At 44.0% G+C, this 288358-nt stretch overlaps 2 protein-coding genes and 5 long non-coding RNA genes across 28 annotated transcripts in view; 4 read left to right on the top strand and 3 right to left on the bottom strand.

The window, feature by feature from the left end:
* Positions 1–21982, bottom strand: part of LOC308072138 — a 34607-nt gene extending 12625 nt beyond the window's left edge. For 8 of the 18 annotated variants that reach the window (XR_013931510.1, XR_013931511.1, XR_013931512.1 and 5 more), the window contains exons 1-5: positions 18828–21982; positions 17811–17939; positions 16472–17610; positions 4062–12032; positions 1–3044 (exon numbers count right to left, since the gene is read on the bottom strand). The exon at positions 1–3044 is cut by the window's left edge. This is a non-coding gene — a long non-coding RNA (uncharacterized lncRNA). The other 10 variants (XR_013931518.1, XR_013931519.1, XR_013931520.1 and 7 more) reach the window with 10 other exon arrangements.
* Positions 21983–22134: 152 nt separating this feature from the next.
* Positions 22135–26964, top strand: SIX3 (SIX homeobox 3). 2 transcript variants are annotated; one of them, XM_080408605.1, is made up of 3 exons: positions 22135–23198; positions 25453–25612; positions 26031–26964. In XM_080408605.1, exons 1-3 carry the CDS (start codon positions 22432–22434, stop codon positions 26130–26132), a joined length of 1029 nt encoding a protein of 342 aa, XP_080264731.1. In that variant the 5' UTR covers positions 22135–22431; the 3' UTR covers positions 26133–26964. The 2 variants fall into 2 exon arrangements, with proteins under 2 accessions (XP_080264731.1, XP_080264730.1); XM_080408604.1 differs by having other exon boundaries at positions 22140–23198; positions 25453–26964.
* A 35639-nt stretch (positions 26965–62603) lies between these two features.
* Positions 62604–86979, top strand: LOC308072044. Its single transcript, XR_013931475.1, has 2 exons — positions 62604–78285; positions 79534–86979. It is a non-coding gene; the product is annotated as an uncharacterized lncRNA (long non-coding RNA).
* Positions 86743–92210, bottom strand: SIX2 (SIX homeobox 2). Its single transcript, XM_080408340.1, has 2 exons — positions 90478–92210; positions 86743–87973 (listed from the first exon to the last, which is right to left on the bottom strand). The coding sequence occupies exons 1-2, from the start codon at positions 91035–91037 to the stop codon at positions 87670–87672; spliced, it is 864 nt and encodes a 287-aa protein (XP_080264466.1). The 5' UTR covers positions 91038–92210; the 3' UTR covers positions 86743–87669.
* Positions 90936–117630, top strand: LOC308072043. The gene is made up of 3 exons (XR_013931474.1): positions 90936–91038; positions 113703–113746; positions 113894–117630. It is a non-coding gene; the product is annotated as an uncharacterized lncRNA (long non-coding RNA).
* On the top strand, positions 92228–113695 carry LOC308072039. Of its 2 annotated transcripts, XR_013931469.1 has the most exons (4): positions 92228–93786; positions 93899–94005; positions 94222–100289; positions 101806–113695. It is a non-coding gene; the product is annotated as an uncharacterized lncRNA (long non-coding RNA). The 2 variants fall into 2 exon arrangements; XR_013931470.1 differs by having other exon boundaries at positions 94222–113695.
* Positions 117631–147005: 29375 nt separating the features above from the next.
* Positions 147006–267479, bottom strand: LOC308072035. 3 transcript variants are annotated; one of them, XR_013931462.1, is made up of 4 exons: positions 210204–267479; positions 174789–205301; positions 161350–161398; positions 147006–160656 (listed from the first exon to the last, which is right to left on the bottom strand). It is a non-coding gene; the product is annotated as an uncharacterized lncRNA (long non-coding RNA). The 3 variants fall into 3 exon arrangements; XR_013931463.1 differs by having other exon boundaries at positions 147006–161398; positions 210204–210346; positions 211060–267479; XR_013931461.1 differs by having other exon boundaries at positions 147006–161398.
* Positions 267480–288358: the final 20879 nt, after the last annotated feature.

Here is a 288358-nt window from a genome sequence, read left to right as displayed (position 1 = left end):
CCCTGTCTTTTCACAAAGCCAAACCGTCCCCTGCGGCATTTGGGCACTCAGAAGACAGTTGTATTTGAAAGGCCATAAACAGTCAAACTAAATAAAGAGATGTGAAAAGCTGAAGTCCTTGCAATGCCGTGCTACAAAACAGGTGCCAGACTGGCAAGTTCTGCTTGAAGGCTCGATGCTGATTTGCTTCCTCAGACCCAGAGAGCTCTTGGCAAGTGAGCTCTTGGCAAGAGTCTCTAAAGAAAAGCAAAGTGCAGGCTGTGCTGGCCTCACGCCTGTGGAGCAGACAGCTACCTTTCTGAAGGCTAGTGCAGCACAGGGGCATTACAAGCTAAACTCTCGGGTCCATGTTCTGACCTCCGTCAGTGGCTGAATTTATGCTCCTCTGAGTGGGGAGAAAGCATCCTGAAAGCAGTAGAGGACCCCAAGGCTCTTTAGAGCTCCTCAAATACCCAAGTGTAGTGGTAGCAGAACATCCTCATCTGGCTTTCACTATGACAGGTAGTAAGCCCAGTAAACATAACTCAGGGTAGACTTCTGAGGGCTGCAAAGTAAACTGGAGAAAAGCCTTTGTCCTCCCAAAACCCGCCTGGACACAACTCTGTGCAGCCTGCTCTAGGAGAAACTGCTTTAGCAGGTGGTTGGACTAGATGATCTCCAGAGGTGCTTTCCAACCCCAATCATTCTGTGCTTCTGGGATTCTGTGACAGTGTTATGGGAAAGCCTGCAAAGCTGTAGGTCCAAGCACAGAGCCTCTGCTCACTTCCAGGGGAGCACCAACTGCAGATAAAATAGCAGTGCAAAAGGGCTAAAGGCATGGTAAGAATTCATCTCAAAAGCATTATAAGTTTACTTTGCTCACACCTACAGGACAAAGTATGGTAATGTTACTGCTGTTGTAGCAGTAGTATGGTCTACAGATAAGAACTCCAGTATTTTCAGAAAAGCAGCAGTATTTTCTTTTAGACCAACTGTTTTAACTAGGGGGGGAAAAGCTTGCAAACATAAGTCCTCTTTAGTATACAAAAAAACCTTCCTCCTGCTACTGGTATCAGCTCTTCCAGTAGAACAGCTTTCTTTTCTCTGTAACTTTGCCTTGGAAACAAAGATCTGAACTCTTCTCCAATGTAAAATACGGGGTGAGCTATGCCTACACAGTAAAAAAGCATTGAAAATGTTTACTGGGAAAACTGATGGACTCACAGCACACTTTTTCCTAAGACTGACGTAATTTTAAGGTTAGTCAGAAAAGAGGTTTCTTCCCAGTGGGTCTGTTTTGTAGGCATAGTGATTTAAAGTCCCATTCTTGCAGAAAGCCATCACAGAGCTTAACTAAGAACACTTAAATCCTAAGGGTGAACTGTGGGCCCTGTGGAATTGGTATGGTTATAAGAGTGCACAGGTCTTGTATTAAGGCATGTTTGTAACAAGGTAGAAGTTCACATATAGAATGGGAGAAGAAGAAAGCAGATTCTATCCTAAAGCACTTGCACCCTGGCTCTGGATAAGTTAAATAAGTGTTTTATGCTACATAGCACTTCAAAATTTATGACCTCTTGTCCTTGCTAATAAAGAAAATACCACTTCGCCACAAGTGGAAGAAAAATTACATAAAAATAATTTCAGCTACTTCCTACTTCATAAGAACTAAAGTAATGCTGTTGTCCCTCAGCATCAAAAAATTTACACTTTGTCAGATAAAGTGCACCATTCACCATTGCCAGCAAAACACATGTTCTTGTTGGTCCTAGCACTTCATTCTTTTTGCGCTTTCTGGCTCTTAAATGAGGGAAAATATGAGGATGATGCTTTAGGATCACAGAAAAGGGAAGTATGCTACTTTTTAAAGTTTTCTACTTCCAAGGAACTAGAGTATTCATTGCAAAGGCCGGGACAACTAAGGAAAAGTGACTCCAAAATACCATCTGCAGTCAGATTTGGGATGAATGTTCTCAAAAACTGTTTTCTTTTACACCTACATTTTGTGGGCTTGAGCATTATGCCCAAAAAGATGACTGGGGACTATGAAAAAAGGAACAGAAACCTAAAAGCAGGTTAATCTCCTAGAACCCTGAATCCAGGGCAGCTACATTGTATTTCTGAGGCTGCCTTAATGTCTCAGTCAGTCATTCTTGCCCTGTTCTCGTACCTGATCTAAAGAGGGTAGTAACATTATTTCCTCTCACCCAACCATTTTTAATTAATGTTCATTTTAATCACAGGTGCCATCAGAGACTCTTTCTTAATGTGTATTATTCCTTTGGCCAGCATGGAGGGTTTCTCTTGGCAACCCTAGATGTAGGAGCAGTATAAATACAGTCAGTGCTACAGTGATAAGCAAAGTCTTTAAAATAACATAGATCTCAGCATACATGCATATTCATACGTAAACAGTAAGGTACATTCAGCATTAGCCTAAACAGAGGAAATCAAGTAACACAGCACAAGCACAGAAAGCAAGTATAAAATTATTTGATCAAACTGTTTCTACTTCATTTATTTTTGTCCTGCTCTGACTGGTGTAACTTATAATTAGTCTCTGCCTGCAGTGGTGTGGTTCCAAAGAATGGTGGATTAAGGAGAAACTCTAGAATATCTCCGTAACTTGACAAGTTCTAACCTGAAAAGCTACACTTAGTCCATTAAGGATTTTTCACAGTGACATTTTAGTGCAGCTAGGGAAATATGCCACTTTGGCATTTATCATTTTCAGGGCACAGACAGTGAAAAGGAGTTTGCTATGAAGAACAAAATAAAATAGATTACACATATAGAAGTGAGGTGAAGAATACCGATAAATATACACCACTGAATGTCAGCGAATGTCACTTGAGAAGCCATTTGCAGCTACCAGAACAGCCTTGCAAACCAGCAAAAGTAGCAAAACCAGGCAAAACAAGTTGGGTGTACTCACTTCCACATGAATAAGCAATAAACCTCTCTGAAGTTACACCAGAAAGTTGTTTAACTTGATAGATGAATCTTTTCCAAATTGCTCTGTCGCATACTGTATATGGCTACAAAGGACTATGGATGATTTAAAGCTAAAAAGAGAAGCCATTGCTGAGAATGCAACAATTTAAGCATTTTTGTTCAAACATTTGTATTCTGCTTTGTATTAAAGGGACAGTTGGAACAAAGGAGTGATTCATCACACTGCTTTTTCTTCCATAGGGCTGCTCTTTTTTTTTTTTTTTTTGTCACAACTATTGCATTATTACTGTTTCTCCTTTAAACGTATCTGCTGCTCTAGCAACAGGGCCTAGAGGTAAATCAGCTTAGGTTTGGTAGGCAGAAATGTTGCAAATGAAAGCTTTTCTGTTGAAAAATTTCTAATGGTAGCTATCTAGCATGCCATCTGAGTATAAGTGAAAGACCTGCAAGATGTCTCCTATCTTTCCAGCAGCATCCGATTTGTAGATCTATGGATCAACTCCATTTGGGTTTATAGACACACTGACCTGGAAAAAGCCCTCCTTGTGAAAGTTACAATACTTGAGAGACAACATCAAGATTCCTTCAGGCTTATTTTAATCTGGGCTTTCTGTTTGCAACCTCTTGAACCACTACTCTTCATTGATAATAAACAGAAGTGAAGATCTTTGACTCAGAAAATATCTCCAAGGAAAAGTAGGAGTTCTTAAAATTTCAGAAACCCTGACTGCTTTTACTTAAAATTTCAGAAACCCTGACTGCTTTTATATTTAATTTTCCATGAGATTCTTCCTCCCAAATTCTAATTTATCTTAGCAAAATCAGAGGCAGCCTGCATCATTTTGATTTCATGAGACTGTTATCCCCAGACACCACACTCATGCAAATTTCAGATCAGTTTTGTTTTCATTAGTGAAAAGCAGCAACACAGATCACATAAATGGGGTCATACAGGAACCGCTTTATTCAAAATATTTCGTACACGCTAAGATATGCTGACTGTAGAACTGTTTCAGTCAAACTTCTCGCCATATGTTCATGTAAAAGCTACAAACCACCAGCCCTGTAACAGCATCCTAAAGCCTGGAAGTTTAAATCTTTGAAGAGAACAAATTTCATGTACTTACAAATCCTGTAGATGAGGTAAGGGCAAACCTTCCCTTCTTGGGCAGGTGTTTATGCAGTGAATTTTCTTTGTACAAGTCTTCACTCTATTCTTGCAAAAGCAAAATCAAAAGTGATCCTTATTAGTCAAGCTGAACACTTTATTAAATTAAATGTAAAACCTGTTTTAGAAATGGACAATGAAAATCAGAGAACAAAGATTAAACAGATGGGTTGAACTTTCCTGAACCGCTCCCTGCCGCCCTCCCCCCCCCTCCGATTCTTTGAAAACTGAAGTAATCTTTGAGGCAAAACAGGCGTTTGACAGCATCCGTCACCCAGAAGCTCTGTAGCAGTAGTGCTTCTTTGGTCATGTTTTGAATTTCTCTGTCAATTTGAATAGACACAACAGAGTCTCAAGCAGCGATGCTCACAAGCTGAGAAGGCAAGGACCATGTCACGTGCAACAAAGGGGAAAGGATCATTTTGTTACCTCATCACAAATATCAGTGTTTCCGAAAGATTCTCCCTTCACATAAATGTATGCAGTTCAGTGAAAAACACAAGAAAGCTTATTTACCTTTTACATGTGAAATTTAATACTCTGCGTAATAATATGCTTAACATTTTTAGAAGCTCTGAGATGTATCACATATGCCTTCAAGAGAGACAAAAATACAGATTCTTAAAGGTTATTTGAAAAGCATAAATGCTTGGCCAAGAGGTTTTAGAAGAATTCCCAAACAAACAGGCAGCACATGCATAAATATGCTGATTTTGTGACAAGCACTGAAAAGAAACTTCTGGTTAGCAGCCTGCCTAACCTTATGAATGGTTTAGTCCTTCCTTCCTCCATCCTAAGCGTGAAAGCTGCTATCCACACCCCAGACTTGATCTGAACTACAGAATGCGATGGCGAAATGCCTACTGACGTCGGATCAGGCCCAGCAGCCTCCAGGCTTGAGCCTGTAGGCCTTCACCAACCTACACTTCCCCACAACCAAAAGTCCCTCAAATGCAGCTGTTAAGGTATGTGCAAAATATCTGAAGCTCTTAATCGGACAGATCTTGTCCTTTGGAACAAGTAGAAATTTTGCCTGAATAAAGCAGTACAGGGTTTGGCGTGGCACAGCCAGTAATAATGAAGAATCACAGTTTCTGTTATCAGGGGGTTTTGATACATTTGTCTTTCTAAGTAAAAAGAACATACAGTTCTAAGTCATTTTTTTGTCCTTTTTTATTTTAATGGCTAAACATTGTAATGCTAGCTAAATAGAAATTCTTGTCTGTTAATAGGTTCCTTTAGTTTGTAATAAATAGGAATGCTAATGACTAAAATTTGGTATTTGGTATGCATTAGCTTTTGTACGTCTTTTCTTTACAGGCTTCATTGACATTCAATATGGCAAGCTTCCTTTGAAACATATTTATAAAATAACTACAGTATAATTAAACCAACAAAGCCATCTCTTAAGTAAGCTTAATAGCTCCGTTTTTCACTCTGTAAATTTTTTAGTTTAAGGAGGAAAAATAGTTATGCTTCAATTCTACTGTATATTTCATTTTGCATCTGGTATTTTCTTTCCATTTGCAATCTGTGCATATCTAATTCTTGAAAACTGTGATTATTAATAAGTGTGCATGAAAAACATGCTTTGTAGAATCTTCCACAAGAATACTTTTGTTAATGAGAACTGAAACATATCTTGGCAAAGACAATATAGGTAATACATGTATGTGTGTGTATATATACATATTTCAATAGCTAATGGTGGTGTAGTTAATACACAAAAATGGATTAATAGATATTGTAGGTAATACTCGAAGTGGATGCTGTTTAATAAATGTAACTAAAAATATTTTAATGATATAAAAGCAATAGGTAAATAAAAGCAATTACATTTAATTTTGCTTTCAGCTTCTGAGCTTTTTCTGTAAGCTTTAATAGAGGGGAGAGCTTGTGCAGAAAGCTAATGGTAGAGTCAGCATTAGCATTATTCATTAGGGTTTCTAAGTAGTACTTATTCCGAGGTATTTTCCGGAAGGCTGAAATGTTCTTGGTAAGGGTACTTGGATCCTGATAACCCTAATTCGTAATAATATCCCCCTCATTCAGAAAATTAAAGTTTACAGAGTCCTCAGCAGTCTGAAAATCTTTATACTATTTAGAAACATGATCGTGTTTACTAAGGACAAGCTAAAAAGTGATAGCTGGCATGATGGTAAGCAAAGTGGAACCTCGGCACTGTCTCTTAAACTCTGTCCTTTTACAGGCACAATAATATTGAGCCCCCATTTACGGTATGGTGAAGAAAAACAGTTGACATCATTGTTATAATCTTTATTTAAAACTGTTACCAAGGTTACAAATTACCATCACTGTGTGCAACAGGTCCCTCTGAAGCAGTATCATTACAGATTAACTGTAATGTGTAGGATTATAATAAAAGGCATAAGGGATTACGCACGAGCAAAAGTGCTAGAAACAACACAAATACATCTACACTATCCAGCGCATCGCGTCGCAAAACCTCCGCTCTCCGTGCGGCTTTTTGTTTCGTTCGGGCATTCAGAGAGATGTTAACCGTGCCCTGAAGTGGCTTTACCAGTGCCAGGGCGCGGAGGGGCAGGGTTTGTCTCGGCCTGGAAAACCGCCGCTGCTGGAAACGTCCCCAGGCCACCGCCGCCCTTGGCGGTGCACCGGCGCAAGGGAAGCACGCCTCCATTGTGCGGGGCGGGACGGCGGCGACGGGAAACGGCGGCGGCACGGCCCCCTCCCGGGGCCCGCAGCCCCAGAGCAGCCCGACCGGGCGGCGGGGACCAGCCCGGGGCCGCGGCCTCCCCCGCCCGCGGGGGGTCTCGCCGAGCGGCGGGGGCGGCGGGCGGCCGGGCACCTCCCGCTGGCCGAGCCGGCGGCCGCCCCGGCCGGCACCTCCGTCCCCCGCTAAGTCACTCTACCCCGCCCTCAACTTAATGACACAAATCCGGGCTCTTAAAGTCTTTGCGACTGATCGTACGCGCTCATTTATAAATAATGATCTCCATATAGATGCATAACAACAACATACCAGAAGTGTTTGGGGAGAAATCCGATTAAAGTCTATAGCTTTCTTCCCCGCTCTCTCCCGGAGCAAAAGTCTTGCCACAGGTCAGCCGCCGCGGCCGGCCCAGGCTGCGGGGTTAAAGGGAAGAAAGGGCTCCAGGCGAGCCGCTCCCCCGGCCGGCGGAGCGGGGGCTGCCGCCGAACGGCTGGTGCTGCCGGGGCGCGGCCCGCCGCCCCCTCCGCCCGCCCGGCCTGGGCCGCTCGGCCGCGCCGCCAGCGGGGACGGCGGGCGTTTCGGGGGCAAGGAGCCGCTGCCCCGGCCGGAGCGTGAACTCCGCGGCCGGGGCCGATGTCCCCCCGGCGCCGGCGCCCCCGGGCAGGGGCGTGGGGCCGCCCCGCTCCGCCCGGCCCGGCCGGCGGTGACGCAGGACCGCGCTGTCCTTTCCTCTTTCGGGCGATTTACGGGAACTAGAAAAACAAACATCGGGCTGTTTCATGGAACCGGTGGAGAAAGCTCCGAGGGGAAAGAGAGCGGGGCACATCCTTTTAGAGGAAGGACAAGGGTTCTCTGAGGAGGGAAAACAAAAGATGACAGTGGTGGCTGTAACCCCACCATGAACCAGGGACCTCCTGGCCACGCTCGGAGAGCTAACCTCCCCGGACTTCCCATTACCTCTCCATGACACTTCACTAATGCTCACACAATGGCCAACTGAGCAGTTCAAGTAAAGATATTTTAACCTGAACCAAACATTGTCTCCAGACAATAGGATGCAAAGCAACATCTGGTACCACACATAAACAATGCTGTGCAACAGCATATGCTCGACGTCTGGAAGTTTGTGTCAACACTAAGTAGCGGAGGAGGCTGTTGCTGCTCGGCATGAAACCTTCATAAATGGCCGCTCGCCGCGCCTCCGAGGTGAGCATCGAGCCTCCTTCCTCCCGGGGCATCCTCTCCAGCTGGAGGTTGCCCGGCCAGACACCTTCGAACCCCATCCGAGCCTCCGCCCTCCCGCCCTCGGAGCGAACCACCGGTGAGAGGTGCCACGGGGACAGCCCGCGGCCCGGCCTAGGGACAGCACCGGGTCACCCCTGCCCCGCCGCGGCTCCTGGGGACACGGCGCGGCCGCCGCCGCCGGTGGAAGCAGCCGGCGCTGAATGGCCAACTTCAGGGAAGCGCTCCTTGCAGGGGGAGGCTCTAGGCTAATGAAACAACGGGAGGTGACTATTGCAAACAGCTGTTCCTCATACATATTTCATTATACAATCAGATAATGCGTCTTACCACCTTCTCAATTATTCACAGATAAACATTTTCAAGACGTTTTGACATCTGTCTTAGGGCCTGCTATTAATTTAGTAATCACTGTGGTTAAAAATGTATAGGGACTGCACCTCACAAAAACTCCGATTTTATTTACGAGGACACCTTCCATAACAGCTCGCCCTCAGCAGCACGTCGGGTCACAGAGAGCCCCGAGCTGCGGGGCGCAGGCGATCCTCGCCCTGCAGCCCTCGCACTGGCCGCCCCGGGGGGGCTGCGCCGGGGCCGTGCAGCGCCGGGCACCTCCCGGCACCCTCCGGAGCTCCCAGGGAGAAGCGCCGGGCGCAGGACCAGCGGCACTTTCCCTCCCCGGTGAGCCAGGAAGCCACCCAGGAAAGTCACGTCCGTCCCCTCGGTTGGCACCAGCACTCCCACTCCTCTCCACGGGCAACGGGCGCTCACTGTTGCCTCGGGCCGCCCCGCAGGGGGACAGCCGCCTGCCCGGGTCGCCCTGGCTGGGGCTGCGGGGCGCCTGCTCCCCCCAGCACCCGCCAGCCCCCCGCCCAGTGTCGCCGCCAGCCGCCCGGGGCCAGCGGTGGCAGCTCCTGCGGCTCCGCTGCCCGCCGGAGCAAAGCCCGCGGGTCCCCGGCCGGGCGGCGGGACGCGCCTGTCCCTCCTGAGCGTCAGGGAACTTCTGACAGAAAGTTTGTTTCGCTGCCGCTTGGGCTGGTTGTAAAACTGCAAGGCTGTAGGGAGTCGCGGCGTCTTAAACCTGCCTCTTTTGTGTCTCTTCCCTGGCGATAATCCCTTCTCTTAAAAGAAGGAGCACACCACCCCCCGAAACACACATGCACATGCACAACTACCAGATGGCACACATGAGCATTAAAGAGCGAGTTAAACGAGCAAAGGGGGGAATCAAATCTCGACAACTTTCAGATACTTTAGTGATTAAACCAAACCATTCAGCACCTCTCCCCTCCCTCCCCTTCCCCAGGCTACCTCTTTTAACCACCAAATTCACAGGCAAGCAAGAATCGCCCCCCTTCACGACCCCTCATGCCCAGGTAAGTGGGTGGAAACGCGTGCGGGTTTTCCCGTTCTGCTACAAAAGACCTTGGTTACTACCAGCTTCCAGAACTGCGTGCAGGGGCACGGGGCTTCTGCTTTGCAGAGGGCGCAGGACCCACGCGTGAGCCAGCAGAACGAGGGAGAAGTGCTTCCAGCCTGGCCCCGCTCCTCTCCCTGTCCCGCTGGGGCTTGGCCGCCCCCACGGGCCTCACCCCCCCTGCTCGGAGACGGCCGCTGCCCGCGGAGGTCGCCGGCGGGGGTGTCCTGCAGCCACCACAGTGCGGGCCAGCGCATCCCGGCGGGTACCGGGCTGCGGCTGTAGTTGCTCTAAAACCTCAACCGGAGTCCCGGCTGTGAATTTCATCTTTAGCGCACCGCCAAGAGAAGGGCCGGCTCCCAGGGGGAACGGTTGGGGGATGTAAAAGCCCTTCTGCTTTGCAGGTGGAGGAAGGCAGAGGAGGATTTGGGGTCATACGGAAGAGGGGATACTCTGTGAGCTGGAACCAAGAATACTTACTGCTCCCTCAAAATATTACAGGCAGCTGAAGACCCTGACTGCCGATGAATGCTCTGTAAACAGCAAGAGGGTTAGTGGTGAACTCCGAGTCCCTTGTTCGGATCTACACGGAACCCACAGTTTTTAACGTCAGAAATAGGGGAAATCGGGCTGTGAAAGTGCGGAGGGGACCCTTCCACCTCAGCAGCGTTCGTCGTGTTTTAAAGGGCAGCGTCAGAAGCCCTAGAATAAACCCGGCGCTGGAAGCTTTCCACCAGCCGCTCTTGAATTGGTCCTCCGCTCCCTCAGAGCTGGTCTGTGCCTACCTGGCCCTTGACTTCAGCTCTCTGAAGTCCTTGGATAGTTTCAGCACTGTACTTGCAACTGTGTCCCCGCAGAGCCGCCCTGCTCACCGTCCCCACCCCAGCCTCAAGACGTCCTTCGCCCTATTGATTTGCGCTATAGCCAAACAGGGCGAAAAGACGAGAATTGTATTCGACAGATGCTGCTCACTCGTGAATAACAGGTTCAGCGCATACGGTATCTCTCGCCATTATCCTGTAAGTTAATATTGAGTAGCAATAGCTGTCTAAATATCAAAATCTATTTATAGGGGATGCAGAGCCATGACCTCTCCACCTGACCTTCAGGAACCGCAGGCTGGAAAACAGGGCAAAATGGGTGGGGTGGGGGGGTGGTGTGTGAGCCCAAGATTACAATGGAGCTTTGTGCGTGGCGGAGCTGGGCTGGGCTGCCTTTGTTCCGAAATCCTGAGGGGGACTTGAACCTTTAGGACGCCCCCGGCCCTGCGGCCCCGGGGAGGAGCGGCTCTGTCCGACTTCTCCGTGTCCCCGCCGCGATCGCGGTGTTGCTTCGTCCACTTCTGCCCATCTGCAAAAGCTGGGATTTTATTCGCATTAAAAAAACAAACAAACAAACCACAAACTAACAGAAAAAAACGAATAATGGGAAAAGATGAAGCAGCGCGGTTGACTAAGCAGCAAGTCCCAGCGCGAGTTGGGGGCGCGGAGAGCTCAGCATAGTGCAGACCCACAGCTTAAGGAATCACTTTCCATGGGGGTAGATGGGAGATGGGGGGTGTTCTCTTATTTTGCTGCTCACAGCCTTCCCAGCGCAAATGAGGGGTACGCGGAGGAAGGGGAGCTTGGGGAGCCTTCCCACCCCGCCCCGGCACGCAGCAGGATGGGGGAGACCCGGGGGGTCTCAGGCACTGCCTGGGGCCCCCCGCAAGGTGGGTGTCCGGGCCCTGGGCCGGGACCCCATGGCACTCCGCGCTCCCGGGGGTCGCCCCCGCCCACCCCGTTCCCCACCGGGCGGGGAGGGGGAGGATGCTCCATAGCGTCCCAGAGCAAGGATCAGTATTACAAAGCTCATCCCCTCGGGGCGAGTGGAAACGGGGGGGCGGGGGGAGAATGCCGAAGTACTTTTTCTTTTTACAGAGCCGTGGAGAGCTCGTCCAGTCTGAATTAACAACGGCGTAAACCTAAAGCAACTACGAAACCGCCCTCCCCCCGCCCCAGCCCCAGCTCCCGGCATTAATATGGCGCCTGCGAGCGAGAGAAGCACTTTTCTCGATGTTTGGCAGTTGAAACGTGCTCCCTGAAGGTCACCCCAGGCGACGCGCCCGCTGGATGCCGCACAGGGCGAGGGCGCGGGCCGGGCCGGCGGCAGCCCCCGCAGCCCCCGCCGGGGACAACAGCGGCCCGCAGCACGGGGCCGGCTCCCACAGCCAGATGTGCCCCGGCTTGGCTTTTTTCAACACCTTTATCCTTCTGTGTGCTTAAGGGAGACGTACCCAGTTTCCCTTTCTATCGGGGGGGGGGGGGGGGGGGAACACACCAAAACACACACCCCCAAAATCCCCAAACAAACCGGGTCTCCGAGGGAGTAATTCCTTGTGCCTGGAAATTAAAAGGCTCCAATCTCCTGTGTGACCCTGTTAAGACACGGGAGTGCTGTTCGCAGCTACTTTGGAGCAGCAGTCTCAGTTAGTTTGGAGGTCGGAGCTACTGTTCTTCGGAAGCAGGAGTGTCGTTCAGGAGGCAAACCCTGTCCCCGGAGCGGCGTGCGGGCTCCCTGCCCGCCGGCTGATGCACCTACCAAAGGAAGAGAGAGGCAGGGCTGCTAACGGCGCTGTTGAAATGTTCTCTGCTTTCTCCTACCGAGGGCTAAGCAAGGAACAAGCTTCTCTAGCTGCCTGAACAAAATGAGAAAGGTGATTTACTTTTTTTTCTTCCTTAAAATCTATCCTTGGCATTTGCGTCCCACTTGAGGAAAGTGTCTGAAAATACATCCCCCAAACTCGACCCACCATACTTGGCAATAATCCCCTTTTAAATCTTGGATCTTGCTACTACATTAGGTTCCGTGATATTGCATTCCAAAGAAAATAGACTGGGTATTAGAAGAGGAATCTCCTCTTCCTAATGAATATTTACCCTGAGGTCATTACATCCGTAATGGTCCTCGCTTAACTTACCTTCCTCCCCTGTTTCTCTGCTAGAGACTGTGATTTCAATCACAATGCCCTCGATTTTAAAGTGCCGTGTACCATTTAATGGCGGGGTGCAGGCAAGGTTAGAATATTATTGACTTCATGCAATATATAAGATGGATACATTTAAGACTTTTAACTTTTTGTTGCAATGACACGCTGTATTTTTATGAGATACCTATTATGCAGACAGAACCATTGTGCTGTAGCTGCCTCACAGTTGCTGGATCGTTTCTATCAGATGAAAGATTTTGAATAGTTTTCTTTCAACAATGCATCCTTTTGGTCTTGATACAAAGAATGTAGGCACGGTATACACTTAAACAGCTCTGTCACAGAGCAAGATTAAATAGAGTATATATCGAATGCTGTCTGCAGTATAATACGCACAGGGAACAGAATGGAGCTCCATCCGCCGCTGAAGGAGCCCATTAAGGTCTGATGTCCTGGGAGCATCTTCCAGATTTCCCTTATCTGTGATATTCGCTAAGCTGTTAAAAATCTTTACAGACGGGCTGTAAAATCGGCTGTTGCTCACGGAAAGACCGAGTTTGATAAACGGAGCCTTGCAACAAAACCTGCTGCTGGCGCTGCGGTGAAGGGGCAAACTGCGCTCTACCTAGTCCCCCACGGCGGCGGCTGCCTGGCTGCTGCAGCGCCGGGGCAGCCCGGCCCGAGCCAGGAGGCTTCTCCCCACGCCCCCGCACAGGCTCAAGGGGGGGCCCCGTCCAACGCGGCCCCCGGTGCTCCCCGGCACCCTCAGCCCCGCCGGCGGCCCCGGGCCGGACAGCGGGCGGTGGCGGCGGGCGGACGGTGCCCGCGGCCGGCCGGTGCCGGTGCCGGGAGCGGGGGCGGGGGTGAAGCCGGGGGGATGCTCCGCGCCCGCAGCTCCCCCTCCGGTGCTCACTCGAGCGACTTGACCAAAGTGCACGTGCTGAGCCCAACTTTCCTCTCCCCCTTTCCCCAGCTTTGTGCTCTCCGCTGATTGAGTCCCCATATTAAGCTCGAGATCCTTTCTAAGCAACTGCTAAGAAGTCAAGAGCATCCTTGCTTGCTTTCTCTCCATGGCCTTTCATGCCCTCAATTTGTTATTCTACTGACACTTTTCTTAAAGTTAGCGCCTAGCATTGAAACATTAGCAACAAAAGCCCTGGAAAATCTCTCCCTCCTCGCCGCTAAATCCTCTAATGGGTCAGTGCATGTCGAATTTTTATTTGATTTCCAATAATCTCTAGCACTTCAATATTAAACCTATCTCAGCCCAGCGCCTCACCTATGGGATATTTTTCAGCTTCGCTTTGGAAAGTGGAGACGCTCAGATTTCCTTCCACGTGCACCCACTAATTTATAAATGAGTGTATACAGCTGTCTTCGTATGTATCTATGTCTCTATATCTGCGGTAACGCTTTCATTTTGTGTCAAAATAACATATCCTGTCACTCCACGCCAAAAGTATATTTCTCGAATGAAATAGCACCGCAAGCTGCATCTTCTTTATCAAACCTTCATTTCTGTTTTACCCAATTGTTAAATATCTTTTCATTTCTTTTCCCATTTTAAAATGTGTATTACAGTAATTGTTACTTGGAGGTCTTTTGTGTATCTATAGCTCCTTTGATTCATATCTTTTCCTTTCTTTTAATCTTGTTATGCGAAATTATATACATATTTCTCAGGAAATCCAAGGAGCATAACTTTATTAAATAAAAACCCTCCTAATCCTGGAGTTTAGCATCAAATATCAATTTTTTTTTTAGCACACGTTCCTAACCCATGTTTTTTGAATGAAGATCCCTAAGTCCACTTTACTACGCGGATTTTGTGAAATGATTCTTCAGCTCTCTGATTTAAATAAGTTTTAGTGTGAACCAAGAATGAACATTATCCTCTAACCTGAGGTCAAGTGAAGGGTGATTTACATGACAAAGAATAATGCCCATTTTGTCCAATACGAAACAACTTCACCTTCGGCATCATTAAGAAGAATTTAGCACTTTCAGGGCTTTGGGGGTTGGGGGTTTTTTTGGTAAATAGTTGGCTATGTATAGCGCAATTTCCCTTTTATAAATCACAATACAAAGGCCAACTTCTTGTGCTCTTGAATTTCGGCATTATTTTTATAGCCTTAAGTAGAGCGAATTTGCACCTGCTGGTATTTAAACTTTAACATATTAGCTAGGGAGGACTTATCAGCCCGGCGCACTGCCTGGAAACAAATTAACAATCTTCATTAAAGTAAAGGAAGGGGATGACGGGGGGTGGGGGAAGAAGTGACCATCTTAAGACGTTCTCCCGGATCTCCCCGATCTATGCAGGTTCCGAGTGGATTGTTTGGGGTCCTTATAGCAGCAAAATTACCGCTTTACTCCCCCTCCCCCCAACACACACACTCGCTTCCAAATTTCTGCTGCTCTCCGGGCACTTTAACCCTCTCGATGCCTCCTTCCCCTCCGCCTGAGCGGTGCCCTGCAGGGGGAGGTTACGGGGAGGCAGGGGCACCTCGCTGCACTCCGGGGGCTCAGCCCCGGCGGCCCCCCACGCCCCCCGCACCTCCCTTCGAAAGCGCTGCCCCCCAAATCAGGTTGTGCTCTTGGCGGTCTCCTCGCTCTCTTTTGTGGCCGTTTTCGGCTGAGCTCTCTCCCTCCCCTCCTGTCTCTCTCTCCCACACACACACACTCCACAAGACCCCGTGAGGAAGTGATCTTAATCTAAATATCAAACTTACCGTCCGGAGGATCCTGCCTTTGAAAAGTTCTGCTCTGCTGGGTCTCAGAGTTAGAGAAACAACCGTCATCCCTCCTTAAGAGCTCAGGGCCGGGGAGAGGGGCTGCGGGCGGAGGGCCACGGGCGGGGAGCTCAGCTCCCCGGCTCTGCCCGCTCTGCGCCCCCCGGGCCGCGGGGCACCCAGACCCCCTTCCCCGCAGGCGGCTCCGGCGCGCTCGGGACGGGGCGAACCGGGCACCGGCCCCAGGATTTCTCCCGCCGACACGGGCGAGCGCACCTAGACGTGCCTCGGCGGGGGGGTCCCGCGGCGGGAGGGGGCCCCCGGGCAGAGCCCCGGGTCTGCCCGGCCGCCCGCTTCTTTGGGGCGGGGGGGGAGGGGGGGAGAGAGTTGGGGAGGGGGGGTGGGGGGTGTCGTGTGCTTGTTCACAGCTACACGGGGAAAGTGGGAGCATTTCGTGTTTACAACCGGCTCCGGCTCGTAATGGTGAGATGTAGTTCAAGCAGTGCTCCTGTGTGTCGCGGGCTCTTAACCGGAGCTTTGCTCAGTCATTGAGAGCAATAGAAAGTATACGGAAATCAATATATAGACAGTGTGGAAGGCAGATAATGGATTCGAGTCAGTGAGTGTTATAATCTGCATTATGGGCTTCCTATTGTTTAGACTGAGCACAAATTTCCAAAGGGTGAGGTGTTGGGTTGGGGTTTTCCCCCCCCTCTCTCTCTGCCTTCTTCTTCTCCTTTTTGGAGGGCTTTGTGTGCATAGGGGGAGGGGGAGTGTTAAATCCTCCTGCCACAATTATCAGAGTACCCCCCCTCTTCCCGCCCGCCCCATCTGATTTTAAAGGTAGTGCTTTCACGGCGAAGCTAATGACTTTCATTTAATTGAACATGCCCTGATGTAGCGGATTGTTCTCGCAGCCCTGCCGCCTTTGTTACTTTTGGGGGGAAATAAAGCTAATCAAACCTTTTGTCACGGCCAAATTCTCCCTCAGGGTCTCCCAAACATTTGTTTGAATAATTCACCTCAAGAATTGAAAATACTAATTGATTTTAAAATGCTAGCCCGGAGGGACGGGGAGGTGGGGGGTTGGAGGGGATGTGGGGGGCTGGAAATTGGAGGCGAAGAGCAAACCTCTACCTGCCAGCGGCAAAGCCTCCGCAGCCGCTGTTCTCGCCGGGAGCCTCCTGGGCCGGGCTGTGCCCCCCCCCCCCCCCCCCCCCCCAGGACTGCGGAGCCCCCGCCGCTGCCGGCCGCACGCTCCGTCCCCTCCCTCGGCCTCTTCCCCCCCGCCCGCCGCCGAACTGCGCCTGGTCACCTCGGTCTCTGATGCTCCGCTAAAGTGCCGGCGGTGGCAGGGGTGGGCTCCGCCGGGCGGGGAGGGGATCCCGGTCCGGGCGCCTCGGCCCCATTCAGGGAAGAATTTTGATGCGATTCATTAGAAGTAACGAGTTGACATAAGGTAAATCTACATCGAGGGGGCCTTTCTTTGAGTGCATGGGGAAGCTTCATTAACCATCGCTAACAAGGCGTGCAAATGCTCTGATTGGGCAGCTTTCTTGTAACGCCAGGGCCTTAGCAGGATGCCCACCTAATGAGGGTCACTACAAGAGACTGATAAAATATTCAAATTTTCCGTCGCACCAGGAACTTTGTACTAAAGGAGAAAGTTGAGGCAACTGTGTGCTTGTTTACCTTGGGAAGGCACACTCGGGGGAGAAGGCATCTAGCTCTGACATCTCCATCTCCCGGAGAAGCCCCGAGCTGGATGGTAGCTGCTTTTTGGACATTTGTTTGTTAAATTCGTCGACAGATTTCCTCCCGCCTTCCCTCGTTTTCCCCCGGTCTAATTATGTTTCTCCGGGCTTTAATTCGCTGATAAATAAGTAACTTGTATGCAGGATACCACGCTTTTTTCTTTTTCTCTCTTTTTTTTTTTTTTTCTTGAAGAAGAATTATTAAAATCAGCCTGATGGCTTTAATGATACGTCAATCATTTCAAAGTTGCTGCTTGTTGCTAATATGTCAGCCTCTGTACACATCACCGCTACTTCCCTCGCTGCCGCGTTTAAAGGCTGTCCCCTCCTCCCCCCGCAATTTGTTTCTTCAAGTTTTCATTGCTAGGTTACGATTTCTAATTAGAGCTAAGTATTTCACTTAATATTTAATTTAGACGCCCAGCACATATATCATACCTAGATCAGTCAATCAAGTGTCCCTTGTTGATAATGCTACATCATTAGGAGTTGTGTTTAATTCAGGAGCAAGCGACTGCACGGCTGCTGCTACTGCTGCTACAGAGCAGGTAACTTTCGGCTGACGGGAGCTGCCAGCAGATCCAGAGGGATGCGGGGAAGCAGCCCAGCCCGGCGGCTGCTCCTCCATAGCGTCCTCGGGAAAGTTTGCTGCTTCCCAAGCCGGCATCTCGCCACGGAGGCAAGCTGCACTCTTTTTCTCCTTCCTTTAACAACAACAAAAAAAAAATCAAAAAACCACTCATGTTTTCGTCCTCCAACCTCTGTGTTTATGCAAAATAAAGTGGGGAGGGGGGGGTGCCCAAAAGTTTGACTTAGAAGCTGGACCACTGTTTTGGACCAGTAATAAAATACTCCCCTCGTCTCCTTAATCCAATCCAAACCGTTAAAAAAAAAAATCACTTGCCCACTTGTTCCTTAGCACGACCGGTACAGCACACATGGCATCGACAGGGCTGCATTACAGGAGCCGCATGGGCCACATCTCATACACCCATCAAATACGCGTCCATGTATCTCGGGAAATCGTGACTAAAAGAAGAAGGAGAGGAAGAAAGAGAGAGGGAAAGAGGGAAGGGAGGAGGAGGATAGCTGTGTTTGTAAAGACAGCATCAGTGCAAAATTGTCAGCCCTTGCCACTGAAGACTGACAAAGTTTCAATTAAATCGTAATAATAATAATAATAAGCCTAAGAAGACCAACACGATGGGTTCTCCTTTACCTGCCCCGGGCTCTCCCTCTCTCCCCCCATCGCCTTCCCCCTCGCCGCGGCCGCGGTGCTGCATTTTCCGCTCGTCGGTACCTCGACCGCAACCCCCCAGCCCCATCTGAACCCCTGTCTCCCCCGATAAAAAAATAATCAGCCCTTGCAAGCGTCGACTGAGTCACTCCCGAGTCAGGATTAAGGGGCACTAACTAGGCAGCAGAAAATCTCAGCCTCCTGGGAGCGACCATCAAAACAAGCAGTGAAATAAAAGAGCTTTCCTCTCTGCTTCCCTTCCTCTGCCCGGAAAAGTCCTCCAGGTTGGCAGCCCGACACACACACACGCACACACACGCACACAACTTCGCAGGGCTCCCTCCAGAAGAGAGCACCGGCTTGTCCTGGTTTATTTAGGGGGAGGTTTGGGGGGGGCGGGGGGGGGGGGGGGAGCTGCTCCCCTGCCCTGCAGAGCCACATGTCATTCTAGCAGCTGAAACAATGAATCATGTGGGATCAAGCAAGATTGACTGGAAACGGACGGCAGGCTCCCCAGCCCGGGGAAGACGGCTGTCGGTAGCGAGGGGGGGGGACCCCGCCTGCCACCGCCCCGGACCCCCGGGCCCCAGCGCGGGGGTGAGGAAGGGCGGGGGGGACCGCGGCAGCGCACCCCCGGGGGGCTCCCCCGCGGGACCTCCGCCTGCCCGTAACAAACTTACAGGATCCGGAAAGGATTTTCCCAGCCGAGAGGGCAGCCTCCGTCCGGCCCCGGCCGCCGCCGCGCTCCCGCTGCCGCCGGCCGCACCCGGCCCCGCGTCCCGCTGCGCGCGCCGCTCCGCGCTGCCCCGCGCTCCCCTCCGCGCCCGCTCCGCGCCGCTGCGCGCTGCCGCCGCTGCGTCCGCCCCGCTGCGGCTCGGCGCCCGGCGGGTCCGGGCTCGGCATTAGCCGATCCCATTGACAGTTTGCAGCCAGCAGCTGCAGTCATTAAAAGCCATTTACACCCTGGCCTCCTCACACAAAGCTGGAGCGCCAACAATTATCTGCTTGCACATTTCAGGACATGAGAGTGTGTCCCTAACAGGCTTAGGGGAGCGCTGAATCCCCGGCCGGGCTGGGCGAGCACCGTCTCCGCTCCCCGAGGTCTGGCTAACGACCACCGCGCCTCCGTGACCCGCGCTGGCGAGCCGCGGGAGCAGAGGCGACCGTTTTGGGATGCTGGCTCCGTCCCTGCCGGGGCTGCCGGCTGGCAGAGCCCTGCGCTGGGCGTCCGCGGGCGCAGGGAGGAGCGCGGGCTGCAGGGAGCCCTTGGCATCAGCTGAGAGGCACATCAGGGTTGTGGGTTTGCTGGGCTTTGAACACACAGGCACGCACCCAGAGCAGACGTGCATTGAAATGCCCTACAGAAGGGTATTTTGGAAGACATTTACACCAGAAATGCAGTTGTATGTTTCTTATGTCTAGGGAAAAGAGAGAAAGGGGGGGAGAGAGGGGAGAGAGAGAGAAAGAAAGAAAGAAAGACTATATATTGAAGCTCTGAAAGGTTCACCAGGAATTCTAACAGAGGGACGCAACCTACAGGCAAACGACCAGTGTATGATAGTCTGGGAGATTAAAAAAAAAAAAAAAAAAAAAAAAAGAAAGCCGGTTTTGTTATTATTCTGGAAATACATTTTAAGGTAGTTTAATTTGCAGCTTGAAGAAAAATGGAATCAAATATTAAGAAACTCCCGCAGGAATTCCCCCCACCCTCCCCTCTGTAATCCTTTACATAAAAGGAAAGGATTACAAAGAAAAAGATTTTGTGTGTATGTGTATTAAAATCTTTGGCTAAACATATTGTTGTCCAATTAATACCTCCAAGTCGATTTGTAGAGGGGCTGAGAAGTCTCCTTCCCTCCTTAGCTGTGCAACTGGAAATATGAGCCAGGGAGGGAGGGAGGGGAAAAAAGAACTTTTCCCCAAGTCTGTTAACAGAAGTGTTTAAGCAGATCACTAAAAATTAAGAGGGCGAGTTATTTCCATTAAGACTATGAAGCCATGTAGCACACCGATGACAGTTTAGTGGAAATCAGATGAATGTGTAATACAGCGAGCTTCTTCCAGTCCAGCAGCTCTTCCAACTGGACCTATTCATCTGCCACTTGGAATTATTTCACGAGGAGTGCGCTGTGAAAGGATCACAACCAGTTTGGAGCCCTGCTAAAGAACTTCTACCACCCATAGCAGTATTATTACTATCCTTCGGATAGGGCAAGTCACGCTATGTTTTCACATTTTAATTGTAATATCTCTCTCCCCCCCCTCTCTTTCCCTCCATTGATGTCTGAAAGTAGTTTGGGCTCCAAGCCTCACCCCTCGATCTCCATCGGAATGCAGAAAAGATCTTTAAAAAAGTTTTGAATTCCTCAATGATTTTTCTTCTAGAAAGGCGGCTTAGGATAATTATTTCAGCTTTATTGAGGGCAGATTAGTTGAAGTCTGGATGCTGCGTTTCAATACTCGTTGTACATGCCTTTACAATGTCGGTATTGTTTGCTACTGTGTGTGAACCTATTCAAAATATACACTTTTTAACACCAAGCAAAGTCCTGTCTAAATATACACAGTAAGTCTGGAAAGATGTCCATGACCCGTACAAATCTCTGTAAATCACACTTCCATAGCTACAGAAACTAAACAAAAGAGTTACCAGCTCAAGATGCTGATTAAATCTTCTTAAAAGCAACATACCTAATAATAAATATAGTTGCATGGTAGCAAGGTCTGGCGACCCAGTTAGGTCTGACTGAGGGATGGACTCAAACCACCACAGAGATTTTCCTTGCTCCCAATTAAAAAAAAAAAAAAATAAAAAAAATAAATATCTGGGTTCAAACACACTTTTGCTCGCCTCCCTTTCCTCCTCCCCGCACAGAAGCCCTGCATGTTCGGGGCAGAAATTGCGGGGAAAAGGAGAGGTGCGGTGTAAAACCTCAGCGGGTTTGGGGGTGAGGACCAGCCTTGCAAGGTCGCCGGGCTCCGGAGAAAGGAAGGGGCGAGAGGAGGTGAGGAGAGTGGAAGGAGGAAAGCCAGAAGGAAAGAAAAACAGAGTGGAGAGAGGGAAGAGAAAGGAGAGGGAAAGGGAAGGCGAGAAGGAGCGGGAGGGTGGGGGAAGCCAGGCGTGGGACGGGGGAGGCAGCGAGCGGGGCGCCGCCGGAGCTGGGCGCGGAGCGGGGCGCGGAGCCGGGCGCGGAGCGGAACTGCCGGAGCGGCTCCGGGCTGGGCGCCCTGCGCGGCGCTCGGCCGAGCCTCCGCGGAACTCCGCGGGCGGCGGATCCCTCCTTCCGCGGAGAGAGGCTGGGAGCAGGAGAGGGGAGGAGAGGAGAGAGACTCTTCAGGGAACCAGGGCTGAACCCAGCCTGTACTGTATGTGCCTGCTTCTGGGAGGGTCACCGGCGTGAGGATGGGTCTAATGATCTCATCTTTCTTTTCTTCCCCGGCACTATTAGTGCTCAGATAGGCAGAATGAAGTGAAACTACGTGCAAATCATGTGTAAATTGTCTCAGTTAGGAGCCCTTTATCCGAACGTGTATCCCAGCCTGGCCCATTTACTTTTCCCCCATATCTCCTTTAGCTTTAACGAGGCTCGTTAAGATCACAATAATATTCCACCCTCTAATTGCTCATCCCATTCAACAAATATGTGCACACTGCTTTTCGCATTATTTGATCCCTTATTTAGGAGGGGTGTGGAGAGAGAGGGGGGAGAGACAGGGAGAAGGGGAAGTGCTGAGATTAGGAGTTGCAAAGATTAAGAAGAAAAAAAAAAAAAAGAAACCACAAACCAGGCTTTTCCACCAACCGCCCCGCTTCCCTCCCCCCCCGCGCATTTGGGTGAAGTGGTAAAAACCTTCCTTACGTACTCCGTAATGATTGGCAGGGCTGACAGTGATTGGCAGGGGCTGCCATGGCAACGCCACAACGACACTCAGGAGACCAATAGAAAAGCGAAACAAAATGTTTCAGCGCTGCACTCACTGTGGATTTAGGGGAGATATTATGAGGCTGTTGTCATTAGGGCGATTGCTGTTGAATCACTGAATCCTGACTCGGCGGCGGCGCGGGGCCGGGTGTGTGTGAGTGCGTGTGCGTGTGTGTGTGTGCGTGAGCGCGTGTGCGTGTGCCCGCGTGTGCATGTGAGTGTGTGTGCCCCCGTGCCTCTATGTGGCTGTGTGTGCGTGTGCGGGTGTGGATGCGTGCGCGGTGCGTGTGCCCTTTCCTCCCTTCTTCCTCCCTTTCTTTCTTTTCTCCTTGATTTATCTTCCCCTCTCCCCGGTCATCCCATGGTGTTCAGGTCCCCGCTAGAGCTTTATCCCACCCATTTCTTCTTGCCAAACTTCGCCGCCGACCCGCACCACCGCTCCCTCCTTCTCGCCAGCGGCGGCGGCGGCGGCGGCAGCGGCAGCGGCTCGGGCTGCAGCCCCGGTGCCGGCGGCGGTGGAGGCGGCAGCTCCCGGGCACCCCACGAAGAGTTGTCAATGTTTCAGCTGCCCACACTCAACTTCTCCCCGGAGCAAGTGGCCAGCGTCTGCGAGACGCTGGAGGAGACTGGAGACATAGAGAGGCTGGGGAGGTTCCTCTGGTCGCTGCCGGTGGCGCCGGGGGCATGCGAGGCCATCAACAAGCACGAGTCCATCCTCCGCGCCCGGGCAGTGGTGGCCTTCCACACGGGCAACTTCCGAGACCTCTACCACATCCTGGAGAACCACAAATTCACCAAGGAGTCCCACGGCAAGTTGCAGGCCATGTGGCTCGAAGCGCACTACCAGGAGGCCGAGAAGCTAAGGGGTCGCCCGCTGGGGCCGGTTGATAAATACAGGGTGAGGAAGAAGTTTCCGCTGCCCAGGACCATTTGGGATGGCGAGCAGAAGACGCACTGCTTCAAGGAGAGGACTCGCAGCCTCCTGAGGGAGTGGTACCTGCAGGACCCTTACCCCAACCCCAGCAAGAAAAGGGAACTGGCTCAGGCCACGGGGCTCACCCCCACGCAAGTAGGCAACTGGTTCAAAAACCGAAGGCAAAGAGACAGAGCGGCGGCGGCTAAGAACAGGTCAGTGGGGCTGCGGGCCCCCGCTCCGGGGCGGGGGGCGAGGTGGGCGGCGGGGCCCCGCGGGCGGCCGCGCTCCGCACCGCGGCTCGGCGGCCGCCCGGCCGGCAGCGCGCCTCTGCCTCTGCTTTCCTCCTCCTCCTCCTCTTCGTCCTCCTCCTCTCCATCACCGCCACCGCGAGCAATCCGTGCCCCCGCCGGGCGGGTAGGTCTGCTCCCGGCAGCCGCAGGGACGCGGCGGGGGCCGGCACGGCTCAAAGTTGCCCGGCGCGCCCCAAGCCCTGCCCGAGCTCCCCACGGGCTCCCGGGGTGCGGGCCGGGCTGGGGCTCCCCGCGGGCGTGGGCAGCTCCGGTCGCGTGTGTGTATGCGCGTGTGTGCGGGCGCGGCGGCGGCGGGGGCAGAGCCCGGCTCTCCCTGCGCCCTGCCCGCGGCGGCGGCGGCGGCCGTGAAACCCCACGGCCCCGGGTCGGTGGGCTCTGGCTTTGCTTTCTGCTCGTGGGGATCTGCGCCTGGCCGGGCGCTGGCGCCGCTGCCCCGCCGAAGGGCCGAGGCGGGCTGTGCGATCCGGGGTTGCTGCGGAGCGGGCGGCTCCGCTCCAGTTGTTCGTGCTCTCTGCATGCGCGGCGGGACCGGCGCAGGCACACGCGGACCCCGGAGCTGTTTGGCTCGGGGAGAAAGAGGGAAAAAAAGCCTTTAAGGGATCGGGAAACCTCTTTTTCCCCCCCATCCCCATTTCTGTTTACACCACATGGCGACCTGGCCCTCCGGTCGTGTGTTTCCTGTGCATTTACGCTTGCATTTATTTGCGTGCTTCTCGGTGTCTTTTTTTTTTAATATATATTTCTGCTTTGCCATGATAAAAGCGAGGCACCCTTCTTTCTTTCTTTCTTTTTTTCTTCGTCACCCTCCGTAAAAGTTATTTTGCAAATGAAAATGGACGCTTAATCTAGCTTGACGCATTGTTTTTATTTTAATTTAAGTCCGGCTACCGCTGTAAGGGTGTAAACAAAACTTCTTGCTCTTGTAAATGCTGTCTCGTAAATTCCTCCTAATTATAGCACTGGTGCTATTGATTCTAGATTCTGTAGGAGAAATGCAACCTAAAAGTGCCTCGCCATTTAATTTCCATTAAATGGAGAACAGATCAGCTTAGAACTGTAAATAAACAGAAGTTGCCTACGGATGCTTTTGTTGACTCAGCGCTCTTGACAGCAGATGAATGCACCAGGAATCGTAAATGGGTAAAAAATCAAAGACGCTGAAATTAGAGAACTTAAAATAATGAGAAATGTGGAATAAACCGGCTGCATTTTTCTGTCCTTTGCAGGCAGTTAAATAAAAATATCCCGGTGAGAAGCAGTTAAGCGAAGAGTGTATTTTGATTCACACTGGCAATGCTAGGCGCTAGAGGTTGTGGCCGGCTGCTCAGTCCAGGGGCATTTAGGTCTTTTCCTTGAATCAGGCTTCCTCTGGGTTTCGGGCAGAATAAGCGGGCGCAGAGGATGATTCGCAACACGCGAGGGAACCTAAAAATTATTTATTGCCTTAAAAAAAAAAAAATAGTGTTCAACGGCAATGTACCGTTGAGTGTTGACGGTGAAAGGACCGGCACTTTAAAGCTGATTTTGGCTTTCAGATGGAAAAGGGACTTAAATTTCGAGCGGAGAGAAGCGCTGTGTTCCGCAATCGCCCTCTTCCATTTTATCCCCGCGCTGCGCCCACGGGACGGGACTTCGCCCCGGTCCCGCCGCAGGGCCGGAGCGTTTCCCTGTGCCCTGGAAACAGCGGGGCAGCCACTCGCCAGAGCACAAAACGCGGATCCTGCGGGATTCTTTCCCGCTTCAGAGCGGGCGTGTGGCAGCTTTCTGCGGTGGCCAAGCGTTTCGGGAGCCCGCACGGCCACGCTTTTCTCCTAGGCCCGCGGTACTGCGGGGTGAGCGGCCCGTCTGGGGGAAGGGCGGGCGCTGCCCGCCTTTGCCAAACCACGGGGCAGGGAACGGCTTCTGCCCCCGGCCCCCGGCCACCTGAGACCCCTGCAGCTGCCTTGGCTCTGCGTGCCACCCCGGGGCGGCCTGCCCCGGCGGCGCGGGGGAGGCCCGGCCAGGGCGCACGGCTCGGCCCTGCGGGGCTGCGGGGGCTCCGCGGGACGGCGGCCGGGCCGGGGCCGCGGGGCGGTGCGCGGGCGGCCGCCGTGCCCCGGCGCGGCCGGTGTCTCAGAGGGGCTGTGCTGTTGTTTTGTCTCCCGGCGCGATGCAGGCTCCAGCACCAGGCGATAGGACAGAGCGGCATGCGGTCGCTGGCAGAGCCCGGCTGCCCGACACACAGCTCGGCCGAGTCTCCGTCCACGGCGGCCAGCCCGACCACCAGCGTCTCCAGTTTGACAGAAAGAGCCGAGACGGGCACCTCCATCCTCTCGGTAACCTCCAGCGACTCGGAATGTGATGTATGATATCGGAAAACAAACAAACAAACAAAAAAAAATCCAAATCCAAACAGCCAAGCACCCTCTCCCCGACTCGAGCAAAACAAACCGAGGCAACCTAGAATCAGGACACACACACGCGTGCACGCACACACACAGCCGGGAGGAAAGAAAAGGCCAAACCCGACCCAAACATAATAGCAAACAAACAGACAGGGATCAGAGAATCCACCACCACCACCGTCAGCCAACACCACCACCAAGAGATGGAGCTAAAACTTCAACAGTCACAAACGCTGGTGCTGCAGCGGGAGGGGTGGGGGGGTGGGGCGGGAAATAATAATTATTATATATATAAAAAGAAAAAAAAAAAAAAAAAACAAAGCAAAAGTGACAATTGTATTCTTTTTAGGACAAGCACGATTTCTCCTTTGCGCTTTTCCATGGACGCATTTCACCCACTTGCATGATGATGATAATTAAATTTATATCTGGGAAAAAATATTCTCTATAGTAAAGGAAAACAAACAGAAACCAGACAAACAAATACAAACTCCGATCGAATTTGTACAAAAACAAAAAATGAAAAAAATTAAAAAGGAACTCCTTGAAGAGGGAAATAACAAATGTTTATCGCCTTTTTGTTGGTCCTATTTCTCTCTTTCTCTCTCCCTCTCCCTTTCTCTCTGTTTATTTGGTTGTTGGTTGTTTTTTTTTTAAGTCCAAGTGATGGTCCAGCCAAGATGCAATTTTCTGTTTTTTTGTTCAGCAGACAATCATTCTATTCGTAAGCACCTTTTTTTCTACACTTCTGTCACTGCCTGTGTGGGTACTGGTTATAAATGTGGAAAAAGAATAGTTATGACTGTAACAGATTTTTATTTTTATTTCAAAATTTTATATGAATTATGTATATCTTAATGATGCGGTCATTTTCCCAGTTTGTAATATATGTGTAGAAATGCTTGTATATGATATTTGCTCTACTCTTTCTTTCTTCCTCCCCCTTCTCTATCTATCTCCCTCCCACCTTTTCTCTCTCTCTCTCTCCTTTTTATTTTCCTTGACTCGGTGTTCCTTGCACAAACTTAGCTGTCAAGATCTGACGTGCTAGGTTTTCAAAAGGGACCTCAGCGATAGAAAAAAAAAAGGAAAAAGAAAAAAAAAAGCTTAGGGTGCAACTGTAGTATCTTATGCAAAAGCTATTTTGAGTATTTCATAGCAGCTTTGGGGGGTCTCTTCTTAAACTCCACGTAGGACGCTTAAACTATTGTTTCCTTAAACTGCGTGTTTATCTATATGTACAAACTTTCTAAATCAAATACAGTATTCCATTTTCTTATCTATCCAGCGATGTTGGTGTTTTTGTCCGCCACGGAAAAACACGCCCTCCCCGTGGACGCTTCGCCCCACGCCCTGCCCCGTCGCGGCTCCGGCCTGCCCCGGCTCGGCGGAACGCCACGGAGAGGATCTGGGGGGACAGGGGAGGCCACGGGCGGCAGCGGGGACACCGGGCTGCAATAGCAGCGGCGACGCGGGGCACGGCCGTGTCCCTCCGGGTCCCCTGCGCCGCCCCGGGCTCCAGTCCTTCCTCGGCCGCCTCCCCCCCGCCCCCCCTCTGCCCTCTGTCCTTTTTTTGTGCACTCCGAGCTGAAAGGCTCCCCCGGCCGCCTGTCTGCAGGTCCGGGTGTCTCCAGAGAACGGTTAAGACATTTCAGGATTTGTTTTGTAGCTTTAAATGAAAACAAAAACATAAACTCCTCGCCCTAAGCGGGCTGCAGCTCCTCCCCTCGAATCCGGAGTATATTGTAATGTGCTGAAAGAAGCCTTTATTTGCATGACTAACAGTATTTCAGCATTTTTCTTTTTTTTTCTTTTCTTTTTTTTTTCTTTTCCTTTTTTTTTTTTTTTTTATTAAAGTTTTACTTTGCCCCGAGCAGATTATTCAGCCGTGAATTAACGAGAGGTAAATTCTAGACTTGTTTTTACTTGAAAATAGAATTTTGAAATTTACCAGGGATTTAGGGGAAAACGTGCCTGGAATTTCTTGACCATTTCCAAACTAATTTGGACTTCCGATCTACCTTTGTGTTGCCCGAGTCCTCTCTCCCTCTTCCGACCTCCCCTTTTCTTGGGAAGTCCGAGCTAGGTTTACGAAAAGGCTTAGGAAGCGCCTGGGCATCCCCAAGAGGCTACCAAGGGATCTGGGAGAACCTCCCAGGGCGTGCGATCTTAGAGCAAGCCACTGATGGGTGACTTTAATGAATAAGCTGATGTACAATTACGTTCATACAACTTTGGTGCCCCTGAGGAAAAGCCGCGCGTGTGCTCTTAGAGAGCGCATAGGGGACGTTTGTGTCCCCCTCCGGGAGACCCCCTTGGCCGGGGCAGGAAAGAGTTTCCGCGTTGGGCTGCTGAGCGCCTTCGAACTGCGGATGCCCGCGTAGGGGTCGCAGGAGGGCATTTCTCCTCCGTTTCCCCGCGGGAGGTGCCGCGGGGAAGGACACGGATGGCCCGAGGCAGCGCCCGCCCCGTCGGGGTTCGCCTCCCCCGCCCCGCGGCTTCTCCCAACGCGCGGCTCCGCGGCGGGGCCTCCCCACCGGCAGCCCCGCCGCCAGCACGAGTAGGGTGTTAAAAGAAAATAACGCCCGGCTGTATGAAACCGGAATGGACGAGAATTGCCCGGGGTGGAGGGGGGAGGCACACACACAATAGGGCTCCCGTGTTCCGCGTGGGTCGGAGAAGGGGGTCGTGTGATGGACCTAGTTCTTCCCCTCACGCAGGCAGCTTTTAGAGGGGAGAAATATTTCCCAGGAGGGGACAAAAAGCTCCCCAGTGGCCGGCACCCGCGCACAGGTCTCACGCTTGAGCTCGGGCTGCCCTTCCCTCACACGCGCACACACACACACACCGGCCCCGAGGCAGCAGAGGCCTTTACAGGGAAACAGCCCGGCCCTTCCAGCCACCGCGGGTTTGGGTAGAGGGGAGACCTTCCATGTCGGTACATTGTTTCTAAGCCCAGTATTTTTGCTCCTGGTTGGTAGGGGTGTCGTTCTCATCCTGCTTTATTTTTAACGGAGTTCAATACCTGAAAGGACTTAAAGGCGTGAAAGTTTGGGATTTTATTTTCTTTCTTTTCCTTCATTTTCCTGTCTCGAAGCTGCAGCTAGAAGGCATCAAGCCTGCAGCAATGATTTATCCCAGCTGAGCCTTACACTGATAGGTTTGGATTTTTCTTCCCTCATATTCCGCTTTCAGAAGATCGCCCCATCGTGCTGTGGCGGCTGGGGGAGGCCAGAGATCACCTTTAGCCTCCCCCCAACCCTACCTGCCCTCAGGCCCCAGCCTCCCAGGCAGGGCCCTTGCTCCTTATGCCGTTTGTCACAAGCCCCCATACCCAAAAAGTTACCCCTTTGGCTGGAGAGCCAGCTCACGTCGGGGAGCGAGCTGCCCCGGGGTGCTGGCCTTCCCCCGGCGCCGCCGGCCTTTGTGCGGGGGATCGGGACGGACACACACACACACACGACACACGCACATCCAGGGGGACCGCCTGCGCGGTTTCGGGGTGCCAAGGGTGCAGCTAATGATATGCCGTTTCAAAGCCGGGCTCCGTACTGGATAAATGATGTTGTTTTAGGATTTGCATTAAAAACCTGAATGGCTGATTGAGGTGTAAATCTATGAAAAGCTCCGTTTAAGCCCTCTCACCCACTAAGTCCATCTGCCCCGGGAAGATAGGGCCTATCGAGCCCCGCCAAACTGGGGGGCTGCCTCCTCCCTGCCCCTGGCCGAGCGTTATCGACAGCCTCTCTCCAGCATTAGTTTATTATCCGCGCCTAGCTCGGCCGTTGATTAAGATGAAATTACTCGGAAGCTGAAGTGCGTTTGATCAATACTGAAGCGAAAGCCGGCGGACGGGAGGCAGATGGCCGGAGCCCGGTAGCACACGGCGCTGCCTCCCCGGGAGCCGGCCCCGCTGCCCCGGCCTGCGCCGGCCCGCGCAGCCTCCCGCCCCCGGCGCCCCGCCCGTCGGAAGTCGGGCCGAGACCAGCCGGTTCCGGCAGCGCTTTGAGGCCGGTGGTCTCCCGCTCCCCCGCGCCGCCCACCGCCCCGCCGGGGGGTGACACCGCTGCCTCCCTCCCAGAGGAGCTGCGGTTTGCGGCTCCACCGGCGGGCGCGCACCCCGACGCGGGGGTCCGGAGACCCTCGAAGTCACCTGCCCGCCGCCCGCCCTCCCCGCTGCCGCTGCCCGGGGGCCGGCGGGGCCCTTTGGCGTGGCTGGGTGTCCTTTGTCTGTCTGCTGGGCCGCGGCTGCTGCCGGCCTGCCGCGGCCAGGCGTGGGCTTCGATCATCCCCAGCTCCCCCTGCCCGATCAATTACAGCCGCCTTTTCGAGGGACCTGAATCCGCTTGCCCGTTGCCCTTAATTTTTAGCATACCCGGATGAGGTTACTGCCCCGGCCCGAAGTGAAAAGAAATGTGGACGTTGGTGCCCTGGTATTGCTCTGATTTCTTCGGTTAGCTGAGCACAACTTTCTATTCGTGTTTATTCATGCAGTTTCTTATTGAGCTCCACATCGCGCTGGCCTGGATTCCGCGTGTGGGGGGACGACAGGCGAGCGCTGCCCTTCTCCAGCGCGCGCACACACGCACACGGGTGTGCGGGCTGACACGCGCACGCACGCACACACGCACCCTCTAGTCCAAAAGACGGTGGGCACCCATGGCACCTGTAACCCCATCACCACCCAGCAGAGAGCCCCGACACCAAAGTTTGTGAAAGGTGTATAAAAAAAGGGGGAAATGAACTGAGCCACCCGGCTGCAAACTGAGATGGAGAAAGCGGGGGGGTGGGGGGTGGGGTGGGGGTGGCGACGGGGCGACGAGGTGAAAAGAGTTGGGAAGTGAAAGCACCCAGGATGTTACCGATGATGGTGCTAAATATTCTCTTCTGGCACGGTAACGACAAAAGGCAGGGGCTGTCGGGATAGAGCAATGATTAAATGATACTGAAGGGATTTGTGTTGCTGTGTCTGGGGGAGGGACGGCTGAGAGGTTTTGTTTTCAGCGCTGTTCTTTTTTTTTTTTATTTTGGAAGCAAGGTGTTTTCAGACCAGGAGGCTTCAAAGTGGCTCAGCACCTCGCGATCTGCAAGAGAAGAAAGATGCAAAAGAGTAACGAAAAAATAAAGGGTAGCTGTAAATGTCTGGTTAGAATCGCCTGGCTGTAAGCGAGATGAAGTGGTAGAATGGGCTTTCCCTGCGGCAGGCAGGTCCTTTGCCGAACAGGTAGAAAAAGAAAGAAGAAAACTACACTGGAAGTCAAGATTTACAATATCTAAAGCCAGGCTGCGACTGACTTTAATTCCAGTCCTGGCTATTAGAGGGAGATTTAGCCCTACTGCAAATATTTGCGCTTCTCTCCCCCCCCCCCCCCCCCCCCCCCCGAAACATCATGAGGGGAAGTTCATTTAATAATAAGGTCAATTAAAGAGTATTTTTCAATGAGTGGAGGAAAAATTGCTTTCCTACTGGAATAACCTCTCCAGCAATATCTGGGAACAACAAAGTAGTGCGGCCGTTTACCAGAACACGCTGATTTCTACGCGGGCCTGGAGGAGTGCGTGTGTTTGCGTGGCTGTGTGTACATGTGTACACAGGTGAGCACACACGTCCACGCAGCGTGGCTGTGTGCACCCGCTGGTGGGATGGAGTGAATGTATATAACGTCCACGCGCGCTCGCATATATATGTGGACGCACATATACGTCGACATACGCATGTTTTCAGATTAAAGCAGCTCTTGTAATATCTTGTAGAACACTGAATATTCCCTTTTAATATCTAAATAGGTCAGTAATACAGTTCAATAACATTGGAGGTGTCTGTATATTCTCTCCCTTCAGTCTGTGATAAAACATTCTTTAAGACTATTGGGATTTTACACTGTAATTCTATTAAATAGTAATTGAAGGGTCGCGAGAGGCTATGATACAGGATCAGCAGTGTGTAAGCCATCCGTTTGAACTTTAATTTGGAATCATAGGCAGATGGGATCACGGCCTCTTTGTGGTGCTTGCAGATTTAAAACTAGCCGGCACATGGAGGGGGAAAAAAACCCAACCCTGCAATGCAGATTCATTCATTAAACATGAAAGGTTAGCGCTAGAGAGGATAAACGTTTAGACGTTTAGGTAAATACAGAAATAAACTTCCCTCCCCTCCCTCCCCTCCTACCATAACCCCCAACTATCTTAGTTACTGTTTTTCTATTGTTATTACAACTAACTGTCCTTTATATCCCCAGTGGGGATAAGGGTACCTGAATGACTGACTTATACCTGCATCACAGTCTATCTGTGAAACTTTTATTCCGCTGGCAGCCAGGGGGGAAGGCAGCTTTATTTATTTAATTATTTACCCTTTCACTGCCTCTTCCTTGCGCCTTCTTGGACCATTTAAAAAAACCTCCCTTGGCAGGATGGCCGGAGCCAAGCCCCGCTGTATCGTTGGGGACACGGCGGGGAAGGGGCGAGCTGTTTTCAGTTTAAGGGGGGAGGACGGGGGGACACGGGACACGACAATGTGTGGTACGAATCGATCTGCCTGAGCCGAGAGGCGAGCGACACCAGCCACGTTCTGCGGGAGGAGCCGTGGGTGCTTGCCGCTGCGCGTCGCGGGGAGCCGCTGAGCGCGGCCGAGGCGGCGGGCGCGCGCGGGAACGGGAGCGGGTGTGGGCCGGTGGGTGCGTGTCCGTGGCTGTGAGCTGGTGAACTCTGAGGCCCGAGGACGTTGTAGTTCCACCTTATCTGAAAACAAAAGACTTTCCGACTGCGAGGATCAAATCCGCCCGCCCCCCCACCCCCCTGCTTCCTTGCCTGTATCGTATTAAAAAGGAGCTTTCATTGTTTATTTCTAAATATTTGTGAAGCAGACAGTGTATGGGTTAACCTAATTAACACATCCATACTGTATATTCGTGGACCAAACGGTACGGCGACTTTCTAATGCGATGGTTGAATGTGATAGTCATTTCTGTGTTACAGGAGATTACAGCAACACTGGAGCATTTCCAGATTGTAGATGGTTTTAGATGTTGAATTTCCAGATGAGTATTTACCATCATAACTAATTTAAGACCATTATTAAATAGAAATTCTCAGCAGGGCTCTTTAATGATGGAACACGTTACTAATTACAGAGTTTACGCTCTGTTTTGGCTAAGCAGTCTAGAGGGATGGGATTGTGCTCTGCATGCAAAGCCAATATTACTAACGAGGAGGCATCATACCCCTAACATTTCAATCATATTATTAAAGAAAGCCACTTCTCGCCTTATCTGCACAAGGAGATAGCAAGAGCATTTTGTTTACCGGGCTCCCGAGCTCTGGAGATAGCTGGAATAGAGCACGGGATCCCTCCCCTGCCTCCCCCTGCTCCCAGAGCTCTGGCCTCGGCAGCCGGCCGGCAGCAGAGCAGTGCGAGCGGGCCGCCCCCACCGCCCGCCGCCCGCCGCGGCCCCGGGGCTCGGTCCCTGCCGCCTCCGCCCCGCCGCCCCCGGCGGCCGCAGCGAGCAGCCTCTGCCCGGCACTGCGCGCCGGGGGGAGCGCGACAGCGGGGGCTGAAGTGGGGAGAGCAGCTGGGGAGCCTTCCCCGCTCCCCCCGAAAGTCACGGGCACAGATGCACGCACACCGGGCAGCTACACGGCACTGGTGTGCGCGGGTCCACACGCCCGTGGAAGTAAAGGGCGCGCAGAGATTCTGGTGCCCCTCGGCTCCCCCACCCCTCCGTCCCCTGGGAGACCACGTCCCGGGAAGCGGCCTGCGCGTTTCCCCCGGAGGACCCCGACGATCGCGTCGAAGCCCGAGGAGGCAGATCCGCACCACGAGGTTTGTAACAAACTGGGCAAAGGTGAGACGGGCTGCGGGAAGGGGGGCCGCCGCCCCCGCGCCCCCCGCCCCGGTAGGAGCGGGGGAAGGGGGACCTCAGGGCGGCCCCGGCCCGGCGGCTGGCTGAGCCCCTGCTCCCCCGGGTCACCCCGCACGTGCAGGGCTGGCACTCGCCTGCCCTCGCCGTTTCTCTGGGAATACAATAGCCCTGGAGACGGAAGGAGGCAAAGGAGATCCATGGCTTATTTACTCATCTCGAGATGTGGGCCACCTAAAATTACATTTAGTTTTCCTGACAATGGCAATTTTCCTCTTACACACCCACTTCCCGGCCCACCTCCTCCCTCTCTCCAGGTTACGGAGCACGCTGTTGCGTTCAGACCTGGTGTCACTACTGCGTTTTCGTTGCCCTTGAAAGGGCGACAGACGGTTCTCAGCCTATTTTCATTCTCGCTATCCATTGATGTATTTGATCTGGGCGATTAATAAGTACTGAAGACAGGTTGGCAATAACCTGCTATTATGTTCAGTGGCGGTTTTGCTCGAGTAAAGACTTTTTGGATTGGCTCGCTCTGCCTGTCTTAAAAAGGCTCAGGATCTCTTCTCTCTACAGATAGCCAAACGCATGCACATGTGTGGAGGGACAGAAAAACACATTTCCTCTTTATACATACGTATGTATTGTCAAGAGCAGTGGCATATTTTCCATTATACCCCCCCCCCGCGCCCCCTCCCCCCCCTCCAACCTGGCCTTATGGAACACGAAAATCGAGGAGGCAACAAGAATACAGGCCAATGGTCAAAGGCTCGAAAGGTTTCCCCCTCTCCTTCTCTTTTAAAGAACCCTTTCATGCCATCTAAACAACAATCCCAACCCTAAAAAATCTTCGGATGGATTTGAGGGAAATTAGATTGTCTCCCCCCACTGTGTGCTTGTGAGCGAGTCAGGCTGTGTTAACTGTTCTAAATGGATTCTCTTGGTTTGTCTACTTATGTGTTTTACTGCAGCGTGTCGTGTTCGGTAACGCGGGATGTGGCACTCGGTGTAAATCCGGCCGCTTTTCTGGGGCCTCGCCGCTTCCCGGTGCCCAGGAACTTCCCCCGGGGCGGCCGGGCCGCCCCCTCGGGCCCAGGACGGGCACCCACTCCCAGCCGCGCCGGGGCGCCCCGCACAGCGTGGCTTCTCCGGGACTGCGACTGCCCCATCCCGCAGGCTCAGCGGGGCGGAGGGCGAGTCCCGCAGGTCGACGTGCCTCCCCTCGGGCCCGCCGGCCGAGACTCTCTCCCGCAACTGCCCCGCTCCCGCCGCCGCAGAGCCGGCCCCCGCGGGGGGACGGGTGCCCTGCGCGCCCGGGGCTGCCGAGCCGCCTCCCCTCGGCCGGGCAGCGCGGGGGCTGCGGGGGGCCGGGGGCGCCGGGCCGGGCTCGGTGCGGGGAAGCCGCCCCGCTCTGCCCGCCCCCCGCCAGGCGGGCCCTGCCGAGCCGTGCCGAGCCGAGCCGAGTCGAGCAGAGCCGAGCCGTGCCGTGCCGTGCCGTGCCGTGCCGCTGGCCGTGGGTGCGGGCGAGCAGAGCAGTGCCCCCTCCACGGCGGGTCCTTCCCGCCCCCCGGCGTCCCGGGCGCCGTGTCCCCGCCGCGCCGCGCTCCCGCCGGCGACGGCGGCGCCTCAGCCCGTTTGGAAACTGACTCATTCTGTAAATAATCTTTGACGTCCCCACAAAGCCGCCCTTCGAGAGGAGTTTATTAGCACGGAGCCATTAAAACAGATGTCATGTTAGCTTCCCTGTGACATTTGGGTGACACATCTCTCCCGATGAATCGCTAATTGTCTTCCCGCCCGCAGTAAACATCCCGCTCCATTGTCTGCGCTCAAGAGAGTTTCTGCCGCAAAATACGGTCCCGGGCGGCGGCGGGACCTCGCCGTGCGCCGCCCCGGCCCCCTCGGCCGCACGGCGAGGTCTCGCCCGCCCCTGGCCTCCCTCCTGCCGCTGCTGCCCCGGCCCCCTCCCCGCACCTGGCGTGCGGCAGGCCCGGCCCGACAGCCCGCTGCTCCGGCCGCTGCCCCCGGCGCTGCGCCCCGGGCTGGGGGCGCACCGCTCCCGCCGCGGGCCCGGGCCCTGCTCCGCAGCACCCCCGGGCCCGGCCCGGCCCGTTCCGCCGGGTCCCGGGGCGCCGTGCGGGAGCGCGACCCGCCCGCCGCCTCCCTCCTCCGGGCGCGACACAGTTCCCCAGCTCCTCCGAAATGTTTATTTTGCCGGGAACAAAAGGGGTGTGTGGCGGGGTGCGGGGAGGCTGCCCATCTCCAGCAGAGCCCAGCACGGCGGTGACACGTCGTTCCCGGAGGTAAGCAGGGGTGCGCAGCGCCGAGCCTGCTCCTCCGTACCCCCGGTGGCGGCACCCGGGGGACGCTGCCTGAGCGCTTGGAGAGGGTGAGACAGGGCAGCCCTAAAGCAGAGCTTTGCAGCTGAGTGGCTGACTGAGTCCGTCTTACCTATGCACGTAGGGTTTCATATTCATAGCCGTTGTCTGTACGTTGATACATAATCTCTTGCCCTTGTTAATTCTCAATAGATGCAGAGATAACTAATCCTCCCGGCTAGATAGACACGGGCAGATTACGTGAGTGCAATCTATCTACCTATCTGCCTGTATATCCGCACGCACATATAGACACGCACCGGCAGACGTAAAGCGATTTAACAGGGTTTTCTTCCACAGGAGTACATGGAGGTGGGCAGATGCGGAGCCCGACGCCTTGCCTACCAGATGCAGAAATATTTGGTGAGAATAAACATATACATACCGCTCACATATTCGAGGCTACCTGGTGTTACAGTTTTTTATGTACTGCACCCACTTTCTCTCCCTCTCCTCCACAGCGTGCTCGAGTTTTGCACAAACACATACGAGCTTTTCTTTGAGAGGAAAATTAGGGAAAGAGGGAGAAGGAGGCGAAAGACTGGGTAAATCCGGAGTCTTCACAAAAAAACCCAAGCCCCACACCAAAACAGCACTTGAAATTATTTAGCTGCTGGATAAAGACACCTATTTGGCATCAACTGAGACATTATTTTGATTACCCAAAAGCGTACCCGTCCTTAACGCCAGTCAGCATTTGTAAGGGAGAGTTACCTGGGCTCTGCTTTGTTCTGATTTTTAGCAAGAGATGTTTTATGGATGGCAACAGCAAAACAAAGCGGTCTTGGGACGCCTGCTACATCTCGCCCCGAGTGTGCCCAGCCCCTGCCGGCCCCCAGCCCGGGAGTGCTCAGCCCCCTCTCCCCAGTGAAGCCGGGGGCGATGATGCCCGGGGATGGGGGATGGGGGGGGGGGGGGGGGGGGGCAGCGCCCAGCACCTCCGGCTGCTCCAGCAGAGTTTGTGGATGGGGCTGGGTACCTGCAGGCCCCCGCGGGGGGGTCGCCCCGCAGGCGCTCGGGGAGGGGCTGGGCCCCCCGCCAGCCCCCGGCCCCCGGCCGGCCCGCCGGCCCCCGGGAGCGGCCCCCGCGGGCAGCGCAGCCCGCCAGCCGCAGCGCTGCGCCAACGGGAACCCTGCCCCCGGCGCGGGGGGGGTTCACATGCCACCTCACTACTCCTCGGTGAATATTAAACATCATTGTCTTACAAATGAGGAGAAACCGCTACCGTCAGAATAATAATAAACTACTTCTTGAAACCCCGAGTCTTTCATAGCGGGGTCGTCAGAGGCGACGAAGCTCTTAGCTCTAAAATCGGATTCCTCCCACCTGCGACTTCCCCGTGTCCTGATGTCCTGAAACTGTCCGTCCTGTTCGTAATCTTTGTTCTACTGCTAGCGATACAATACACACTGATCCCCGTAAGAGTGATCCCGGATCAGTTACTCCTGCGGGGACTCTTCCCCCCAAAAGGCTGTCTTCACCCCGCTCCTGCCCTTCCGACGAGCAAGTTGTCTCCTTGCCCGGGAACTGTAATTTTCGGGGAGGCGGACGGGACTTTGCCACTGAGCCTGTGTCAGAAGAGGAAGGTAGCTCCTTCCCAAGATTTTTCCCTCCGAGCTAATGACTGTCCTATATCAGTGAAGTCGCTAAGACTTGTTTTTGTCTGCGGGTCCAGAGCAAATGTGGAAGAATCCTTGAATTTTTACACCTCTCCGCTGCGGCTGTGAATGAGTCAGTCGCTCACTCGAGAATTACCGTGTATCGGAGGGGAAGCAGCTCCCTGCAGAGAAATCGGGATCATGTATTAGGGAACAGCTTCCCGAGCTGTATTGTTCAGACTGATGCTTATTTCTCGTATTACAAAATCAAGGTACTCCTCGGTCTCATGCAACATCCTCTTGCTGCATCTCGAGAAGGGCGAGAAAAGTCAGAAGAAGTGACGCTGACAGGTCGGAAAATGCAGGCAGGAAACAAGCCGCATCCCCTCTCCAAAATAAAAACCCTCTCACCAAAATAAAGCAACCGAATAAACCACAAATCTATACGTAATCAATACTGATCTGGAACCAATCTGTTCCTCCCCGGCTGCATGCGGATCCCAGTGCTGCAAGTGCTTGTGATTACAGAGAGTAGGAGGGTCATTTTCTAACAAGGGTGCTCACTGTATCTGAGCTCCAAATTATCCCGAGAGGACAGATGGCCCTTCTGATCTTATAATGAGAGCAGGGAGTGATTATCAGTCTGAACCAAAAAATGATGCTCTGCTGACATATTTTCACAGTTCTGAAATCTGTGCTTGCACTTCTGCCTCGCTTCATATCCCTCTTCCTTTAATTTAGGCATCGTTCGGGATTTCGGAGGGCTGTGTGAAATCCGTTCATTTATCTCTGTGCGTCTCTGCCTTTCTCCCCATGTATCTATCTAGGACGTGTACAGACACAAAACAAAGGAAAGCAAAAGGTCACTTCACAGGAACTCTTAAGCCAAATCACGCTTGGCAAAATATTTATATATAAATATATTTGCCAATAATTAAGAAGCCCAGCTGCCTCCCGGATGCCTAGATTTTATGTTTGCTTGTTGGCAGTTTTCTGGAGCTGTTGCATTCCATCTTTGCAATTACTGCGATACGTGGTGAGTCAGCCCAGACCCGAGCTCCCTTTGAAAAAAGTTCATGTATGTACATATTTGGGTTTTGTATTCACGCTGTGACCTCTTTTTCTCTCCCCCCCTCCCCCCCCGCCCCCCCCCCCCCCCCCCCCCAAAGGGATCTGTAGCAGAGAGCAGAATCCCATGTGGGAGAGAAATACTATCACGATAGCCGGGTAAATGTAAAGGTAAATCCTTTCGTTTGCAAATTACTGCGACTTTTCAGCCTAAAAGCAGTGTCAGTTCACCTCTGTCTTGCGCAGAAAGTGTGACAGAGAAGGAGGCCCAGGGAAGTTTCCAAAATATCTCTGGTGACTGGCAGCAGTCAGAGCTCCATCCATCCCTCTGTTCCAGTCCCTCAGAGGTGAACTTGCAATTGCAGAGAAATTTGGTCAGTACAAACAAATTAAATCGGGGAACTGTTCAGTGGTTACACAGTCATTTCATTCTCTTATTTGCACTGCAATATTGCATTACCCTCTAATTGTCACATATACTTTTCACTCTCCAAATATGAAAGACAAATACTGAATCCATTTGAAGTTGCACCGCTTGCCGGGCACCGGCTGGCCCAGCTCAGCCTTTTCAGCGAGTTCTTGCTGCCATCTACTGGTCCCGCAGCTCTGAGCCAGCCCCTCAGCCCCCAAACTTTCTTCCATTTTCGCAGCCGAGAAGGTCTACGGCAAACAGCGGGAAAAGCAGCTGATAGGAAAAGTCGTGATAATGTCGCCAGGGGCACTGGGAGGTCGCCACGCCATCCCCTTTAAGCATAGGGAATAACTCCTCTTTTCTTCACTGGAGCTATACTCACTCCTTGGAGCCAAGCACGTGCATGTATCTTTGCAGACCCCAGCTTTAGATGTAAAGTGATTTTGTACGAGGAAGGCACTTATGTCATATTTTGGTGCTAAGAGATTCCAATTATATATTCTTTGAAGAAAAACCACTTGTTCTGCTGGAAAAAAATGCTTTAGATATCCTATATCATCATATTTAAATACAGCTGTTGCCCAAGTGTTCCCTAGCCCCTTTTCCCTCTTCAACACCCATCTGAATTTCACCCCCGAGCAGTGGCAGGAGGTGTGCCACACTACATAACAGCAGCATGGCTTCATCTGCATTTTGTCAACACTTCCTCTAGAAAGTACTTTGTTTTCATAGCAGAAGCATTTTCCCTGAGGTATCATCTCATGCTATTGTCTGTTTATTTCCAAATGACTGCTGATTTGAAATAATGACACCATCTAGTAATTTTATCCCATGAAACACACACCACACACATAAACAACTTCTTGAAGGAATGTGTGGTTATGAGACATGGATAGAGTAATGCTGTTTCTACCTCTAGATTGCGTGGGCCAGATCCACTGAGGGCTTAACTATCACTTAACTCCGCTAAATCTCCCAGGTCCCTACGATTCCCCTGGTGAAGCCTCCACAACACCCACACTGCAGGTGCACAGTGTATAGCGGCTCTCCGTGTTCTGAGGGCACTAAGAAGCAGATACCTCAGGTCAAGCATCCCTTCCCAGAGCCCACCTGCAGGGCTGCACTCAGGGGCACTGATTTGTCCTCTTAAAAATACTGCCACCTTCGTGGCCTCATGGGATGTGAGAAACTTGGGTATTGATTCTTACTCCAAACCAGGCAGGATGTAATCACAGTTAACCACAGAAACCCTTTCTTCTTCCATGTGACAGAAGTCCAAATGAAGGAAAGGGTTTTTGACTAAGAGCGTTGATTGGATGGGCCACATCCCTCTAGAGCAGTGACTTAGGTAAAGTCCTAATTCCTTTAACGCCTTAGGTTTTATCTTTTGGAGACAGGTTTCTGAGGTAGCCTTTCTGAGTTACCTTACCTTCTCTATTCATAATTCTGCCCCTGGCTCCAAGTCACAGCCTCTGGCACACCTGCCATTTGGTACCAGGGATCTCCGCATAACTGGTTTAAGAACCTGAAGTTTCAAACTCCACTAGGCAAGAGAACACCAACAATGCAGGTGATGCAATGCTGAGAGTTTAAGTTGCCCGTGTCTTACTCTGAAAAGCCAAAGTTAGGCAGCATGGTCTCCAGGCAAGGAAACAGAGACTCGGAGAGGAAACACCACGCTTCCCATCATACAGCTGATCAAGGAATAAAGCCCCAACCTGCGGATTCCCATATGGCCTTGATTTCTTCACTGTCTGACAGAGCTTACAGGCCTTTTTAAGGATATGCTATGAATTATAATGTGTATTTTGAAACTGTGGATTTTTAAAGTAAGACTAAAGACATTTACAATGCGTCATGAAACACAGACGCCCTGGCGGTCCCCTCCCACCCTCCCTTACACACTGCCGATTTTGACAAATGGCTTCAACGAGATCTGAGCAGAGGGGTGGGCTGCTGAGAAGTATCTGAGGTATTGACAAGCAGATCAAGGCCTTCACAAACTGGCAGAGGGGCATATCCATCTCTCCAAGATCTCAGAGTGTCACTCCACCTTTTAAGTGCTGCTTGTTTCTGATTAAGCAATATGGTGCTAGTTGTACCTGTAGGAAGCAGGCGTGACAGCTTTTTGGCTCCTAAGTGACCAGCTAGCCATCCTGGGAAAGTTGTGTGATGCCTGCTTTTCTTTTTTCCTGCTGTTAGTCTGAGTCTGAATGTCCACAGAGATTCTGTTTTAGCATATATGATCAACAACATCATATTAAACAGAACATTATATTTAAAAGTGTTTAGCAGGACTGCTGAACAACAGTGGAACATATTTGTTGTACATTCTGCTTTGCCAATGTGACATCTGCATGACAGCTGCGGTCCATGATCACTTGTTTTTTAATCTGATAGCCACTTTCACTTACACTTGCAAAGTGCACTAACGCACTGCAATATAGCGCTGTAATGCAGCATATACTAGCTGCGTGCATTTAACCTGTGTGCTGCTCTAAAATACCTGTGCTTCCCAGGTTGAACAGATGGCTGTAGAGGATGCTACATGATATTGCTGGTTAAATGCCTCTCTGCACATGAGAAAGTTATTTTTGGGCAGTATAACATATGATCATATAGGTCCTCTGTGACTGAGATGCAAGCATACAGAGAACACATGAGGCATGCTCTCAGCTTGAGCTGTGGTGGATGAGAAAGCTTTGTGTCATTTTGCACATTCTGAATGATTCAGAAATCATGGCAATGGGCTTTGTGGTGAGTCTGTTGGCTAGCTTTCATTAAATAAGAGAATATTTTTATTCAAGGGAACTGTTCAGAATCTTGTATAAGTGAAGACATCACAAGGGATTCTGAAAAGCCCAGTGGAAAAAATTATGTTATTGTTGTTTTAAATAATGTTCAGCATATGACACTGTGAAACATAATGTGTAGCCTGAACATCTTGCTGCATCACTAATTCATTGTAATACAATTCTTTTTTCCGAGATGGTTTGCAGTACTTATTGTACTAAAGTGTAAGTGGTACTTTGAAGTCAGTTGATGCCTACTGTTCAACACAGCTAGAAGATTTCAGAATGCAGAGATTTTATTCTGTGGAAGTGTTAACCTTCCAAACTTTTCTTTCAGGGCATCAAAAAGGTAAACTCTTGAAACTTAAGATACTCAGGAATATCTACATGAGCTACCAAAATCTTCCATTTCAGTAAGGCTGGAATGCTTCATACTAGTATGGATTTCTTTTGAGTTAATTTCTGTTTTTCTACTCTATTAACCTAAACTATAAAACCAAAGGGAAACACTTCAACAACTTAGAAATGAAATGTTCCAGTATTCTTTGCAAAGAATATTCATAGAATTTTGAGCAACTGGTATTGAAATCGACAAATTAGAACATTTTTAACCAGCTGTAATTACCAGATAATAAAGTGGCTAGGATAGGAGACTGACTGCTCAGCAAAATAATCATTTACACTGAAACTGATCACTCTTATTATTATGATTTATGCGCTAAAATAGTGAGTATAAATTATGAAACAAGGGAACTTGCGTTTAATTTCAGTAGTATTCAGAGCAGAACTATTGAGATACAGAGACCTTAAGAGTGCCTTAAGCATTACTCTATCTAAGCTGAGATTCCTACAGTCAGACAAAGCATAATGGGACAAATAGGATTTATTTTTCCTATTTTGTTCTGTGAAGGGGAAAACAGTATCCTATTTATAGTGTAGCAATTCTCTTTGATCTTTAAAACTACCATGAGGTTAGATGAAGAGGAGAAGCTGTGACATACACCTTCACACACAAATTGCAAACCCTAGTCCTCCTGGTACCGAACATCCATTTGGGAATGACCCAGGCTTCCCACGTGGATCTGGCCTCCTCAGTGTTCACCTGTAAGTCTTGTTCCAGAGGTGATGTGGTTGAACAGTACATCCTAAAGAATCACCCGTTTCAGAGTCAAGTTCCTAAATCCCTTGCAGAGCTGCCTACCCCAATGCATGGTGCTTGAAAACTTTTTTTTCCCTCCAAATCACATTCAGAGCACTTTAAACACTTTTAAGTACATTCACCTGAACTGTATCTGGTGAACTGCCCTTCTCTTTGATGTTTCCATGCTTGTGCCTATGGGAAGCATAAAATGAAGCCTTGCTTTCATAGGGGACCAAAGCATCTCTGTGCTAAATTTGATGCTGCAGACTGGATGGATGAATTCTGAATGAATGCCAGTTTTACCCCTGTGATATGCACTTTCAGAAAATGCTCCATGGCCCATCTTCCCATCAAATATATTAAAGTGACATATTTTCTGGCCTCCACTGGCTTCTGGTTGGACTAATTTGGTCTTTACAGTCATAAGTGGTGTAGGAAATATTGTGCATTTTAGAATGGAAACTTTGACATGATACAAATTAGACCTCGTTGAGCAATCTGGATAATCACGTGGTTTATGGCTTTCAAATATTCTTGCTGCAGTGTAAAGGTCCATAAATATTTAGAACAGGAAGTCCATGGTCCATTTATGCCTATTTTATGTAGCATTGTTTTCCTTTACTGAAATTTGCTATTTCATGTGTGACAGCAGCATTGTAGTTTTCAAATAGGAATATTTTTTTTTCCTATGGAGCTTGTTGTAACACAGAAGCAATGAGGTGATCAGAAGATGAACTCTATTTTAACACCCACAAACTGGAAGATATCAACAAAGATTAGCTGGAGAAAAATAAAGAAATAATCTATGACAGTGTTGGGAATGATTTCCAGAATTTTAAATACTTGTTAAAGGCTTTGCTGTATTTCACTTCAATAAACATCATGCTCCAGTTACTACTTGAAACCATAGGGGCATTATCCTGTGCAGCACTTATCAATATTTTAACATGTGAAAGTCAAATGATGTTGAAACATTGAACTATATTTCCATCTGTGCAAGCTAAAATGGTACAAATGCATCCTGTGTAATGGAATACCACATCCCCAGTTACTTTCTTACAACTGATACCTGATTCCTCTATATTTTCTGTAGTTTCCATTGCTCTGATGGTACCCAAAGGAAGACTGCCTTTTAAAATTAAATTTTATAGCGTTTGAGGAGTTTTAATCCAACCTGCTTCAAATCCAGAGAAAAAGAATGCTTAGAACATGCTATTAAAATTGGTAACTCATTTTCAGTTGCCCTTGCCCTGGTAGCAAATCTCTCTGTGCATGCACATTTTGCACAGAAATGGGCATTGGTACCAAAACAAAGACCCTGAGAGTGGCTACAGCAGAAATGTACTGCTTCTGTAAGAGATCCTGGGAGCTCGTGCCCGGCAGAAAAATGACCGACATTGTCCATGTACTGCTTAGTGGGCAATAAGGTAAGAGGATTGTGTGTTCCATCACATGACATGAAGCAGCGGAAGAAGAGAAGAAGGTTGCTGCCAAAGACTGAACATTTCAGTGGGGTTTCTTTGAAACCTCTGGCAAGACAGTCCCAGTCACAGACCCGCAATGTGACCTCTATGTGCCACGGTCCCAGAGCTTTTGATTGTAAATGTTAAATGTTTTCAGCCAAGATTGGAGCAGAGCTATGATAGGCACTCCTGGGTGTCTGCAATGAAGTCAGACACAGAGGTAAATAATGCCAAGTGAGGTGTGTGACACTGATGTCAAATGTTCCATGTTTGAGGCCCAGGTGACCCTGGCTTCTGTTTGTTGTGTGCCCTACAACCGATGTTGCCTGCAGATTTACACGTGGATGCCTGTTATCACCTATATTAAGTACATAAGCACTGAAAGTACTTGTTAGACATTATAATATATCACAATGGTCGTGCAGTGTTTTAGACTGTCTTTTGTACCTTTCCTCCCAAAGACATGATAAAAAAAATCTTCACATTCTCATATAACTATCCCTCATGCCTAGCTTGCTATATAATCTCTATTCCTAATTTCATGGTTTTTGCAAAGTTTTTGATCTGGACATCCAGCATCGTTAGAAGTGTGAGTCCTCTCATACAGGTGGGTTTTTGTAGTGCACTTTGTGTGTTAGGTGTGCTGTGTTCATGTCCTTGACATGAACCTCCACAGACTGACAAATGTCATGCTCTTTAACGTACTATAGGTAAAGTAATTCTGCTCTGAGACAGCAGATAAGAGTCAAGGTAAATAAATGTAGATGCATATGGAGAAAAAGCAGTCCATATAAGGTGGTGGCCTAAATATACAGCATATATTTGCTATGAATATTGTGTGTTGTTCTGAGCCTCTCATCTCTAAAAGAATACAGCAAAGCTGGAAAAGGTTCAGAGAAGGGTGACAAGACTGGCCAAGCATATGGAATAATATTGTATGAGAAATAAAGGTGGAAGATTCCAAGCAAACAGAAGAAAGTATTCCCTTAGAGCACGTCTGGAAACTGTAGGAATGCTCTGGTGCAGGGTGCTGTGAATGACGAAAGCTGTTCTTGATTCAGGGAGAGGCAGGGAAAGGTGACAGAAGAGAAGGCCATCCATCAAGGCCCACTAAATACAAATTTTGTTGGATCTGGAAGTCCCTGAGCAGCAAGCTGTTGGAATGTGGTTATGTGAGTTTGCTCTCTTAGAGAAAGGTTGCTGGGCTGGATGGATCATTGCTTGCATTCACTGTGGCCACTCTTCACATTTATGTTGGAAGACTCCGTATTTCTAAATAAAATGACAGCTGTTCGGTGGCTAGTCTTCCACTCCAGTTTCCTGGCCAAAAGTGGAAAACCATATTTGAGCCCCTTCCCTTTGAACCTGGCAGTTGGACCAGGCTGTTCCGTTTGTGCCTGGAGTCATGATATTCAATCTACAGCGCAGCACAGACTGCTCTAAAAGATTTGGGTTTGTGCCAACAAGGAAAAACACACATTTTGAAATTTTTAGTGCTGCTGCAAAGGGAATGATGCCTTGAAGTGCAGGGTGCATGTTGCTTCCTGATGCCTTCTCTAACAATCTTTCCTGCAAATGTGTTTTTTCCCCAAGTTCAGATGGAGGAAAGATCCAAAGCCTTACTTTCTTCATTTCCCCCTCTGCTTACAGAAAGTCCTTTTGAAGAGGTAGGTGGCTGCTTTGGTCAGCCATTCTGGAGGTATTAGGATGGGCTTTGAGACCCAGAATAAAGCAGAAGGTTATGGGGTTTCTATGCATTTGGATGTCACTTAGTTTGGCAAGATCATCCTGCACCTGGAAAGGTAGGCAATAAAACTGCAACCTGTTTTCTACCTAACATATGGTATCTAACCCCACTGGAGGCTTGTGTCTGGCGAGCAAACCCACTGCAAATTTGATTTAGGCACATGTTCAATAGTAGTCATATGGTTTCCACACGCTCTGCTTTGGAGACAGGCCAGCGTGCATAAACAAGGGGATATATAATACCAGTAGTATGGAATTCTCTTCCTCTTTTCAGCTCTCACTAAAAATTAGTTGTCTTTGTTCAGGAACACAAACCATTCTTTCTGGCAAAAAAAAAAAAACAAACCCAAAACTCTGGCCTTCCATTCATCTTACCTGCATGTATAAAACAAGTTATGAGGTCTAAAGGATCACAAAAAGGACAGGAAAATACATTCATGCGCTGTCATCTTTATTCATGTCTTGTTCACTTCATTATTCACTTCATTATTTATTTCAATAAATGTTATCTGAAGTTCAGAGGTATGTAGGGATCCTAAAGCAATGGCAGCAGTAAGGAGCTGGCATCTTTGAAAATAAGCCATGTTGGACATCTACATTTGAGTTTTTTCTGCCTCAGTTTACCTACCTAAAAAGAGGAAAGGTGTATCTGCCAGCTGACTTGGGTGGTGCATCGTGGGATTAAATTGGTGATTGGAAAAATGTTTTGAAGTTCCTGTCTGAGATACAGTGTGTATCTGTGAGGTGTTACAGAGTTTAAACGATGAGTGATAACATAAAAGTTCAGCTTATTCATTGCACTGTGTAAAAGCAGCGCATTAACCTTTTGGATCGAATCACAGTTTCAGTTTGGGATGGATTAGGGATCTCTCTAAATGCATTAATACATGCAAACATAACCAGACTGATGAATTCATTTACTCAAGAGACAAGCTGCTGTGGTGTCATTGTCAGCAGGAGCCAGAAAACCAGGAGACTGTGTCAGGACATGGGTCAAGGCAGCAGTAACAGCTACTGTTAAACCATTCAAGAGCTCAGCAGTTCTTCCTTCTCCTCTGCTGAAGGTAAGTGGTTACCCAAGAAAGGACCTGGAGCACTCAGGCAATTGTCATATGTCATGCTATGTCATGTGTGCCTTACTGCCAAGAGTAGTATATACTTTTCTTCTGTCCTTGTGTTTGGAAGTTTCATCCATTTAATTACTGTACTTGAATCTGAGGGTCTCCACTGGATTGACAAGAGAGTTGTTCTAAGCTGGCCAAGATTTGGCCATGAACGTTTCGAAGAATAATTGTGAGCTATTTGGACACAAGACGGTCCCTGTGAATTCATGCACTGAAAATCTCAACTATATTTGGGATCTGTGATACGGGACACACTAAGAAATAACTCACCAGCAGTGAAGAAGCCACAGAGGAGCCCAGCTGTGCACAGTCATGTGGCTACAGAGTGTTCAGGTGGAACAACTGCCCTGGGGTCTGTGGGTTGCAGAAACAGGGCAATATCCATGTAAGCACTCACTGACTGAACACAATCCATTCACTGGCACTGGAGCCCATCTCAGTCACACCATGTTACTGAGGTTGGATAGAAAAGTAAACATTCAAGAAATTTTGTTCAAATAATGGGTTGGCACGGAGGCTGGCACGAGGCCTCAAGGTACTGAGGATTTGTTTGAGTTCTGGTGAGATTTCAGATGTTGCTTTGTTGCTACCTAAGCTGAGTATTTGTTACTCCACCTCCTTAAGGTAATATCCTTGTGGCACATCGCTGAGGTGGAAGGAAGCACAAGGGCCACAAAGCAAAATTTTAAATTTGGAATTATGAAGTAAGGTTGTTAAATCACACTTGGGAGGTGATGTTAAGCTTGATTTACAGGGCAGGCTGGTCACCTGTTGGTACTGGCATCATCTGACGTCATGTGCCCACACTTTCTATCACCAGTTGGCCTCTAGAACAAAAGAAAAAATGGGAAGAAATCTTAAAGAGACTGAAATATATATAATTTCATGTTTTAAGATGGAAGGAGGGAAGAGATGAAGGACAGCTTCTTGCACTCAGGAGAGCCTCCCTGTCTGAGAGCACCCAAGCTTGGGACTATTCCCAGTGTGGCAGTGAGGCTACCACTGACAAACTGGGGAGCTCTGAACGTGTCATTGCAGGGTGCCAAGGCAGACAGGCGCTTCTAGACCAGCTGCTGTGTCCTGTTATGTTAACAGACCTGTAAAAGGAACAAAGTGTACAGGTGCTGTGTAAAGCCCAGGGGTCAGGAGGATACCAGGGAAGAATGATCTGGCTTCTGATGGAAACGAGCTCCAGGAACTGATGGTGCCTTCTCTGGCTCACATAATAAGGGGACTCTCCCCAAAAGCCAAATGCATGCCTCTTTTAATAGATATTATATTGAACTCTGTCCACTTTATCTAGCCTGCAGGTTCTGAGAGGTGGAGGTGAAACTTTCCACAGCACTGAGGATTTTCCCTCCTTGACATATTCCTCTCTCAGGTTACTTGCTGCCTAGAAGGTGGTAGTACGGGTGCTGTTCATGAATGAGCATTGCTAAATACACTGTACGAAAGCGTGCATCTGGAACAAAGCATTTCAGCATCTCTCTCCCCTGGAGAGTCAAGCAGAAGTCAGAGTTGTGCATGTGTGTGTGAAAAACAAAGGTGCATCGCAGCAGCATGAGAGGAGAAAGGGATCTTCCACAGTTATACTTGCCAACAAGAATGACAATGACATTTGGCACTTCTCTGACACCTTTCAGCTGAGTGTATTAGAGAACTGTGCAAGGACAGAGTCTCTCAGAAAGGGTTATACTGAGGGACTAAGAAATTAGCTGGGCAGAGGAAAGTAATGCAGACAACCCTTCTTAAGTATTCTTGGGGCGTGGTGTGGAAGGTCTATGGGGTTTCTCCCAATGCATTTAATTAAGAACTTTCCAAATATAAAGCATCTCCACCATTTTTTCTTCACTGAGCAGAGAAGATGAACCCAAAATTTATGCATACACACTCACAGGGGGTAAAACTGAGAAGATACGAGTGTTGCTATGTACAAATCACCATGCTTTTTGGTTTTGAGAACATCCTTCCATATACCAAGATCTCTCACTTCAGATATAAATATGGGTACAGATTTTCTGCTGGGAGAGAGCAGGTAGCAGCAGAGGACCAGGGAAACTCCAGCCCCCCTTTACTGACATATCCCATTACAGTACACCTCTCCTGGCCACACAGCACAGAGGAAGCCATGTACAGAGGCGCCTGGCTGTACAACTTCAGTGTTACAACAAGATTTTGTGGTGATTTTTCCTTTCCTGTGCCTGAAAATTTGGAACACAAGCTGCAAATGATAGCCCTGGTACCATGTGGTGCACCATTGTGCAGGTAGGGCTGATGCACGGTGCTGCCTTTCAGTGGCACGAAGGGACTGCCACCAGCTGACATCCACCCCACCCACACAGCCCTGCACTGAGAGGTGGTATTTGTAGACAAAATTTCCATTTCACTGTCATCTTGTGCCAATGTGGCTTCAATACGGTGACTATACTGAAAGGCACTGCTAACTTTTAGATCTGCATTTATAGAAACTTGATTTATTCCTGAGAAAATGAACAGCATTATTTCACATATGAAAATGTTTCACGTGAACAAAAGTAAAGCGCTCTTGTTATCTTAAAGACCGAGGTCACTTGTCCCCATCCTTCCCCCTGCAGAGACTACTCTGCCTGCGGAGAGGCTTGCAGCTGGCTGTGGCGGGGCGTGAGGAGGCTGCTCAGCACCCAGGGCAGGCAGTGTGTCCTTAAGGCACAGCTTGCCCAGGTAGCCTCTTCACCAGCTGGCTCAGTTACTTCACATCATACCTGTGCTGAGCCCTCTGCATTTCAGGCTTTGCTTGTCCCTGATGGGCACTGGGGAGTGATTTTGGGCCTTGATGCAGCACTAGCACCCAAGTGGGTTTCCCAGGGCTATTTAGGGAGCCAGATGATAGACTGTAGCTAGAAACCAGCAGTCCTGACCTAGTCATCAGGACCACCTCTTTTGCTCACAATAGCTGCTGCCAATTCCTCCTTCAGTACTATCCACGTGGTGTTAAAAATAGGTTTAAATTGCCTTTCCAGAACTTTTATAGCCTTCCCAGACAACTCACCCTGTCTGCTACCTTTGTACCTAGGTGATGAGAAACTATTTCTGTTTACACATCTCCTAGTCTTTCTGCTCATTAGCTGCCATTATTCATTCTTCTTTTGCTGCTTCCTTCAGGATGTTCTTTTGTGGGCAACACTATTGTTATGCTTATATTCTTAATTTCATGCTCCATGTGCTGATATATTCTCTTAGACTGTCCTGGTCACAATGTTGCTAGTCACTTCTAAAACTCAGCTTCAGGTGTTACTACTTTCTGATAAATCAAGTCCCAAGCACATCCATAAGAATAGCCTAACTGTATGTCTGAACTGTGGGATTATTTTCCTCATTGCCCAACAAATCACTTTTTAAGTACCTCGCTAATGCTGCGTTTCTCACTTTACTCTTTGCCACCAGCACTGCATGTGAGTGAGTTGCGAGGTGAGATCTATACCAGTCCAAAGGGGCTGCCCAAAGGCAGTATCAGAAGCCTGAGTCCTCAGAGCTTCCACAGGACCACAATTTAATCTAGGTGAATTAAAGGTGCTAGTGCAATGAGGCTCTCAGCCCTGGCACGAAATTTATCCACCATGATTAGGGAAACCCTATCATTTGGGCTATTTTGGCACATTAGGCACTTTCTAAAGCTAAATGAATCTCTTATCCCCATATAGCTCCACTCTGTGAATCCTCTCCGACCAGCTGCTTGTACTTACTGCCATGCAGTCTGTCCTATTTATGCTTCAGTGTGCTCTGTTCTGCGTAGGAGATTATTTCTCTTTCACATTAAAGAGGTTTTTGCTCTTGAGGTCTCATTAATGTATTGGTTCCTGACACACACACGCAAAACCTCAAAAAGAATGCAAACCCTGTTCCTCCTATGACAAAGCCCAAAATTACTATGAAAGCAGCTTTATTTTTATTGGAAAATGTAGAGGGGTGTAATATAACAGATTAGGTGGTGTCATGTGAGACTAATGGCCTAATTAATTGCTCACCATTCCAGGGATTGTATCAGCAGACATTTCTGCTGTTATTTTCATTAATATTTATTAAGGAATTTGCTGGTGGCATCCACAGAAACATCTTGAACAATGAACATTTACTTTTTAACTGAAATCTCACACAGAATTTAAAGGTAGGTCCCAAAGGAAGACACCTAGACTTGAGCAGAAGTGAGTTTCAGAGGAGTATAAATTCAACCCTGAAAATCAGGCTATTTTCTTATGGACCACAGTACAAAATAAGGCCCTTAAAGTGCATGAACTCTGGAGGAAAGAGCTGCCCCACTCTGCCTTTTGCCACCCAAGGAGCTGTGGTCATGCCCAAGGGTTCTTCAGCATGGGAGGGTTTTATGGCATATTCTCTCTGTCTGGTTCTTGTTAACATCATTGTTTCTCCTCCTGTCTCTCCCCATGGAGAGCATTGTTCATCCAGGGTGAAAGAACAGTTATTTGGGAATGTACAGGGTTCTTAATGAAGGGGGCCTTGCTATAGGGTGAACAGGCTGTTACTGGGGTACTGTCCTGATATTGGCTGGGACAGAGTTAATTTTCTTCCTAGTCGCTGTTACAGCACTGTGTTTTGGATTTAGGATGAGAATAATGTTGATAACACACTGAAGTTTTTAGTTGTTGCTAAGTAGTGTTTACATTAAGTCAAGGACTTTTCAGTTCCTCAAGCCCTGCTAGTGAGAGGGCTGGAGGGGCAGGGGAAACTGGGAGGGGACACAGCCAGGACAGCTGACCCGAACTGGGCAAAGGGATATTCCATACCACAGAGCATCATGCTCAGTATATAAACTGGGGGGAGCTGCCTGGGGACCGCCGATCGCTGCTTGGGGACTGACCGGTCATTGGTCAGTGGGTGATGGGCGATTGTATTGTGCATCACTTGTTTGGTTTTTTTTTCCTTGAGTTTTATTTCTCTTTCCCTTTTTTTATCTCCCTTTCCATTAAAATTATTATTATTATTATTACTGTATTATATTTTAATTTAATTATTAAATTGTTCTTATCTCAACCCACAGGTTTTACCTTTTTTTTCCCTGATTCTCCTCCCCATCCCACTGGGGGAAGGGAGGAGTGAGCAAGCAGCTGTGTGGTACTTAGCTGCTGGCTGGGGTTAAACTACGACAGGCATCCGTAAGGGTCATACCCAGTTCCTATTACATTTTAAGGATAAATATGTACTAAATTCCATGTAGCTTCCTTTAGTAACACAGCCAAAACCAACGGGGTCTGAGTATATCCCACCAGAAATAATTCCTATTCCTACACCTTACAAGGACAGAGGATGCAAAGGAATGGAGAGGGGTAGTTTCTTTGGTTTTTTGGAGCTTAAAGATGCAGATCCAATTTCTCAGGTGAAAATAAAGGCAACTAGGTGCATGAGCATTTTTGGAAATCTTTCTGCAGCCCCAATTCTCAAGACCACCCAGGTATCTAATTCTATCTAAATGTCAAGGGGAGCTGAGCATCAGTATAGATACAAACCTTAGGGGGATTTTCAAAAGCACCCAAGGTACCAGTTTCCTGCCAATACCGCACATAGCCTGCCTGCCTGCTGCAGAACAGAATACAGTGTTTGACACATACTGCCACGAAACACGGGGGTCAACTCATTTGACACAGGCTGAATATGTTTATTAAACCTCTGTTCTCCGGCTGTTTCTTCAACTGGTTATCAATGTGCCAATTCAGTGCTCACAAATTCTCCCTCTGAAGTTGCCAAGCCTGTTTGTGTCTGTGTGTGAAGGGGCTCATGGAAATGGGAGGGACCTCTTGCAAGTTTTTCCAGGCATTACCATTCCAACTGGAAAAATCTGGTAGCAATGTCAGTCACAAGATTATCCAGGACCTGTTTTTTGTTTTTTGTTTTTTTTTTTTTTTTTAAATACTGGGTCCCTAAAGAGCTATAGTCAGCAGTGAACTCAAACTTATTTCTGACATGAATATTAGTGCAGAGGGATGAAAACTAGTTCAACATCAGCCTTAAATAAAGGAACATGACTAAACAGGAATACATTCTTCTTAGCAACCAGTTGTCTGTCCTACAGAAAGCAGAACATGCTAATATATGTAACTGTAAAGACAGACTCCAAAATATTTAAGTTTGTGAGCAGAGGTGTTGACAGTTAAATTGAACTTCTGGCAGGCATTTCCAGCTTGTGCGGGAGCAAACAGCAACTCTTCAGCTTTCAAAACATTTACCAAAGATAATAATTACAAAGCCACATAGTTTCAGAATGACTTTCATTTGTCAGGACGGTTAACAGCAGCAAGGAGCAAAGCCAAGAGAAAAGCCAAATGCTAGCAGGAGAACACTGACACATCGCTTGATGCGAAGTTGAGCCTTGTGGTGTGACAGGAGAGCCCCGGACCCGCCAGCCAGTCCTGGCAGGTCCTGCTGAATCTGTTACGGTTCTCTGACCTGGGGAGGCACCAGGCTGCGCTGGGGATGTACCAAGGAGTGTGGTACAGCCCTGGGGCAGGATTTCCAGGCTGGCAGTGTCTCTTTCTTCCTTCATGCCTTTCCAAGTCTGAGTGGGTATGGGTGGGACTGCATCAATGCCCCAGCCAACAGTCTCAGAACACGTGCTTCACAGTGCCGGGGAAAAGCGGAGAGAGGAAGGAGGCATCTGGGAGCAAACAACGGGGGTAACCACCCCTGTGGAAAGGGAAGTGTCTGGGATATGATGCTCTTCTGCTTGATGGGATCAGGATGTGGATCACTCAGTAGGTTTGTTTTACCACTTGCCCTGGCACCCAGCACCAATGTTCCTCTCCTGCCGCCTTCCCTCCTGCTCCCTCTTGCCATTCCTTTGGCCTTTTTTCTTCTATTCTGTTGGCAACCAGCTATCCACAACCAGCAGACCTCTTAACTGGGCTTTTATCTAGTTCTCACTATAGCCACTGGAGCTTGCTGAATTTAATGCAGGATCAACAAGCCACCTCGCTCTGCAGGCATACTTGTCAAAGCTGAACTTACAGTACCAGCCCCGGGCTATGCAAATTCAGGATGCTGCTTAGTTCATCAGTGTTTTGCAAAGAGCTATCTCTCATCACCTCTATTAATTCCTGTGTAAAATAAACATTGTAGTTAAATGGGGCAGGAGGTGGGTGGACTGATTCGGGTTAAGTAATACCTATCGACCTCAACTGGTTTCAGATGTTTCAGATACAATTTAGATTGCTTGTTGAGTTTCATTTCTGCGTTTTGCTTTCTAACTCAGCTAACCCAGAGTAGTGTTGGTGCTCTTCTGCTTTCTGTCTTGCAACAGATCTAGATGTAGCAAAACACACTGCAGAAGTGTCTAGGAGACAGAAACAGGAGAGAGAGAAATTTTGTGAGTGAATCTGTTCATATTCATTTTCTGTCCTGATTATGCAGATTAAGGATGTTTCAATAAGCCTGTATTATTTGCAGTGCAGAAAGAAGACAGCCAGGATGCAGACCCCCCTGAGCTCTGTCTATCCACATACAAACACAGGCTACCCACAAAATGTTACTCTTGGGAGCAACTCACAGCTATAGCAGCTGCCACCAACTGCAGTAGCTGCTCAGCTAGGGAGACTATCACGAGACTGAACATTATAATAGCAAAGGATATCATACACTTGTTGCCTAACATGCAGCTCAGAAAAGAGAACGTAAAAATCTAGTCTTGCAGCCAAGTCACTGACTCTCTCCAGTGCATCTTAGCAGACACAGTGTGAGGACAAAAGTCCCAACAGATACTCCAGTCTGATGCTCCCCATGTGGATGAGCTGCAAGCAGAGATCTCTGGGCATTGGCGAAGTGTAGCAGATTGCACAACATACCACAGCCTGGCCATGATTTGGCAATATCAGCAGAAGGGCGTTGAGGTGTTACCACAGTACTTCCCTTTACACACTTCAGTAAGTTAAAAGGAACATTAAACAATCCACTCTCCATACTGTTAATCCTTTCTAATACTTCTGGAAGTGAATATGGATAGACGATACCAGTGTCATGCTGGAGTGAGGCAGAAACTCTTCTGGTAACTGCCTGTCCTTACCAAAAAAAAAAGTTCTGCTTGCAGAGAGGACCTGGCTTCAGAACAAGTACAAAGAAAGTTGGAAACTTGGTTCGTGGAACAGATGTTAAGAAACATAAGGCAATTACAGGTCCTTTAACTCAGCCTTTTTGTGTTGAAAGCATTGTGGCATCTACAGAATTATTTATTATGGACTTCTGTGGGTGCAATGCAGTACACGCTGCTGCTGCTGCATCTCCTGTGAAATGCCGTCGTAAGTGCATGTAGGCAGAGAGACCAACGCATCAGATATGGTCAGATCAACAATCCTAGGGTAGTTCCTAAATCTGAGACATTTTCTAAGATCTTGCGATTCAGGAGTCCTGTGTTTCTACAGGATTTCATAGATCTCATTTTATCCACAGAAGGCCAGAGTTATGAGCAGTCAAACCTGTAATGTCTTTAGGAAAGAAGAAGAAAAAGAGGAAATCCCATTTCTCTTCCAATCGTGATTCCTGGACATGTACCAAGGCCCTTGATGTCAAAGGTGATGCTGATAGTGTTGAAAATTTTCTGCAAAAGCAACCGTTCAATTGTGATGGGGACTTGAGGAGATCATCTGTCCTATAAGACAGATCTGTCCTTTCAGACTCATTATATTGTTTGTGGCAGAAGAGTAGGTAACAGTCATGAGCATCCTTGGCCCATATTGGCAAAATGAGAATTTTTGTGCAGCCTGTCATTGGCCAGATGAGTCTGGACCAAAGCCCAAAGAGACTGGCTGAAAACCTGGAGCACTTTTAGGAGTTTACCGTGTTTAAGCATTACTTTAGTTTCACTTTGTGCAGACCTTTTGCAAATGGAGGGAAGCATATCTGCACAAAAATATGGGGATGCAGGCTCTGCACACCTAAAAGTCTATGCTTGGCACAGCATGGAAAAGATACATTTTTAGATACTGTACTCAGTCAGTCACATCTTCCATGTATTCATATCGTTTCTATCTGTTCCCACAGTGACCGCTCACCCTCCTTAACTAACCTCACCCAGCTCTTGTCTTTGGGGCTAATCCCACCGTCTTCACTCACCCAGACAGCAATAACCCAGCACTGCGTGACCAGCCATCTCCCAGCCTCACTCATAGGGACCCTGTGGCTTTCTCTCTAGCACTAGGAAATAACAGGGTTTAGGGCAGGCAAGTGACCATCCAGGCAGCTTCCACGCAGACAGTGTCCAGGGAGCCACATCCCCCTCTGTACACGTGCTGGGAGGACCAACTTCAGAAGTGCTCCACAGGGCACATTCAAGCTGGATCTGAGCTTCCTTTCACGGGTTTGTTGTCTGCGTGACTGATGTGCCTAGTATCAAGGCAGCTTTGGAGCCGCCCTTAGCACACAGTGGGGATCCACCCTCTGGGCTTGGTGATCCTTCTCTTCTAATTATTTCTAGAGAATTACACAGATGAAGTATACAGACATGATTAGACTTACCATGGATTTAAGGGGCACTTGTGTGGTGCATGGTGCAGAGTAAACTTTAGCTGTGGGAAACCACATTCTGCTCAAGATATGTGCAGCAGGAACGGATCCTTTCCTTGTAGGGATCTAAAAATACCCTCTGTCGCTATAATCTATGTGTGTAAACCCTCTGCATATGGCATTGGAGGACTGTATATATGGAAGGCTCAGGACTAGGGTTGCCAAGGTCATATGGATGACCTATGAGTTCTATTTGTTGTTCCACATCACTGTAACAAGGCATTAAAAGTGTTTTGCCCCTTCCTCTCTTTCCTTTGCTCCCTTAATTCTTACATCATCCTGCTGTCTCCATACATGAAGGCTGGAATAGTTTTTCTTTTCAACTTCATATCATGATGACATCAGGACTGGGACTCCACAGGCTCGCACTGAAATAATTGATGCCATTTGCATTTCACATTCTAACAGCTTCATAACAAGATCTCTGTAGACTTGCACTGAAATTGTTTTCCCACTGAAGTCTTACAACACAGCAGCAATATAATGACATCTTAATGGGATCCCTATAGACTTGCCATGAAATTGTCAAGAGAAAATAGTGGTGATGTTAACTGAATTGGGAGCCAACATTGTTAAAATCAAATGTGAAAAATAATTGCTCTGTGAGAAGAATTGCACAAATTTAGGTGCTGATCCTGCAAAGATATACACATGTGAGTAGTTTTGCTCATAGAAGGAATCCCCTTGAAACCTACTTCTCCAGGGAACAAAGCTGGGACCTAGAAGAAACCAATTCATTTTATCTTCTGCCTTCACATACAAAATGGCTAACCCAAAGGCAACAGTCAAAGACTGTGCTGTAACTGCGACATTTCCTATGCACGTCTGCGCAGATGCTAGGGAGAAATTACCTGGAAAGCTTGGCACTTGACATCATGCATCCTCTAACTGTACATAAATACAGTAACAGTTGCTTAGCTGGTAAAGCCCTTGGGTAAACCCATATTCATAATGAAATTGCTAGGAATTGTGTCACTGACTGTAGCAGAACTAGGTTGCCATTCCCAGTATCACCTTCCTGCAGATCCCAAAAGCTCAAACACACACCTGCTTTGGAGACTAAACTTACAGAGAGGAAGACTGTTCTTTTTAATCCTTGTGTTTTCTGAGACATAAGAATGTGTTTGAGTGAAAGTTTTCTCTTTTGTTTCTGGTATGATGAGAGAGAGAAAATAGCTTTAAAAATGAACCTTGCAATTCTCACATCATCATGTGAGTGTCAGACTTTGGAGTTCAGTTATTTCAAATTTCAAGAGACTGCTGGAGTGGGCGATGTCACCTGACTGTGGAAAACAGGGTGAATGTTCTGACCTTACTCCCTTGCCTATAGCGCTGTATGTAAGAATTACACTAACATCTACTGACAGTTTTTTAGTTGGTCACACAACAGTCAGAGCAGAGCCAAAAATAATCCCACCTGATCAGAAGAACCAAAACCTGTTACATCCAACATCCTGAGTTCTGTCCAGAAGTAAAGTGGTTTTTATTGGGGCTGTTTCTGAGAACACTTCCTCATAAGCAGAGCTGCATGTCAGGAGGAGGTAAGAAGATCGATACAGAAAACAAACCATTAGCAATGATAAATTATTCCCTTTCTCTCAAGAGAAGCCTGGAGTCATTGATCTGTCATGGAAACCATGCAGACTTGCCCCTCAGATGAACAAAAGGCTGAACAACAGAGTCCTGATAGGTGGCCTGATAACTCAGGAGATTAGTGCAGGGCTGCTGGGGGAGCTCCGGGCCAGGGGTTCAACCTGCCTTCATGGAAATCAGGTCAGAACCTTCACCATCAACTTCAGCAGAAGCAGGAGACATTTTTAGGTCAGGCAAAACCAAAACTAGGAACTGAGTTAGTAGGGAAAGAATATAGAGAGAACAAAACAGAAAAAACATTATGTCTGGGTTTGAATTCACACTTCATCTGCATCTCAAATATTGCATGCATTTCTGGCATTTATTCATATTAAAAAAAAAGGATGTCATTTATCCAAAAAAATGTAAGAGAGATGGTAGAAGGCCGACGTGAAGTAGGAAACGGCTTCCATTTAAGGAGAAATTGAAGACTCTTAGTTTGCATTAAGGACTGTAAAAGGATGGAAGGCATAAAGCAGGTGAAAAGTGTATATTTAGCCATTATTTCTAACATCACAGGGACATGGAGTCATCCAATGAAAATAATTGCCAAATATAAAACCAAGTGAAGGAAGCCCTTTTTTTTCACACAACATATAACTAAACTGTGGAGCTCATTGATGCGGGATAAGATACATGGCAGAACCCCAAAGGAAGTCTGAAAAAGATCGTATGCCCTCATGGAGGACAGGTCCAGTGGCAGGTTTTAAAAATTACAATCTGGATGCAACACTGAGCTCACAAATCTCCTTATCCAGGGGTGGGTAGATGTGCAAGGGAGAAGAGCAACCTGTACCTGCTTTAACTCCTACGCTATCAAGGCTTCATTGGACTTCACTGTTGTGGGACTTAAATAGATGCACTTGGCTGTGGTGGGGCTGAGTGCAGCTGATCTCAGGTCTTACGGAGTGTTGTGTGAAATAACTCAGCAGTGTCTCAGCTCTGGACAAGTTGTTTCCTTGTCAAACCACTGCTCCAACCAGCACCTCTGCGCCTGTCAGTTCTACCTGAATAGTGAGGACTTCAGAAAGCAGAAAGCCTGACTGATATCAGGCTCCCACATATGGACTCTACAGATGTTCTGAGAGCACCCTGATGTGGCAGAGAGATGCTCCCTACGACGTTTGCTCTGTGACCAAAGCAAGAGTTTCAAGCAGAAGGTTTATCAGTCCATTACTCTTTCCCAGTCACTATGTTCCTCACAGACTAGACATTCAAGTGCACGGTGCCAGCACTTACCTAATGGATTCTGAACTGTCATTTTAATTTTTAGAAATCGTATCATATTATTTAGAAAAAACTATTTGGCTTTTGGCTTTGCTTTACAGCTAGGAACAAAACCAGACAGTGAAGCCAGCCGTGGCTCCCCTCAGACCGCTCCTGAAATGCCTGAAAAGATGAGCACATCCGACCAGCTCAGCTGTGCTGGAAGTCCTGGCCAAAGAGATCTATTTGTTATAGGGTGTGATTGTCAAGTTACTTATTTCAGTGGCTCTGCTGCTGCAGTGCAGAAATCCTGGGTGGTCCTCGAGGCCATCATGAGTGCTCTGCACCTGGGGCTGCAGAAAATATTAAGAAGTAAAGCGTACACATGGCTGGCTTGATGGACTGTGACCAGTTGGTCCAAAGTTGTGGGAACCACCGAGCAAGCTGTAATCCTTAAGGGGCCAGAGTCTATTCTCATGTATTCAGAGAGAGACCCATAATTATTTCAGCTGAAACCAGATCAGGCACCAGAGCTGGACAAGGGACAAAACATTAAGTTGTTTCATTTCATTCTGACCTCTTTTTATGGCAATAACTGCTAAAAGGAAAACAAATGTTCGCAGGGATCTGCTTTGTTCTGCCTTTACATGTGGAGCACACAAGGGGCCTTTTCATGCAGAAAAATGCATAAATCACTGCCCTAGTTTTACTTATGGGAATGCAGCATTTTCATATTAGAGAAATACAGCCAGTAACGAGATGCACAGACATCCGACAAAGAAGAGTAGGGATTTCAGGGGGAAAAAAAAAAAAGAGAGAGAGAGAGACAATTTAGATATTAGCCAAAATGAAGCAGGAACCTCATGAGGAAATGTGATTACAGGAATTATGCAAAGAAAGCATTTCATGTAAATATACAGGGCCAGATTCTCAGCAGCTATAAGCAGACATAGCTTTACTCATTCACTTCAGAGAGAATACTACAAGAAGTCAGTTCTGTGAGCATCTTGGGATCCTTTAATTACCGGCAGCTTCTTTGCCTCCCTCCTTTTTTTGTGCTAGTTTTACTGTCATGGAAATATACTCAATAGAAAAGTAATTTTTTGATTGTTTTTTACAGGGTCAGTTTCAGTTGGATCAGTGAACAATTAGACATGCTGGGTGATGCAAAAACACTAATGCTGATGCAGGGAGGTAGGTGAAACACCTGGAAGGGTGGAACCCATAGCTAAGCTGATAATATAAGAACCTTCCCATGTTTACTAGCTGGAGATACAGTGCTATGGATATAGCCCTTAGAGCAAGAAAAGAGCCATGGTAAAAGATCAAACCAAATGATCTTAAGGTACAATTAAAGTAGCATGATAATGTCACATCATTTCTGTATCATCCCAATTAAGAAAACCAGACATTTGCTTCTGAGCAGGCATCAGCTGTGTCAGACATTGTAGGCCTGCAGTGAACGACAGCAGGACAAATCTTCATGTATATGATATTTATTTCAAATACTTTGAAAGTTTTGTTATAGTTGAACAAAACATAAAATTTATTTCAATAGAATTAAGCTGTGCTTATTTTAAAGTGGGATTAGATATTTTTTCAGAATCAGTTAGTAAAATACCAGTACTTTAGAAAGAACAATGTAATAAATTTTCAATAAAAAATTGTTTTAAAAATATTATAAAATGTGATTAGATAGTGAGAAAGTATATATAATGTGAAGCTGTAGAAAAAATGGCTTTAAAACCAGCTCATGTTTCACCGAACAGTTGCTAGAAGCGCTAGAGTTGCTAGAGATGGCTCCAGCTCCACTAATCAATGACGCTAAAAAGCGTTCATTTCTGACAGATTCCACCCACTATGGCTGTTTCATAGCACTTTCTTGTCTACAGTCTGTAACCTTTGAGTATTTCTTGTAAATCTTTAAGGAAGGAATTATAGTATTGGTTCACATTCGTAGCTCATCTGAATGGTTCAGCCCAGAGCTATGATAAGATTGCTTAAAAACTACCGTGTAACAGAGCTGCAATGCTGACAGCTTAACAGAGGTTTTATAAATAAGCATGTCACAAAATAATCTTATGTCTTTTTTTCACAGTATGTTGTTTTCCCACACTAAGGCTCATGCAGCACATAAGGTATAAAAATAAGAGAGAATCATTCTCAAAAAAGGGTGGCAGATTTTGTCATATGTGGTAAACTGCTTATAAGAGTCAAATTCTGATATGGAAATTTTCATCACAGAAACTGATCGGGAAAACTCTCTAGGGGCATTTGTGCACGCCCTTGCTCCAAAGGGCTAAGCATCTCGGTGCTGCCCATTCTACACCTTCTTACTAGTTGATGGCAAGTCTGAGTTGCAATATGTTATGTGCTCATATACTACACAGTTAAGACTCATGAGATAATTACATCAGACAGTCATGGTTTGCCCTTGCCAAAGACCTGAAGTGGTGCTTTGATGACTTCCCTTAGGCAGGCTGTAACCCTTATTTCCTCAAGTGAGAGAACCTACTCACTGTGTCTATTCTGTAAACATTTTGACTGGTCCTTCAGTGCACTAGCTCTCCCAGATGCAGAAAAACATCCCAAATGAAAAAATGTGTGTAAATAGTGTGTACAGATATCCTCTGGGGAAGGGTACAAAGGGAGCTCTCCAGATTCCCCCAGAAGGCTCTGATACAAATGTGGCAAGGGAGCAGAGCAGTGCAGACTCACCTCCCGGTAGTTTATTTTGTTGTGTTGTGCAAAAAAGCCAGTGTATGAAAACATAGATGACATCCTTGCCCATGCCACTGGACCTCTGAGCTGCATAGCTATGGGGGCTATGTATGCTTTGCATGTCAGCTATGCAGTCCCACAAATATCTTGCAGACCATATTGCTCCCAAGACCTAACTTTGTATCCGTATAGTTGCTCTATGGACACAGGTGCCTTTAAATTCTTTCTGCCCAGTGTCTACCACACTTAACATCTCCAAAAGGCCTTGGAGGTGACCAGACCAATCTCCCTTGGGTGCACAGGGCCAAGCCATGCTGCAAATTAGGCCATGCTTAACTATTCCTTAGAAGAGAATGTCTATTACTTTCAAGAGAAAGGAGTGAAGTTTCACATGGGCTGCTCATAAATCCTACCTGCTACTGAGAATAATCTGTGTAGATGGGCTGCTTATCTGATCAGAATCCTGTCTGAACAGGGTGGCTGTTGTGTAAGGAAAGTGAGGAAGATGGCCATGGTCTGGCCTCAATTATGTTGGAAGAGGGTCATATGTGACTGCAAAGAATTGACTAGAAAATCCTGTAGCCTAAGTGAGCCCTAAAATAAAGCAAACATATTGCATTGCACATGCACAGAGGAGGAGAGGAAATCACTGCTATATAAAGGATGATTTGCATTCAGATTTGATCACTATTCCAGCTAGGATGTGGCATCCCACCTCATAATGGCAGTCCTGAAGATTTAAAATAAGTTTACCATCAAATAATAAACCAAAGCTTTAATGCAAACCTGTATTTGATACAAATTACTCATGCTGTGGTAGTTTAAACATGCATCCTCCTTTATATGGGCTTGATCAAAACTGGCAGGCAAAAATACAAAGAGCATCATCAACTAAACTCTATGGGTGGAGAGGAATGTATGGAACATAAACAAGAAGTAGCAGTATGTCAGAAATTCTTGCCATCCATTGTTTAGCGATGGTTGATGTGTCGTTCAGATGGACACTTTGTCCATGAAGTGATCCTATAATCAGATTCACACAGGAAATGCATCATTTTCAGGCATCACGTGTCTGCTCTCCCTCAGGATAAAGCACACTGGGAAAGTATGGTTTAAATAATGATGGATGTCACTTGCTGAAACTAAATCTTGCTCTTTGCAGCCTTCTCCATTCCTAGGAAAGGAAAATCAATGCATGTGCCACAGGCAGGTACCTCAGTGAGACAAATGCTGCAATTTTAATGCAATCTACAGGAATGTTTACTCACCATAACTATAGCCCAGTTTGGTTAGAAGCTGCAGCTCAGTTTTTTTCTTGCAGTTGGGATGCAGATCCTGTACCTGGTGGGATGGAGAGGAGTTGTCATCTGGACAATTGGACACATTCACAGTTGTAGTAGAGGTAAATCACTGTTGTCCAACAGATGCTGGGGGGCTCTGACTCTCTAGGGACACTCGCTCAGGCATCTTGTGCAGTAAAAAGTAGCACCCATGCATTTTCCTGACTAGGGGAGTGAGTGCTGTAGACTTTAGTACATGGAAGGTGGCTGTGCACAGATATGCATATTTGTATGTTTATATTTGTCTATATGCATACACATATGTTTTCCTATTAGGAAAACAACCAACTGCTTTAATAAATTGCTTTCAATCTGAGATCATAATCACTCTTGCATGCATATGTGCACACACACAAAGGATGGAGACAACCAGATCTCTAAATAGAAACGTACACATTCTGGCCATTTTTGGCTTTGCTTTTCTCTCCAAGCCTCCCAGGCAAATGGCAGGAAGGCTCTGACTCCTTCCAAGTGAGCCTCCTGAGGCTTGTTTGCCTGAGTTCAGGCCTCTCACAGGGAGCATGCTGAGCTGAGCTACCTAAAAATCTGCCCTGCATCCTTTTTGGCGTCCGCGCTGGGTATGTGAGCAAGATTATGTTACCTTCTTGAGGTAGGCTTAAGAGTTATGTCATGTATTTAAGGGATATCAATAGTGCATGTGAAGTGTGCGCACTCCTGGAAGCAAAAAGATTGCATTGTGACATGAAAAGTGATAGGAAGCACCAGCCTCAGGTTTCCTTAGCCCCAGTGAGCAGTTTAACAAGGCTTCATGATGCATGTCACCTCTCCTGCCATGCCCGTAGGACATGCTGCATGTCTTTATTCCTTGTGCATACTATACTGCCTCATCTGTAATTATAAATATATGTTTAGTGTCACTTCAAAGCCTGCCCTTGACAGGGGTGTTCCCTTTTCAGGGATTTTGAATCTCTGACATTCCTTCTTCAGAAACTCCAGAGCAGGGTGTGATAGCCTCCTGCTGACAGTTACCTTTGTTCAAAGGGACTGCCAGAGAAAACCCATTGCAATGCAGAGGGAAAATTGACTTTCCTGTCACCCATTGGACATGCATTGGCTTCTATAGCAAGAGGCTATTTTCTATGCCTGGCTGTTTTTTTTTTACCTGGAAGGTATTTAATGGTGGGTAAAGAAAATGGATTTGCAAGACATGAAGAGGTTAGCAGTAGTGTAGACTTTCCATCAGATAAGTCTGAAGAACAAAAAAAGCTCCTCCTGGCCGTGCTTGTTCATTGCATATATTTTATACAGTCCAGCCGTGGAAGCTGGAACTTGGTTAACCCAGTTACTCCTTTTGTGGCATTTTCCCGCAAACTGGCCATTATTTTTAGAAGTATCCATCTGTCAGTTTATTACATTTTTATATTAGAGTACCACCTAGAGGTCCCAAATGGGATCAGGCCTCTGCATAGTAGGTATAGCATGCAGTTGTCTTCTTGGGAGATAAAGTGTGCAACATGAGTAGGTAAGAGAAAAGGATTGTTAACCCTATTTTATACATTTAATAACTGTCTCCAATTTATAAATTTTGCATACAGTAAGATGCATACAGTCAGACAAGGAATACAGACCTGCCAGGTCTGTCATTTTTGGGTAGGACTATACTGCTTTTAAAGGTAGCCCATCGCCCTACATAGATTCCACCAGGAATCTACTGGATTTCTCTGTCTGGCAGCCATCAGGAACTCCCAGACAAAAAGGCTGTTGCGCAGATCAGCACATCTCAGACACATCCAGTTACTTCCTTTGCACTGGCCAAGAGGTATAGAAATAAGAGACAGAGCCAGGACATGAACAAAATCTGCTGAGTGTTAATCACAAGGCTCTCCTGCCACCTTACTGTTCATTGGTCATAGTCACCTGAAAATGAGAAAAACTTTGTCTGGCAAACTTTCATCTTCTTTGTGAGGGGCTCATATTTCTGAAAGACTTTTCATCATGTAGGATTTATGAAGATGTTTCTGAGAGGGTGAATTTCCAGACCTTTAACCCTTGACCTAAAGAAAGTGTTTTCATAGACCTCCTATGAAAATCCCGCAGTGTAATGTCACTGAAGATGGCAGTACTACAAACTGAATTCATGGCAAATTTGGGCCATGATTTAGAATTACTATAGGGAGCTAGAATCCATACACAATTTGAAGTATCTTTACTCAAACAGGTTGAGTATTATCCTCCAAGAAGGCATCAAGGCAGTAGCTGATTCTAATGGAGGTAAACTAATCCAATAGGTTTGTACAAGTGACCAGATCCAAATCACCCAATTTAGGTACAGCAGTGTTGCACCACTATCAAAACTAGCCGGCTTCACTACCCCATACCAGAGTAACTTCAATAAGTAGTTCTCATGCCTAGCCCTGGCACAGCCACCAATCCCCCACAAGGTTGCAACAGTTCATCTACTGTTTGTGCTGTCCTCTTCAGGCCAGCCCACACTGCTTCTCACCTCTGCTGCATCTGGATTCTCTCTTCTTTGGCTTCTCATCCAGCCCCTTCTTCTCCTGGGAACCTCTCCTACAGCCAGGGTACTCTCCTCCTCTGCTTCTTCCAGGTCTCTCTTCATACAGTCCCTCTCTTCCATACCCCTTAGAGCTATTTAACTACTTTGCAGGAACCAGCCACAGCTGCACATTATCTGTCAGCCAAACCACCGCCCCTGAAGCCAGCCCACAGCTGTATATTATCAATGTTAATTAACCTGCCTTCATTCCCCTACACTTCCTCTACAGAGCAGCTTGAAACTACAAACCACTTTAGCTCCAAGAAGATGACCAGTACATCTAAATGAGTCAGGTAGACAAATGCGCAGTTAATAGAGGGAGGTAGGAGTCTCTGAATGGCAATCCAGAAAGCTGGTGTTTTGTGTGGGAACTGTCAAAAGCCAAATTACAAAATGTGCTAGGTGCATGGGGGCAGAATATCTGAAAACTCTTCCTGCCTCAGGACATCAGATGTTTTCGTTCACCTTGGAATTAGAATGCTTTGTTGAGATTATAGGTGAAGAGGGATATCAGCACCAAAAAAAAAAGGGCAGAGAAAATGTTAGATCTTAGTGTTAGGGCCTGTGCACAGAAATCCAAACATCCCCAGGACATTACCAAGTTGAAGAGCTGTGACTACATCCCAGAACCTACCTCCAGTCCATCAGGTGTTCATACCAATGCCACATTCCTGCGGAAGGCCGGCTGGCTGCATGGCTGGGAATGCAAAGTCACAAAGCCAGGAAGGATGGAAAGAGCAAGGGCAATCCTGCACTAAAGACAGAATGCTCCACTGTGAGGGCAGAGCCCTCGCCTGCCCTTCACTCCTGCCTGTCCCTTCCTTTCTTGCCCTTTTTCTGCTCGGTTAGCCTATACAGAGCCTGACAGTGTGCTTGGATGCACAGCACAGAGGTGCCCTGGGGGTCTAGCGGTGCTGAAAAGCAGGCAACCTGGGCATTCTTCTGGAACTTAAATACATCCCTGAGCTAGGTTGTCAGGGTCTAGTTCAAATAATCTAGACTTACATTTTTAAAATTAGTCAGAGTAACCTAAGTATTTATATTGCAGCAGGGTTTAGCTGTCCTGTGCCTTAGGTTTTCTGAACTCTCTCGGCTCCATGTCACTGTCTATAGGGTTGTCACCTGATACCTTCATCTTGGATTTAGATTGCCATTGAGTTACAAAGCTCATCTCATTTCCTGGTCAAGTGCTTCACTAATTAATGTGTGATGTAATGCAGGCATCAGCTCTAAAGACTCATCATCCCAATTTTAATGAAGGTATAAAACTGTCAGCCACATGATGGAAGGAAAAACATCGAGTACTGAAAGGGAGACAGCAAATATTTACTTCAGCCTGTACCTCTGTGTTTCAGGCTTTGACATTGTGCAGGACAAAACGTGTCTTGGAGACATTAATTCTGCAGGAAAATATGATCTTTCTTTTGCTCTTATGACAAGAGAGGTCCGAGACTTTGCAGTCCAGCATCCTGTGTTTGCATCAGTTGGGACTGCAACGTTTCTGAGGCTTCATGTTATGACACTTGTCTTACCTGCTCCTGTCTGAATCTAGAAAGGACTGTTGATGCTCAGCTCTTCTGCTACCAGATGCTTACACACCTAGCCCTCCTGAACTGTGTCTTGGTCAATGGACTTTGTTGTCTGGGGTTTTTTTTGTTTTGTTTTTTGTAAATGTGGAGGGGATTTTGTGACCTGGGATCTACTAAATTGGTTACATTTAATCTCATTTCTGTATGTCTGCTAATAAGGTGTTCAATTTTTAGATACTTTTGATCAGCCCTTATCCATCTGTTAAGGATGCTAAGTCAAACTTTGAGCAAGAAGAGGAAATCTCTCCCTTCCATTATTGCACATCAGGTATTTGGGACCATCTTCTAACACTGACTATATTGTCATATATTTAAGAAATGTTGCATGCCTACATGAGCACTCTTCCCTCTGGACTAGGGTGAGCTCAGAGTGCATGGGGTGAGGAGGGCAGGGAGTGCCAACATGAGAGATGGGAAAGGACAACAGAACCTCCATGCTGGACTCAACTCTGATCTCATAAGATCGATGCAAAACTTCAGTGAGTTTTGTTGTTAGAAAGTCGTTTTTCTAAAAAGAGTGCAGGGGAACTCACTGCTACAGTGAAATCTCATAGGACCCTGACAATTTAAGCTTTAAAAAAGAGCTACGAACCAAGAAAATTAGATGTTACAATTGACTTTTTGTTGGAAATGAGGCTGATCCTGAAGAAAGCAATCCCTTAAAGTTTCCAATGGCCCAGCACCACAGATCCTGTATTTTGAGGTATTTATCTTTAATAAAAGAAGCATGGTGCTAGATACTCCTCACCTTTGTGGGTCTGGATCTAAGGTCCTAAGACCGCTGGATATCTGGGCTACTGGGCACTCAGCTCTATTCAAATTGCCTGCAAGAGCAAACTCCAGTGGCTGGCTTCATGCCATGGTACCTGTCCCAGTGGAGGCTAAATACTGTGTTGTATGACTGACCTACATATCACTACAGAAGAGAAATGTTCCCTGCTACAGTTTCTGCCAAGTGCTATAGAGCTCTGATTGGACAGATAAATGATGGCAAATGCACTCCTAATAAAGCCAATGCCATTAAGTTAGAAAATGGGTCTGCTGTCATGTACGAGTGGTGGCAGAAGCATTTCTAGCTTAACAAGGTCTGACAAGACCTCCACAACATGCTCGAATGAAATCAATGTCAACACCTAATCAGTTAAGCAGGTAATGGATTATTTAAAAAAAATTTAAGCCATAGTTGCGTTAGCTCATTTGAAAGAAGGCACATGTGACTCCTACAGATCATGTAAAATATTTTAACAGTTGTCACATTTACCAGGTTGAAGGAGAAGCTGCTTTAACCTGAAGAGCTGAGATGTGTACGGTAGCATGGAGGCAGAATGTAGGGCACGTCGTGAATCTATGGACAAAAGAATTCGCAAGCTTTATCAGTCACTGCCTGGGTTTGCATAACAGGTCGGCTCAATGAAATATACATGAACAGCATCTGTTTCTGCTTCTAAGACCACACTGTACAATGTGAACCATCACCCACTGGATAAGGCTGGGTGATAGGATGAGAATCCCACACTTTAATAAGCAGCAGAGAGTATTTGCTGTCGTTGCCAGGAAGCCAGTGAAAGAGGCTGGAAGGAGCGTGGACAAATGGCCTGAACCAAAGTTTTCTTAGACTCTTCTGAGTAAACTAGAGAAGCTAGAGCCATAGCTAGCAGTCTCAGATAGGGACTGGGTAGCGCTCTAGCTCTTATATGCATACATGGTTACTAAAATGGGGTAGAATAAATCCCTCGCCTTGGGGTCTAGTCACCGCCTGGCCCATGGGGATGAGGTAGGTGTTTGCAGAGTGCTGACGCCGGGGGTTCATACACCTCTCTCTGCAGCACCTGCAGTGGGTCAGTGGCCAGGGCAGTGGGCTGGGTGGAGGAGTCTGGTGCAGCACGCCCATTGCCGTGTTCCTAAGGGTAAAAGCGCTTTAGGAGACAGCTCAGGGAGTCACCACCCAGCCCTACCAGAGTTGCTGACCCTTCTCACCTGAGAGAATCGGCTGCATCCTGCACTGAACTGTGTTGGGTTCCTGACCACCCCTTCCCTCCCTGCCCCAAGGCTGCACAATGGTTTCTGTCCCCCTGCATCCCCCCCCCCTGCTCTTGCCAGGACAGGCTCCCCTCTCTGCTGGACCCCCACACCCACGGGGCCAGCTTTGCCTTCACACTGGCTTGGATGCCGAGTGGCTCCACTGAAGCCGATTCAGCCCACAGGCGAAAACAGAGCGGGGCCCTTTCATCTGTTTATTTTTGCTTCTCACCGCAGCTGCCACAGCCCACAGGAGACATGACACGCCGCACGCGTGGCACCCAGCGAGCCCACGGGAGACATGACACGCCACACGTGTGGCACCCAGCCAGCCCATGGGAGGCATGACACGCCACACACGTGGCGCCCAGCTGGTGGCCTCGTGAGGCCAGCAGCCTTGTGACACCTGTAGCTGCCCCTGCCCCGGGGAGGCCAGGTGCTTTGGAGGGAATGCCCTCACTGCCCTCACTGCCTTCCAGTGGCAGGCGTCGGGAAGTATCGCTCTGTGGTAAAAGATGGTCTTATTAACAGACCCGTCGAATGGGAAGTGCAAAGTTCTTCTTCTTTAAAATACCGCTAACAATTAAAGCCCAGCCATCCGTCTCTAAAAGTCAGAAACTCCTATTAGCAGATCAGTGCCTCTAACGGCGCTTGGGCACGCATCAGGAATACCGCCCGTTCTCCCGCGGCCGCTGACAGCGCCACACGCCCGCCGCTGCCACCCCCGCGGCCAGGCCGCCCGGCTGCCGCCCGCGGCCCGCGGGAGCGCACCCGCCGCCGCCGCCGCCGCCGCGCCAGCAGGTGGCGCCACGGCCTCAGCCTGGGCCGGCGGCCGCGCCCCCGCCCGCAGGTGCCGCCGCTCGCTGCCCGCGCTGCCGGGGCGCCCCGGGGGCTGCGGCGGCACCGACGGGGGGGGCTGCCGGGCAGCGCGGGGCGGGGGAGGTGCGGCGGTGTGGGTGGCAGCGTGACGTCCGGGGGAGCGGGGAGGGAGGGAGCTGGCTTGGCGGGAGCGGGTGGGTGGTGGACGAATACTTGCACCGTGCGCTTTGCGTGCATCTTCGCGGCCACCCAGTGCCGTGTGCCGCGTGCGGCGAGGGCAGGTGCCGGAGGAGCCGCAGAGGAAGCGGAGCGCCCTGGCGTGGGGGCCCTGCGGCCCGGGCAGCGTGGCGGGACGCCGGGCAGCTGCCCTCGAACCAAAGCGGCGCCTGGCAGCCGCGGGGGGGGCAGCCGCGGGCGGGGGGGCAGCAGCAGGCAGGGTGCCCAGCCCGGCAGTGTGTCACCGGGGGCGGGCAGGGACCCTGCTGCGAGCGAGCGGGCTGGGAGCAGCGCTGCAGCAGCGGGTTTCGAGGCTAGAATGGATTTGCGGGCCAATGGCCCCTGTTGGGGCGCTCGGAGAGGTGGAGGACGGGGCCCGACCCGAGTGTGAGGTGGCAGGGTCCCCTCAGCGTGGTGCGGGGCTGCCACACAGGGCCGAATAGGAGGGGCACCTCAGGGGGCATCAGCTGGCCTGGCCTCTGCCCATGGCAGCTGGGAGGGATCTTATCATGGAAGCTGAAGAAATGAAATTGTGTTTGGGTAGATGATGCATTTGGTGCCCCTGCCAGTGGCAGGAGGGTCGGAATGATCACTAGGGTCCCTTCCAACCCAAACCACTCCATCATTCTGTAATTCTGTGATGGAGAGTGAAGAAGGGATTAATTGGTGCTAGAGAAGAGATGAGTTCTTGGTACAAGTGAAGTCCATTTTGTTGTAGTATGTTGGTCAGAGTCCATGTCATCTCTGTAACACACCAGTTAAACCCAATAGAAGATTTGGTTTATTTTGCTTTTGCTGCCTAGATTTCATAAACCTGGAGCTCCATCCATCCAGATCCTCTGCAAGCACCCTGCCTACCATCAGCACTTCTCCCTTCTTTCTAACCTGTGATTTCTGGTTACTCCAGATGGAGCAGGTCTTCGAAGCAAGGAGAAGGGTACCTCCCCTCAGACCTCACACATTATGCTCAGAGCTGTCCAAACTGCCATGCCAATCATTTTGTGCTGACCACCTCATGCTTCTCAGGTGGTGCTGCCTGTACTTCTAAAGCTGGTGTTTGCAGTCAAGAGAGGATCAGGCGAGTCCTGCTCTGCCCACAGTCTTCGCCCTCTTTATGTCATGTGGCTAAATGGGGAACACTTCACTTATGTTACCAATCCAGAACCTTCAGGAGCTCCACTCTTTCTCAAGAAGGTTGCCCACTTCACTCCTGTAAAATGATTACTGGAGAGCTTCTCCTAGCCTACTCTAAACTGGGTGTTAAAGAGCTGCTTCATTTTGTAACCAGCACATTAAGAGGTAAACCACCAATGTTGTGAGGAACAGGGTGAGATCCTCACCACAACAGAAGAAAAATATTTAATGCAGATCTCAAATATTTTTTCCCTTCTTTCCACAGGAAGTTGACCTTTCCTGATTAGATGATTTTGTATTTTCAGATAGAAAATTGTTAGTGTGAATTCCTCTTAGTTTTGGCCACAACTGGAGTTTTCCAGCTCTAGGTTGCTTTGCTGACTGTATGCAACCTGCCATGGATGTGTACCGAACCTTACCTTTGGCTAGAAGCTCCAAGGGTCTTCTCCCTGATAGAACATCATTCATGTGAGGAGAAAATGCTGAAATCCTCTAGGGAAAACAGCCACCAGGAGCGGTCCTGTGGCACACTATTTCATTCAGTCAACAGGCTGCTCCTTGCTTGGGTTCAAATTGCTCCAAAGGAGGAGGAAAAAAAAAAAAAAAGGTAGCTGGGAGTGCACCAGATTAATTATCCCATGTGAGAACATTCCCTGACTGCCATCATCCTTCCTGGCCACTCCTCACACCTGGGGCTAGAAGTCAGTCTTATTTTATACCACATGTACAATAAACTCAGGGAAGCATTGGACCTATTTACATGTGCAAACTGATTGCGACAGGGCTGTCAAGAAAGAATCTTGACATGGAAAATTAATCATTCATTTTCCTATGTAATCACAAAACTGGATGATGAAAGAGGTACAGTAACTATACATGTATTTTATTAGATTGTTTCATAGTGAAATCTTACCTGGAAATTAATTTGAAATTCCTGAGAGCATGCATGAAGTTGGAAAGGTGCCTGAACAGCTCCAAATAACCCATCAATTTTAATGGTAGTGTATCAAATCAAGAAAGGAGTATTTAGTGAGAGCAGTATTGTATTTGGCATCATCTTTGACATCTTCATTAACGACCAGTGGGAATACAATACATATTACAGGCACTTTAAAATGACACTGGGTTAGGGAATGTTGCTGAACTGAGAATGAATCCAGAGAGATTAGAATGTGGGTAGAAATGAACAGTATGAGATTTGTTTGAGAAACATACAAAGATATCTATGAAAAATAATTAATAGATAGTAAAAATCGACAAGCTAGTGAATGCCAGGGTGCATATGCCCCTTCATTACGTTGCTGTACCCGTCCAAGGTGTGGTAAATGATCTGCATATTTGTGTATGTCAGAGTTGAGTTACAGTAGCTCTCATTTGATCCCACTCCGCTGCCATGTAATGTTAAATTCATGACAGTATTATTTGAACAGTAGGGGCAAACTGGAGGAACTTCAAGGAAGATCAACAAGAAGCAACCTGAGGTTTAACAGAAACGAGATAGGTATGTATATATAAAATACTGCATAAAATATAAGATTTATTTAAGGGGATTTATCCTTTGGCAGAGACAAATCAAGATGTGTGTCTTTTCCCTTGTAAAGACAGAAAACTGTAAAATATTATCCCATCCACATAAAACAGATACCTAGACCATTTTCAAGGCAGTGCCAACACTACTTACAATCCAATCTCTGGACACTATTTTTCCTATAGCTCTTTATACCTTACCCTTATGGGTGCTACCCGTCTAATTTTGGAGGTGGACTGTTCCACCCCTGATGACACTGAAAAGGTATGGCGTAAGCTTATGACAGGGGACTTTTAATCTGTAAATTCCATACTATAAAATGAAAATGGCAAAACAGTATTTCCCTTGAGCCCATATTTATTTACAGGGGGGGAATAAGTCTACCAGTAGATAAAAGGAAATGAGCACTTTTGAGAGATCATGTACATCACCTGTGATATTTTGGTATCACAGAACCAGTAATTGACTTACTGATAGCATTTTGCCAGCAAATCTCTGCCATGACCACCATTTCCTTGGCAACATGGCTGGCAGTTCTGGGAGAACAGGCTCTCATGGAAAGCTTCCCACACACTACATTATGTCCTATCAGACCACAAAACCAACACTATTACTGTACTGTGAGAGAATGCTGATGGCAGTGAAAGGTAAAATACAGGTTTGTGGCTTTGCAGTGTGAGAAAACAGATCTGTTTAATCAATGGCAGCGTTCTTTAAGGGTCACAGGCAACACCAGCCTTGATGGAGGAGGCTACACTTCACAGCTAACAGAGGCTAGACTCAGTTCAGGACACTATAAAATGTGTTGGTGACACTTCCACATGTCTTTCTCAGATGGTCAGGAAATTTATAAAGCCCTTTTTCTTGAGAGTTTTGATCTACAAATTAATCTTAAAAGGAGTTTGAGTTAATATTGGGTTATCAATAGTTTGGACTTCCAGGCTTGTTAGCCAGTTCCCTGTCCCAGATTGCTCAGCTGTAAAACACTTCGGTTGGTTTTGCTTATAAGTGCTTGTAGACGTACCAGTATCCTGAAGCATACAGGTCACACTGGGTGCTCCTCACGCTAGTGTTCACTCTGTAATGGATAGTCAAATTAGCACACATCTGTTGTGATGAGTTGGTTATGGGATCCCAGTAATACATTGTCCCTCTTTTATTTTTTTTTTTTTAAAAAAAGCATTCTCATTTAGATCTTCAGATTTGCTTAAAAACCCCACTGCATTGGCAAGTCCACCATTTCAGCACAATCACAGATAAACAGCAGCATTGCCTTCCGCTGTCTATTTCAATTGAACAAAAATTATTTGTTTGTAAATGATAGAAGCAAATTGATTCAATAAATATCAAATGTCAGTGATCTGCTTGTATGCAAAGCAGCAATTTTATTTTTGGCTTAGTGTAACCAGAAACTAGATACAGTTGCCATAAATTTAAAAGGCAAAATTAATTGCTATTATGCCATAAATAAATGCTGGGTTATTTAACAACTCTGTCTAGCTTCTGTCCTCACTGCTCCTGCACCAGCCTCCCTCAGCCAGTACTGCTGCACCAGCTAGAGATGACAGCACTGATGGTTTACACCTGAGCAGAAAGCATTGGGACCAGCAACCACAGGTTTCCAAGTCCATATTTAGGAAATACACATAAATATTGCACAAGCTTTTCCAGCCTACCCAGGAGTTGCCACAGCATTCTCAAAACTAGCTGGCTGCAACAAGGCTTTTACCATCACGTACCAGGGTAACTGCAATAAGTAGTTAGCACACCTTGCCCCAGCACAGCCACCAATTCTCCACAAGGTTTCAAAGGTTCATCTACTGTCCATGCTGTTTCTTCATCCTCTTCAGGCCAGTCCACCCTGCTTCTTGCCTCTGCTGCATCCTTCTCCTTGTCTCTCCTACATCCAGGGCACTCTCTCTCCTCCCTCTGCTTCTTCCCAGTCTCTCTTCATTAACTCCTCCTCATCCATACCCCTTACAGCTATTTAACTACTTTGCAGGAACCAGCCACAGCTGCACCTTATCCACATCAGCCAACCCACCACCCCTGAAGCAAGCCCACAAGGAGTCACCATTATTTACTCCTTGGAGAACAGGGGGTTGCAAGAAATGACAGAACATTAATTACACAAATGTCTCGGCGCACAGGAACACAGGCAGGTTTCACAGATGAAATGTCAGTGAGCGCTGGTGGCAGCGGGTCCATGCACTGGCATAGGATGGATAAAACCCAGCCAACCCATTTGCACCTCAGTGCTGCCCCATCTCAGCTTCACACTGGGGGCTGCCCGCTGCGGTGCTGCTGCTCTGCCCATGCCTTGGGTCTGCCCCGCTGATGGCTGGGTCACTAACTGTGCTGCAGCACTGCCTCGCTGACACCATTTCATTCTGCATGACATAACAGAACAGGCCTTGGCGATTCCTTTATAATGCCACAGATAGACATAAACAGATGCTCCAAACAGATGTAATCAAACACAGATGTGATCTGAAGATTCCCAGGCGGGCTCTGGGGTCCAGCCAAACTACACGTAGTGCAGACTGACAGCAAGCTGGAACTGTACTAAGGGGCTCACCTTTCCACCCTGCTGGTGCTGGCTGAGCAGTGAGCTAGGTATGGCAGATAGACGTGTACCAGCTGCCGGGGCCCACCCGGGGGCAGCCAGGCTGCAGGATGGGCCCCCCCATGCAGTGCTTGTCCCTGCCCCATGCTGGCTGCAGGGCTGCAGGCACTGTTGTCCTTGGAGGATCTTTCTTGGTCACAGACAGCTGTGTTCTTCACCAGAATCTACCCAAACAGCCTGCTCTTCCACAGAGACCATGTTCACCGAGATGGTGGCCCTTTCCTTCTGGTGGGTGGTGAGCGACAAGGGGTGGGTGAGTTTTCCGTAACTAGCAGAGTGGGCAGTAAAGCCAGTCCTGCTAATATAATACCACTCATCTCGGGGCACGTTCATTGAAGGTGAGGCTGAGGAGATTGTGGAGCAAAGAAAGTAGGGGAGTTAGTGCCAGAAATGAAGGGTGAGGACAGTGGGTCTTTCTTTCCATGTCATCTCTGTGTCTGGTGCTGCCGTTGGGTTTCCATTGATTCCCTGGGTCTCCTTTTCCAGAATCTCCTGGTTCTCTGTCCCACAAAAGGAGACATATTTGCTGGAGGATTATGGGAAAGACAGGTCAGAAAGTGAACAGCAACGAAAAGAAGAATGGTTTTACGGGAAGAGCAGTGCCATCCAGAGCAAGTCCCAAACTGGAGGTGTGTGCTTGGTGGGGGCAGGGAGAGCTGGACTCATTTCAAGGAAATTTTGACTAAAGAATTTCCTCGTGTAAGGTTCTAGAATATGGGGGTGGAAAGAAAATCTTCAATATGTAGTTATCTAAGCAAATGCAATGTGCATTTCTATGAGAGAGAAGTAATCACTTCTTAAATTGACTCATGCTATGGGCTTGATCCAAAGTCCATGGAAAAACTCTGACTGACTTCACGGATCCTTGGGGTGTAGGTGGGAACTTTGCCACTGTCTTCAAAAAGAACAGGGCCAGACTTTTGCTCTTGGCTGAAAAAAAAATCCAAGGAAAGACACAAATCCTTTTCAAATGTGTTAGAATTTATTATTTGAATTTCTGTAGCTATAATGTTGTTAATAACATTAAACACCCACGAATCTATGTTTTAAAGCTTATTGTACCTAAATAGAAAATGTACACATATCTGCTTACATGTTTGTTGTAAAAAAGTCACCTAATAGAAAAAAATAATCACATAAAGATTGTGTATAGATTGAAAGCAACATGTTAAAGAGCACCTTTGAGTACTTTAGAGTTAAGATGAACTGTTTTCTGGTTGGTGCAGATGAACATTTTGCTTTTCAGAATAGCTATTTTATTTAGCTTTTCTTACAGAAGTGATCTGGGTGACAGCAGCTATGATTTCAACAGACAGGGCAGGTAGGGTTTTTTTCAAAAGCTTATATGAAGCATATTTCAAAATCAATATGAAAAATATTAATAGGGAACATTAAATACCCATTTGTTGAAAATACCCATATTGACTGCAGAAAAAAAGAAGATAATTTTAACAACATTTCTATGTAAAAACATTGTAAGACACTGAAATTGTTGAAAAGTTTTGGAGCGGTCTTTTGAGATGGAGGAGTCTTTTTAATTTTGACATATTTAAATTTCTATTAATATACTATATATACAGTCGTATTTTTAGAAAGAGCATGAAATTGTGTTCACAGTGATGTGAACAAAGAAAAAAATCCATTGAGATTCACAACAGTTTATGAGACATTTCGACGTCCCGTTTCTTTAATTTTATTTAGATGTCCCATCTCTATAAATAGGTAACACCAAACTAAACCGATTTTGACCCGAGCTGCCCTTGTCACCAGCGCTGTCCTTGGGAAGTACTGACTTTCACCCACCCCAGATTCATCTAGGGATGATTTGAGCGTGTGGTTTGCGTTCAGGAATGCCCTGTAAATATAAACAACTATTACGATGGGAGCACATCTAACGACAAAAACGCGCCAACGCTGCGCTGACGCCGCTCGCCCTCGCATTACATTCCTCATACAGGCGATGCTGCCCAGCCCGGCGGCCGTCCTGCCGCGCTGCCCCCTCATCCTTGCTCCCAGCAACTCCCCCCACCCCCCGCAGAGGAGAACCCCACCCCCCACCCCCCTGAGCCCGCTGCAGAGACGCCCTGCGATGGTGCCTCACCGTCGGGTAACACGAAACGCCGGGAAACGTGAGAGCAAACCCACCTCTCCCCCTGAAACTCCTGCTCCTCCGAGCTGAGAAGGGGATGATATTTTTTTTGGGGGGTGGGGGTGTGAACCCCCAGCCCACGCCGCTGCGGGACGGAGAAGGGCAGCTCCGCCGGGGCGGCGAGGGGAGGCGGGGGGCAGCGTGTGCCGCCGGCCCGGCCCCGCCAGCGCCGCCGCGTTCCCCACCCGGGCCCCACGTCTCTGTGGGGGTTAGCGGCCGGGGCCCCGCATGGCAGCCGCCCCCGAGGCCCGAGCGGAGCACAGAGCGGTTGGGGGGGGGGGGGCGGTACACGGGGAGCCCAGGCCTCGGGGCCGCTGGCAGGAAAGCACCTGCCCTGCCGAGGAAGCGCTTTTAGTTAAGCGCGGCAATGACCTCCCCTTGGGCCAGGGGCGAGGTGAGTCAAGTGCTTTTGCACTCCCGACCGGGATCCTTCCTTCAGTGACGGCTTCGCCCGAGCTGCTAGACGCCGGTTAAAGTTACGGCAATAGACGGGTTAAAAAAAGCCCCCCCAGAGCCCCGGCCGCCGAAGGAACCCCAGCGCCAGCGACCCCCGCGGGCTCCACCGGCAGTGGGCTGTGGAGCGCGGGGCGGGGGGCTGCCCCGGGTCCCCCCGGGTCCTCAATCGCCCCGGTGCCGCTTCTGTCTCCGACATGTCCCGAAAGGACGCACAGGGGCAAAGGGTTTGCTCTCCTGTTTTCACAGTTCGGGGGAAACCGCCGCTTTTCCCGGCGTAACAGTTCCTTCCCCCGCCTCTGCTCCTTCCCCTGCTGGAAACAGAAATGTCCCGGCGAGGCCCCTGGGCCGGCCCAAGGCCGACGGGTGGCTTTCGGCAAGGGCAAGGCCGCCCACCGTGACTCTGGGCTGCCGGTGCCCCCTCGGGGGGAGCCCCCCGGTGCCCCCGCCGGAGACGCGCCTCTGGCCCGGGCACGTCGGCGCTCGCCCGGCCGCGGAGCGCCGGAGGGAGGGGGAGCTCGTCTCTGCTGCCTGCACCGCAGAGGAGCCATTTCAGAAGGTGCCCGGGGCATGAGGAAAAGGGGGGGCAGCCTGCCCCAAGGGGGGGGGGGGGGCAGGGCAGGCTGCCGGGCGACACGCGGGGCTTTGTCGGCTCGACTGGCCCCTCTGAGGCAGCATCTTCCGAGAACTGCAAAGAAAATACTGTCTTGCAGTCCCTGTAATCCACGGTTTTCATTTACTATTATTCAATCAGGATTTATCTCTGTTTTTTTAGGAGGCTACTTTTCCAGGACTGTTACTCGATACTGATCCATTAAATCATTCCAGCTGAGAGATTAAATGTATGATTTGCAACCAGCTGGATTTCTTAAATGGTGTCTTCGCCTCCCTTCAGAGTATGAGCAGACCCGACGAGAAAACACTTTGCTTTGGCATGGAAACTCGCACATTTGCCCGAAGATTACCACACGGAGTTCATTCAATGCCAACAGTATTCTCTTCCTTTCTCTTCACCGGATTAGATTTCCCCCAGCCATAAAATGCCTCCAAAAGCGAGATACCATCGTAACGGCAGCGCATGCCAGCCGAGCGGGTAGGCAGGAGGCTTAAGCCTTCTCTCGCACTACCACCTGTCTCAGGGCTGCCCCGGCTCCAGCGAGCCCGTGCAAGCAATTTGGGGGGCTCGGAGGGCGGTGGGGGTGAAAGGCTGGCTGGGGGGCCTGCACCCTCCGGATGCTGCTCCCTGTCGCGCCCCTCGACGATCTGCCCCAGAGGGCGATGCAGAGGGACGGGCCTCTGCGGCCCCTTCCCAGGCGTCAGGTCTGCGGGCAGCGGTTTCGGGCAGCCCCTCGCCCGTGTGCCCCCTTTCTCCCCGGGACGCCTCTAGAGGGCCAGGCTCTCCTTGGGGCACCCACCGCCGCGCCGCCCGTGCGGGGCCCCCGGCGAGGGTCGGGCCGGCGGCAGCGGTGGGGCCGGGCAGTGCAGCAACCCGGTCCTTCCCTCCGCAGGCTCGGGGAGTTTGTTTCAATGTAATGGTGACGGCAGCAGTGCCCGGGTGAGTATCGTCAGGGCGGCTTCATTTGCCATCGCCGGACACTACTCGAGGTAATAGACACGCGATTTAGAGTAATTATGGGAGAGCGACTGGCCGCCCTCCACCTCCGGAGATCCCCCGCGGGGACGGCATCTCGGAGACCGGCAGAAATAATCATCAGATCTCAAAGTAATAGCGTGTAGGTGGGAAATGCCGTCGCTTTCGCTGTGCTGGCCTCGCCCGAAAAAAATATGCCCCTTCTAAGCTTGAAAGGGATCTGGGGCTTTTCTCCGACAGAAACCACGCCGCAGAGCCACGGCACCGTGGGGCATCTGCCGCACCTACGGAGAAGAAAGCACTGGCATCCGCCGGGCGCACTCGGGGTGACCGAGCCCGGCTCCGCACAGCGCCGCCGCAGCACAGCCCGGCGCCAGCACCGCCTCTTGCCTCCCACCGCCTCGCTTTCTACCAAAATCGCCAGTAGGGTGGCATCACACACCTCCGGCCCTTCTAATCTGGGAGGGCAGCGAGGTGAGCTGCGCAGGGACGCGCCTGCCCCCACGCCACACTCTCCACGGCCACCCGTGGGCGTCCCCGCCGCCCGGCTCCACGCCTCGCGCGGCGCTGTCAGCACCTCCCTGCCCCACGTCTGGTGTTGTTTGATTCCGGGAGGTTTCCAAACCGTCCTGACTTCCCAGTTGTTGGTATTTCTGTTGGGTGTGCGCTCGACACGCTCGTAAGAGCGATGTGCCAAGCTGTTTCTTAAGTTTTAAACGTCCCCTCCTTTCCCCAGCGCCAGCTGCGGCCTCGCTCGCTGCGCGGTGCGTGGCGCTGCGGCACCTCGCCCCGAGCAGCTGCTGGGCTCATGTGTAACAGAATACCTCAGGGTATGGAGGGAAACCCACTCGTCCGGGGCCCCGCAGTGGCCTGGGAGCTCCTCTCCCCGCTCCAGCAGCCCCTGTGCCCTCCGCGGAGGCCGTGCCCCTGCGCCGCTCCTGCGCCTTTGGCAGCGGGCAGCGGAGCGGGCTGGAAGGGGCGAGCCGCAGGGAGCAGCTCCCCCGCCGGCCGGGCGTGCCCCGTCGGTGGGAAACAGCCGGCTCCCTACGACGGGGTGGCTCCGGCTGCCGCAGCACAACAACCCCCGGCAGCGAGGGCCGGGGGCCGCTTGGTTTCACGGCGCCGGGGTAAATAGCCGAGGGGTCCTGGCTCGGTTGTGCTCGGTGGTCGGGTGGGGCCACCCTCGGGGGTGCCACTAACTCAGGCTTTGCTAATACTTTCCCCTGACACGCAGCTCCTAAGTGACAACAGGGATACGACATTCAGTCCCTTTGGATTAAACGCATCCCCCTGAACCAGAGGTGTCCAGAGTCACTTGCCCCCGGCCCCCGGCAGCACCCTGAGGTGTGCAGGGGGCGATGTCCCACCGACGGGTGACCGGTCATGCACCCTCGCCATCTCCTTGCGCGAGAGCGCGTGTCCTCGCCGGTGCGGGTGCCGTCCGCTGCCGGAGCGGCCCCGTCCCCCGGGGCACCTGCCGCCGGCGTTTCCCACGCACCGGGCGAAAGTCGGGTCCCGCAGAGGGGACAGCAGGTACGGGCGGTGGGCGCGGACCTGTCCCTTCCCCGCCGAGGCCGGGGGTTCCCAGCGGCAGCGGTGGAAAGTGGGGAGCGGGATCAGATGCGCGCTTGGAGCCTGCCGGCAGCGGGGTCACTGTGTCCGGCTCCGTGGGCAGGGTGGGCGGTGTGTGTGTGGGTGTGTGTGGACGACGATGATGCTCCTACTGCTGAAGTGCGCTTGGATCAAGTCTCTACTATCTCCCCCGACCCCCAGCACAACTGCATCTAAACCCGCGTTTTGCAACGGCCAGACTGGGGGTGTCTCTGCCCAGACCCGAACTCCTGCAAGACTAGAAATCGCTCTTCCAATATGCAGTGGGCTTTGCCCAATTTTACCGCAACCTGTAGGCTCTATAACTCTTCACACACTCCCTTTTCTTTTTAATTCTTCCTCACTGTTGCCAACCACTCTTGCCTGTGTTGACACCCAGACGAGCTCCTGACAGTCACTTTTCAGACTCAGATGTCCGTCTCACACACGGTAGTTTTAACTACTGCCTCGGCTTTCACGTTGCAGCCTACTTTTGGAGAGCAGGGCAGCGCAAATGAATATTCCTGATGAAGGTAGCTTTCATCGGGTTCTTTACAAAATCTATTCCTCCTTCCTCCCTCCCACCCCCTAGATACACACGCACCATACCGAGGTTTGCATTTTTCATGGCGGGACAGGCAAGTCTATAAAAGGCACGTTTGTTTTTCCTGGCTGTTTCAAATATGTATTTCCTGGAGGACTTCACATCTCATGGGGTCATCAGAAGCATATGTGTGATTTTCATCTTTCCAAGTGATTTCTACACACCCCCCACCCTCACCCCCGCCTCTCCTTAGCAGCACTGTTTGCTGATGTGACATTTTACCTGTCTGTTCACCTTAGCTCCCACTAACCCTCTCCGCTTCCCTCTGAGTCTCAGGCTCTTGGTGAAGTCTCAATTTGTTTCCGTGTGTCTGTTTTTTAAAGGAGTAGGTTTGTTGTGGTTTTTTTTTTCCACCCTTGTCTTCTCTTTTTCCTGTAGGACACGGGTTGGGCTGGAGGCAGGAGCAGCTTGTTGCTCTGCCGCCCAGCAAGCCCGGCCGCCCGCTCGGCAGCCGCCGTCTCCCGGTGCCCCGGGGCGCGGAGCGGGACCAGCTCTGCGGCGCACCGGCACTGCGGGGAAAGGATAATTTGATATTTAGAGCTGGAGATAGAGCGTTCTCGCCCAAACCCGGCAAAGAAACCGTAACCAACAGGCAAACCAACCCCCCCTCCCGTTTATTTAAGCGGGAAGGAGATAGACCTTTTCCCCGAGCAAGGAGCCGCCTCCCCGGCGCAGGGAGGGGAAGCTTTGAGCCCCGCTCCCTGCAGCAAAATGGCAAGAAGCTGATCGCGCGGCCCAGCTCCCAAGTTTAAGTATGTATTTTTCCAAACCCCTGAGCTACTCTCCTTCGACAAAACCCTCACCTTTTCCTTGTGTGCTGAAGCACTGAAAGTTCCCTTTAGTATATTTTTCTTGGCTGTCTGAGCCGCAGCGTTTTGATTCACTAAGCAGAGGAAGTTAAAGAGCTCTGCAGTAAGGGCCAGTGGCCAGTGTTTTCATCGCCATCCCCCTACATTATTTGTCATGCTCAAGCGAGGGTTTGTTCAAGGCAAGAGACTGCTCATACCGGGCTGCATTTGTTTCTCCTAAAGAAGAAAATAGGTTTTGTTTCCGGGTCTGGTAACAGGAGCCTGAGTGCCTTACACAAACATCGCTGGGCAGGCAGAGGCACTTCCAAGGCTTTTCATTCTGGGGCTGGAGCAGCCCCCCTCAAACACACATCGAGGCTTCGGTTAGGCCCAAACGGCTGAGCCAGGGGTGGGCAGGAGAGCGAACGTAGCCCCCAAGAAACGCACCAAGCAGGCGACTTCTCTCATGTAGGTCATGTTAAATGTCTGCAAAATGACTTAAACTATCTAAAGGAAAACGGAGCCACAAAGCCTTGTAGATGAGATGCGACTGTGTTTCCCAGAAGGTCCTGTTTATCCCCGAGCTCCTGCAAAGGCTTGCAGAGGGAAGGCATTTAACCAGCAAGCGCTGCCATACGCTGCCCTACTCATAGGAAAGGCTCTTACCCCAATAAACGTCCTCCCTGTCTCCAGTAAAGCATGCGACTGTGACACATCTTCAGTAGCCTGTCGGGATGTTCTCCCCTTCCATCCATGGCTATTTCCCCGGCAGGGTGGCAAGCTGCACCCTGGCAGGATAACCAAAATTGTTTTCTGTCCCAAATGTGCAATTTCTCTCATAACCCTTTTCAGCACAGCACCAGAACAGTAATGTTCATGTAATAAAGCACAGGGCTTCCCCGCAGAAGAAATCTGCTTTAGTACCCGTGAATATCCAGTGCCCTGCTATCTTCAGAATTACTTCAGTTCTGGCGTAAATGCTGCATTCATTATGTGATTTGGTAAGGTTTTAGTCTGAGGGCAAATAGCACTTTCATATACACATATATATGCACGCGTATGTGTATGTAGGTATGTGTGTGCGCGTATAGCAGAGAGACAGGGAGTGCGGTTTTCCCCTCGGTGTCCGAGCCACCGGGCTGAGCTGTGGGGTCTGCCTGCCGCACCCCGGCCCCAGTCCGGGCACAGCCAGGGCGGGCTTCACGGCTAAAGCCTGCCGGATCCGGGCTGGTTTTTTATTTACGCCCCGAAACCTGCGCGGGTACCCTGTAAACAACCAACCCTGGGATGAGATATGCGCCATGTAACGTAACGCTAGTGAATCATAACTAATCTGTTTAAAACCAAAGATTAGTCACGTCAGTTTCGGCATATTCCTCTATCGGGAACTTTTTTTTGTGCGTGGAAAATCGGGGGGATTTGGATTAATTTACCAAACATCATTACTAAGGCAAGTACAGTCCGATAAGATGAGTCTTAACATGCACAGGTTTTCAGGTTGTATTACACATGTCCCATCATCTGGGCTTGAAGTGCGCCCTTAATGCTAGCTTGACCTGCAGATTTATTTTTTTTCTTACAGCATGATTTCTGTTTCTAGCTGTCTTTGACTTCAGCGACTCGCCCTCTCTCCGTATATAAGTGATCATCGCTGCAAAGTACAGGAGTTTTCATCGCCCCTCGCTTTCAAAGGGCCTTTCTCACTCCGCCAGCCCTTCATTTACTTTCCCCGATCGAATTCTGTCTCCTCTGTGCAATATGACCTTTTATTAACCGCGTAAACCCCATCCTGTTTTCATACTGCCTCTTTAAATGTTCCCCATCTTGGCTTTACTTTTTATCTTTTTTTTTTTTTTTCTCCACGGGCAAAGCCTTAAGGCTTTATTTCGGTTTCGAGGCCATGTTTTATTAACCCAGTCGTTCTGTTTTCCTTCCCGAAGTTACTTCTTAAAAATACAAAATAATTAACTAGCCAATTAATGCATTCTTTGCAATATTGCACCGCTGCATGTGTTATTTTACGGGGAGCGGGGATCTTCCGTACCCCTTAGGAAGCAGCAGTTCCTCTATTGTGGAATGTTTATTTTCAAAGGATTAAAATTCATAGCTAAAATTATTAGATGCCCCTCACCGGAAATAACAGGACCTGCTGTTCAGACCCTGGTGCACGCAGGACCACACGGGTACGCTCCCACAGCAGAGGCAGCAGCCGCACCATAGCCGCTGCTGCACCATCACCCCAAAGAGCACAGAGAGGAGAAACGTTAACCGCAATATACCACATCGTCTCCTCTGTAACGCCGTACCCCGCTGCACCCCAGCATAACGAGAACACCGGATTTATAACCACGAGCAACAGAGCGCTTTTTTCCGAGACCGCTCCTCCTCGTTACCGACATCCATACCTTCCCTTCTATAGCCTTTAACGGGGCCTCAGAGAAATGTGCTTTTAGCGGACACCCACAAACGCACAGAGGTGCTAATCCAGCCCCAGATTATATCAAATTAGGACATTGCCCGCACAAAACTCCCGCTGATTGAAATTTCAGCCAGCGTCTGAAACCTGGACACGATCTTTGCTGATCTACACATATTTCTATCCCGCTTGAAGCCATATCGTTTTCTCGGTTTATTTTTCACAATAAATTCATTTTGGGGAGGGGGGGAGCGGGGAAGCATAAAACCTGTTGCAAGCTCAGAGGAACATTTTAACGGATGATGTATCACATTCGGCTTCTAGCAAAGAGTTGGTAGCGAGGGTGCAAGCTGTAATGAAATCACCCTGAGCTCTTATCTTCTAATGAAGCAAACTTGCAAACACCTTGCCTGTCTCTTTTGCCACCCGGTGCTTAGAGAAAAGGGGGGGGTGGGGGGGAAGGAAAGAAAGGAAAAGGAGAGGAATAGACAGATCCCATTCCCGGCATCACTGCCACAGCCGCTGACAAGGCGCTTGCAGCCCAGCCGTGCCGGACCCCGGAGCAGGGTCTGGCCACGCTCACCTTGGCCGCCCACCCTCGGGGCGAGGGGGCGACTTTCTGCCGGGGCCAGCGGACACCGGGGCGGGAAAGCCCGCAGCCTGCCCGGCCGTGCCCTCGGGGGAGCAGGTGCGCGACCTCCCCGTTCCCCTTAGGGCCAGCACCGCGCGTCCTTCCCCCTCCCCTTGCCTCCCCGCTTCCCCGGCGCACGCCGCCTCCCCGGGCCGGGCCGGAACGGAACGGCCCCGACGTGCCCGGGCGTTGCTCGGCGGGACCCCCCAAAAGGGACAGGGTGCGGGGGGCAGCCCCGGGGGTCCCGATACCGCCCGGGTGTCCGCCGCCTTCCCCGGCCGAGCACCGTCAGCCCACCGGGCCGCCCGCTCCGCTCTGAGCGCCGAGAACACCCCGCAGGCGAGTGAAGCAACCGCACGCCGAGTTAGATTTCTAAATTTTATTATAAAATAAAAGCAGAAATATTTTCCAAAGAATGTATTCACATAATATAAACAATAAACAAAAACTAAGGTGAGTGACTTGCGGTTGATACTGTCGTTTAGGTCTAAATTTGAGCAGCAATTCCTTTTTTTTTTTTTTTTTTTTTTTTTTTTTTAAAGCCCGCTCCTGCCCTCGTTGCACACCGAGGGGAGAATCTACCCCTGTTTCCCTCTGGGGCCTGAGCCGGGCCATCACTTCCTTTCCCACCCAGCAAATGGCGAAAGCACCAACATGGACAAGGCCGAAGAAGCCGTCTCTCTGCATAGCATCAGCTACAAGAAGGTTACAGAGTCTGCCTAGAGCGCGTGTTGCTGCTATAACTTGACTACAACTTTTGTATTCTTAGTTGAAATTGTACATCGTACACCTGCCACGGATACATAACTACAATAGAATAACGGGAGCGATGTGTAACTTTCAAAAAGGCATGGCAACAGCCTTGCGCTCCCCTTTCCTCCCACCCCCCGAAAAAAAAAAGATTACAGTGTGCCTCTTCCCACACAGACCGGCCCGATCGAATGACACCACCGAGAGATTCGTGAAGTTCAGGCTGAAAAGAGCTGCTACACCGAACCACCTTACAGCCTGCCGTGTGAAAACCACAGCTCCTGCCCAACAGCCCTCACATGCCTGAGACCACCTTTAAGCAACCCTTAAGGCTTTTCACAACATCACTGCCCACAGCCGAGTCCGACATCTTCCAAACCTGCAGCCAGCCTGCTTGCCAAAGGGCACAACACATCCACTAAGGAGTCTGTCATCACTTTCAGAGTCTCTGGTAAGATTAAGCGGGGAAAGAAAAAAAAAAAAAAAAGGAAAAAATAGAGTAAAGGAGGGCTGGTGCGAAGGAGGGAGCGTGTACATGGTTTTAAGAGCCCAGATCGACCAGGTTAGACGACATGGGGTTAAGGATGGAGTCCTGCAAGCTGTGGTGGTGCATGGGGTCGGCGCTGGGCACGGGGATGGCGCTGGGGCCCTGGGGGTGGCCCAGGCCGTGCAGGGGCTGCAGCCCGGGGTTGGAGCTGAGCAGCAGCGCGGGGCTGGAGGAGGTGTGATCCGGGGTCCCTGACGGCGTCTTCTCGTCCTCTGAGCTCCCCAAAACTGTCTTATTCCCGTTCATTGACGCCGAGAGCGGGTTGTGGCTGTTGGAGTTGGAATTCTCGTTGTTTTCCCTATAGGAAACACAAAAGAGGGAGGGAAATCACCGTGTGGCCGCCGCTCCGGGGCGCGCAGCGCGGGAGCGGGGGCGGCGGGCGGCGGGGGAGCCGGCTCCCGGGGCGGCGGGCGGGGGGGGGGGAGTGCAGGAACAGTGGGTTTACAAAGTCTGCAAACCTCCAAGGCCTCTTCATCTGGCACAAAGGTCTAAGGTCTGCCGAGCTTGTAAACAGTCTCCCACTAGCCCAGAGGAAAGTGTCAATTTGCCAAAACGTCATTTTCTGCGTCCAAAGCGTTTGCACAGCGTGGGGAGGGAGGGGGAAGGAAAGGAAGGGAGGGAGGAAGACATAAAAAAAAACCCAACCAACAAACAACTTTTAAACTTTAAAACTGCTCCCGGAGCTGAAGAGAAGTCCGGCCGCGATTTCTCCTGGGAAGGCCGCAGCCCGGCAGGACCGCGCTGTGCCGCAGTCAGCCTCCCAGCCTCGCGTCAGGCGGGACGGGCTTTGCTTAAGGCACCGGATGGGTTTTTTTTCCCCTCGCCTGAGCTTAAAGCTCAGAACATAGCCCAATATGGACTGTAAGGCAAGCAAGCAGAGTTAACTGGCGTATTTCCCCGGCCTTGTCGGGAAATGCGCCTCACGCCCGCTGCTATCACCCCGTCCCTCCGCGGGAGGCGGAGGGCGCAGCCCGGGTGGGCTCTGGCTCGGCCCCGCGGGGGGGGAGCCCGCACCGCCGGTGCGCCTACCGGCAGCGGCGGCCGGCTCGGGAAGGCAGGGCATCATTTCAAAATTCATCACCAGGTAAACACCGGGAAATCGCTGGAGGCTGGCCAAGCCCTTGCAAATATATAGATAGATAGCCACATTTTTTTTTTTTTTTAATTAAAGGGGCAAGATGGGGTGGGGACGGCCGCCCAGTCAAGGCTAACTCGACTTTTAGACATAGCTCCCGCAGAAATACTTTAGACAGCCCTGCCTGAAATACTGAAGGCATTGCAAGTCTATTTAAAAGCTGCTGTGGAAGCTTTGAAACACACTATCTGGCAGAGGGGCCCTATCCTGCAGGATTTGACCGAGAGAAGTAAAGCCATTGCGCTGACGGTTTTTCCTCAATAAGGGCTGCAGGATGTGGCTGGAGACACTTGGTGCCAAAAAATTAAAATTAGACAAGAAAGCTCTGTTTGAACAAGTTTGCTTGAGTGAATGACAATCCCATGAACGGTCTGTTTTCCAATGCCTGGAGTGTAATATTAGGTTGAGTGTATTTTTCAATGTCAAAAATCTTATTTGTCTCTGGAGACCTTTAAAATTTGATTCTCCGGGAGGGGAAAAAAAAAAGAAAAAGAATGGAATAAGTGTAACCTTCATTTCCTTTGGATATTTGAAGGTGAGTCCCTGCTATCAGCAATAAAAAGGATCTCTAACATCTCGTAAAACCAATACTTGCGAGGATTTGAAGGAAAATTAAAGCGCTAGCACCATTTTGGGAAATGTATGGAGCAAATCTGTGCGGAGCCCCAACCTGCCGGGCTGCACAGCTGCGGCGCTGGCCATTTCCAAAACATATTAGGAAGAAATGAAAACTAGAAGTCTCCTCAGAGGCACTGATCTACGGGAGATTTCTAATCCCTTAACCGCGCAGGTCATACTATCAGATCCGTATGAACTGGGAAACTCAGCGAGCTAGCGAGGAGGCACTGCGCAGTTAGAGGACGCTTTTTGCTTCTTCGAACCGTCTTCCTAAGGCACAGGGACTGCTGACGGAAAAGTCATCCCGAATACCTGAGGATGCAGGCACTAACCTCTGCCCTGCAGTTAATGGTCCCTGCACTCCACTTAACGAGACAAACATTGTTACAGAATCACGTTCCGTCTAAGAATATACACCCATTAACGTGCGTTGGTGAGCACCTTGCTGGGTAGTGAACACGAACTGCGATGTGATGAGCGAGGTAAGAGGCAGCCCCGGTCGCTCCCTGTCCAGGTCTCCCGCCTCCCGCCAGGAGCCGACGGGACAGGCAGTTTGGCTAACGGCGCTCGGACCCGCTCGTCGCCGGCCGCCCCTCGCCGCGCCGGGTAACCCTCAAGGGTACGCTCCGGGCGGTGCGCCCTCGGGCCCCGCCGCCGGGCCGCGGACCCTCACCGGCCGGGCGCCCCGCCGGGCTACGGCGGGCAAGGAGGCGGCCGCGCTGCCCAGCCGGGACTGGCCGCCGGCCGTGGGAAGCGCGCTCGGCAGAAGGGGCTGCCCCGGGGCCGCCGCGCCGGCTGCGCGGGCAGCGGGGTCTCTGCGAGGAAGGGGCCCCAGCGTCCCTCTGGCGGACGGACGGACGGATGGACGGATGGACGGGCCGCCGCGCCCGCTCTGCCTCCCGGGGCGCGCCCGCCCCGACAGCGCGGCCCCTGCGGACGCGCCGTCCCGCGGGCCTCCCCGCCGCCGGGGCTGGGGCGGAGCGGGGCCAGAGGCGCGGCCGGGGCGCCAGGGGAGCCGGGGGCGCCGGGGGAAGCCGGGGGAGCCGTACCTTTCCTTGGCCTCGGCGGCGCGGTCCCGCTGCCGGCGGTTCTTGAACCAGTTGCTGACCTGGGTGGTGGTAAGGCCAGTGGCCTCGGCCAGCTCCCGCTTCTCACGGGGGGACGGGTAGGGGTTGTGAGCGTACCACTCGCGAAGGACGCTGCGGCTCTTCTCCTTGAAGCAGTAGCTGGTCTCCTCGCCGTCCCAGATGGAGCGGGGCAGCGGGAACTTGCGGCGCACCCGGTACTTGCCCACCGCCCCTAGGGGTCGCCCCCGCAGCTTCTCCGCCTCGATGTAGTGCGCCTTCAGCCAGAGCTGCTGCAGCTTGGGGTGGTTGTGCGCCGAGAACTGGTGGCTCTCCAGGATCTTGTAGAGCTCGCGGAAGTTGCCCCGGTGGAAGGCCACCACCGCCTTGGCCTTCAGGACGCTCTCGTTCTTGTGGAGGTGCTCGCAGGCAGGGAGGGACCAGAGGAACCGCCCCAGCCGCTCGATGTTGCCGCCTTGCTGGAGCACCTCGCAGACGCAGGCCACTTGCTCTTGGGTGAAGCCAAAAGTCGGGAGCATCGACATGGTGAGCCCTGCCCCGCCGCGCACCCTACGGCCGCATAGAGGGGAGCGGCGCGGGGCGGCGGGCAGCGCCCGGCATGCGGGGCCGGCCCCGGGGCGGCGGCGCCCGGCGGGGCCCGGGCGGGCGTCACGGCCGGGCGCGGGGGGCCGCGGCCATCGGCGGGCCCGGCCCCGGGGCGGCCGCGGGAGCCGGGGAAAAAAGGCGAAGAGCGAAGAAAAAAGTCTCGGGAGCCCGAGCGCGGGCGGCTTTTCCCCCCGGCCGCCTCCTTTTTGTAAGTCCAAGTTGCGAGAGTAACTTCGTGCCTCTTTTGTCTCCTATCTGCAGCGCTCGCAGCGGCCGCGGCTCTCCCACCCCCACCCCCCTCGGCCGCCGGTTTGGGATCTCCCTGCTTCCCCCCCACCCCCCGCCGCCGCAAGATCCCACATAATATAGTGGTAAAGCCCTGCTCCCTCGCTCCTCTCCCTCTCGGAGTTTTTCCCCCCTTTCTTTCTCTCTCTCTCCTTTTTTTTTTTTTTTTTAAATAATATTATTCTAAGCTGGCATGAAAGGTGATTATCCGCGCTGTGATTGGTCCGGTTATCTGACCCGGGGACTGCCAGGAGAAGACAATAGTTTTAGTCAAATTATTTGCCATGGTGACGCTGTCAATCAGGGGTAACCCGATCTGTTTTGAGGTGGCTCCCCGGCTGGGTTGACAGATTGCTCAGATCCACTCGGAGGCGGCCCTGCGAGCTGAGATATTAGCTAGCGAGGGAGAAATTTCCGCCGTGATTGACGCTGCAGGCGCCCATGGGGGAGAGGGGGAGCGCGGAGCCTGGGCCCCTGCCTTCCTCCGCAGGGCGCTGCGGGCCGGAGCCGCCGCCCCGTCCGGGTCCTGCCGCTCCATCCCGGCCCCGCCGCCCCGTCCCGTCCCGGCCCCGCCGTCGCGTCCCGGCCCCGCCGCCCCGTCCCGGCCCCGCAGCCACATTCCGGCCCCGCCGCTCCGGACCGCGGGCTCTGCCGTCCCCGGCTGCGGTGGGGAGAAAAACCCGTCTCCGGCCCTTGCAGAAAGTTTCCTTCTAAGCGCGTTAGTTTAACCCCCCTCCCCAGCGCCCAGTAACAGCCGCCGGAGAGTTTTATAGGGAAGGGGCCTCTCATGTACAATAGAGACCCTGTTCGTGACCTGGGATCCCATTACAGGCTGATCGTACCTGCCCGGGAGCTAGGAGGAGGCATCGTGATGATACAGGACCGGGGAAGGATTGCCTCTTCATTAGCTGCCGGCCGTGCCCCCACCGCGCTCCGGTGCGCTAGGCGCTGGCATTTATGATCACTGGAACCTGCGTATTTATTTCTACTTGATTTCCAGGAGCGTCTCGGGGTGTCTCATCCAGGAGAGGAACACGTGTAAAAGTCAGAGACACTTCTCGTGGTTAAGCGGACCCTTAGCACCCACGCACGCCCATTACACACCGCCTTTTAAGTTTACTGACTGTGCGGGGCAGGGACCGGTATTCCTTCCCGTCCCTTTCCCTCTACACAAAGCGAAAGTCGAGGGGGGTTGTGCAAGCTGGAAATTCGGGGTAGGACAAGCGGGCGCGGTAAGCGAGTGGCAGGCGGCGCAGTGGCTCCGCGGGGGCGGCGCAGGGGCTGCGCGGCGGACGGGGCCGCCGGGGCTGGCCCAGGTGAAGGCGCCCGGGAGGAGCCTCCCAGCCCCCAGCTTGGAGCAGTTTCCATGGCCTTTAATGTTCCCCTTTTGCGGAGAAATAGTAATTAATCCCAAAAGCTCTTTCTACTCCATTTGCAGCTCCGACAGGAGAGCTCTCTGCAATTGTGGGCTCCTGCCACGGTACCTTTTTAGCCGCCCCGGCGCGTCAGGGATTTAGTGAAGCCACAGGGGACCAGGCTGCGGCTCCCCGCCGCGCAGCCCGGCCCTCTGCGGCCCGTGGACGGAGCCTCCGTGCCGGCCCGGGTGGCCGTAGCGGCCGGACCCAGGGGCAAGCGAGGCCGGGGCGGCGGCGGCTCCAGGAGAGGAGCCGCGCCAGGGCTGCGGGCAGACGAAATGAGGCGGGGGAGGGAGGCAGGAGGGGAAGGAGGAGGCTGGGGGCAGCGGATCAGCCGGCGTCCAGCTCCCAACATGTCCGCACGCCTGCACGGATCCGCCGTCTATGCCTGAATTTTCCGAGCGCGCTCCGCTGTGGAGGCGCCGTGTCCTCTTACCTGTGCGGACTTTCCGCGAGTGCTGCCGCACAGCAGCAGTGGCAAGCGGGCGGCCCCCGCCCTGGATCCCCCGGGGACGCAAAATAGAGGCTTCCTTAGCAGGGCAAGAGAGACACAGCCCAAATTCGTTTAAAACAAATTCGGGAATGTTGGTGACGGGTGCGTGAAGTCCCCTGTCATGATTCTCCCACCCTCCCTCCCTCCCTACTTTGACAAAATGAGCCCTCGGCCGCGAAGTGTCTCGATGCCGGCCGACTTCTGCAGGATTCAAACTGTGCGTGTTCGTAAACGAAAGCATCCCGATACCAGCGCTTCCCAGCCATCTTAGGCGCCTGGATAGTTCTCAGCCGCAGATGTAGCGAACGGTCCCGGGACGGGAGAACGGATCCACTGCAAATGGTACTCTGAGCAGAAACGGTGAGAGAAGCAGAAATCCTCTCTCCCACCCCCAACCTCTGCGCACACACCGTGTGCTTTTCGCGAAGGAGAATATAGCTCCGTTCCGCTCCCTCTCGCGATGGGACCATGGCAAAAGAGAAAAGCGGTAGCGAGGTCTGAGCTGCGCCCCCGCCCCCGCCGCGTCCCCGCTGCCACGCTCGGTCTCCCCTCGTTTATTAGGGATATACCTGACTCCGCTTCCTCTCCATCCATCTCACAACCACAGCTGTTGAATCTGAACGGGAGCAGCTGTTCGCCCTAGCCGGAAAGGAGATGTCAAAACCTGTTGCCTGGACTTAAACCTGAGAAAGTATCTTCTTAGCACCCCCAAATGTGAGTACAGAATCTACAGGCCAGCCCCTCCGTAGGCGCTTTCACTTTAGGCTGCCGTAGCCAGGCTGCAGCTCTACAACTGGTTCGCTCCCCGGAGCGCTGGGCAGAGGTAGGGCTAGCCGCTTCCCGAGCACCCTATATCAGCTTGCGTCCCAGAGCAATTGCAAATTAGTGACATCTGGATCCAAATTCTGTATAACTGCTTTTAACTTTCAGGAGAGAAAAAAATCTTCCTGTACATGCTAGAAGAGAGATCAGATACTGGCTACAAAGCCACGGCAAGGGGCGAGTCAAATTATACTGACCTGCGAGGGAATCGGGCGATCGGGCGAGGAGTTTTGGGTTTTTTTTTTTCCTTTTGTCTTTGATATTTGCAAAATTGCTCGTTCGCCGCAATTATATTTCAGAGCAGGAGGGGCGAGTCGCCCGCTGGCGTTTGCCCCCACTCCTCCGGGAACATTTTGCCTGGCCGCTGCCGGCTGTCCCCGTTCAGCCGCGGCGAGGGGTTTTATCTGGGCTGACTGAAACTTGTGCCCGGGGCGGCAGCGGTGCCGGCGGTTCATCCCGGCCCCGGCCCCGGCCCCGGCCCCGGCCCCGGCCGTGCCTTTGCCGCGGGCCCACCGGGGAAGAGCCTCACCCCTCCGCGCTGTCATCGCCGCGCACGAAGCCGCGTACGAGACCTTCAGCGTCAACACAATCGTTGCGAAATACGAGTGAAATAAAAAGTCGTTTTTATCATAATGCTCCTCTTAATAACGAGGCACAGACTGTCTGGAGGAGGCGGGGGTGGGGGAAGGCGGTGGTGTCGCTTCCTAGGAGCATTGCACGTATCTAATTTGTGTCCACGAGTGAGTGCCAAGATAGCGCTGCAGTCATCTGCAAATGTCCTTCGGGGCTGCACCGTCCCCATTAAAGACAGGAGCCGATTCACCCGTGCTCCTGCCCTGCACCTTCCCGCAAGCCCACATAGCCGCTGCCTCTGCAGACCCCCTGAGCCCTTCTACAGAGGCGCAAGCGCCGATCGCTGGGCTCGGAGAGACCCTCCGCTGGCATGGCGGGGGGCAGAGGGGTCGCTGCCCGCCTCCCTTCGCTCCCTTCGCATGGGAAGGGCAGCGAGAGGGGGTGTCTCCGAGGGGCGCGCTTATTGCCGGCAGTAGCGAGCAAATGATAAACCCCGCAATCTTCACGTGCCAGAAAGAAACACATCTTCCCCGCAGATGTCCGCCACCGGGCTGCAGTGAGAGCGAGCAAACGACAAACAACTCCAAGTTTTCCTTTCTTGCTTTCTTTCTTTCTTTCCCTTTTGATTCTTTTGCTTTCCTTTCGGCGGGCGTGCAGCGTGCTTTCCACTTGAAATCGGTGGGCTTTAACGCGGCCGAAAGCCTGCCGCAATTAACCTGCTACTCCCGCTAGCTTGCTTTAATGAATCCTAGCGACCTTTGCCAGGATCCCGGGCCTGCCTGCCCCCCACCCTCGAAGCCGGGGGGGCGTAGGGTGCTGCTCAGCGAGTTCCCCGGGGCACCCCGGGCTCACACGTTTCTCCCTGGCGGCACCCGACCCCTTCGGGCGGCTGAAGCTTGCCCGGGATTCACGGCGGGAGTTTGCAACCCAGGACCGAGGACTGTTGCCCCCACCCTCCCGTTATTTATTCATGTTTTTATTTGTTTTTGAGTTTTGTTTAAAACCCGGGTCTATCCCACCATCGCAGATGGCACTAAGATCCTGCCCCAGCTGAAAAAGAAAACACGACGGAGGGTGACTGCGCGTAACTAAACGAAGGCAAACAACAATAGCTTGTTGTTCCGTGATTTGGGGCGAAAGGAATAATTCAAAGCTTTTGCTGCGCGCAATGCGCTGTTCCTCAAGGGGACCGGCCAAGGATTTCAGATATGTAGCGGATAACTCGATTATGCTAACAAACTCCGCTTGAAAGAAAACGTTGTTGGGCTGCGGGGCGGGGGAGCAGGGTGCTGTGGGCCGGGGGCAGGGGGTGGCGGCGGCGGGAGAGGAGCCCCCGCTCCCCCCAAGCAGCGGCTCCGCTCCCCGTGCACGCAGCTTCGCCGGTCCCCGCCACCCCCAGCCACTTCCCGGCCGCCCGGACCCGAGATGCTCCAATAACATTTTCGAAGGAGATGTGTCCATTAGGAGATTCGGGCCTGATGCGACGTAACGGAGCTGGCCCCGGTGAATCCTTCCGCCCCCCCGCCTTCCTGCCGCCCCCCGGTGAAACGGGACCCCGGGGGCGGCACTGTGTCCCCAGCTCCAGGCGCTGCGACCTCCCGCACTCCCCACGAAACCCGATAGCCCCCCCGCCGGCCCATGCGCCCGGGCCTGATTACTTTTATATTATCCCTTCTCAATCTCGGGCGCGGGGCTGAGAATTTCCACTCGCTTCTACTATCAGCACCCTCCCGGCCGTCACCCCCAGCATCGATATTTATTTGGGGTGCCCCCCCCTCGGCCCACAGCCAGGCCCTGATCCCGCGGACGGCACCGCCGGCCGGAGGTGGCCCCCGGGGGGCGAGGGGGCCCCGGGCCGGTGCCCACCCAGCTCCCGCGCCGCTCCCGGCTGCGGGGACGGCCTCAGATGCTCCGCGGCACAAGAGGACTCTCTCAGCAGCCAGCGTACAGCTTACAGACAAGACAACAACAACAACAAAAGGCACATATGGTTAAAATAAGGAGAGCGCTTTCTGCCTTAGGGGATTGGCAACAAGCAGCCAAAAATGCAGGGCATTGAATCTAAACTTCTGGTGGGCTTCTGCGGGATTGACAACTTAAATCACACTACAAGCATCAATTTGACAATATTTGTAAACTTCTTATTTCCAGGGATCTTCTTGATCAGAGATAGACCAGGTTGGTATGAGCTCGAGCCACGAAGGTCTTCCCCCCCCGCCCCCCCCCCCCCCCTTTCCCCTTTTCCGAGTTGATGAATAGCGATCAGGTTTCTTTTAATGGCTGCCCCCTATTCTCACAGCCTCCCACAACTAACCCAAGAGCCTGTTTCCTCGACCTCAGTTAATTCCGCTGATTATTCCAAGATGATGAGGAAAGCACGAGGGTTGTTCACTGCTCCTACCGACTCAAGGCATTTGTGTCACCATCTCCATCCCCGGCTCACGGGAGTCGCGCCGGGGAGTGTTCTTAGGAACAGGCTGCCCCCTCCTCCCTCCTGCTCCCCCTCCCCCGCAGGCAGCTGGCCGCTTCGGGCTCTCGGCCGTGGTCTTGCCGCTCCGTGGGTACGCGATACCCGCCCGGGGGGGCACACCACAGCCCCCTTGTGTCCCGGGGTGTCGCAGGGCGGGGGCACCGGCGGCGCTTCGGCGGCCGCCCAGGGCCGCAGGTGGCCCCCGGGGCGCTCCCGCGGGGCCGTGGGGCCGGTTGCGCAGCGGGGCAGGGTCCCGCCGCCCCCGCAGCGCCCGAGGGGGTTTGGGCCCGGCTCCCCGGGCCGCGGGCTGGGCTGGGGCTGGGGCCGGCCCCGCGGGGCCGGAGGCGGGGATCCGCTCCCAGAAATCTCACTAGAGGGCTCTAATACTCAGCTGCGATCGCTGCTGAGAGAGAACAAGGCTTCGTCCTTAACATCCTTCAGTCTTCCAGGCAGATTCAGCCTGGTGGAGCCTGCCCCGGTGCTGTCAAAGGTGGGTCGCGTAGGTCACCCACATGACAAGCCATCCCACCGTGCCCTACCTGCAAGCGAGCGGCCCCGATGCCCCGTTCCCGGTGCATAATGGCAGAAGAGGGTTTTGGGGGGTCCCACCCTCTTCTGTATCCATCCCATGGCAAGAGAAAGAAGAGCAGTCCCTAAAACAACTAAAGCCCCTGTGTTACGGTGGGCCCGCGACACAGGTATCCCTGTCAAAACCCAGGGAACGAGCACTATTTACGGGCATGTAGATTCTTTTTTTTTTTTTTTTTTTCTTCCCCCTTTGCTATAGAAAGGCTTGCGTAAGTTCTTCCATGGTCTATGGAGTGTAGTATGCCCATAAACACATCCATAGTTTAAATTCTGCAAGACTGAGGCAAGCTGAAATGTAATGCAGTGTTAGCTAGTAATACACACAGAGATATTGGTGTCAAACAACACCGGCTGATTTAACTGGAATACATTCTGGTTTGGGATTTTTATTTCCCTTTTTAAACAATTGCTATAATTTGCTGTTGGGAATAAATAAAAACAAGACAGTATCAATTAAAACTGAAACAATTATTAGTTGTAAGGGAAACTTCGTAACATTTCAGAATGCATTCAGTTTAACTCCCAATAATTTTTGTAATAACTAAGTTGTTTTATTTGCAGAAATGTGGAAGTGCAATTTAGTTTTGCTTGTTGTGTCTTGTCTCAGAAGCTTTGTGTACAGGTCAAAACTACAGGAAAAGCTTTGTGGAAAGCTAGACAGTTTAGATCATTTAACATCAGTTTAAAGCTGATTGACTTTCCAGTGGAAAATTTGCTACCTCTGAACTTGTGACAATGTTCTGTATTTTCCTCTGTGGATTGTTTCAGCCTCCTTTTTCCTGGGTTAATTCTGTCTCTGTCCTTTGATGTCTTCTCCCCTTTATTTCATGGGTTCTTGAATCAGGTCAAATACACTGTGGACTTTTTGCTTTGCAGAAAAAACTCCCATGTAATTTAAACAGACCTGGTATCCTATTTCATTCCAGCTTTTTTTTTTTTTTTTGTTTTGTTTTGTCATCAGTTTTATCCTCCTTATAAACAAGGACTGTATGACTCGAGTAAAACTGACTTTGTTGCTTATTTAAGATGAAGAAAAGGACAGTCCAGTGAGCACTGAATTGGTTTCAGTCAGTTAAGCCACTTCAGCAGGCAAGACTAAGGCTGCACACCTTACTGGTTAAGAAGCAATCTGCTGCTGAGGTACCATACTCACATCCTATTCCCTCCAACAGCCTAGGCCTGTGTGTGTTGGTAAGGTGCATGAGGCACATATCTCCACTGGAAATAGATGCTAATAGCAGCAAACAATGCTGCTGCATAGCACAAGGAGGGGGCATGAGCCCAAGCACCCTGTGTGGCTGCCAGCATGCTCCCAGGCACAGCTTTGGCTGTGGGCTCTCTAAGACAGTGCCTGGGGGTGCCATACACACTAGGGATCACTCCCAAGGTGCAGCCTGCACTAGCTGGCACCTGGTTTGGCTTGCTCCATCCTGCACTATTCCAGTCCTCCAACACTGTCCCAGAAGTTTTTGCAGTCCCAGGAACCCTTCCACTCTCTCAGTCCACACCCTCCTTTGGCTTTATGCAACGAAAATATAATTTGAACAATTTACAGTGCATCCCTTATATTATCTCTGATACTCAGAACTAAAACCCCACAGGAAATAATTTTTTGAACCACAGAGGCACCACTGGGGACCTAAAGACCTCGTGACAAGTGCCACTTTGCCTCAGGGCTGGGGAAGGGTTCCCAGCCCTGTTTTACTTATCACTAGGGACATAGTTCAAACATGTTTGCACGACGGGCCTTAACATCCCATCATCTTAAGACTCAGTACTTTATTCTTCTAACAGAGTTTGATCAATTGCTTAAGTAATTTTTAGTTGTTTTATTCTCTCCATAAGCTGCAGAGGAAGCCCAGACACTAAACACAGGGCTGAAGATTTCACTTAGTAACAGTGAGCTGCAAGGCATGGGATTCTTGTCTAACTATCTGTCAATTTTTCTGTATCTGCTACCTGCTATCTGCTACAGCCAGAAAAAAATCAGGAAATTACTTGTTAAAGTCTGTGTACATGTGCACACACACACACACACACACTTGTGTGTGCATATGTATTTATGTGTATTACATATTTATGTATATTATATATGTCTAGCTGTTTTAATTAACATTGGTTCAGTTTTACTTCATGGAAAAACAGATTGCAATTTTTAAAAATCTAAACCCTTTCTTAAACGGCAGGATAACCCCATCGGAGTAATAAAACCTGATAAACATTTCCTTAATTATGAGGTCTTCTTCACTTCAGTCATATAAGAGAGGTGGTGGGAGAATGGAATAGGGCATGAGATAAACTGGACAAAGCTCAGGAAGAATTTTACAGAACAAAAGGATTTTTTTTCTTTTTTTTTTGGAGCAACGTTCTGAAACAAATGCAGTTGTGGGTGAGGGTGTTATGTTCATGTTTATTTTCAAGTGGAAGGCGGTTGGCAGCAGCATTTGGCATGCGTTGAAGGAGTCTGGGAACTGGGCCTTACAGTCATCATAAAGAAGTGAGCTTCAGCTTCCAAGAAGAGAAGAAAGTAGAGTGGTATAATTGGGTGAGTTACATGAGTTATGATGTGGAAGCTGTAGTGTAATGAGCATGTTGAATGCATGTAAGGGAAGGAAAAGTACTCAGTGCCAAACTGGATGCCAGACTTGTGGCTGTCAGAGGTGAGTGCGTGGTATGAATTCAGGAAGGAGAGGGCTGTGCCTGAAGATGGTTCGCTTGATCCATGCCTGAAGGTGGTTCTCTTGATCCATGCCTGAAAATGGTTCTCTTGATCCATCAGACTGTTCTTTGAGGCATTTGAATACAGAGCACAGAGATGGGGCCAGTAGTTTAAAGGATCAAGGTAAAAAGAATGAACAAAACCTGCGAAACGGAAGAACCAAACACGGTCCCAGCAACATCCAAGAGGAGGCTGCAGATATCGCAGATTATCCTGGGGTTGCTGGAGGCTAGCCCAGGTTGACTGCAGTAACCTCTGATCTTCGTAAGATGAAGTCTTTAGCTAGGTGAGAGACTCCTGGAGGGATGTGAGAGGATGAATTTCATAGACAAGACACCTCTTTTCTCCTCAGCTACAGAATGTATGAGGATGCTACGTCATGGAGGAAGGGTTCAGCTAGGGAGACTTCAAGGAGACAAAGAGTGCCTGTAGTCACCTCAGAATCCTCTGTGGCCTGAGGCCACAGACAGACAGGGAATAAGGAGTCAGGAGCTCTTTTTATTTTCACACACTCATGTTCAAAGGCAATAGCTGTATTTTTTTCCTCCAACTGAAGAAGGTTCAGAAAATTCCTCTTGGATTAACGAGCTGTGGCCAACTCCATGGTAGAAGTGTGCACTAAAGCACATTGACTACATTCAGATAATTAAAGGGCTCGTCATTTGCCTGACGTTAGTGATTCATTGGGCTGACTGTTTTGACCTCACATGACAAAAATCTTTACGTTGATGGGTGATGCACCTCTGAAGATTTTTGACAACATCTATGGACACCCTTCCCAACCTTTCAAAGATACTTTGTATTTACCATCATTAAATATGCAATCTATTTAGCTTTATAACATGTGTCTAGAGAGTAGGAAAGACTTTTGCCGGTCCCTTACCCTTGCTGTGTAGTAGGGGAAATACCCTAGGCACACAGAAGTTGATGGAGAGAATCCCAGCAGGTCTGTGAGTCCTGGACTGGGGCTCTGAAGAAGCTTGAAAGAGTAGGGTGAAAAGAGGATTTGGCAGGAAATAAGAAACAGAAAAGGCTTATGAAAGTAAAAGTTTGAAATCTTTCAATGGTGTTGATGAACTTCCCTTAGGCACCTTCCAGTTAGATGTCTGGCACACAGAGTGGCAGACCATGCCAGGATGGCACAGATCTTGGCACTATTATGGGACTAGTACTTTCACAAGGAGGAACTGTTCCTGAACAATGCAAAAACCTTTTGTCTTTAATATTAGGCAGGCATTTTAGGAAGACAAGTCACGTTAAGATTAATTATGGCTCTTTTAGATTGATTCTATTCCTTGGGGACAAGAAGATGAATATTTATCTCTCTGGTTATGTCTCCTAGAATACTCTATAAAAGCAGCAAAGAAGAGCAAGATTGTGTTCCTGGTGTATATTTCCTTTGGCTAGTCTTTCAAGACTCCAAAGGTGTTGAGATATGGTCGATATTATGTAACCTTCAACACTAAAGCAGATGTACATCATTCTTTTGAGAAGTCTTATTTGATCTCTGGAGACCCATAATGTGATCCTCGCTCAATCATTTTGAGCATAAAGGGAACTTTTCCAAGGCATTATAAAAGCAACAAAGCTTAAATGATCATTATATGTAAAGTTTGATGAAGCAGGCACTTTTCCTGCCACATGTTAAATAAACAACTAGTTACTGCGTACTATGTGGTGATGCAGGCTGATAATCTGCTGCTGAATAATATGATGTCATGTCAAGACTTGAACTATTTCCTTATATAGTCCTCAAGAAACAGGATATTTTTTTGCCCACATCTGAAAATTCATAGGCAAATATGCAACCAATCAAAACTTGCACAGATGCTAACACCCAGATGTGTATGTTTCTGTGTGGAAGTAATCTATAGCTAGCAGAACTCTTGGAGAGAGAAATCCTGTAAAAGTACAGATTAAGCACACATAAGTTAAATATGTCTAACTAGAGTGCCAAGAAGTTATAGTTTTATGAAATCTGTATTAGGTACAGAACTCTCAATATTTCCTTCTAAAATCTTTTCATTAGTGTACAAAAGGGAGGAGAATGTAGATTTCTATAACAATCAGCAGAACCTTCCTATTTCATGTACAACAAACCCAAAGAACCACATGACCTTACTTCCAAGGGCCAACCCTTGCCCTCCAAACTCTCATTAGAAGTCAGCACTTGAGTAATCCTATCTTTTAATGATGAACCCTACAATAAACCCATGCAATTTATCAAGAATAATGAATAGTTTGATTGTTGGGTGGAACTTTTTGTGTAAGACTGTCCGATTTGCAATGGTAGAAATTGTGCAGTACTGGATTTGACCACTTTGACAACTTAGATTCATAACAGAAATGGGAAAGAGTGCTAATGTAGATCTGAGTTTTCTTTTTTAAATGAGAAAATACCTTATATATGAGGAGAGTCGTGTCTTGTTGAGCTTGATACACCCTGTGTCCTTAGTAAATCAGGAGGGGCTGTTTTAAAATCAGGGTGCTACAGGAGGTCAAAATCAGACAAAAACTCAGAGCTGAAACCCAGGGTAAATACTTGCAAGAATTCAAAACTTCATTCCTTACAAAACTTCCATTTAAGTTGATAACTTCTTAGCCAGTGAAGAACAGGAAAGATTTCTTTCTGTGTGCCTGTGCCTGTGTGTGTTGTGCATGTACGTATTTACATATATGTATGCATGCACACATCCACACATCTGTTTATAAATATGGCCTGAACTTTCTTCACATTTTCTCATTAAATCAGTGGGAATTTTGCTGAAACAAAGAGTTCTGAATATTGCTGCATCAGATCTATTTCTTTGGCAAATGATGAAATGTGCAGTAGAGTTGACAAGCACACCCTGCTATGGAGGAACTACTGAGCATTTGAAGCCAGCAAACGGAATACGCTCCTTAGGGATGTGTAAGTTAAATTCTTTCATTGACACCTGGTTTTTGAAAAAATTGGTAGAAAGGAGAGTAAGTAGTGTTCAGATTTTCTGTAATACCTTTACTGATGACTCAGGTGATTTTATACAATTGGTGTAAAACCAACTTGAGTGAAGCAGGCCGGTGAAGAAAAAGGAAAGTCAGCAGGAAATAATACATGTTGCAATACCCGTTTTCACAAAAGTGGATATATAACATAGGAGGTTTTTGCACTTCTCTCAGTGCTCCCCACTGACATGCAGTACATTAATCTAGTGTCTACTTAGTGGAGATAATAATTCAGTATATTCTTGTCAGTTTAAACCTATGGCAGCACATACAGGAGGGAGGAGTGATTGCTTCTCAAATGCAAATTACTAAGCATTCATGTTCCCCTACAAGAGAAAGGCGAGTTCCTTTTTTTCCTGCAGAAATAATATGCCCCAACAAATGGGAGAACCATCACCACACCCCATGAGAGCCAGCGGGAGCTGGTTTTCTCTATTCCTTTCTGTCTGTGTTTGAGTTCCTTGCAGAAATGGGCCAAATTTAGATATGAAGTTCATACTAAGAATAGTCACCCTGTTGGACATGTCAAAATATAGATTGGTCTGAATTGAGACACTAGGGTCACAACCAAGCAAAGCTGCAGGAGGTGAAATCCAGTTCTAAACTCTGGAGTTCAAGGGCAGGCTAATTCCAACAACGTGGCTGTTCAGGATGCTGTTGGTGCTCTCCTTATCTGTCTCTAGTTTAGAGACGCAACAAGATTACTTGAATTGGTGTCTTATTTGAGAAAGGCTGAACAACCTTGCCCATGAAATCGCCCTTTCCTTGCCTTACTCCAGCACTGTGTATTTTTCATGGATGGATGGTCATTGACTGATCACATTACTTTCTTTGTATCTTCTGACAGCTGTTCAACCTCAGAAAGAAAAGGGAGCAAGGGAAAGCTGCCAAGTCCATTTGCTTTATGTGAGTCCCCACTTCAGTCACACAAGAAAAGGCCTTGCCTCTGTAACCTGGGCAGTTGGTGCCTGGATTTTCTCTTCATATGTATGCTCTAAAACTGAACCATGGGCCTGAGAGGAGAGAAGCTTAATATGCCATGTGCTTCCCATTTGTTGAAGGTATCAATACCGAAGCTCTGTTGGCATGCTAAAATGTGAACATTTTTACAGTGTAGCAGGTTATGGAAGCTGCTCTTGATAAATTCCAGTAACAGCATTTTACACTCCACGTGCTCCTTTCTGTGAATGACAGATTGCCCTATTAGCTCTTTAAAGAAGCTCCTGACAAGGGTGATTCAGCACACGAAGAAAATGGAACATGTGTCTAATTCAGTGTTCCTGCATTTTTTAGCACATTTACACGGGACTGCGATCTTGTTCTGTCTGATATACCAGAGCAAGAAAAAACTCTGTTCAGCGTAGGTTAGACACTCCTTAATAGCATCAGAGCCTCTGCTGATGTAAACCGAAAAACAAACGTATGGATATGTTTACCTCTCCCCTGCTCGCAGCTGATCCTAAAGGTATATGAAGTTCACCAGAATTTTTTCCTCTTGGCTGGGCAGTAGGAAAAAGGACCATGGCAGACAGACTAGAGGTCGATGGTGTGGCTTGTTGGATAGTAGGGATTAGAGATTAAACAACATGCCTTAATAACTACTAGAAGTCTGTGTTGAAAATAGAATAACGGGGTAATATCAACACATATTCTGTATTCTGGAGGTGCTTTTTGTAGGAAGACAGTTCAAACTCTTGCCCAGCAGGACTCTTCCAGACATAGAGATAACTGCTGGTTTTATCCATCCGGTGGAACCAATGGGAAGAAGGTTCAAAGATTTAAATTGTTTGTGATTGACTACATACCTAAAACTTGTATCATTAAACATTAAGTGCTCTTTAAAAAAAGCACATAGATCCAGTTGTAAATACTAGAAACACTGTGTCTGATTTAGAAACATTAAGAATGACCCAAACATTTCTCAAATGCACAATTTTAAATTTGCTCAGATCTCTGTTTTGTGGTTTATTCTTCAGCATTCAAGGTGGATGTATGAGATCCCATTTCAAGTTTTAACTTCATGGCTTCACTTAAGAAACAGGAGAAAAGGAAAGTTATATGAATTAGACATTACATATGATTTGGCAAAGCACTTTCAGGAATTCCATAAGGAAGAGTAAAAAAAAAGCACAAATCCCCCCACAGTTGCAGAAAGTTAGCAGCAACAACAAATAGTGCAGTTACAGTCTAAAAGTACACACTTTTCAGTCAGTCTTGGCTGGTGAAATGTAGAAGCTTAATGTGGATTACACTTTTTAAATCTTTCAACATCAAAAAATAGAAGAGACGTAGTGTGTTTTTATTTCAGAGTACTTTGCATGCAATCTCAAGATAAATGGGAGAGACCGATTGTGTTTGTACCTGTGCCAGACGTTGTCGTTAGATATTGCTGTTTTGTTTCATCAGCCAGATGAATTTACCCAGGGACATCGATCAGATACCTACATTTAAAAGAACACACTGTCAAATTAGTGGATAGAAAGAGCACATTATGAGAAAGAAATTATCTGGTGAAAGATTTAAAGACTGACTCACTTGTGTTTTGTTTCATTAAATGTGGGTTAGTCCCCTTTCATTTTCCATTTAGCGCAAACATTCATGGCCTCCATTACAATATCAGATTTTAACAAACTAACTGACTTGGGATACACATGAACCTCCTTGGAAAAAGTGCAGCTCCCCTTCTTACAGATTCTAGATTGCCTTAAAATGTGGGGCCTGGGCTGGGCAACCCCACTGGCCTTTGTGGAGAGACTCCTGTAGGTCTTATGGTTGCACTGCAGGAGCCTTCCCAGGTGGCTGGGCTGGTGTCTGCTTCTCCAAAGGGGAGGGCTGGTGACAGGGAGAGGGTGCATCCACACCATCACAGGACACAAGATATATTCTAAAGGGGAAAATACAAAAAGCCCTAGGAAAATTGCCCAGATATTGCCTTTCCCCTCCTCCCTTTTAGATAGTCTTGGAAGATAATCCTGATTCTTGCACTTAGGGTCAAGGGAGCAGCTTGTGGTCGTAATGGAGGGGCGAGGATCAGGCTGGAGAGTGAGCACACATGAGATAGGGGAGGTCCAGATGAGCAGAAAAAAAGAAGAAAATGAATTATAAAAAGCTTCAGAAGTCACAACTGACAGTATTTCATCTTTATTTTGGTGACAGTGGGTAATGTTGTTATTCCGGTTGGCTAAAAGCCCTTGCTCTTCAAAAGAGTTTGTCGAAGATTGATTTTATAAAAAACGTAAACAAAACACACTCTAAACACCCTGTGTTTTGTGTCTAATTCTTTTTCCTAGTCATAATTTCTTGTTGTCTTATTTATTACACACTAAGCGTTTCTAGACAGAAAACACTTCTGTCTTGAAAGAAAACACTTTCTACTTGATACCTATATGATATCCATCTGTTTCTCTCTGTGTATGTATTTATATATATGTACAGAACCCAGGGAACTCTGGAGCCCACTTCCATCCTGCACAGCAAGACCCAGACATTGCAGGTCCAGGCAAGAACTGCACCTCTGGTCATTTTCATCTCAGTGGCTAAAGGTGAAAGGTGCTTGCCTGATGTTGTGAGGAAGCCCCAAGGTGGGATGCCTTGGGAGAACCATCTGGCTGTAACTGAGGTCTTTCCCTACATGTGCTTCCTTACTTGCTGCTTTCTAAGTAGCAAAACATTACTGCTTTGGTGCAATATCATGGTCAAAGAGCACAACAGGTCATTAAGCGCTGCAGCTGCATGCTAAGGCCATGCTTACTTCCAAGCTCTACAACATAGTCTCTTGAAGCTAAGCAAGCAGGCATGGAAAGGGTTCATGGCAGGCTTTCACCCAGTAGAAACCCAGTTTCTAGTCTTATACTTAGCCTTATTAGCCCTTGTGGTCATTTGTATATTGGAGCACTAGTGTGTGCTCCTTACTGTGAGGGCTCCTGGCAAACGGGCCACTCATCGTGCTGATGTAGGAGCACCCAAATCTTGGTAGTACCCAGACAGTTGCCATTTCAAGGCCAGACTTCATGGGTCAAACTCACACTTCATAGAGAAAGCACTCTGTATAAACTGTCAGCTTTGAAACCAAACATTTCCCCACCTAGCCTACGCCATAAATCAAGCTGTGGTGCTACTTTCCAGTCAGCTCCGTTACACAAGTGGTCTGATTGAGTTTTGTGACAGAGACGTATTTGGGCTAAAATGGTATTTTTACGTGGAGTGGGGGATAAACATGACTATTTTATTCACAAAGTGAAAGGCTACAAGACAGTAAGAGGCAGGCACAGGGAGTACAGGTGCAGTACCAAATCCTGACCTGGCTGTCTCCATACATGGGCTTTGTGCCTGGATTCCCTCATGTTCAGATCTGCAGCAGAACCATGACATTTCAGAACCTCCCATGAAAGCTTGCACTCCTCATATCCAAAAAGGCATTTCCATGAATGCATGCAAAATTTTGCCCTAGGTCTTCTAAATGTGAAAAGACCCAGCCCCCAGAACTACTGTACCATCCTTGGTCCCCATAAATGTTAATTCATCATTAAAATTATTAAACAGTAAATGGCTGTGATGTATTATTACAAACTTGAAGTATTTCCTTTGATTGTTTAAAAATCTGTTTTAACTTGAGTCATCTATTTTTTTTCCTTTTACAGTTTTGAATGCTGCATCTTACCATATGTGAAACGTTTCTTAAAGGTGTCAAAGTGGCTTGTCATGGGTTTGGAATGAGAACTAAATTAAATGTCCATACTGTAGCATACTTATATAAATAATGAGATATTCCAGTATAAACCATTCATTTGGCAGTCACTTCTACATCAGCAAGTACTAAGTGCTATAGAATTCCTGCCTAACTTTGACACATGCAGAGAAAATCAGGAAGGAAAATGTGTGTGTTTAGAATTTTATAGAGAAAGACAGCCCCTTGTAGTCTGTTGGCATGAAAGTATTTCTAGCTTTCTTGGAAATAGTGCAAGAAGTTTAACAAAATACTCTGGATTCACAGCAGAATGCTGGAGCATTCAGCTGCCTCCCACTGAACTCCAAAACTTGTTTCCATAATTTAGAAACAGAGAGGGTGGAAATGGATAACAAAGTCATTAATGAGTGCCAAGAATGATTTATTATGGGTGATATAGTTTCGCTGCTTTTAAGAAAAAATATGTTAAATAAAAATTCTACATAAAATAAAAAATCATTCCTATTGAACATTGTGCAGAATTTGCTTTATTAGTGTATTATATCACCACATTGCCAGGTCTGGCATTTCTCATCCAAATAATGTTTCAAAGTGCTAGCAAGTCTTGTGGGCTGTAGTGCAAACCATGTTAGGAATACTGCTTGTGCAGAAACATAACAGTAGCAAAGCTCCTTTTGCTGAAGTTCTGGAAACAGCACCAGAGGACTCTTTTATCTTACATCAGCTTCACAAAATTGTCTTGTACCAGGCTAACAATAATAAAATTCTAATAGATATTTAATTCTAAACTGTCTTTCCAACTGCCTAGCTGCTTTAAGCTGGTTTTTAGGTTACAAGTCTTTCTCACTCAAAGATCCACACATACGTGCTCTGAGAGCATGAGTGGTAAATAAACTTTGTCTTCTAGGTGAATTTTATGCTCAGACCAAGAGGCATTCAGTATCTGTTAAAATTGCATCCTGATTTGTTGGCAGCTGGCCTAGGGACTGATCCTGCACCTACTGAAGAGCGTACCCCAGACCCCTGGGCTGACAAAGGTGTGCAGTCTAGCCCAAAGCAACCACAGACCTTTCTCACCAGTAAAGACACCCTTCAGGTTTAAGTCTGGAACATGCTCGTTGGGATATGAGAGGGAGCTTTTGCTGGCACCAGGCATAGAGTAGCTGTCTGTCTTTATATTTGCACATGATTCATCTCCAAAACCTTTAACCAATGCCTTGAATGATCTCTGAAGTCTCTCTGGATTAAGAAATAACTAAATAACCCATTCCAATATTTGTCTATGCCTCAGTGACTCAAAAGACTAAAGTAATTTGGCAAATGATGGAATCAAAGTTCATAAATGTAGCTAATAGCTTGTAGCTTTTCAGAGATTGCTTCATGTAAATGCAGAAGTGTTTTTAAGTAATTTACAGATGGATTGCAGTTAGCTTCAAAACAGTGGTTAGTGACATGAAATCACAAGCTTTCATCAAATAATTTGATTTAGTGTCAATCTTCATTTAATCATGCAAAATAAGAGCATTTTATATTTTTATTGCAACCAATAGCTGAAGTTTACAGGCAGGAAGCACAAGCCTTCTACTGCACTCTTCACTACTGTCTTCAGCCTCTCGCAAAGAGAAAAAAATCTGTCTGTGGTGGAATTTGGGGAGCAGCAGAGCCCCAGCAGGGGTAGTGGTTGGCCTGTGGCACCCACCCATGGTGTGGGTTGCACCTATAGCATGTAGGAGTGCAGGATGGCACAAGGCACCCCAGATGACTCAGGATTCCAATAAAGAGGAATTTCACTAGCTGTTAGGTTGGACTCGGGGTATATTGGGACAGGAAATATTACCTTCCTACATTCTCTTTGGTGTCTTTAATGCACCCTTGCAGTTACACACCGGGATTCTTTTTCCCTCCATCTGCTAGTGGTAACTTACTGGCAGTGCATTACTTGGCCATAGGTTGCATGAATTTTGTTAATTAAACATCTATTTCTGTAAGATTATAGAGCTGTATGAAGCAACAGTGTTGCTATGATCTTTTTGCTTGAAATCCTTTCTGACAGGCAATCTCACTAAGTATTCCCTGTTCTGAACTCTGTTCCTATGGCTTAAGTATATGTATCAATAACTCAAGGGTACAAATGTGTTATGGGGTTGCAATTATCCTCAAAACAAATATTGCAAAGAAAAGAAAAGAAAAGAAAAGAAAAGAAAAGAAAAGAAAAGAAAAGAAAAGAAAAGAAAAGAAAAGAAAAGAAAGAAAAAAGACACAAGCTAAGCCATACAAAAACATGATTAAGGCCTTTTAATTTATCTTGTCCAATAGTGCCTCCATTGTGTAATGATACGTACCTCCATTGTGTAACAAGTGCCTAGCAGAGTCTGAAGCCTTATTTTTTAAAAACTGCTTAGCTTTTTTTTAAAAAAATTTTCTTTATTTCCCTTCCCTTAATAGTGTCATGACTCAGGGTGGAATTAAAACACAACCAGAGCCATATTGCACAATCAGGTTTTAGGCAGATTTGTCACAGAGCATTGTACCTCCCACAGCCTCATGGAAAAACCCTCTGAGCTCCTGCTGTCCACTTTGCACTAAACTGCATGAACACACCAAGTGGGGCAGCTGTGCAAAGGGATTTCAGCAGGTATGGAAGCAGCTCCACTGTCGCTGCCTCTGAACATTGTCCAGGAGGTTCCTGTTTCAGAGACTGTTGGGGTAAGAGATGAATGGGGAAAACTGATTATGTATTGGCTACTGATTCCAGCACTGCAGAGAGGTAAAAGTCAAGTGAAACTCATTATTTTATTATGGTATCATAGTCTTTTTAATATATTACACTCTGAAGACTTTTGCAAGTCCCAGAGCAATATTTTGGTATGTTAATTTGAAAAAAATGCATTGTAAGAGGGTTCATGGAGATCTAATATTTTCTAGTGTTAGCATTTCTATTTTTATGCTGCCCTGCTTTTCCCCAGCATTTTATTCCTCCATTAATTTTAATTAGGCTCTCACTGGATTTCAAGTACAATTAAAGTACAGAAATGGGAAAGGTTTCTTGCCAAGACTGACTAAGATGTCACAGAGACACATAGTCCCACATCCACTCTTCATGTCTAAAGGTTTGTATTTTCAATCCAACACACACAAACACAGTCAGAGACTCAAACACTCACGGAATCTGTGGTGTGCTGACAAGTTCGTATATTAATAAGATAACTATTTATCAAACAGCAACACAGACACCCAGATTTCCGTTTGGCTCTTAATACATTGCATTGTGCCATTTAAAAATTATTGGTGGTGTCAGACTCTCAGTGCCAGCAGAACTGACACAAAGGGACACTAAATCAGCTTTATTGGCCCCTGGCATCAGCTGGTGGAGGGAGCAGTGCCCTCCAAGCTGATGAACAGAGCATTGCAAGCCAAAGTGGCTTCCTGGGGCCCTAGGCGTCCCGGTTAGCTGGAGAAGATCTGAGGTGGCTTTTCTAGTGTTGTGATCAGACTGGCTTCCAGCTGCTCATGGCATTTGGGAAGAGTAAAGGTGATAATGTATTACCTGTGCTCCATGGATCTGGCTTCAGACTAAGCACAGTCTTGCCGGTCAGCATGGATGAGCCCTTCATGAATCTGGTGTTCTCACCATAGCTAGACAAGCCATTGGCCACCTCCAAACAGAAAATGCGTGAGTTGTTTGTAAGAAAGATGCTGTTTCTATCAGAGATGTGGAATATGAGCAGATTCTTAAAATTATGTATTTGCTCTAATTTGTAACAATACTTTCTTCTGCATAAAGTGTTGCAAGGAGGTATTGTTTGCTGCAGCCCAATTCAAGGCCATGATTGTCATTTCAAAGGGACAAGGCGCACTGCTTCTGCCTGAAGCTATGGGGAGCTGGCACCATGCTAATTTCACAAGGCTGAACAGGACAGTCTCTGGGATGTCTGGGGTAGCACTTTAAACTGGTTTTCAGTGCAGCTGTGAAGTATATGTGTGTGGGAGGGGGTTACAGGGAGGGGATTCCTCCTGGCTGTGTACCTGCCCCTTACTGTCCTTTTGTGGGACAGCACCTTTCCCATCACCTCAGCTACCCAACAGTGCTTTCTGCGATGGAAATCCCACTCAGAGCACTTCCTTCCTCTTTGCTGGCGAGGGATGAGCACTGGGGCATTTCCCTCCCCACCTCCCTTTCTGTAATACCTGGCCAAGGAAGAGAGAGAGGAGGTGAAAACCCACCCCAGAGCCATGTCCACTCCCTCCTCTTTCCCCACCACCTGGATGAGGGAGAATGGGAACCAGTCGCAGCCCTGCTCCTCAGCACGTCCCTCCCTGGCCAAACCTGGGGCAGAGGCTCAGGGTAAGGAGAAATGTGGCTGGGGCTGCAGAGCAGACTTGGACAGTGGGACAAAACTTCTTGCTGTACTGGCTGCTGTATGGGAATGATAGCTCCTTTGGGTGGCTTTTGTTTTTAATACTGTAGAAGTACTACATGCCCTTGTCTCGAGTGCTGAGAACTTTCCAAGTTCTCTCAGGATCATCCCCTATCTCTTAGGTAGACCTTAGAGAAGAAGTTTACCATATAGAAATGCAAACTTACACAATTCCTCACTAGTCAAAAGTCCTAGAACAGGATCCAGATAATGTGGGATCATGAGAAAGAGAGATTGAACCATGGTTGCAGTCAGGGTGTGCTCCAAGATGACTTCTACTTACACAAATATTTACTTCCAAGAGACGCAGAGATATACATTCTGCGAGACATCGTATTACTTTCTAGTATTAGTAATCACCTGATCAGTGTTTGGTTGATCTGATATCTGCCTGAAGTATAGGTTACAATGAGTTATCACACTTTTCTGGCCACACTGTATGGAAGGAAAAAGCTGTAAGACAAATGATCTATAGTCCTCAATCGCATGAACTTGGAATGACAGATAAGAAGGAGTTCCATTATTTCCATCTGCAGAAGGCAGCCATCTTATATCTTTATGATCTTTACTGCAGATAAAGGTGAAGTAAACCTCTTGCCTTGCAGAAAGCCCTCTGTCCCCTTGGTTCTGAGCATAAGCTCCCCTGGCAGTGTAACAGGCGTAACAGTGAAAAAGCAGACTTTTACTGATGCCTCCCAAAGAGAATATGCATTTAATCATATGCTTCATTTTAAGCTTGTGCTTGAACTTCGATCACTTTTTAATTTTGGTTGTTAATAAAAATGCTTTGTGGGATCAAGCCAGTAATTCATAAGCATATTTATAGCTATTATTTCCTGATTCACTCAATTTCCAACCAATTCTTATTGGCAGAGAGAGGCACAGGGTTTTCTGTCATTGCTAGGTTTCCACAACAACAAAGGTCTCCCTTCAGTCTCCTTCCAACAAGATTGGATTGATTAACTACGCTACTGTTTATTTTGCTGTTCCTGCCAAGTATATGGCAATGCAGAAATAGGAAAAATTAGCCTAATGTGAATATGTGGACAACAGAGAATGCCAGAACAAATATCATCCCTGAACATGCAACAATTCCCATTTCATTTCATTTCATCTCATCTCATTTCATTTCATTTCACTTCATTTCAGGACACTAGCATTTAAGATGCACCTCCCAGACAAACAAAGAAGATGTAAGTTTCAAATTCAAGTTGGACATTTAATAACAAAATATGTTGAGAACATAGTAGTTCAGAAAGTAGTTTTGCTTGAAAAGTAAATTACATCTTTTTTTTTTCTTTCTTTCTTTTTTTTTTTTTTTCTTTTCTTTCTTTCCTCAGCGGGGCCAGTTTTGCCCAACAGGAACCCTGATGGGAAATGGAAAGGTGCATGTTCAGAATGGTAAGTAAGGGAAGCTGGAGACACAGTATATTTTTGGGGCTTCAGGATCTTATCTTAGAATATATTGAGTGAAGAATGTAACAGAGTTTAGGAAGACAGGCAACTGCAAGACAAGGCAAAGAAATGTTTCTTTCTGCTCCATCTTTTCAACCTGATGTTGCATCTGGAGAAACACTGCAGACTGACAATGAGGGAGGGGAAAGAAGATGGTTTTCTATGTTGGAAATCCAGCTCTCTTCTCACTTTTCCCTTTCTCCATTCCAGCACTGTAATTTTACATACCCATCAGTAATGCTCCTCATATGTGCCTAGACACTTTGGCCATGAACCTATTGTCATATATGGATGTGCTTCAATTTCAGTGGAGCTTTTCTATGGATACACACAAGGAATTGAGGCAAACAGTGACAGAGAAGAGAAATTTCTGCAGCCATTTCCTTTCAGACTGAACAATGATCATTCAAATAACAGTTAAATCTGTTTTTCTGTTGATTATAATATCAGCAGCATCCTCAGAAAGTGGGACTGAGATCAGAGCTGAGATTCAGGATGTGTACTGTGTAAGGAAGATTACCTATTTGCTATATAGTGCAACTTCACGCCAAAACCCCTCATATCTGAACACAGTTATTGCTAACAGAATTGTAGGTAAGAGTTCAAATGAAATCCTAAGAGCAACCACTGGACTTTGAATGGTTTGGAGCAGAGCTTGGAGCAGTATTTCAGTTCATATATAGCCACAGTGGATCAAATCAAAAGCCTGTTTCACATTTTCTTTGAATTATGAGAGTCAAAATCCAGATCATAACTTTGCTGTTCAGTGGATATATATTCATTGGCATTAGTGTTTCTGAATGGATTAACTCATCCATTGTGGAATACAGATCCTGCAGTTTGCTTCAAGATAAGCATGAGCAGTATCAGAGCAAACATTCTGGAAATTTTCCAAGAGAAAAGTCTCGCTCATGGAAACTAAGTGTTCTGTAGGAAAGCTGTGAATTTGGTGAGTCTATTGAAAGAAATCCAGCAGGCATCTGACCAAAACTTGACTGTTTTTCAATCAATTAACCCACCTTCCTTTTCCCTCCCAGGGTCTACCAGCCTCCATGGGCTCACACAGCTCCACAGAAGGACCGGGAAAAGGCAAAGGCAATTTTGGGTTTCTGGGGAGCACGTTTTGGACTACAGCTCCAGAAACTTTTACAGTGACAATACTTGGCTGTCCCTTAGGTGAAGTACTGTAGAATTTTTGGGTACATTGTACGCAACAAAAACGAAAGCTTCTTCTCAAAATGTCTCTGTTCTTTCAGAATAGGAAATGCATTTGTGACAGATAATTTTGGGTCATCATGCCAATGCACCACAGCTCTGCCTCAGCGGTTACTCAGTGACACAGAAGCTCAGTTTCCAGGTTGCTGATGTTCGTGACTGTACCACCAGGACCAGACTCACTGCAGACGGTGAGCTTGGCATGTGCTCCAGCTTCCCATGACACACTGGTGGGGATGGGGCTGTTCAGGTCCTTGATCTGGGACCAGCTCCTCTCCTGATTTATCCTAAGACCAAAGAGGCTTTGAGGACAGTGTCGTGGGGTTTGTTGTGTACCGGAGAGGCTGCTCAGCCAAGGTTACTGACTGTGTCACAGACCTCCAAACAGTCATTAGGTGGAAATAAACATGGGTAGTTACTAAGACATACTAGATATGGCCTCATGACCTAGAAATGAAGGGCTTTCTATATAAACCATTTACTCAAACAAAATTACGCCACAAGAAGGAATAGGCTGACTCTTCACAATCTCTATTTATTAAAAACATTGCTAACTTGTTCCCCGATAACTTGATTTATGAAGTTCGTGACAAATTGCTTGCTTAATTGAAATATGTCAGGTTTCTAAATGCTGAAATTAATTACCCCTCCTTTCCTAGTGAAGACTGACCTTTACTTGTACAATATTAATCCACACATTTTATGAATTATGCGAAATATCAATTTTTTATGTAGAGACACATGCATGTGTTATTGTAGTGGAGTACAGTTACATAATTATTTTTAATTTAGGATATCAGTTTAATTAAATACTTGCAGAAACCAAGCTTTTTCAGGAAATTTGCAATTACAATCAATTTGAAGGTACAGCTACATTAATATGGTGACAAGCCCAATAATAAAAACTAACTAAGTAATTATGGGCAGGTGCTGAACAGATGTGTAAATAGAAGGTCTCTGCATGGAACATTGTTATATATCATTTTGAAAAGCAAAAGAAACCTGTTATCCATAGCCACTCATATATGCAGTTATAATCAGTCACAAAAAAGTTAGTTCTTTGAATTTAGATAAATCATTTAAAAATGTGTATGGCACTTATGCTTTCATTTTCTGTTTCTGGAAAGAAAGTCTAGTTGATTGAAGACTGCTGCTCTACTGTACTCAAAGAGTCTGCCGCACTATTGAAATATATTCTTCTTTCAACACATTTATGATGAGTGGGTTTTGAGTTTGGAATGGTTTAACAGTCAAAACAATTCACATTCCATATTACAAGTTGAGATTTATTTAAAGAAGGGGGGAGGCTAAGACCAGTTTAGAGTTGTTTGCTCAAGTTATCAGATTGCCAAAAGCCCAATTTAACCTCCAAATAGTTGGAAAACAATGAAATTGCATTACTACTGTGAATTGCTTTTAGAAAGATTTACAGTGGTTGGCTTTTTTGTTGGGTGTTTTTTTTTTCTTTCCTCCCCCCCCCCCCCCCCCAAACCAAGATATTAAAATATACTTTTTAAAGTCTTCTATTTTTGTGTGAGATCCCTTCTTCTGTAGTGTGCTAGAAATGATCCGATATGTGATGTACGCAATTAAACTGAAATAGTTTTTGTAACAATCATATAGAAATCCCAAGGAGAAACTAGCATCTAAGGAAAGCCGCATGTGCGTGAGCCCCCTGGATGGAACAGGATCCCCTAAGCTACGTCTACAGAAGATCACAATGTCTAAAGTAGCCATGTCTAAACAAGGGGCATGTCTAAACCAGTCTCTTTCAGGAACTTAGATACTTTATTCCAGACTGCAGAGATATGCCTTCCTCCTCTCAAGATTCACAGCTCTAAAACGGATGCCCGTGACCCAGCAGTGGTCCTTCTCAAGCAGTGCTGGAAGAGAAGTGAAGTGCTTTTTCTCATTCTCAGGAACGAACCACTCCAGCTGTTGGCACTATGGAAAGCTGTGAGAGGCGCCTGGAGTTGTGCACCAATTCTTTTCCCTATTCCAGCATGTGCAGGGCCAGCGACTTATCCAGAAAGGGAACAACAATTGCCATGTCTGGAAAGAGATTAACAACAAAGCAGTACCAGTGCTGCTGCAATAAAGACTGTCTGGGCAGATTCCACTCATCTACTTCATTTGTAAAAAGCAAAACTTTTAAAGCACAACTTTGTATTCCAAATGCACTACGAAGTATTTCAGGTGGGGAAGGAGAAGTGGGGAACACAGTCCTGCACCCTGCGGAACTTTACAGCTGGATAGTCCCTGTGGATGGCACAAGCGGCAGTACTTCTGTCCCGTGTGCTGGTATGGTGCTCTTCTGTACCACCACAAGGCGACAGACAGCCTGCAGCAGCGTTAGAGCAGGAAGGTGACACCATTAGGTACCACAACCTTTCCCTTTCCCTCAACTCCAAGCATTGTTTGTAGAAAATGAAAAACAAAGCAGTAATTGCTTCCTAGGAAGAATGAACAAATCCAAAGCAGCAGAGAGGACAAAACCATCTTGTTTTTACAGTGGAAATCCTCAGGAAGCTTACTGCCACCACGTGCCACCTTTGCTGCAGGAGCATGGCTGAAAGGGTGGGCAGGCTCTTTATGTTCAACATGCCTCAGCTACTGGACAGGAGGTTTATTTTAATGGAAGACTTTGTGTTTCCAATTGGAAAAACTGAAACACATAGATCTTGTCTTTGTCAGGGAAGCATCTAATGATTAGCCAGAATGTAAATAGCTGTTGTGAGAAAGTGATGAGTGCAGGATTTGGCCCTGTATGAAGTCTAGATTTTCTTTCTTTATTACTTTGAGCACAGTAAGGCAGCATATAAAACAAACCTCAGGCATTCTGTATGGAGAGATTCTGTTTGTCCTTTCAAAAAAAGGTGGCCTGGATTCCCTGCATCCCCACAGCCAGCCGTGCATGCCTCCTCCCAGCTCTGCTTGCATTCCTTTTCCAGCTGCTCCCGTAATCTCCCAGTTTGTCCATGTTCAGTGTCTGAAGAGGCAAAAAGGGAGATTTCAGAATTTAGGGGAGATTCACACCACAGATACAGAGGAACAGAAGCCAGCTCTCCCCCAAGGGCAGTGCAGATAGTCCTTGTGACCCACATGAGTTAGCAGCAGCACCAGCAGCCAGATTGCTGCTTCAGCACCGTGCTGAGCTGGCCTGGCAATATCCCTCCCCAACTGCACCAGCAACTGTGCATGACTTCACAGCATGCTAGGTTAGTATTCGGGCAGGAATTTTTGCAACACAGCCCTCGCCACACAGATAGGCATACCTCTGTGTTGTTTAAGTAGGTGTTTAAGTTGCTTTGGCCCCTCCAAAAATCTTTGAGTGATCAGAGTACTTGTAGCCTCAGTCCCCTCAGCAGAGAACCCAGTGCCTTCAGCTGTGTTTTAGTTGTGTGGGAATTGTTTGAGCTCACTACTGTTGCCACAGCTGCTAAAGGAAAACATTTAGTTAGAGATGAGGGTAAGCACACATTATAGATGTAAGCATATGGCTGTCGAGCTGCTGCCCAACAGCTTCCATAGTTATGTGGCACCTTATGTTATCCAAAGCACTTGGAATTTTTCAGATAACAAAAGCTAACGAAGACAGCTATTATAGCTTTATGCTGCACTTGCTTCCTGATAGAGTTGCCAATCCAGTGCTTTGAATTCTGTGCCAACAGCTTTGACACAAGTGAAGGAGCAAGCTGTGCTTTTAACAGATGCAAATGCTTTGGTTGCAGCGATTGCTGCTTTTTCAAAATCATTATCACATATGTGGGATTTCAGATACATACTTTTTCTGAAGCGACAACATTCAGGCAATCGGAGCAACTTTTTTATAGCACTGGCAAGCTTTTAAGGGGCAAAAGCAACTGGCATTATCTAGCAACTATTTTACTGTCCTGCAAATGCTTGTATGGAACAGACACACAACACATGGTTGGCACTGTTGGGAATGTCCTGCGTTGCAGCCACAGTGTTACACCAGCAGCAAGCTATGTTACTGAATTTCAGGGAATGGGTAGTCCTTTCACTGACTGTGGAATGAAAGCAAACTCAACAGCATTATACATTAAATTACAGATTAGATATTCTAAATTTGAGAACAGTTCATCATCTAGTCTTAGCCTTTCTTATTCTTTTTCCATGCCTGAGTCTAGGGTACAGCTTCTGAAATAGTGTGAAATTTCTTGCTTTGCTTGAACAAGGTTGTCACAATATCTCAAGAATTTGATACCATCTATTTGGTTCTTCTAATGGTAATTTTAGCAGCAGGAGGTGCATGGAAAATTCATTATGTCTGTGAAGGTGATGAATATAACCTAGAGATACTGTAATGTGTAAGACACTCTTCCACCAGAAGATCACATCAGCTTTTCTGTTGACATTAAACATATACAGCATCAATTCTAAACTTTTTTTCAACTTTGTTAAAAATGAAAAAAAAAATTTGCAAAATGAGACCTTATAAAAACCTTCGAGTTGTTTTATTTTCAGTTAACTATTCCTTGACCTTCCTTCTTCTAACCAGTTTTGTCATCTTTTCTGTAGTAAAAAAAATGGAATGAAGTCAGCACAGATTCTCCAGAACATACTTTTTGGCAGGAAAAGAAAAAGGAGGTTCAGGAAAATTTTACTCCACTGACGAAGAAAAGCCATGTCACAGAGCACAAAGACTGAATCTTCAGGTAGAGACACTTCAGTCTCTGTTTGCCCAACTCACCGAGGAGTTGTGTTCTCACCAGCTCCTGCTCCCCTTCTCTTTCTCTCCTCTTCTTCTTCCCTCCTTTTCCTCTTTCCATGAATGGATTTCTTCACATTCAAGCTGTCACTTCCGAATGTGTGGCTTGCAGATTAATGCATAAAAAATTAAAAATATTCCCCATAATAAATTCTCTCTAATCAGGCTCAAGTTGCAAGCAAAGTACAGAAATAATTCCCTCTCCTTTTTGGTTAAAAGAATTTACAAAAGTTAGTCTGCACGTGCAAGGTGCAAAGTAACTGACAGAGCTCGCGGGTTTGTACCAAGAAAAAAGGCATCTTTCCTGGGCATGATTTCTCTTTGAGCCTTGTGCTTTTATGCTGTCCATTTAATAGAAGCAGATAACTACCTTTACAAGATTCTCTCATTCACACAAATCACCAGGTAATTTAATGGCTTTCCTGTCCTCGTCTTCTGTCATTTTTCTACTGCAAAGACCAGCGATGAATCTGCTGTCATAATCTATAGCAGTATCGCATGGGCAGCTGCTATAATGCACTCTGACACTGTGGACCAGAGCTTCATCCCTCCCTAGCTGTACCTTATGTCGCTCCCGTGTCAGGTGAGACATCGCAGAGGAGGTGGCAGCATGCTGAGTGTAGGTGGCAGACAGGAGGTTGGCTCAGGAGCCGCCATGCTCATCCTCTGCCAGCAGAGATGTTATCGATAGGTGTGCCCTAGCCAGGAAAGCCTCATGTTTAGGCTCACACAGAGCCCAAAGCAAACTTGTAATCAGGGTACTCACATCTAACTTAAAGGGAATCTGTCTTGCCACGTCTCAGCTGATGAAAAAAACCCCTCTTTATCTTACAGTCCCTATTTTCAGTGGATGTGGTCTCTTTCCTCTGACAAATGCAAGGAGATGCAGGAAGAGTTTGATTACTGTCTTACACTGTGTTTCCGCATATACATCCGTCCTGATTTCAGAGACACTCCTTGTTTGTTCATGTGCATATATGATACCACCTACTCACACAGGCTACTTTAGACATTAATATAAGGTAAGATTCAGAGTGTCTAAGATACCTGGATACCTAAGGCATTCAGAATATCTCTCCTAGGATATCTCTTATTAAGACTCTCCCTGCCAGGGCTCCAGAAGGTCTTGCTCCCAAACTTTCTCCTAGGGTATTTAGCTATAAGTCAAGACAACCCATTAAACCAACTTGTGAACCTCTAAAATGTTCAGTATGTATTGCAACATAGAGATATCTGGCTGACAAAAAAAATTAGGTGGGGCTTTCAAGGTCCAGAGGATATATGAAGTCCATTATTAGATTATTTTTATCGTTAGACCAACATCTGGCTCTCAGCTTCTCTCATGATAGTGCTGTGGTTGGGGTGCTACCTCAACTTGCATTTTCATAAGCTACGCTGTTCAGTGATTTATATCAGTCTGCTTTTAATCACATTGTGCCAAAATTAACCAACTGCAATTACCAGCCAGGGCAGGCCAACTTCTGGAAAGGACAGAAATGAGATTAGCTATCAGGGTAGGATGCAGCTGCGTGGCTATGAAGTGGAAGAGTGATCTGTGCACTACCTCAGCTTCTCCTCCATCATGTAAGTGAAAGAGCATGGCACTAATGGGGAGAAAGGGAAAATGAAGTATCTGTGACTTCATCCTTTTCCCCCTCCTCCCCTCAATCTTCATTTGGTATATTTTTCAGCTGCAAAGAAATGAAAACATCTTTATTTTAGTTTTGCTTCTCAAGCACTCTATTTACAAGATCAATTAAAAAATGTAACTTCAAATCTCAGACAAAGTACTTCCCCTCTCTTCCTCCCATAATTTCAGTTTGTCAGCAAAAATACACCCGCAAACCCATCATGTTCGCATATGTGCGTACAGCATCCAAACTGCACTGTGCTTTGCACTGTGGTGAGAGCTTTTGCATAGCTGGAGGGAGCAGAGGAATGGGATCTGAAAGGTGGGAAGCCTCCTGAGCATATAATTTCCCTTTGTGTGCTTCAGATCCAACACCAAGTGAAGTCAGAGTGCAAGTTTCTAGCAGTTTCAGTAGGCTTTGGAACAGGGCTTTAATGATGGAGCTAGCAGAAGATACTTAGTTACAACATCAGCTTCATAATAGTTGCCAATATTTTTTTAACTAGGAAATATTAGCAAATGCGATAACACAGTGAAATGTGGTGACAATGGGAATACTGTTCAAATCTTGTTCATTCAAGTTATGACACAAAGTAGAAAATACTATTAAAACCATGTGGTGATCTTTAAAGTATCTGGCTTTGTTTAAAGCTACCCTTGTTTTGCAAGATCAAAGGTAAAACAAAGTCTTTACAAATCATTTTGTTAATCAGACAATGGTGATACCAAGATCACTGTAAGCATAAAGGAAAGAGGGAGCCTGGCTTTCGTTCTGCTGCTGCAGAAGTAGAGAGAAAGGGGATTGGGATGGGGAAAAGGGCAGAAGAAGAACCTTCCTCCCCACTTCAGCCCTCTTTCTGCATAAACCAGTCATAGGAGTGGACTCTTTGAGGTCTTCCCTGGAGGGAAAGAATGAGGTTATCACACAGTTAGTTGGCTTCAGAGCTAAAAAGAAAACTGCCACACAAGCCCAGTCTTGAAATACAACCAATGTAACCAGTAATCACGAACAGCTTTTCCCCTGCAGTGGAAGATGCAAGAAACCCACAGCACGTTCTCAGTAATAGTTTTGATGCATGCCTTGCTATCAAGCTGTTCAAAGAGAAACTTAGGTCCCAAAGCCATTACACTATACTCTATACCCTACAGAGCTAGATCCTATAATTCCATTGATGTATCTTCCTTTTTCTTATGGTCAAAGGTTTAGCAGATAAAGCCTGATTTATTGTTTAAACCTCTATAATTACCTCATGGAATTTAAACCCTTAGATCTAGCAAACACCTCCTCTTGTAACATCACACATACTCTTTTCTCCTTCTCTTTTTCTCTCTGCTCCGATCTTTGCTTCTTGTATCTCCACCCTTTGATATTCAAACCACTGTCAATTAACATGTGCCAACTGGTCCCCATCCCTAACCCTGCTTTGCTCTTCCACCCCCGTGAGCAGGCAGGCAGGGAAGCATTGCCCCCTCACCGCTCTTCCCCACTCATGCCTTTTCCCCTCAGCGTGCAGAAGAGGAGTGAAGGGCAACCAGCCTGGGGTTCTGCTTGTATGTGTCTGTGGAGGAATGGGAATAATCTGGTCGGATTGGAATAAAAAGTCCCAAACAAACCCGTTGTAGCCTGACAGAGCATCTGCTAAATGGCAGATCAGACACCAAAAGCCACCAGCAGAAAAGGTGTGTCTACAATCTTCCCTGAGGCATTAATGGCTCTTCAGGATACAACAACAGCAAGATTGCTGAAGTTGATGTTAATAATATGCCTGCTGTCTCGGAAGCATCCTTCATGCTCGTTATCTAAGGCAGCTTTAGATGCTATTTTACTAAGACCAACAAATGAAACTTTGAAGGAGCTTCCTCTTTTAGGTGGGAGGATAGACTCAGTGCAGTGACATTTGGCAGATAAATGTGTAAGCTGAAGCTCTGCCCAAGCAGAACTGAAAACTAATCTCCAGAACAAAGAGCAAATTTCATTTAGGCCTAAACCAGCTATGAGCAATCTGCAGATAGTATGACCTAATACTTGCCAAAAATGTGATTACTAATTTTGTAGGCATGGTGTTGGACTTGGTTTAGGAAAGCATTCTATAAGCTAAGACATCACACCCATACACGGGAAAAAAGCTCATCGTGAAGCTCTCAGCACGGGAAAGCACTATTGCTAACAGGCATAGGGGGTGGATTTTCAAGGACGCTCAGCACTGGATTAGCTCTGGGTCCTTGGTGCAGTTCCTGCTGACTTACTTCTGCTGGAGTAGCAATAGACTAATGACAATCAGTTCTTAAAAAACGTCACATGCACTCAGAGCCATTCTGGGTACAGTGAAAACTGCCAGTGGGTCAAATCCTGCAACACAGAAGCCAAGCCAAGATGTTCCGGAAAGCACGGTAATTCCAAGAAAGAATGGGCTGTCATATACAAATTAAGAGGTGGATTTTTAAGTCTGAAGCAGTTGAAGTGTCCTTATAACTAGGCAGTTTATGCGGAGCTCGGCTCGGGAGATACCCATCCTCAGGGCTCAGCCATATGGCTGAGTTGTTTCAGACTAACAAGTCACTGATCGTAATGTATGAGTCTCTGTTTCAAGCCACAGCAAATAAGAGGTGCTTTTGCTTAATTTAATTGGTAAAGGTGGCACACAGAGAAACAATTACTGAAGCTTTTCTGATGTGTTTTGTCTTAATCTAGCCCATAGTGAAAGATGGCACACACATAGTGACTGAAGCTTTTCTGACCCACAAAGCTTTTAAGCGGTGTATATTTGGCATATACTTGACAAACACCTCATATGATGCTACCAAAACCCCCTTTGAAATCGATCTTAATTCCAAGTGCATGGGCTGGAGTCCTTACCCTACATGAAAAGAACATTTTGCCACATGGAATCAGGACTTTGCTGAGCAGTATTGCATTTTGCCACAATTTTGTACATGTATCTGCAGGGGAAAGCACATCACAACTGAGCCATTTTTTTTTTTTCCAATAAGACTATCTGTCATAGGTAAGTAACTCAGATTGGGAAGCCCTTATTTCCTGACACTTTGCTAATATTTTTCAGTTGAGTGTTTAAAATATTTATACAAAGTCCTTATCTTTATTATAGACTCAGCTAGCCATTGGGAAGCCTCCTTTTACATAGGAAAGCTCTGCTAATTATGACACACTGGAAATCTACCACAGAGTTTATCTGCGAGTCTTGAGAATTGGTACAAATTGGTACAGAGCAGCTGGACGTAAATCAACTACAAGTCCTCTGAGTTCTGGCACAGCTCTTCAGTTAGAATAATTTTCTCAGCTAAGAATTGTTCCCAGATAAAAAATCCAGGTTTTGGAACAAGCACAGCAAAAATATTACTAGCAGAGAGATAACATCCAAATCAATGATGAGTGCCCAGCATACATGACCACCTTATAGTTAAAATATGAAAGAAGGGATTTTATTAGTTTTACAGTTGTGACTAATATTTTCAAGTAATGCCAAATGTGTTACAGATGTTGATAGGAACAACTGCTGACTACAGCGGGCTCCAACACAGAACTGAACCAAACACTTTGGAGAAATCCAGATCAGAACTTTGCAGCCAGCCTCCCTGTAAACCTAATCACAAACAGCAAAACACTGTAAATAATACTGAGCCAATCCAAAATCCTACATCCAATTCGAGGTTTTGGGGAATTTGCTAACTTTGCTGACAGCTTCTTGTGAAGGGCTGGAGCAATGTTCTGCATCTTAACGCAACACAACTCAGTGAAAGTCCTGCATACAGAGAAAGGAATCTTGTTAAAATGCTGGCAGGGTATTGATGTGATGTAATAGATGTTACGTGCTGCATTAAACTATTTTGCACATCAAACGATGACTCTGTGGAAGTCAAGACACGTGGCATTCCAGTGTCTGATGAAGATGATGTCTTAAATGCAAGGAAGCAAAGGCTGAGCACTAGTTTAAAATTCACCACGTCTTTTTGAGCTAAACTGAGAGACCCACTGGTGCTGCTTCAAGAGAGGGCATTTGCTGACTCCAAATAGTGAATGTGACCATGTGATGGAAGGCAGACTGTATGTATATAAACAAGATATAAGCAAGAGATATTTTCAAGTGTTCTGAGCAGCCTCACTCCGACTGTCTGGTCCAGGATGTATCTCACCAGTTCCACCTGGGACAAGCCTTCAGAGATGAGCACAGCTTATTGCAAGGAAATTATTTTAAATACAAAGTGCAAACTTTCCATCTTTCCTTCTTCAAAATTGAAAGAGTTCATTGTAGCATTATGTCACATACATACATTTTTAAGAAATCTGTTGAGGTAATATATTTCCGATTGTCGAAGTAACTCATGAACTATAGAAGAGAAACATGACAAAAATAAAAACTAATCCAACTTCCCTGTTGCACTCTTCTAATGCCATTCTGCTTTTCAGCTTATATAAAAGACTGGAAATATCTTGCTTCAGGATGGGAGAATTGTAATGCACAGTGGAAGTTCTTGTTTAGAATGGCACATACACACCTCTGATCCAAATTTTGGGATGTAGAAGGTTTCTTCAGAATCAGTTTTAAACGCTTAGCAATATATTGTGCAGTATGATTTCTGCGCATCTTTACTTTGCCACTAATAACATTTATTACAATTTTTATATGAGCCAGACCTAATATCAGATGCATTCATGTTTTCCATTACACAAGGGAAATATCAGGTAATAATTGGAAAAGCCTAGATAAATGTCTTGCTAGTAAGTCAAATTGTGACAATTACCAATTTTCCAGGCGAGTTCAGGAATGATCAAGAGCATAGCAGGATTCAAAAAGGATTAGAAATGTGTAAGGATAATAACACAGTTACAGCAGCTCAGAAGGAAAAATAGATAGAGGAGCAGTCATGTATAAACCCACAAATTGTTTTGGCCTGCAGTCCTTCTGAGGCTCAGTGGCTTATTGTGTTTCAGGCATCACTGGGTGGCTCTGGCCATGCAGGACACACTACAAGGCTAAGACTTTGGTCTGGGAAGAACCTCCCGTCTGGAATGATTTTTCTATAACCATCCACTATGCGTGTTTCTTGAGCTTATGGTACCTTGTCACCCCCAAAACCTACATAGTGGAGGTGGCACCGCACCAGGTCATGAACAAAAATTAGCCATGCTGAAGGCGACAGCCTGTAACAAGAAGCAACAAATCATCTATTTGCCCGTGCATGGGGAGGAGGTTAGATGTTAGCTTGCCCAGCTAACTCTGCAATTCTGGGGAAAGGACAAGTTTTCAAGGGCAAGAAAAGCTGGGTAGTGCTGGGGGAGCCAGACTCTTCAGGCTTGCTCTCTGCAAAGTGATCTTACATTACAGAAACCATTATGTTCAAATAGCAATACTATGTTGCTTTGCCAACACGGGTGAGAAGCGTAAATTGGCTCTGCTGGGATAAGGCAAAATCACAGATTTGGCCCTAAATTTGTGTGCTGTGTGTATCTAAGCAAACTGAAGGTGACATCCACACTTGTTAACCTGAGGGAAGGTTTTCTTTTCTCAGAGAAACTGCAGGATTTGTTTATATGATGTATAAATACGTCTATAATATAAAAACCAATATTACAGTCATCCTCAGTGAAGGGGGAGTCCCCTTTTCTCAGTTCTTTTACAGTTCTGGCGTGGGAAATCCAAGAGTCCTTGCAGAAAAATAATGTTTTGTTGTTGTTGCTGCTGCTTTTTACAGGAATCCTGAGTGATTCAGTGAAATTCTGTTGCTGAATAAAAGCAGTTTAAAAGTCTGAAATGTGAAGTCCTAAATTGCAACAGTTCAGAGTTTACTTTTTATGTTACTTTTTTCACTAAACTTCTATTTGTGGCTATGGAAAGCAGCTGGATAAAAGCATATTTTATCCCATATTCACATAATTAATATTTATGTACATTAATTGGCATAAGGGGAGCTAATGGCATGGGAGACAATATGGAATTACAGAGCAATTTGGAACTCTATAACACTGTATCTTATTATACTCTAAAGAATATGTGGGGTTTGTTGATCCTGCCGAAGATGACAGGCTTTATTTATCTTAATAAAAGTACAGTACGTCCTAGTAGCATCTGCTAGGTCATCTTGTTCACTTTGTGCTACTACATTAATGTGGCCTCATCCTGTCTGGGGAGACACAGGAGACAGGAAGAGGCATTTAAGACTCTGTGCCCTTATTCTCATTTTTGAAGGTTGCAAGCTGTGATAGAAGCACCTGTCTTCTAAAAACAGGAATAAGAATAGCTCTTCATGTGCATACACTTGAGTGCACACCCACGCGTTTAATTTATCAAATGCACACCCTACTGCCATCTCCCCAGCTAAATATTACAGGCAAACTCAAACCATTCTGCTAGATATCAGAACTACTATGCTGCCAGTGATCTAACCTCTGTGTGTGCGTGTACATATATACATGTATATGTCTCTCTCTATATATGTATCAGAGAGAAGAGAATGTGGAATGTAGCACTCTGCCATACAAGATGGGCTGTAAAGGAGTTTGCTCTGTGAACTCTCAAAATAGCAGGATGCTTTGCAGACAAATAAACAACTTTGATTTTCATAGAAAGAGATCAAGAAAACAGTAGGAATGGTTTCCACACTGTGGAAATCCGCTCTTCTGTTTGCTTTGGGCACTTCTTGGTGGACCTGTCATATCTGTTCATTTCAGTGATATTTTGGTAGGTGCCAATACAGAAAAGATAATGAGATAGATGAGGTTCTGGTAGAAAAAAGTGGCAGAGATACATTTACATAATTTGTTTTCCTTCTGGAAATATTTTTATAAACAAGACATAAAAAGCCTCACTGGGATTACCATGGGGCCATTTCCATAGTATTACACACCATGCATCCACCGTCTTCCAAACAAACAACAAGATGCAATAGTGCAACTTTAAAGTTATCCTTGATATTTTATTCCTTAGGAAAAATTTAAAATGTGTTTTTTCCTATTGTTCAATCTCACTGACTGTAGTTTCACACAGCTACAATAATGTGTTAAAGCCAGAAACAGGCCTGAAAGCCTCAGGAAGATTCACTTACTGTGAAGTCTTGAATTGTTATATTGTCACCAGCAATGTCAGCAGGTGGTAGTCCATGTGGTTATCCCATCTTGGACTCTGAAAGCATAGTCCTCTCCCTTTTCTCCTTTGGGTGCCTTGGTGTTATGTCCGGGCGATATTCACCAGTGCTGCTCTCCCCCCCCACTTTTGTTCAGTGCTCTGCTCCCACCCCCTTTTATCCTTCTCCTAATGTCCTTCAGACAAAAGGCTGGATAAGGTAGCATGATGGATACTGTTGTATGTCATTGCCATTTCTCATGAGTGACTGCCCATAACTGCATTTGCGACCTCATGGTATATTTGCTCTTCCTTTTGCAGGTGCTTTTGGCCTCTTTCACCTCAAACCCTATGTTTGTCTTATTATTATTATGATGAAAATAACTAGGTTTTCATACAACAGTCCTCTGCTGGTCAGGAAATTTTACAAACTGATAACTGACTGCAGCTATTGCCTAAATACAAGTGGCTCTGACGTGGAACACAATAAACTTTGAAAGGACCAGAAGAGAGCCTGCTGCATGCAGCAAGTCCTTGCAGCAAGCAGAGAAAGTATGGCAGTTTTAGGTAAGTGGGATATAATTAGCCATGTTGGAATTTGACCAGGATATCAGGGTTAACACCCCTGCTCCTGTGAGAAGTGCCTTGGGAGTTCCTCAGCAGCAGGCAGCCAGGACCTCTTGTTTTCATCACATTCCAGGCACTACATGACAGCTACCCAAATATGCTCTGCCTTAATGAAACAGAAATGCACATATGATACCTACAATTTGGAGCCGAGGTAGGGACCTAATCCCAGAATGGATGAATTTAGATTTGTGAAAGAGGACTTCTGTATTTGGATTCTGAACCTTAGCTATTGGGAAATAGTAATGACAAACTCAGTCACTGGAAAATCTGTGGAGCCAAAAGGTTTCCTGAACAGCTCAATCTGTTTGTAGTTGGCTGACAAGTCTAGAGGTGGGCATTTCTTATTGTATGGCTTTTATGCATCACCTCCACTGCTCTCTTTGGAAAGAGATGTGGTCATGGGCATTGCACAGCCCTCCAGACTGCACGTGGAGATAGCTGCACAGGCAGGAGTCCCAGTACTTACAGCATCCAAGAAGACTCGCCCAGCTGTTTCCCCTACAAGCTTCTTCCAGCTACTTATGTTTTTATCTTACAGGAAGTGCTCTAGCTCTTCCAGTATCAGCTGGTTGCCTTCCTGAGGTCTTTTCTAGCCCCAGGTTCTTATTACTTTCCTATGAGTCATGCATACCACAGATCGATGCAGCTCTGCCCTACCCAGGAAGACTGCAGGGCCAAACAGCTGCTGGCGGTGGGAGGAATGAAGCTTCTTTAATTCCACCAGTAAATCTCAGCTTGCTACCAGCAACTACCAGAGGATTACGGAAAAATGGCCAAGAATTTTGCACTGATTGCTGTATGGACAGAGAGATTTGTTGCATACCTCTGTTTTCTGTAACCAAAAATTTTTAAATTGGGTGAACTGTATTCTCCTAAGTCCAAATTAGTACATTTGTCACCAGAAATTTCCAAACAATTCAATTACTCCTCCACTGACAAGAGACTGTGAGCACCGGTAGAGTTTAGACCTTCCTATTTTATACATGTTTCCATATGTTAGGCAAGGAAAATAAATATATAATTTCTCTCCCAAATGTATTCACTCCTGCATAATGTGAATGTATTACATGTAATCATATTCCAAGGTAATATGATTAGACAAATTACTACACTCGAAAAAGTGACATTAAAAATTGCCTCCCCATCTTTATTAGCTCACTTTTTCTCAGTCAGATATGTTTGGTTTACAAGAATAATGATGCTTTTCATTCTGATCTCAGGCTTCCCAAATTCAAACAGAGCTATGGGTCAATAGCTGAATGAGAAGAGGATTGACAGTCTGATTCAGATCCTTTTTGACACCTCAGCATCTTTGAATTACTGCTTATGTCAGGCATTGCTTATGCCTGCCAGTGAAAGGCTGGGAATGAGCACATGGTTCGGATGACGATGCATGCGCAGGAATTCAGATAACCTTCTGGTAGCTCTGCTCCACTCCATGTGCAATGAAAAAGGAACATAACTTTTTCTACCACTAAAGGTAAAGGACGAAAGTAAGACAAGAGTCAGCCAATGTAATGAATCAGAAATGTTTTCTATTCACTTTACATAGCAGAGTGAACGTGACACTTTTTTTTGTGTGTTTTGTGCCAGAAAGTGTTTTGGAGACTAACTGTAGGCAATACATGCCAGGGCAATCAATTTTGCTACATGGTTATTAAAAAACAATACTGCTGCAACTACCTGGCTAGAAAGGGCTATGTGAAGCTGTCTTCTCTCTGGGGGCTTTGGGCAGCAGCAGAAGTCAGGGACTCCACACAGGCTTCTGTGTCATTACAAACCTACCGTGTTCCCCTCTAGCTGTCAGGAGCCCGGGAGCAAAGCTGCAGCTTCCCAGGTCTGCCCAGGCCCTGCGCGAAGATGTGCACTCAGCAGAAAAAGCAAATTCTCTCATTTTCAGGTACACAGCACTTTTAATAAACTGTTTATAGAGCTGAGCAGGTAAATTTTGGCCTTAAAATCACCACTGACCACAAAGATGAAGAGCAAAAAAAAAAGTTATCTATAAAATTGCTCACCTAAGACATGACTCATAACCACGCACAGCAGCAGCAGGGTTCCCTTTCAGAGACAGACCCTGAAGTGCCTGCACGAGCCTATTTCTGGGCACAGAGGGGTATGTGTGGCTGCTGCAGCAGTGCAGCTGTAGTCCTGGGCCCCCAGGGTTGGGGGCCCTTCATGAGAACTGCAGAAAGGGGACCTCCCGCTACATCCTCTAAGTGTAGGGCACCAGGAGCTGCAACAGCGACTACAGGGAGAGATGCTTGCATTGGAGTTAGAGAAAGAGCAGTTAAGGAGAAGTAACATTAAATCAAAAGGGAACAAATGAGCAGCCAAAACACAGCAGCACCTGGTGAGGTGGAGGAGGCGGTGGTCAGTCCCACACTTGCTGGCTCAGCTTTGCTTTATGTTGTGGGTGGGATGTTTGTGCTTCTTCAGGCTCCGTGGCTTTGCACAAAGGGCACAAGTGCAGGGGCTGTTGCTGCCAGGCTTTGCCTGTGGCTGAAGGCAGATGTCCAGGCTTCTTGAAGACACCTGGTAGGTCCAGAGCAGTCGAGCAGTGATGTGTGGATATGGCGACCACCACTCACCTGGGGGTCTGCTGGAGCTTAGCAAATGTACCACCTGGACATCCTCCTAGCACTGACAAATTCAACTGTCTTACAGGCAACCAGAGGATGGCAAAGCTCTGCAACCTGGCTGGAAACAGTTGGGTGGCAGCCCTCAAAGTAGACCATAAAAATGTTGTGGTGTAGTGACCATGTTTTCTTTTCTGTTTGCATAGCAACAAGCACACTGCTGGCACTCGATAAATATTAGCTAACACAAACTGTTTTGTGTCTCCCATCAGGGCTCTTTGTGTACGCTTTAATTCCTGCTTTCTCCATCTTCTTAAGGGCATTTGACAGAAAGCTGAGCACCAGGCAGGAGAACAGGAGCTCCATAACGCTGGCCCATGCTCTCTGTTGTGGCCTGAGGCAACTCGGTCAGCATGGCTCCATATCAACTTCCACTTAGATAAAGTGGGGATAACACTCACTTTCCCCTTCTCATAATCAGTTTGTACTGTGCTAGGAGAATCTAAAAATGCTTCTTGAACTTAATGATATTTCTTCCTTGGAAACCCCCAGAATGATACATTTAGAAACGATAGCATGTCAGCAAAAAAGTATTGACTTGGTCTGCGTGCCCCTAGATGTGCTGTAACAGGAGGCTTTACTGTTAATGATACTCACAGCCCAGGTAAAGGCAAATGAGTAGAATACACAGGGTGGGTTTTTTTGGGTTCTTGAGTAAAGTGGAGTACCTCAGTCTGCAGGACTTCTTTCTGTGAGGAGTACTCCTATGTAAAACATTGGTTGAAATTTTGAACAACTAGTTTGAAATAGGTCATAGACAACCTGTGCAAGTAAGTGAACTGTGTTTTAACAAAACATAATTACATCGACTCACAGATGGTATTCTGAATTTTCGAAAGCTAGTTCTGCTTTAAGGTTTAGCACTTGGGATTAAAGACGGTACTGTATAACTTAAAAGATTTAAGAATTATACTGTAGGAAGTCATGCTATAATAAGCTTTAGATCAACAGTTCATATAGCATCTTGGGATTCTCAGCCGCCCAAGAGAAGGAGCCCTAATATACTGTAACCTACAGCTTTCCCCGTGAAATGTCTTAGTTCTACAAAGCAATAAACCAGTCTGGACTAAGTTACTGAAGGTCTTTGAAGTACTGGAAGACCCATAAATAAGGTGAGTACTTTGGAAGGGGGGGCTCATTTTGTGGTGTACATATACAACTATTTCATAGTCAAGTTGATTTGTAGCTGCCTGTAAGTCAGTTTCCTGGGAGCAATAAATCTTCATTCAAGCAAAACTAAAATGTCACCAGTATTTATTTCATGCGTTTTTTACCTCATCAGGAAAAAAAAAAGTCAGAATTCATGTAAACTGTTCTATGCCTAACTTGTAGCTCTGTGCTAAAATTATGGTTATGAAATTTTTATAAATCTAAATTGTAAACATTGGGTAACAGATGTACCATTGCATGGCCAAAAAAGAGTGGTAACTGTCACTGGAGAAATAAAACTGAGTTATTGTTTCCAGTTTCAAAAGAACAGCAACAAGTCTAAAAAACTATATGTGATCTTTGTCCTTTTCCCCCTCAGACACCTGCACTCATCTAATGTTTCACTGAGCCCTGAAAAATAAATGCATAGCTTCAGTCTCCTAATCCATGTGGCTCCAGAGACCACTGTTACATGAGAACTTAAACTGATGATGCTGAGCGTCCTAGGGGCAGCTTAATCTTTTTTAATTCAAATCAACTGAGTCCCATGTGGCGCTAGGATGATACTCTATATGCTGCAATCAGACTGACCTAGACTTCTTGTGCTCTAAATGATTAATGAAACTGCCTCCTAGTTTGTTTCTATGGTGATCTGAAACTTGACACGATGTAGGAATCTGCCAGTCATGCTGAATGAATCGAGGAGATAGCCCAGGAACAAAACTCCATCAGTTGTACAGAGAAGGCTGAATTTTAAGTCATGAGTGTCCTTGTACTTGGGTTGTTGACTCTTGAAAATGAGAGATAAAATATTCTAGTTAATATAGCTTTAATTGAGTAGTTTACTAGTCAAATGTTTCAATATTAGTAAAATAAGTTACTTTAAAACCAGCTTTCTATGTTTTCTTGATGGGCAAATGTGGGATAATGCCAGAGCAGTAGTTACAGAGGGTTTGGTGCTCCCTATAAAGAAGCAAATTCAACTGTGAAAGCTCTGCAATGCCTTTAAATACTGTAAATAATGCTCTAAGGTAAAAAACAAAACCGCTTTTGGAAAAAAATCTATGTTCAGTTTTTACTGAGTTCATGAAGACTTCAGGAATCTTGATTCTTTGCATTTTGATGCTGCCATTTCAGATAAGGAGTGATTTAATTCACTACAGTGTTTTGAGGCTTTCAGAGCCAATACATGCCTTTTATTTCCAGAGGAAGCACATTGCCAAACTTTTAAATATTTTAGTTAGTCCCTGAACCACTAATGAGTATCTGCCATCATGCTTAGGTCTATCTATAGTGCTAAGGTAAAAAAACACCTTGAGAGAGCATCAGTAAATTAGTTTGGCTATCTTACCACCATAACACCATGAAACCCAGCTCAAACCAGCTGCCTGAATTTTTACTGTGCCTAGACCCAGTGCTGCAGCCCACGCTGGATGCCAAGAGGCTATTGCTAAACTGTCAGTAATGCTGGCTTTAGCTAGTTTCTAAAGTTGACTTGGTTGTGCAACTGCTGTAGCTAGACTGCCTTTAGAGCAAGCCTCATCTTTGCTCCTTCCTGCTCCCAGGCAAACGCTTGTTAAGTCCAACCTCAGGGACCATCCAAAGATGTGTACAACTAAGTACACACCAGGGGTTTCAGAAGATGGTAAGAGCAGTGGAGCCCTACAAGCTCTAAGATAATTTGCTGCTGTTCTTTCTGCCTCTGTCACTTAACATTGCCTTTATTACCTCCCTTCCAAATCCCTGACCACTAAGCACACGACTGTTTTTTGTCCTTTCACCAAAGCCCATCTCTCCACCAGCACAGGGAGAGATGCTGCTGCATTTTCCTTTTCCAAGTCTATTTAAAGGGAACACTGTTGTGCTGTGTATTTGCCTCTGGTGAGGCTATCCCCATACTGATCTCACTGCATCTCTCAACAGCTTTTCAGGAGGGCACAGCACACCCAAATCATCTCATCACTTCATCTGGAATCAATCACTGTAGGTCTACTGATGTCAAGAAAACTATGCTCATTTGCATCAGCACGTGACCTGGTCCTATCTCTCTGCGGTCTTTAGATCAACAGTGCTTCCCTTGGGATTCATGATCTCAGAGGAGTCTAAACCCACTTTCTAATATTTTTAACCAGTGTCTGTCATTTTTCTTTCCTATCATAAAACACATTGTGGCTACTGACCCAAATTCATAGCTTTTGATATGGATCTGGGACATTTTTCTTTAATATTGCAGCCTGCATTCAGAGAGTTTAAGAATCCAGACTTAGCAGATGGTATAATTGATATATTTCTTAGTAAATTGGTTAACTTTGCAGATGTAAAATACTTCATGTTCAGGATTTTGAAAAGAATCTGAAGTATTTAGCATTTTCACATGATTGGATAGACATTGCCCCCCCTCATTTTTTTAACTCTGGAAATTCTAGTTAGCGTTATTGCCAAATGAAGATATTATGGCACAATGGTTTGCATTTTTCCCTAATCTTACTTCTGGGGATCACACAATACTGTAAGTACTTCAACTTTCATTTTAGAAGAAAAGATGAGGAGAACTGGAAATCCTTTAGGATTCCCTAAACAACAAAATCTAGTGTTGTGCACCCAGATTCCATTTTTAAGGTAATCTCTTATTTTAGGGAAAAGTTTGAACTAGTTTTTAATATCTTTGATTAGCGGTACCAAGTCTACATGTACATGTCTCACTGAGGTTCTCAGAAGGATTATTGGAAAAATAAGTAATTTTCCTTGAAAAAAAGAGATTTTGTTTATTTTTGCATAAGAACCAGGGGAAAAAGGAACTCGGAATAAAAATGTCTCACTGGCTATACAGGTCTCCTTGGAGGTGTGTGAGACTGTTCCTGTGATGCCTGTTTGGGAGAAGGCTCCCTTACTGGCTTTCTATATCCTAGGCCTGTAGATTCAGTTTATTTTGTTGGAGCTGCTTCACTTTTATAGAAATAACCAAGTATTTGTCAGATCAGTGGGAGAGGGACAATAACAGCTTACTTTTAAGGGCATTCACCTGGGGTCCAGGAGACGCAAGTTCAAGTCATTACTTCAAACCGTACTGGCCAAATTCCTGCAATCCATGTCTGCAGAACAGCCTTTTTCAGGTGAGGGTACAGTGACCTGAATGACCACAGCCCCTGACTCAATTACAGATAAAACCACCCAGGAAGGAGGTGAGAAGCTGGGCAACTTTTTGGAGGTGAGCCTGCATGATAGACCTTAGCATTCCCCTACCACCACCACTTCCAGGGGAGCAGCACCCTTTCTGGAAGGGTGAACAAAGCACAATCCTAATTTCTGTGTGTATATGTCCTCTTCAAGCAATAAGATTAAACCTGAGCCTTCAGGCTGAAAATGAAAAACATGTTTATATGGGTGGGAGGCAGAGTTGTTTCGCCAAGGATCCTGCCAGGGCAACCAGGTGGATTTAATGCCACTTGTCAAAAGCTGCACAGACACAAACTTTTCATTCTCTGAACTCAAGCCCCAGGCTCCTCTTGGAAGAAAACTGTGCATCAATCAATGTATCTATGGGACTGTTCTTACCTGTGGCATGTTCTCAGGAAGCCAAAACTTTGCAGTCTCTGAGGCAGGATGATGTGCTCTCTCCTGGCAAATGCTTCACAACACAGTGAGAGCCATGAGCTCCCTGTTGCCATTTAAAAACTTTTCTAGGAGACTTGTAGCAGACTTCTGTGGCTGTGGTTAAAGAAAATTATGTTCTATGATCCACGTAGGAACAGAAGAATACCTGTTTCCAGGTCAGGGAGACAGTGCCAGAGTGCAGGCATGATGAATGTGATCCAGAACTATAGAAATGATGTCGATGAACCCATGAGTGTTCATGAGAGAGATCTCATATCCAATACGCCCACAGTCCTTGTGTTCATGTTTTTTGCATTGGTACAGCTCATGGCCTTGATTAGGGCTCTGGGACACTACTGGAACAATAGAAATTCATAATTCTCAATGATTATTACAACGGCTTCAGTAATATTTGTCTCAGGACAAAGAGAGTTTCCATTATTCCAGTGTTTCTTGTTACATCTTCCAGAGACTCCATGTGGAAGGGAAGAGTGAATTTTCATTTATGGAAGAGAGATGTAACAAGTGATGAGACACCTGAAATCACTCACAACTTAAAATACCCTAAATCTTCCAAGAAACCAGGAATCACATACAAGTACAGAGGTTGGCAGTCTGGTTTGGAAGAGGCATGGGATACTTCTTTTTTGTACAGTGCCTGGCACTCCGATTACAGCTCCTGCCTGCTCCCGTTGGCAGCTGGGGGACAGCCCATGCTAGCACATGGACTACGGAGCAGCGCGTGGATTTACAGTGGCTAATTATTTGTATATAAATCAACAATGCAGCACTGTGGCAAAACAAGGCAAATGCTCTGCATTGAGTCACATTAATAAGAATGTCACGCGTAAAAGAAATGAGGTAATTATTCTGCTCTACTTCACTTGATAAGCCTCAGTTGGAGTGCTGCATACTGTTGTGAACACCACGTTAAAAAAAGAAATACATACTAATTGGAGAACTCAGAAGAGAACAACAAAAATGAGAAATGATTTGGAAAATAACCCTTATGTGTATGATTGTTCATAAACACATGAAGTGTTATTAAAAAAGGAGCAATTATTCTTATTATCTTAATTCTATACTAATATAGTGGTTGAGTACAGAAGAAATTGAAGTGGGCAATGCCAGAGAAAACATAGGTTATAGACTCAAGTACAATATAGAAACAATACTTTCAGAGCAAGAGGCCAGAGAACCTCTTGGCATCACCATCTGTGGAAATGGTCCAGACTAGCCTGGGCAGCAAAACTGGCTGTGGAACAATTAATTTCATTGCCCAAATGCTTGAGGCTTACAGACTTAGTTTCATGTCAAATTAGAAAATGTCTATGCTCTCTATAAAGGGAAATGCTAAGAAAATGGCACATTAACTAGAAGTTTTCAGTTTGACAAAACATATTTAGAATGTGATTATTTTCTATTTCATGCTATAATTAAAATGAAAAGTGATTTGGAAAGGAAAAAAATAAAAGCTCTTTATCCTAAAGGTGACAAAAGGAAACATACCAACAATATCCTCAAGCGTTAAAAAAAGAAATCAAAAGCATAATATTGTGGAAGAACTTTAACTTTCAGTTCAACTTTATTTTTAAATTAAGTATAAGATTTATTTTATTTTATTTTAGTCTATTCTATTATATTCTGTTTTATTTTTAAGCCAACTTTGTGAGTCACATGGTCAGCAGGGAAGATTTAGGAAAGGTGCCTCCCATTTTGAGGCTTGTAAAATTATAGTACAGCAAGGGAAAGAAAGGAAGGTCTCCAAGGGCTGCTCTTGAAATTAGAAAGTACTTTTGAGAAAGCGCTGTTTACCTCTTTCAGTTTTTAACAATTAATTTCTAGTGCACATAAAACACCCGAGGAAGTATGCAGATTTTAAATTTGTGCAGTGCTATTGATCAGACAAGAGTCATTTAATATGACAGTGTTAGTTTTCAGTAGTCAAACTTTCTGACTTAAAATCTCACTGTGTTTTTTTACATTTGTGTAGAAAACACCTGATTTTTAGAAAAAACCCATCTAAGCTACTAGCACAATGAGAGGGATAATACAGCTGTGTGATACATATACGGGGTGTTGCTTTTTGCGTCTCACATTTGTGCTGCCTCTTCTTGTTTTCAGATTGCTGCATTAGCAAATTGCCCGTCAGTTCCCCAAGCATGGCACTCAGCCTTTGCAGCCCTGGGGGATATCAGTAACACAAAGATTGCCCCTTGCAAGCTGCAATGACCTGCGCCCTACAGCTCTATCTATCACATAAAAATGTACTGCTCCACAATTGTCACTTTTCACAGCTCCATCTCAATATCTCTTTTCAGATTTCCTGCTGACTGACAATGTCAGTTACAACATTTCACACAATTTTTCTTCTCTATGTGTGAAATTACATATCCCAGAACTGTGAAAAGAGAATCAGCAGGTTCCTGCTGCTGTTTCTCTGTGAAGAAGGAGAGTTAACCACCATCTAGGACAGCAGGACAGGGCGATTTCTCCAAAAAAAAAAAAAGGTCCATGAATATTTATTCACATTTTTAAACACATCTGCTATGATTCTCTTCAGACAAGAAAGCTCACAGACACTACTCATGTTAAACAAATTTTTAAAAATATTGCGAGAGATTAATTCACTTAGGAAAAAGACAAAAAAATATTCACCAAAATACAACCAACCCATTTTCACTAAGTTCAGTGAACACCTTGCACAGTTATTTCTCCTGACACGTGAGTGAGTGCCCCTAACATAGTGAAGGTACATGGAATGCCTTGTTGTGTCCTACACCTCTTTTTCTTTCCTTTTTTTTTTTTTTTTTCTTCTTCTTCTCCTTGCTTTCAAACTGGAAAGTGATCAGGAAAACTAGGAGTCAACTGGTGCTGGTTTTCACAGGCAAAAGTGGAGCCCATGAAGTTATGCCCTTTTGTGTCAAAGCATCAGCACAGCTCACAGCAATGGAGCTATGCAGACATGTAGGTTGAGACATGCAGTCCACACATACATTTTCTCTTCTACTTCTTTAAAAAACAAACAACTAACCAAACCAACAAAAAAAAAAAGGAAAATCAACATAATCAAATCAATTTACAGTTAAGCAGAGAGATGAAACAAGGAGTCCCTCAAAAAACTTCCTTTCTGCTTGTAAAGCAACAACTGAACGCCCACTTATGAGCACATTCTCATAGCATCTTCCTCAAATACTTACACAGAAATAGAAGTAGCAAGAAGGCATTTTATATATTCTTTTTGCTCCTATTAATGCACTGAACAATTGGGAAACAAGGACAAGAAGCAGCTTCTTACCGATGGCAAGCGTTTGTTTTGGGGGTGTTTGTCTGAACATCTGAAGAAAGAAAAAATTCCCCACAAAGGAGTATGGTGGAAATGGGAATGCCTGTACCCTGCTGAAACCCCATCCATGCTGTATCAAGCAAATGAGGCTATTGACAAAAGCTAGTGCCACATGGCAAAATTTTCCCCATATTTAAATAATTTTACGTTAAGTAAGCCCTATTAATGTATATTTGATTTTGTAAAAGTTTTAGAATTGTATTTCTTGCTAGTGTTTGTTCTTTTCTTTGTCCGTTTCCTAAGCAATCCAGCCTGGTTATCATAACTAGTCATTAAAACCATGTTTTCATGGCTAAATTATGCTCTACTTTACATCAAACTTCAGGCAGTTTTTAATTACGAAAAATTGGAATGTAACTTATAGCTTCTTCAAGCTGCTCTTCGCATATGGTACAGGGCTTATGCACTAGATCAAAATAGGTCTTGCTGTCCTTGGCAGTGATCTGCGGGCTATATTTTTACATGGATAAACTGTTCTTGTACAGTTTCTCCAGTCCATGAAAATGAACAGTCTCTCCTTTAATATTAGACACCAAAGTCCTCTCTGATTCTATCTGATCATCAGCAAGGGTATTGTGGTTATGAATTTAATATATCGTGTGCTTTATAATGGTTTATGTCCATGTCCTAGAAAGTAGTCAAGAGGGTTTTGATTTTAATTAGCTATTTTTTACATGCTAACAAACACACTCAGTAAGGTTTTCATATCATATATCATGCTGTGGTTTGTTTTTTTTTCCTGCAGGTATCTGAGGAGTAAAGCAGAACTGCAGGAGGATGGCTCCCCTTCCTAAACATACATAGGGTGAATAAGAATTGTGTAAGTTACTGCCTCAGTAACCTTAAGTGTTCAAATGCCACAGGCAGTGCTTGAATATCCCTAAAAACAATTAGATATTTTAAACTCCAGGAGCCCATTCAGGTTACAGACCACCTGGCACACTGTGGTGGTAGATTTTCCTGACGGGTCCCATGATTCGGACTTTCAAACCCAGTTTGGCCAGGGCTTGTATCTAAAAGTCAGTGCAAGAAGGAAAGGTGTATATCAGTCCTGTTTTCTGGCACAGCCTGGTCACTGATGTGTTTTTCTTTTGCTCTTTGAAAACAATGAGACACTTGTAAGTTTTAATTTTGTATCTATTTACCTTTAAACACGGGTGTCCAGCACTGAAAGGCTGTTCTGTACAACCACTAATGTTTCATCTTTTAAATGAGCGTTTACTTGCAGACTACCTTGCTTCTGTGCTGTGTAGGATCAAGCTACTTGGCAGGGCAGCAAATTTGATTTGCATTAGGAAGGGATATTACACATATAGGATTTCACAGTTCATTTTATATCATAATCATCAGAAGCCCTTATTTGGGGTCTGAACCAGAGGGATTTGCTGCTTGCAAAATCAGTGTATCCAATATCAAAATATTTCAAAAAGTTCATTTTATTTCATCTCTCCAAAGTCAGTTAATGAAAGGTGCAATTCTAGTGAACAGCCTTTGGTCACAAAACTCTCTGAGCCGTCTTTAGTTTCATTAAGAGTGAATTAATGTAATGTTAGATGCTGACATTTAAGGGTCACTGCACTCCTATACTTTGCAATAGAATGGATACCCATTAAAAATATTATAAGACATCCTGCAAAAGGTGAATCAGAAGCTGAGGATGCTCAGCTCTCCTTAGGGGCTACAGATTTCTACACAGATCTCTAATGACCCAGCTCTGCTCCTCATGCTCCCCGTGCTGTTGTGACTGCTCGTTGTTCCTGACTCACCAGGAGCTTCGGGGAGAGTGCCTGAACCCATATTAATTTCCACTGAAGAAAAGAAGACTATTGTCAGAAAAAAAAATGTTACCCAAATGATGTGAGGGAATGTCTTCTCTTTGCCTTGTTCAGAAGGGAGGTGGTTTGCAAAGTCTGTGAGACAGAACTGTTGGCATTTTTCCTCATGGTTACAAAAAGCCAGGAAAAAAGCGAGCAAAGAGTTACTTGGATGAGATTAGTCCGTCATGGTAACAGTGTTTATTTTACTGACCTAAATCTTGATTCTCCCACCTCTTCTCTCTACAGCTGTGGGCCATTATTGGCATCTCTTTCTTCATTAATATTATTTCAAAGTAAAATAGCTTTAATGTTGCTAATTTCTGCAACTGAGATAAAAAAAACCAGAGATGCTGTGCACACTGGCAACCACAGTTTGGTCTCCTGGTGCAATCCACACAATTCTTGGCTCAGCAAAGGCTTTAACTTCTGCACCCCCACACTGGGCTTGAGGTGCCGCAGAGCTTAAGCTGATGCAGAGGATGACAATTACATGGCCCAAAGCCTGTTCTCCTGCCCACATAGAGGGTGTCTCCACTGTGGCTGCTGAGCTCATACAGTCCTCAGAGTCCTTGAATGTCTCACTAAGGGATGTGCAAAAGTCACTGGAAAGTATGCTCTATTTTTATAAAGAAAATGCAAAAGCTTCAATCATATGTCTCTTTTGGTGCTTTGCTCATGTGTTACTCACCCAGCATGGACCTGGCATTTCAGGGTGCTCAGGCTGTCTTCTGAGTGCTGCCACCAGCCTCCTGAGCAACAAAACCCCCTTTATTGTTCAGACCTCCCCACCCAGACCCAGGAAACTGCACCTCTGAGTTCAATGATTAGTTTCCCATTAAAACTTGCACAGAAGCTGTAAGTAGGATCTGAGAGCTGGGTGCTGATCTGAGAGTCAGTACAGACCTGCAGGAGAGTCACAGGCCAGTCACTTCACTATTCAGTTTTTCTGTCTGTGCTGATTTCCTTCTGAACTCTGAAGACCGTGACTGAGAAGAGAGTGAGGGCATCAAACCTGACTATCACCCTTAATAAAACACTAATTCATAAGGAAACAATTAAGATTGAACTAATATCCATACTTTGGCATATATCTGTGGAAAATTATTAGTATTTTAATTAAAATAAGCCCAATTTGTGTTTTAAAATGACAAAATAATAAAACTTGATTGCTATGACTCATTCAGTTGTTAAATCACAATCCAGTTGTGATTAATTTTAATCATGCATGCATCTTGATATAGCCATTTAATAGGACAGGATAATATTAATACCAAATAATAAATACAGTTAAATCTGCAAGCTACAGAAATTTTTATGTTCTATTATCGTGGTCAGTTCCAAAGAACATGGTGGTGTAGAAAACATTTCTCTACTTATTATATGTGATTCTTTGATAATTTTCAGATAGTTCTCTAACCCTTTGGCACAGTTTAAGTCTCTAAACTTCTGTAGATATTTTGGTGCACAAGTACAGGCTGATCAGGAAAAATGAGTCCATGAATCTAAAACGAGCCCATCCAGCAGTTTCCAAATGCTGCCTATACTGGAAGCCACGGTCCTTTAGGACCTACAGTATCTACAGTACTATTGATAAGCTCCAATTTTTAAAAGAAATATCTGCACAGTCTGCTTCAGGACAGGATAACCATTTCATCCTAAAAGTCAGAAGTTACCATTAATAATCCAGTCTACAACCACAAGCTCACAGGTCTTGTTGTTACAAGCTGTTTATATATATATAAACAGCTGGTTATACAGGGGTGCAGTAAAGGACATCAGGCTCCTGGTCTTCATCAGCAGCTTTTCCTTTCCACTTTCAACATAACCCCCTCCTCTCACAAGGATTTAAGCTGAAGTAAAGCCCTGTCTGGACAACGTGTCACCCCTTACAATCAACCCTGCCTCTGAGACTGCACCAGCAGAATAAACAGAGGAGAACAGATACTGCATGTTAATTTAGACAGAAAGCCAAGAAGCTCCATGACCAGCCTGGCAGAGCCTGCCTTCACCAAGCCAGGACCAGGCCTGGGTCCTGCTGTATCACAGTGACCTATCTGATCTCTGACAGCTGTCAGAGGTTTGAAATGATTGTTAACAAAGTGAAAAATAGTAGACCAGTGACTATCTTTAAATCTAGAGGACACTACCAGAGAACTGTGCAAAATCCAAGCCATCAAGACGCATAAATCAACTTCAGTATTTCATTACCACAGCTTGTATCCAGCTAGTTTTCCCAGGCTTCAGCCAGCTCTTGTCACGAGTTAGTGACAACCGGCAGAGGAAGTGCACGTCGGCTGCAGTCTTACCAAGGACGTTAAGTATGAACTCAGTTTGCAGAAATCCCTGTGATTTTTGGAACAAGTAGTTGCTATTCACACACTGGGAGTTCAGTCCATGCCTCCTGGCTCTGCTGGTCAAGAGAAGGTAAACGGCATTTTTCTGCCATTGTACCCATACAGAGATGGTAGCACTCACCCCTTCAGGGGATCTGCCCTTTCCCTCTTTCTTCCTCATCTCTGATTCTCAATATTTTTTATACTACAAGGAACATCTCCACAGGACTCTGGAAGGTAGCAGTAGCAGAGGTTATATATTGAAAGATCAAAGGCTGGTATGGAGAGGCATCAGATCAACAAGGCTGACTTTTTACAGCTCCTGGACACCAAACTTCAAGACTCATTTTCTGAGCCCTTTGGCAAATGGGATACAGGAGAGTTTGCACAGAGCTGGTACCCTCACAGTTCAAGCATATATCCAAACAGAGAAAACATTCATCCTTTTTGTTGCAGATGCCCAATTGGATATGCCGTGTTCTTTCAACTGCTTGATTGCTATTTGGCAGTAGTTTCTGAGCAACTTGCAAATTTAATAGTTGTGTGTATCAAATGAAATCCTTGCAGTAAAGCAGAGTCCAAGAATATGCATATTGTCTGCTTAGGCCTAAAATTAATAACTGCTGTTAGCACAAATAAGTAAAAGAAGTAATATGTCATCACTGTGCTTTTGTTTAGACTAATTTGTGTGATGTCTGCTCTACATCATGCAATACAAACACTTTTCTCCCCCCTGCCCCGATATTACAGTCATAAATTTGGGATGAAAATTGTAAAAGAGAAAAAACAACCCAGTATTCTTTTGATTTTGATTAAAAAGTTTTTCAGGAAAAGGTCAATCTATTTAAGGTAATAAACAAACACTGTTCTTTACCACAAGCACTTCACAGGCTCTCCACTGAAGTCCTGGAGATTTGAGAATCATCTGGATTAATTCATAGTTAGGATTCAGTGAGGTGCAGAAACTACTCGCTTATGGTGAAACATACTATGCGTTGTACATCCATCCACCCATCAAAGCTGAAGTCCCAGTGCAGGACTAGAGACTTAGAGAACACTACTAAGACAACTTGAAACCAAAGTTCTTGGGCTTTCCTCTGCTTTCAGAGACTCATAAAAGCAAGAGTGTTGTTAATTTAGCCATCGTTGATTTTAGTGAAATTAAGTGAGAGGGGAGATGACAGCCCATACCACAGGGAAGGGATACTTGCCACTGCAGCAGCCTTGTGAACAAGTTGGAAATGCACGAAGGAAAGCCTTATATATCCTGCAGGACTCTCCCTGTGGCTTTAGAGCGCCTTACCACACACTGTTTCCTCAGAAAGCCCTTCAGAAACACTGCAGGCATCCTTATAGGCTAAATATTCAGCTAGGTCTGTGGCAGAAGACTAAAGTTTTAGTTACCATAAATGACTGCTTCCTGCAGCAGCTAGCAGGCTAATTTGTGGGGGGAGAAGCAATTTTTTATTTAGTCCTAAACAATATATGGAGCTTGCTTCAAAATGAAGGATCACTGAGCATAAAACACTTGAGATCAACATTCCTACAGGAGTGAACAGCCAAAATTGTAATTTCAGAAGGGGGAAATACATAAAAAATGAGAAATCTTGTTAAAATGGAATTTAAAAGGAACAACCAAAAGAATAAGAATTTGCAGATCCCATGTTTATATCTACTACTAAAGTCTCAGAATAATTGTGCATTGCATATCCAAAAAAACCCTCAGAAACCAAACCTTAAAGGACCACACAAAAAAAGCAGCATGACTATATAATATAGTAAGGCCAGCTAATTGGGGTAAAAAGAAATCCTACGAACAGTGGAGCTCATGTGGAGCAATGAGGAAAATAGAAAAGAACATAAACTTTAGCAAGTCAAATGGTAACTCATAATAAAGCTGGCCAAAAAGATTGTAAGGAACAACACACCAAAGACATAAAAAAAGTAGTCATAATTTTTTTTTTTTTTATAACATGCTAGTGTTAGATGCAGAAGTTCTGCCAGAGACTTTGTAGGGTTGATAGATGATCATGGTGTAATAGCAGTGCATATGAAAAACAAATAGAAAGTAATATGCACGGGGTGAGGAAGCTTAATTGCACACACTCCGTTACGAGCTCTAGATTAGCTATTACCACTCAAAAAAAGATCTGGTAGTTCTTGTGGGTAGTTCAATGAAAATGTCAACTCAGTGCTTGGCAGCTGTAAAGAAACAAGTAGAAAGTTAGAAATCACCACGAAAGGAATAGAAAATGAAGTAGAAAATGCTGTATACAAATCCATAAAAAAGCCCGAACCTTAAGTCCTGAATACTATGTGTTGCCGGGGTCAAGGAGGGCTGCCCATGTATGCATTATATTCAAGGTCCTTCTTCCCATCCTGGAAAGACAAGAGCTTGGAAAACAGAAATATTCCCACTATATTATAAAAAAAAAACCAACAAAAACCAACAAACCAAAGAAAAGCAGAATAAACAGTTAACCCGTAGAACTTGTTGCCATAGGATGCTGAAAAACCACAAGTGAGAGTGCATTTCAGTGATTTAAGATTGTTTCTGCTTGTTTAAAAATATCTTTTGTAGTTTGTGCAATGAAGTCTCTTAAATTTAACACTGTTGCAGGGAAAAGACAGTCTCTTGCAACTTTTTTCCCAGCTTGATATGATCGTGTATTTAGGCATCTTGCTATCTAGAAAAATACATTGTCTATTACTAAGGACTGAAATTCCTTAACAAGGCCTGGGTAAAGTCAGGTGTTTACCACCAGGTTTCACAGAAGTTACCCCCTTGAGTAGGGAACAGCCTGATGACCAGCTGAATCCCCTGCCAAGGGCATGATGTTCAGTCCTGAACCTCCCCTGGTGGGAGGTGACCATAATGGCCCTCACTCCCTGGATGCAGCTTGCTGAAGGGGGCAACAGAGCCTCTGTTTCTTTCCCAGAAGGAAGTTTAAGCAGTTTGCTGAAGTACAGGTGACAGAGATTATTACCTCCCTGCCTAAAATGATCCTCACTTGCAGTAGATTGCCCTTGGTGTGATCTGTAAGGTATCTGTAGGTGGGATACTGTCATTTCTTCTGGAGGAGGCTGCTCACATTCATTTAAAATATTAAATATCAATGACTGAGAAAGGAAGAGGACATGACTCTATAGTCTGGTGTCCAAGTCGCTCATTGAGGAAGGTGAGGGCACCTGGATCAGAGCTGCCGCTCTAGTCAGGATATTCTTCCCACACTGAAAATACCCTATCCAGTATGTGACAGGTACCTTTTCACTGCCTCCATGCGTGGATTAGTTAATGTTTATGGTGGCAAAGTGAAAAAGTCAGTGGAAGGAGACTTTGAATCCAAGAACCCCTTCTTGCCTGGTATTTGAGAACCTCTTTGTGACTCGTGGGTTCAAAGCACCTAAGAAACGATTTGAATTCTGAGTCTGCTATTTCATGGGTGAAATGATTATATAGTTCAGGTTGAATATATTCAGATACCTGTTTGAAAGCATCCTTCAGGTGAGAATAGCGACCTATTGTAAACACTGATGAGGCTTAAGGGTGAGACAGGTGTCAGACTGCTTAGTGCCATCATGACTTGGATCAGTCTGGGTTAGCTTTTCTGTGTTAGGGGAAGTTTCACATTGCAAATATAGCTATCCGCAGATTCACGGGTGCTGAGGACTTATGTACCAATAGTGGCAAGAAGGTCCACAAGTCGTTCTGTGGATTTATTATCTACTTAACTGCTGCCACCAGTTTCAGTGGAGATACTCCCTATGAGACTGTCACCTTTCTGTGAATGAAAGTGGCAGGACTCAGCTTTTAGGGTGCTCATTATAAAGCTGACTGTTATCTTGATGACTTTCTTCTGAGCTCGTGAGTCTGGAATAGCTTACTCCTTATTTGGATCTTTGTCTTTTTTAAGGTTTTTGACATTATTGAAAAGAAGCAACAGAAGAATTAACCTATCGGTGGGGGACAGATCTTTTGCAAACCAGTATAAGACTGGAAGGAATGCTCATTACACCAGAAAATCCCACATACCTCTTTAAATTCTATTCCAAGTACAAAAGAAACTCCCCCAACCTTACTTCTCTACTAAACACATAATAAAACATCAAAAAAGTTTTTTTTACACAAATCTGTGCGCAACTTCTTCCTAGGGAGAGAAAGAGGGCAAGAACCACACGTGATACATTGCTTTAATGAGCTACTGGGTAGCAACCTGATCTTGCTAATGAAGGGTGTGGCACAAGAGCCAGGACAAACCAGCAAAGAAGATTCAGCTTTTACGCTAACTTTGTTGGCTTTTGAAGAAAGACCAAAAGCAAGTCAGAAAGTTCAGATGAAGAGGTCCTTTTTCTGGCTCATGACTTTGATTTCCTTTTGAAGGTAAGTTTACTTTGCTTCCAAGAACTGATCTGTGGGACAATTTTTTATTGTAACTTGTAGTTTCTCTTCTGTTGTTTTTCTTGTCCATTGATCGGCCAACAGTATTACCACCTCTGAAATACTGAAATCTTTGGCACAAGGACGTGGCTATTGTATAAATCCACTATACTAGGTCAGAATCTCACTTGGTGTGAATTGCTGTAGCTCTGTCAGTGTTGCCAATTTATACTAGCAAAGAATATGGGTCTGTTGTTCCAACTGCCAGAATTCATACTTCAGTAGAAACACAAGTTGCCATTAAAATCCTTCAGTTGGTTTCTGCTGGACAAGCAGAAGCCCTGTTACTCTGTTCCAATATCTAATTGCCATCTGGAACCAGTAGCAACCACACGAGAATGTTAAACTGCAATATTGAGGAGGCTGCCTCTGCTTGGGTTTGATTCACTGCTGCTACCCTACATCTGTATAACTTCAAAGAGTTGAATGGAGTCCTCCATGCCGAAATCAGTGCCCTGTTCTTGCTTAATCACTTTCTTTACAACCACAATTCTTTCTCCTTCTCCTAAGCACTTTCTTCCTGTGTTTTGAGGGAAGAATGGGCTGTAAAGGGAAAAAGGAACATTCTGTCTCCTCTGTGAGACTAACATTTCCATCCTCCGTTTACAAACCCAATATAAAAGCTGTCTGCAACCCATTTCCTACACACATCTTGCTGGTTTCTCTTTTGCTGTAGTCATCCTCGCTTCAAGATTTTTTCATTCTTCCTATGAGCTATCACCTTCTTGAATGCACCTTTAAATTCTTCCTCTTTAGCTTCTGACTGATCCCACATATTGCTTTGTGATAAATATGAGCACATTAGCAAACTTTAAGGTCAGAAAGGAGCATTAAGGTGGCTTAACTTTGCCTAGTGAATAGGACAGGCCAGAATATTTTCCCTAGTCACCATTCTGTCAGTTCAGTCAAAAATTATTGACCATATGCATTCTGAGGAAGATATCTAGACTTTAAAGATTTCAATACAGAATTCACTCTAGGTAAACTATCCGAGTTCTTTTCATAAACAAGAATGACACATGGCAACTTTTTCAAAAAGGAAGATACTTAGCTTTATCCAGTGACATAGATGTGAGTGACAGGGGCCCTGAGGCAAACATCTTCTCTAAATCTGCCCACTGGTGCTCAGCCTGTGAACTACCATTTCCTTAGCATGGAGTGTGCATCTCCCAAATACATGGGAGCCACAGTATCTGCAACGTCTGCACAAGAGCTTAGCATGTCCCATAAGTGTGGTTATTGCACCAGGCGGTAGGCAAGATCCTAAATGCTCGAATCTGTGAGACAGAAGTTCTCAGGACTGGTGCAAAAAGTAAATGCAACAAATGGATAATAGTGTGAAATGTCCATACTAACAGTCCCCAGGTACTATGTGGTACTAAGTGTTTTTAGAAGTTGCAGATGAAGACAAGAAATAAAGATTCTGGAAGCAATAAAAGCAAAACACGGTTCCAGTAAGGATGTTCTCACACACAGCAGAGAACAGGCAATGATTTAAAGACTGTGCATGAGATGTCAGCACCCTCCACAAAATCTGAGAAAGGTGAGAAGGAATATTCCACTGTTTGACAAAGAGAACTAATAATTGAATGAACTACAGTAGTTTTCTAAGAAGGGAGTTGCTTATATATGGAGCTATTTCTGCAATAGTTTGAGTACCATAAAACCAATGCCATTATGGATTCTAACAGCTCTAGGGTCTCTTTTTTTAGTCAACCAAGCAGTGAATTTGGTAAGATATTATCCATCCACAGCTTGCTTCCTGCTTGGTCATGTCGTTATTGACACTATTAGAATTGCTCAGATACATTGTGTATCCTTTTTTATCATTCATGTGGAGGGTAACATCTTTGCTTTGTTGCAGAATGAGCATGAAACTAGAGACTGACAGCATTATGCTGCAGTAGACGCAAGATTATTGTTTCTTTACAATTGTATAGGCTGAGTCCTGCAAGTGCTAACTTCTGCTCCTGAATGTTTAATAACTTTACCTTCAGAAGCCAGTGCGACACCAAGAGGTAACAGTAAAATAGAAGTAGTGTTGTAAAGCTTGTTACTTTAAGGAGGTTTTCCATCCCCAATTTCCATGCTCGCTGCCACTACCACATGTGAGACTTGCATCATTCGGACAAGTGCAGTTCAGCAGTATGGCTGAGAGGCCTGACCTATAACCTAACAAGTTTGCACCAGATTCATGACATGATTTTTCTGTTCTTTCCAAAGCTTATGCAAATCCTAGTACAAGTCAGAGTCAGTCTTGACTCACAGGTAAGGGCCTGATCTTGTGCTGCCAAAGCTAACAGAACAAGTTAGCACAGTCTATTTGAGCCACTGTAACAGCCAGAAATTGCTGTAAGATCACAGATGTGGATTTCCACAGCACAAGAAATGCTAAACCAAAGCAGAACCAGTACAAAGTATTCCACCAGGTCTCTTCTCGTCCTGCTGTGGGAGCGCTGGGAGCAGGAGGGGTGTGAGAAAGAAAAATAAAAAATGAAACCTCCCCAGTTCCGGTATTTCTTGAGTTCAGCCCCATTACCCCAACTAGCTACTGCAGAGAAAGTTAATCAACAGGTTTAATGAATAGATTTTCCAATCCACCAGTGTCTCTCTTTCAAATAATATCTTGCTGGCTTGTTTCAAAAAGGAGTCAGTAATTCCAGCCAAGTCTCATACTCAGCAAAGTGAATCAACAAATTGTAACAGTCTGTTAGATCTGATCTAATTTCAGTTGCACATCTTTTTTTCTTCCACTGTTATTTTGTATGTCTTGTGAGAAGATATTTTACTTCCTGTATGCTATTTACTTCCAAGCTATTAATATGAATACAGTATTATCCTGCCTGTCCTAAGACTGTGAGAATAACATAGACCATACCCAGAGAAATATAAAAGAAATATGCTTTCTACATGGGTGTTTTATTCAGGTTTTATTTGCACATATTCGGTATAATTATAGTTTAAGTGGGCTATTTTCCATACCCACATAGGCAATATTTTCCACATAAAGGTTTGCATTGGCTTTAGACCCACCCACAAGCTATTTACTTGCATGGTATATGTATAATGATCAAGCTTATAGCTACTTCAGCCAAACCTAAATATTTTCACTTGTGCTTCTTTTGCAAGCCATTTTCTCCTGAAGAAGTTGTTTCAAGTTTATACAATCAATTTTATGAAGTTTACGGTGCAATACATTTGCTGTTTCACCCAGATATTGACTGCAGCCTCAAATTCAAATACAGATTTTGAGCACTCATAGTGTTAGGAAAGTTTACAGAAAAGTTTTATTTTGGCTATTTTCCAAAGTACGGGCTATTTACAGAAGCTGGATTTCACTTTAAAGTAAAATTTTTTGATCTCTGCAAAGTTCAACAGAATGAAGTAACACAAATTTTCATTTATGTTAATTAGCTCATCTACGGGACACCAGCTTGATTCTAATTGCCAGACAGTCTGAAGCAGATCTACAAATATGACAACAGGCAAAAAACTAAGCAGTAACACAAGTCATAAACCCATTTCCCACTTACTTTTGGACCTCTCCCACTAAATACTTTCTCAAGGTATTCCTAATGGAACTATTGTAAACATGCTCTTCTCCCTGGATTTGCAGATGAAAATATGATGACTTTGTAAACTGCAAAACAGCACAGAGTGAATGTGGACACCTCTGCAACAGCCAGATTCCCAAAGAAATATCATCTGCATGTAAGCTCTGCAATCTCAGGGAAATGTCCTCCCAGGCTTGAGAAAATTCCTGGTTTGGAGGCAGCCCCCCGATGTTATCACTGTCTTCAAAGTCGAGCATCAGTGTAAAATGAGCATTTTCTCAAAGGAACACCTCCTAAGCACAGGAAGTTTTTCTAGGTAGGGATATTCCCAAACAACATGAAAATCTTCAAAGGGGAAACACCATGTGATATGAACTCTTGAGAAAAAGGAGGCGATATACACATACATGCACGCTATGTGAGATCTTCCAGGGAAAACACACTGTCCTAAGTAATATGTGAAGGGTTTTGTTTTGAAGAACCCACCCCCTGCTGTGGTAGTAAGTATGCATGTATGATTACTAAGATGCCTAATTAAATTATCCTTATCTGAATGCCATCTGAACTTAACAAAGCAGATAATAAGTTCCAGAAACAGATACCATGTGGGAGGCAAATTATTTTACTTCCAAAAATTGGACCTTGAAACTAAAGATGTGTAGGTAATAGAGAACATGATTTCCCTCTACCCCCACTGTCTGCACCTGAACTGTTACCTCCATCAGACAAATCATGGAGCTAAAGTGGACCTAAATAGCTGAAGGATCTACTCCCCCAACTCTGCTTCTGTGAAGTGACTGTGAACTGCATTCTAACTCCACTTAAAGAAGTGGATTTCCTCCAGATTTATACATGGACAAGTGGAGTGATATTGTCTTAGATTCTTGCACCAATTACCCATCAATCACAAAGAACCAGAATACGATCAACTCTTGATTATTTTCCAGATATTTATCTAGGCTGCAGATTAATGGCATCATGTGGGAAGAGGCTCCAGAGATGGTTCTGCATGAAGCTAACTAGTCTGTGGGAAAGCAGTCCACCAGGACACAGCCCGGCACAGATGCCCCCCAACATAGCCTCTTTCACATAGACTGAGGATTGAACTGTTAAATCCTGGAGTCTCAAGGCAACTTTGTGCAGAAGCCATTGAGTCTTCCACACGATGCTTCTGGATCCCAGAGGCCTGGGGAGCACTGTGCTTTCTACATTTCCAAATATATTCAGCACATACCAATGTTAGTTTGACCTGTCACTGGCCCTGCTGGATCAAAGATAAGTCCTGAAAATCAATTGACCTAGATGTTTCCAAGCCTTCATATCCCCAAAGAAGTCTCAAAGAGCTGACTTAGGCCTGGCACAACACCTGAGACAACCAGGGTTCCTTCAGCCTGGAGACCCAAGGAGCACAGTGCAGAGACCAGTTTAACTTTAGCATCGACACAAGCCCGATATGGCCAGCTGTGAGACAGGGCTAATAAGCCCGGTTAGGTCCTACAGCTCATCTATTAGTTTTAGGGCTCAGCCACTTTCCCAGAGTGGTCCATGTGTTTAATTATGAGCATGCTCTGTAGTACAGGATGAATCCAGGCTTTTTGGGCCAGTGCCCGGGCAATGCCCAGGCTTGGTACAGGGGAGTGCTTTGGTGACCGGTGTTTTCTGGCCATGAGGTCCCTCTGGGGAAACACAGCTTGTGTGGTGGGGAGGAGGGTGGTTCAGTGGCATGGGTTCAAGCCAGCCCAGGCTGCTTCCTCCTGAGGAACAAGCAGGCCATGGCCATGTTCTTTCACCTAGCATGTAGGAGTCACAGAGCGCTCTGCAGAGGTCTAGAATGGTTTTTACTTAGCGCTGAGTGACTCGGCTCCATAGAGGCTGCTTTGAGCTGCTCCCCCATCTGTGCTACCAGAGACAGGACCTGAGCAGGATGTCAGAGATTGGTGTTTTGGGACTTGGTGTTGCTTCACAGATCTCTCAGCAATATACCCTGTGTACTCCCAGTGAATCAAGTGTTTATGCTATCTGGGGGATTTTTCTTTCTGCGACACAAGCTGAATATTCATACTTCTTCACCTTGGACTAGTTAATGTATGTGTAGGTTCAGCAAAACAATGCAACGCAACAATTTTTCATAAGCATTGAGAGAGGTATAATCAGTACTAGACACATTACGCCACATGAGGTGTGATCATTTAAATGTGCCTGCGGTATCTATAGAAATTACCAGCTACTTATTCAACATGAAATTCACTGATCCAGGGAGCTTTCTGTTTGCTTGGTTAATAGCAGAATGTAAAAATGGGGACCAGATGTCAGCCCATCTATTAGTCTGAAATGTTAGAACTTGAGCTGAGTTTCAGGAGGACCTTTCCTGGGGGCAAGTACAGCTCATGAAAACATCAGACCATAAGGGTTGGTTAAGCCAACGCAGATAAGCAGTCCCCTGCCCCTCACAATGGACCCTGGCGAAATAGCCTTGCACTTCTATACTGCAACAGCGTGTCCCATATAAGTTAAGCGCTACTGAATTCATGCCAGCATGTACATCAGTAGCTGAACAGTTCTGCAGAGAACTCAGTAGCCTTGCAAAGTCCATGCAGAAGTTTCTGCCCTTGCCTGACCTACCTGGTTAAAGCTTGATCAGGAAAATTTCTTCACGTTTCAGACACGTTATGGACAGCAACATCAATATATTCTCAGGGGAGCTAATAGATCTAATATATTATGTGTCGTATATGTATAATATAGATATTCTACATATTTGCACATACATAATCATAAGATGTACATTATATTACATATATAATAATAGTATGTTGATAGTGTATATATTATGATATAAATAACAAAAAAGTAGGAGCAGTTGCTTTCATTTCTGAACAAGCATTTAACTCTTTCTTTTTGTTGCTAATTGATATGATGTAATGGCAAACATAACGGAACAATACTGTAATACAAAACTAACACCGTTAGAGTCTGAGCAGTGTGAGCATGTTATTATGCTGATAGTATAAAACAAAGTACCTCAGGAAACTAATTTTCTGCGAAACTTAATTTTGTCTGTGAGGGCTAGTATAACAGATCACATGAATTCCACTCTTGCCTTGTAATTCGCGTGATGCTGTACAAGGTTATAAAGAATAGATTCAGCCACAAAAATTGTCTCCAGTGAAGGTAAAACTCCTAAGGAACAAAGTTTTGCTTCCTCATGCTGCAGGCACAACTGCAGTGAAAAGTCTTGGTCAAGAATGGTTCATCATTCCTTACAGATTTCCTTTGTAATATTGCCAAAGGCAGCTTCAAAGATTTCATAGAAATTATGGTCGGAAGGGACTTTCAGATCATTCAGTCAAACTTCCTGGTACACCACTGGCCAGGAAGCACTAACTAAATTCCTTATAACCACCTAAAGAACTTGGATGCAGCAAGTATTTCAGGAGTTCAGAAGACTGGAAATATTCAATATTAGAACAATTTAAATATTAGAGCAACTACAGACAGATGCTTTTAGGCCTGAGGAATTTTAGATGAGTTATCATTAACAAAAGAGTGGAATGGTCCACTGTGGTTCGATAAAGAATTAAGGACAAAAATAATACTAACATTATTTATTATAGTCTCATGGAAATTTGGCCCCATCAGATGAAGATATATCTTTCTCCTTTCTTCATAAAATTACTTCTACTTACAAAAGACAACTGCATTGTTATAGTATACTTTGACTTGTCCAAGACATTTGATTTAGTGTCACATGACATTAGGATTAAGAAGCACAGGTCACATTAATTAAAAACAGGATTACAGATATGTCTGAACTGAGGCTGATAACAAAGAAATAGCAGACAATGTTCCCAGTGAGATTCCAGAGGGATGACTCTTGGTTCAGCGTTATTTGGTGCTTATATGAAAGGTCTGAACAGTGTGTTGGAGCCCTTGCTGGTAAAATCTGCACAGGATCTAGAGATCTGTGAGTCAAAAAATACCAAGAAGGAAAAATTACTGTTGCGGGGTGATGTGGATCATTTGATTAAATGGTCATGATCTTACAGGATGCATTTTCGTACATCTAAATGCCAGGTATTAGATGGGAGACTGAGGAAAACAGTCTTTTCTTAGAGGATGAGGGATTTTATCCTGCAAAGCAACGACTCAAAGGAGGATTATGGGGTCATCGTGGATAATCACCTCAACAGGCAGCCTCAGGGCAAGCCATGGCAAAAAAGCTAATGCAATCCTTGGGCGTATAAAAAAGAAAAGTATCAGTGAGAAATAGGAAAGCCTTCTGCAGCCTATGGATGAGCTCCTGGTGAGGTGTTAATCCCTAACTCCACTGCCAGGTAAGAGAGAGCCTTTAAATCCTGGCGCTCCTGCTGGCTCTGGGCTACACACTCATGTTGGTGGGATGGAGGAGGTTGAAGCCTGCTTCAGAGCATCTTTCCCCAAAAAGCTGATCCCAAGCTCAGGCTGCACAGTAGGATTGCCCCCAGGGCTGGTACAGCAAGCCGTGGCAGCCGCAGGAGGGGGCACAACACACCTACCTGCCCTGCTCTGGGATGCTGTGCATACTGGCAGATCTACCCATGCTTCCCTCCTTCGCTATGTAATGCTTTTTGTTCACCCCACAAGGAATAGTAGCTATAATTTACAAACGTGGAATGGATTTGCTGTTCATTTTACTGACAGGGATTTTTCAGTTGTATTATATTGCAATTATTTTCCAAAAGAGAATCTTGTGACTGACCTCATATTTACTTTCAGCACAAGAACTAGTTATGCACGAATTTATTTATTTTTTAAAAAAATAGGAATAAGAACTACTATACCTGCTAGGAATTAAAAGTAATATGATAACAAATAGGCATCTGTTGGAAAAGAAGACTTGTAAATCATTAGGGACATGTGCAATCCAGGCCTCTTCTCTCTCAAGGCTTCATTGGAACAACATGTAGAAAGAAACAGCCAATATTTTAAAAGCAACAGAAAAAAAAATCTGTATATAATTTTATTTTTTTTTCTATAACAGCATCTTTACTTGCATGTGACCAGGTTATTAATCAAAAAACTGGCAACATGTAGCTATAAAACCGGCTTTTCAAAGATTCCTCACTTTGTCATGCACACACAGAGATGCACATTTTACGTGTTGGAAAAATACCCTCAGCACAGCACATAACATTTATACAAAACCTGGAAAGGCAGAATTCCATATCTAGTGCTAATGATGTTTAGCATCTAACAGAAAGCCTAAGAAGGAACTTTAACATGCGCTATTAATACTATGCATTTTAGGCAGATATTGAGCACCCAGCTCCAGTGTGATGAATGTACACATAAACCTCAAAATTAGTCTTAAAAGCATATAAACCACTTCAGTTGTTAAGATTTTCTAAAACCCACGTGTGTGGGTAATATCACTAAAAGCAGGTATGTTGGATAAAAATGAATGATGTCCCTTTTGCAGTATAAACCCAGGAGTTCATCTTCCAGTGTTGTTTATAAATAGAAGAGAGTCAATTTGCTTAGGAACTGCAGGACGTTTGGGTACTCCATTTAGATAATGACAACATTTTTAACACAGCTATCACTCATTAGGTCAAGAGGTTGTGATTAATCAAGAACTGTTTTGGTTTTGTCTGATAGACATCTAGTCTCTTTAGTTTACAGTTGAATGAAGATGGCTTCAACAGTTTACAGAATAAGCTGCAATGATACATTAGACTGAAATTGAGATGGAAGAGAGATGTGTGATCTATTTTAACCATTCCATTTGCATTACAATATGCCGTGTGTGAATTAGTCTAGGCATTGCTAGAGTAAATTAAAATCTGCTGGGAATGTGTGAATGCATTACACAACAGGAATGCACTGGCAGGTTACAACTCGAAGTCTGCTGAATGTTACCAGGCGATATTGTTGGTGTTTGAACTAAAAGAGGAGAGTTCTTTGTTTTAATAACAATTGACTGGCTGGTTATGATGGCTGACTGCGAGATGAGAAAACTTGAGGCAGAATGGGTTATGACAAAAAAAATCTCAAAGAAAGTCTGTTTCCATGGCATTTTAGGACGGATATCCAGACCAAGGCAGTATTGGTCTGGTCACATAAACTGCAGAATGAGCATTCACACTTTTGGGTGATGAAAGGAAACAAAATAAACCTCCAAATTAAATCTGTGGTATAAGATGTCTCAAGGTACTGTCAAATCTTAAGGTCATGGTCTATGATTATCTATCAGCAATTTCCCATCACCAAGCTCTGATCCAGTTTTCTGAGCTATCATAGAGGCCTTTCCCCAAGAGAAACCTCTCCACAGCCAAAAGGAGTATGTCCAGGGAAACAGCCCACACTTCGCAGGAAGTATAATCAGCTACTCACACTATCTGTGAATACACGTCTTGCACTCACAACCATCAATCACATTCACAATCTGCAGTCAGCACTTCTTAAAAGCTTTGCAACACCTTCATAAGAATTGTATTGCCACAGCCTACATCGCGTGAAGGTTTCTGTTTTTCACCTTTGCATAATCAACTAAATTAACCCATATTAAGTGCAAATGCAGTGTAAAGGTCATAAAAATAATATGTAGTACTATATAGTTTTCTGCTTTTTCAGTTCATAATATAATTAGATTGCTGTGTTCCTCAGGAAAAAAGTGGGTGAAATCTCTGAAATAACTTCTCTTTCGTAATGTGTGCACTTTTGAGGATGCAGCCTGATGAAGTACTGTCATCTTGTTCTTTTTCTCCTGATCACATATATACACAGACACACATGCATGCATGCTTATGCACTTTGTTTCAGATGATGCTGACAGGTTGAAGGTAAAGTAGCACCAGGTGAACAAACAGAAATCCCTCATAAGTTTTTATAAAAACAATCCCATTAATTTCACTCTTCCTCTTTCTCTCCAGATCATCTAATAATTCTGTGCTAAGAACTGCACATGTGCTTTCTTTAATACTATAAACCAACAAAAAATATGAATGATTGCAAAATGCACACACTGGAATCTGTGTGACCTCCGATACTGTTATTGATTGGAGACATCTGAAAAAATACAGTAGTGATAGGTTGTTGTAACTAGCATTACAAATTTCCCTGGTTTTAATTAGAGAACACACACTAGCCCAGAAGCTGTATATGAGCTGCTTTAGGGTTATAAGATGATTTAACGACTATTGTTACACTTGCCAAAGATTAGCATTGATTAAGATAATCCAGTAGGCTTTGGTGATCCATCAGTACCCACAACCCCCTCCAGACCAAATCACCTTCCCCCGGCAGAGAATTCCTCCCTGCGACATTCTCCCGTTCACTCTCGCTTGCTCTCTCCCGGGGGACACACTTGTCCTGCTTTTGGCATGACTCAACTTCTTGTTGAGTTGACCTTTGCCCCTCTAAATGAAAGGGTTTCATGCCCTGGAAACTGGCTCTTTTAGCAACTTCCACTCAACTAGAACCTTATTCTCCTACAGTAACACTGAAGAAACCCAGCAAAATACCTGCGTGAATTATTGAAAAAATAATAGACTTGGGGAAAAGGAAATGCTGGACAGACCTAAAGCTCCTAAGCAGGGTACATCAAAGGGTGCATTACACATAGCTGGAGGATTAATGTCCATTTATCTAATGATCTAATTAATGTTTTTATAATTTAGCATGCTGTTAGAGAGATTTTAGTGAGAACAATACTTTCAGATAAAACCACAAATTCTAATCATTAGGAGGCTGCCTCTCCTGATCCTATTAATAAAAAGCATATCCTAAGTAATCTTTGAAAAGTCTGTACTTTCAGAATATACCAGGAAGGCAGGAGATTATTTTCCTCCTGATTTTCAAATGAAACCTCTGGAGACAGAAAAAGCAGTCTATCAAGAACTGCAGTGTTTCCTGAACTAACATACAGCGAAAAAACAAATAAGTGAAATGTGTTAAACAATTCAAATGAAGGATTGGCACAGGAAAAAGGAACCTCAGTAAGAAAAGTGAATCAAAGAAAAAACAGGCTTCTAAGAAGACCAAACAACCTAGGCAATGTAATTGCCCCCAACTTAATTTTTTATAACATTTTATAAAATTTGGCAATTGATCATGTGGCAATACCCCTAATAAACTCCTCATCTATCAAATAATATTGTCAGCAATATTTTAGAAAGGAGTCAGTTCCATGCTCAAGTTAAAATCACATGACTGCAAAATACCAAGGAACAAATACAGGTTCAAAATCAACAACAGAAAATCTGAAAGTCCTTACGTTCCCAAGTGGGCTGCGGAGACAGGCTCTCTCCTCATACAGTTTCCTCTGGCCAGTGGGTATCTGATGCTGTAATTCACATCAAACAGCAGTCACCCCACCGGGGTTCTGACAGACCATGGCAAGGTCCCCTTTGGCTTATGGCTGGTAGGAATGCAGGCTGCAAATGCCTCTGTCATAAAATGTCCCAGAGTATGGAAAAGGTTCAGAAGTACTGGTAAACCATTTGGAGGCAGTTCTTTAACAGTAAGATAAAAATAAGGTAAGTATCTTAAGTATCTTATCCCCCCATGAGCTAATGGGAGTCCACTTTCCAACCCTGACCCCTGGCCCCACTGCACAGCGTGTCTGGCTTTTGCTCCTGATCTTGTCTGACCATGTGTTTCTCACAAAGTCCTTTATTCCCAACAATACACTATGAATAAAAATACAGGCTCCTCTTTGTAAAGGAGCTTGGAGTTGAGGTTAGGTCTTCTGGGGGAGAAAAAGCATTGAACGTGTGCCTGAAGCCTCACTCCTCCCTGGAGCCACCAGGGCCCCAAAGCAGGAGCAGAGATGTGGGGACCATTCTTGCCCCTTGCAATGAGGGGCCTGGAGGGAGCTGGAGCTGGAGCTGGTGGGGTGGCCACATTCCCACAGTGGTCTACATGGGTTGTACTTCAAGGACAACAGGGTATTTATTGCAGAAGGAGTGACTTAATGGCAGCTGCATATCAAAATAAAAGTTTATATCTTAAGGGAATATATTAAAACTCCTGATTTGGCAGTTTGGGCCTTGAAAATCTTGACCATAGCTCAAAGCTTATGAGATTTTAAAAAACATCATGGTTCTTTTCCTTGACATAAGGTTTGTGTCCAGGATGATACCAGGAACAAAAAAAAGTACTGTAGCTTACAAACACAGTGTTGAAGTAAGACAACTCCAGCATACCTCACATTCAGTCCATTACGAGGTCTCCACAGTGACAGTCTTGCGTTCCCTGCAACCAAAGAAGAAAAAAAAGTCGCACTCGTGATCTGCCCCTCACGCCCTGGCTTGCAATGGCTCTGTGACCTTTCTCCCTGCGCAGCGTCTCATTGAAGTCAAAAGGCCACAGGCAGAGAAGTTCACACAGGGTAACTTGCAGAAGATGGCATTGGGAATACAACAGGAATTGGCAGGAGGCTTGGCAGTTAGGGTAGTAGCTAAAACTAACTAGTTTCAGACACTCAGCATGTGCTTATTGCATTTTTAGCTCATGAAGCCCCTTTCACCTGTGGATCTTCTGCAGAAGGAGCGAGCATCCCCCATTCCCCACATCAGCTGCTGGAAACACAGTGGGGCTGTGCTCAGGCACTGGGCTGTGCTGTGCCTCCAGCACCGTGTGAGTGGCAGGAGCCCACCCTGAGTCCCCACCACCCCCAGGGTGGGCAGCCCTGGGCTCCCCTGCTCACTGCGGGTGGGTCACTGCACCTCCTTCCGAAGTCCAGCTCCATGAAAAGCAATTCAGTAGATCCAGAGAAAGAAAAAGGTTTAGTTCAGTTAGCCTGCCTGGCTAATAGGACATGTTTTCCCCAGAGACCCCCAAAACCCAGAACACAGATGGCTATTTCAAGGCAGCATGAACCCGCAGAGCCCCCAAGAGAGGCAGGCACCCCATGCCGACCCAAACTGCCCATGACACGGTGGGGGAAGAGTCAGGAGTTCACAGGGGACTGAGCCAAAAGAACCACTTAATCTGCAGATCTAGGTCTTAGGTGAAAGGCCAAGCGGAAAGAACTACCAGTGACACCATTTCTCGCAGCAATGCTCTTTCACGTCTTTGCATCATTTCTGGGGAGCAATGAGCCTGTGTTTGCACAGCCCTTGGGGAGAACTAGGGGCTTGCAATCCTCTTACTCCTTTCTGCTTCTCCATCGTCCTTCAGCTATTCAAACCCAGTGCAAAATGTTATTTGGAGTTTTTAGACATTGCTTTCCAGAACAGGCATTGCACAGCTGAGTTAGGACTCTGCCTGCACGACAGAAAAATAAACTGGGCTAAGGTTTCCTCAGTTCAGCAGTAATGGAGTGGGATTTCATCTAATTTAGTTAAATACTGTTGCTTGACAGAATGAAATGTGATCTCTAAGGTGGAGATTAAAACTGGTGGGCCTAGTGCAAACTATTTCGGGTTTTTAATTATTCTTCTGGTGAATTATCCTAATTAAATTTGTCAGACAATCATAGGATATACCACTTGTGCAGAAACTGATAATAGCTGGCCATTCATCTCTACTAGCTATTATATTCTCTAGATAAAAATCAAGGGCCATTGGAAAAAACAGCATTCAAAATACTGAATTTGATGCACAATCACCTAATTAACTTTTTCTTAAGCTTGGAGGAAGATGGAGTAAGTGGAGAAATAGCTGTAATTTACAGAGCTTTTGCCAAATTATGCTGTTGGTCACACCCAGGGTTGTACATGAATGCATTTTGTTGGATGAAGGACCTGGCACAAAACATTATTTGGGAAGAGGAGGGGAGGGAAGGGAAGGGAAGGCAAAGCAAGGCAAAGATTTTTCTAACTTATTTTCAGTTTGTGCTAACAGATAATTGGCCATCTACTGGACAAAATATTACTTCACCACCTTAATAACTTGGCTGCACATAAAAAAACTTTTTATGCTGCAGCTTGGCTTCAAACTGTTAACTTTTTTCTTAGTAACAGCAATAAAATGAAAGCCAACTTACAATAACTCTTCTCACCAGACCTCGGTGACCTAAAATATGTAGCCTCCTTTGGAATCCGATTAACCTCAGTGGTTTCTGATAGATATTCTTTATGCTTCCATATATGCAAACATCATCCACTCATCTATATGGAAAGATTTTGATAGTATTAGAAATTTATATTGAACATTTCCAAACGTATTTCAGAGCTCTGTAGTCATACTGAAGAAAAGGATTTTTGACCTTACAAACTGTCATTTGCAATTTCATACATGGCCTTTAGTTAGCAGCCAGTATTCCCAGTTGAATTTCAAATTTTTTTCTGCATAATAGCCAAATGTCTGCTACTGATAAAGACACCAGAAAGCAAGAAGCAAAACCTGACTAAAAATACTGAGAAGTTTTACTCTATTTTAGGTTCTTTGATGGAATGATTTTGAAAAACAGAAATTTGAAAACTTGCAGTAACACAAAAACCCCACATGTGTTTGAGAACTGCTTTCTTCCCCATGCACGATGCTAAGACCTGTGTCTGGCCCTTGCGACAGAGACCCGCTGCTCCACCGAGCTCTCGAGGCAGCTTTGTGGGTCCTAGGGAACACGTGCTGTCCCTCTCCTTGGCCAGGGCAGCCTGTCTGCAGGAAGGCAATGTGACAAGGCATTACGTTGCCACTGCTGGAGCAATATGGGAAAAGCAATTGTGGTCAGAGGGTTCTCTAAGTTCTTCTAGGAGAGCAACGTGGTGTCTGGAGAGACACACGGTAAGGGAAGCATGGAGATGGTAGTTCACCATGCATGAGGTGACAGTTCTCCATGCACGTTTTCCCAGTGCACTTGCTTTTCACCAGAGTCGCTCAACCAGACTAGAGAATATGGCTCCAAAAGTTTATCAACAGCTGCAAACTGATCAGCTGTTTTAGATGCAGTTGTCCTGAGAGGTACAGGCTTGCACGCTCACTCAGGAATCTAAACCTTTTTTCCCCTTGTTTATTCATGGAACAATTATTGGGGGACCGTGGAAGGGAGCAGTCTCAAATTTTGGTTTCTGCTCCCCATGACCAGATTGTCAATGTGAAATGCATTTCAGCCATGGCATGTGGGCCAGGCTCACACAGTCCCTCACTGCTCCTGGCTCCTGCTGCCTCTGCTGGGGCAATGCTGGTGCAGAAGGTGTGCACCAGGCAGCTTATGCCTTCAGCCCAGCCTGATGGTCCTGAGTGGTAGGAGATCTCCTCTCCCTCTGGCTAAGCAGTATATGGTCTACATCCTCCTGGTGACTGCTCAGCCCAGGAGCGCATCCTCAGCAAGGAGAGCAGAAGCACCTCCTCCCACCGGTCTGCAAGCACCACCAAGCTGTGATTTGCACCTTTGCTTTGTCAGGGCCAGCTTCTGTGGGTCCCTGCCGAGCCTTCCCACAGAATGGGGGTCTGCAGGCTCCCAGCCAGGGTGAGTGGCCAGCTGAGGGCACCAAGATCCAAAGCTGCTGACTCTCTAAGTCATGCACACGGAGGCAGTTTTGAGCATGGGGAGAAGGCAAACTGCAGTCACCCCAGGTGTTTCAGATCCAATGCAAAGGTACTTACTCTGCACCTGAAGCCTTAGGAAAGTGCTGAGTGGGTGTTTTTATTGCATTTCTGCCCATAGACGCTCTGTGTCAGTCCACTCTCTCCTCCTTTCTTAGCTCTCCCCAGTTTTCAATTCCTTCCCAGTGGCCAGAGACCCAGCTCCTGTGCGGTCAGAGCCACGTCGGGAAGGAGGACGACCTTCACGTTCCCAGATACGTCTCCCTCTGCACAGCACAACTGCACTGGCTGGTCATGCTGTTAGATCGTATTGCAAATTCATGTCTAATTTGACCCTGAGGTCTCCTTCAGCATTGCTGCTTTCTAGGATTCTCTCTCCCTTTGGATGTCTGTGTTTCAAATTACATTTCCCTGGGTGTACTGGGTTACATTTTCCCATGAATGTCACTGTTATTTTCCAGCTCTATATTTTTAATCACTTCACTTCCACATTTATTACCTCTGTTTTCATTGATGCTTCCAGCTCCTTCAGATGTATGGAAATAAGGACTCTGGAAACAGGGTTGTAGTATGTCTGTGACTTCTTTGTTATTAAAATTATCCAGAAACATTTTTCTCCCTCTCTGCTTTATTGAAAAGGTTCAAGAAAACCCAGGAAATATCCTCTGTGTGACATGAACTGTCAGTTTGTCTGTTTCCCAGCCTCCATTAGTATCTCTTCAGCATTTCTCACTTTTAGAGTAATTTTTTAACCAATTATTCAGGCCCAATTGTAAGTACTTGAAGAAAGAGATCTCAGAAGCCAATCTGTCAATACTTCAATGAATTTTATACAGTGAAAAGCGCCTTATTTTCTTAGACTACTGATTTTGGGATATGTTGTAAAGGAAATCTCTTGTGTGATGTGTCATTTGGTTTCCACACATTCCCAACTCGGAGGTGGTGTCCCCTGAGGCTTGGAGACTGTGCAGCAATCAGTTGCAGAGACAGCAACCAACTGAACCTGACCAGAACTGGGCACAAGTTTTAGTGAAGTGAAAATTTAGGTTGGTGTTGGCTTTGATGGCAGTTGCCTTGACTGCAGCTAATTTGTCATAAGGCTTTCTCCCACAGTTTTCATTACAATTCTGATTTAATTTATTATTTGTATTTCAGTAATAGTCCATCGCCAAAGTCAAGAAAACTGTATTTCTTTTACTCTGACAAGACAATCCTGAAATATTTGTAAGCCTTTGTTTTTTTTTTTTTTTTTCTAACTAATCAGAAGAGGATCTCAGGCTACTTCTCCCTCATCTTTTAAAGGATCAAAATGTGCTACTGAAACTTATGGGCATGGTAGAGTGATGTCCCAGTGACTCCTAGTAAAGAAATTCAGAACAGATGTAATATTGTATTCTTAAAACAGAACCATTAAGGCAGCTTTACAGAACAAAACAATAGGGTGGGGAAACCTAAGGTATATTTAACACACCGTAATAATTATTAGAAAATTCTACCAGGGTTATACAAGTAGTACTAAAGAGAGGGATAAGACCTCAGCTACACTTTCTGCTGCATTTTCTATGTGCCAGCAGCTCAAATCAGCAGTTCCTTCATCCCCAATATTTAGTACAGTTTTGAGTTCACTGTTTGTGAACAGTCCCCAAACAAAACAAATGCACCCAGGGCAAGCTTCCTCTGAGGTTTCCAGGGCTCCTGACAGCAGAAACCAGACTCAGATAATTCATCAATTTCACTGCTTCAAGGTGCTTTCAAATTTTATCCCAACTGTTCCAGTCAAATATTTCCACTGAATATTCAGCATGACAGAAAGTAAACAAAGGGGTTGTTTTTGAAAAAAGCAAACAAACCCATTATTTTCTTAACACCATCTTTTGTGAACAAAACTCCCATCATAAACATCTTTTAAAAAAAAATCCTTTCATTAGATGAGTCCCAGAAAGCTCCCAGGGACCCCTTGCCAATGGCACTGCTCAGCCCAGTCCCAATTTAAGGACCGATCCCTTCTAAACCTCACGGCTGCTGGTGGGATGCTGTTGTGCTCTTGCTGCCCCCCTCCAAGTTTTGCCAGCACCCAGCAGAGAGAAAACATTTCAGCGTTCAGGCTTTCCTCGGTGTTGAACATAACCAGGAAGACCACCAGTATAATCAGAGCACTGGTGGCATTATTTATCTATGTATGATTATCTGTAGTCAGCCCCAAATCTTGCCATGCCAAAACATAAGGGCATCAGAGGCCACTGGTTTTGATTTTCTGCTTTTCCCGAGTCAAATGTTCTGTTCTGAAAGCAAATACGAAAAAAAAGAACATGTCCCATGGTCCCATTCCCAGAGGCCAGGTTTTATTCTCATTTTCCCTAAAGCCAGGAACATCAATAAAGTGGCACCAGTCCGACTGCACTTAGAATCAAATCTCTAACCTTGCACTTTAAGATAGCTCCCAATGCCAATGAAATAATGCAGTGGTAACATCAGGCTACATCCTGCCTCTCTCAGTTTCGCCAGTGTGTGTTCCATCACCTTCAGCAGGGCCAGGATTACACCCAGAATATTTTGCTTTCTTTGAGAGAAGAATTTGCATTCGCCCATCTGGAGGAAAGGACACTCACTTCCTGAGAGTTCTGCCCGTGCTGAGCATGGAAGCACCAAGAAACAATTGGCTGCATTACACTGGCTGCTGGTTTTTGAAGTAAAATTGCAGATAGTTTTTTCTTCTGACTTTATTTCTCATCTTTGCAACATCTTAAACACACTTTAAACATAATCCATGTGCAGAACAGGGTTAAAATCTATCACAAACCCAAATCCCTACACCGAGGGACCAGGGACTCAGGGAGAGAAACTGCTGAACGCTTTTTGTCAGTCTAGAAACTACGCTAGTGCTAAACCTGCTCATGTCAGAGATTTATTTTGCTAGAAAGGATTTTAATCTTCACATTTCAGTTCCTCAGAGGAGGCAAAATCTTCCAAGTGCAGTCTGCAGCAGCGGTGAATCAACTATTGTAATACGCTGCCTCTTAAAATACTTCAGGGTAGTCAGGCATTAGGAAGGCTCCTATTTTGTGTGAACTGATCAAATACAGATGTTGCCAAAGAGTTGACCTTATTGACCGTGACTTAACTAGAGATTGAATGGCAGACAGACGGTCAGTAGTAGGGTGAAACCATGTTTTGGCGGTAGGGTGTAAATGTATATACAGTTTACAGGATGTGAATGACACCGAACAAACATCTGTTCTATTGATAAATACTTGTTTTACTTCCAAAAAATTTTATCCCAGGGAAACATGTTTAAAAATACATACTGCCCAATATTGTTAGGTGTTTTGTGTGCATGTTGTGGTCCTGGAAAACTTGAAATAGAAAAATATTAAAAATGGTACTAACTTTTCTCTCTTCCTGCAATATCAGGTTTCATATAAAACTCATCAGCTGAGCCGAGTATTAGTTTTGATCAATGGCAGGAAACTAGGGGATCAAATGTTAATAAATCAGAAACAGATACCTCCACTTGAGCAGAGATATATCACCAACCTGAAAAATAGGGCAAATTATTTGACAACTTTTATATGCATATGCCTGGAGAAAATGAAAGCTTTTCATAAGCTTCCCTGAAAGCTGAAACAAAGGACAAGTGTGGAGAAAAAGTAACTTAATAAGGTAATGAACAGAGAACATGAAATCAAAAGGTCCTAGAAACACCTTTGTTTTCTTTGGGATTGATGTAATAAAGAAGATTAAATGAAAAGGCTTTAGCTAATACAACACCAATATATTCCTATGACAAATTAGCTCTGTCCTACTGCTATTTGGTCCTCAGGTGAAGGTAATGAAGTAGCAGACTAGGCCTGTTTTAATGCATCATTGTCTTTTATCAAGAGCTAAATAGTAACATCATAATCCCAACAAAACATTTCCGTTAAGTCTGAAGCACTCAGAGCAATGCAGTGCTCCCAACAGCATGAAAACTCGTAAAGGCACAACAACCAGCTTTAACTTTACTATTTTTAAGGTATGATACCTAACTATATTAGTTCAATGTTCCTTACATTCATTTTGGACAAGCACCCTTGGAGTGTGGTCTTCTCTTTAAATTGAAACTATTTGCTCCTGTGCATAGCCTACTAAATTTAATTAGAAAATCCTGGTAGACCAGCAGGACAAAATTTCCTTTCCTTCCTATTTTCTCATTCCACAATCTATCACCTAGAGTAATTAGGACCAGCGAGGGATCATCTTCACTGGATTAACCTTAACTAAATTTTATGCATTCAACATGTGCTCTTTTGATTAACTTGAGCCTGGACTGCTGCCTGTGGTACACCCACCTTGTAATTCTACACACTTAATTAATTTCAGATGAACAGCAAAAAGGATAAGTTGAATTCTCCAATTAATAAACTGATATTAGTTAATGTATTTTAGCTTAACTTTTCATTTTCTTCCTGTGCAGGGATAGGAAAAACAGAAACCCAGAGTGAGGTGGAAGTGAGCAAGCTTTGCCAATAAGCTTGTAACGACTTTTCAGGGCCTGATCCTGCAGCAATCTAAGCAGATAATTTTCCCCCTGACAAGGAGAGGAATTTTGGCCAAAGAATCAGTCCCTACATTTAAAGTATAAAATGCAATAGGCAGGAACAGGATTTTTTTTCTTCTTTCAAAATGATAAATAAGCATTATTTAAAACCTACTCACCTTAACTCAGTTTTCCATATGGTTTCACTCATGCGTGGGTTTTCCTCATTATTAAAAAAAAATATTATAATGTCACTGGCTATGGGCCCAATCCTCCAGGCCTTAGTCCCACAGGCATATTTTTCTTTTCTCTACTGTCATGGGGAGCTGCCTAACAGCCCTGTCTTGCATGCGTTTGCCCAGATAAGTAAATTTGCTTTTGAATCTACCCCTAGTGAATTCAATAGTATTTATCAGAGGAGTTGAATTACTCATGTAGAAAAATATTTGCAGGAATAGGTCCTAAAAATGTTACTGGAAACAGAGAAACATCCAAAGAAAGACAGGAGAAAAATACTGCTCCCTAGTTCTTTTTGACTGGAATTAACTCAGTTGCTAATTATAAAGCAGGGCTCATACCCTGCTCTCAGCAAATTGCAGTGAATGCTGATTTCTTCACTTTTAACCTCTAGCTCTGCTGAAGTTTCTCTGGACATTGGTAAATGCACGGTTTCAGTAAAACTGATAGGGTTAAAGCGAAATCTGAATTTAAGTATTTTGTTGAAATGGAGATTGGCTGTTTGACATCTTTTGGGATTGAATATTGAGTGAGAGCAAAATCAGGTTCACAGAAAACAAGATATTCTCTGTCAGATGTGTTTTTTAAATTAATTCTGTCTCTGTAGAATCATTCACAGTTCTTCCTCTACAGAAATCAATATTCTAACAAATGCTGCCAGAAACAAATTCTAGATACACAAGTCTGTTGATGGTATCTCTAAGGTAGCTATCAACAATTTGTTTGCACATGGTTTATATTAACTGCCAGTACTTGATTCTTCTACTAATAAGAATAACAACAAATAGCTGCAGGCACTAAAATGGCCTAGTAAGATGTTTTTCCCCTAATTACTATTTGATTACATCATCAAATTGTCAGATGGTATTTTGTTATATACACATGTATTTATTATAGATTAACATTTGCCTACTATTAAGAGATGGTGAATTACTTGCTGCTGATTTGACTGTCTTTCAAAATCATAGGGAAATTTATTGGTAAGAGCATTAGATAAAATTTTCAAAACATCTAAATAGTTAATGAGCCTTTGCCTCTCTACAAAAAATCAGTTTGGTAATCTCCCAAGCCATGTGGATACCTTTGACAATTTTTACCTCCCACTTGCAATTCTTTAAAAAATATCAGATAAAACAGTTTGCATAGTAAATTCCCTTTTGAGAGTGGAGGAAGTAATGACAGATAGTTTTAAAGTAAAATTGTCAGCATTTTGGGTCATTTTAAAATGACAGAAAGTGAACACGTGCAATTCCTGCCAAATTTCCACTGTATTCCCTTTGGTTATATTCATATTAAGCAAACAATACAATAAGCTTACATTTTTAACAGTCTGTTTACAAACGTCTGGGAAGATGCAAAGGATACTTGTGATATAGAAAAAAAACCCAGAGAGTGCAGAAAGCAAAGGCCTGCTGAATACTGACTCGCCTCGTAGCCAGTCAGTACTCCGGGATCTTATGGCCAAATGCATTGTTTTTATTAGTGTCAAGTACTTGATTTAAAGTAAGACCTCGTCACCTTACAGAGAGATATTTTTCCTGGGGTATATGCACATATCTATTTATCTATTGAGCGTGAGTATGTATATACACACACCTAGCAGTAGGCCTGGTTAGTGTCGGCTTGACTGAGAGAGGATGTTAGTAATTACTATTTCTCTAAACACTACTTTAGCGTGGTTTAGTGTATCAGCTGGCTCCTGCTGCCAGAGGACCTGTGCTGCCTACTGGAAGTGGCTGCAAAGCCAAACGCCACAATCAGAGCCGCTTCCATCCCCCTGGAGCTCAATGGCTTTTCACTGTTGATTCAAGAGAAAGAGATTTTCTTGGCTATTTGTCAGGGTGCCTGTGGAAGGCAGGGAGCATCTTTGGGCAGTGCTGGGTGAGGAAGGCTGGTGCAGGACACAGGCAGTGGCTGCTGGGTTGGTGCGTCCTGGTGGGGAGGGACCGGGGAAGCAGAGCTGTACCCGCATGCTGATGCCCGCTGAGCTGGAGCTGTTGGCCATAGAGGACAAATCAAGCTTTGGCTGATGCTGCCAACAGCAGCAACGACACTTGTGCGGGAGCTGGATTTGTCCTCCCACGTGCACAGGGATGCTTTTGGAATGGGCTTTCTCTGGTTCCTCGTTCTTACCTTCTGAATGTGTTTTCAAGGGATCATGCTGAAACAACAAATGCAACCTGAGAGCTGTTAATCTAGCAACCGATGCTGCAAAACTCTTACACAATTATTTCTCCCTTCTGTAGGCAACATTTCTACTAGTTTACAAATAGACCAAGTGAGGTTGTCTCGCATTAAGGCAAAAAACAGCCTGCATGTGTTAGTGGTAGAATGAGTCCCTATCAAGAATAACTTCTGGTCTTATATTTTATGAGCCCAGTAAATCAAGAGCATTAAGGAAAAATATGACATTGCTGTTTTGTGCCGTGTATACAACACAGAAATCTTCACTTGCAAGAATAACTGAGAAAAAAATAAGTAAGATGTATCTCCCGCTCACACAATTTAGTATTTTATGGTTAGGTCACTTTTTGATCTCTCTAAGGAGTTCCTTGAAATGACAGTTTTGAAAGTTCTGGGTTTTTTTTTTTTTGCGTGCCCTTTTTTTGGTGTTATTTTTTTATTGTTTGTTTTATTGTTGTTGTTTTTTGTCATGTTCTTTGTAGTACCTTTCCCATAAAAAGGAAAAACTTGCGTGGTACTACACTTCACAGCACACACCCTTTGCATGTTCTCTCTCTGCATTGATTTTCTAAAGCGGTTCTTAAACTCTTCTTTACATGCCTGAGAGCTTTCCGTAGTGTATCACTAGGTGGAATGTTATGTATGTTTAATTTTTACCTTGAAGTATTCTTACATCCAATCATTAATCTCTATTGTTCGGTTTTGACTACAGTGTTATTAAACAGTCTATTAAGTAAAAAGAAATGTAGAGAATGTATAAAAAGTCACAGTATTATTCTGATGACAGCTTCCTCGTGGTCTATCATATATAAAATTAGCTATTAGGAATATGTTCCAAACTGGCAGCATAACACATTTTTCATACTTGCTAAATTTAATTGTATAAATAGTTACTGACTGTATTTGGACTGTTCTAAAAAAGTGGACGTGTAATAAATCACCTAATGAAAAAAATTCATAGAACATCCTCAGCTACCCCAACTAGGAGACAACCTCCAGTTTTTGTCAATAGTATCTACAGCAGTTAGGTCTGATATTGAGCAAAATTAGAACTTGATCCTTCAAGCATTTATACACGAGTAGTCCCACAGGGACCAATCAATATCCTCTGTAGTCATGGAAATATTCACATGCATATGGTCAATCATAAGTATGTGTTTTTCAGGAAAGGGGTGTATTTTTCTGACAGTGAGTCATTTTCAGGGTTCAGTCCTACTTTCCCTGAATTTTGGCAAAACAACCCACGTTAGTAGGAGTAGGTTTTTGAGCAAATGCAAAATACATTCTGAAAGCGGTAAACATATTTTTCCTTTTAGTACAGTGACTGCTCTTAATATTAAACCCTATACTTGACATGAACAACCACCCAGCAGGGTGATACAGAATACAGGATAACTCAGGCATTAAGTGATTTTTCTGCAGCCTACATAGCGCTTTCAATATTGACACGCACTCTGCATACTTCCAGTTGTTTTCTTAAAAGTAAATGTAATGCCTTGGTTCAGTACAGAGTATTATTGCATTGGCAAGAGCTAGTGAAATGCAGTGCCTTTTACATCAGACTCTAAGCTGTAATGTAATTGGTACTATTTATTGAATGACTTCCAACAAAGGTAGAAGAAAGATAAAGCTGCTGCTTTCAATTATGCAATCAAGAATGTAAAAAAGCAAAGCTGTAGATCTGGGATGGAAATCATTATATCTGATGTACCATGTCAAACAACAATAGTGTTTGTGCTAATCACGTTCTAGAAGACTGCTGTCGTAGTTGATTTTACTACAAAATGAAAAACAATGAACAATAAAGTCTGCTGACCTATCCCAAACCATATTGTTTAATCAACTCAGTCCTAAATCATTGTTGGCTTAGACAGTAATCCAATATGTTAGTTCCAACAGATTCTCTGCCATCACTATTTGAGAAATCAATATTGAAGCTAAATCAGACTCCTACCAAGAACCCTGCAGTAATGACAACCTGATATCCATCCAGCTATCAAACATTGTGGCTTGTTTTAATTTCATCTGTTGAATTCACAGATATATAGATGAAAGCCACAGCTTTTGGGCCAAGGACTTTTAAGAGACTCCCACGTAGCAGATGTTTCATGTCTCAGTGGCCAGTTAGGGGCTGAGACCTTCCAGCTCTGGGTGCTGTTGAGGACTGAACACTTTGAAAATACATCTCAGTCATGTGAGAACATCTGAGATCCTGTTCTCCATAGCAAATGGAGAAGGCTGCATCCTCCTTGGCACCCCTGAGAAAGAATGGCAGTCCTATTTCCAATCCAAACCATCAGTCAACATGCCTCCCCTCCCCACTTCTCCTGGGGGACTTCCCTCCCTGGCCCTGCTCTCCTCCAGAGGGAATCCCCAACCTTGTCTGCCTATCCCAGGAGAGATGCCCATCCTGCTTACCCACCCCAGAGGGGACTCCTGCCCCTGCTTGCCCCACACGAGTCAGCCTGTGCCATTGCCAGCTCTGGAGCAGCAGGCACCACCACCTCCCCTGCCCTTGCAATATGCCCAGGCACTATGTGTACAAGTACCATGAATAGTCAGTGTGATGTGGGCTCCAAATCCCTTGCAAATGTCACGAATAATCTTCAAAACAGGGCAGTGTAGAAAGCACCCTGACTACAAAGCCAGCAAGGAACAAACTGGTGTTTAAATGTCAGTAGGAAACATGCTGTATGGTTGCTCATGGAAATTGGCACCTAGTGAATTAATCAACGTGAGTCCACTAAGCAAGAAGAAGGAATCAGATTATCTTTATAAATTATTAGAACTAGAAGAGGTTTATCTCTCTCACTGCTTCTCCTTGAATGACTTGCAAGACAGTGTAATTCTATTTGTCTGTTATCCTAATTAGATCCTCCAGTCTTATAAAAGATACTACCTCTGAGAGAAACACATGTGTATAAAATAAAAACGTGCATTTTGCTCCTGTGCAGATAACCACCAAAGTGATTAAACCTTTGTAAAGCTATTAACAACTTTCATACAGGATTAAGTTTATAAGATCTTAATTATTCAAGATACCAGAATATTATGCACTTTCAGTTAGCTATTTTAGCAAACATACAACTGCAGTATCTCAACATAATGACTTTATTTGGCATTCTTATTTCCCAGAAGTTTTTGGTTTGGGTTGGGTTTTTTTTTTTTTCTTTTTCATGATCATTTCCTATAAACAGATATAAGTAACATACTTACACTTCAGGAATGTCTTCATTTTTATCCTGGCATTCACATCTGTCCTTGTTTAATGCTCTGCTGGTGGTCTGGCTCCATGGTATGCCCACTGTAATGTTCATCTTAAACAATATTTACATTGATTAGGGACCCCAGTGCACTAGAGGCACTATTGAACACAATATCCTGAGATAACAGTGAATGTCTAACTGTTTTCTTTCTGAACCTCTACTAATGTATTGTTTAAGTGTGTAAACAATGGACTGTCAGAATGCGAAAGTGACAGAGGAGAACACTGTGTGAATGTATAACATAAAACTCTCTGTGCAAAACATGCAGTTGATAAACATGCAAGGAATGGGTACAGAGATAGATTTTTATTCAGCTTATAATAGTATGCATTACAACCCCGAACACTTTATGCGTATGCACAGTAAACCCCTGTCCTACCACTAAATCTTATAAGCTCAAAAAATAAAACATAAAATTGGAGTAAGAAAGCATATTTGTACAAATAAAACTATGGCAGGCTACATCACATAAGAGGCTTGTGACAAAACCAAAATTGAATCCTTACTCTGCAACGGTGAGGAGGAGACATTAACATCACCCATTAAAAAAAAAAAAAGGCAAAGAAGAAGCACTGATTACGAATTCAAATTAGTCACATGAACAAAATTGTGTCTGAGCTGTTGCTTTCCTTGGCGTGGGCAGTGTACATTAGCACTGAGTAATTTATATCTGACATAAATAGCCATAGAGGAGAGCGTGCGGCGTGATGGCCATCTTCCCCACGTGGCTAGCCAATAAAAGCAATCAGTCAGTGGTTAATAATTTCTTAAGCTACTATACCCTGCCTGCCTGCAACCCCACTGTCTTCTGTGCATTAGCAATGTGTGCTTCTCAATAGGGTCACTTACCTTAAACCAATTAACATGAGGCCAAGTCCCAATTAAGGAAGGTAGTTTGAAATGTTTGCTCAAATTATAGATCAAACCCCATGCTTGATTACTCCATCATTTTTAACTTTTCCTGCATAAACACGAGGGCTACAGATTATCCTGACTCCAGCAGTTTGTTAATATGAGCGTAGAAAATATCCTTCCCTAGTGAAGGTGCCCCAGTGACGCTGCTTTGGATGGGTAATGCAGAAACACTCTACAAAGAACATCTTTGAAGATAGATGTCCCCTCCTTTGCTCTGACAGCTCCCTAATATTCAAGATGCGTTACAGTTGCTCCTCTTTTCTACAGTGGTTAGGGGATGGACTTAATTCTATAAAGTGATTTTGAGGATAAGAAAAATCTGGTGTGTTGTTTCTGAGGGATGGCTGAGTCCAAATTTGGTGCTGCATTTTATTCTGGATGTGAAGAGATGTCTGAAGGTCTTTTCTGATTGTGAAGGTCTGGCTACTAAATGTGGAAATATTCCAGCTAAGTGTGGCTATGGAAAGTCATGACAAAGCCCTGGTGAAAGGGGCTAAGAAAAGCCAGAGGGCAGCTTGGGCAAATTGCTTGAAACCATTTTTGTATGGGACCCCAGACCTTCAGCTGGAGAGGTATTCATCAGGGGTCACTGGAGAACAGGGAGCACAGAGGCAGTAAGGGGCAACAGCACAGATAAAGGGGGTGCTTGAACAACTGTTATGTTTCGTCTCCTGAAGTCTAGCGTTTTCATATCTGCCAATGGAAAAGTTTAAAAAAACAGTTTTGATTGTTAGTAAGTCTGTATCTGCCAGGACGGAAGGGTACTTACTGTAAATGTTTACTGTATTTTGTGAGAGCCCTCTTTGCATGTTCAGGAACACTTGGAGCACAAGCAGAGGAACAAGCTGCGAGGAGCTAGTGGGAAGGGATGGCAAAGAAGAGGGTGCTGTGAAGCTTGGCATTCATCGGTGGGTTTTCTCTCCTCTAGCATCAGCTGCTTCTGTCTCCAGTTGCATCCTCCAAGCAGAGAGAGCGCTGGAGGAGAGCACGGCAAGGATCGTATGTGTCTTGCACATGCTCCACATGGCTGAAGGGCTTCGTGTCCATCCTGAACAGGGCAGCCCTGACAGCAGCTGCCTCTCTGGAGTTTCACAGGCATGAATTGTGTGCGATCTGAGAGGAATGGCTGAAGCCATGAAGTCTGAGCCTCTCACTCCATCCCTAGCGCAAGGACAGCATGTGCTCTCAGTGTGCCATGCCTCAGATGTCACAGAGCTCCGATAATGTTAAGATGGACACAGGGTAAGGAGAAGCTAATCCATCAGTGCAATTTGGGAATCATTTGTGAGAGATGCTGGCGATACCTAAAAGCATTAGCAAAGGTAGTCTTCTATGACCTTCTACTGGCTTGCAATAGCAATTTGTCTATGAAAAGTTGCTGGTGGAGATGCTGTTCCACACGATTATATTCCCTTTAAGGGAGAGCTTCTTGTTACAGCTTTTTCCTGGGTTCAGAAAGGGTTTGAGGTGCCCAGAAAAGGTGCTGTGGTTACTCTTAGCTGAGAATCATGACAGTAGAAAAAAAACAGTCCTTTCTTACGACAACTTACAAATTTGGGGCTTTTGTACATACAATCTATGTGCATATGTGCTTATACTTGTTCAAGTCTGCACTACAGCTTATCAATATATAACTATCTTAGAAAAACTCTTGTGCTGATTTATTAGCTGAGGAGTAACATGCATTCCTCTGCTCTTTATTAAAATAGTGTTGATGATGATGGAAATAAAGATATTTAATTTGCAGAAAAGGAAGAACACCCACCCCTCCCTGAAAAAATATCCTAAGTAAAAAAAGTTCCCATTTGAATTAAATGTGGTCTAGTATTTTTTAAAACAGCCCTCTCTAAATCTCTGAATCTGGGACTTAGAATTTGGATGTTTCCAAAAACTTGGGGATGGGAAAGGGCAGTCATTAAATGCTGTGAACCAAAAGAAAGTTTACATGTACAAAATGTCACTTCACTGTGGCATATGAGTAAGAAAACATCTGTCCAAAAAAGTGATTGATTCTGACATATGTGAAGTAGGTATAGGCAAATAAAAAGTGATCCCTCTAAATCTTGTTTTGCAGCATGTGTAAAATAACGTAAGATGTATAATTAAGATGCAACCCAAATTAAATAAGGTTGTGTTCAATCTGTGAAATACGAGATCTGTTGCCACTTTTTCGTCTCTCAGAAGTTCCCCAGGACTGTTTTATGAACTCTTACTAGTTTATTTTTTAATATTAAAAGATGGAAAAAGGCCTCTTTCTGTTTCGCTGCTCTCTACCAGTGAATCATGGGTCCCTTGCTACTCTGGGAGGAAAGTTGTTTTAGTAATTCTGGAAATAAACCTACTGCTGACTCAGCATCACAGCTGAAAATGACAAGTTTCATATTAAGAAACACATTAGAAATAATAAGTAATGGTGTATCTCTTCGTGTCTCCCGTTAAAATTAGCTGGTCCGTCAGGAGCTGATTTAGCAAGTGTTATATATACTGGACAGGAGAAACAAGTCTTGTATACTGTCAGTATGAAAACTCAAGTTCATTTAATAGGATAGAGAATAAAAAAATAAAGCTAAAATGCAGAGTTGTGATGAAAGCAGCACTAAATATTTTACTCACAATGGCACTCTACCCCAAAACGCTTAAATCTAACCCTAAAGCATATCAATACGAAAAGATTTTTGTTTTCAGTTTTCTCTGCTAGGTGAGTTTTAATAGCATTTCTAAAGCAGTGTATACTTGCAAACCAGTGGGATTTTGTTGCTCTGTTTATCTGGAATTCTAGCTTTTACAGAGGAAATAATTGGAAACAAAACATTTCCCAGCAATCAATCTTTTTTTTCTGATTTGCTAAACATGTCCATATGTAGTTATTGCTTGTATTCGAGAGATTCGTAGCAGTTTTAGAGGAGAAATGTGCTACAATTGCAAATTCAGGTAGTCATCTGGCAGTCTAGGGGGAAGCTTTTGTATTTTTCTTTTGGTAAAGGGAGCTCAGTAATTTACTGCTACTTGTATCTTAATATTGAACAAAAAATTTATGGTGCATTTTCTAGTGTAGAGAAATACAGTCGATTTTTCAAACAGTACCTAATAACTTTCTTTGGAGGAGAAAGCTGCTGCATCTTTCCCCTCTCCACCCCCAGGCCTGATTCTGCCCTGCCGACTGCCCACAGCTCAGCTCTGAAGCCGCCGCGGCCGCGGCATCGCCTCTTTATGTGCTCTGAAATCTGAAAGAACTTTTGCCAGTGACTTGTCTTCAGCAGATCCAAAGTCCAGAGAAATAAATATGAGTCTTACAACTGATTTCAATTTAATTTGAACCCAAGCCAGCTCAGAAAGAAAAAAGCAGACTCTGATAGGCAGAATTTCTTAAAATATTGCAGCTCTCTGATTATGATTTGGGTTTCTAGTCCAGGGAAATGCTCCATACTTGCATGGAGTCCCTCCTGACTGTACAGAAGCTATTCACTGAATTCTTTCACTGTTTTTATTTGTCTCCCTTTCTGTCTTTAAATATCTCACTGAAAACCGACTTTTGAAGCCTTCTACAAATACATAGACATTTCCTACTAGTAATAACATGGTACTAAACATTGTGATGACTCCACATTAAGTGTCACTGTGACACTGCACATTTTAAGCTACAAAATTTTCACAGAGGAGTCAAAACCATTAGTATTAAAATAATGTGCTTGTTAAATAGTTTTAGACAGGAGTATCAAGAAACATAGTTTTAAAAACTTGAACATTATTATTCCCTGGGTCTTGTGACTAACAAGTGTCATTATGAAAGATAACGAAAAAAACTTACTGTAAAACCTCCAAGTCTTTTTTCTTTTCTTCCCCTCTCTCATCGTAGCATGAATACATGGTGAAAAGTCAGAATTGCACAGAAGAGAAATATTCCAAGACACTGTAAAAGCGCCTTTTCCTTCTCCACAGCCCAAGGGAACACTGACTATTTCAATAATCAGTGTGAACTTTTTGGTTATGATTTCTGTTTCCTTTCTCTGTCTCTCCCTCCCTCTCAATTTTTTTTCACCATCATATGAGTATTACTGTTTTCTCAATAAAGGAAGTAGAAGAGCTGCATGACAGCATTTATGTTAAGAAAACACAAAACGCATTAAAATGAGAGGTAGTTTAAAAAGACAATATCAGGCGGGAATTATAGTCTTAAGAGAGGGGCAGAAAGATGACAAATGCCATGGGAGAGCAAATATAAATACTGAGCTTTTGCTCCGCATGAAAAGCAGCACCCATAGAGAACAAATTCCATGCATTTTACCTTCATCCCAGCTTCACTGGGGATCAGTGCTCAGATGTGAATAACCATGGGTTATTGTCAGTATAATGGAATCCTGCAATTTACTGAAAGGAGCAGGAAAAATGGACTTTCACTAGAACTTTCATACTTTTCAGTCAACCTTTACTAGTCAGACATATGGACTATGTTAGCACTTCAGGTTACTGGCCCAAAGTCAACCCTGAAAATTAATTTCCCAGAAATATAGAAATTGCCATTTTTCACACCTTGGGTAGGGAAGGCCAAAAAAAGTAAAGCTAAAAGTATTCAAATGCTAGTTTTGAATTAGTTGATTTCCTCTGAAATAGCAGCTCTAGCGGGATGACAGAAATTTTTGTATACAAAGGCATGTGACCCATCACAAACCTGGTTATAATTATGGATTTTGAAACAGTATCTAATAAGCCGAGGCCCAGACAGCAGCGCACAGTAGTGGAACACATCCAGTATTCATTAAAGATGTACAATCTAGAAGTCCAGGGTTTAAAGACAGTTTTCAGACACAATTTTCCCACTTGTCTCAGGAATAAGGTAGAATAGCAAAAACAGAGGTAATAAAACGTGGTCAACCTCAATGACTTGGCGTGCATTCTTGGCAATAGTAAAACAGAGAGACCACAGCTTAGCTCTGAGAGTGAACTCGCAACACCCTGAGTTTTGCATCCTTTTCTTTCTGTGGCTGTTTTTGTTGGATCAAAGAAATAATCCATTTGCCCATATTTTCAAAGATGACACACCAAACCCTCATCTACCATAAAAATACACTTAAATACACCACTGTCTCTGGGAAAAAGCACATTTCTCTTTGTGAATTATTTTGATTCACCTATTATCACAAAAACTGGAAAGAGATACTAGTGTCCAGTAAAGGTGGAAGAAGTACAGCATGGGTAAAATCATGATTCTTTACTTGGCTTTGCTGTTACTAGTTTTGGGTCCGTGTAAGAACACCTCTGGCTAGGTTGCCTGCAAGACCTGAACCTGTAAGCCCTGGATTTAAAATTAAGATCCTCAGCTCTTAGAGGTAAAAGGTGAAGCCCGTTAGTGAAGAGACAGAGCAGACTCGTAAAATTCCATATGTGCTGTTGCCACAAGGGGGGAACACATCCCAGTGCCAGGGTGGGAAATATCCACATTAACGGTCCAGCCTAGATTGCCAAAACAAGAACCAAAAACGTGATGTGTAAATACATACATACATATCCATCCAGATGAGCTTTTACCTTTGGGTTGCATATTTGCAATAACTCACCCAAATGGCAGTTTAATTTACAGTAATAAAGCCATATGCATTTGCTATCATACAGTTTTTCTCTAAAAAAACGCGTCTTGGACTTGGTAAACATTGCCTCCAAATGCTGCTTATTCATAGGAAAAAACCCTTGTTTTAACAGACAGGCATTTTCTGGCAAAAGAGTCTTCTGCAAATGTACCTCTCATTGAAAAATAACCCATTTGGTGCCTGTGCAAAAAAAAAAAGGGGTGACTGTTTAGGAGACTGATCTCCCTCTATTACAAAGCTATGGTGCAAATAACACTACGGAGATTGTGACTTTAAAAGAACGAGCTTCATTGTTTGGTTTCTGCACAGTGTGAGAGGGATGCAGAGGGTGAAATCTCTGGATCATATACCAAAATAAACATTTCAAATCTAATACACACACACAGAGAATTGTTAAAGTGTAACATTCCCTAACCTAATAGAAAATTTGGTACAATTGAGTCTGATAGGAAGAAAAAAAGTAATCACCATGCTTGTAATATGTATTCTATTAAATTAATTAGAAATATTTCTCTGGACCAAGCCATTTCTGGCTTCTAAGGGTGCACAGGTACCCTGCATCATTCTGAAACATGCTCAGAACCAGGACTGTATGTCAGTATATGAACAGTTCTCTGACGTGATGGTGTTTCTCTTGTACGTAAAGCACCAGAGGCCTTATGCAGTCAAGTACAGTGCAGGATTGAGTGCAGAGGCCACGCTGATGTGTAGGTGCTGAGAGAACCACTCAGCACCTCCAGGGATCAGATTGCAACGCAGTGCAACCAGCACAGCAGGGCGCAAGGCAGTAAAAATTAGATTTGCCACCAGAAAAAAAAAAAATCTAGATATGACTCACTTTCACTGAAGTTTAGACATATGTCAAGGAACTAAAGCTGGTTGGGTCCTCAGTAAGCTACTTTAAGTGACCGAAAATATTGGTACCATGGCAGTATCTTGAGATTTCCTCTCAAAAGCACATCAGCATTTTAGCCAGTTTTCTGAAGCAAAGCATGAAATCCTTTAAAGTAAATTACTTCCCACTTCCCCTCTGCTGCACAACAGCTTCCTTCTTCTTGTGTTCTGGAATGCTGGAGTCCTGGGGACCTGGGGACAACTGGGGCTGCCCGCCTCCTGCTGCATGCCCAGCCAGCTCTGCCCTCGCATGGCAAAGGTACGCAGGGATTTCCAATTTGCTCGCTCTGACCAGATGAACATCTCAATTACTAATTCTCACTGAGGAGCAGCTAGAGACATGTATCCATAGCTGAAAATAGACTTTTTTTTTTTTCTCCTCCCTTGGGGTGGGAGGAGGCTTAAGGAAAGAAGGCACAGAGAGAGAAGGAAAGACAGTTCGATGCTTGCACTTATCATCAAGGATTCATTGCTGAAATAACTCCCAATTTTAAAGTGCATAGCTTGGTTTTTAACAGCTAGTGAGGTTTTCCTCAAACTGAAAGAAAAATACTCGTGGTTGCCTTCCAGCAAAAGTTGCTTTTGCTGTTCCTTACCCACGATCTCCTGAGATGATTCTTGTCAGAGGTAGCAGCAGCCTGTCCTTTCTATTCCTCCAGCTCCTCTGGCATCTGTTCCTCTTCCCTACCACTGATACACAAGACTGCACTAGTGCATGAAAAGGCAGGGTGTTTGCTTTCAAACAGAAAGAAAAAAGGACAGAATCCATCTGGGGTACAAATTTAAGCACAAGCTCCTTGTATAGACTAAGTGTGACTATGTACCATCCTAATTTTCCCTTGAAAATATGACACGGACAGAGGCTGGTGAATACATTCATGCTTGAAATGAATTTAAGCAACTCTGTGCTAAAGGGCAAAGAGTGCTTCATTTCAGAGGGAGGTCAGGCTCTACTGCTATCCTGAGGTGTCACAAGGAACAACTAAAAATAACTGCCAGAAGTGGATTCCTCATTTGCTGTGTACCAATTAAGCAGGACCCAGCACAGCCTGGGTCATGTATAGATGGCGGTGAATGTAAACGCAGCCCGGCTCTTGCACCCCCCCCTTCTGAACGAGCTGAGGAGATAGGCAGACCCCCCCAGCTGTTCCTGTGCATATGCCTGGGTTTGCTCTCCCTGCTACAGATTGATGCTTCCAGCGAGCGCTGGTACGGGGATGGATGGCATCCAGAATGACTCATAACAAAGAGCATATGGCAGGACTAGACGTAGCGATCTAACATCTGTTGCGCTGCTTATTATTAAAATTTCTCACTTCTATTTGAGCTAGTAACCAAAACCAATAAATACTGCCTTCACAGATCCTACTTGAGGAAATCCCATATCCTCTTGGTTTTGTCACCACTAATTTGTTCAGTGAAAAGATGAGAATTATTTTATTTTTTAGGTATTTAAAACCATCAAAAATTCTCTCACTCAGAGTGGTTTGAACAAGCTGTAATGAACAATAACTCATCTTAAAACTTATTCCTATTCTAAAGATTGAAATAACTGCTATTCCACACCCCAAGAGCTGAAGTTTTGTGGTTGTTGCACTAATGTGACAGGCACGAGTTAAAAATAAACAGGATGAAAAAACATCTTCCAAAAAAGTAAATATCTGATCAGCTCACTCTATTGTCTGCCTTACAGTATGGCAGAGGTCACTGCAACTGTACCTAACAAAGGAACTGTATTGGAAAGAAGCAAGAAATATTGCCTCTATTTAATTTTTAAAGTTTTTTTTTCCTCAGATCATTCATTTTTCTTCAGAGAGAAGTGGGACTGTAAGTGCAGACGTGTAAAACTGGAAAATCAGCTGATGAAGCAGAATGTCCACATTGCAAAAGATTCACTGAGTGAGGACATGAAATATAGTGGACAGCCCCTTACAAGCAGAGATTAAACCATGTATCAAAACTAACACTTTGACCATCAAAAGGTATCCAAAGAACAGCATTGTGACTGGATGATCTAAGTTACTCCCTTTCAGCCGAGAGATGCAAGTAGTTGCCAACAAAAATGTTAGGATTTGACAAGACTTGGCAAATTGCTGGGATATAAAATCATGTTTTGTGAGTTATAAGGCCTTCCAGGAGATGTGACAAATCCTGAAAAAGGGTGGAAAAGCATGCACAGCCCACAGAAACCTACTCCCTTTCCACGGACCTGCCAAAAGAAAGGAAATGCGAAAAAAAGTGCACAAGAGACTTGCCAGTGCCAGACTTACCATTTCATTTAATAAGCACACTTCATAAAATGTTGAAAAAAATAAATGATTGTAATAAAGGGTATGCATATTATAAATAGTGACTAGTTCAGAAAGCAAAAGCATTCAGTTTTTTCCCTGGGGACAGAGAAGCTATTGATATTGGGATCAAATGTCCTAACCCAAAAAGTCACACGTAAGAAATTATAATAAACCTATTAATGGTTATCTCTAGCATGTATCATTTTTCATCTTCACTATCTCTTGCAACACTGATTATTTTTAATATTCCAGATGTTACAGGTAATGGTAGAAGTCACTGACTGCCATTGTCCCAACTCCTCCCAAAGGGAATGAAAGCCAGGGGTGTGTAGGACAGAGATGGAGGAGGAGCAAAAATACTACTCTCAGACGTGTCAGGTATTGGATGTTGTCCTTCATCACGGTTCATAACAGGCAGGGGCGGGAAAGTGGGAAAGAATGTTCTGCAGAGCATGAGCATGACCCCAGGGAGAAAGCAGCCCTTCATGGAGCCTGCACATGACCTGAAGCTTTAAAACGCAACCAGACCCATAGGAGCCCTCCCTAACTCCTTACACAGGTCACACACTCGTGGCTTTAACAGGATTTCATCCTTGGTGGTGGTGGTGTCAGTGATGAAGGGGCCAGCGACCAGGGCTATCTAAATGCTTCTGAATTGCTGACCAAGCAGAAGGGAAGGATGACGTTAATGTTGGATGGACCTGGGAGCAGTGAGACAGTACTAAGAAAGGGCTGAATATGAGCAAAACTTCTTGTGGCTGAGATAACTTATTAGGCTATGGAAAAGCCTCACAATAGAAATAGTGCACAACATATTAACTTTGGAAATTTAAATCTGAAGGCATGTAACTCAGAGCAGTTCTGCCATGGCAAGATGTTGTAGTGGATGTGGTATTGGTTTAGTACCATTTCTAGCAGCCTCCACTATGCTAAACAAAATTTCTTTGGGGCTAAACTGCAGAGAATGTGTCTTAAATGGTAAACAAATGTAATGAAAGACATCAAAACTGATCATGTGTAACAATTATTAGCAGAGATTCTGCATTTTAGAAGTTCTTAGGTAAAATGGAACTAATTGCTCAAAAAGTTTGCCTTCCTTTACCTTTTTCAAATGTCTCCTTTAATTTCCTGAGATAAAATGTGAGCAACCTTAGAATATAAGGTTGCTCATAATTAGGCATTCTAACATACCAAGTGATGGAAATTATTTTGAATTATTGCCCTCTGTGACTGCCTCATGGGATACACATCTTGTTTTCCAGACTGTAACAGAATGTAGCGGTTGTGCAGTTATGATTGGATTAGTGGATTTTATTATGTGAATGCCTATACTAATTTTCCATTTTGATGTGCATTGTCTTTCTGCTCTCTGATGGCTGAGACCTTCAATAATATTGTCTGGAGCACAGCAACATCTGAATGGGCCCATAAGCGCAAATTTAAATTGGCCATTTCAAGCACACAGTCTTTCACACAATTAAGCCTTCTTGCAACACAGCCACAATGTCCAGGACACCACCTTCATCCAATGCTACCCATCCTCACCCCTTGGCTAACAACTCTTATTTCTTTGTAGCCCAGATGCACAGCTTAGTATCACCCTTCCTCCTCATGCGCCTCCCGAAGCTCTTCTCCACATTTCAAGATGACACATGAGAATGACATGGACCAAAATACCCACATACAATCATCCCCAGATCTTTTTAGCCTCTTCTCACTTCACCACTGCAGAACTGGATCCAAATGAAGACAAAACAGTCTATAAAACAAGTTTTCAAAATCCTTAAAAAATATATCCGGTTCTCTTCCATTTGTCAGGACTGTATTTCCTACCCCAAATGCATTCACTCCCCCACTTGCACTCTAAAAACTAAATACACACCATCACTTGGCTCTCAGCTCAGTATGCCCAATTGCACTGAACAGTCACCCTCCCATGTCCTCTCCTCTTTTACCCCCTACAAGTGGAATACAATTTTTTTTATATATATATCTATATGCATATATGATTTCATATAGTAAATATACACTTAAATACACACACAGAGACAGAAAGAGAAAAATCTTGAAAAATACCTAATTGCTTACCTAAGTGTGGATTTAGTGGCATGGATTTAGATTTGTCTTTTGCGAGTTTTTCTCTTGTTTTATTATTAGCACAAACTGGCTTGCTGTAGTTTTATGGGACTCAAAAGAGTTGCTCAGAATGTAATTCTTTTCTTCTAGAAAATAAATAGAAAAATGTCGCCACCCCACTTACTACCCTAACGTCTTCATTTATACCTGAATGCATTGCATTTTCTGAGCAAGACATAATTTTGCTTGAAGAATGTGCTCTTGCATGCCCAAATATGCATCAGTGTTCACCGATACAGTCACACATACACAGTTCACAAGAATATTTGACCCAGTTATGAGCTCCAGAGTAATTGTCTTCTAGCATCAATTTGTTTTTCATTCAATAATCAATAAGACACAAATTGTGACTGATGTCATTGTGGTTCAAAAGTTTCACCCCTTCAACTGATATGTCAAGTCTCTGAGAGAGTCGTGCTTCATCCTTGCTGCCAGTCATCTCACCATCAGTGAATTTCCATATCCTTCTTTTGACGTGTTTGACTCACAGAACAAATTATAGAATATACTGAGGTAATGAAAATGTGGTATATAATCAGTTCTACTATATGAAGACTTAGCAATTTGAGAACTAGCACTTAGACTTACTTTGGTTACTTCTGTTTCTTACTATTCTGTCTCAAGGGTTTTAAATAATGTCTGTGTGGACTGCAGAAGAATCTAACTTCTCTCTCTCTCCAAAATCATATCCTGTCCTAGAGCTGGCAGGAAACCTCCTAAAGGAAAAAACCCCTAAAGTACGCATTTTTAATCTTAGCCCGGTACAATTCAATACACAGCCGTACAGTTCTCATACTGTTCTTCAAACTGCAGTTTTCTCATTATTTGCAAAGTGAAAATAAAATGATCTTGTGAAGTTCTCAGAGTCATAGTTTAGATGATCATGTGTCATTATCTTTTCAAAGCAGAGTCTCTTTTTATTGTTGAGGTAGGTTCAAACTATAGAACATATTGCAAATCCCCAAATTATCTGTATTCCCAATTCAGACAAATTAGTTCCCAAGCAACAGTCCAAGTCAATAAGGACAATCTGATAGTTTTGATTCAGACCTGAACTCCAGTATTGGATGTTTTGATGAGCCTCCCTTATCAAGAGCACATCAAATGTTGTTTTAATATTAGAATTGGCCTTTTCCTGAAAGCAGAAAGACATTTTCATTGTTAAAGCTGTAAAACTGTTAGATATAAAGCAGCAGAAGACATATCCTGTTACTGTGTTGAAGGCGCTGTACCAGTAAGTACATGAAGTATGGGCTAGAAATTGTCAGCCATAGATGTTAGACAGATAATGGACTGCTGCTGGGAGAACTTCAAAGGAAATTTATCATTTGATATTATGAATAAGGACTAGTTGGAGTAGGACTCTTAGATGACCCACCTCAGCACTAGATTTCATCACCCCCTCTGCTTTCTATTGTACCTGTGGTGACAAAGAAGAAAGGAAGAAACACAAGAACAGGAGGAAAAAAACCCATCTCTTATTAGTATCATGTAAACTTTTCATTCTGAACCACTGAAAATATTTAAAACCATCCTTGGTTTTCTTCCCTCTACACAGCTCATGTGTGAAATTTGGTGAACCCAGCAAATCATCTGCACAAGTTTTCTGTAACCCTTCCCATGATGAATGTAACATTTCAGGCTCTTGTTCTCAACTGTACAGCTCAGCTTTTCTAAATAAATCGGATGTCGCCTGTTTCTGGTTATGGCATAGCTAGCTAAAACAAAGCAATATTAGGCTAGTCCTCATAGGCAGCACTCATCTTCTTTCAGCTTCAAGTAATGTTAGAGAAGATCTTAGTGCTCAAACTGAAAAAAGAAACCGTCCTGAAAGACCTCTGCAAAAAATCCATCTTGGCATGATATTTTCCAAAGTTCTAGTTCGACTGATCCAAAGTAAAGCTACTCTGCTGCACCATCTAGTGACAATGAGAACTGCACTTCAGACAGTTGATTTAATTAAAAGTTACCCCTTTCCTCCAGCCTCATCTCCCCTTAGTTACAAAGAGTGAAGTCCCAGTGCCTCTGAAGCCACAGCAAACTTCCTGTTACCTTCAATGTGCTGAGGACATCATTAGTGCTCCTAAAATGCTTCCAGTAACGCTGGAGGAAGAAAAAATTCTTCTAATTCCAGTGATGCTTTCTGGCCATAGTATGTCCATTCTGCGCAGAAACGAGGCTGAAGCACAAAGTCCCGATGGAAATGCAAACCTTCCTAAAATTCTGGTTGCTCGGATCCTAGGTTTTGCTTTGGGAGACTCCAAGGCTCATTAACTACAGTTCATTTTACCCTCGCCATTATATTAGACATGGTACAAGTTTTAAACTAGGAAGCCTGTTTCTTTTATTGAACTCTTTACCATCAAACTGAGACACACAAAATACTCTTGCTTGGATGGAGGTCTGCATATTTGTAACTTTGAGACTGCAGCTTTCTCAGAACATGTAGTGCCCCTAGTTAGAGGTAATGGCTTTTTTAGTACTTAATATTTGGCTTAGTTCAATGGAAAGTCCTTGAACTTCTGTGGTTTTTGTCTCTGAAAGTTATTCCACAGACAGCTGGATTCTCTAACTTTCTCTGGACATCACATCAGGACAGCTTTGACGATGACAGGGCTGTTGGCTAAACAGCTAGCTTTGTACGCTTTATATGGCCAATGTAATAACATTTAATTAATATACTCCACTACTAATTTTTCTCAATTTATTGATTACAATAAGCTTGTCATAAATATATAATTTTTTAGCATTGGTTCTACAAATTTCTCCAAGCATGTAAAACACATTATTTGATAACGGGTGGTTTTGTGGTTTGCCTAGCAGTAGAAGTGACATACGCTGGGGATTGGCTAGATGGCACTGGTGCATACTTATGTGTTACCATGCAGATGTGACTGTTTATAATATGATACTTGTTGGTTGAATTTTCTGGGATGTAATTGTTCAGCTGGAGCTTGATGGTGCTATTGCTCTGTACTAATTATAGCACTGTATTGGTAAGGGAGAAGGACACTCATACTTAGTTCTCCTTTAGTCTTTCACCCTGAGTTCCCTTGTTTGTGAGCTGGATGTTTGCTACAGGAGGAAAGAAATCAACTGCTCAGGTATTACAAGCCCACTGCTTCAGTGCTGATGGTTTCTATGGCTTGTACACATTTCTAAATTACCAACACACTGCAAATTTTGGCTCTGTACTGTTTTTCCACACCTGAAGTAAACCTGAGGGTAGACAGAGTAGCACTGTTGGTTCTGTGATGCTATATGCATATTAGAGGGCAATAGTGAGTGTCCAAAAGCTTTCCCCATTTTTTCTAATAGCAGTGAATTCTACCATAGTGATGTCTAAAATATATTTGTTCTCTCTGCAGGCCAAATCTCTCCCATAATATAAGGAAACACATTTCCCCAGTTCAGAGGCAGTGAATCTATTAGCTAAAGCTTTACTGTGCCGCTGTAGGAGCTTGTAATGATGCCTTAAGGGACTGATTAGAATAGTTGGCACTAATTTCTTGTATCTATCATGGTCAGGGAAAAGATGAGAATGTGTGTAACAGCTGTATGCAATGGTACTACCTATGCTGGGTCTCTCTCACTTCCCCCCTCTCTGTCACTTCTGTGACCCAGGGGAAGGGACTGCCTTTGTACGCGTTAGGACGGCATTTGCTAAACTTTGTCCTGACTAGGGCCTCCGGGAACTAGAGGAATATACATGAGTATATAATAACAATAAGTCATCATTCAAATCCAACATGTGGAGAAAATAGTTATAGCATAGCCTACATGAATGATTATGCTGAGCGCGGATCTAACTGCACGGAAAACTATATGCCGGAGGAATCCTTAGACAGGCCTGCAAAATAATTCACTTTCTACTCCCCAAAATAGCATTTGCACTGTTCCCATACACCAGAACTAAACTGAATTTTAAGGAGGTTGGAATTACAGTTCTGCGGGATATACCCCAAAACGAATGGAGTGATTTTGCATTAAGAATATGCCTGAGTGGGAGATGGAGGAGGAAATAGGTTCAGCTGCCAGCTTCCTGCTGCCGAAGGGAAGCACAGCTGCCTGGTCTATTGAGCCACAATATTCGGGTAACAGCGGTTTGGAAATGAGACACTTACTGACGTTGTAGCTATTGCATATTCAGGTCTCGGTGGCTACCGTCCACGTGGTACCCCAGAGCCCCCTCACTCCCTGACTTCACGCCAGTCGCTGAGCAGTGCTCTGAGGGCTCTTAGGAAGTAACGTGCCCACTATGGCACGTGACATGAGAGAGCAGGAAATTTCTCAAAGTAGCTAACTTGACAACAGCACAATCTGATTTGAAAATGAGCAGAGAAAATGCGAGTAAAACGGCAGCAAAGTAATCATTTGCATAGTTTAATATCTGCATTGCTCTGCTATTCTCTGGGGTACAGCCTTATACACTGCACCCACACAGCTATACTCCTCCTCCATACCCCCAGGTTCTGTGTTTCAAACATTGTAAAATCCTTTCCTATAGTTTTGCCAAAGACAAGCTTACTTCATGAAGCTGTTTTAAGGGTCTCACTAGTTATATTGTTTCTGTCTTCGCATTTCTCTCTGGGTTTCTCCAGCTGTAATAATTTTCAAGGCTGTTTACAACCTCCCCCCATACGTCCTTCATTCAATATCTATAGGTCAATTCTTGCCTCTAGCCCAATGCCAATTTCAATCTTCTGTGCTTTGGATTTTGAGTAAGCATCTCTGCTTTTTCCCAAGCTATCCCTACAACTTGTAGGGGTCTGTCTGCAAGTTTTTGCAGAGGTGCTTCTGCAAAGCTACCTCTTCTTGTCAATGAAAGAATTCATACAGGTAACAAAATATGTGAGATAATAATTAACTGAAATGATACTGTATGTAGTTGTACTGTAACAGAGCTGAAATACACTCAAAGTCATTGCCTGGGACACTACTGTTACAATTCTTCCAGTCCATATACTCCATTAATATGAAATAATGACATGTTTGTAGGTTGAAAAAACTAGCTGGTATCTACTTTTTTCAAAAAAAATTGTACCCTTAGTTTACTTCTGGAAACTTATACAGAGAAGGTATGGTGACTTGTACCACACTGCATCTCAGGGCTCTCCTGGATGTGACAAAAAACTACAGCTTAACCCTTTAACTGACTTTGTTGTTGGGTTAACATCAGTGCATCAGCCTGACTCATCAGGTCATGTGAATGGAGGAAAGTAAAAAAAAAAATGTATTCTCTCTCTGCAACACAAAGAACTATTTCTTTGATACTGGTATAGTCTATATTTTCTATATATTGAGCCAGAAGGGACCAAAAGTTACCAAAAATCTCTAAAATTAATAGTTATCTTCAAACAGTTAGACAAATACAAAGGTAGAGGACACATTGCTTGTACGTATGTGGATTTTCAAGAACCTAATTATGAAAATATAACATTATTACGTGCAGAGAAAAAGCATGCAAACCATGACTGTTTGTAACCACAGGTCTTTCAGATCCTGTGTAAAAATCTCCAGTGTTAAACTTCTTGCAATCAATGGGAACAGATTTTTCACGTTATGGACTTCTATTTTGTGATAGAAGATGATGTCATAAATCTGGAAAGTCAGTCCAAGATTCATTGATAATTGCAGTACGTTATATACCCATGGGAGAGACACCAACCCCGCATAAAGATTACTTCAGACATCTGCTGTGGCACATGGATATGCCTGATAAAAACCTAGATTTTGCTAAGGGCTATACTAGATGGACAAACATTTTTTTTGGGGGGGGCCTGTGATCTTAAAGGGAGGAATAAACCCAGTCCAGAGCACGCTGCAGCACTCACTCAGGCATGCAGACTGGCAGATGTGATCGCTTTATATTCTTTACTGGGACTTACCTCAAGAAGTGCCAAATTTTGTTCTAAACTATGCAACAGTTGTGGAACCCCTGCAGGCATTATTACATGATAACTTCAGTTTTCTTGGACAACTGTTTCCAAGTCTTGTTTTCAACCAATTCAAGAGCTGGACTGTTAGAAATTAGCACTTTGCACAAGCCCCTTTGTAACTATAGATGCTTGACACTGGCTTAGATGCAGTGCTTAGATGCATGAAATGAAGTCTGAAAAGACAATCACAATAGTATTAAGAACAATAAAATAAAAGTTTTGTCATTTAAAACAAATCCTTTGCTTCCATCTAAGCCACCGCAGACGTATTGTATTTCAAAATTCGTTGTCTCTTATGGCAGTATCATTGTCAACAAATCTCAGCGTGCAGCACCTCAAAATACTGCTGTAGGCCTCTTGTGCTTTCCTCCTAATCGATAATTTTTAGGGAGATTATATTGAAACAATTGGTTGTATGAAAATTCTAAACTGTGTATACAAAGAAATTCAGTGTCTGTCAAGATGGACTCCATGTTGCCAAGACTATACTCCTCCTTAACAGTGTCTGGGTGTGTTGTATTCTTTTGTTTTGTATCCTAACCAACACATACCTGTTCTGTGTCGTTTGGGGTTAAAGTAAACCTGACGCTTGAAAGTTGCTATGTTTCTACCACCAAGATGGGTATGCCCAGGTCCTCTGCTTGAGCTGTAGGAAAAGAGACCAAGGTTTCCTTTGTCACAGGCATAGGAACCATTCTGTCTGGAAACATTCTCCTCTGTGGAGAATCCCAAATTCCCTTCACGTTTCCCTGCCTACACAGAGGTATCTCTTCTGGCCTTCACTGCTCCTCCTCTCCCCTGGAGGAACTGCTCAGCTGATGTCCCTGTTCACACCGCACGCATCTTTGCCTGGGCAATTTATGGTTGGATAAATGTATCTGCTGCATTACGGCATGCTGATTTCTTCTGCTACCTCCAGGGGAGGATGTCCATGCCCTTTGGCCTCAGCAAACACTTCAGAGAGGTGTTTCTCTGGGATTCCTGCTCATTTCATAATATCCTTCATGCTTATGCCAGGCATGGGACACCCACTGTGGTGATTGAGGGCAATCTCTTGCTGTTAGGTAAGTGTCCCAGATCCCCACTGGAGTCTGCAGTCCGATTGCTAACCTGCTTCCACAACCCTCTAAATGTCCCCTCCTACAGTTTGTTCTAACTTAGAATTTTGCTACATTTAATCAGCATTTCATCCCTCCTGTACCTGTGTATCAACCCACTCTTCAGTAGCTAGATACTCATTTTGAATTACCTTAGAATTTCTCCGGTAGCTCAGATGAGTCACAGCCGTAAAAGGTGATGCTTTAGTTTACTTCAATGCCTATTTTGTATAGCTCTGCATTTAAGTTGCCCGATCCAGTGGACTGTCCTTTCCACTTCTGCTTCAGAGTGAAAGAGGTTTCCGAGCATGCTTTTTCCTAGTGCCTTGTGCAGGGAGCCCGGCTGCAATAATCTGTTCTCCGTGCCACGTCTCAATCCCACAGTACAGACACCATGCTGGAGACACAGGAATGAAAAAAAAAAAAAGAAAGAAACCAACTAATCTGAACTTATTTAAATATAACCACCCTTTAAATAGAAAAGATACAGAAAGTTCCCATATTGTACGTTCTCCTGGCTTTAGGGCTTGGCTAATGGATCCTGACACAAACTGCAACTCTCAACTGAAAAACTTCTGTTTATTTAGCATGGATCGAGCAGCCTCATGAGGACAGTTATTACAAGCTATAACATCACCGATATTGGTTGATTCTTGTCATTTCATCACACGCTTCTCACCACATGATGTTTTGTTGGCGATGTCTCATTTCACAGTGATCCATCCCGAGGTACAATTTCCTGCTGGATGGAAGAAGTCTGCACCAGGACAATATTTCATTCTCCATTATTCTGTTCAAAAGAGGAACATTTTAGTTTGTTTTAGCTCTCTTACTCCAAGTGCTGCACACAGGAAAAGGACTAAAATACCGAGCAGTGATTTGTCCCGAATGAAGTAGTACACAGTGAAGGAAATAGCATGATCCTCTGTAACACTGTGATCCCAGGTACCTCCTGACTTAAAGTACCTGCTGTTAAAGGCCAGCCCGTGGCTAATTTTTTCTTGGTTACTTCTAGGTTATTTTCCTACGGGAAAGAAAATAACCGTGTCCACATCACCTTATAACAACCTAAGTAAAAATAAAAATATCCCTGGGTACTGTGGGCTGCTGGGTATTTTGTTCTGAGCTGGAATCCTGTATGCCTGCCTAAGGTGTTAGAGCTTCATCTTGGTTTTTCGTTAAGCTTTTTCCCTGACAAAAGAGCGCTGCGATTCTGGCTGGAAAGTCAACCCTCTAGTGGCCACATCCCGCACCGGGCTTCCAGCAAGTTACACGAAAGCAAAACTCTGCAGGGTTCTTGTTTTTTTCTTTCTGTTTGCCTGGTAATTAAAAAAAAAAAAAAAAGTCACGTTCGTGTTTAAATGCAGTGATGCAGTGCTACCTAAATTAAGATAATGGGGGAAATACAGTATTGTTTAGTTTCCCAGTCATGAAAGTATTGTAAACATTGGAGCTGGATTGATGCACTTCTTGATGACTTGAAGTGGTTTTCATAAATGAAGTCCAAATATGTAATAGCTGCTCTCAATTTTCTATGAGAAGATTTATTCAAAAATAAATTTAGCTAAGGGGAAAAAAGAGACAGATTTGAAAGCTGAATTATTGCCAAGAACTCAAACATTGAAGCAGCCAGTCCCTTTTGAGACAGCTGCAACATTTCATGGTGTAAAGTCAGCGAATTTCCACAGGCCCTGCTGCCAGAGACCACAAAATGGTTTCAAACAACGGCTCACTTCATGATATTTTTGTTTTTTAAAAAAAAGTGTCCTTGTGCTGCTGAGTGGGCAGTGTGCGCTAAGTTAGCAGATTAATGAAAATGTTTCACTGGCACAAGATTTTGATTGCCCCAGTGCAAAATTGCTTGCAGATTGGAAAACAGCATGTTTCATTTCAAACTCATTCTCTTCCCATACATTAGCACTTGTCAATGTAGCCATTAAGCACAGTCAGTGCAGAAATTTAATTACAAAACCATTTATTTTATTGAAAGAAAAATAAACCCAAGCTACCTCAAATGCATTAGGTGGGTTCAAAACATGTTCGGCTGATAACACCCAAGGGTAGAGAGGCTGCTGTAAGAATAATGTTCCTTTCATGTGTGGTGGGGACTCAATATTAGAAACAGCTGCCTATAAGTCATTCTTTATTTAAGTTCTATTATGAATTAAAGAACAACCGATTTAATGAAGGAACTTTTTATATCTGAAGTTACTCAGCTGTGGTGTTCATTCTGTCTTCCTTTAAGAAAGGTTAAATTTTAAATGCTAAGTAAGTGAACAGAACGATACTTTTTTATTGAATACTTTTTTTTTTCTCCTCATGTTAGCCTTTTGTTCTCCTAATGCTTGAAGAATGTAAGGTCTGCGGTATTAAAGGAAGTAACAAAAATGTGCTAAACACATCAAAAAGTAGAAAATCTGTATCTTATTTATGCCACAGAGTTTTACGCTCTGCATGTCTTATAGGCATTTGGAAAGGCCCAAGAATAAGGATCTCTAACGAAATGATAGATGTGGGTCAAGCAGCACTCTGATGTCATGGTACATATTGCCTCTGTCTCACTGCTAATGAGCTGCCAATAACAGGTCTGTTTTACTGTTCTGCTTGAAGGAGAAAAAATGGAGTTATAACCTTAGTGGTTTGGGCTGATTTGTCAATTTAAAGCATTTTTTTTTCCTGTGTGAGATATCTACCCACAATTTCTTGCAGACATACACTCATGTAGTCCACCCAGCTGAAGAGCCGGGAGGAGGGAGATGTGTGTGTTCAGCAGCACCCTGGGATGGATGGTCAGAGACACTGGTGCTGCTATGGGGAAAACCGCACCACAGGGAGAAAGCTTACTGGCAGACCTGATGTTTGCTACAAGGAGAGTGGCTCTGCCTAACGTAATGCTTTCCCCTCGTCACTGTCCTGTGCTCAAGCCACCAACATGTGTGTGTGTGTGTGTGCGCGCACGCGTGTGCAGGCGCAGGAGGAGGCAGTGGGGTCCTCCCCACACCCCAGACAGCCAGTGCCTTACACGTGAGTTTGATCACCTCCTGCCTTAAGCAAGTATGGAAACAGATGCTATTAATGAATATAAAGGTATTTCAAACAGCCACAATACTTCATGTAATACCTTCATATGCTAGCCAAGATTATCATGCCATATTCAGTAGCACTGCCTTTCATTAACAGAATTAACAGTTAAGTGCACACCTTTGTTTTAGATCCTGTCCCTAAAAACACCTGTTTTCAGTTTTTCCAAGTTTACTGTAAGGAGGAGTACCCTAGATTTTCCTGTTGACATCTAAAGTCCTTATTTAGCTTTACCCATGCATCCCTTCCCTAGCAGAAGTGCCAACCAGTGGGACACATTCCTCAGCGACGAGAGGGACGCACCAACCTCCTCACCTGCACCCCGCACTGTGGTATCGTGGATCACCCCGGAGAAAATCGCATGGCAAGAAGACCATCAGCCCTGCCTGGACAGGGACAGGGACCAATCACCCTCACCAGGGAGGTCTCCTCCATCCTGCCCTGCCCCACAGCCTGGCAGAAGGAAAGCGCTGGAGTCACTGATGCTGCAAGCGGAGGTAATGTATCACTTTTACATCTGAGTTGATGCTGCGTTTAGGAGAACTCTGTAACGAAAGCAGACACTGCGCCCATTCACACACAGAACTGAGCACAAAGCACTGAGCAGATAAGAGCACAGCATGCTCCAAGAGGGATGTTTCATGCCTGAATTAGGGTATTCTGTGTCCTGGATTTTACATTTGTTAATCAGATAAGTTTTCTCTCTCCAGTTCGCCAAGAGAATTGGCACACAAGATAGTCTCAAAACCTAGGAAATCTTAGACTTGCATTTCTGTCCCGTTATCATAAATGCATATATCAGGATGGAAGCAAAAAACCCACAAAAAAGTAGGAATCAACCCAGCCCGAGTTTAGTTTCTGAGTTGAAATTTAGTTGCAAGGGAGCCAACAGGGGAAACAAATTCTGTTAAAAGATATGTGTGGGATGAGGCTTGAGGGAAATCTAGTGCTGGTTTACAGCAGGGATCTTCCCTGGAGGTTTAGGAAACGCGCTGTCTGTTGGTGTCCTTCTGGTTGATCACGTCTCACTTCATAAAACTGCCCACCAACACCATCCTTCTCCTTCTCTTGGGTCCAGCCCCAGGGAGAAGCTGGTGGGCTCAGTTCTCCTATTTGGGAGCTCCCAAGTACATCCTGATATGACAGTTGTCTTGGTTTTTTCTTTTTTTTTTTTGTACTTCAATATAAAAAGTTCCCAAGATTTCTTTAAATATTAACCTGAAAGGCTGCTGGGAAGGAGCCTGTAGCCCAGGCTGCTGCAAAGGACAGCTGTGGAATACAAACAAAGAATCAAAACAAATGACTCTTCTGCAGAGAACCATCATCTGCAGAGGTTTCATCTTTGTGGGCTATTTGAGGTTTTCCAAACTGACAAAACAGTCTACTGGAAGTGTGAGATGAAAGACAGCTGGAGAATAACTGGACTGTGTATCACTAACACAAAATAATTCCTCTGGAAGGGGGAAATTCCCCAACTTCATGATACCTCTCAATTTTAATTTTTTCTGAACTATTCCAAATAAACCGCTTTCTAGACAAACCTTTTGTTAGTCATCTCTACAATGAAAAAGTACAGAAGCTTCATTTTTTAAAGTCTATATATATTTATTTCCTAATATTCCTAGGCACAAACATCTGCCCACTGTAAGGATTTACAAATTTTCTATTATTAGTATCTGAACTTCTCACAAAGTTTAACACAAACTTATGGTACACCTCTGAGGTAGTGAAATCTCATTCCCATTTTACAGACGAAGAGGGAAAGAAGGTAAAATAAGATTCTATGATTTTCCCAGATCTGGAAGTCTACAGAAAAGTCCGAGGCTGCACTAGGCTCCCTGGACTATCTTTTATCTCTGCCAGCTCAAAAGGGATTTGGAAAGGAGTTATCCCAGATTTACAAGAGGAACAGCCTCTGTTATCCTAAATTTGGATACTCCCTGTGGTACTATAGTTCCTGAGTTCAATCCTTATTCAAGACACACAACAGAAAAGTGAGCCCCTTATTGAGAGTCATTACAGTAACTCAAAGTACACTGAAGCAGAGCACACCTTTCCATGCACTGACATACCCTCTTCTACAGCTCCACTTGCCTCTGCCCTACAACATTCTTTAATGTGTTTTTTTTTAAGCGCCATGAGAGAAGCAATATAGAATGAGAAAATCCAGAGAAGAAAATTTGCAAAGGTATTTTCAGTCCCTTAAAGGGAACATAGTATAATAAAATGATACCGAGCACAAGCAAGTATGTAATGTGCATGTGTCTACAGTAACAAGACACCTTAGGATCTAATTCTTCAGTCCAAGGAAAAAGAATCTGTTTTCTCTGAATGCAATAAGGAACAAGACAAACAAACACAATAATCATAATGATTCTTAAAGTGGAGTAGAAAAATGGGAAGAATTACCATGGTAGGAAAAACATCTTCTCTGCCAGCATTCAGGGAAAAAAGCTACCAGGAAGATGGAGTATTGGGATGCTGATCCATTGCAGACACCATCGGCAGTTGTCCATGCCTTCACACAAACCCCAGGTGTGGTTAAGATGAGCTGCTTAGCCTGCATAAGAGATGTAAGCCAATCACGCCGATCATCTTAGGGCACAGACCTCAGCCAGAAGTGGATGCCCACCAACAGGGGTTGTGGGAGTCTCCAAACTGCAATGAAGTATCTGCACCCTCAGCTTCAGCTTGTGTGTCACTAAAATGATTGCTCTGACCTGTCTTAAGATCAAGGCCGGGGATGTCATCTCCATCATGTTTACCCCACTAGCGTCTGAGAGGATAAATTTAATACCTAAATCCACTGTACCCCACAAATAGTTAACTGATTAACCCGGGAGGAAAACCCCCTAGAAAAAACAAGGAAGAACTGCCCACTGTGTGGGCCCAAACTTTAGTGTACCACCTTCTGCAATGTGTGCAATGCTGCATCTGTAAAACACTTCATCCAGCTGAAAAAAAAAAAAAAATCAAGGCAGCGTGAGTGTAAACATATTCCCATAACACATGAAGTAGGGACAAGTGGACAACTACTTGACTACATGAGTTTCACAGCTCACTGGGTGTCATTCCAAAAAGCATCTGTCACCGCCACTGGCAATGAATTTTGAGAGCAACTGGATTTTGCATCTCAGAGTTTAACAGGATTGCACAGCCTCCAACAAACTACCTAAGCCTAAAGACCTAGGAAATGTGCACCTTACCACTCCAGATCTTGTCCTTGGCTATATTATCAGTGACAGGAGTGACAACGTTGCTAGGATGGTGTTAGACAGCAAATTCACACACAGATCTGACTTGTCAAATCAGCACTCTCTGTCTGAACTTTCCCATGATTCTCTTAAGAGCAATTTCTTCTTCTTCTTCTTCTTCTTTTTTTTTTTTTTTCATACTAAACGCGTTCCACTTGAGGTTTGTAAACTTTTACTCATTTCAGTAATTCCAGAAGAGCAAGTACAGGATTAGAAAATATATTGTGTCTTGCAAGAAAAACAGAAACCACTTGCCGCCTCCATGCTGAGCCGTAGGTACAGGAGAGGTGTTTATAGCAGCTAAAAATCTGGGGGGGGGCAAAGAAAGTGGCCTTTTCTTGCCACTTGGCTGCAATAGCATCAGGACTGACTCCTACTTGCGTATTACTTTTAAATGTGAGAAACTATTGCACCAGGGGCCATATTAATGCGTAGTAAGACTGAATCCCATATCCTAAAGAATGTAAATTGTAAAAGAAACAGGATGGGGAAAGAATCAAGGCACAGAGAGGTAAATTAATTGGCCTGAGTTCAGCAGCAGAGTCAGAAAAAACCCCCAGATTTCTCTTCTCCAGTGTTCATTCTTCAGAAGCAAGCTATTCTCCCATACAGGCTCATTCGAGGGCTACAGCTGAACTGTGCAGAGGAGCTGTCCCTTAGCCAGAGATAAGGGGAAAAGTTAGAATTTAACCACGAACAAAATTACTGCTCTAGAGCTCTTTTAGTCTACTTTCAAAAATAGAAAAATATATTGGTAACTTTTATGTTAGTTTACATAGCATCTGAATTTATCCTTCCCTGTGTACCTGCAGAATTGTTGCTGGGAAATAATCAGCATCAGTATCACAGTTTTTCATAAGAAAAAACTAAACTGAATTTTTACATTTTTAGCCCAAAGACCTGTCTTGCCCTATCAGCGACATTATATCAGTTCAAACAAGAGATCAAACTGTGTAAATGCACACTGGAGACTTCTGCTGATAAAAGTATATAAGCAAGGAGTGTAAAGCGATGTGATACCTTACCATCTTGGTGCTTCCTGGGAGGGAAACAACAGTAAAAGGCAGTCCTGCCCTTACTGTCTCCCACAGAAATGTAGGGAGCATCGTTATTCCTATCACCTGCCCTGGCTGACAACCCACAAAGCTGCTGGACAAGGACAGGGCATATGTGATAACCTCTCAGCATAGGTTTGTCTGAAACAGATGGGACAATCCAGGCAGGACAACCTGTTGTTCTAACAACCTGTGAATATCTTTCAGTGTCCAAATACCTGAATCTGTTTCTGCAGTGCTCAGCTTTAGGATGTTTTAGCTCCAAATGTGCAGAGATCGGCTTTGATGACTGTGTGAGGGAAAAGAAAGAAGGAATTGAAGAGTCTGAGGAAGCGGCATGGTATGTTGGGTTGATTCTTACTCAACAGCCCACATTTCCTTTCGGCAGCCACTGCTGGTAGGTGACATAGTTAAGGGTCAGGCTGTGGCAACCCAAGGGCTGCGAAACTGCACACATGCTTGTACACACCTCTATCTAAAAGGTTTATTTTGGTTGCTAATGTTTCTTCTCTTACCCACAGTGTTCTGTTTTGATATTGATTTCAGCCCCAGCTGAGAATTCAAATGTACTATTAGAGCATATCTTTTCAAATATTGTTGTACTAACATCAGTTTCTATCCTACAAATAGGAAAAATATAAAACCTGAATAATCTTTCCATCATATTAATGAGAAACACATCCCTTTTAAATATAGAAATCTGGCTTTCTTCATTGCTCTTCTTTCTCGGCTGTGAGGCATTTTTGTCCATTTAAAATATGTGAATGTTAAGAATGAAAAACAAGTTTAAATCATGTATTGGAAATCACAAAGTTTTTTTTTCTTCCTAACAGCTGTATAGCAAGTTAACAGTTTTTCTAAGAGGTTGTCTGCATTTATTAGTGGTCTTTGGCTAAATTGCAACTGAAAAACCAGGTTAAAAAAGAACAACCTCTGCAGAAATCAAAATAATGTTTGCAATAATTGCCTAATGATGTTTTTTTCTACTTCTGTGCTAGGAACTGTAGCTTGGATTGTACAAACACTTTGCAGGGGGGTAGTAAATTGTCATTCTCTCTATGGATTTACAAGATCAATCTTGGTAATTTGTTAGTTACAGTGTATGTAACGTGATATTATTGCTCATGTTACACAAGAGGATTACGTGGCTTACTAAATAAAGCAGTGGTCTTTACATTAGGGACCATACTTCCTTCCAGACTGATGCCTAGCCAAGTGAAATTAGATTGGTGATCTCAGTCTTAGGACCATCTCTGGTGAATATAGACTGAGATCCCCAAATGACTAAACACAACAGAGTCAATCACTCATCTCTATATGCTCACCCCTAACACCTGGATTCCAGATTCTTACACGTTTTTTATTCATCGGCTGTTGAAACGCACTGTTGTGTGGTTTTTCAGTGCAAGATTTACCAAGTCCCAAATTTGCACCTACGCTCCTGTTAGTTTATTAGGGGCCTATGAAATTCTATTCAGGTTGTATAAGGGCGTATTCAGCTACTCTGTTTAACAGGTTTCATATTTTGCTGTTTGAAAATCCATCCATATTTCACCTTTGACTTTCAGGGGGAGGAGATACTGTTACTACTGTGTTGGATGGTTGATATAAATCAGAGAGAACAAAAAGAAGAAAGAGCTATTAAAATTTGCAGTTTTGTTTGAGTCCAAGTTTGTTCTTTACAACATTTTTGTTCTTGGAAGTCCTTGCTTTGATATTGTGCTGCTCAGCCTAAAATATTTTTCTTTTAATTTTTTCTCTCACAGATTCAATCCTTTTCCTCTGTCCATGAGGTATGCCCTTTTTTATTATTTGCAGATGGTTATCTCTCCATAGATGTCCTACCTCTCTTCTCCATGATTAATGTTAACACAGTTTTCTGAGCTTTGGCTACCATTTCAATATATTTCAGGTGAAGTGGGTCCTACAATTGAACAAAATATCCTAGATGTAACTGCTTAAAAAAGAATGGTATCTTAACCACCTAGGATCAAATTGTTACTGTTTATCTTCCTTTGGTTATCTCCCCATTCTAAAACTCTTGAATAAATTCTGTGTTGATTAAAAGAGCTGCACTGACAGCTTTAAGCCTGACAGTCTCTGTCTGTCCACAGAAGGGTAAAGCTCAGCATTGTTCTGTCAGTCTACATCAGCTCTGACCACGAAAGACCACATCTGTGGCTGACAGACTTATATTTAAGAGAAGTCAGCCTGGCCATAGACCTCTCAATACTGGTAATTTTTGATAACCCTCAACCACGTACCAATTCTTTGCATTGCAAACTCAGTGAGGAAAGGAAAAATGCTCAGATTTTTCAGAAGTACTTAAGTACACAAAGACATGGGGCACATTTAGAATAAGGGTTTATCTTACAGTCATGTTATATCACATACCCACCACCCATTTCTACAGCAAGCCTCTTAGAATGACTCCCAGCATTAAGCTTGCATAAGCCTAAGAGCCTGGTGTGGTCCCTGTGCTGAGGCCAAGCCCACCTCTGCTCCTGTATCCTCCCCCTACAGCGTGGTACATCGGAAGGCTGGGAGTGCATTGGTACCACTCCCACAAAACCCCCTCTTCCTGATCTAGGAGTCGTCCCTGCTTCACCTCCTAAAACTTTTTTATGGGCTAAACCTGGAAGGGCAGATAAGCAATCCATCCACTAGTGCTAAAGGCTCCCCCATTTAGCAGCCATACCTGCTTCGGGCTGTTTGAGGGCACTCCTTGGTGAAAACTCTAATAATAAATAGGCCCTAAAGCCAAGCAGTAGGAATTTGGGATGTGATCTGTTATATTTGTTTGAAAACAAACTCCACTCCATTCTATGCAGCCTTTTTAGGTCCATATAGTTTTCTGAAGAATCTTGCTGCATGGTACAACTGAAATAATAAATATGTAACTAACTAGCTAACTAAGGGCTCCTAGTGTATCTTAAGACTCTACTGTGAGGCTACAATTGTGCTTTTCAGGTGAGACAGCTGAACTATCAGGAACAGAGCTGTGACTGCCTATTCATTTTAAGTGGACAACAATGTCTATAAGTCACTAACTTCTGATTACTGTTGACCAAGACTACTTGAACAAATAACCCATAGGTCCAAGTATCTGCACGCCATTACCGAGCTCCAAAAGCCACTTAGACACTTCACTGCAAATACTGCAGCTGCCATGCATGGCACAGAGAGCTCTAATGAGTAGTTTCAGCAGCCCTGGTTTGACTTTGCGCTTTGCGAGGACACAGGCATGCTGGTAGGAAAGGGATGGGTAATTTAAGGGATGTTTTCTGTGTTTTTTATTGCTGCTGAAACAGAATGAAAACTTGCTGTAGTTTAGATCAGCAGAAGCAATACCAGCACGTCAGGCAGAGGATGTGTGTGGCTGGGTCGCAGCTCAGCAGCTGTTCTGGTTCGTGGAGGCTGCTGTCCCCAAAGCATCTCCCTGTACGGGCCAGCGCACAAGGGATGGAGGCCTGAACCTGGAAGGAAACAGAAGAGCAGTTGGAGATGTGAGACTACACAATGGAGATGATGTGGTCCTAGTGTTCCCCTGCTTCCCTCCTGACCCCACCTGGAGACCGTCTCCAGAAAGGGGCAGCCCGGGCACAGAGCCAGCAGCCACTGATGGCTGCTCAGAGGGGCTCTAGGAGGGGGCACCAGCTGCGCTGTGCAGAGTCCCACCGCCCCCATCACTCAGCAGTCAGGGCTCAGAGGTGGCGGAGGAGACCCCCCCTTAGACACCTCCAAGACTATCAGTGATCCCCAATTAAAACCATTGTCGGGGAGAGAGAGTGAGGATAGAAACCCGCTTCCCAAAGAGGTCGACTAAGAAGCGATTTCCCACTGCTTATTGTGGACAGGGATCCCATGTGCATCAGTCGGAGAGCAAGCAGAGGAGGAGCAAGGCTATTCTCCTAAAATCAGTGCTGTGAAAGGCTTATTGCTTTCACGCAGAAGAGGTGTGAGAGTGACAGAGATCAGGAGTTCTGCTCTTTGAGATTTTTTTTTTTATCAGGGAGCAACAAGCCTGTGTAATTACTGGATGAAGCTCATAACAGAACTTACAAATGCATTGTCAGCGTGGTTGCCTCCATTCCCAGTTTTTTCACTCTAGTTCAGTCTTTCCCCTCTGTTCACAGGTACAAATGCCTCTGGCCTTCTGGAAGTGACTAGAGCAGAACTGACTTGCTAGTTTTTACCCTAAGAAACTGTTGATAGCCTACAGGTAGAAATCAAAAGCGTGTCAGTTGAGATTTGGGTAAAGTAAAACTTGTACAGCATTAAGGCGGTTTAAGTGCTCAGATTTGCAAAATTAGCCCAGTCTTTGTACTTTTCTTGCTTTACCAAAAAAATCTAGAGTGAAACTTGCCATTCTGGGTTATTTGACCATCAATCACACAGACAAATGAGGCTTTGGGTGCACACCTTCAGGTTTTTTTTTTTTTTTTTTTTAATGGCTTCAAAAATTTCTGCAGAGAGTAAGGAGGCAGCTACTGATCACTAAGAAATCATTTATAACAAACAGTGTTACAAAAGTAATTTCAAAGTAGTTGATAAAACACAAATATATGCAAGGGTTTTTTTGTAGAGTATTGGTGATTAGGATTTTAGGAGGGGAAAAACATGTTAGAGCCCAGCCAGTATTATTTAAATAATATTATATTATTATCTTGATTATGAATTGTTCAGGGAAATTTACTTGTGAAATTATCTACAACTTTGGTTTTTGATAATTGTTCAGTGCATTATAAGGCTTGGTTCAATTTTCTGACAAACTGCCATTCCTAATCAAATTCAATTTATAATATATAAATTGACATAAGTTCTCTGTTAGTTCTACACAGGATATAAAGAACCTGATGTCTCCAAGATGTCAGAAATGCCTCTAACAGTGACAACAAGACATCTCCAAAGGCTTTTTTTTCCCAGCACCACAAAAAAACAGGTTGCTGAGGCTAGGCAGGTGGGATGTGAAGACCTTACCCTCCAACACACTTTCTCCTGAGGGCATCAGGTATCATTTCAGTCTGTGTGCAGGCATTTGCTTAGGAGCCAAAAAGCTATGTGAATTAAATCAGTGAATCAGAAATGGAAGATGGAGCCAGGCCCAGGCTGGGCTTCAGGAAGCGACTGAATATTACTAGTTCAAAGGATTGAAGCCCAGAACCACAGCTCCAGTATCAGCCTATCTGCAATCCCTTTCTAGGCTGCTGCTCTTGGATCTATGCGGGGGCTCAGCTTTTAGGAGTGACAGTAGCAGTTTCTCCATTCTACAAAACTACCAGCCACCAGTGTCTCCCAAAACAGGAATTAGAGCAGGGTTTGCCATGCTTAATCAATTTAGGTAAAGAAAGGGGTGTCCTGAGTCCTGACAGGGGCAATTTTCATGTCACAGGCAGTACCTTATGCTCCGTTTCTAGCTAAAACACTAAAAAAACCCGATTTCTTTCTTGTTTCCCAGAGGGAGCACAAGGAAGCATGCCACAGCAACTCAATCCTCATAAAATTAGGCCAATAATAATATTTTTTGCAAAAGCTTTTTTTTTTTTATGATTTGCTTGTATCTCCCACTGGGTAGAAGAAGACAGAGAATGACACGTCGGTTGTGTCAAAGTCCCCAGCAGCACGAATGCAGTAAAACCAACATGAAATACAGGGAATTTTTAAAGGGGTGTTTTATCAGCCTTTCCCCTTCTGTTTTCCCAAGATACCGCAGAAAGACCACAAAGAGATAAAATGAGCTGGGGAGAGAGAGGCAGATCTACAAGGTATTGCCCATCCCAGCCCTGTGCTTGGCGAGAGCTCCCGCCTTGTCAGGCTGAGGCGGTGGGTTCCCCGTTGTCCCCCAGCCTGCCTGAAGCATGTGTCAAAACACATACATCAGAGGATGCGGCGAGTTCCCACCTCCTGCATTTGTGCAGCATGGGCTGGGCCAGGAAGCTCGCCAGGAGACTGAAAGCTGAACGTGACCTCCCCAAAACATGGAAGGTGCACCATCCCTCCCATCCACTAAGGAAGGGTAACCAAGCCCTGGAAGTCTGCAAGCTCCAAAAAGCAAAGCCTCTCCAGAGTCGATGAGACTTTTTTTATTGACACTATAGAGAAACAGATGCGATGATGTCATCACATATAAATGCCACTATAGATGAATCTCTAAAGGTAAACATAGTTTGTACTGAAATGTTTGCAAGTGCTCTGCAAGGGCTGTGGAGCTTTAGCCTGCTCTCAGAAATTACTACAGAGTTTTTGAAGTGGAGTTATTTTCAGAAACGTAACAATCAAACACACTTGAATAGGTAGAGACTTGCAATATGAAGTGTATCCTCATTTACATTAAAAAAGCAGTTGCTTTCCATAATGGAAAAATTAAGGGAGTAAAATGTATAGTTTAAAACCATACTTGATTAGCTGAGACAGATTTTTATGCATACCAATTCTTATGTTTTACTCCTAAGATATCTATGTCTACTAGCAATGCATTTTATGGGTTTATTAAGAACGTTGCGTTGTCTTTTCCTACTTAACTGCAAATTATTAAACAAAATGTTGGAAGTTTTCCATTATAGACTGTTACAAAAAAAAGTGACCTTTCCAAAACAGTTGTTTTAGAAAAAATCCTAAATATTTCGTCCAACACACTGTGAAAACAACAATAACACTACCTTAACACATGTGGAACTTCACCTGACAAATTCTTGTACAATAGTTTCCCCTTTTGCAGACGGGCTCTTTGGAAAATCTCTGGCTAAAGAGCACATTGAATGCCATCTGGCTGGAGAGCCTACCCACAGAGGAAACTCTCATGCCTACGGAGCAGCAGAGGACTTCAGTTCCAATCCAAATATTTTCCCTTTCAGGCAAGGTATTTTAACTTTTTTACTAACATAAATAAATAAAGAACCATAAAAAGCAAATACTTTTGCAAAAGAAATCTCACATCATCAGAATTAGAGCTGTGTAAATGACAGGATTTTTTGGTAGAGGAGTCAAATGAAAATACTAGAAGGAATAAAAATAATAATCGCTTTTCAATCTTGCTAAGTTTATTTATTTATTTGTTTATTGCACTTATTTTTGGAAGATCAAACCACAAAACATCAAAACTTCCTGTTCACTGAAAACCTTGGGTACCAACCTGCTCTGTCCATGACACAGATTTGACAGCCAATGCTGTTTTTAATAATGCCAACAGAGCTCAGAAGAGGTGATCACAAAACAAGGATAATTTGAAATACTACTGTTGAAAACACCTTTCAGTTGAACTCTGAAATTCCTGATATGTGACTGCTGTGGTTAATTTCAGGTCTACTGATTGGGAAATAACTTCTTAAATCATGCCATTCATAAGAAATAAAAATCTACTCAAAATGAGTCCAAGACAAATGTTTTTTATACAGAGGCTCAAATCTAGATTTTGTAATCATGCAAGACTGTTAAATCCAATCAGTTATTACTTCCTCACAAACTCAATTTTCAAGCACAAGTCTGTTTTATAAGCCTCCCAACATTCAATGACATTTCTCTCAAATTATACATTCAGTTTATATGAACACAAGCACGAAATTTATAGCTTCATTCCAGATTAACTATACGGGAGAATTCAGGTACAACGAACAAATGCAACCCCCAAAGCTAAAGGTCAGACCCCCACCATTAAACATATCCCTCTTCATACTTATGGGAGCCCCTGTTAAAACGTACAGGACGTGAATTTTTTGCTATCTGGTCCTCATGATGGGGCACAGGGGGATTTGTTTGTGTTTTAGAAGCTAATCAGACTTTTGTGGCAGTAACTCTAAAGCAAAGTGTTACCTGGTGTGCCAGGAATGTCCTGTTTTCTTTTGAGAGGGGCCTGCCAAGGTACTGCATTACCATCATATGCCTTTCATAACCGCTCACTATTATCAGCTTCTCAGTTTCATCTCCTGGATCAGCAGCAATTTCTTGAAAGTATTTATTTTCTTTGCTAGCCCAGCAAAGGGCTGTCACAGCACATTGGATTACAGCAGCAAACAGGCCCGCTGGAGCAGCAAGGCCGCTCACCCCCTCAGCCTCCCTCCCTCCTGGAGGCACAGCTGGGGCGCAGGGCTGGCTCACCGAAGGAAGGGCAGGGAAGATCGGGTACAGCTTTCCATTGCACATGCAGGTTTCATCTCTCCTCCTGGGCAAACCCCTGCTGCCACGGACAGTGCTTGTCCTGTGGCGATTGCAAAGATACTGCCCAAGGGCAAATCACTTGCTACTGCACTGCACCAGGCTGCAGCAGACAGCAGGTAGGTTAGCGATATCTTTCCCAGAGAAGGTCCTCATTGCCTTGTAACAAAAATTGAAACCTTCTTTCCTCCAGTCTACACTACAAAAAGAACAGGAGCAGCCCAAAGGGACCCTGCAAACTCTGTGTCAGGTTGGGGAAACCTTTCCTGTCACAGCTGCAGAAGAGGACAGCTGAGAACCCACTTGCAAGTGCCAGTGGAGAGAGTTGGAGCTGGTTTGGGAGGGCAGGATGCCAAGTCTGTGTTACATCCACTGAGATCTGGGGCAACCTCTGCCACGGACTGGGCAGTCTGGGCCAGCTGGTGCAGCTGAGACTGATTGCACTGGGAGCTTCTGCCCCAACAGCCTTGCTGGCATGCTCGCCTCTGCCGTGGCAGTATCGGTGCTGTTTGCTGCTGCCAGAAGGTGCTCTTCCCCTACTACCTCTATGCTGCCCATGCCTGAGATGTAGGCTGAATTAATGAGAGCACAGCTCCGTTCCCACTGGGGATCTCACCTATCAACACCAGGCAAGACAAATGACGATTTTGCACTTGTAGCCGATTGCTCTGCTAAGGCAAATTTCTAACTGAAATCAAGGCCTTAGGTAGGGGGTTTGCAAGGGTCTCTAAAATGGAGAAAAATTTTGAGGTCGCCACCTCCCCTCCACGTAAGCAGTGAATTTAGTGCTATACCCAAAGGGTGTCCCCCAAGGTCCCCATCCTCATCCCTCCCAACACATACAGAACAAATTGCCCTGACATGGGCTGCGGCACAGAAGACCACAGCAGGCAAAGAGAAACTTTTTACATTTCCAAGAGCTCCTGCACACAGCACTTCAAAGAAGGTCAGAAACTCTTTGTCTCACCATTTCAGACTGATGGCTGTCACCACTGCGTGCTCTCCATGTAGAATCAATTAGTAATAGTCAAAGTCTCTGGTGACTCTGCAGAGACGGATTTTCTTCCTCTTCTGAAATACCATCAAGGTTTTCTCATCAAAGGATTATGCCTATGACAAGAAAGCAATGTAATTCAATATAAACAGAGGGAAATGGAAAACTCCCCCACCTGAGGCTAAGGCTGGGACTGTTGTATCTGGAAACACAGTCATATAATCTCCAAAACGATTTCTCACCTCTGCCTCAAAAAAAAAAAAATCCCCCAAACCCAAACCCTTTTAAAACCCCCTTTCCAGAGTATACATGTGTATGGGAGAAAATTAGCTTAGGTCGATCCCATGTCCTCAAGCATAGGTAATTCCCTATTTCAGATACAGTTTTGTTATTTGTCCTGTATAGAAAAATGAAAAACATTAAGATAGAAGTAAGGCTTTCAAGCCCTGCTTAGATATCTTCTAGACCCTATTTCTAGTTGCTGTAAATTAGAAGCCAATAGATCTGTGCAGTTCAAGTTCACAGCACTGAATTTCTGACACGCTGAGTCTAAAACAGGAAACAGGTTTATAAGATAAATGGCCACAAATTCCCTATTACTTGGTATAATTTTTTAGAATATGCATTCTTTTGGCAGCCTACCACACTTATTATGGACGCCCACATTTCTGTCCCTGATTTTTTAGTGAAACAGCCTTTTTATAATACGGTATCATTTGTGGATGACCATGGACCCGTTGGTGTGCGCCCATTCCTTAAATAAGTCTGCCTGATGGCTGTAATCCTTTTTCCTTTTTTTTCCCCTTTTGCGGTCACATATTTTACTTACCAAACTAGATTGTGAGAGTTGGAGAAAAGGTACTGTCTGTGCTTTCTTCATACAGAACGGATTCCGGAGACGTTTTAGTACTGTTCAGAAAAAGAGCTTGGCAGGCCTTTCCCGTCATGGTAATTCACACAGGCTTAAGGCTACCACTCAGAAAGAGAAAAAACAAATATAACTGGAGGAACAATTTTCCTAATTGTTTACCCTTTCTGTGCAAACTTGTTCATGAAACTTGTGGCTCTGTGTTTTTTTACGTGCTCTCTTAGAAGAAAGCATTTTGGTAAGGAAAACAGACATGGTAGTTGTTCCCACTTAGGTGTTGTTTTCTCACAGTGCCTGTGGTTTCACAGATGAAGTGGCCACCTTTGTTTCTTTCCCGACCCTGCACAGCAGGCACAGCGGCTCAGCCTTCAGCCATCCGGATTCACATGAGTTTTGGGGTGACAAAAAGAACAACTAGAATAAAAAGCAACCAGAAAATAATCAGCATTAAAAATCTGTCCATCATCATCCTAGCCCTGCCAGGAGAATTAAGGAGAAATGAGGCAGGGCTAGCAAGAGGGGAGCAGGTTTGCTCCTCTCAGGTGGAGCAGCAGAGGAGCACTCCCATCCCACGTGGCACCACTGCAGCCTTGGACCCCTCTGGATGCCATTTCAGCTGGTAAACTGCCGAATCAGGTTTTAAATGCCTTGCTGTTCTGAGGTACTTTGTGTCAGCCTTTTTTTTTTTTATAAGGAGAAATGAATGCCAGTAATTTGGTTTTCAAAGAGAGACTTCAAATTCAGCAAAGACTGAGGGCACTCAGATCTGGATTTCAATTTCATCCAAAAGTTGTATAAATCCTGAACTGAGCCTAACTGAGCCTTTAGAGTTGTATTAATTTTTTCCTCTATTACACGTGGCTCCAGGTGAAAGCACCAAAATGTGACCAAGGAAATTCTCTTGGCGTTATTTCCACCTTAACTACAAGAAGAAAATATCAGAAGAACCTAATTAGAAAGCCTGAGAAAAGAAAGATTTTTTTCTTTTAAATTCATTTTGTTCTTTCTCGCTTCCACACCAAAATAACACTGGAGAGTGGAAAGCGCTTTCCCAGTGTATTCCCGGAGGAACGATAGAGTTGCCTATGGTAAGGGCAAACTTTCTTGGACAGGAGACACAATTTCCTTTGCAGCCTCTACAGAACTACAAAAAAGCTCTGTTGGATGCAGGAGCCACCAGCCTTATTGGCTTTCCACTCCAGGAGTAAGATGTATTCCTTCAATCACACATTTATGTAAAAAATAATAAAATGGCACAAAAATCACATAATGCAGCAGATATAAAACAGTCCTGGGGAGAAGGATAGAAACTTGAGTACAGCAGACCTGATTTAGCGTCTGTGGGATTTGTAGAAGTAATCAGTCTTCAGAAAATGTATGACTGAAGAGGGCATTAAGGCCTGGTCTAAGGGATGATGCTACCTCAGAAACAGCACAGAAAGGAGGACGTGGAGGTGAGAAAAGAAGAAAAAGGGGTTACAAGACTGGCTCCATTTGAGGCCAATATGTTATTCCCATCAGACTGTTTCCACTCTGGCTTTTCATACTTGAGAGGTTGGGTAAGCCTTGGACAAGCCTCTGACCTTCTAAATGCTTCGCTGAAGCTGGAATTCCAAACCTTTTGAAGCTGGCCCATCACAAACACTAACATACAAACAGCTTCCACATAAATATTAAACGCAAGAGGCATAATTTATGAAAATGTCAGTCTGCCAAAGAATACTACTGAACCTGTCCAAAGATGTTTTTTCACATGTGCCACACACTGAAAAGTAGCTAGACTAGCTCAAGGCTGCTTTTAAAAGTGTTTCACTACAGCTATCATTGCCTCATTGGATGCCCACAGTTACTTGAGAAGCAGCATGCAAAACTCGGCTGTTTCACTTTGCCTCGGATTGCATTGGCATCTCCTTCAAACTTCAGATCCTGAGATGGTAGCCTAAACAAATCAGCAGAATTCTCCTGAGGCCTAGCTATTAATATTTATTATTTGTATTCAGAAGCTCAGCTATGCTGGTTTTGTGACAGACACATTACAAGAAAATAATTTGCCTTGGATAATGTGCATTGTTGCATTCCAGTTGAGCTAAGAGCGCTACAGGAGTTCAAGGTTGCTTACTAGATCCGTGTGCAACATTCATAAGGCTTCTCATTTTTCGTGATATCAGCATACTTGTAAATCACATCTCAGATGTTCTTCTAACCACTGAAACCCCATGTTTCATGGAAGCACCGTGGAATAGTTTACAGGTACACCTTCATTTGAAAGCAACAACAATAACTATTGTTATCATTCAACAGAAAGATGCAAGCCCCACCTTCCACATGCTTTTATTATAGCAGTCTCACTAGAAAAAGCCAGCACGATGGGTGTTTATCATTGCCTTTCTGCTCATATGTCTTTTAAGTTCAAGCACTTCACATGGACTTTCTGCCACCAAGGATTAGTCACATTGTTGACACTCATTCATCAGTTCAGTTACTCTACATTTCAAAAGATTCTTCAACTGCCATAAGTCAGTCAGCCACTTGGAAATGCAGACCAAGAAACTACAGTGATTTGGGCAGCAAAAACAATGCGGTTACAGGGAGAAAGTTTGGGGAAATGTATTGGCAAGATTAGCAGAAGAGCATTTCCTATAATTTACTGACCACCAAATCAAAGGCTATTACAAAATATTGTTAATGCTGACTTGTAGTCTGTTTGCAACTCTTTGTACATGTAATTATGAAAACTGAGCTCAAAAAACCCGGGCACTCAAAGACAGTGTGTCTTTTTCCTAGAAAAGTATGGCTGAATGAACAAGATTCATGAAATTCAGATATATGCTTTCCAGAACAACTATAACTATCCCATCTGTGCCTCTGCACTACTAAAAAAATATTTTTTTGTTCTTAAATCTTTTGACAGTATATCTGAGCAACATTAATTTGTAGCAATCATAACATAAATGTTATCAATCTTTAAAATCTTCAGCCATCTAACATTCAAATGCATTCAGGTTATCCTCCGTTTGCTTGAAGGCAAAGAACTACAGCTGATTTCACCTCAAAACAAGTTACTAATGATTTCAGCTAAATAAATATGAGATGATTTCTAAGCATGTCTTTTTCTTAATCTTAAAAAAAAAATAATAGGGCTCACATGCTGGAATAATGCATGACACAATGCAAGTTTGGCATCTACATTTCTGACCTTATAACAAAAGTGGCTTCTCATGAGAAACCAATAAAGCCTGTATGAGTTGTGTTTCTTTCAAGGAAATGTCAATATATTCATTTATCTGACCTGCTAGCCAGAATGCTACCCATTTTTTCTCCAACTTGGCCCCTGCTCCAAGGGAACCAAGGGTAACTTGGATATTGCTTGTATCTCCTCCTCCCAAAACCAAGCTTTACCTTTGGGCTATTTAGCAAGTCATTGTGGATGCCAAAAACCAGAGAAAATTCACAAGTGCATGGCAGTAGCAGGAATAGGTCACAAATGGAGAGGGACCCAAAGGAATATCTCTGTTAGGGCAACCACTAAGCAAGGCTCCTCTCAAGCATGTATGTATTGCAAATGCATATGAGGCTCCAGACTTCAGTAAATGGCTGAACAAGTTTACTGACATGACTCATTCTATTGCTATGTCTAAATCAAATCAATTTTAGCTATTCAGCTTTGATGCATGTTAAGGTCATAGCAACCATAAAAAATAAGAAAGGCACCTGAAAACATTAGCAACATGGGAAAAATACAGGGTTTAACTGAAAATAAACAGAAGACATTTCAAAACAAAGAGCAGGTTTATTTGTTCTTTCCCAGAAAGGTTACCTTCTCTCATAAAAGGAGCTTGTTATTAAAGTTCCTTCACTTCCCCGGCAATGGTATTGTGGTTCTGTAACACTGTTCGTCTGGTCAAAGCCTATGTGGGCCACAGGAACTGAGGCAATGACAGTGGTTATGAGAGATGGAAGCAGGAACAGGGTGAGAAAGATGAGGACAGACATTAGTCATCTACAAAACAAAGAGCTAGGCAAGAGGGCAAAATTGCTGAAGGGTATATAGAGCTAGTAGTGCAGAAACACAGTCAATTTCTTTTTAATAAAAGGGAAAAGAAAACTGCACATGCTCAAAGAAAAGTCCTTGAAAGTACATGACAGCCAGCTCTGTCTGAAGTGGAAATGGAGATTAATTTTGAGCAATTTAGATCCAGTAAAATCTTATTCCATTAACCCCTTTGGTTTAGTAAATTCAGTTCAAAGTGCTTTTGGTGATAAGGAATTTTAGGGCTGAGCCACACAGGATCTTGTAGGACTAGGATTTTATCTTGTGGGTCTTGCTGCTGAGTGTTTTAGCTGGCTGAAGCCATAGTAGCTGAAAGTGCTGAAGTACATCTATGTCTACACTTTAGATTTTCTCCTATTCTTAGTTTTAAGTCATTGCTGGAGTTCTACACGGGAGGTCACAATTTGGGCATCAAATACGATATTTTCCATCCACCAGCTAGAATCTAACAAACATTGCCTGAAATAAATTTGTGCCCATGCCAAATTCAAAATTAACTTCCCAAGCCAAGCTAGAGCTGATGGGATGGGGCCAAGGGGCCCACAACTCTGCTGTTGAGCTAATGGAGCAGCCTCAAGCTGCCAATCCAACAAGCGAGACTTTTTTATTTAACATATACATTACACTACGTGTGCAATATTTTCCACATTCAAGGAGAAGACTTTATTTATAAGCTGCCTGTGTTGAAATGGTCTCTTATTACAAGGAAGCAGCAAGCCATGTTGAGCCTGGAAATGAATTCTCATTTTCTCGTTCACTGCAACAGGCAGTGACTGTTGCTTATTCCCTCCAAAAATATTTTGAAGATGAAGATGAACACACAGACACGGTGACATATATTCCCAAAATCTTCTTGTCTTGTTCAGCTTTCGTTCCTTATTGGAAGAGTCAGTGAGATACTGAGTTTAAGGAATTGTATGCACCTCCAGGAAGAGTACCTATGGTGAAGACACACAGTTTCATTTTCAGCCAGAAAAGTGTTTTTTGTCACCATCAACAGTTTCAAATGGTTTGAAATTTTGCAGACAGTTTTCATATATAATTTTAAATCTTTTATATTAAGGCAAAATTGACTTAGATACTTCAGAGTTTGAAAGAATGGGACAAATCTTCACATCTGTGCTCACTACAATATGTATTGATACTTAATGCAAAGGAAAAAAAAAAAAGATGTCCATAGTTCTGTGTTCATTCATGGACTTGGATGGTTTCTCCAAAAATTCCTACTTCCAGATTCACCTCTGATGTCAGTCAAATTTCTTATCACATAGGATGCTATTCAGTATTAAAAAGAAGTCAGCAATGTACAAAGGCCTTGTTATGCTGTTTAACAATTTATTACGCAAGCCTTTGGGATATCCTGCAAGTGTATACATAAAGAAAATGACCATTCCATTTCTATATCTTCGACCTCATGTCAAGTACTTTTGCTACATTTAAGACATCCAAAATGTCCAACAGCATAGTTTTGGGTAACAAACTCCAGAAGAATTTTCTGAATTGTGAATCCTGGTCCCACAGAGTCACCATCTACCAGCTTTGAGTTAAATATATATGTCTTACTAAGAAACATATTTCCCAACCTCATGATCTTCTCAGTTTCCTATTGTTCGGCTCAAATTACCCCCTGCTTGGAGAGTACTCGTAGAACCACTGGTGGCTGTGAAACCCATTTTGGCTATCTGCCTTTACTCATGTACTCAATAAGGAATTCACTGTGGGATTACATAAACAAGTGCATTGTCCTGTGGAGATAACAGAGATGTTTCTGAACAAGCTAGTTGTGCTGCAAGCAACATGACTAATTCAGGCTGATAACCCTAACTCCAGCTCTGGTGCAACCCTTTCCCCTCCAGGAGAGACCAGATTCCATGCTGCTGGTTGCAACAGATGTTTGCTTAACAGATGTGCATTAACCTAGGCAACTAGTACATAATTATTCAAATGCCATATAAATTAGCACTTTGGTTAACTGCTCTCTCTCTCTCTCTGATCAGGGAAGAGGGACTAATGAGGAAAGAGGATTAATTAGTAACCAAGGATGCTTTTGAAAGAGGCCTTCAGAGGAAAGATGGTCTTTGTCTATGTCAAAAAGAATATCGCATTGTAGGCAGCTGAAGTTAGAAAGGTGTCAGGGGAGTTTTAAAATGAAAGGCTGTGGAAAAAGCACAAAGATTGGAATGACTCATCCTCACCTGGGAAAGTCATAAATACTCTCTATCCTTTGAAAAAACACAAGTTAGGTCAAAAATAAAAAAAATTCTAATAGGAAACAATGACATTTCAATATTGTAGTCTCAATAATAAAGTCCCATTTATGTAGTGCACACCAAAATAGACAAGAAGACCACAAGTAAATACTTATTTCCACACAAATGCTGGAAGTCTAACAGAATGTAAAGGCTGACATATAATGTCTGGGTTTAAACATTGACAGCAAGGGTTTTTAGGGTCTCTTGGTACTTGGTAAAAGACGGTATGATGACAATATCATCCTGTTGGTGGTGACATGCTGAGTGAGACCAGAGCCACTGGAGGGACAGAAAACACACACAAGTGAGGCAATTTGATGGTCTCATAGATGGACAATTGCCATTTCCTGCAGTAACTATGTTCTTGAAGCAACTGGTCAGGGAACTTCCAAAAAAGAGAAACTGTTGATTGATTAATTTCTGAACCCAGCAGAGGTTCTGATTCAAAATGTTACTTCTGATAATTCTGACCACAATCTACCTCCTTGGAGGACTCAGAAAGCCAAAACAAAAAACCTCACCCAAGAATAATTCATTGGTAGGTTAGACAAAAATAAGTAGAAGAATCAAAAAAAGTTACTCACAAGTGGTACAAAGTTATTTACAGACAACACTGTAAAAATATATGGCTGGCTGGAGATTTTGAAGGAAGTGAGACAAAAAATGGTAGAGCTGAGCACGAGTAAAGAAGAATACCAGGAACAAGAAGGCAATGCTTCAAAATGTGGAGATCATGTACAATGGAAAAAACCAGAAAAGAGTTAAATTAAAACACATCAAAAGCAAAACCAGAGTAAGAAAGGACAACAGTGACTTTGAGAAAGAACTTTCTGCAGGACTAAAAACTAACAGTAAAAGTCTTTTTCAAAAACATAAGCAGAAAGCCTGCCAGAGAGCCTTTAGGGCTGATAGATGATCACAGCCCAATAGGAACACTTGCAAAATGTACAGTTACAGCAAAGGAACTACCTCTCTCTCTATTTCATTACTTGAAAACTTATAGACGAACCTTTCTTTTCAGGGGAATGAGCTGGAAGAACTGTCTCATGTTGAAAAGTCAGGAGAAAAGGTCTTAGAATAAATCACTAAAACAGTACCAAATTGGCTGGAGGAGGTGGCGTTCACTCAGGAGTCCAATTTCAGCTATGAAATTCTCAAGCCACTAGCTGGTACAAAGTGCTGCCTGAATCTCTGTCAGTACCATAGCGAGGGAAGACGGTAAACATGACACTGCTTTTCAGAGTAGGCAGATGATCAGCTTGGGAAAGTCCAGGTCAGGAAGTCTGACTTGTTTATTGGGCAGCTTGGTAGGAAAGAATTTGGGATTCTGGCAACCAGTTGCATATATTTATATATACACTTTAACTGGGAGGTCAGTTTAGGTCCCTTTGGCAGAGGGAAGCAATGCAACACAGATCTGTTCAAATTCTTTGAAAGAATAAATGAGCTGGAACCTGTGGTATCTGACTTACTCGTAACAATGATTTGGAAAAGGAAGTAAATAATGAAGTTATAAAGTTTGGTGATGGTACCAAAATATTCAGGCAGTAAAAACTGCCTGATTACAAGATTGCAAAGAATTGCAAAAGGACTGAGAAATAAAATTACAGCTAACATTCCATATTAATAAGTGCAAATAAATCCATGCAGAGGGAAAAACATCTATGTTTATGGGCTGTTAAGTACTCACCACAACACAGGAAAGAGATTCTAGAGCTTTTATGGATAGGTCTATCAGACGGTGGTGCTCAGTAAAGGCAAATGAAGAAAATGGAATTTCAGGAATTATTAGGAAAAGAATAGAGAACAAAGCAGCGACACAACATTATGCCATGGTTCAGTGCCTCAGCCTCAGACCACCTCCGTTGTGCACACCTTTAGTTCCTACACCTCAAAAATCCTGTGGCAGAGCGGGAAAAGGACAGAGAAAAGCAAGAAGGGTGATCGGACGTATGGAATTTCGGAAGAGTAGAGAAGAAACAGGCTGTGATTCTTCAGCTTGGAAAAGAAAGGACTGATGGAAGAATATGCTAGAGTCTTCAAATCATGACTAGAATAGAAAGGTTAATATGGGGCAATTATTTGTTATTTCTCCTGACACAAGACCTAGGGGATGCCAAAGCAAACTCTCAGGCAGCAGCTGTAAAGCAAATAAAAGGAAGCATTTTTCCCCCGTAGGATTTATAGTAAATTAATTGCCATCCAATGCCGTGGAAGGAAAAAGCCTCCCAAAACACCCAACTATAGTTCAAAGACCAATTTGACAAATTAATAAGGCAAAATAACAGTTCACCAAGGGTTATTAAACCTATGGATACAGACTGTGGTCACAAAATCCTTGGGCGTACACTAAAGACTGCTGGAGTACACTGAAGACTGCTGGGGTGTAGAAATTTGTAATAGAACTGCTAAGACTTAATGAATGGAAAATGAAGAGGTATATCTGGGTGTGGAAGCACTAGAAAGAAGAGCAGAAAAAGGCATGTAAGGATTGCAAGGCACTCGTGGCACCCAGATTAGTAGATGCTTAAATTCCCAGCACTTCTATATGGAGCTTTCCAGGACATCCAAAATGAGACATCAAGGAAGATTTCAGAACAAGTGACAGTCTCCACCCAGACTAGTCAAAGGCTCACATCACTGAGAGATAATGGCAAGGAGATAAAGGGCTGGAGCTTTAAGACACCAGGTTAAGGCAGACAGTGGATAAATACTCAGAAAGGGGAGATAGGATGGAGAGAGAGAAGATCACAATCACGGTCAGCTCCTGAAGGGTACAACAGGACATCCAAAGCTCGCACATAGTTGCTAGCCTGAGGATTACAGTAGATGTGATAAGAACTCAATATTCAGATTTCCTTGACCTCTTTCATGTCAGGGAACCCTGGCCAGACACATTTCCTGATGCCCGCATGCTGGTAAGAGTATTTGGACACATGCAAAGTGGTGTTTCTGAGTATGTGAGTATGAGATTGGGACCATGAGTGAGTAAGTGCAGTTTTGTTTTAAAATAGATTGCACAATTGCAGCACTATTGAGGTGGGAAAGCACCTTAGGAAGCCATCTAGTCCAGCCCCCTGTTGAAAACAGGGCAAGCCAGAGCAGGTTGCTCAGGGCTATGGCCAGCTGGGTTTTGAATGTCTCCAAGGATGAAGACACCACAACCTCTCTGTGTGACCCATCCCAGTGTTCAATCACCATCACAGTAAAAGAGTGTTTTCTTATGTTTAAATGGATTTTCCTGTGTTTCAACTTGTTTCAACTCACCAGACACTACTGAGAGGAATTGCTCCACCTTCTTTACTTACCCCCTGACCCCCGCTGTTGTTAAGACCCCCTGAACTTTCTCCAGGCTGAACAGTCCTAGCTCCCTCAGCTCCTCCTCATATGTCAGGTGCCCCACTCACCTCTGTGCACTAATCACTTCTCCTCTGACAAGGTTTCCCATTAAACTTGGCTGTAACGTTCCTACAATGGCACTACAGTATATATCAGAGGTGAATTACCTCTGGATTTGCCTTATGCAGACCATAAGGCTTTGGTCAGCTCCAGTACAGCTAGTTTTAGATGCCTTCATTGTCCTGTCTGTTTAGGTTCCTTCCCTACTGCCACGCACAGTCCCTCTCCCAGTCAAATGGGCATCTCAATGGACTCAGTGTATTGGAGCTTCCCACTGCCCTAAGGGCAAATATAGTTGAATACAGTATGAACACAATTACAAAGAAAAGGATTACAGACCTTTTTCTGAAAGGGTTCTGAAATGCTGGCACTGCCTCCCAAGACACAATGCTACATTCCAACAGTGGAAGCCAGGGGAGCTCAGCTAACAAAGGCAGAAAGGTCTAGTTGTGTTGTATTTATTGCAGCCCACACAAGAACAGCAAATAAAAGACCAAGCAAAGTAACGGGGAACTATAACTGAACTTCAGGTTCCAGTGAGGCAGCTGGGTAATTGGTTCCCTGCTTTTATACATACCTATCTTTATATATCCTTCACTTGGATACCAAAGGTTTCTCAAAATGGTTTACATTTTTATAAGGAGCCATTAAGCTCAGAATACAGAATGAATTATTTGCAATGTCATGAAATGAACTTTTTTGCACTTGGACAATAGGGGGTTTTAAATTCACACTGCACTTCAAGCATGAGTTATTTACACTGGGAAAATCTTTTCAAACTTCAGACAAAAAAGTGAGATTCATCATATATCGTGCAAAAGCTACCAACTCATATACATGACATCAAGTCATATATTACAGACATGAAGCCTTTCACATATTACCGAATGTCATAAGGTTTGCAGTTCCCACATTGTGTTTTAGTATTTCTGCCAAAATTGCCAACAAAGAACGTGTCTTTAACTTTTCTGACCCTATTGTGTCAAAAACATCTCTCATGCACCCCATACTGTATCTTTTAGACCTACTCAATGTTCATTTCTGAAATTTCAGAAATGCTCAATAGGAAAACCTCAGAACATACAATATAGCTTCCTTACATCTGGACCATACATCAAAAATCATGCCTATGAACAAATGTTCTGCAATTTTTTCTTACAAAATTAATGAAAGGACTATTAATATTTCTATGAAAATAAACTGGATCTTGTAAATGGCTAAAAAAGAAGTAACTAGCTGATAAAAATTAAATTACTTTTGCCATTTAACTCTTTGGCAGGTCTTAAATATCCACCAAGAGGAAAAGGCAGAGCTTATTAATTCTAGTAGCAAAATTGTAACTTCATATTGATTAGTGTATCATTCACTGTATAAAATTATTTTCTATTTAGATCCTGATTTACAGTTTCCCTTACATATTTTTCTCCTTATTAGGCATGATTAAAAATACATGATTATTCCAAAGCAAGCATGTAAAAGTTCACTAATTCTTAATCTGTATCTCAGCTCAACAAAATAAAATATTGAACAACTGCCTGCCTCACCAGTTCATTAGCGCTGCGTATTCCTGTTCCCATTTTTTTTTTGCCAACCTTGTGGCTGCTTGGGGAAGACGACCGCTGATTATGATCCAGAAAAGACACTGGATTTCCTTTAGGCAGAGGCTTCCACTGTGATGGATCCTCAGAGGTGGCTTCTTCTCAATGAAAGTATATATCAATGCAAAAACTCCTTCGAAAGGGTGTGTGCTTTCCTTTAACACACAGGATAGCTGTGAAAAAGGCATAGGAACGAGGGATGTTAGCTGAAGTTTATACAGGGCTTTGAAGGTGAATGCACCAATTGTTATGGTCACCACATAGTTAAGCTGTGAATTCCTGTGCCCCAGAGATTTTTCAAATACGGTGTTAATCATGATACTACTTGGTTTTGTTTTTGTGAAAATACCAGTTGCACCATTTTAAAAAATGCAGGTGTGTTCTTATTGAGTCACCAGTGTCTTCTATCCTACCAGAAAGGATGTGGGGGGTGGGTTATTTTTGTTTTGTTTTTCTGGAGCTTAAACTTCAAACACCTACTTCATTCACTTACAATTCTTACTCTCAGGTTCAGACAGGTTCCTCAGTTGTTGATGATCTACTTGCAAACTGTTTTTCTAAAGACCTCAGGTTGGTCTGTCTTGAATTTTATTAACTTGGGCTATAGCCAGCCATAATAATCTATAAATAACAAAGTCCAATGGGACACTTCTCACAAACCTTTACAGCATCCAAATGACCCGCCTTAAAGACCACTCAACCAGCATCAAAGCTTCGGTCAGTTATGAGAAAAAGCTAGTAAACCCCACCACTTTACATATTGGAAGAAGAAATAATGATAAATTCAACAAAAAATCTATTAATAAACTAAGTATTAACCAGACTGGACAAGACAGGGAGGAGCTAAAGAATAAACCCCTCACCTCATGCAAGTCTAAGGCAGCACCTTAACAAACTCCCCAGGGAATGAGATGGGCTGAAACATGCTGAAAGAACTGAGGGTAACTGGGCCTCTTGGGGGAGACAGCATCGGTACTATGGCAGAACCTGGATATTTTGGCATAACCCAATATTCCCAAAACATTGTTGGTACTGATGCACAGGTTCTTCCAATGTTAATGGAGACACAGGGAGCACCAACAGCCAGAGGAATCCCCCCATGGTTAAATCAAAAAAAGAGGATGCTGAAGAAGCATTGTTTGTGAAAGCAAACATGTTGGAAACAGTTCTCTCTTATTGCTGAGAACAACCTTTCACCAATAAAAGATGCACAGAAGAATAAGGGATCTGACATAGAAGTTGGCACTTGTGTTTGCATCTCCCTAGGCAGACATTTTGCAATGCAAGCATATTAACCCTTAGGAAACTTTAACCAGTGACAGGCAGAAAATGGCAAGGACACTGCTTTACACTAGCCAGAGCCTGACAGTCCTGACGGCAAAGCTCAGGAGTGCCATAAACTACTTGCTAGTGTGTGCAAAGACTGTTGATCAGATGAAGCACAAATAGTCTGTGTGCACAAAACTCGCTTGTCTAGAACATCAGTCCACCATGTCACGCTGCCTCTGTAGTACAGTACCCTGTTGTGGAGATAGTTCTGGGCAAAGGCAGAGATGATGTGACACGAGGTCACCTCCCATCAGCAGTACCCTCTGTACTTTACCCTGTTGTGAAAAGAATATGTACACAAATATTGAATTTCTGTATTATCAGAATGATATTATACATAATATACTTCAACTTGCTATAGCTCAGAAGCAAACCCGTGGCTGGTTCTGTGCACAGTTAGTGGATATCAAGCAGTGAGGCCATTTAATCACCAACAGTGAACCAAATTAACTCCATTTTTCAAATGCAACATACTTGTACAACCTGTGTTTTAATTCCTGTTTACGTAATAGCAGCAGCACTTAAGTAGAAAGAACTCAAAACAAGGCACAAGGACAAATATCTTACAAAGTTTTCTATTTCCTTTATGGGGTTACAGGTACACAGAGTTACCAAGAGTGAAATTTGTTCTAGACTCTGTTTCCATTATAAATATTTGGGCTTCCAGGTTTTAGAGTCTTGACTGGATCTTAGACACTCCCAGGAACATCAAAACGCTTGAAGACAGCATATTGATAACCCATGGAAGACATCAGCTAAATGAGTTTAAATTCTTTGAGAAAGATTTTGGTTTCTACACAAAGAACTCCTTAACTCTTCAGTAATGCATAAACCTCCTGTGCTGGACAGCTTTAACTAGTATACAAATTAGCTTACTCTCTTTACCAATGTCCTTCCAACTACCAAAGCTGAACCAACCATTCCTTAATATTTAAACTGTCTATGATTCTTCCATTCTTTCCATGAGTTTGGGCCAAGACATATCATGAACATGCAATCACAGTGAATGTACCAATACTCAAGCTTTTATAAGTTAGATTATTAAATAATTATTATCAATAAGCATACAAAAAACCTGCGGGAAGCAGAGAATTCTGGACTCCACAATACATACTATTGCATAACCTTGCAAATTTAACACAAAAGTCAAGACTGGTTTGCCTTCCGTTAGAAGGCTCTCTGGCCACGTGCTGAGGTCTGGTATTACAACAGGTTAACTAAAAAGGAAAGAAGAAATTATGCCCAGGATAAAAAAACATGACATAACTACACAAAGATGATAATCTTTATCTCACAGACAGCTCATGGAAAACTGTTGTTCATTTGATGTATCCTGAGCCAAGGGATCCTCACTTAATCAGCCCCTGTGTATCCCCTATGCAAATTAAGATGAGTATGCAAAGGACTATGAACATCATCAGGCAAAGAAAAGGAAAGCAAATCCTACTGTATCAGTAAGAAAACTGGTTTACAGTTCTATAGTCAGGAGGTTTCCTTCGGTATTGGGAACCTTGCAGAAGATACTCCCATTGGCAAGTTAGTAATCTCAGGCAAGCTATGCCAGATGTACTAGAACTAGTAACCCTTACACTGGTAGGAGTGACCACAGTGACAACGTACGTGACAATGGCAAAAGATATGCTGGGCCAATGTAAACACATATCCAGGAATGATACCCATGAACAGTACATGCAGCTGGATATGCTCTGTTGGACAAAGAGATAACACTCCTACCTGTCAAGACAGGCAATGCGGTTTTTTTTGTTACGCTAAATAAAAGGCACAGCAGTATGGGAGGGAGATTGAGCCTCCCCATGGAGGGGAATTGTGCTGTGCAGCGTGCCATGGCTGTCTACCTGGGGTCTGTCTGATGTGGCACAGAAGCAGCACAGATCCCTGGCATCCAAAGGGATGTAAGGTTTTCTCGCTATCTATATTCCTCTTCCTATTTCTATCTTGTTACTGTTAAAGCAATTACATTATTTGTAGCCATGCCTTACTGAGATCCCCTCTGCTGCAGAACGGCCTCCAAGATCACAGGTATGGCCAGGGAAACCGCTGACGCAACTGCAACTGTGCTGTCGGAAATCACCATGCAGCTATGAGAGCTGGAATGAGTTTGCTTCCATAGACCATTCTTTTGGTTAAAACATTATAGAACTCAGTTATCTTCCCCCTCAGAGCAGGCATGATGTAAATACATATAAGTACAATAACATTCAGCCTTGACAGCAATCATATTATAATGTATGAATAACATTTTGCACTAGCTTTTAAAAAATTAATTATCAATATGTCAACAAATTATGTATTGTGGATGCACGTTTACCTATGATAACTACAAATTCAAAAAGATAAACTTGCAAGTCAGGTTTTATTCCCAGCTCTTCCACTGGCAGCCACAGCTGATAAGACCAAAAGTCCATCCCAGTACCCCCTTATACCCTTAAATATAATTATATATGCTTAACAGAGAGTCTAAGAACTTGGCCAAGCACACAGTGAACTTCTGCCCAGTATCTTACCAAATTCTGGTTGAGTTTAGTGATTTCCCAGTCTACGGTTGTATCTTTTTGCTGCAAGACCACTTGGTTTCTTAAAGAGCCTTTGCTGAGACACACCTTGGAAAATGCTTTTTCTGAAATCTGAGTCCAAATTGCTTAACCTCTTTACCTCAGCCACCTAGATGGAGAGATAAGATAAAAAATGTCTCTGTGAAGCATCTTTGAGATATTCCAGGCCAAGTCTCCATATAAATGTACAGTATTATATTATTAGTATATTTTTTGATAGGGCTTCTGTCTTCCATTTTACTCTGAAGTCAGTAAGCACAGTACTTCTCATGTTCCACCGTGTGGTTTGCTTTGTCGGCCGAAACCTGATATCTGCTTCCCTATTAATATCATCACACTGTCTGAATGTATTTTAAGAGCTTATGATACTTGGCAATGAGTGGGTTTGATTTTGTTATTGTTGGGTCAGAATGCAGTGCATATAATTTAAACGTTAGCACAAGATGGGTTTTATCTGATCAAGAAACCATGCAATAGTAGGAAAGGGTATATTTCCTTGAAAAAACAGGCACCTCTTGATATATTTTCAATGCCAAAGGTTTTCATCTGTTTGAATGACAGCCACATACTCCCATTACACTGACTGGAAACCAATAATGAGAACAGTGAAGCTGGACAAGGATGCAAAAGCAGCTTTTTTTGGCAGCTGTATGTAGTGCATTTGGACTTGTGAATGAAAGATGGTGGCATGCATTCAGCTCGACCCAAAAGTCCTTTCTCAGGCAAAAATGTCCTTACAACATATCTGCAAGACAGTGTCAAGAAAACAATCAAATATGACCAATGCATTTTTACTGGAACACGCAAGTAGGAATTTAAGCCTTTCCGCACCAATGATAGTGATTAATGGAGCTGGTCCATGGGGAGTCAGTTGCTGTGCTCAGGAGGCTTCAGTGCCTTGGCACAAGGAAACATTTCCAACCTGGTTCACCCCCACCCAAACCCCAGCACGGCTTCCCCCATCCATCGCACGCCACCGGGCGTGGGCCAGAGCAGATGGCGCTGACGGGGGCCACAGGCCACTTTACTCCTGCATAAGTGCTGCATAGGTGTGCTTCTGAAACTGGGGCCCCATCTCTCTTTTCCATCTGATTAAATCTGACACTTCCATTCAGTACAAGAGAGAACATACACGGGAACTTCACCAAAAGTTTGAACCTCGTCGTAATTTTACTAGTGGTGACAGCATCATCTGGGGTTTCCAGAACATACACCCCAACATAGTCACGTATTTCTTTGAAAAGTCACCATCCCTGAATTAAAGCTGTTATATTTAATGCTTGCCTTGACAATTGTACTCTGCCTGACATAGTTACCTGGGCATGGCTTGTTTATTTGAAACAAAATTTTTATGCATGCATTTCTCTCGTTCATTTCTTTCTTCCCTCCTCTTTGGGTAGTGGCATGTGTTGACTCTTAGCTTTAACAGCAATGTTATATATACTGAGATTCTATCTGGATAAGAAATGAACAGAAATATTATACACAGCTAAATAAGAGAGCACAGATTATTGCATGAGCCCCCGAAGGCCTACTTTGTCTGTGCAAGTTTGTTTTACTTTTCATAAAATTTATTTTGGCTGTAGCCAGATTGATGGTGATTATATTTGAAATCCCTCCCACAAATCTGTCACATAAACACATCATTAATTTCAGATTTTTAAAACTTATTTGGATAATGAACATGTCTTCTTATTCATTAGCAGATACTGGTCATCGCTATAACACCAGCAAACAATAAATGCTCCCTGTGTTAGCAGCTTTTGGTTGCTGCGATTTGCTACTGCTTTAACTGCACTCACAGTAGTTAGAAACCTACACAGCTCTGGGGGAAAAAAAACCCACCAAACTGAAAAAAACACCTCAAGTAATATCAGATGTCTTATTAGCCTAGAAAGACCAATCTATGCAACCTGAGAGATGGCAAAATTTCCAGGTTCTCCATCTGCCAAACAAAAAAAACCCAAACCCAAACCAACCCCCCAAAACCCCAACAGCAACAAAAAACTCCAATGCTTAATCAGATTTTTGAAGTTTGATACAAAGTAAATCCTGACCTTCATCAGCATTTCTGTTGATAATACCAACAGATTTGATATCTTCCAAAAAAAAAAAAAAAAAAAGAAAAACCAACCCAAAAAAAAAGGCTGAAAGAAAAAGCAATCTTGAACCACTGCAGCAAAGGGGGCAGGAAGTGCCCACTGCAGGGGCTGCGGTCCGCACAGCTTTTATTTCATGGAGACACACAGACAGCCTATTCCCTGGTGACAGCTCTCTGCGCTTTCCAATCCTGCACAGGATTTCCTTCTGTCTGAAAGTGTAAGAGTCGCTCCAGTAAACACTCTGCATATGCGTTCCAGCTGCTGCACTCCTTCTGCCAATGCAGCCCAGTGACAAGAAAAGTATTATTTCCTACTAAAACCTTCTAATCACTAGACCATGCCATTTTCATCTGGCTGTTTCAGGCATCAAGAGCTTGCCTTGCTTTTGGTAACTTCAGCGTTATTAAGAAATTAGCTTTTGTTTCCCAGCACGTTAATCTTCATCTCGGGATTCTACAAGATGAATTTGTGAGTGAGTTAGGCTGTGCTATGAGCCCAGTTTGCAAGAAACTTTGCACTGATTACACAGGCTCCAGAAAGTATATTTTTGAAAATATTGTTACGTTTGCAAATTAATGTAAATACACACACACACATAGACACACCATATATGTATATTCATAATATGTATAAAACAAACATGCTTAAAAGAAATGGCTATCTGTACCATTTGCTGCAGTCCCTATTTATTTTGGCAGGGTCTTGCCTTTACAGGAAGAGGGTTTTTTCGTTGTGAAGCTTTGCACAGCTTTGCCATTCCTTTCCAGAACAACTGCATGGAACGCGATGGAGAGAAACTTTCTCAACCTGCAGTAAAGAAAATAAGACTTAAGAACAAGCTTAAGGCATATCCTATTACTAGCATAACAATGACTTTTTTCAAAACGGGACTATCCTGTCCTCAGGGAAACTTCAGTGGATTTCTTTTTAACCCTTTCTTTGGAGGGAATTTTGTTGAATTTTTTTTAAAGTCTAATTCTTCAAATATTGTTCAAAGAATACATTTTGTTTAGTATTAAGATTTTTTTCCTTTGAAGGGAACCAGTGACTACAGCCCTGCTATGCTGCATTCCCATAAATATTCTTGAAAGACAAAGCAAAACACAAGGTTCAACTCTCATCAGTTTTCATTTTCAGGTTTACTTCCCCCCCCCCCCCCCCCCCTTCCTTTAACGAAACAAAATCCTCACAACTCCCATGCACCCAAAAAGGAAGATTTTAATTGTTCAGCCCATGTGTACTCAAATGGACTGACAGGAGAACCCTGATTGTCCAAATGGAAATTGGAGCATTGTAATTACACAGTCAAAGCAGGCTTCAAATAGAGGGCACAGCTTTTTGTATACAGCACAAAATACGTGAAGGTCAAACACGGGCCAATTCAGCAAAACACTCTTTTCTATACAGCATAGAGTAATTATATTTTGAGTCATAGCAAATATTTTCATCTCATATTTACATTTTGATGATTATTTTGCTGTGTTAATATGTATAAAGGAGGCCAAGGAAAAGAGACTATTTTCAGACCTGTAAATATAGCGAACATGTTACCAACACTTATGTTGGCACTGGATTTCTCCACTTAGTGGCATATTAGCACAAAACTTTGCATTCAAAAAATTCACACAGTTATGTTTTTTTGAAAAATTATGTCTTTCCATAACCCATTTCATATGAAAATAATCACATTTTATGCCCTTCCTTTGAAACCAATCAAAATATTTTACTAGGTCAATGGAGCATCTTGGCAATTTGGCATCTATCTCTGTATGGCCATTGAGGACCATAGTTCAATTCCCAGCTCTACTAGCTGAAGCAGATGTTGAAACCACACCACAGATCTTCACACACTCTATGAAGGAACTTTCTCCTTTGGGAGAAATGCCTCCCTTGAGAGCAGTGTTTGAGGCCAAGGTACCAAAGTGAGCCAGGATTGTGGATCACCAAATAACGGGTTGTATGGTAGGACTGTCCTGCTGATGACAGGCACTGTATCACTGTCTGCCATCTGCATTTCATCCAGCTGTACTGCACAGATGAGCTGATCCACTTTAAAGTCCATATGTTCTATGCTTAAGGTATATAAGACACATATTTAAGGAGAAAAAACCCAAAAATACCAAAGTCGTCCTTGCAATATTTTGCTCCTTATTAAAAACGATTCCTTCAGGGTGTCTTTAATAATGAAAATTTGACACAAATAGACCTTTTTGAGTGTCTGTCAGTGATGTTATAACCATGTTAATATTCACGCCTAGTGCATTCACCAGTTTGTTCCTTTTAATATTGTTCCTAAATTCCTTTTTGATAAGTCTCTCCAGACAGTGCATATCAAAGGGATTATTGCACTCAATGGGTGATTAAAGCCACTTGCCCTTCAGTCTCATGCCTGCAATGCCACCTTAGGCATACAATAATAACCCTGAAATGACTGGCTGTCATGTTTCATTGCTTAATTATACTGTCATGAAGGAGCCCTCCTCAGAAACCTTTTTAGAAATTCCAAAAGAAATAGACTCCGGCAGTAGTTTTCTTTTCTTCAAAGGTTTTTAAAATTATTATTATTTCTTAAAAACTTAGAGCAAACACCAACAGTCTTAAAACCAAGCCAATCCACAGAGCCACAAGTCCAAAACGTCCCAGACCGCAGGCTGGTTTGAAATATCTCCCAAAAGATAGAAACCCTGTCCTGGCAGGAGTCCGCTATGGCAAAGAGCAGCTCAGTGGTTATTGCAGTCTCTTGTACCTGTTGTTTAGCAGTAAGTTTCAAGGGCATTAATTTTAGTTCAAGTGAAAAGTCCAGACATGAAACCCAGGGACTTTCCAAACACCTTGAGTCTCTGGCTCCGAGTCCGCCCAGGGAGGGACAGCGGGGGCCTCTTGGGGACACCCCAGAAGTTTCTTGGTGGCCAGAGTTTAAAGTAATTTAATGGCCCTCTTGCTTCACCTGGTTTGGTTCGAGTGCTCCATGACTTTTGTAACATTGCATCAGCAGCCCCAGGTATTCCTCAGAAAAGTGGATGGCCCACACTTTTTCCTTCAGGTGAAAACACTATGGGAGAGACCTAGCAATCATAAAATTCTTTCATTCCCAAATCTGGCTATGTAGAAATCATCAGTAACTGTTTCATTCTGTTTTTTCCACAGGAATAGATGACACTGAAGCTATTTCTAGTGGCACTATTCACAGATGCTACCTTGGGGAGATACAGCGCAGGCACTGAATGATGTTTATCTAGCTTAACACAGGTTTTTAACAGTGATTGCAGCCCTACTTCTTTGCCATCCAAGGGGCACGATGAAAGGCAGGTGTATGGGCAGCCCCCCCCCGCCCCCACATGGAGTCAGTCCCGAGAATTATTTCCTCCTTTCTGTGCTTTTTTTTACACATTTATACACATGCACATGCAGAGTTGTAGCTCACTTTAAAAAAATATGACCAATACCACTTCCAGTTAAAAAAAATGCTACAGGCAACAGTAGAGTGATTTCCTCCCTTTGTAATGTATTAATCATGAAATTATAAGAGTTTGACAGCTGCTCATGATAAAACATTGAAGAGTTTAGTAGAGCTGTGATTTGATAGCTTCTTATTATGACAAGCTAGTCCTGTCTATTCGTGTTTCAGTGATTAACTCCCATCACTCTCTGTCTAGCTTCGCACAGTAAGAGCAGTTTTAGCAGTGGAAACTTCCTTTGCCCTTCCGCCACTTAGTCTGAGCAGCTATGATGTGTCTGAGTTTGTCATGACAGTATCGGCAAAAGGCATAAATCTGGGAATACAGCTTAGGCTAGATAAGCCTTAGGAGCTCTGCAGAAGAACACATGCCTGCAGTTTTACTCCTCTAATCAGTTTTTACTTGCATGTTGGTAGCAATGAAATTAGCGTGAGACCTTGACCAAGTAAATATTGACATACATTGCGAGCTGGAGACCCCAGGTATTCCATATTGTCATGGTGCAATGCAAGTTGGTTTACATGGTGCTGCATACATCTCCATACACGATGTCAAATCAACTACATTTATAGCAACTATTAAGCTGCTAATGCAAAGTACAGGACAGATACGCAAGCAAGCAATATTATGCTAAAAAGACCAATCAGAGTTTCAAATATCTTGCTATCCAGCATTTTGAGGTGTATATCTGACTTCCAGAATGACTGAAATTTTCATCTGCAAAAAAATGATCCTGTTCTTTGTAATTTCCGTATTGGAGTCAATCCAGTCCATTACAATTCAATCACTGACTCCAACAGTAAAGAAAACAGCCATTAGCTAGCAACCTATAAAGATTTCCTTTCTTCACATGGTTCAGAGCCTTTAATCTTTTAGCAAGCACAACTGGCTGCTGAAGTGCATTTGTACAGGGCTCAGTTTAAAATGTGAATGAATGGAGTTGTAATACTGAAGTAAATGAAGATCTTTAACATTCCCCCTAAATGTTACATCTAGTCTATAGTAGATTAGATCCATTGAAAACACAGCTACAGAGATTCACATGAGCTGGGTGTCCAGTTAGGTGTCCTTATGAGAAAAAGAATCAAAAGACTATTTAGCTGTAACTGCAAGTTCGCTGCATAGCAACTACTGTAATTAGAAAACCTCCTATAATACCACAGAGCAGCAACAGTTAATGGAGTTATTTAAAAAGAAGAAAAAAAAAAACCCATTACCTCAAGAGGGAAATATAGTTCTTCTTTTAGAAAAATGACTTTTAAATAACGTTCTAAAAGGCTAACAGGCCATTAGTCATTTTCAGTAACGACAACAAGTGATTTATTGTCATGCACATGCCACGCAGTTAACAAAGGGGTCAGCTCTAGGGGTGTTAGCAGCAGGAGTTCTCAAAATAGACGTGCAAGGAACAGTCACACTTGTCTAAGGTGTGTGTCAGATTATTAGGTCAGATCTTCTATACTTTGTTTTGTATCAAATTGTTCTCTGATAGGAATACAGAAACATACACAGGAAAATATCCAAAGAACCACGTCACATTCTTAAAAGCTGCTAATCATTTTGAGCATTCAATTGGCGATGCATTAGTATAGCCAGATTATCAGAATCTGGGCTCAGCATCCTCCAAAAAAAAGTCCAAGGTGCCTCAGATAATTTCCACAAAGCCAGGACCCCATAAAAGTGACTGCTCCAGAATAAGTACCTGCTAGGTCACGTGCAAATATGTTGTAAGTCCACAAACGGGTACATAGGTGGTCAGATCCATGTCGTGACCAATCCTCAGCAGGTTCCAGCACCGTTACAGGTTCAGCATCTGAGCATTTGTACAACCAAAATGTCTGCAGGTTTCTTGGCTGCTGTGAAAGAAATATCCCTTATTACATTATTACACAGAAAACCTATAATGTGGTCATCTTTGGTTTTAAAGAAGAACTATTATATGAGGCTCTCTTTCCACCAATACTGAATCACCTTTCAATTCAGACTGGTACATATGTTGTAAAGTATGTGAAAAACAGTCCCTCTGAAGAAGAATGCTTTGAGTTTTCATTATCAGAAATACCATCAGTGGAAGATATCTGGTGGATACTCGGTGGAAGCCAGGTGCCAGGGTTCCCCCAAGCTTTCCCTCACCCTGCGAACGCCACCTGGGATGCGCAAGAAGCCAAGACTTGCTGCCTTCATAACTTTACCAGCTTGGTGACATGTTATGAATAGGAGAAATATTAGGAATGATTTTAAGCATTCCTTCCCTGACGCTCCAAATCCCTTGTTTACTTTATTGCCTGAGAGCTGTCAGATTGCCCCCTGAGTTGACAAGTCTTGAAGTTGAGTGAAGCTGTCAAACAATGATTTGCAGTAGGCAGCCATCTCCAAAGGGTTTCAGTACACAGGAATTTGAAGAGAAACAGCGATAACCTTTCAAACTCTCCTAGCTTTCTGCTGTTTGACATGCACAGAGTTTGAAGCAATGCCATTTCACACAAAGACGACAAACTTAAAGTAATTACTCAGCTGCATGGGAAAAGGTAGGAAAGTACTTCGCTTTTTTTAAACAAGATTCCAGGTGGTGCTGCTCTTCAACCTCAGAAAGCTTTATCACAAATTATCACCCTGGAAAACTAAAGCCATGAGCAAGCTTCTATTGCAGAAACAGTATGGCTATAGAAACAAGTCCAAATTATTACATTCAAATCCAAGTATGAACTAATCTAAGAGTTTGAATTTGTTTGGGTCTGGAATTTTGATGAAGTTTAAGCTCTCTTTCTTTCAGTGTATAAACCTAGGGAACAGCCACACAGTTTTGATGATTGTTATTTACCCAGAGAGAAAGTTTACAGCTTGATTTGGAAGTTTTCCACAATTTGTTATCCAGGAAGGGTCCTTTGGGTTCCTCTCTGGAGATTGCACAGCCTATTTCAGTATTGAACCCTGTTCTTTAAACAGCAACTTTAAGAGGAGCCTGAAGTTCAACTAGTATTTCAGAAAAGCGCATACACTTTTCAATAATAAATCCATCATTAAGCTTCTTGGCCTCGTGGCCTGCATCTCTTAACACCTTGCACCATTTGTACGTGTTCTGAAAGACTACAGAAGGATGCTGTCAGCTGACGGGGCTGCGCTAGCGACTCCAGATTTAAGGAAGAACAGAAACCTTTTTTTCAGTAAGATGATCGATTTTATACATAAGTGCTGAATGAATATGAAAAGGAACAGAAATACATTTAGCAGTGAAATACATAATTTTCATATAAAGCCTAAGAAAGCAAAATGTTCTTGCTGAAATGTATTTAGACTTACACAAAATTGTGTGTGTATAAATTCATACAAGTACAGCATGAGTTGGTAGGACTTGCTCATGTTTTGGAAAGATGGAAGTGTCTTTCAGGTTTTTGTAGATGGCTGTATTTTTGCTTTCTAACTTAATATTTAATAAAGTACATGCATGATTTATAGTCTCTACAGAAAATTCACAAAAACAACTTTCTAGGTAATTCCTCTGTTATTAAATTAATTAAATCATCAGACAAACTTTTTCTTGACTTCCTCCCTCAGGCCGTAAGAGAGAGAGCAGAATTCCCTGTTTTGTTATTCTCTTTAAAATCAGTCCAATGGAAGGAAATGGAGTTTTCAAAGTGATTGCACAGAGGCTACAGAGTTGGGGTTGGCGGGGTCTGTTTGCCCTCCAGCACCGATATCCTCTGTGACCCTTGGCAAGACACTGAGCCAGTTTCCAGTTCAGTTTCCCTGTAGGGTAAAACAGGATTTATATAGCGTTAGACACATCAGCTATGTAAGTCTTGTTCTTTTATTTCCTACAGTACTTAAGAAGAGTCCCACTCACTTTAAAAGAGGTTTCTGTCATGACTTGGTACTACATAAATGCCAGTACTAAACCCTAACCCTTTACAGGAGGCGATCGGTTCTCCACTTAAACCTGGTCCGAATGGCGTGCACTGCGTGAGAGCTGAGCATTGTCCTTAGTTGGAGGAAGAGATGCAAGAAAATATTGACAAATGCTAGATATCAGTCAGGTCAGCTGGCAAGAAACTGCAAACGACTCCAGGATTACACTGACACAAGAATGCAGAGCACTCACTACTCTCCTGACACTGTAAAAATAAAAAATAAAAAAAAAAGCAAAAGGCAGCCAAACAAAGCGAAGCACCTGCAGTGTGAATTTCTGCACTTTGGCATGAGAATTAGATCATGATGCTTATAGGGCAGTAACTAGGAAGGGAGTTTCTAGGCTCATAATTAAAGAGTTAAGGGCTTACCAAGCCCTGAGTTGCAGATGTATTATGTGCCTTAAAAGGTGTCAAGAAAAGTTCAGGATAGTTGTGAAGAAATCCTGCCAAAACTCATGCCCAAACACATTTAATAACAAAATATGTGTACATGACAAGCATGTCTGACAGTTCAGTTTTCTAGACACTACATGGTGTTTTGAAGAAACACTAGATGCTGATAGATCTGCTTTTTACATTTAATGGTGCAGACTAAAAGGAAAAAAAGAGATAAACATTGTATGACCAAAATAATGCATTAGTACAATTTCTTCCTCATAAGCCTTGGCAGCACGCCACGCTGCCTCTTTTTTTTTCTCTCTCTCTTTTTTTTTTTTCAAAATACCTGACAAATAGCTATTTTGATCCTATTGCAAGGAGTCCTGTTAGCTTGGTGATGAGTAGTAATATTCGTTCCAATTATGGATACTTTCCTGCTCTCTCCTCCAGCTTCACATTTGCTACTTGTTGAAACAAGTGATGCGCTTTCAGTCCACCAGCTATAGCTGGGTTTGCTAAAAACATCACATTGTTTATGTGCTTCATCCCAAATGGTTAGTGGAGATGATAAGCAGAGGGGACACACTCCTGCCAAGGCTTTGTACCCACTCGGGGACCCCCTGAGATGTGAGCATCTGTGTGTGAGCACTGGGACCGTCCAGTTTTGTGGTGGCTGGAGGGAGGATCAGGGTCTAGCAAAGCAGTGGAGCAGACAACACACTGACAAATAGGAAACCACCTTCTGCACTGCACCTCCCCAAGGGTGCTTTGTGATAACAGCTTCTCCTTCCCCTTGCTGGAGGATTTAACATTGTACATTCCCATTCTGTGAGGCTTTAAGCACGTGTTGAACCTTTTCCTTCCTTTTTGTGGTCCCAGGGAAGTCAGTGAGACTGCTCAAAATACGTACAGCACGTACATCTTCGCAGGATCAGTGCCCAATACAAGCCTGTGCCATTTAGTCTTGTACTATATGCAAGCCCAGAGCGTAATTCTATAGGACACATACCATATCCAGAATACAACTTTGCATTCTTGACTGCAGTAACTGATTTGAAGTCAGTAAAACTGTACATGTAATTTAGGAATGGTGAATGTGGCCTTGGGAAAAGGTTAAGATCAATAGCATTCTACAGAGGATAACAGGGTGGAGCTGCAAGCATATTTTCTCAAGAAAAGCAATTAAAAATGACATGATGTTAGAATAAGTCAGTCCAGAAAGAATAACAGAACATTCACCTGCAAGTAATCTCAGGAGACTGGTCAACACTTGGAAAAAAAAAAAGCTGTCTCACAAATTACTCAGTGTTTAACTTGAAGTCCATTTGTTAATTTTGTAAACATCGCCGCTTCCCTTTTGCACCGACAGGCTATTGACAGCGGGGCTTGAATCCCGCTAGGAAGGAAGTATCCGATTTCGGGCTGCTCCAGGGTGCTTCTCAAGTCTATCCTCACCTGAAGGGCTTTGGCAGTGGTTACTGACAGAAGGAAACATGGTGCAATTCAGGCTCCTTGTGAATGCAAACCGCTTAATAGTTCGGGTAGGTGTCGGGGAGCGCGGTGCAGGTGGTGCCTGCAGCCAGCTCAGGTGAGGTCGCACTCCCATTTACCAGCCTCGCACCCAAGCGATCCCTTTGCTTGTGCCAGCCAAACTGCAGCCCCGGGTGACAGAGGCTTCTGCTTCCCACTCAGCATTTGCTGAGTCGGGCAGACAGGCTGGGAGGCATCCATGTGGGGCCAGGGCTGGCATTGCCACCAGTCATCCTGCAGGTTGCCCTATCCTGCTGCCAACCACCCCCGTCAGTTTGTCAGTGTGATTTCACCTGTTGCCTCTCCCATTTGACATAATTAATTGCTGGCTAAGTCAGAAGTGTCCTTATAACGCAGATGCTCCTCCAGCTGGGAGACAGTGGTGTAGGTTACGACATCATGTATTTTTCGTTGTTTCAAGCTAAAGGGTTTCAAACAGAAGGTCCAGTGCTGTGACTTTTAAAGAGCTTTCCTGCTGAAGGATTAGATACAGATTGCTCAGGATCCAAGAAGAGAAATTCCACGTATAAATGATACTGGAAACCATAGGTCTATATCACATTAATAATGCAGACAGGAAGGCACCTTAGGCAACTGGTACTGAATATACACTAAATAAAGAAGAAACTGGCTTCTAGCCTGGGCACTGGGAATCCTGGTCAGGTCATGTCAGATTACACATAGAAACAATTGCACACTGTTAGATTAAATACAGGCTCCTGTTATCTTTGGGCTACTAGTTCCATATGTTAACTTTGAAGGTTAAAATAAGTATTTTGCTTTAAAAGAGTGTACACAGTAATTTGACAAGTGATCTGAAACCCATCAGCCCATCAGCATTTAGCAGGTCCTGGTGAGCATCAGAGGTAGCTCCTGGAGGTGTCCCATCACTGTGAATGGGGTCACCCTCAACTGAGGTGCCCCAGATAGTGTGCAGCTTGCTGTGGGTAAAAAGGGCACCCAGGGAGCACAGGCAGGCCTGGGACATGGCCAGAGCCATACTGCAGCCTGTGGGGCTCCTGCAGTCCCAGTTGATGGTCTCCAGCTGCTCCCAATAAAGTCAAGGTATCACCACGCTGGCTGCTTAAGGCAAACCTTGTATCACAGGCACTCACTGCATTTGTCACCTCCGCACACACTGAGCAGGACAGCCTTTTTGAGGACCATCACTAGAGGCTTCTCTATGGCTTCAGCTCAAGAAGGTCACTGTTAAGCGGTGCATGAGAATACATCTATACTGTGAAAACCTTTCGAGCTCTCCAGTGACTTGCAGTCCATTTCTAAGTGTAGTGCAAAGGACTGCGTTTTCATTTCAATCCCCATTTTTAGGACACACACCTCTTTTTTTTTTTTTTTTTAAGCCTTCCTGCTTTCTTTATTTATACCTCAGGTATATGTGGTATGAAGGGCTAATCTTAAACATTTACAGCCTGAGGTTGGTTTGTGGTATTTATTTCAACTTATTATATATTATAGTATGGTTTTGATTATATATGACAATCAATTTGCTAGAATTTATAGCTTTCTGACTAATATGCTTTCATGATGTACTTGCCCTTAATTTGTGGATTTTATGGAGAGTTTATTGAGGTTGGATTTCCCGCTTCTCTTTCCACTTGCACTTTCTTTTTAAATTTCTATATGTTTCAGTGCATGACAGAGAAAGAAACAGAGAATATGAAATCTTAATGGTCATAAAAAGTGCTAGATCAGTTGTCTCACAGATTAAAATCTCCAGAGCAGTCACATGGCAGCTTTTCCTGGGCTGTTGCCATTCAGGGGTCATTTGGTGGAGATCTCCTTTACCTTTGAGTTTGGACCCCCAGGGCAGACAAAATCTTTTGAGCACACGCAGGACCCAAGACGGGAATTGCACCCCAGAATCAGCAGGGGAGAAAAGGCCAAGAGGGAGGGTGGCTCCAGCCCAGCACAGATGGGGGGGACACAGCTGGATTTAGCCCTTTCTGGCACCCTCAGCAGTGGCATCCATCCTCCTTTCTGCATGCTTTCTCATTACTGTCCAGCTCCCCATCTGTCTGCGAACATCCCCTCTGCCTTTGGCATACACGCCAAGACCGATGAGAGGCATACAGGAACAAAAGAAAGAACCTGGACTTGCAGCCTTGGCCCACATTTTTAAGCTCTTCCTACACCAAAGACTTCCTAAGTTAACCCCCTGGTTATGGGATTTAGGTAGCTCCCAAGCAGTGTTTGTTTGATTTTCCAGACCAGAGAAAAAATGTTTAACATTTGCAGCAAAGAGGATTTGACACCATGCTGAAAGGTAAGTAAGGCAGGGGAAAGGGTGGTTCATGTCAGCATCTTGGTTCAGATAATGAACATGCAAAGCATAGTAATTAGGCCACAAGTAGAGGCAGATTGCTGCAAGGAGGAGGTAAGAAACCTACTGTGAATAGGGCAGGGACCTCAACCAGTACCCTCCCAGGGCAGCAATTACAGCAGTCAGTGACTGAAAAGCGTGTAACAGCCACGGCATCAGAGTCTGCCTGGAGTACCTTCCTGTGCAGACACCTTCACAGGGGCTGTCTGGTACAAGACTAAGCTGCACATCAAAGAAACATCAAGGCAGGTACTGCTGTGAGCTGTAGGGAGAGGGTGACATAAGATGACACCTGGTATGAGATGGTGTGAGACCTACTGGATCCTGAGGCTGAACTCTGATGCACTGCCAAAGGGTCGAGGAGATGGAGAGAAGCCAGAACAGACCTGGGACAAGGGGTATCTCCTACTCACCAGAGCAGGGAGTGTTATATCAGGCTAGGTATGGAGAGCAGACCTTGACTTTTGTCTTTACTCTGATCTTCCCCCCAAGATTGTCGCCTCATGTGGCCTCAGACAACCAGGGAGCTGTGCCCAACCTGTGGTAAAAAGAAAAAAGTGAGAGGAATGCTCAAAAAAGGCAAAATGTAGACACCTAGGAGCCCAAGTTTCATTAAACTTTAATGGGACCAAAGCTCCTTTGTGACTGAAATGCTTGTAAGAAGTCTACGACAAATACCTTCTGACCTCAGACAGCACCCAAAATCCAAAGCAACCTAAAATTTACCCAAGAAAAGCAGCCTTGCTTCTTATAGAACTTTCTAAGAGAGGAAATCTCTGAGGTATAAATGTGCCTTAAAAGAAAAAGATACAGTCTTTTTTAAAACTGTCCATGGACTTTTACATTCATTTCTACTCAAACCTATTACATTTCTGCAGTTCTTTGCAATGGCACCATCACTGTTAAATTTGACTGGACTTTTCCCGCGGCCTTGCTACTGCTCACCCTCCTCACCCAGACTTCTCCACCTCCAGGGCAATTCTGGTTTGAGATGCTGGTCTTGCCGTTAAACCAACAGGAGCCATCTGAGAAATTCAGATTTCTTATTAGTCTAATTCAAAATACATCACCCACTACCTTTGAGAGGGAGGAGGGGGCGGCATCCCCATGGGGGAATTCCCAGGGGTGTCCACACAGTGCTAAATGCCTTTTGGGTGTGCAAAGGGACACGACAGGGAAGGGGGAAAGAATACAGTCACTGCCCGATCCCATGGTCCTTGCTTTTCCTTTTCTGATATCCTCACTGAAAAGATTATACAAAATTACTAGACTCCACAAAGACTGTAAAATGCTTTACTTCACTCAGAAGAGGGATTAAGTGTATTTTACCTTACGACACTATAGATCTCATGACACCACAAACTGGGTGAATATTTTGGGACATCTGCACTTCTGAGCTCCTGCCTCAAGCTATTCCTCATTATTTACTGCTAACTAATGAGCAGTCAGGTGGCTGATTCTTTTAACAGAGGGCACCGTTTAGACTGCTGTATACCCTCGAGCACCATTTACCATCTCACACTTTGGTCTGGGCTTTTCATTTAAGCAAATATCTCCCTTCCTTGAAACACTGCTGGATATAACAGATAGAGAGGCAGCCATGTACCAAAATAGATGTATTTCTAAACATTTCCAGCTGCCTTTAGGGCCCATATAGTATATGAGGTGAGATACTGTGAGGTTTCACCACACAGTAAAGAGCAGCCAAAGGGCATTTTCTAAACTTTTTTTTCCTACTGTCTTCCATTTGATGAAAGACTTGTGGTTAAACCTTTATCTTCTATAAACATTTAAAAGTAGGTTACCTTTTATTTTCACGTCTCACTTTTGTTTCATTAAAAGACAGGTTTTACTGCACTAATTCAGGTGATTGATACTTTGGATCACCTTCAGAAAATAGATGTTAATGATCTGTATCTATGTCTGTATTCCAGCACAGATGTGTGCACAGATGTATTTGCATGCAAGATGCCCACAAAGCAGTGTTTCTTTCTGATGGCATTTTTTCTTTGCTTTTACATAAAGCAGCTCCTATGCATGTGGTATGGAAATCTCTAGGAGCAGTATTTTTGTGATTTTCTCCTCTCCCACACCCCAGCAGGTACCTCCACGCCAACCAGCTTTACTGATTTTTTAAACACAGGACCATTGCTGATTCTGTGGCATGCATATGGATGTGGTTCATAATCAAGAGGGTTCTTAAATAAAAACCAACCAACCAAACAAAAGAGCCTTTTCCTCTGCCTCCTTTGAGGGACTTGGCCATCACAGCTGATATTCCTAAATTCTCTCTGAAAATTCCTGACGATGTCTCATCATTGAGGAAAAGAAGGACAACACAGAGCCTGCAGGTAGGCAGGCGTTTTCTGTCATTTTAAACGGTTATTGCAACTAACTGTGCTTCAAATCCACACTGCAAAACAGCTTAGGCACCAGCTGGTGATTGGCATTAGCCATACCATCGAAACCGCGGCAGACCTAACAGGGACCATTGGAAAATTTCAAATGCAAAGGCCTGATGTTAAGTATTTACTATTAATAACACCCACACCTTCTCCCAGTGAAGAAACTGTGCAGCAGTTGCTATCACTGTACTCTGAAAATACAGGCTGAAGAGGAAGGAGATACTAACATTTAAGTAATGCCTAAAATGTTTCAAAAAATGAACATTGAATAAAGCTGCACTTCTACATGAACATTAACTCCTCAATGAAGTGATAGACAATAATTTGATAAACTGTTAATATAATTGAAGCTCACACAGGAAAGCTAGAATTAGTAAGAAAGCTCAGAAAACTACAACAGATTTTAAATCTCCCTTGTCCTTAAGTTTCCTTTTCCTTAGCGACAAGACTCAAAATTCTAGAGATGCCAGAAAACTATGGACTTATTTTAAATGAGCTGTGGAAATATCCTGCTGACCCATGTGTCTGTCTGTAGTTATAACCTTCCTGTCCTAGTGTCATGTGTCTGTTCATATAAAGAAATAATTCATAGTGCACTTCTTATATTTTACTATATATTTATTCTATTTATTAATTAAGAGATTGAAAATACATCATATTACATTTAACTTGTCATTTGAGTCCAAACATACAATGCTGACAAAGGTGGGTTTTTTTTTGTTTTTGTTTGGGGTTTTTGTTTGTTTGTTTGGTTGATTGGTTGGTTTATTTTTTAATCTGAGAGGTTTTGCACATTCACAAAACAGTGAGAAGCTGACCAGCAGAAAACAGTTATTGGTGCAGACAAGAGAGATTACATTTATCTGTTAAAGAGACCTGCTAAAAGCATGAAGCATACAGAAAAGTAGGTATAAAAAAACCCTGTCTGAAATATGCTTTAAATAAGAACAAGCCTGCTCGGAGAGTATCAAACAAAAAGCCAGGAAAAGAGCCACATCTAAACGCCAAAATCTTCTTGGAACAGAAGATCTGTGAACTGAATAGGTGCTTCTGTTTACTAAACCGTTTTCTTCAAATAAAAAACGTTTATGTAAAAGTAATTTCCTAAAAGAGGTAACTAAGCTTGTCACAGCCTTAACTTAAAAGGACATTCTGTTTTGAGTATGTGTCTTTAAAACTGTGAAAAACAGACCAGCTTTTTCTTCTCAGGAGACCTCATCTCCCTTTCAAATAACCCGTTCAGTGAATAATAATGCCAGAATAACAACTCAAATGATGGGTGAATCATCATCAGAGAACACAGGAAAAAGAAAAAAAGAATACAAAATGAATCCCCAAGACACAGCAGACAGGTGCTTCTGTAAAAGAGACCCAGGGCTGCAAATATCTGTCCTGAAAGCTGCAGCGTGCCTTGTGCTAGGAACCCAGCTTGTGATTAATTGATGGCACTTGTCTCCTGATCTTTATTTTGAAGGTCTTAAAAAAGCCTCTTGAGGGAAATACAGATTTCTCTACTGAAAGAAGAGGAAGCTGCAGATTCTCTTCTTTGCTACTGTTTAACTTCATCAGTTCACAGTCTGTAGTTACTAGATGTTCCAATTCATCAGCAGAGTCAGCCAGGAGGGGCTACAGCCCATTCACTTAAGAGAAATGTGGGCTGTGGGATCTATAGAATCAGCAAGGACCAGCTTTGTGTTTGGCCTTGAAATCTTACTGTAGTTAATAAAATAACCTGGCAGAAATAATATACTACAGAAGAACAGTGTCAAGACCTTTTTCATAATGAAGGAGAAATTTCACTACTTCAGGAGGAAAAACACCCATGAAGAATAATTTGGATTTTGCTAGGATGTATGAAATGAAATAAGCCTGGCTACCTTTGTTTCTTTACTCTGGTAGTTTCTTTTTATCAGAGATGAGAGAGTTTGCAAATAATAAAACAAAAGGGGGAAAAAAAAAGAACAAAAGGAAAAGAGCTACCTAGTGATCCATATCATTCAGCAACAACAGAAACAAAAGCCCTGGTAGTCAAATTTATGAGCCTTGAGAGATCTTGGCTGAAGCTGGTGGAGAAATACCTCCATTAACGCACCCCCACACATCTAACCCCTAACTCCTTCCCTCCCACACTTAAGGAATGAGCTCAAAAGTATCCATGTTTTACTGTGAGCACAGTTTCTCTCTCCCTCTTTTATTTTTTGTGTCTGTCTCTCAGCACTGGTAAGTGGTATCGCCCTTAGATAGCACAGCTGAATACAAAAATATAAGTATTAGCAGCTTTCAGACTTGCCTTTTCATCCAAAACCCGACGAGAGGAGGGAAGCGAGCTCCTGAGCTATTCCCAATCTGCCTGGAGGAGCTTTTTCACCAGAGCCTGACTCTCTGGAGAACAGCTCACAGCAGCTCTAATCGCAATAAGGCCTGGACAGCCATTACATGATTTTAACACACATCTCTCATGCAGGTGCCGAGGTATGTGAATGCTTGCGAGCAGGCAGGGCGAAATGTTGGGAAAGAGTAAAATGGCTGCAAAGAGTGACGCACTGCGATGGGCTCCCTGCCTGCCCTAGCCAGGAGAGAGAAAGTGCAGTGCCCAGCACTTGCTAAAGCTGTACTCATCCCCTCATGTAACGCAAGCCCGAAACGTCTTTTTAGGCATGCTTAGCTGTGTATAGGTTTATAACATTTCCTAAACCGTTTCTTTTCTCTTTGGTATTCAGATCTAAGGTTTCTGACTATCATTTCTTCAGGAAAATTAGCAAAGAGCTAGCCTTTTTGCAAAGAATAAGATGCGGTAAGTGAACTCCTGCACTGAACTGGGCTCATAACCTGCTGGGTAGTTTGCTTATAAAATGCAGGAAATACTGTTAATCTCATTTGCTTTCTCTTGATGCCAAATATTTTCCTAAATATCTCTTACCAAGTGCAGAATATGCTTCCCATTGAAATATACAAGCACAAATGGAAACAATACGTTTCTGCTTACATCTAGATTTGGTCTTACGCTGGAACTTATGCTGCTGTACTGTTCTGAGCACAAAAGCCTCTGACCCAGAGGCTGTCAGGTAAATAACAGTGCTGACTCCTTACACACACATACACAGAAAATCCAAAAAGCTAAAATAGTTGGCTTGCCTGGTCATTACTCTAAACCTTTAGCTTTGCATCAGTGATTCCCAGTGAGTTCATTTCCACAGTGGACTCTGCTGTTAAATGTCCAATTTCTGGTGCCAAGTCATTAATCAAAACTGAAAAGCAGTTAGTTTCAAAAAATCTGGCTTCTACTTGGGGTCATGTAGATCTTCTCTAATGGATAGTCTTTCTCTTTCAGCTCCCTTGTTGTCATCAATCTCCTTCAGAAAAGTCTCTTCAAAGAAACATTTTACTAAAACACTGCAGTCTTCATCTCTCATGGTTGCTGATCTTTGCTGGCTCCATAGTATTGCTAAGTATTAAATCTTTTTTTTCCTTTTTAAAGAAGGGAGACATTCCACATTTTTTTTTGCACCGAGAAGGAAGACTGTCACCCATGACCTGGAAAAGCTTTGGCGGTGGGGAGGCCAAGGGAAGACTCCACATTGCCAGCGGGAAAAGAGAAGTGTTAACATTAGTTCTGTCATAAGATATTAAAGTAATTCCTTGCTTCAGACCACCGCTATCCTGCTGAAAGGCCAAATCAGCTCAATTATTAGGCATGACAAAACTCAGCACAGCACTGAACACATTGCAGTGAAGAAAAGCCCTGCCATAACTTGCTGCCTTCCCAGAACAAAACAGTAACTTGCTGGGGGAAAAAGCAGATGGCTGCTGAGGAGGTGACCCAAGTCCGGAGAGGCAACTGTATCCCCACCTTGGGGCCAGGTCTGATGAAGAAGGTTTCCAAAACCATGCCACCCCTCCCCTTTAGCAATGACCCCGAGCTGCATGTTGCACTATTATACACTTCAGATCATCTCCACTGCACGCTGCAGCACTAAAACCCAGATGTTAAAACCATGTGGGAGGTATCAGTCCCTACTGTTATTTCCTTGTCATCACAGGTAGATGGGATGCCCCAAGACATTTTTCCTGTGACTCTGAACTTTGTCAAGAATAGTGGTGGACAGTAGCACTCACACTTGCTTTGGCCAGCAGAAGATGCAGGACAGCAAAGAACCAACCTGTGTCCATGCCAAGAGAAAATCCCTTTCTAAAGGCTCAGCTGGGCATCACCTTCTCCTGCCAGAGCCTAAACAGTCACTTGACAAGGCCAAGTCACACTTGCAGGTGGTGGTTGCAAGGAAACATAGGTGACATTGCTCAATAGGCAAGACCCCAACCCTCAGCATAACATGAATGTCCAGTCAGCCTGTGCCTGGTCTACAGCCTGCTGAAGTCAAGGGGTACTGAGGCTGCAAGTTACATGCCAACTGTTTTCTGATTTTCTAACTAAGACAGCTTAAATTCATGTACAGTTTGCTAAAATTACTGGCATCGATTTCCCAATTAATTATTGATTATTGTGCGTAAAATTTTACACAGTAATGCATGGTGGTCCCACAAAGGGGTACTTATGTTTTAAGACAGATTTAAACATTGGTCTAGGAAGCCTTTGTCTCATTTTGAGTCACATTTTCGAAGACTTATCACTAGTTTGCTCCCTGTAAAAGATCACATACAGAAGTGGAGTCATTAGCTACATTCTTTGCAACTGCCTGATTTTCACTTCTCTATACCTGTAGAGACAAGCACACAAATTTTCACATTGCTGAATGAAACCACTTGACATAAGCCTTTCTGGCAAAACTCCATCCACGTAGAAATAAAAAGCTGAGCCTCATTATGGGGGGGAAGCTGATTTTTAAGTGATTAGTAGCATACGCTCCATTAAAAAGCATGAGTTCAGATTACATTTGTAAGACATTGCATCTGCAGGGTAACGAGGGACACTTGCGCTAGCTAAGGCTACAACTGTATTTTAACGCCTAACGATACCTTTGAAAATTTCAAGGGCTCTTCTTGCCAAGCCCCCTTCTGGGGCAGCAGCAGAGGCCAACAGGGCTCTGACACTTCCACATATCCTACCTTGAGGAAAACCACACGTTCAGTCCTGCTCATCCATTCTGTTCTGCGACAGCTTATCTTCAGAAAGTGACTATTTAACCAGCATTTGTCAAGCTCTGACCTCCTGCAACAGGGGCCCACAGCACGGGTACAATAAAAAAACCCAACATTAGTACATAGAGAGAAACGAGTTCCTCCTTTTCCTTCAGCGGTGTCATCTTGGCGTGTGCGCTTCCTTCAGAGATGCTAACAACTGGCAGCTCTGCTCAGGGAGATCACTGATCTAATTTATTTCTCCTTCTCCCTTTAGGGAATGCTATCACAACACTCTAAGATCATTGCCTTGTACATAGCACTCCCCTCCCCTGATGAAATGGCTCTGAAATGTCACCACCTGATCTGTGGGGGAAGCTGAACCCTTGCAAACCTTTCCATTAACTATTCCTGTTGACAGCTTGTAGCTTCTTCAGCGAGCTGTCTCTCCATACCCAAGGGAATGCTTCTACAGGGCCTTCACGGCTGGCTTTTAACAGTCCCGTAATCACAGCTCACAACACACTGGTTGTCAAACTCCTGTTTTATTAACATTTTATCCTCAACACTAGCTTTTCCATCATGCTGCTCAGTTTTAACTCAGAGGCGCTATTTCCATGCCATCTCTCGATGTGTCTAGGGTTTAGCAGCAAGAGACATGTTTGGAAACCTAAACAACCCCACCTCTGAGGCCTCAGATTATGCTGTTTCTTCTCCTCATATTTGAGGCACTTGAAATGCTTTCACAAGATGGAGAGGAACTTTACAGGTTTGTGCTTGTTCTCAAAGGGTATTTGTTCAGCATCAGCTCCTTGTAAATGGCTGATTTGGGGCTGTATTTAGACTGGAAAGCATCTCGGAACAGTTGGATGGGAAACCTGTTACAGGAGAATGCAAACAGTCATCTGGAGGAGTTGCTTTCTGGGGGCTGCCAGCGTGTCCTAGCAGGAGAACGTCGATGCTGGCTGGAAAGCCATAATACATAATAAAACACAGGAAGACCTTTTTCGTTATTGTTGCTACAAACTCCAGCAATTTTCTATGGCATGCAATACTCCCCACCCCTATGTTGGTGCGTTCCTCCACACTACCCCCTCTCTTTGGGATGACCTCTCTATTCCAGCTAAGAGAACTAACGTTTTAAAAAACTAAATATTATACTTCTCTTCCTTCCCAAGGTGGCATTGCAGTATGACTTTTGGCCTTCTGAGACAGTATGCGCACGGCCTCCCACAACAGCACCTTTAAGTACCACCCCAGTCACCCACTGGCAGAGCTGCTGGGCACCAACTGCTTTGATGGACCAGAGAGCTGGTGCTTTTATGGCTCTCAGCTGATAAGGTAAAGCTTTTCTATTTCTCACACCAGGACTAGAAAACTGGTAGCTTCCATGCCAGTAGCAAAAGATCCATTCTGAGATAACCTATTCTCCATCCTTGGGCAGAGTATTCCCTTTAAGGTCAATTCCCAAGTCAGCTTTTGTTCCTCTATGAGACTCCCACTAGAGTTTACCCTTGCCCAGGCTTGAACGTCCCCAATTTTGTGTTTTCCTATCCTTACCTCCAATTCCATCATGCCAGATACAAACTAGACTACACATCAACACAGTAGCCCTGTATGTTCCAAGACAAAAATAATTACCTTATTCAGAAATACATATTCATTTGCCATTGTTTAACTTTTTCTCTTACCCCAATAAATACATAGCCAGATTCTGCATCATGGAAGAAAAAAGCTCTGGCTCCTTAATTAAAAAAAAAGAATGAGTAATTTAAAATGCTTTTAAATTATACCTAAAAATAGAACTAAATGCACATACACTATAGAGGAATGTAGGCACTCGTTCATTAATCTCTTGCTGATTATTAAAATGTGTGCCGATTTTAAAAAAATCATCATTGAAATCAATAAGTTTATATAAATTCACAGTATGAAATTGCTGAGAGTAGGGACATGAAAGATATTCACTGATGCACTGTTAGTATTTCATGACAGCTGCCAGCATATCTTTATACAGAAATATTTATGTGGGTGTATATACATACATGTATTTATTTATGTATATGTATATATGCATGTATGTATATATAAAAGATAAGCACAACGCAATGAAGATTACATATAAAAAAAACTTGGCAACTGTAGAAGGCAGGTGTTTCCCATGGCTCTCTGTTAAAGAGCATACTGCAGTTAACGATGCTGTGAAAGACTGCCTGTAGACCAGAAACATATGCATCAACACAAGATTACAGCCATGAAAGACCTGCAGGTATATCGGTAAAAAACCAAGGCTAAACATCAGGGCACTCAGTACACTCAATCCCACATCTAAGAGCATCTTTAAACAAAGAAGTTGTTGTCTAGAATGATATACACACCGGTAACGTGGGAGCTGCAAACATTGCTACTTCCGCTCTGGAATAAAGTCAAAGGCGCAGGGCCAATTCCCAAAAAGTAATGTTCGGTCTCCCACTTTTCCTCTTAGGTTACATCCAAGAGAAAGTAAAGCGTAGGATCAGATTCTGGTTTTCCAGTCATATGAAAGACCTCATTGAAGTCTATGTGTAAAACTCAGCAGTTCCCTACCATGTGATTTTCTGCAGAACATTTGTGCCGTTTCCCAGTGGAATTAACAGTAGCCCTGAAAAATCTCCTGAATTCGAGGCTTGCACTGTGGAGCGGATGCACAGCTGCAGAGGGAGCAGGGGTGAGTGGGAAGCCCTGTCGTGCACCCAGTGGCAAAGACCCTGGCAAAGACCCTGGCCTTATGCCCGCTCTGCAGCTTTAGCTACAGCACTTTCTGATCTGGCAGCAGGGTTTGCCACTTATTATTTCTTAATAAACATAAATAAAATGATAAAAGAAAATGTGAACATGTCCATTTTGGTTAAGTGATCTGATCAATCATGGTATGTAGCACGGCTGGCCCACAGCAGAGAACCAGGCAGTAACCTTACCAAGGAAACACAAGCCTGGGGAAGCAGCCCGGCCTTACAGCCTAGGCTGCCCCGTCTCCTCAGGCTCACGTCTGCCCTCCAAAGCCAGCCGTGGTCTCTACCTGGGCATAGCCCTGCCTTTTTACAGTCAAAGATAACATTCTGCACATCAGAAGTGATGTACAATATAGTCTGGCTTTCCAAATCTGGAAGCCAGCAATAACGTGTTTCTACTGGTCACTGTTGTTCTTTCAGAAAAATGACAATATTTTCTTTGAGTTATTTAAAAAAAAAATAAATAATCTGCCTCCCTCTACCAACATTACAAGCATCTCCCTCAGGAAGCTATTTTCAACCCAAGAAAACAGCAAAGGCGAAGTATATTCAGGCGGGTGGATGTTATCTAGGGTTCTAGCAATTTAACCGAAGGCTTGAAACTCCAGCCATATCATAACCCACATAGTTTCCTTCTGTTTACCTGCGTAGGCTCTGATCACCTGTGCAACATCTGTTGGTACTCTAGTGTTACTGGCAAGACACCAAAATAACTGTATTCTGTATAACAAATGGTTGCAGTTTCCATCTCTGTCCTGGTCTGCCTGCTTCGGCTTACAAAGCCAGAACAAACCCTTCCTGCCTGCCAGGGTGGGAGTGAGGTCAGAAAACGTCTCTCCAAGGGTGTGATAGAAACTAGAATTACATGATTATGGTGTTCCTTAAAAAAAATATGTCTTTGGGTAATTTTCAGTTCCTGCCTAAGAGAGCAGCATTAGACGATAAAAAATAAAGCACAACCAGAGCAGCAGAGTTCAATACCGAACCCTTTCAGACACAAGCTCAGGAGCACTCAGAAAGACCACTGGCTACACCCTTTGGATTTCTAAAATACATATTTGAAGCACTTTTTTAAAGCACAAATTTGTTTCCAAGTTCGAGTGCGACCATACACCAGCAGAGCAGAACCAGCTTTGCAATGTGCCCCATGTCCGTGGGGAGCGACTGCCCCGATCCTGCAGGGTCTGCACCCGGAGCAGGCAGCAGCTGAGCAGAGCGGCGGGAGAAGCGGCCGAGATCTGGAGGTAAAGTGACTTCCTCAGGATTGCACACCAGGCCAGAGCTGGAAGGGAGTCACTTCACCACAGTAGGGCTTGTTACCTCTGGATTTTCCAGAGCTCATGGCCAATCCAACGTCAGTGATGCTGAGACTCCGAGAGTCTCCTTTTTATTTCATCTTTCTCACCCCCTTGGCTTCTCCCTGTTCTCCACAGCAGACTTTTCACACCAGGTGAAGGAGGTCCCAGTGCAGCAAAGGTGTTCCCACCCCTCAGGGAGCACCTAACATGTCCGCTGCCCCACCAGGGTTTCACCACTATCCCCTGGCCCTGCTGGCCTCTCCTCCTCCTCCTCCCCAGCCATGAGGATCAAAGAGAGACCTCCTGCGGCTGCAGCTCAGGCGGAGAGCCCGCCACGATGACAGCCATGCCTGTGTGCACAGCAAACCTGCAGTCGCCATATCCGCTGCGGCTCACCATCCTGCAGGTCCCTCAGAGGAGAAGGCAAAACAAAGCTATAGGGTTACACGTACGCTGAGGGAACACGGGGTCTGTAACACAGACGTAGTTACTTCACTGATTAAGATCAGTAAAGTTAACTGAAGAGCAAAGACAAAGAAGCCTGTCATGTACGTATATTTTCAGTTTACAACTTACTCTTTCCTATTTTTTAAAAAAATCCAAAAAAGCTTCCCCATGGGAGAGGCAAGAAGTACAGTGTACATGGCTGAGGAAAATAATGTGCTTTCCTGTTGCTGAAAAATATCTCACACACTTGGATTGCTTCAATTTTTCCTCAAAATTTACACAGATGCTGCTGACATTTCCCTTTTATACTGATTAGCTTTTTCCAGGAAGCATTTTTTTTCCAAAACACTCCTTTCCTTCCTGAAGAAGCCTGGTTCACATTAGAGGATGTTTCTGTCAAAGTGAAGTCAGAGAGTTATTTTTAAGATTAAAATCTTGTGTAGAAATTGATTTTCCAAGACTTGTAAAGAAAGCAGCTTGAAAAAAAACCCAAAAGCTTATAAAAATACCTTTTTTGCCTTGGTTTAGTTTTTGTTTTTTTTTTTTTTTTAATGTAGCTTTTATTTTATGAAGGACAGGTTTTTTAATAGCTTTGAATGAACATAATTGCATCTGCTCATCTCACTCAGAAAATATTCCTACTAAATGTTGTAAAAATATTTTGGTACTACAACAGTAAGTAGGAGCAGAAAGTAACTCCCATCAGTGACGAGAATTTTGTCATACGCTATAGGTGTGCTGATTTCTGCTCTGAACTGAGATTACCCACATATGTGTTTGGTAGGTCTGGATTGAAGAGCATAAAACAGACCGTGCAGGATTGACAGAATCTGCTGGGACTGTTTCTGTCTCTGACTTCCATAATGTCAACATCAAAATTGCTAAAACAATACGGAAAAAAAATCACATAAATAAAACATAAATGTGTCTTAAACAAAATCATAAACTCAGTCAAAGACCTGATTTAGTGAGCAATATGAGGAACAGTATTCAATAAAGAAAACACTGTAAATAATCTGAAAATTGAGATCTGTATACCTTGCAATGATGTAAGATCAAAGAACATGTCTTCTGGGACCTCTCTGGACTTAAGCTCAGGCACCTGCTTTACACATATGGATTAGAAGGGTAATACAAATCTTGGGAACAGATTTTGTCACCTGAAACTGTAATTAATAAAATTATATTTCATATTAATTTTACATACAAAAAGAACAACTAATAAATACAAATATTTATAAGGCCTTTTGCTGCAAAACACAGCATTTCTGATTGCATGTCAGCGCTTGACTTTACCATTGAAAGGTCAGACTTCAAGTTTAAATTAAAATGTAATTGGTGAGATTATCCTAGGGGAAAAAGGGTTCTTGGGGACAAGGGAGAGCCATTCAGAGTTGGGACAACTCTGTCAAGTGGTTTCCAAATAAAAATCACTGTTTTTCTAAAACTTGAAACACAGCCAAAAATTCAGCCCTGAAGTTTAAAATCACCACTCTAGCCATCAAACTGCTGAGAAACTACAGCTCTCAGGCAAGGCTAGAGATCCTGCTCTTTCACCCTAATTAATGCACTTTTCTGTTCTCTCATCACCATTACGCTCAAACCAAGAAGCTCCACCAACACCAAGGAGCTGGGGGGACTGGAAGGGGAATCACCTGCTTCCCAGTTAATGTCACAAAATCTGTCTTGCTTGTCCAGATGTGACCGAAGTCTTTCGCAAGCTACTGGACACCCCCATGCAGCAGTTTTTTAGCATAGCTTTACTCCATTCCTTGCTGGTTATTTCCAGGCACTACAAAACCTACCTCTTTGTAACATCTTTGCTGATGGATGCACCACAAAAGCACACGTGGCGTAGCTTGAAACGGAAGAAATTTGTCAGGCTCTGCTCTCAATAAGTCCCTAAAGAGAGTTAAAACAAGCAATGAGTCAGCATGGGACAGCTATGTTTTCTGGCCCTTATACTGTCTTTTTGCTGCACACAAAATGTATAGTCTTCAGGTTCCTGAACTGACACCTTCCCTGTTAATGGCATTCACCGTTGATACGATATAGCTGTAAAAATAACGCTCAGCTGACACTAGCTGGGTTTTGTGTTTCTTACCCAAGTAACACACGCAATGCAAAAATCACATTTTCTTACGTGGTTCAAAAGGACCACAAGTGTATGTATGTATGCACACGCATCCAGGTATGAGCACGCACAACGGTACGTAGCAGCCATCTGTCACAGTTCCTTCAATTTAAAAACATTATTATTAACTCAGAGACAGGAAGGAGCCTCGGGAGCAAGGGGAAAAAATTGCTATGATAATGACTTTACTCTAAATAACCTGACAATCTCTCCTTCTTTGGCATTTTTTAATCATTTAGAAAGACAGAACATGACAAGGCAACTTGCATGACCAGTGTCACAGGTTTAGAGTTTCTTCAAGCAGCTGAATTTATATTGCTGTAGGGTAGAATAACTTTATTTTCTATGCTTAGCTTATAACTATGGAAAATCCTTTATAAGCATACTTCCTCCTAACACACAGCTTCTATCCAATCTATCCTGAAGCATGAACACTGACCCATATTCTTCCTTTCGAAAATGGCAATGGTCCAAGGAGTTTTCCACTCCTATGGTTTTTTGGGGTTTGGTTTGGTCTTGTGTTTAGGAGCTCATTTCTCCTAACTTTCTACCAAACTATTACATATTCTCAGGGGGAAGATGCTCATGAACAAGATCCACTGTCATGAACCACTTGCTTGCCTGCCGAATTTCTTAGGAATATGGGTGGGAAAATGTAATATTGTCAGAGCAAGACACTTATCATGTGACAACGTTATAATCCAATACCAAGCTTTATGACAGTATGTATAGATCCATTATAGAACTATAGTATAGTTAAAGGGACCATTCAAAAACAAGGAGAACGCGGGACATGAGAGCAAAGGAAGAAAATGAGAAAAAAAAGTTTTGTTTATCCAGCATGTGAGCAAGTCACAGCAGGACTGCACAAACACACCAGATGACATGGTCAGCAGGGAAGGAAATACCCAGCATATAGTCCTAGGTGAGCCAAGATTATCCATTAATCTAAGACTGCAGAAAATCGAAACTATGATCATAACCCCTAGTTGAAAGGAGGGGGAAAGGCAGTGGAAAAATCCTGGACTCTGGTAATTTCACCCTGTTCAGTGAACCTGTATTTTTTCCACTGAAGTCATTGAAATAAAGAAGAAAGTTTGCTGCTGGTGTCTGTTTTGCTGCTTTTAATCAAAGACATTGAGTGGATTTCTTAATGACTTTCTAGTAAACACTGCAGTGAAAGCAACACTAAATTAGATCTTAAGCAGCCAGCAATCTGATTAGCAGATACAGATCTTTATGCAAGTATCTTATTTCCTTTTCACTTAAAAAATATCCCAACATTTTCTTCCCCTATCCTGGCATTTTATTTGTTAATTGTCCTACAATTCACATAAAGATTAATAAAATCCAAGGGATAATAGATCTGTCTTCCTTTAAGTTTTACTAAGAGATGCGTAGTTTTAATTTACAGACATGCAAAGGAAATTTTAACGCATTATTATGGTTAAAGAATATCTCAGTGCAGTTTGTACACAACACAGACTTTTGTTATTTAAATAGCCAGTTACCGCACAGTGCCAAGTTTCTGAATCCACGCTGAGCTTGTGAGCAGCGCAGCCCAGAGAGGGCTGAGGGTGCTCCGCACATTTCCAGCAAACACTTTGCACTTTTTAGGGTTGGGCTTTTATTTTTGAAACAACTTAAACAAAAATTGGAAGTTAGGGAAATATAATTCATGGACATAATTGAGCTGTGGGCTTCATCCCAGCATCTCAAAGGAATCCCTCTAGCCGCCTTAAAAAATTTGAAGAAACTTTCATTACAGGACTGTCCTATTTGGTGGAAGAGAGTTATGATTGGTGTGTAATTATGCTTGATGTTAAAGAGCCATTCTCTTCTCCAGCAACTCTGAAAGGTGAAAAAGTGCGTGCACGTTTCATAGCACATACTTCATTGAGTTACACTGAAGAAAAAGATACATTTGTTTTGAGAAATGCATGTCTGATTCTACTGGGCTTTATATTGTAAAACAAAGAATATGTATTAATCTTAATATCAGAGCAATCAAAGTGGTTTAATTATTTACCTTTCAAATACTTTAATAACTACATTATTAACAATAACATTTTCTGTGGTTTAATGTTTCCAAATGTAATGATTTTTATTTGGCTCCAGTTCTCACATTGTTTAACCTCACAACAGTGTCTCAGTTAAGACTTCTTTGGGATTGAAATGAATGATGTGGACTGAGATTAAAAAAAGAGAGCCTATTAGAAACATAATAGGATTTTAAACAAAAATGGGTTGTGGATCTTTCTAGGAGAAAAGAAATATAAAGAATAAATTAATATAGCTGGATTCACACATATGTCAGTAATAACACTGTGAAAAAAGTTATTACAAAAAAGCACATGCCTATCCATAGCTGAATATATCAAGTAATTTTTGTAATTCTCACTCTATTTATACCCTGTTTAGAAGCTGTATGCAACTCAGCTAAATTAATTTCTCTGCGCTGGAGGTTCAGTACGAGCTGAGCTTCTGGCACTGGAGCCAAACCCTGGTCTCAGCGACACAAGTTATGCTGCTCATGTGAGTCTGTGGGAATTCTATCAGGGAAACCGGTAAATTTTGTAGTTTTACTAGGCAAGCTGAGAGCAGAATTTGGCTCCACATAGGCTTAGTCTATAATAGTTAGACATTATCTAGGTGCCTCGCTGCTTTCTGGTACCAAAAGCCTCCTTCTCTCCGTACGGCTTTGACCCTTTTTGGTGTCAGACCACAAGGTTCTCGCAGAGCTTCCAGTAGTGGAAAACTTCTTCACTCAGGTTGATAAGAATAAACTCAACCTCTTATCCTCAAAGGGGGAAGAACAGTGTCTTAATGCTGTTATTCCCCTCCTTGGGGTCTACCAGCTCATCTCCAAATGAGTTTAATTTCCTTCCCTTCCACTGCTTTGGAATCACAGTTGTCCCTTCCCTCAGAAACCATGACTTCTCCCACCCAAGATCCACAGCTTTCTGCTGTCTCACTCTTTGGTTTCTAAAGTTTCCTATAGCTTTCCACTTCATATTCCCATTCTTTTTATTTTCCAGTAGGTGCCACAAAGCTTTCCCTATCTGGTCTCTTTTGGGTTCTTTCCACCCTCCTTGAAGTCCAAATCTTATCCCACTGCCGCTGATTGTTACCGTGTTTTTGATAAGTCCCCATCCTCTCTTTTTGGCTGTGGTGTCAAATCTGTCAACACCCTCAGGCAAAATCTTCCCAGAATTATGATTTGCCCCAATGATTGTCCTTGACTTGGACTGGGGCTCTGCCCTGTATCACAGCTGCCAGCTGAACCAGTGCAACAGCTAACACAGACAGGCAGAGCTGGCGTTCGCATCCACAGAGTTCAGGGGTTTTGAGGCATAACGTACTTCAGAATTGCAGATATCCCTTTTTTCCCCTCCACTGTTTAATCAATTTTACTTTACTTATTTATTCAGGCTGATTGACTGTCATCTTAAAAGCGTCCTGAGTTGAAGGCGCATTAACTATGGGAAGTTTGAATTGAGGGTCACTTTTTCAAAATAACAGAAGTCTCCTGGAACAAACTCCTTATACCATTATTATGACAAGAAATTCCCCAAACCACAAAGTCCAGCAAAGAAATCAAAGGCAAAGAAAGGCAAAGGGATGATCATTTGTTAAAACTGACTGCTTCTAAGGAGAACATTTTTACAAGTAATACAAAGAGCAATGAAAAGGTTCTCACCAGACTTCATTGAAATATCTCTGGGGAAAATCCATTAGAAATACATTTGCAATCGGTCCAGTATCAAATTTCTACTGTAAATATGGCAATTAAGAAGGTCAGGTTACCCGAGGTTGTGTAAGAGTGAGATGAGCAGTTAAAAAGGAATTTATGTTGAGAGTATTTTGTATACAATTTATGTCTTTACTCTCTGGTAAGAAAAAGTGTGATATCTTTTATACACTGTATGACATTATATTCACAATAACGGGCTACTGAAATAATGTCCCATCGTTGGTTCCTTATCTCCATGCAAATGCTTTGCAATTGTGCTTGAAACTGATGCGCTGACTAGCTGAGAACTGAATCCATGCCAATAAAAGAATTGCTGTAAATTGGTGGATGAGTGTAAATCACACCCACACCACTGGTGTAGCAGAGAGAAATATGTAACTTGAGATTATGAAGTGTCCTGCTGTGACATAAATGGAGTGGAAAGGCACTTAGTCCAGAGAGGACCATAAATGTTTTAAAGCCAAAAAACACCCAAGTAATGTGTATGGGTAAAAGAGTGATTAAGGAAGTGACAAAAGCAAAGCTAGTTACCTAACCTCTAGTGCTGTGGGTTTGATAATAAAGGGTACCCAGAAGCAACGTCAGCTTCACCTGCACACAGCCATGCTGACATATATATATTTGGGGAACTGCATAGTGAACTCCCCTTGATTTAAACCTCCTCCCCAACACACCAGAAAGAATGTTATTTTGAACGGTTCTGATCGGTTCATCGTGGCCCCAAGCTCATTACCACTGGACAAGCCTGCTGGTAACACACACCATCTCTGGCACAGAAGTGCAACCCATATGTGTGCAAACAAACTCGTGTAATGTAAATGGCTCTGGAAACAGTGCCTGCCTGCACATACACACGTGAGGAGAGTCAGCATCTTGCAGCTAAGGAGGGCTACACTGCGGTAAAGCCGCAGCAGCACAGCAGAGCTGTTGCTCAAGGCATTAAGTGGTGACTAGTCACACGAACAAACATGCTTTGTCTCCTTCATAAGAAACATGTGGGAGAGGATCAGCAGCTGGGTGAGAAAAGGTAATGCTGGAGACATGGAAAAATAAAAAGCCTAAGAAGACACGGCATTAGGAAAACAGAAATGGAACACAAAAAAATACAGGGGTGGAAAAAGCAGACAACTTGCATCCCCCTGAAGAAGACACCGGCCAGAAGCTTTCAGGGAACAAACGATAACCAGCCCCAGAGGACTGCCTCCAAAGACAAGGCAAGGTCCCTGGAGAGGCCACAGAATGAAGGCAGCACTGAAACTCCCACCCATTGCCTTCCACACACAGCCACCAGGGTCAAAAGACATTTGATTTTATGCATGTCACCAAGTCAGGATGGGAGAGAAGCATAGAAATGGCTCCTTTGGATGTTTTGTTTACCTGTTCCCCATCACGGTGTTTTCAAAGCACTTAAAAGTAATTAAAGATTTCTTCTCACAATGTCCCCCTGGAGGCAACACAGTAGTGTTATTTCCATCCTGCAGGAAGGAAGGCACAGAGGGTCAATGTTACTTGCCCACATATCATAGGATGCCTGAAGCAGAGCAAGGAAGTGAGCTCAGGTTTCCTATGTCTCCCCTTCATATCCTGCTTTGTCCTTTTCTGCTTCTCTCTCATCCCTTGGGAATGGGCAGTGATGGGAAATGTGCCACTGCTGTGCTCAGAAATAAAACAATCATAAGGGTAAACCTAGAGAGCCACAGCTGAGTCCAGTCTTGCTTCTATTTAAATCAATGTCGAAAGGAGTTTGAGACTGCTTCAGCTAGAGCTTACTAAACATCCTGAGAGCCACGTTGGAGAGAGAACAGCTTCAACCAAAAAGATGCCAAATCTTACCATCAAGTCAACAGTAAACCAAAGGTAATTAAATAAAAATATGCAGACGATAAATAATATTAAGGAACAATAGATAGTAATTGATAACAATTCAAAGTTATGAAATTTAAATTACATAAGAGAAAACAAAGACTTCAGGAGAAAAGTAGGACAGAGATTTCAGGGGGAAAGAAAAAGGTGGGCTTTTTTCCCTTAGAAACAGAAATTAGTCTTAGCATGTCCTTGTCCTTTATGTGAAGGAAAAAGTAGGTGTGTTGATACTGGTAAAAAAGCAGAAGTATTTGTTGGTTTTCCTGTTTTAGTACTTGAAAAGAAGAAAGAAGGATGATATACCTACGGGCATGATAAAATACTGCTCAGGTAGGTGGCTAACCAAGCATGGGGTTTATCAGGTAGGTGAGGGACATGGCCCTATGATAGCAAAACCCAAAATTAAACATCAGATAGAGAATTTTTTTTCAAATCTGCTGTCCCGAACAAACTGCACCTTTTAAAAGTGGACTGGATTTTGCAATACTGAGAATGTTCCAGATCAGGAAAACTAATATGGTGCTGGTATGAAACAAGCAGGATAGCAGACCTAGATAAAACAGATAAATAAAGCCTGTACAGGAAGTCTGTTTTCATTGTTCATTAGCATTATGAGCATGATTGATAAAAAAGAAAATTCTAGCCAAAAATACCTATAAACTTTTGCAAAGCATTTGAATCAGTATCACAAATATTCTAATTAGCACCGCGCATGACAGTGGGCTACATGGTAAATAGCTGTGCCCAAGATAACAGATTTCAGAAAGGTGTTGATGAGGACCTGCCACTGACTGATTCAACAGGAATCTGTACTAACATGGATGATATTCAAATTGTCATCAATAAACCAGTTGTAAATATAAATTCTGTGCTGCTACAATATGTGGGCAACAGAAAACACATACTGTAAAGAAATTATGATGAAAACATGACAGTTTTACCAAATTATCTGGATTGTTTGACTGATCAAAAGGGTGACAGACACTCAAAAGCAATGACTGAAGTCTAGGAAAAGAAGGACGGGAATTCACTCAAAGATTTGAAGGAACTTTCTTACTCCCAGACTGCAAAAGGCATTTCTTGGCCTTATCTTTAAAAACTCCAAAATTTATTTTATTTAAAAAATTATTTACAAGGGCATGTAGTGATAGGACAAGGGTGGGTGGCTTTAAACTCCTAGCCAAGGCAAACCAACTCACCTATTTTGCTTCAGCAACCAGTTTTTCCTATACCATCAACACAGGCCACTTAACTTGGTCTGTATTTCTGGCACCAGAGACAGACCTAAACAACTTCCTCAAAGTGACTGTTAGTTGAGGCTAGTAAAAATAATTTCTGGCCTTTCTCTGAGGTTTTCCAATCCCTAAATAACCTTTATGTGTCCCTTCCTATACATTTTCCTGTAACACCTTAGGAATCTCTGTCCTGCTGCCTTTAAGCAAAATTTCATCAACAGGTAAGATTTCTCTCTTCAGTCTCTAACAGGGTCCAGTAGCATGCTATGTGGCCCACAGTCTGCTACAAATTTGACTGCACTAAAAATTTGTAAGTCACATCCTCTGCAGGTGCAACATCAGAACTTATTTAATCTGAAGTTGAACAAGAAGTAGCAGATATTTGCTTCTATATGTGTGTAGTGCTTATATAACACAAATCTGTGGCACCAAAACTCTTCCTGACTTGTCAGTCAGTGTGCAAATTATGCCTATGCAGATGGAAAAAAACTCATATCTCCATGAAGGAAAGAGGTGACAGGAAGCTGTAAAAGCAAACATTATCTATGGGAGCACTTTGGCTGTCATTTTTTCTAGTGACTCATACACACCTAGCCTCCAGTTGTAACCACAACATTTATAAGGTGCAACCTCTACACCAGCACTGCCCTGGAGGCATTCACAGCTAATTTAGGTACATGTTTATCACAGATATTGCCCTTCTCTTAAATATCCAGGTCATATTATCATCAAGTATACCTCGGTGTTCTCTCTTTTATAAAGGAAACCTTCACCTATCTGTTACCTTAGTATCTCAGTGGCCAGCACAGTAGAAAATCATATTCCCTACCACTGCACTGATGGCACCCTCTCTATGAAACAAAAGCCTGGACACACTTTCAACAAGTAAAATGTTCCCCTGTCTCTCTTTTTGCAAATTGCAGTTTTCAAAGTTGTTTGAAAAGAAACTCCAGATTTCATTGCCTGACCAGGACTGCCATGCGAGACTGGTTTTCCTTTTAACAAAAAGTCCTGTTGCTTTCTTCTTGGACTACACAAGTGCAATCCTGTCTCATGCACCTGTATCCAACAGAAAATTTAAAATTTTCCTTTACACTCAGATGAGAGTCCTTTTTCCTGCAACAATGCCCGTTGCTCCTATGAAGAGCTCCTCTGGTACTGTCACTTCGTCAACAACCACTCACCACGCTATGCTTATTCTGATGCCCGTTGCTTTCTGCTGCCTTTGGAACCCATGGCTTTTCACCTCAGGTATTCTTTTAGAATCCTGAGATTTTTCTCTTAGACCTACAGTTATCTTGTGTCTTACCAAGGATACACACTACATGTATGGGAAGAAAACCAGGCACTATGGCTGGACTCCTCATGTAAGAGCATCCATCACTCACTTTAAATGTAGCCTTAACTCCCCAAATGCAGCTCTTCATCTTAGATCAGTTACACTGATTTTTCACTTTTGTTTTCATAATCTCCATTTAAAATACATCATTCACATGCTGGGAGGAGGGATACTATGGAATGCACTACTTCACAAATGTATACTATACAGAATAATAGCCTTCTCTGCCCAAGTTAAGTTAAAACTACGAAAAAGATGAGAAGGAAAGTCAGTGATAAGACCGTTGGTTTCCCTTAATAGGGCACTTGCCGCCTAAAGCTCCAGCGAAGTGCTGTTCAAGCTGCCTTCAGCTACCCTCCACATTTCTGGAGAGTTTCAATTTCTGTTGGTTTGTAAGAGCTCCATGCTTTCACTCAGGTATTTTGCTAGTTCACTTCACATCTGGAGCATGTGCAGGTAACCACATGGTGCCCTGCAGCACAACCGAACCCTATGGCCTGTATCTGAGGTCTGACACATCACCAGCCCACAGCGTCCTGCAGAGCATTGTGCTGAGTTCCAAGAGGCTTGTACCAGAAACAGCAGAGTGCCTCTTCACCAAATGGGCTTAGGTCTGGCTTCCCCCATCGACTTCCATGCAAATCAGATTGAGCTAAAAGCAATGAGTTTATATTTGGTTCTATGATAACTGGAAGTTAAACTACATAAATGCTCAGACTGGGTTGCAAAAAAGAAAATTAGGCCAGAACAGCATGCTTTTAAAAAATGCCACCTGAAAAGGTTATCAGTGTTACCTCCCCACACTGCTCTTGCCATACTGCTGTGCCGACTCTACTGATCCAGGATCCCTAGGGTTAATTTTGTGATCTGGGAGGCCAATGAGATAGCATTTTACTTAAAACGTGATTTTATTTTTAAAGGTTTATTTTAAATGCACCTTGTAAACGAATTCTAATTTGACCTCTAATTTGAACTAATGATCAGTACTTAGTTACACGAACCAGATACGGGACAGTTCATAAATCTGGAGTCTTTTTTTTTTTTTTTTTTTTTTTTTAATTATTTGCTCACTGGGACATACACATAAACTACAAAACACCGTAGACTATTAACTCACATCTTTTTCCCTTATGATTCCAAAGCCAAAGTGTTCCACCCTCTAACAATTAATTTTTTTAATCTTCTCTGAATCCATTCAAACTTTATCCAATAAGTGTCAGTAAGTGATAGTCATATTAAATAAATGCAGAATTAGTAAACCCTCTAATTCCAAAGTGTTTAGCTTTGGAGCACAAGAAGTTAAACACTTTCTTGCAACACATTGTAAACATGTCAATGTGTTTAACATTTTAGATGTGTTCTGTTCCCTTGCGCATGTGTTTAGAAAAGAAACAGGTTATGATATTTAACTAGTGAAGGGATATATGTGCTCATTCCTACCAACACTTTTTAAACACTTGTGGACGCTTAAAATTATGATGTGTTTAAGATTTGAACACGTTTGCTTTTCTACACTCCTAATCCAATGAATGTTTGATGCATTTATTTAGAACAGCAAGTTTTTATCAGGCTAGCAAAGCATACAATTTGTAAACAGCAATGTTTGTTTTTTTTTCTATTTCTTCATTCTACTCAAAACTAGAACCTAATCAGGTGAACTTTTAACACAAGGTAAAGAGAAGTGCCCCACCAGAATGAAATGATTGTGCCAAGTTGAAGCTGATCTCATTTGTGAGGTGCAGAGGTTGCTGCAACGTTTAAAATGTGCTTGCTTTCTCAAAGACAAGACTCTGCTCTACATGGGAAATATAGGAAGTTTGCAACCAGAATGAAAAAAAACCACCCCAAAAACCAAGAGAGAACATCTGCAAACATTTTTAAGGAGGGTTTTTTATTATGTGTTCTATAGTTGGATAAAAGCATAAATTATCTGGAAAACAGAATCATAGACTGGTTTAGGTTGCAAGGGGCCTTAAAGACCATCCAGTTCCAACCCCCCTGCCATAGGCACAGTTACCTTCCACTAGACCAGGTTGCTCAAATATACTGGCTCTACAACCCACCTACACGTGTATGGGGTTACTCGGTGAGGAAATGGCAAAGCCCCATGCATCTTCGACTGCTGCTTTGCCTGAACTCTACTCACTGGTTTAGCTTTGCTTTGGGCTATTTCTAACCCTCTAAACCAGCAAGCAGCTGCTAACAGCTGCCATTTAAAAAAAAAAACACAAATGCCAGCAATAAAATTTTATCTATCATTCCTCCAAATTAGCTTAACCTGAGGCCAAGCACAGGCAAAGCTCAGTGCTTACACCCATGACATGTTATTTCAGGACTCGTGAATGATAAAAATGGGTTCTTTTTTAGTGTGATAATTCGAATTTCCCTGTAAAATCCAAATGCAGTGGTTGTCAACCACTTCCATACCATGATCCTGTTACAACAAAGGAACAGCTTTATGTGCCCACTCTTGCCTGCTCCCCCCATCTTCCACCCTTGAACTTGCCCACAGGAAAACGAAGGCTACTCAAGATTTGCTAGAATATCTTTACAAGCCAGAAAACAGCATTTAAAGTCCTTCCAGGATTAGGAATAGACATACCACATTCTGTCATGTGGAAAGGCAAAATTAACTAAGTTTTGAAGGGTATCTAATGTGTTTGCCTTAAATCTTTTTCTTGTTCAAGAACCAATAAACATGCAGAATTCAGAAAGCTGAGGGCTACTTTTCATTTTACTTGAGAGGCAGCCATGCCAACTTAATTCATAAGTCTTTGTATTCCAGCTGCGCCAGTAAGCTCACAAACCCCTGTATCATTGTGCCGGGGGCTGTACAAGGCCCTGGAAAGAGCTTGCATCCACCAAGGGGTCAAAGCAGAGACAGGGCACACCAACTCTTCCAGTTCCCACTGCAGGCCAGGGGAAGCTGAGCTCACCTCCCTCCTGACTTTTTGCGCCATGTCACCTCCACAGAACCACCCTGCAGAAAGGGAATGGTCGGGCAACCTAAAATGCAAAAGAAAACACAGTACTCACATAGCCCTGGTATCAGCCTGTGAGATGCATGTCCCTACTTCTGAGATGTCAGCAGGAGTTTCACCTGGGCATTGCTGAGTGACTGGCCAGCCTTGGCACAGACAGACCTGGAACTCTTCATTCAGCTGGTGTCCTGCCCTGCAGAGAGGGAACCATGAACCACTGCAGGATCTTGCCATCCTTCCCCCCGGGCATGACAGCAGCCCACAGCTTTCATATTTCTCAGCATTGTGAGTTATCTGGAGTGCTTCTCACTATTTGTTTTTCATGACAAGGAAATGAGGGTGATGGGGTTTGGACACACTGTAGGTATGCAAGTTTACTGTGGACTAGTATTCAAAGGCACTTTCTGAAAATTTTCAGCCTTTGCTTAAGTAACAGCAATGTAAAAGCTCAGTGCTGGAGCCATTTAACGTTTGAATGCCAGCTGCATTTTTATTGGCAGTCTGTGACTTCAAAGGGCTTTTCCTTCGCTAAATGCCCAGACAGGTAGGCTGCCCTGAAATCTCTGCCATGCTGACTTACAGATTTTGAACTGATTTTATCCACAGGCTCATGTCTGAAAATGAACATTAAACATATTGGGGCTGAAATGAATTTCAGCATCTTGCAGTCCAGCTACAGTGTTGACACTTAATCAGGCAGGGGATGGTTGATCTGAAAACATATAGTAAAGATGTTCTTTGTAGTCATGTAAACCTTCATTGCTTATACTTTAATCCCAAGACTTTAAGACAAAAACTTCAGAAAAGCAGATACACTGCTGCTGTGCCAAGTTTTTATTTGTAAGAATAGGGAACAATGAGGAAATTCAGTTGGATGCTTAATGTATTTTTCAGTTTCAACAACCTGGTCTTTACTACACCGTTTTATAAGAGTATCCAAAGCCCTCATCCCAGCTCAGGACCTCATGTGACTGGCTGCTGCTTTGACATAATAAGGGACAGGCTTTACCACAGAGGGCTTGCAGTCTGAGGGGCAGAATTAAATGTCAGCGCAATGTTTCAGGTACCATCTGCCGATATGGTTACATCCACAGTAGTGTAAAGAAAGTTTTGGTGCTAATACCATATAACAACAATTGTCTTACCGTATGAAAATGGAGAGATTATTTAATAGAGACACATGGGGCAATTTTCCATCTGGTTCCTGACGGCTGCTCCTTGGGGTACCTCTAAAACCCTCTTCAGCTGCATGGTATGAACAAGCTAGAAGGCTCCAAAATGTTTCAGGCACTTAGACATGACTGAATTTATAAACCTTGATCTTGAGGTATCATAGACCATAAGGAGCGTCGCTGAAGTGAGTTTTACAATAAAATGTTGGTAGTGCAGGCAAAGATACAGTAAAGCCAAAAGTCATACATCTAAATGACAACTGAAAAGTGCAGTGAGTTCATCTCTTATGGTAAACGACATAGGCTCATTTCACAAATAGTACCAGCAGAATTTTGGTGTTATCTACAATACTGGAATTCAGTGCAGTTGCCTGAAATAACTGAGTCATTCTACTGAATATGTGACCCCAGAACCAAGACAGAGCAAATTTAAGCACTGCTATGCTTCAATACCTTTGCTTTTGATACATGCAGACAACTCTGAAGATAAACTCTTCAAATTAATTTAAGGACATACCTGCTGTGCTTGACTTTCAGGAATACAGCAGATGTCTCAGGGATTCCTCCTCAACCGTTCAAAATGTTTGAGAGTTCTGTGTTCAAGATGATGGACAGATCTCATCTTCAACAATACTCCTAGACACTAGTATTTCTTCCTGACCAGATGAAGAATCTTGCCAAAGAATGTCTGTTCAAAAAGAGGGAAGATCAGGTCCTGGGCAGGGAGAGATATATTTTTTTTTCCATCAAAGCACGTGCCAAAGTAATAACACTAAAGCTAATTTTCAAGTGGGATAGGGAAGAGGAAAAGCGGGGCTCTAGCACATTTGGGGCAAATCTCTTTTTACTGTCTGCCTGTCATCACTTGAGTTTTATGCTGGAAAGAGAAACAAAAACCCCGTCAAATACTTCAAGCATCTGTTACTTAAATAGATGTCTCTGACAGGTGAAATAACAGAATCAAAGAAGGGGGAAAACAGTGATGCACATTAAGATTTTTTTTAAATTTGTATGTCATTTATTAAGCAGGTCAGTAAGACCATACTTTCAAGATAATTTCACACTGAAAACAAATCCACCAACTTTTAGGTAAAGCCATGTTGAGAATCAATAAGCCAGCGAAGGCAGGTTTGAGGGCAGCCCACGGTACCTGCCTGGCTTTAGAGCAGGAAAGCCTTTGAAGTTGCAGACGGCCAATAAAAATGCAGCTGGCATGCAAGGCTTCTACATCTCCAGTGTAGCTTTTATATTAGTCATGTTTAAGCTGAAGCTGACCAACCTGAGAATACTCAGTTAGCTTTAATACATATACAACTAGCAATCTGGTTGGAAGCCCTTTCTATACCTACAATCTAGACAGAATGTTTGTCATGCAGCTGATGCTTTCAGGGGAAGCGCAGGTGGCCATTTCTGCCACTTCTCTGCTTACCAGTGTTTATCAAACTGTCCATTTTTGGTTTTGCTCTGTATACGTTTATGAGTCAACTATGATTTATGTTAAACTTGCAAAATATACTTTACAAATTTCTGATTAAAATAATGGGAAATTTTTCTCACATTTTTTTCCCTGCTAAAACCACTTTTATATAATATACGATATAATTGAAGTATATTTCAATTTTGGATCAGATTTTACCACATAATTTATCAGGTATACAGTTCTCTAAAAGCGACTAACTACAATCCCTATTCTTATTTTAATAGATTTCTTCAGACATATGCACTTTGAAAGGAAAGAAAGAGATACTTCTTCAGCATCCCATTGGTAGAGTGGCCTTCCTATGAAAACGGAACCGGCCCAGTAAAATAACAGCATCTGCTATTTTGACTTTCATCTTAACATGTACAGATTTCAGAGTTTCCAACTGATCTGACAGAACACTTCCTGTTCAGGAAATAAACGTGTCAAATGATTTCTTGATTTAAAGTGATGGATCACAGTAGCTCTCTGTACTGCAGGGGTGCTATTCTCATAAAACATATGCAACCTTTATTACTAAAATGAAGGGGAATTACTCCAATATCACTTAAGGCAATTTCCTCAGCAGTCACCACATATCTCCAATGCTACAAATCCCAAAAGCTACAGAGGAGGGGTGGGAGCTGGAGGTAGCTTGAATCCTCTACTTATTCTGGCGGGGGAAAAAAGTGAAAACACTATGTTATGTTTGGGATTTGTAGTTTAATTTAAAAGCAGAAAGTGAAACCCCTCTGAAAATAAAAAGGAACACACACAAATAGTTGAAGTTCAAGTTCTTTCATGAGCTACGTGACATTTATTTCTAGAATCACTTTGATGCTTTAAAAGCTCAACGCATAGTTGCTGCAGTGGCAGATGAAACTAATGATAGGTCTTTTCACATAACGTGATCTGAGTTGGCCAAGGAAAGGGGTGCAAAATCACCTTATTTTTAATAATATCACAACTATCTAACTTGGGATAACGAACTCGATGTGTTATATATGATCAAGAAAAGGAGGACGGTGAGTTGGAAAAGGTCTAAAAGGGGGACAAAGAGCACTCAATAACGATGTATGTCACTAAGGAAGGTAATAAGTCTTGGTTTATTAGGCAGAAGAGCATTCAGGAGAAACAGCGAGGGCTTCCTCTCCACTATGTATAGCAAAAGCTGTACTGGGATATGCTTACCATTATTAAGTCCTCATTATTTAAAAAGATGGCAAAGAATAGGAAATGTCTATGAATAAACATTCCAAGAATGTCTTAATACATAAAATTTGAAAAGAAGATGAAGATAAGAAATGGCTCAGAAGAGAAGTACTGAGAATGCCACACGCACCCCAGAACCAAAGCTTGTTGGAGCTGTGTTCGGTTAGACTACATGCAGAAGAGAGAACTCAGTCACAGCCTATAAGTACTTGCATGGTCAGTTGATCCATGAAGGTAGAGAGTTATTTCATTCATCAGATGTAGACATAATAAGATTTCAGACTTGGTATGGGAGTTTAAGTGAAGTTGTATGATGACCTGTCCTACACCGCTCTGCAGATGAGGTAATTACAGTGACTATCTCTTCCCCTCCTGCCAGAAACCAGATAATATTTGCAACCTCCTCACAAAAAGCAAGAGCGACACTTCTACCAAGAAGACAACAAATACGACTGAAGGGTCAGATCTCTAGGTCCTCACTCACAGCAAAATGGCAGAGATGTTCAGAGAAGAGTTACACCAGGGGAAAAAATTAGTCACGGCCTCAGGAAGACGAAGTTCTTCTCTCACAGCAACCTGCTTTTCCTTAAGTAACCTAAGCTAATCCACAGGTTTAGCTGAAGAGGTCAAAGTATCCCTAACGTATGCTCATCTGCAGTTTGCAATTCCTTTCATGCGTTGACAGGACATGTAGCAATGGAAAGGATCTCACTTTACTTTATTTCCTTGCAACATCAATACTGAATGGAAGTGCTAAGGTCAGTTCTCTTCAGGTTCTCCAGGCTGTTGGTTTGTTCCATGACTGCTGAAGCCCCTTCTCACAGCCTTACCCCTGCGGCTCACCCACATTTCAGCAAAAAGCCAGAATTTAAAAGGTGAATCCTCCTGTTGTATGCCTGACACGAACATGCACAGACTTATGTGAAGAGAATCCAGGCCTCATTTTGTCTCTTTTTTGGTGTTTACCCAGGTGTCACCACACAACCACAACTGGAAATCATGTCTTTTCTAGTTTCTTCAGCAGTGAGTACAGTTTGCAGCCTACCCGACCGTAACAGAAATGCTAAAATGACAGAGCCACTCCATACGAGCCATATGGAAAGAGGGAGTATTTAATTTAGAGGAAAGTTCATTCTTAAGTAAAAACTAGTAACCCCAATGACCCCAATGGGAATTTGGTTTGGGACTCCTTCTCCTATAATTGCATCCTACATTCGCTATGCAGATCTTTGTTGAAAAGCTGAGCAATTTACCAAAGGAAAAGAAGCAGAGGTGACCCTTCTATCTCCCTTTCTCTTGAAGGATAAAGCACTAGAAAAACCTTACAGAAGGAGGGCATACATTTATTCTAAAATGTCTCTAGTAGACTGGCTTTGAAAAGTATCAATTCCAACCGAAAGGGGGAGGAACTTTTTCTTGCTGTTTTGGAAGACTATCAGTTCTGAAGAAATGGATGTGCATGAGGATATTGCCTTAACACAGAAGGCAAGTATAAATAAATGACTATTCAAAAAATACCAGACTATTAAGTCATCTAGCATTTATACCAATTAGAAATGTATTTAGTGGAAGACAATACTAGACAAAAGAGACATCAAGTTAATTTTAACATTAAGGAAAATATCATGGTCTAGAAGTTAGAGTGGGAATGAATTATATTTTATTTTCCTACTTACATTGCTTCAGCCCACTGAAATCAGAGGCCTATGGGACTAGACACTGAAAAACAGTTCCTCTTGAGGAGTTTCTAATTAAATGCAGCAAATGGCAGGACACCCAAAATGATTTGCTCATAGGACAGTGGCAAAACCAGGCTTAGAAGCCAGACATGCCCTGTTCCCAGTTCTCTCTGCTCTGCAATCAGCCACACCATCCATGCCAGTAGTAAATGGCTCTTTAAAAACAATCAGACTTCATACCAGGGAGAATGCTTTTTTTGAGGAAGGTAGGGAAAAAGGACGCAGTCTGCCAACAAGTCTGTCTATTTTAGTAAGTGGACACATTACCCTGCTGTGAATGGAAGTCTAATGTACAAATGACAGGACACCTACCAACTACAGCTCCTCTTTCTATGAAACGTGAGACTTAGTTTAATTTCCTCTCTCATAATGAGCATTAAAAGCCTTAAACTTGCATTTGTATCTTAAGCAGAGTTGCACTTTTAATTTTAGCAAATCCATATCATCCTCTCATTGATACTCCCAGTGCCATAAGAGTATGAATTATTGATATTGCTTGACTTTAATATTTTATGCTGCTGTGAAAATGGACAGCAGAGCCAAATCACAGCCTGCAACTAAATTATGAAGGTCATCTAAAAGAATGCAAAGCAACTTAAGTCTGCTTCCCCAGATCAAAAGAAGGTCTGCAAATTTTCTGTTGAGTTATACTTTCCTCTATTATTTATTAGTCATACACAGCTGAGCAAGGTTTGAAATAAAATACTGGAATCTGAAATGCATTCCAGGAAAAAGGCTTGCTGTCATCAGCACATGCTATTGGCTACAGCATTTTGTAACAAACTGTAATTTTCCATGACAAGCATTTAACTTATGTCACAAATTTCAAACCAGCCTCTTGCAAAATACACTGAAGCAGCCTCCAAGTGGCACTGCTAATTGCAAGCTTACTAGGTAAAAACACAAAGCACAGCTGAAGATGGTGACCAAATGGTCATTAACAGCTTAAATGACTGATTTCTCAGAGATCTTTACAATTAAGGATCATATTCAATAGTTTACAACACCATCTATGATATCTGAGAAAAAACACCATCTATGATATCTGAGAAAAAACACCATCTGTAGCACAGCTGGAGCAGCTGTGTTGGAAAATCAATCATTGCCTGGCAACTGAACAACTGATTTTCCATCAATCAGTACACAAGGCATTCTGTTAGGTTTATAAAACACATAAATTTGTTGCAGTATCTGCAAATGCAATAAGTGGGTTAGAAATGTAAGAGCAATAGATAAAAGACAGGTTTAAAACGGCTATCAGGCTTAATATGAAAAGAACTGTATTTATGCATGCTGTAAATACAATATTACAGTAATGAACAGATGAACTGCCCAGCGTGATTAGGTCTGACAATAGATAGAGCCAAGAGTAATCCAGAAATGAGGACTTTTTCCACCATCGCAAACATCTTGTGCTACATAACTCTAATTTTTCTTTTTGATAGAACAGCCATTCATGGAAACAGTTACTCCCAATTGTGCCAAGAACTCATAAATCCCTGAAAATTCCTGCAACTTAGGCTTTTTTCTAGAATTTTATTGGCCTAACTGAGCCCATCAGCAATACTGCAAATCTTATCATTCTGTTGAGATTACACCACTTCTATAATAATTTCTCCAAGCTCGTTTTTAAAGGACAATAAAGATTGCAACTGTTCTTCAAATTCTAACATAAAAGAAGTGAGAGTGGGGGAGTTATACCAGAAATTGTACAAGTTAGTACTACAGCTATGATATTTTAATACTGTGTTTTAAAACATAAGCCTATTGCCTAATGTCAAGCCTCAGCAAGGGGCAGAGATGCATTTGTGTGTAAAATAATAGCCATAACTAGTCACGTTACTCAACAGGCCTGTGAGAGTCAACAGGCCTGTGAGAGTCAACAGGCCTGTGAGAGTCAACAGGCCTGTGAGAGTCAACAGCCCAAGCTGGCGATCTTTGAGAAGCTGATATCCTTCCCTTTGGACACTGCTGCCTTCGTTTAGACATGGCCATCTGGAAGGTAACAGTCTCTTCATATGGCCTTCTCATATTGGGTTGGGAAGCTCCATAGCTCCTGACTGTTTTGTCCAGGAGCACCTCTTATGATGCCGGTACCCCAGCCTTTCACCTCCATGCCCACCAACGAGCTCCCAGTAGTAAGGAGCTGGTCCAGAACCGTGGAATATAGCATGGTCTGTGACAAATGCTGCTAACGCAAAGATTCACCCAGCACACCTGAAAAATGATATATTGCCTTAAGCACGCCTGATCAAAGAAAAATTACAACAGTTTTAGCTAAACACAGGGAGAATGCTTCGCCCTACCCAAAGAACAAGGCAGTTGATTATCGACAGTCAGGCAACTGTAGCCAAAATGACAAGGCAGGTGTTGGAAATTCATCACAGAGAGAAGTCACCAAATGCAAAACTGTGACTAACCTTACTTATCATAAACCTGTTCTTAATCAGGTTAACTCATAAAGCCCTTCCCAAAGCGATCTTCCTCCATGTATCTGGGAGATACACAAGCAGTAGTACAGAGCACAGTTTCCTGTAAAAATAAGCCATTTTTAGGCATTCTGATTTTGATACAGTTAATTATAATCCTGATAAGTCTACTGGTCACCATATCCTGTAGTGGGTACTAAAACATATTAAGGGCAAGAGACTACAATGATATACCAGAAGAAAAATGTAAGGCTGCTTAAAAGGCTGATAAAAGGCAGATTATTCTTTATATGATCCCCAGCTGTGAAATCCTACCCCATGGTGCCATCACACACAATCCTATAAAACCACCAAGACTGAAAGTTTCTGATTTAGCCAGACTGATCCAGGTAGCATGTCAGCAATAAAGAGAATCATAGAATCGTTTAGGTTGGAAAAGACGTTCAAGATCATTGAGTCCAACTGTTAACCCAGCACTGCCAAGTCTGCCACTAAATCATGTCCCTAAGTGCCACATCTACACGTCTTTGAAAAACTGGAGGCCATTTCCTCTTGTCCTGTCACTTGTTACATGGTAGAAGAGACCAACAGCCGCCTCGCTACAACTTCCTTTCAGATAGTTGTAGAGAGCAATAATGTCCCCCTGAGCCCCCTTTTCTCCAGACTAAACACCCCCAGCTCCCTCAGCTGCTCCTCACAGGACTTGTTCTCCAGCCCCGTCCCCAGCCCCTGCCCGGCTCTGGACACGCTCCAGCCCCTCAGCGTCCCCCCTGCAGTGAGGGGCCCAAACCCAGCCCAGGGTGCGAGGTGCGGCCTCACCAGGGCCGAGCACGGGGACGGTCACGGCCCTGGCCCTGCTGGCCCCCTCTACCTTTTATTTGACATTCATAGGTGCTGTCTCCTAAAACTGCTAAAAATATATATAGTCACGAGACCACAGCACTGAATGGTCCTTTGTGGAATAGTATCTAGGAAAATATCAGATGCTTGAAACAAAAACAATTTCATTGACAACTAAGAATTCAAATAATTTCATACTTCTTTAATCCTCCAGAACATCTTTCCCCTCCAATATTTTCAGGAATGTTGACACAGTATCTTTCTTTTTTTCTTTTCTTTTTTCTAAATGTGATCTGTTGCTAGTTGCTGTTTTTCTACATATTTGGCTTTCTCCAGAGTTTATTACTTTGAAAAATGTGTAAATGGGACTCAGGATCTTTGAAGCTGAGAGTAAGTCTTTGTAGGAAAAAAGAAATGTTAGGCTTAGAATGCCAAACAGAATTCAAACTTTCCACTAACTAAAGACTTCCAGTTAGCACCAGGTTTGCAGCCCAAAAGATAAAGTTAAGTTGCAACATATTTGTGAATACTTGTAAACCCTAGAAATCTTTGATATTAGTTCCTACTGTAACAGACAAGAAAATGCAGAGGCACATTTTAATTACCTGTCAGGAACTAAATAAAAGATTTGTTTTATTGAATACTCCCTGTGTGTAATATAACTATGGAAACAAGTCTGAAATCCAATTGACTTTCTATTTACAGGCTCCTAAAGAGCTATTAAAACATAAAAGTGAACTACTTAAAACCTGTTTGAAGTTTTATTCTTCTTTAATGTATTTTTCACCTGTTTGATGATTGTTTATACTTTGTAGCATGATGAACTGTGACATTTTTTGCCATTTCATCATGTTGAAGATTTTGTTATATTTAAGTCAAAACATAACAAAGTTTGCCACAAAAAAAGCTGTTGTAAGAAACCTGACCATCGCAAAAATGTGTTTTAAGCCAACAGTGACAAAGCTCTTCATGTTAATTTTCAAGCTCTTATTTCAGCTTCATTTCAGATGGACAGAACAGGGCACTTGCTGCTCTGAAGAGATGATAGTCTAAACAAATTAGTCAGCTTAGAAAAGTACTAAGAAATGAACTTCTCTTACTACCGTTGCAGATATGACAAATGGAAGCCTAGAAAGACGAATGATTTGCATGATAGTTCTTCAGGAAGCATAGGGCAAAGGCAGGAATGGAACTATCTGGTGACACCCTAGTCAGTAGATAATCAGCTATTATTTATGTTCCTATTAGTGATGTGCATCACCTGATCATCTATAGTAGAGCATTAGTCTCCCTGAATAAACACAATGAAATGCTGTGCTTGTCCACAAATTTGGTTTGTATACTTACAGAAGATCAAATGTAAAATATTGGTCTCCACAGAGCAGATATTTTGCGTCTCACCTTGGGCACACTTCCAAATACAACCACAGCACAGTCTGCTGAAACAGATGGAGAGATTGGCTCTCTAGAGGATCAGAGTATAATTTTTCAATGGTAAAATGCTTCTTTTTTTTCATTTTGACCAATTCTTCGTGTTCTGAAACAGCTGAACTTACAAGACAAGCTCACATGCCAGTGAGATCAAGATTACCTACAGTGTTGTAGTTATTATTCAACCAGTATTACCACTCATTACTATTGACAAGACCCAATACCTAGGACTTGGGTATATCATGGTGATCATGGGTGAATACCTGGTGGCAGAAGCACATTTTTGGGGCAGAAGAAATAATTTTAAAGTATTTTATTTTGTTTAGTTTCATGTCTTAGAAATACTCTGGTGTCTCACAAGGATATTAGCTGATTTTAATAGCAAACAAGTAATGCTTCTAATCATTACCTTGATACTCTATCCTGGCAGATGATAACTTCCATTTAACTACAACATCCTTCCCTGACGTACGGACTAGAGCCATGTGACATACCTACATAGGAAGTAGTCAGACCTTTGGAAACTCCAACTGATGTCAAGTACTAAAACACATGGCCCTGAACATGTCACTTCTCTGAGCAGGGAGACTGGACTAGACAATCTCCAGTGATAGGTACCTTCCAACCTCAGTGATGCTGTGATACCATCTCCTCACTAACATGAGCCACCATAAGCTCATTTCAGCCCTGTCTCAGCTCCCTGCCATGGCTTTCCACAGAATTTGTGTTCAGAATTCCCAGTTCATGTCCTCAAAGGGTTTCCTAAAAACCTCAGGTGTGTATCACTTCTCTCACATAATGGAGCTCTCCATAAAGCAGAGTTTGCCTCTTCAGGAGACAGAAATCTTCTCAGGGACATGACTGGGCCCATGAAATGAACTCCCATTTGAGGGATAAATCTATTCTTAAGACCTAGTTCTACCATATTCTGGTTCCAAGTGCAAGACGTTTCTTTTGCCTTGTGTTCTCCCATAGAAATAAAAAGCAAGATGTACACATGCAAAACCAAATCCAATCTCACAAATGAATATAGCAAAACATAATATCCTAGACACCTTTCATTCCTTCTGATAGAAGATGAGTGCAGAGACATGATGGATTTCAACTATCAGACTGAACAGCTGGAGAACACCCAAACCCAAACAGGTGGAGTGCACCCTTCAGGGCATCAAGGGGTGCACTTTAAGAAACGATGTGGACTAGAACTTGCAACCTGCCTAGCACTTCTGAAAACCGTAAGTAAATAATAACAATGTTTGTCTGATCATTGTACAATGTCTTCTCTCTGCTGGCCTGAGGAGTAGGGAACAATAAGGTTGATTGTACACTGGGTGGTCCTGAGGTTTTCCTTTAATTACAGTAAAGCGTATCTAAAATAGAACAACACAAAACAGTCTGCTTGGAAAAATCAAACCAGAAAATAATTTTACACACACTTACCTGCTTGCATGGTTTGCCTTCCTTTTTCTCATTTTATTGCACAGATAGGAGCAGGTGGGTCAAAGACATGTTTCTGACTCCGTAACCTTAACTTTAACACTACTAGCCCCAGGCCATACAGCCTGCAGTGAGATATACAGGGACATTTCTGTTCATTTTTCCTGTTTCAGTGGACCTTACTCATTAAGTCCCAAAGTTCCTGATAGCCACACGTTGTTGGAATATCCTTTTATCTTATTAATGGAAAATACAGATACCATAAAAATGAAGTTCTAGAAAACTTTTGCCATTCATGCTCTGCATTCAATTTGCCTTCTGAGCTTTGCCTTCAGTGCAGGGAGAAATGGACGCATTAGCAGTGGTAGTTAATGAGACTTTGTTGAGCAGCGGTGTGTATTCTCAGGGGTTTTTGTTGTTTCAACTTTTTCCTCCTTTCATGTGCTACAGCCCAAATACAACATTATTCTGAACAAACAACATGTACCCTGCCCATTTGTAGCTACACCTGAAGGCATGGATTAAGCACAGACAGTCTCTTCCAGTAAGTAGAGGGAATTTTAGAGTTTTCTTGGATGTTAACTCAGTTTAATTGTGTCTCTAAACTGCCTTACGTGCATAGACTGACAGGGGTGGTTACTTGGAAACCATCCCCCACAATTTTGGAAGCCCTGTGCCAGTTGTCTAGAACTATTCAGGATTGTGTATCACATTAGCCCCAAGGAAATTACCTTAAGCAATTATCTAATTAGGCAGAGTTTTCTCTCTCTCTTTTTCCACTTATATCCCATCTCTACCACCATCCTAGCTGTCATCTCATTTGTAACAATCACCCAAGAGGCATATACGATGAGAAATTCTCTGGCCAAGTCTCCCACTGCTTATACACAAATGACAGATTTGAAACACATTACAAAATTCCTTCATTCCTGCATTCCTAAGACAGCCCAAAATACTCAGCTCTATTATGTGAAATCTGCCTTCTGTTACAAAGATAGGAAAGCCATTCAGCTCACAAAAACTGCTGAACAAATTGTTTGGAAATTTTACATGCATATGCTAATACACTCGCTCTGCTTAGGTGGAGGTGCTCCCTGTAGCATCACTGATTATCGGATTATCTAGAAGACACCACATTTTTAATTTAGCTCTGTTTTTTATAAGCTGTGCTAATAAAATCTGCACCCCATGGAAACCCCCTGCTCATTAGCTATTACCCAGCCTCAGGCAGCACAAGTCTGTTTACATTACAAATAAAAGATAAAATATGCTCATTGCCAGCTTCCCCCTTCCCAAGGGACACTTGTCATGAATCTATCCCACAAAACTATCTCTTCACTACTCTCCCCTGACTTCCCCTTGCCCCAGGACACTTTGCCTTCATTTATCTCTCTCGGACTTAACAAACCACTACAACTACCTTAGATCAATTTCTCAAATCACAGTTTAATTATTTAGAAGGAAGTGAGCTTTTGCTCTCCATTAAAACAACAATCCCTACCTCCAAGGAACAACATTAAATCATTGTTTAATCCTTATTACTGCCTTAGGCCTCCCTTGGTACTGCAGTGTTGTTGAAACTTCATTTCAATATTTACCACTTAGATCACTTAAGGGCTGTCAGCTTTAATAAAATTTTATCAATTGGATACTTATATTATTCACAGTTTCATAAAAACAACAAGACCTGCCTTGGTATTTCACTCATATACAGGCTAATTCCTTTGACTGCTAAGGGATTTCATTTTATTAGCATTTACACATAATGTGTGTGATTTTTTAAACTGATATATATTGCATGAAGTTAGTAAACAGTGTCATACTAAGTTATGTGAATTTTAATATATGCATCACTAAGTTTACAACTGCAATACACACAAATAAGCCAACAAGGCGGATTTTACTGTGCAGCCTCCTAAAAAGCTTGATCTTAAAAGAGATTTGTCTATCTCAAAACCTCTCTGCAGAGTATAGACTAGTGACAACTCTCTCTGGTAGGTACACAATAAAGATATCCCAGAGTCTTGGTTTGCAGAAGGTTTTGCTGTCAAAGAACATGTTAAGACTTCCTACACTCAATAAAACAAAGCACAATTTGACAAGGAATATACCAGCTCAATCAATAGGCTAGCAGTAATACAGTATTACTTCATATTACCACTCAGAGATCAGAGCAGAAAACTATACCAGGTCTGAAAAAGGAATTTCCAGAGAGTTTTGGCATTTAGCTATACTCACTTAAGTAGGAATGGCCAATTTCTATGTACTCCTCTAAGTCCTTCTTGAACAAGAGAGATTCCTGGAATCATCCAGTCACCACTACAGCCCCGGCACTTCCTAAATTTCTCTGGCAAGCGTGCGGTTTGTCACTAACAAAACCATGACCCGTTTAAAGCTAGAAGTTACAGTTTCTGTGGTCTCAGGTCTGCAATACATTCCTCTGAACATGCATAGTGCCATACATCTGTAAGACAGATCCTTCTTTGGATGGATACTACAGGCAGATTCAGCGCTGCATTTTTGCGATGATCAGCTTTGCACAGACTTCTCAGACACAGCTTATTTATCATACTGTAGAACTGTATCCTTTCTGTTAGAAGAATGGACAAGGTTTTCCCCAAGTGGATGTGAATTTATATTTTAAAGGCAAGTATTTAATATTAATAATAATTAATGCATTGCACAAGTCTGAGAAATTTGCACAAAAGAGATACTGAATACATCAAACAGTTCAGTGGAAGAGGCAAAAAATCTGCATACTTTAAAAAATACTACTTTTTTCAAAATAACATATTACAGACCAAATAACATTCCCAAGAGTATTCACATCTATCCATTCTGGCTTTGCCTGAAAACATCTCCCATTCTACACTCCATGCTTCCTTTTAGACTTGCCTGCCCTTACCATCACCCTCTGTAGTCCATTTTTTTAATAGGCACTCCCTCTTCTAGCAGCAGACTTTCTTCTGTTTCCCTTTGTTTTTCAATTTTTGACCTTCATCAAATCTCTTTTGAAAATATCAGAGGACTTTTTTCTTATAGATAATTTTGGCTCTTTCATCAATTTTAAACCTCTTTGACTGCAGAGCCCATGTATTTATAGAACCTAAGTAAAACTTTGGAAAAAAATGTAGAAGACTTAAAAGATCCTGGTTCATTTTAAATAATGAATCATACACCAAGGATGCTGAGTGTGAAAATGTCAATTATTTAGAGATCTGGATGCTGTTAAGTCACTTTTGGATATAGGATTCTTGACAGCTTTCCTACACATGGTCAGGAATAACTATTCAGAAATTGCATGAAACTGGACCAGACTGAATAGGAAAAATGCTCTCCTCCTATGGAATAACAAAAGGTATTGCATTTTAAATTGAGACTTTACCACCTTGCTTTAATCTGAATTCACTTTGGAACACAGATTCAGGTGCCAAAGTCAACTGGCTGCTTGCAAATCCTCTACCATTACTTAGCTCTGAAGAGAAAAGTCCTCCAAGGCTGGATTTTGCATTTAAAAAGCAATGAGAAAAGTAAATAATAAAAAAAAAAGAAAACAAGGAACTACTTGCATTACACTTCTTCAAATTCAGCATAATTTTCAAGACAGACTTTGCCGATCAAAAGTGATCAACTCTGCTACACGCCTACTCCTTACATGCAATTGTGCAGACTTTCAGTATTTTGTCAAAAACAGTGATTTCAATTTTTACAATGATAAGGAAACAATGCTTGGAAAACATCACTGGTTTAGCTTAGATGGTAGGGTAAGTTAGCACCCATGGCCATTTACAAAATGAGAGCCACAGCTGCACCCCATTCCTGCTGATGGTAGTGGAGATCCTGCCATCAGCCTCAACTGGAGCCAGGGTGTACCTATGAATTGTTTGCAATTCATCAGTTGAATCTGCAGTAATAGAAGAGTTTTGAGTTGCAGACTGGGACCCTCAGCGTGCTCAAACGAATTCAACAAAAAGTCAAAGAGCTTCCAGTCTACAAATAAGCCATACCAAGGCAATGGAGGGCCACAACCAAGAACTGTGTACTATGCAGTGGTCATAGGAACACAACTGCCTAGGGCTTTATTATAATTAAAAGACACCAAGACAGGCTTAATTTTAAGAGAAGCCTGGTAATTAACATTAAAGTTGAAAGAGTAGTAAAGCAGGGAGCATGACAATTAAACATGCCTGAGAATGTAAATATATGGATATGAAGTGCAGAGTGAATGTTGCCAATTTTCAAGTCAATTTTCCTAGTGAAAGCTCTAGTGGGGCAGACAAGAAACAGAGCTTATAAAAGAACCTGGTTGCAACCTTAGCCACAGAGTCTTGACCACAGCTCCATAATAAAATTACTAGTATATTAAGCATGTGAATGTGGGGTGATACAGAAAAGAAGATGGGGCCCCCATGGCTGGCTCGCAAGCCAACTGTGATTTTAACTAAAAGCAGATGCTGTTCAAGAGCAAATAGGTGCAACTTGCTCTTTTATGCAAGTCACGCTCAATTCACAACCATTTTCTTAGATGTACACCTTCAGCACAGGAGTTCATGTGGCCTAAATTGAATGTAATAATCCAGATGGGAGTATAGCGATTCTGCATCCTTTCAACTAGAGGGTCATGTTACACAGCTCTCCTATTTAAAAGCATATAAAAACGCGAGCTATTCAGTGTGCAGCTGAGAGTGCAAGAGCTTTAATCTTTACATTATCCATATGAACGCACTTTCTATTTTTGTTTATTGTGCCACACAAAGCTAATTGCTGTTGCTTTAGAAACAGCAACCACTAAATGGCAACAAATAGCTTCAGGCTTTGGTAACACCAACTTTTACTTTTAGGTCATCAGCTCTAACTTAACCCAGGTCAACCACAGCCGAAAGCTGTCACCAGCTGGGGGCATATGTAAAGCCAGGGGTCTGAATCCACCTGCACTTATAAAGTGAAGACAAAGAAATGCCCATAAACAGCAGCACGATCAGTTGGCTGAACTGCAGTGTCAGCAGGGAAATTGAGCTGTACCCATGTCCAAGGATGATCCCTCTAGGCATATGTGGACTGAAGAGCTGCTCCCATCTACTAAAATATTATTTAGTTACAGGAAAGGATTTCAGGCTCTGAAACCTCCAAGCTCAGCCCAAGCTGTGACTAATTCATCATCTTAACAAGCACTGTGATTTCTAAAGCACGTTTTTTAGCATTTAATGTGAAATCTATTTGATGAAGTGATAGGTTTAAAAAGACGTCTTCAGGAGGATGGGTGGAAAGCTAGATAAGCTTTTTTGTTTGGTAGCTTCCCACTTGTCATGCTCTGTCCTCCTCAGGTAGACTGAAATATGCCCAATTGCATAAGCTGCTACCTTACGGAGCTTCCCACTCACAGAATGCATCTTTTGTTACATATGGAGGTGTTAATCCCTAGGTAATCAACAGCTGAATTAGTTCATAACAAAGATGAAAGGCTCCCTGGCTTATGTTGTTGCTGAGTCTTATAGGTTTTCTTGTTTTATTTTATTCAAAGAACTATGGGGTGTTAACAACTTCTGCAATAAATCAAATAAAAGTAATATAAAACAAGGCCTACCAGTAGCTCCATCCTGGGTTCTGCTTGCACTAGGAAAGGCAGCCTGACGTCATTGCAGGCACGTTGTTAGATACTGGAGGAAGCACAGAAACTTTTACCCTGGTGTCTCTTGAGCCTCATCTTCTTATGTAAATGTATCCAACCATGCAAGTGTGCTAGCTCAGTCCTCTTCCATGCAGGACTCTGGAAAGATAGAGAAACCATTCGAGTACTCAGAAAACAGTTTACTTAGGGTATTATTTGCCTCATATGTCCTCCTTGCCTGTGAATGAGTCCAAACTTGTGATGGACTGCAAAAGCCCCAAACAGATACTGTTCATCCAATCTTTTTGTTGAAAGTAGAAGATGAGACTGCATGTTTGTAACTATATTTTCATCAGCTGCACGTACATTTACTAAAAAGATCAGAGTTAATCAGTTCTGCTGTCACTTACAGTATTATTTATCCTTTTTACTGGGAAATTATACCAATTCTATACTTTTGATAAAACCCAATTAAAACTTTCACATCATCTTTTTTTTTTTTTTTTTCATCCTCACAGCATCCATTCAAAGTGGCATACTGATGGAAATCTTGAGATACAAAAGAAATTGGCTGAACCCACCAAAGTTACCCAGAAAGGGTTTGAGCCTCAACCTTTCCACTCAGATCTCTGCCTCACATATTTCTCAACTTGCAAATCTTTTCTACACTTTTTACATTTAGCACTGCACCATCTACTCTCCAACCCACATGTATGCTGAGTTTACCTGCCGACTTTCAAGTGGATTGGCTCTTCATTTTTTTTCCCCATTCCTCTGTACTTGAAAGCAAATTGATCAGTAACAAACAAAAAATAATATTGTATGCTTCCTACCACACGTGGGAAGCAGTAGAAGTGCACAGTGCTCTTATTACCCAATCCAATGACCATCTGCAGTGCAAAGATGCAACACAATGCCTTTACAGTGATGTCTCATTGGTTACCCATTTTTTGGTAATAAAAAAGGAAACTGTACATTCAGGTTGGGATATGCAACAATGGGTCTTCAGCCACTGAAGGAACTCAATACAGAATTCCAAATGTTAAAAGAATGAGATATGCTGTACATGACCAAGGACTCTAGGCGGTGACTCACATTTAAACACTTACACCATGAAGATGTGAAAAGAAATGTTCTGTTTACATCAGTCTTCATTTAAAAGGCAGGTTACAATCAAATGCAATGCAATTTTGTATTATAAAGTAATCAAAATAAAACAAGGGAAAGATAAATCAAAATGCACAAACCAAAATCTATTTATGTTATTTGGAGACACTGTGGACTTGTCAGTTACTCTAGAAGAATTTTACGAAAATATAATTAAACTCCAAAATCAAATCACTTTTTTCTCTCATTATATATAGGTTGCTTTATAACAAGACATATTAGGAATACTTGCCTTGCTTTCATGATGAAAAAAAAATCCTGTTTACTTTTATTATCAAGCATCATATTAAGAACCCCAGTCTGCAAGTGCCATACCACCTTTTAAAGAAACTAATTGCAAGCCACTTTCAATATTTCTTCTGTTTTTAATTTAATACCCTCAGAGAGACATAATTGGGCTGGAAGGGAGAGTATTCACTGAAGTCATGAATTTGCTGTATAAATACAAACAAGGAGGAAAGCTAATACAGTAAGGGACTGTGGGATTAATTTTGAAATTGTCTGATTAGTGGATTGCTGCCCGTCAATAATTGCCTTAGATTTTCCCAAGGCCCCATCTTTATTGGAGTCTGGCAAGTGCATCTGCCCACAGATTCCGTCAATCAGGTCCTGCAGCTGGGAGGGTCTTCGGAGAGAGCACAATTGTAAGCCTGCTGGGGCGAATTGTTAGACAAAGCAATATATACCAGGCATGATGAACAGTCAATCTCTCTTCCATTGATAACATTTTACTTACTAGAATTTTCCTATTCCATTTAGTATAAGCTCCTTCAAGACTTGTTTTAGTGAAGTACTGTTTAGCTGAGTTTGAATGAAAACGTAACAAAGGTGTTTCTGCAGGATAGTATGAACACCGCACACACTTAAATAATACAGTACACTTGTGCCTCTTGCCTCTTTTCCCCCCCTTTTTCATTTTTTGCTGGTGAGATGTGCTTTGCTCCCTTAGGATGCTATTAGGAGAAGTATGCAACATCAGAATTTTCCAAGTGCTAAAGCCACTGAAAGGATAAAAGAAAAATTCAGAAAAATCACCCAGAGAGTGTGGAGCAGATGTTGCTAAGGTGCAGCTTCATTTAATTAGCTCTTTAAATAAATAATTCCTGTAGACAGTTCTAGGAAAATAAAACCCCAAACCTTGTCTCTGTTTTCTGCACCAGTAGAAAACTATGAACCTGCACCCTCAACCAAATGAAATGTGTACAAGTGTTTCTTGGTGTATTGATCTGCTGATCTGCAGAGTGAAGATCTGCTGATCAAAACTATCCTATTTTTAAAAACATCAAAACATATTTTTTAAAAACTCTGGATAGTTCATTTATTGCATGTCCGTTCCTAAACATATTTATGTCTGTCTTGCCAGCAATTAGCCAGAAACATACAAAACTGATTTCTCTATGAACATAGTTTACAAACAGAGTAATGGAACAAAGATGTCATACATACATACATTTTTGTTCTGCAATGAGTATATTTGATATGCATTTTCCAGCTACAATTGTACTTTTTTATAGTCATCAAGATATAGAAGAGCTCCTGGAACGCTGTTAACTGCTTACAAGCAATGCAAAAGCTGAAGTCTCCCTCCAAGGCCAGCGTCCTTCATTTTATTATGACCGGCAAAGCTTCAGTTCAAAATGCTTACAACGTTAATGTTGTAATTAACACTACTTTTACAGCCCACATCGTTAGCTTCTGTGGATTTGACAAGGAAGCTGATACTACTGGAACACAGCTTCGCCTGTGCCGAAACACACCACCTTCATGCAAATCCCATCTGAACAGTCACACTCCTGTTCAGACACAAATGAAATCCCAGTTCACTGACAGTGGGTTTAAGCTTGGCTGGGGTCTCCCCCATTTATTTCTGTTTTACACACAGAATACAATCACTAGCTTCTGTTGGGTAACATTGCCAAATGGGCTTTAAAAAGGGATTCGATAAGCTTATGAAAAGGGATCCTGCGATGCGATGCCTGTGATGGAACGAGATTGAACCCAATGGAATTGGACTCAGGACGGCTGTCCTGCCTTCTCCTAACCAGTTTTTAGTCTCTTGTTTAAAAACAAGCCAGGAAGAGACCTTGTAACATTTCTAGAAAAAGACCTTCCTTCATGCTACAAAGTCAAGCACTCAGAGGCTAAAAAATACCATCTATATTTATGCTTGGCCTCTTATAGTTATGCTATAGATATGCACTACAGCATTGCCTTGTCCCAGACTACACTTCTCCTGTGGAGTCCATGCCTTGCTTAGTGCAGAGGATCAGCACTGACAAGGATACCCTTAAACCCTTTCCTGTTCTCAGGTGCCTGATTTGTCAGTTTAACAACCAATCTTTTATTATCTTTTCCCACATTTAAAGATCATACAATATCAAGAAGTTCTCCTTGAACAGAGACAGTCTGTACAGAGTTACGCCTTCCCACATGGTTGTGATCTGATAACCACCAAATCAGTTAACGCCGTAACTGTCACCCCGATTATAAGGCAAGTATTCTAGTATTTCTCACAACAAACCCAGATACAAGTTACATTTAAAGGACATAGAACATATGCTGAAATAATGAAATTGTACTTACATTTGAAAATAAAGCTCTGCAGTGCTCGGGTTTACCCATGAGTAACTCACTGCAGAGCATTAGCCTGGGGGGTGAACAAAAAAACCCAACTGGCATAGAGAAATAATGATAAACCAGCACTATTCTGTTCAACAAAGACAAGAGAAGACTCGAGGAAGCCACTCCTCTCGCAACTGGAAAAGGAGCAGAACTGTTTCAAAGGGTTTTTTGACTGTGGGCAGTCTTGGGTTTGGAGATGAGCTGAAGGTCCACTCCTAAAGAATGGATTTTTTAATCGTTGTTTTGCTGGTATCTAAAAAGGGCCAGATTGTCACTGGTCCAGCAAAGCCTGCAAGCAATGGGAGGCACACAAAGTGACATTGGTCCTCCAAGAAACACAACCGCAACTTGATCCAAGTGAGAAGCTTAATACTCTGAAACGTGGGAAACAGACTGTAACAGAAACTGTCTTTCCTACTGCCAGGCAGACATTTTATGTAGTTTTGAACGTTTTTATTCATTTTATAAGCTTCACCACCTGCCCTTCCCATCCATGAACAGTGCTCACATTATCATCACACACACTGAACTAAGTCTGTTAACAACAAACGTCAGAAGATGCTTCTTTCAGCTTTTAGATTATCGCTCACTGTGTGTTCCAGAAAACACAAGGCCTCATAAAACATATTGAAGATTAACACACTTGGGCTATTTTGGACCAATTCTAAACCAGACAGTCCATAAGAGACAACACCTTGAGAGCACGCTCAAATTTAAAACTGAGTAACTATCTCAGCCATGGAGCGCACCAGGAGAGATGGTCTTTCAGGTAAGCAGATTTGATTTCTTTAGAGGCTAACAAGCGTGTGCTTACATAAAAAAGTTAATCACCAGTGCAGATCTTAAATCACTGATGCTGTGTGCTCTTAGAAAAAAATTTTACCCAGTATGCTAATAGCTGGATTTTCTGCTATTTTCAGCTTCTGATTGGCTCTGCATCTATTCCCATGCACTGAAGATAGCAGCATGCTGATTTCAAGGGATCAAAGAAAGCTATGCCAAATGAGTTTTCCAAGGACTCTTCCCACTAGGTATAAGTGAGTAAAATCCTGGTGGCTGAAAGTGCCCACGGTGTCAGAGCTCTCCTACTTCACCGTGTCAATGGACAACACGTATGCTACACATGACAGCTGCACTCTCTCAGCCAGAAACGCTGATGAGCAAGGATTGATCTACTCGTAATAAACTAGTTAGAAACTGCAACACTGGGAAATGAGAAGCGAATCAATTAACAGCACATACTTTCTATTTCTTCCACTTGAAGCCAAATGGTTCCACACTACTCTTTAGTTGCACTATGCACTGTGCTGTGTTAAAGGAGATATGCAATTTCCTTTAGCTATAGCAAATTTTTACACTTTTTTTACCTTCATGTGAGGCGCAGGGAGTCAGAGATAACTAGGCTCAGATTCCATTACCACTACATTACTACCATTTGCATTTCATCATCTTAACTTCATTCCCACAAGACCATTTACATGTCCAGGATGTTCTTCCCCAAATCCCTCCATTTCCTTCCATTGCCCCCTCCCTGCCCCACCCTCTCCTCATCACCCAAAAAAAAGCAGTCACAGTGCCAACATACAGCCTCTGGTATGTAGCAGTTTCTGCTCTCTGCCAAGCTATTCCACACATTTAATTCTGAGGTGAAAATACTTTCCTAAGATTTCAGTTCTATTCAGTCTTTGTAAATGACCCAAGCATAATAGTGCTTCCCATGACATTATTTCTACATACCTCACTGTGAGTCACACACAAAAAAATTCACTGCTTGACCACAAATAAGGGCATAGTCTTTACTAGGAACATGACTGATGAAGAGATATAAGAATGCAAAACTCCTGCTTAGCTGATTGCATACTGAGAACACTTCTCATTTAGCAACATACAAGGGTGGTAGGAAAAATAGATCTGTAAGATAA

The sequence above is a fragment of the Falco punctatus genome (genome assembly GCF_963210335.1).
Source record: "Falco punctatus genome assembly, chromosome: 12".
NCBI lineage: Eukaryota > Metazoa > Chordata > Aves > Falconiformes > Falconidae > Falco > Falco punctatus.
The sequence above is the reverse complement of the archived record's forward strand: the minus strand, read 5'-3'. Positions and strand labels throughout refer to the sequence as shown.

Coding starts and splice junctions, on each gene's coding strand:
- SIX3 (XM_080408605.1), top strand. CDS start 22,432: ATGGTGTTCAGGTCCCCGCTAGAGCTTTATCCCACCCATTTCTTCTTG. Junction 23,199..25,452: donor GCGGCGGCGGCTAAGAACAG/GTCAGTGGGGCT, acceptor GGCGCGATGCAG/GCTCCAGCACCAGGCGATAG. Junction 25,613..26,030: donor CGGGCACCTCCATCCTCTCG/GTAACCTCCAGC, acceptor TATTCTTTTTAG/GACAAGCACGATTTCTCCTT.
- SIX2 (XM_080408340.1), bottom strand. CDS start 91,037: ATGTCGATGCTCCCGACTTTTGGCTTCACCCAAGAGCAAGTGGCCTGC. Junction 87,974..90,477: donor GCCGCCGAGGCCAAGGAAAG/GTACGGCTCCCC, acceptor TGTTTCCTATAG/GGAAAACAACGAGAATTCCA.